This window comes from Eleutherodactylus coqui, chromosome 2 (assembly GCF_035609145.1).
Source record: "Eleutherodactylus coqui strain aEleCoq1 chromosome 2, aEleCoq1.hap1, whole genome shotgun sequence".
NCBI classification, from domain to species: Eukaryota; Metazoa; Chordata; class Amphibia; order Anura; family Eleutherodactylidae; genus Eleutherodactylus; species Eleutherodactylus coqui.
Genome location: NC_089838.1, coordinates 246,310,578 through 246,598,935, shown reverse-complemented (window position 1 = coordinate 246,598,935; position 288,358 = coordinate 246,310,578). Strand labels below are relative to the sequence as shown.

General features: G+C 44.2%; 3 protein-coding genes and 1 non-coding gene across 6 annotated transcripts; 1 reads left to right on the top strand and 3 right to left on the bottom strand.

Annotated features, from left to right (window-relative positions):
- Positions 1-64,939: 64,939 nt before the first annotated feature.
- On the bottom strand, positions 64,940-65,012 carry TRNAR-UCG (transfer RNA arginine (anticodon UCG)). The gene has a single exon. It is a non-coding gene; the product is annotated as a tRNA-Arg (tRNA).
- A 95-nt stretch (positions 65,013-65,107) lies between these two features.
- Positions 65,108-125,947, top strand: POLG (DNA polymerase gamma, catalytic subunit). Its single transcript, XM_066592800.1, has 22 exons — positions 65,108-65,206; positions 68,465-69,097; positions 70,312-70,507; positions 70,819-70,986; positions 73,238-73,384; positions 74,790-74,869; positions 76,896-77,078; positions 79,212-79,357; positions 79,475-79,601; positions 91,314-91,674; positions 91,784-91,873; positions 96,803-96,919; positions 98,085-98,245; positions 103,188-103,241; positions 103,921-104,038; positions 106,930-107,065; positions 113,863-114,109; positions 115,738-115,860; positions 116,457-116,622; positions 118,870-119,078; positions 124,196-124,356; positions 125,019-125,947. Exons 2-22 carry the CDS (start codon positions 68,517-68,519, stop codon positions 125,081-125,083), a joined length of 3,636 nt encoding a protein of 1,211 aa, XP_066448897.1. The 5' UTR covers positions 65,108-65,206; positions 68,465-68,516; the 3' UTR covers positions 125,084-125,947.
- Positions 124,390-192,324, bottom strand: FANCI (FA complementation group I). The gene is made up of 38 exons (XM_066592799.1): positions 192,266-192,324; positions 187,531-187,631; positions 183,587-183,659; positions 183,326-183,456; positions 181,899-182,052; positions 175,860-175,917; positions 174,421-174,462; positions 172,859-172,982; positions 169,527-169,612; positions 167,514-167,637; positions 166,103-166,195; positions 165,741-165,877; positions 164,320-164,491; positions 164,138-164,225; positions 163,904-164,034; positions 157,933-158,003; positions 155,515-155,629; positions 155,315-155,437; positions 155,146-155,214; positions 154,853-154,954; positions 153,568-153,753; positions 152,196-152,317; positions 148,882-149,046; positions 147,280-147,459; positions 146,978-147,144; positions 145,830-145,903; positions 145,480-145,596; positions 145,083-145,134; positions 140,594-140,721; positions 137,515-137,583; positions 135,485-135,578; positions 129,748-129,935; positions 128,873-128,929; positions 128,732-128,791; positions 126,890-126,955; positions 126,672-126,767; positions 126,483-126,593; positions 124,390-126,020 (listed from the first exon to the last, which is right to left on the bottom strand). Exons 2-38 carry the CDS (start codon positions 187,612-187,614, stop codon positions 125,964-125,966), a joined length of 3,966 nt encoding a protein of 1,321 aa, XP_066448896.1. The 5' UTR covers positions 187,615-187,631; positions 192,266-192,324; the 3' UTR covers positions 124,390-125,963.
- A 20,906-nt stretch (positions 192,325-213,230) lies between these two features.
- KIF7 (kinesin family member 7) lies at positions 213,231-258,534 on the bottom strand. Of its 3 annotated transcripts, none has more exons than XM_066592796.1 (19): positions 258,261-258,534; positions 253,538-253,879; positions 253,181-253,381; positions 250,637-251,054; positions 249,408-249,951; positions 243,995-244,132; positions 243,236-243,454; positions 240,197-240,405; positions 233,956-234,080; positions 232,550-232,705; positions 231,305-231,507; positions 230,625-230,822; positions 230,190-230,315; positions 229,749-229,925; positions 221,622-221,837; positions 219,749-219,955; positions 217,033-217,231; positions 214,795-214,959; positions 213,231-214,712 (listed from the first exon to the last, which is right to left on the bottom strand). In XM_066592796.1, the coding sequence occupies exons 2-19, from the start codon at positions 253,860-253,862 to the stop codon at positions 214,306-214,308; spliced, it is 4,233 nt and encodes a 1,410-aa protein (XP_066448893.1). In that variant the 5' UTR covers positions 253,863-253,879; positions 258,261-258,534; the 3' UTR covers positions 213,231-214,305. The 3 variants fall into 3 exon arrangements, with proteins under 3 accessions (XP_066448893.1, XP_066448895.1, XP_066448894.1); XM_066592798.1 differs by having other exon boundaries at positions 240,197-240,375; XM_066592797.1 differs by having other exon boundaries at positions 258,280-258,534.
- Between the last annotated feature and the right edge of the window lie 29,824 nt (positions 258,535-288,358).

The following is a 288,358-nucleotide window of genomic DNA, read 5'->3' as shown; positions in this document are numbered from 1 at the left end:
TAAGCAATTTATGTGATACGCAAGTCATCCTGAGACTTGCAGCTCTGCAGTATCTAGAGAGAAGGTTGCTTTCAATCCCAGTTGACTGCAGTTCTCCACTGCCTTGCAGGTGCCTTTCTTGTTGTACAGAAGATCACTGAAGAATTATACCACAGCTTCACAATACTTTACAGTCTGATGGCCATATCTGTCCAGGATTTATCCCGGCTACTTTCTATAAAATGTCTGTGGATCTTAAAATGTCAGATCTTCACATTTCTGTAGCTCACGATTAACTGCTGGATAAAAAATGATATGTTGCAACAGCTTTAAAACGACTGCACCGACTGTAAATAATATATGCCATGCATCACACAAGTGTGGGTAGATATAGAAATCAGCTAGTAAAGTGCAGTGATAGCTGAATAAGCAACCTGTGGAAGCCTAGGGCAAAACATGGCAGACATAGTGCAGAAAATATAGCAGGATCCACAGGTTTGTGAGGATTTGCTTAAGTAGAAGTGCCAAAGCAGTTGTGATATTGAGGTGTTTATATCATCAGAGCACACTAGATGTTTATACCAAGAGAATGGAAAACATATAGGCAAATGGAACAGATATCTGAACCATGATAGGATATTTCCATTATTATTTTCAAACGCAGAGGCATAACTTGAAGCTCCTGGGCCCCAATGCAAAATCTGTAACAGGGCCCCCAACTATAAATACTTTACTCATAGTACTGGGTTCCCTATATGGAGAAGAGAGGCCTTATGAGCCCCCTAAGGCTCCTGGGCCTGGGTGCAACCACATCCTCTATAGTTACACCCCTGTTCAAATGTATGAAGTATCATAACAGTACATTTTCATTAAAAAAAATATGGCATTTGGGTCAAACCTCACGTTTCACGTTTTTATGACAAGTCTAAGGCCTTAGTCACACGGGCGTTTTTTCACGCGATTTGCGCATCGCATGACGGATGCGCATGCGCAAATCGCGTGACCGGCGCCGAAAAATCGGCCCAAAAATCGCCCGAAAATCTGCTCCTAGCCGCGTTTCATTAGAAACGGGCCGGAGCTGTCCAGCGCATTGCATTCAATGGAGCCGGCAATACAGCGGCTCCATTGAATGCAAGCGCTGCGGGCGTGCGCGGGGTTAATTGTCGGGAAGGGGTTAAATATATAACCCCTTACCTGCAATGCATCCTTAAATGTGAAAAAATAAAAAAAAAGGATGTACTCACCTGCTCCCGGCAGCTGGAGATCCCGGCGGTCGGCCTGCAGTGGGTGTGAAGGAGGTGTGACTCAGGCTTGCCCCTGATTGGCTCAGCGCTGAGCCAATCAGAAGCAAGTCTCAGTCACACCCATTCATGAATTCATGAATGGGTGTGACTGAGCTCAGCCTCTGATTGGCTCAGGCTGAGCCAATCAGGGGCAAGCCTGAGTCACACCTCCTTCACACCCACTGCAGGCCGACCGCCGGGATCTCCAGCTGCCGGGAGCAGGTGAGAACATCCTTTTTTTTTATTTTTTCACATTTAAGGATGCATTGCAGGTAAGGGGTTATATATTTAACCCCTTCCCGACAATTAACCCCGCGCACGCCGGCAGCCCATTGCTTTCAATGGAGCGGCTGTATTGCCGCTCCATTGAATTCAATGGGCAAACATCGTTCTTCTCTGCCACAGCTGTTCCAGCTGTGGCAGAGAAGAATGATTTGTCTTCTATATGTTCTCAATGGGGTCGGCGCTGCTGCCGCCGGCCCCGTTGAGCGCATATAGAGAAGAGAACAGGAATCGCAGATCGCAGATAGGTGCGATCTGCGATTTCTGTTCTCTAATTTATCGGACGAGCGCATAAAAAGCGCTCATGTGTCCGATACCATTGCAAAGCAATGGTTTTAAAAAGTCGCCGGACGCATGCGCATGCGCAAATCGCGGCAATAAACGCCCGTGTGACTAAGCCCTAAAAGTGTAAGGGGCCTTTCACACATGCAGAATATTTCTGCAAGACGCACCTAAGGGCGCAGCCTAAACGGCAGCTGGGGATTTCTGCTCCATAATTTGCATGTAAACATATGCATTTTGGTGTAGAATATTTCTGCATCTTTAGGTACATCTTGCAGAAATATTCAGCACGTGTGAAAAGTCCCTAAGGGAAAGTGGGAAGTGGTTCAGAGTGTGATTTCTTTATGATTGCCTCTCTGAATACAAGTGGGGGAATACAACAGCATATCTGATATATCACACACACACATTTACATGTGATTCTAAAGTGTGGAAACACTCATATAGGATGCTAAGGCTGGGTTCACACACGGCGGATTCCCGTCGGAAATCTCGCGGTTTGGCCGCAGCAAAAACCGCGAGATTTCCGCCGGGAGAACCGCCGCGGCGGCTTTGAAGCGGTCCGGCCGCATGCATTTCCGTTGCGGACGGCTCCCCCATAGAGAAGAGCGCGGCCGTAACATAAATAAACAAAAAACCGTCTGTAAACAGACATGCTGCTTCTTCTGAAACCGCGGCTGCGGCGGCCGCAGCCGCGGTTTCAACCGGATTTACCGCAGCGGATTAGCCGTCCCGTGTGGACGAGGTTTCTGAGAAACCTCGTCCACATGGCTGGCTAATCCCAAGATTAGCGGCCGCGGGCGGTTTTGCCGCGGGCGGATCTGCTGTGGCAGAACCACGGCAAATCCGCCCTGTGTGAATCCAGCCTAACAGTTTAGCAGACCGTGATCTAATTTTGAATACAAGCTGCAAGGGTAGCCAGAAACCTATTAGGTCATGTCACCAAAATGACAGCCATTTTGAATGCTGCCATATTGAAATCAATTCTCATTTTTCCAATGGGAAAGTAGGTGTGTGATATATCAGACTGGTAGAGAAATACACAATAAAAACAATGGTGTGTTTTATTTTAACATAACTTTATTGGTTAGTATTAGAGTTGAGCGAACGTACTCTGTCGAGCTTGTGCTTGTGACAGATGCAGCAGAGGAATTCTAAATCCCTGCTGGGAATAAAGGATTCCCTACCGCAGCTGCGGGGGAGGATCTTGCTGGTGGCACCCCTGAAAAGTTTTTCAGGAGAGGGCTTTAGATATAGACTTTAAATAAAGTGTTAAAAAAACCAAAAAAAAACCCATACTCACCTCCCTTCGGCTGCCGGGCTCAGCCGCATCTTCTCCTGGCTGTCCCTGGCTCTGTAGATCTCAGCTATCAGCAGGCAGGGATTTAAAATCTCCGCCTGCTGGTAGCTCTGATTGTGATTGGCTGAAGCGCTTCAGCCAATCACAATCAGAGCTACTAGCAGACGGGGCAGAAGTCGCCGCTGAGCCCCGGCAGCCATTAATGGCTGTAAAAAATTAAGTGTAAAAAATTTTTAAAAAATACTCACCTCCCTTCGCTGCCGGGGCTCAACCGCACCTTCTGCCACTGTCCCCGGCTCTGTAGTACTGAGCTATCAGCAGCCGGGGATTTTAAATCCCCATCTGCTGATAGCTGAGATCTACAGAGCCGGGGACAGCCAGGAGAAGATGCGGCTGAGCCCCGGCAGCGAAGGGAGGTGAGTATGTATTTTTTTTGTTTTCTTTAACACTTTTCTTTGTTTTTCAGTGAAGGGCTTATATTTAAAGCCCTCTCCTGAAAAACATTTCAGGGGTGCCGGCAGCAGGATCCTCCACCGCAGCTGTCATGTGTGACAGCTGCGGTAGGGAATCCTTTATTCCCTGCAGGGATTTAGAATTCCTCTGCTGCATCTGTCACAGATGTGGCAGGTGCAGCAGGGAATTCTTTTTCCTTGTGGGGATGCAGGAAACATCTGCCGCACGTGGCAGATATGTTCTGCATCCCCACGGGACATGGCAGCGGCGGAGAGGTTTTTAACTTTTTTTTTTTACACTAAAATGTTTCTTTTTCAGGTAAGGGTTTATATGTAGAGCCCTTCCCTGAAAAAGAATGCAGGAGTGCTGGCAGAGTATTGTTTTCAATGAAGCCGCCGGCAGCAGCCACAGCTCCATTAAAAACAATGCGTGCTTTCCCTATGGTGCACGCATGTCCTATCTTTGCAGGCACGCACCTGCAAAGTACAGACATGTGCACACACCATAGGGAATGCATTGTTGTAAATACAAGCGTGTTTTTGTGTGTGCGTATGCACGCACAAATATACGCTCGTGTAAACCCACCCTATGTAAGTACTTACTTCTTCTCTGACAATGTTTTTCCAATCTGCTAGTTCAAGAATCTGTTTTCAGCTATCCAAGGTGGCTGCAGCAATTTTCTAGTTAACTAATGCACACTGTGCACTGCTCTCTGATTAGCTAGTGCCGATCACGTGAGCAGTGCTGGCAAATCAGAGAGCAGATATAGCACATTGGTCATTTAACCCTTTCCAATCCAATTTGTATCCTGGTTTTCCTAGGGGGCTTACTCTTTTTCTGCTGTTATACAATGGCACTATCTGCTGGCTAAAGCCAGTACTGCATGAGGTGACACGTTGGATAGGCTCTGACAGCAGAGAGTCTGGCAATATGCAGTAAGAGAACCCCAACAGACGTCTTCCAACATCGGACCTGTACAGCCTTAAATCATAATGTCTTATACGTCAGACCGTGGATTGGAAAGGGTTACCACTATTAATGTACTGTTGGGATCAGCCAACTTGGACTGGCAGATGCAGGGGGGCATCAATACAGAAGACCAACTCTTTGGTAATATAACTGCTTCATGCAATCAAAGGACAAAATTTTTACCGGAACTGGAGGGTTGCTTTAGCAATGCCAACTACAGCTGCCGGAAAGTAACAGAGGAGATGAGTATCTAATGTCATATTTAAAATAGGGCAAGAGGCGGCATCCATAGGTAAAAGGGAGAGAGGGGGCAGGGTTACAGGGCTTTCTCCGAGAGTGTGGAAAGAGGGGGCAGAGCTAGAGGGATCCACGCTCTAGCAACGCCCCTCTAACCCCACCCCTTCCATATTTGCTATGGGAAATCTCTATGAGAAGCCTTATAGCCCCACCCCTCTCTTGATAACCCTGCTAACTCTCTCTGCGCTATGGGAATATCCTTAGGAGGTCCCCAGAGCAGGAAAAGAGAGAGAACGGGACTATGGATTAATCCCCCATAGCAGGGAGAGAGAACGGAGCTACGGGTTAATCCCCCATAGCAAGGAGAGATTAACCCATAGCCCCGTTCCGTCTCCTTGAGGAGCTTCTTCTCTCTCTCCTCCTGGAACAGCTGCTCCAGTGAATGGGCGATTTTCATGCGCATAAAGCTTGGGTCTTCTGCGCATGAAACACTGCCCATTCCCACGATTTTTACACACGTGAGCGGCAATCTTTTTGCATGGCTATTTCTGAGCAAAAAATGCTCGTGTGAACGAGGCCTTAATTAGCGTTTAGCCTGAACGATTATTTGTTCAGAAAATCATTCAAATGAGTGAAACTGAATGATAATCGTGTTCATTTTAAGCACAGCCAATGACGAACGAGAATCATGAGTTTAAACACTGATTGTTCAGTGCTTCACACAGGAATATGAAACACTGAATGACAAATTAGCGAGAACTCAGTGAGAATCGTGAAGTCCAAACACGCTGCTCGAGCATGGACGGGCTGGTGATGACGTCACAGCTCATTCACTTGGGCAAACAAGAATCATCCCATGTAAAAGGGGCAATACAGATAGGAACGTATTCTATTTTCATGAAAAAATAGAAGAATGAAGTGAAATGATACTGGATAGAAAGGTGACTACTGCTCCTCATACGGCAGTGAAGAAGACAGTTTGGAGTTTAAAGGTAAGTCACTGTAAATATTTAAAGGCCTGTATAGCACATATAACAGGGCTGTGGGGTGGGGGGCACATTACACACTGAGCCCACTGAGGAATATCTGACAGACAATAACAGCTCACAGGATTTCGGCAATGACAGGAAAAAGACAGCACATTGTCTGTCATTTGTAAGTTTATCTAAACTTCCAGACAGGAAAGTGCAGTCTATGGATAGCTTGTATGTCATTATTTATTACATTCACTACAACGTATAAGGATAAAAAACCTGCCATACCTCTGGAGCAAAGCCCAGCAATGTTAGTGGTGAGGGGGCCCTAGCGCTTCCCTAGATTATGGGCCCCTGTGCAATTGCAACCCCTGTAACCCCTATTGCTAGGCCACTGGAATCAAGAATGAGATGTTAACTAGAATTGAATTGACTAGGTTTATATTACCTTGATTGACAAGATTTATATTCATTTCCATTATATTTAAAGGATAGAATAGCATAGTCAACTACACTAATCTATCCTCCACATATAGCAGAAACAAATGGATAACTGGTGTCTTGGTGCACCGCCATTACTCCTCCCTGCTCACTTGTTGCTGAGGCCATGGTCCGTTACTGTCCATACGCTACACTCCCTCTGCTCCTGTGATGTCTGCCGGTAGGGCTCTCATGCCCTTTCCTAAAAGGCCAATGCACGCTCCCATATACTCTCCTCCTCCAATCACGGAGGATGCCTAAGCAATTAATCTCCTATGGACATTGTGATAAAGCCACAGTTTGTGTATTCTGGTGCTGAGCTTTGCTTGCATTCCTGATCATTCTGTGTTCCCTAACCTCAACTCTGTATTCTGGACTTCATTATTGCCTGCTGGCTGTCCTTACCTTCTGCCTGGACATCGATATTGTTCCTATGCTGCCAGTCCTGACTATAGCCAGTCCTCTGGATACAAACCTGAGTACACCATCAGACATCACCTCAGCCCAGAGCAGCATCAGCAGCCAAACTATCTTTGCGAGTAATGGCTTGGGGACTGTGCAACAAAGACCAAATCCTACTTGGAGGGGTCAAGGATGAAAACCCCAAGTGCTGCCTCTTTAGATAGCCCAAAGTCAAACCAGTGTGTGGCAATAAAGATCCACATCTGTCTGCCAGACACCTTGTCAAATGAAGACCATCTCAGTCTATTTTTACAAATGAAAGTCTACAGTTCCATCTCAGGGATCTGTCTAATTCCAGTTTTCATGGATTGAGATGGAACCCTGGGTGTAGGCTGAATGTGGTATGAGCCCAGTCTAACATAAAGAATGGTTGAAATGAAAGTGCTGCACAAACGGCACTATACATTTCATATGCTGATATTATTGTATAGACAATGCTAATCAGGTCACTTTTTTTTACCATAAAGTTTCTTTTTTATTGCAGACCACATCTACACAAATGGTTTTGGACCAACTGTTTTATTATAATTTTGTGTATGCTATGTGAATTTGACTTGAATTCATGTAAAAAAAAATATTATTGTATGGCTCAAACTAAAACTAATTTTATACTTAGAAGTGTTTTTCATTAGAGAGCATTAGTGAAAAATACAAGGTGATTGGTGCACGCAATGCAGGATAAATAGTACATATTTACCTGTAAAGTGGTGTCCTGTATCTTCCAAAGAAATACAGTACCCAGATGGTAGCATACAGTGTGAAGATGAATATAGCATACAAGAAAATAGTCAAAACAGCACTCGGACTGTACCATATATGTCCAGATAATAGTGCATACAGTACAAAGCCCAGATAAATAGTACACACAGTGTATAGATAGTAAATACTTTAGGGGGTATTTATCATTGGAAAAATGGCATAAGAAAGTTGCAATGTTTACTGCTAGCTTTACTTGTCCCAAATTTTTGTAACTTGTTAATTTTACCAAGCTTACGCCAGTTTTGAAAAAAAAGGAGCAGGGTTTACGATTGAAGGTGCATGGCTGCCTTGCTCGAGAGAGATCAGTAAATGTGTACCAGATACTAGTGTAAATAAGACTATAAATTTGTTCTAGCTGATAGTTGCCATAGATTTCCCATCCTATGTGTCCCTGTCTTTCACCATTTCTTCCCCCTTTGCCCTCCTCGGCTATTGACCCACCATTTGCCCCCTACCCCTGTGTCCAATGTGCCCCTCTCCTCATGTGCCACCATTTGTCCATACATTTGTATCTCTGTCTCCCTGTGCCAAGTCTATGGAGGCCGTCTGACCCACAGCCCATACGCAATTAACATTGTGTATGGGCTGCGGGTACCTGCATCTCCGCTTGGAGGAGGATTCCTGCAGGCTCAGGGCTGCTTTTTTGAAAATGAAGTTGGCAATGTAATCAAGATTATTGGAAATCTCAGTGCTGGGTAGTAGAAGCAGATTCCCATCCATCATGCATCTAATTCATTCTTCAATCTACAGCAGGACAATTACCCCCAAACACATAGCCATGGTCATAAGGACTAGGTTCAATTAAAATAAGGATATTCAGTTCTGCAACTAATGGTATAGACATCCAAGAGCCCTGACCCTAACATTATAAAGGCTGTCTGAGATGACCCCTGAGACAGAAGCAAGGAAGGAAAGATAGCCAAAGTCAGCAGAAGAACTGTACAATTGAATTTATGAGGACTTCAACCAGTATATATACATATTGCTTAAGAAAAGTACAGATCTAGTAGTGCTAACACATGGTGTGTTAGCACACTAGTCTGTTAATGAGTCACAATGAACTAGTGCATGACTACACTAATTGCATAGTATCACAGCTATTAGCCTTGAATAGCAGAGGCCATGTTATGCAATCAGCGTAGTGTGGCCAAAGGGCAGACGGCAATCTGCATTACAGATGTAGAGTGCCAAATACCCTTGTTGGCACAGCTACATTTATATGTGACAATTATCTAAGGGCTCATTCATACTAGTGTTTATTCTCTGTTTTTGTAGCAGAGAGACAATTAAAATTAAATTAAAAGGTTCTGTTTTTACCACCATTGATTGCAATGTATATTTGCTTCTGTTCCGTTTGGTTTCCATTTCTTAAACAGAACAAATAGGGCTACATACTGTATATCATGGCGCACACCTTCTCTCCCTTTATAATATGCTGCTTTTAGCTATGGCAGCATAAATCACCTGACAGATTTTCTTTATACTTCTGGTATTCTTTGGTATCTTAAGCCCTTCACGACGCCAATTGTAAATTTATGTTAGGCATTCGTGAAAGGTGTATGGGGCAGGTTCAGGAGCCGAGTCCACTGCATACCTGGCAGATATCAGCTGCTTCTGACAGGTGACAGACATTGGTAACTACCATGATGCTGACTGTGTGTCTAGACAGTCAACGGGAAGTTGCAGGCATACCCTCCCATGCTCCATCGGCACCCCTTGCAACACGATCGGGGGGTGCCAATGGGCTAGCATGGCAGTCCAGAACTTACTGAAGGCTCCCAGGTCTTCTGTGCAAAGATGCCTATCAAGCTCTTCCTTTGGCAGGGCTTAATAGGAAACATCAAAGCTCACTTTATACTGCAATGCTGACGTATTGCAGTATATAGTACAAGAGATCCAATGATTACAAGATGAAGTTCCCTGTGGGGACTAAATTAAAAAGTAAAAAAAAATAATTACATTTTCTTAATAGCTAAAATAAAATAAAAAATATTAAAAGTAAAAAAAAAATCCCCATAAAATTTAAAAACTTCACATATTTAGAATCGCTGTGTTTGTAAAAGTCCAAGCTATTAAAATATGGCTATGATATTTATCTCGCATGGTGAAAGCTGTAAGCATAAATATGGACGGAATGCCAGTATTGAAATTTCTTTTGCATCCCAGCTCCCGAAAATTTTGAATAAAAAGTGATCAAAAAGACACATTTCCTAAATTGGTACTGATAAATATATGTTAATCATTAGAAGTAAGAACTTATCCTAAATACATATGAAATCTAATGGGTGTATATCTCTGCTGTTACGTTATTTTGTGTATATAAGCAATCCTTTGTTTCTCTCTGAGCTTGTTGAAACTTATGATACTACCAATTTGGAATCAGACACGAGAGGGTTAAGGACTAGAGAGGAGCGAGCACCAAAATGCTCGGGTGCTCGTTACTCGGGACGAAAATTTCGCGATGCTCGAGGGTTCGTTTCGAATAACGAACCCCATTGAAGTCAATGGGTGACCCGAGCATTTTTGTATATCGCCGATGCTCGCTAAGGTTTCCATTTGTGAAAATCTGGGCAATTCAAGAAAGTGATGGGAACGACACAGCAACGGATAGGGCAGGCGAGGGGCTACATGTTGGGCTGCATCTCAAGTTCCCAGGTCCCACTATTAAGCCACAATAGCGGCAAGAGTGGGCCCCCCCCCTCCCAAAAATTTTTACTTCTGAAAAGCCCTCATTAGCAATGCATACCTTAGCTATGCACCACACTACCTCCAACAAAGCACAATCACTTCCTGCATGACACTCTGCTGCCACTTCTCCTGGGTTACATGTTGCCCAACCCCCCCCCCCCCCCCCCCCGCCGCACGACCCAGTGTCCACAGCACACACCAAAGTGTCCCTGCGCAGCCTTTAGCTGCCCTCATGCCACGCCGCCCTCATGTCTATTTATAAGTGCGTCTGCCATGAGGAGGAGCCACAGGCACACACTGCAGAGGGTTGGCACGGCTAGGCAGCGACCCTCTTTAAAAGGGGCAGGACGATAGCCCACAATGCTGTACAGAAGCAATAAGAAATATAATCCTGTGCCACCGCCATCAGGAGCTGCACACGTGGGCATAGCAATGGGGAACCTATGTGCCACACACTATTCATTCTGTCAAGGTGTCTGCATGCCCCAGTCAGACCGCGGTTTTTTATAAATAGTCACAGGCAGGTACAACTCCGCAATGGGAATTCCATGTGCACCCACAGCATGGGTGGCTCCCTGGAACCCACCGGCTGTACATAAATGTATCCCATTGCAGTGCCCTGGACAGCAGAGCTAACGTCAGATTAAATGCAGGTGGGCTTCGGCCCACACTGCATGCCCCAGTCAGACTGGGGTTTTTTATAAGTAGACACAGGTAGGTACACAGGTAGGTACAACTCCCTGAAGTCCGTGTGGAGCCACAGCATGGGTGGCTCCCTGGAACCCACCGGCGGTACATAAATATATCCCATTGCATTGCCCATCACAGCTGAGGTAATGTCATGTTTAATGCAGGTGGGCTTCGGCCCACACTGCATGCCCCAGTCAGACTGGGGTTCTTTAGAAGTGGACACATGCAGTTACAACTCCGTGTGGACCGACAGCATGGGTGGCTCCCTGGAACCCACCGGCGGTACATAAATATATCCCATTGCAGTGCCCAGCACAGCTGATGTAACGTCAGCTTTAATGCAGGTGGGCTAAAAATTAATTGGATTACACTGTAGGCGAGGGCCCCAAAAAATTGGTGTACCAACAGTACTAATGTACGTCAGAAAAATTGCCCATGCCCAACCAAGAGGGCAGGTGAAACCCATTAATCGCTTTGGTTAATGTGCCTTAATTTGTAACTAGGCCTGGAGGCAACCCAGTTAAAATAAAAATTGGTTCAGGTGAAAGTTTCAACGCTTTAATGAGCATTGAAACGTATAAAAATTGTTTACAAAAATTATATGACTGAGCCTTGTGGGCCTAAGAAAAATTGCCCATTCGGCGTGATTACGTCAGGTTTCAGGAGGAGGAGGATGAATAGAATACACAGATTGATGAAGCTAAAAGCTCCCCGTTTTTGATGGTGATAGAGAACGATGCTTCCATCCGCGGGTGCAGCCTACGTATTGCTTAGGTATCGCTGCTGTCCACTGGTGGAGAAGAGAAGTCTTGGGAAATCCAGGCTTTGTTCATCTTGATGAGTGTAAGCCTGACGGCACTGTCGATTGACAGGCGGGTACGCTTATCCGTGATGATTCCCCCAGCCGCACTAAACACCCTCTCTGACAAGACGCTAGCCACAGGACAAGCAAGCACCTCCAGGGCATACAGCGCGAGTTCAGGCCACGTGTCCAGCTTCGACACCCAGTAGTTGTAGGGGGCAGAGGCGTCACAGAGGACGGTCGTGCGATCGGCTACATACTCCCTCACCATCCTTTTACAGTGCTCCCGCCGACTCAGCCTTGACTTGGGAGCGATGACACAGTCTTGCTGGGGAGCCAGAAAGCTGTCAAAGGCCTTAGAGAGTGTTCCCCTGCCTGTGCTGTACATGCTGCCTGATCTCCGCGCCTCCCCTGCTACCTGGCCCTCGGAACTGCGCCTTCTGCCACTAGCGCTGTCGGATGGGAATTTTACCATCAGCTTGTCCGCCAGGGTCCTGTGGTATAGCATCACTCTCGAACCCCTTTCCTCTTCGGGTATGAGAGTGCAAAGGTTCTCCTTATACCGTGGGTCGAGCAGTGTGTACACCCAGTAATCCGTAGTGGCCAGAATGCGTGTAACGTGAGGGTCACGAGAAAGGCATCCTAACATGAAGTCAGCCATGTGTGCCAGGGTACCTGTATGCAACACATGGCTGTCCTCACTAGGAAGATCACTTTCAGGATCCTCCTCCTCCTCCTCAGGCCATACACGCTGAAAGGATGACAGGCAAGCAGCATGGGTACCCTCAGCAGTGGGCCAAGCTGTCTCTTCCCCCTCCTCCTCATGCTCCTCCCCCTCCTCCTCAACGCGCTGAGATATAGACATGAGGTTGCTTTGACTATCCAGCGACATACTGTCTTCCCCCGCCTCCGTTTCCGATTCCAAAGCGTCTGCCTTTATGCTTTGCAGGGAACTTCTCAAGAGGCATAGCAGAGGAATGGTGACGCTAATGATTGCAGCATTCCCGCTCACCATCTGGGTAGACTCCTCAAAGTTTCCAAGGACCTGGCAGATGTCTGCCAACCAGGCCCACTCTTCTGTAAAGAATTGAGGAGGCTGACTCCCACTGCGCCGCCCATGTTGGAGTTGGTATTCCACTATAGCTCTACGCTGCTCATAGAGCCTGTCCAACATGTGGAGCATAGCGTTCCACCATGTGGGCACGTCGCACAGCAGTCGGTGCACTGGCAGATGAAACCGATGTTGCAGGGTCCGCAGGGTGGCAGCATCCGTGTGGGACTTGCGGAAATGTGCACAGAGCCGGCGCACCTTTCCGAGCAGGTCTGACAAGTGTGGGTAGCTTTTCAGAAAGAGCTGAACCACCAAATTAAAGACGTGGGCCAGGCATGGCACGTGCGTGACGCTGCCGAGCTGCAGAGCTGCCACCAGGTTACGGCCGTTGTCACACACGACCATGCCCGGTTGGAGGCTCAGTGGCGAAAGCCAGTGGTCGGTCTGCTCTGTCAGACCCTGCAGCAGTTCGTGGGCCGTGTGCCTCTTCTCTCCTAAGCTGAGTAGTTTCAGCACGGCCTGCTGACGCTTGCCCACCGCTGTGCTGCCACGTCACGCGACACCGACTGCTGGCGATGTGCTGCTGCTGACACACCTTGATTGCGAGACAGAGGTTGCGTAGGAGGAGGAGGGTGGTTTAGTGGAGGAAGCATACACTGCTGCAGATACCAGCACCGAGCTGGGGCCCGCAATTCTGGGGGTGGGTAGGACGTGAGCGGTTCCAGGCTCTGACTCTGTCCCAGCCTCCACTAAATTCACCCAATGTGCTGTCAAAGAGATATAGTGGCCCTGCCCGCCTGTGCTTGTCCACGTGTCCGTTGTTAAGTGGACCTTGGCAGTAACCGCGTTGGTGAGGGTGCGTACAATGTTGCGGGAGACGTGGTCATGCAGGGCTGGGACGGCACATCGGGAAAAGTAGTGGCGACTGGGAACTGAGTAGCGCGGGGCCGCCGCCGCCATCATACCTTTGAAAGCCTCCGTTTCCACAACCCTATACGGCAGCATCTCCAGGCTGATAAATTTGGCTATGTGCACATTTAGCGCTTGAGCGTGCGGGTGCGTGGCGGCGTACTTGCGCTTGCGCTCCAACACTTGCGCTAGCAACGTCTGGACGGTGCGCTGAGAGACATTGGTGGATGGGGCCGAGGACAGCGGAGGTGAGGGTGTGGGTGCAGGCCAGGAGACGGTAGTGCCTGTGTCCTGAGAGGGGGTTGGATCTCAGTGGCAGGTTGGGGCACAGGGGGAGAGGCAGCGGTGCAAACCGGAGGCGGTGAACAGCCTTCGTCCCACCTTGTGGGGTGCTTGGCCATCATATGTGCATGCTGGTGGTGGTGAGGCTGGTGGTGGTGGCTCCCCGGCTGATCTTGGCGCGACAAAGGTTGCACACCACTGTTCGTCGGTCGTCTGCACTCTCAGTGAAAAACTGCCAGACCTTTGAGCACCTCGGCCTCTGCAGGGTGGCATGGCGCGAGGGGGCGCTTTGGGAAACAGTTGGTGGATTATTCGGTCTGGCCCTGCCTCTACCCCTGGCCGCCGCACTGCCTCTTCCAACCTGCCCTGCTGCTGAACTTGCCTCCCCCTCTGAAGACCTGTCCTCAGTAGGCGTAGCAAACCAGGTGGGGTCAGTCACCTCATCGTCCTGCTGCTCTTCCTCCGAATCCTCTGTGCGCTCCTCCCTCGGACTTACTCCAATTACTACTACCTGAGTGATAGACAACTGTGTCTCATCGTCATCGTCCTCCTCACCCACTGAAAGCTCTTGAGACAGTTGCCGGAAGTCCCCAGCCTCATCCCCCGGACCCCGGGAACTTTCCAAAGGTTGGGCATCGGTCACGACAAACTCCTCCAGTGGAAGAGGATTCGGAACCATTGCTGCCCATTCTGGGCAGGGGCCCGAGAACAGTTCCTGGGAGTCTGCCTGCTCCTCAGAATGTGTCATTGTAATGGAGTGAGGAGGCTGGGAGGAAGGAGGAGCAGCAGCCAGAGGATTCAGAGTTGCAGCAGTGGACGGCGCAGAATTCTGGGTGGTCGATAGATTGCTGGATGCACTTTCTGCCATCCACGACAGGACCTGCTCACACTGCTCATTTTCTAATAAAGGTCTACCGCGTGGACCCATTAATTGTGAGATGAATGTGGGGACGCCAGAAACGTGCCTCTCTCCTAATCCCGCAGCAGTCGGCTGCGATACACCTGGATCAGGAGCTCGGCCTGTGCCCACACCCTGACTTGGGCCTCCGCGTCCTCGCCCGCGTCCACGTCCACGTCCTCTAGGCCTACCCCTACCCCTCAGCATGGTGTATTACCAGTAGTGCAGAAACAGAATGCTGTAATTAAATGTGCCGCTTATTGGCCTGTGGTTGGAGGCTGACTTCGCTTACGGAATGCACCGCAGAGCCAGGAAAGAATTTTGCGCAAGCCTGCTGTAACACTTAGCTGGCTGCATATTAATTAGGACTACTACCCCCAGCAGAGATGCAGTACACTCAGGACGGTCACAGGCAGCCCAAATAGAATGTTTTTTCCCAAATTTTTTTGGAAAAGCCCACTGCCTATATACACAGTATATCTCTTTCACTGTCCCTGCCTCACCACTACTGGCCCTTGACTATGTAAAATTACTGCAGACTGTTTCCCTCTGGACAGGATGACAGCGGTGATGTGTAACACACAGCAGAGCCAGGAAAGAATTTTGCGCAAGCCTGCTGTAACACTTAGCTGGCTGCGTATTAATTAGGACTACTACCCCCAGCAGAGACGCAGTACACTCAGGACGGTCACAGCAGCCCAAATAGAATGTTTTTTCCCAAAATATTTTGGAAAAGCCCACTGCCTATATACACAGTATATCTCTTTCACTGTCCCTGCCTCACCACTACTGGCCCTTGACTATGTAAAATGACTGCAGACTGAGGACGCAATGCTCTGCACGCCCGATATACAAAAAAAAAAAAAATTTGCAACACTGCAAAAAGCAGCCTCAACAGTACTGCACACAGTCAGATGTGGCCCTAAGAAGGACCGTTGGGGTTCTTGAAGCCTAAAATCACTCTTAACACTCTCCCTATAGCAGCTCCACCATCAGCAGCAATTTCCCTGAGCTATGTCAGAATGCATCTGTGGCGAGCCGCGGGAGGGGCCGATTTATATACTCGGGTGACACCTGATCTCGCCAGCCACTCACTGCAGGGGGGTGGTATAGGGCTTGAACGTCGCAGGGGGAAGTTGTAATGCCTTCCCTGTCTTTCTATTGGCCAGAAAAGCGCGCTAACGTCTCAGAGATGAAAGTGAAAGTAACTCGAACATCGCGTGGTGCTCGCCTCTAGTAACGAGCATCTCGAACACGCTAATACTCGAACGAGTATCAAGCTCGGACGAGTACGTTCGCTCATATCTATTAAGGACCTATTGGTCCAATGATGACACCACTGAGGCCTCCATCCTGTGCCAGTCACTTCACTGGTTGCCCTTCCAATGTACAGTACAATTTAAACTTATCACAGTCAACCATAAGGCTCTCCACAGTGCTGCACCACCCGATATCTCCTCTCTTATCTTTGTCTACCACCCTACCCATGCTCTCCTTTCTGCTCTCCTGTAGTCTGAACCTCACACCCTCATTGCCAAGACTTTTACCAGCCACTCCAGTTCTTTGGAATGCAGTACCCTGGTCAATTAATTCCCAAGACACAGTTTTAGGTGTGTCAATCTACCCATATCAAGAATAGCATTTTAACCCCTTAGGGACCAGATTGTTTGGGTCGTAAAGGACTAGAAATTTTTTTAGCAATTTGACGCATATGGTAGTTTTATGACCCGATTTTTTCTCTTGGGCTGCCAAGAGTATTTTTGCTGCGTTGTTTTTTTTCTGTTTTATTAGGGGTAATGTGTACAAAAAAGTTAAAAACAAAAAAAAAGGTTTTTTTCTTTATAGTTATTTTTAAATTTCATTATTTAAATTAACTTTATATTTTTTAAAATTAGTATATTTACACTAAAATAAAGTATAGGAATGAGTTTCACATTTAACGTTGGACATTTTGATAATGTGTATAGTCTCGGGTAATAGGGTGGATATTGCCAAAGTTTAGCTTGGTGTGGGTGAGGGTTATTTTCTTTATTTTAAGGTTTGGATTTTGTTCTGTTAATTTTTTTGACTTATTTTTGTAACTTTTTTAAACATCTATGTCCTCCATAATGTTATATAGGATCTCTGGGGAATATTCACACTGCCATTTTTCTTCTTATTTCACAGTTCTTCACTGTAACTGCATCCATAGGAGTCCCAGTTATAGGGAAAACATCACCCTTTAGAGATATTAGTGACTGCCAGGGCTGATCTGAGTCTGCTAAGACCCAACAGCTCTATCATACCAGGGGTCGCAGGTGATCACGTGTTTACTGGGTTCCAATGGAAGAAAAGGCTCTGCTGCTTCCTCTATTCACTACATAGCTCTCACTAAGTGCTATGTAGGCTGGAAAAAGAAAAGCAGAAGCAGTTATAAACCTCTTCTTTCTTCTCCTCCAGATCCATAGCTTTCTCTGACAGCCAAGCAATCGACCTGTTCCTGTTATTTAAAGCTACAATCTCCTCTATTATAACTGTGTGACAGGAGCTGTTTAATCATCATCAGTAACTGTAACATGAATGTCTTTGTCCCCCCTCTGAAGAGTAAGTGTGTTAGGGTCCATCACAGGAATTATGCTGACTGGGATACTGACTAATTTGAGAGTACATATACCCAAGTAAATCTGAGTTGATCAAAATTGGGATCACATGACTATCTGAGGAGAAAGAGACCAGGCGTTTCAGATAGGAAGGAATAACTAACCTAGGTAATAATAGCTGACATATACCGTAAATACTTGAATATTAGCCGACCCGAGTATAAGCCGAGTCAATAAGTTTTACCACAAAAAACTGGTAAAACTTATTTATTTGAGTATAAGCCTAGCTATACTCAAGTATATACTAGGTAAAGAAAAAATGCAATGCTCCCCTTCCAGTCAGCGTCTGTGTCTCCGGTGCAATAGTCTCACCGGCGGTGCGGCAAGCTGCTTGAGACTTCTCCCCGCTGTCATCTCTCTGCTCGGCTTTGAATTCCCCCGCCGTCAACGCTGTGTAAGTAAGCGTTGTGATTGGATCGAGCACCAGCCAATCACAGCCGGTGCTCATTAAACCAATCACAGCCATTCAGTGATGTCATCCACTGAATGGCTGTGATTGGTTTATTGAGCACTGGCTGTGATTGGCTGGCGCTCGATCCAATCACAGCGCTTATCTATACAGCGCTGATGGCAGGGGAATTCAAAGCTGAGCAGGGAGATGACAGTGGGGAGAATTCTCAAGCAGCTTGCCGCACCGCTGGGGAGACCATCGTGCTGGGGACACAGACGCAGGCTGGGAGGTGAGTGTTGTGGGTTGTTTTTTTTTTTACCTCACTCGAGTATAAGACGAGGGGGGCTTTTTCAGCATAAAAAAATGTGCTGAAAAACTAGGCTTATACTCGTGTATATACAGTATATATACTAGGGAACTAGTTACATAATGAATGAGAAAAAAAGGCACCACAGTGGCCTGTTAAAAGAAACATGCCAAAAATGAAGATATAGTCCAAGAATAACAAATATTCAAACATAACAAGCAAGCACTACCCACTTTCAGTTCAAAGAAACAAGAAATTTTTTAAAATATGAACCTAGAGGTTTAAAAGGAAATGAAGAGATTGCTCCAAGCAATGCTACATGCTAGCAATGAGTTGTAGAAATCAGTCTGAGAAACTTTGTGCATTGAGCTTGAACATGTTTTCATTTGGAGAAATGTATTTTGCTTTTATAAATGTTGCATTGAGCAGTTAATTGTATAATAAACTACCAAGATAAGAAGAATGGTTATTTCCCATTTGGATTACATAGCCTTAAGATATATGTCCAATATATATTTATTTTTTAAATAAACATTCTATGAATATAATATCCAAACTCAAATGATCCCACTAAGTTTACAGTGAAAAATGGTTGAACACACAGGTACCATCTTAGATGTACATGTAGCCCCTGCGAGATTTTAGCTTGGGATCGCTTTTGCTGAGGTCAAAGGACTCATATTTCTTTCATTCAACACAAAGCCATGCAGCAAGGAACTGGTTTGAGTTGACACGTGGCCAGATGTATTAACAAGGCTGCAAGCCAAAATAGAAGAAAGCAGAAGTAAAAGTAAATTGTTGCCTGCCCAGTACTAACTATACAAAATACAACCCTCTCTATTAGCTGGAGAGAGCTTCTCCTTGCCAGCTTAAAAAATACGGTTGGCAACTTTACAATACCCACAATTCAGATTTGAGTCTCACACAGACAGTTTGTGTCCCCTGGTAGAGCATGCTCAGTGATCTCCTGGCTGCCGTAAATATCCACCCACTGCATGAACATATTGATTAACTAGCAGGTGAGACTCCCTATTACTTCATGCAGGAAGAAACCAAGGGGAAATGTACCTTCCCTCTACAACAACTCCTACATGCTGGTCACACTCAAAACACATAAATCTGAATAAAGTCCAACTTAAAAGGATTGTCTCAGCAGAGACACTGATGGTATATTGGCATATTGCTAGGATATGCCACTCATTCCCAAATTAGTGGAATATAACCACTATGACCCCAACTGATCACATGAATGAAATGACAGCAGCACAAGGAAAGTGCTGTGTCAATTCATTTTCATTGGTTCCACTCAGCCTTCTTTGGAGGTTACATGGTCCCATCCTAATCAATAGTCAACCATGTGACCAACTGAAAAAGCTAAGTGAACAGGGCATGAAGAGGCATAGAGCTTGTTTAGTGCCAATGCTATAGTTATAGCAATTGGGTCATTGAGGGGGTTAATATTATTACTGGGGCTACCGTGGGGTTAATATTATTACTGAGGGGGTTAATATTACTGGGGCTACTGTTGGGTTAATATTATGATTGGGAATATTGTTGAGTTAATATTACTGAGGGGGGTAATATTATTACTGGGGCTACTGTGGGGTTAATATTATGACGGGCTACTGTGGGGTTAATATTACTGAGGGGGTTAATATTATTACTAGGGCTACTGTGGGGTTAATATTATTACTGAAGGGATTAATTTTATTACTGGAGCTACTGTGGGGTTATTATTACTGGGACTACTATGGGGTTAATATTATTATTTGGGCCACTGTGGGGTTAATATTATTACTGGGTTTACTGTGGGGTTAATATTACTACTGGAGTACTGTGGGGTTAATTTTGCTACAGAGGGAGTTAATACTACTGGGGCTACTGTGAGGTTAAAATTATTATGGGGGCTATTGTGGGGTTGATTTTATTACTGGGGCTACTGTGGGGTTAATATTACTACTTGGGCCACTGTGGGGCTAATATTACTACTGGGGCCACTGTGGGGTAATATTACTGGCGCTATTGTGGGGTTATTGTTATTACTGGGGCCACTGTGGGGTTATTATTACTACTGAGGCCACTGTGGGGGTCACTATCACTACAGGGGCCACTGTGGGGAAAACTATTACTACGGAGGCCACTGTGGGGAACACTATTACTACTGGAGCTGATATAAGAAACACTATTACTACTGAGGCCACTGTGAGGGGCACTGTTACTACTGAGGGCACTGTGGGGGTTACTATTACTACTGAGACCACTGTGGGGAACACTATTAATACTTAGGCCACTGTGGGGGTTACTATTTCTACTAATGCCACTGTGGGGGTCACTATTACTATTGGAGCCATTGCGGGGAACACTATTACTATTGGGGCAACTGTGGGAAACACTATTACTATTGGGGCCATTGTGGGGAACACTATTACTTCTGGGGCCACTGTGGGGAACACTATTACTACTGAGACCACTGTGGGGAACACTATTACTACTTTGGCCACTGAGGGGGTCACTACTTCTACTGAGGCCACCGTGGGGGACACGATTACTATTGAGGCCACTGTGGGGGATACTATTACTAATGAGGCCACTGTGGGGGAACTGTTACTACTTAGGCCACTGTGGGGGGTCACTATTTCTACTAATGCCACTGTGGGGGTCACTATTACTACTGGAGCCACCGCGGGGAACACTATTACTACTGAGGCCACTGTGGGGGTCACTGTTACTACTGAGGCCACTGTGGGGAACACTATTACTACTAAGGCCAGTGTGGGGGGCACTTTTACTACTGAGACCACTGTGGGGGACACTATTACTACTGAGGCCACTGTGGGGTGTCATTATTACTACTGAAACAACTGTGGGGAACACTATTACTACATAGGCCACTGGGGGGTCACTACTTCTACTGATGTCACTGTGGGGGGTCACTACTACTACTGGGGTCATTGTGGGGAAGACTATTACTTTTGGGACCTCTGTGGGGAACACTTACTACTGAGACCACTGTGGGGAACACTATTACTACTGAAGCCACTGTAGGGGTCCTTACTACTACTGGGGCCACTGTGGGGAAAACTATTACTACTGAAGCCACTGTTGGGGACATTATTACTACTGAAGTCACTGTGGGGGTCACTGTTACTATTGAGGCCACTGTGGAGATCACTATTACTACTGAGGCCACTGTGGGGAACACTATTACTACTAAGGCCACTGTAGGGGACACTTTTACTACTGAGGCTACTGTGAGGGACACTATAACTACTGAGGCCACTGTGGGGGTCACTATTACTACTGAGGCCACTGTGGGGGGTCACTATTACTACTGAGGCTACTGTGGGGGGTCACTATTACTACTGAGGCCACTGTGGGGGTCACTATTACTATTGAGGCCACTGTGCGGAACACTATTACTACTGAGACCACTTTGGACAACACTATTGCTACTGGAGACATTGTGGGGGTCACTATTACTACTGAGGCCACTGTGGGGTCACTATTACAACTGAGGGCACTGTGGACGACACTATTACTACTGGAGTCACTGTGGATGACAATATTACTACTGGAGCCACAGTGGGGGGCACTATTACTATTGGGGCCACTGTGGGGGACACTATTACTAGTGAGGCCACTGTGGGGGACACTATTACTATTGAGGCCATTGTGGGGGACACTATTACTAGTGAGGCCACTGTGGAGGACACTACTACTGCTAGGGCTGATATAGGGGACACTATTAAAAGCGAGGCCACTCTGCCCGTGGCAGCATACCTCAAGCTGACTTAGGGTATGTTTACACATGGCAGAAATGCTGTGGTATGTCCACAGTGGAAATTTCCGTGGCAGCATTTCCCCATCCAAAAAACAGTCAAAATTTGTACCATTGGTGCAAATTTTGACTGAAAATCAACCGCATACCCGCAGTTGATTTTATACTATGTGGCGCTCCCCTCACCTGCTCCAAAGGCTTCCTGCTGTCTGCACTCCCCAGATTCTGGTTCCCAGCAGCTTAGTCAGGTGCAACGCCGCTGCTCTACTGAGGGCACTGCAAGCTGCTGGGAACCAAAAGCCGGGGAGTGCTGACAGCAGGAAGACTTCGGAGGAGGTGAAGGGGAGTGCTGCATAGTATGAAATCAGCCGTGGGTATGCAGCTGATTTTCAGTCAAAATTTGCACCAGTGGAACTCCAGTAGAGAAACAAGCACACAGCATTCCTCACTGTCTAATTTGAAGCAGCCCTGTCCTTTTTATAATGATGGAGGTAAATATGTTGTGATAAGCCCGCCCCCTGATGGATTGGCACTTTGCTATAAATAAGTGGGTTTGGGGTTTTGTGGTCTTGTGGTGTCCCAAAGGGCTACTCAGGACACGAGGTCCGCACTGAGGAGATGGGAGCGTGGAGTTGTCACTTGTCATGGTTGCTCTTACCAGTCTCCTACCCGGAGGGACGCATGCCACCTCGGCCCACGTATCACTAGGCCTCTTCCGGACACCCCTGGAACAGGGATGGCCTATAAACGTGCGGTAAACTGCAGATATGTCACGGATGACACCACCATTCCTTACTCACCGGAATAAACCTCGGCGGAGAAATGAAGGAAGTCCACACACATAGTAACTCTTCAGTACTTCAGTCCCTGGGAACGGTCAGGGGCTGGCAAAACTTTACTTGTAGCTTTGACAGTATACAGCGTAAAATACACCAGTGCAGGAAGGAGAGGAGACTTGAGGTCAGGGAGGAAACTCAGGATAATATCGGTCCTGCAGTGCAAGTTATCTGTCAGGTACCGCTCCTGAGGAGGATGGGGGTAGGGTCACTCCATAGACACTCACTTGATAAGGACTTGAATCGCTGCACGGCGAACTCTTCACTTCTCTCTCTCTCTCCCGCTCTCACAAATGGTTCCTGGAACTGGGGACCTCAGGATTCCACTCTTTCTCCTCCATCACTCTTCACCACATGAGGGTTGAAGGTACCCCCCATGTGGCCGGCAGTTCACCCCACTCTCTACCGTTGAAGATGATGGACTGACTGAAGAAGAACCCATACCTTGCTCTCAAACACCCATACTTATAGTGTCTACCATACCACGTCACAGGACATAAATTGTTACTTTTGCAGACATATCCCAGCTACATCCAGACATTAACATCTTAAAATATAAGCCCTTCCCTGAAAATCATCCCTAGAATGTTAAAAATAAAAAATATATATACTCACCTCTCCGCAGCTGCCTGAGACGTGAGTATATATATATATATATTTATTTTTTTATTTTTTTTTTAAGCACATTCTATTGCGATGAGGGTACTCCTCGCGGAGATGAAGAAATCCTCGGCCACAGCTGTAGCAGAGGATCGCGATCTTTTCTGTATGCTGTCAATGGGGCCGCCGGTGCTGCTGCCAGCCCCAATGATCACAGGGTAAAACCCCTGGCTGTTACAGCATCCAGGGGTTTCACATCCCTGCAAAGAACTGCACTACACTGCCGGGGACCAAGCAGAGAAGTTGCGTCTGAGCCCTGGCAGCGGCGGACAGGTGTGTATATGTTTTTTTTTTTATTTTTTACATAAACCTGGGATGATTTTCAGGGAAGGGCTTATATTTAAATCCCTTCCCCTAAAATCACTGCTGGGGTTGCTGGCATCCCACTGCTTTCAATGGGGCTACCAGCAGCCCCATGCTTTCAATGGGGCCACTGGTAGCAGCTTCGGCACCATTGAAGGCAATGGGCACAGAACTGCATTCCCGCATGTTTTTGCACATACATGGATGCGCAGTTTGTGCACACCTATGTACGCACACTCTCGTATAAATGCACCCTAAAGGACACAGCTCTTTTGGGCCATAAGGATGCAGCAATTATTTAGTTTTTTTCTTTCTGCATTAGAAAACCATAACTTCTTTATTTTTCCATCAATGTAGCCATATGAGGGTTTGTTTTTTGTGATATGAGTAAGATTTTCTAATGCCACAATTTTGGGGTACATATAACTTGTTGATTCAATTTTTTTTAGCTTTTTTTGAGCAAAGCAAAAAAAAAATGCTATTCTGTCACAGTTTCTCTTACATTTTAAATGTTATGCCGCTCGCTGTGTTGACGTGGATTTATTTTTGGGGTTTACGGCATAATCAATAGGAATGTTTGCACCCTTCCTAATTTATGTTCAGAGATTGTGCGCACGATGTAAGAGATCACACGGAGACAAGACTGTCAGTGTAGAAATTCTTCCTGACTGTTTATTAGTAGGCATATAGCATCTTATAAAGCATGAGTAGTTAATTGCCCTTTATGGACGTGCAGGAAGCAATACGTGGTTGGAAATCAAAGCATGTGATTGGGTGCTCCAAATATGGCCTTCTTACATCCGATCCTGCATGAGTTGCTGTCGTCATGGACGTCCGACATCACGTGTTTTCAGATTCAAAATCAGCGCCATCTTTCCGAGTTCGATGGAGGGGGCAGGGGTGGGAATGAACAATGTGTCGTCAAATGACGCCCGAGGGTTATGTGCAGGTAAAAAATGTGCCCTGAGGTTATGAGTGTGTGTTTCTCTCAAGCTGAATATTCTGATAACAGTTAGCAGTATGGGATGTGCCGAGACATTCCATTCTACTGGCTCAGATAGTGAAATAGACATTTCACCTTGCATATATATATATATATACATATATATATATATATATATATATATATATCCGCCACAGTGAAGTATAACTAAAATCTATGGCAGTGATTCCCAACCGCTCTGCCATGGTACCCAGATGTGCCATGAGAACCTGACAGGGGTGCTGCAGCACAAAGGTAGGAAATAGTTTTAGTGCTTTTTCTTTTGCGGGGCTGCTCTGAGGTAAAATGTTTTCCCAGGGGTGTCTGGAGCCTGAAAAGTTTGATAAATAGTGATCTCTAGATTAGTTTGACTTTGACGTTACTAAATTTATAGAGCTTTTTTATGTAAGTTTTTAAAATAAATACAATTACAATTTTTTTCTTGTGTTGTTGCATTCAAAGATTCAAAATATTTTTATTTTCCATCGATGAGCTATAGACTTTCTTTTGTGGGACAAGCTGTAATGTTTATTGGTACCATTTTAGGGTATAAACGACTTACTCTGGCCACAACTCATCTGTGCACACAGAATCTCTATCCTGTTGCTACCCCCACCTCTCAGTGCTCCCTACACTGTACAATTCCCCCCTTATGTATCCCACACAGTACTGGTGCCCTCACATAGTAGTAACTTACCCATTGTGCCCCATAGTAATACTGCCTCTATGCTGTAACACCCCAACTCAGCCCCTGAGTGATACTACTCCCATGCTGTAATACCCCTATTGTGCCATGCAGTAATATTGCCCTCAGGCTGTAACACCCCTATTATGCACCATACAGTACTGCAGCCCTGTGTGTGCCCCCACAAAGAAAAAGGCCTCCCTCTGGTTGGCGTATTTTCTGTCTGTATTAGGTCCATATTTTTTACGGACATAATATGAACAGCATACAACACCACCAATTTGCATTGGTAGATTCTGATGTGTTTTTTTTGCAGCACATCCTAATTTGGTCCATATCGAATCATCCATTAGGGTTGCTTCACACAAGTGTGTTTATGTGCGTGCATACGGGTGCACAAAAACATGTGTCTATTGTCTATTACAACCAATGCATTCCCTATGGTGTGTTCACATGTCCGTGTTTTACAGGCGTGCGCCTGTAAAGATAGGACATGCATGCACCATAGGGAATGCACACATTCCCTCAATGGAGCCGCGGCTGCTGCCGACAGCTCCATTGAGGGCAATGGTCTGCTGGCACCCCATAATTGTTTTTCAGGGAAGAGCTTTAAATATAAGCTCTTCTCTGAAAATCAACCATTTTAGTGTAAAAAAAAATAAATATATATATATATATATATATAGGTATATACTTACCTGTCCGCCGCTGCCGTGTCCCCCGCGGCGATGAAGAACACATCTGCCACATGCGGCAGATGTTTTCTTCATCCCCGCGGGGAATAAAGAATTCCCTGCTGCACCTGTCACAGATGTGACAGATGCGGCAAAGGAATTCTTCAACCCTGTGAGGAATAAAGAATTCCCTACTGCAGCTGTCACAGATGACAGCTGCAGTTGATGATCCAGCTGCAGGCACCCCTTAATTGTTTTTCAGGGAAGGGCCTTAAATATAAGCCCTTCCCTGAAAAACAAGCCAAAGTAGTGTAAAAAATAAGAAAAAACACATACTCACCTTTCTTCAGCTGCCGGGCCTCAGCAGCATCCTGTCTGCGCTGTCCCTGGCTCTGCAATGAAGTTCTTTGAGCAGGCGGGAATTAACATCCCTGCCTGCTGAAAGAGCTGTTCCTGATTGTCTGAGTGCCTCAGCCAATCACAGGCAGCTCTCGCCTGTCATTCATTCATACTTTATTCCCCGCGGGGTTGAACAATTCCTTTGCCACATCTGTCACATCTGTGACAGGTGCAGCAGGGAATTCTTTATTCCCCCTCGGGGATGAAGAAAACATCTTCCGCATGTGGCAGATGTGTTCTTCATCCCCGCGGGGGGCACAGCAGTGGTGGACAGGTAAGTATATATATTTTTTTTTTTTAACAGTAAAATGGTTGATTTTTCAGGGAAGAGCTTATATTTAAAGCTCTTCCCTGAAAAAAAATTAAGGGGTGCCGGCAGACCATTGCTTTCAATGGAGCCGCTGGCAGCAGCCATGGCTCCATTGAAGGCAATGCGCGCACCTGCATACACACGTGTTTTTGCGCATATAGGGGTTGGCACATATGTACTCACCTATGTACGAACAAGCACACACTCGTTTGAAACCACCCTTAAAGTGTATGGGACTGTGTAAAAATGCAGCAAATATGTAGTTGCATGCATATTCACTGCATTTGCACATGTTGCCAGGAAAAAGTTAGAAAAAAGTGGAAAGCATTAGGCCTTCACGTGAAAAATGCAGTAAATATATATGCAACACAGATGTAAAAACCTGGCATACACACCAACAACACACCAAAAACACACCTACACACAGTGAAAAAGTTGCGTTGCAGCATTTCTGGCGCTGGGTTTGAAGACGCAGGTGTAGTATCCATGCAGATCCAGAGAGTTGTCAGAGGAGTGCCAGAGGTCAGTATTGGTAGGTCTCAGTTTGTGGTACAAAGGAGGAGGCAGGTATCATAGTCCGGAAGAAAGCCAAAGGTTGTATTGGTAGGTCTCAGTTTGGATTTGTAGAGGGGCAGGCAGGAGAGGAGCTTGACTAAGGCTGTGCAGCACAATAATCACACAAGTTACTGGAGGAAGGGACAGATTTTTATAGCATATCCAATAAGCAAGTAGGGTATACAGGAATAAGGCTAAGCTTAAGCAGGGGTGCTGTCTGTCTAAGGGCTGGATGGCTCAGCAGAGAGAGCTGGATGCATGGTACTTAACACAACAGACTGTAAATGGTGGATGGTTCCTGCCTCAGAAGTGAGTGCGCACCATCTTGCAGCAGGAGCCAGCTGTGACTGACAGCTAGCCTTCTGCTGCAACAACGGGGATTGGTGATCCCTGCTGTTAACCCCTTACATGGCATGATCAATGTCGATCATGGCATGTAAAGGGTTCACAGTGGGAGTGTGCTCCCTATATACAGTAACATCATCGGCCCTCCATGATGAAATCGCAGAGAACCAATGGGTTGCCATGTCAACTGGATGCCAGACAATGGCAACTGGGCCTGCTGTTGCCTGTGATCACTATTGTAACAGATAGTTGCCGTACAGAAGCATGTGCGGATTAGTCCATGGTGGATTTTTCTGCCGCGTATGAGAGCATCCTAATAGTTCATTCTCATTACATAAAGTCTTGCAGAATTTCTTCTTTATTTAATCTATAGCAAGAATAAGGAGTGCTCCATGCAAAGAAAACCTTGATAAGATCAGTGACATAGTACAGAAATGTACACACTGAAGCAGCTGTGTTGACGGCACCGCATGCTGAAATGCAGAACACAGCTGCTGCCACCTCTGTCCGGAATGTTGAAGTACACCTTTGTCTACAGTAACAAGTGCAGGGAAAAAAAGAGAGAACATAGCGCTGATGATGATAGGGAGTCCAGGAATGGCTGTAACAATACTTTATCACAAGAAACATGCAATGCACTTCAGTGCCTGACCTGCAAAGGCCTGAGGAAGGTGCCACTGCGGCACTGAAATGCGTTGCCTGTTTGTTCTTTATTTAATGCCTATACAGAGCTTTAATTTGATTCTAGAAATTGTAGTTTTTAGAGTAGTCAGGACAATGTACAGTAGTAATGTGCCAAATCCACTTACAATGCAGTTCATTTGACAGAATTGCCTTATAGGATTTCGGCTCAACTATTCTACTTATGATGGTTGACAAGTTTATGAAATGTTTCCAAAACAGTAGAATCATGAATATACATCTGGAGTATAATACAAGATCAGTATAAGGTAAACAATAATAAAAAATATTTACAAAGGAACTCTACTTCCTATATAGAACATATACAATTTGCAGTATATGGACTGTTATGTAAACGGTTAAAACTACTCTAAACACTAATGAAGAACAATGTAATCTGGACAAACTATCCTTTTCTGGTAGCTACTACAGCATGGCACAAATATTTATGTTTTGTACACATATAAGATAGTTGACCCTAGCTATTGATACTATAGAAGAGAACTACTCAAAACTCAGATAATATCATTTAAAGACAGGGAAGCAAGAATAGAAAAAGTGCCTCAACCAGGAAGATATTACAAGAAAAATATCTCAGGGGCTATTGTATTTATCAAGTGTGTAGATAGGACGCTGCAAGCAAGAGCCACATAATTAGCACGCAAATTGTTTCTGCTAATGGAGTGCAGAATCTCCTTCTCACTTTTCAAACGCAATTCCATTTAATGTGAGCCAGGAAATGGTTTTCATCAATAAAAATGAATGAAAGCAAGGAAGGATTGCAAAGTTTGAGGTCTCCTCTTCATGCAATTATCATAATGAAGTCATATCAAATGAAGAGGAGGCTTCTTTAGAGGATAAGTGTACATGTTGTGTGTTTGTTTTTGCACCTTCAATAGCTGTTTTAGCGAACATTACTCAATGTGCAGAGAAGCAAAGACTTACAAGAAAGAAATTGGAACCAAAATAAAAAAAAATTATGTAAAATTTCTGAGCATTTAAAAGGAAATTGGGTTTACAATGATTTCTCTGTTAGCTGAATTGTGCACTTTGGGAATGTAGTGATCACAGGCCTACCTAAATCTTCCAAGACATCTTGCAATATTGTCGAGGCTATGTTCATGTTTTTAAACTGGTTCTTGATGGTGATTTATTTTTTGCCAGTTTATGTTCTATTTCCATTATGTTAGTATTAAAATGTGATTTGATTCTTTTGTAATGATAAAGAGAACCAAAGACTATCCGCTAAAGTCTGCACCAAAAGTCGGAGTAGAGATCCGTATACACAATATTGTGAAGCTGGTGGAACGAGTCAAATTGCTGCTGTACTTCAAAACTATGGCTCCATCACACAGAGAAGACATCAAAGTGTTGAGATCCTGGACTCATTTCACAGGTTCATTCATCTGTTTTTTGGATCTTGGTACTATGAGAATTTATGGTAGCATTAGAACTATTGTGGATTGGCATTTGGAATGAAGGTGGCATATACGGATGTGTCAGATTTAGGCTCCTTTCACATCTGCATTTAGTTTCTCTGCTGCTTGGCTCCATCATAAGAGCCAAACAAGGAGAAAACCAAAGAACTATATGTGGCACATGCTGGACACAAGCAGCGCCGCATGGACCCAATTCACTGTAATGGGGTCAGTCCAGCTTCCAGAATGCCACACAACATTTTCCCAGATGAACTACTGCAGCAGCTGTGATATTTCAACAGGGCTTATATGCAAGATCTGTGCCGGAGGCTGAGAATGGAGCCTCCAGCTCAGATATGAATATGCCCTTAGGCCTCGTGCGCATGGTTATATTATGGATCTCTGTGTGGTACAGACTGATAATGCAGAGCCCATAGCACTTACAAAGATTATGTGTTTAAGAGGAAAATAATTACAAAACCTGTTCTATTCAATACTGCATAATTTCTTTCACAATTACAGTGTGTTATATGCGTAAGATAGACTTTATTATGTCTTACAGTCACCTTTGTACCCTTTTATGGCAGCCGAATGCCACAAAATGAGGAATTTCCTGAGACAGTAGCTCATAGTGGTCTAGAACACCAAAAGTAAGGCTACATACTGCAATTTAAAGAATTGCCATGTGGACTTTCTGCACGGAAATTCCGCTGGCAATTTTTATCCCGGGATAAAGCAGCAAAGTGGATGAGATTTGCAAAAATCTCGTCCACACACTGCGAAAAAGCCGTTGTGGCCAAGCCACGATGAAACTGACATGTTGGACGGAATTCAGAGCCGCGGCATGTCAATTTTATCGCTGTTTCCACTGCCAGCTCTCTGCTGTCTATGGGGAGAGATGGCCACAGCGGAATGCAGGCGGCAAACCCCTTCAAAACCGGCACCGAACGGCACAAGTTTTGAAGCTGCCTTTCTGCCACGGATATCTCGTGCTATTTCCCTGTGGACCCATGTGTGACATTACCAATATTCCCATTCTTGTAAGTCCTTGCAAAATTAGTTTTTTCGATATGCAGCATAAACGATGAGCGATGAGATGACAGTGCAGTGTAAATAGCAGACTTCAGTACTGAACGGCCACTATGTTAACTGAATGGAGAGGGGCAAGGGAGAGCGAAAACTGAAATCTGCTCCTGCCGCCCCACTGTGAGCCAGCGATACAAGCTGCCGTGCAGGAGCAGGGGAGCATGTATGTGCGGGGACAATTGTTGGTCATCATTTGCCCGATATTCATCCCGTCGAAATGCGGCTTTACTTACATAAACTTTAGTGATAGTGGTGTTCTTTAGCACTGCATTGCGTGACTATCCCTCAAACTAGGCAAAGCTTGTTAATACGCCACTTGGATATCCATATTTAAAAGCACAATTACTTATTTTCTCCCCATCCAAAAAAAAGTCAATTATGATGGAACTTCTAATATCTTTGGCTATGATATTGCTGTTTTTTTCACCATTAGCTGTTTTCTTGATTAATTTTCTTGCTATTCTTATAGAATTGCCTTTCGAATCTGCAATCGCATCTAGCCTCATGTGAACTTGATTTTGAGCCTATGCTGCCACCTAATGGCAAGCTTGTTTTTTGTTATTTTGTGCAGGTAAATATTAAAAGGGTTTTTTTATATTATCTTGTATTTAGTTTTAAATTATTACATTTGCAAATCATGGTACTAATGGTACTAACTGGATATTCCTCAGGTGAGTGTTCTACTTTCCAAGTTGCTATGTTATTCTTTTTAATTAACATTATTAATAATAATAGCAATAACAACAAAAATAATGATAATATAATAAGAATATTAATAATAGCCCAAACTTACAGAACATGCACAAATAAAACAATGATTATCTAAAGACAATAACAATAGAATAAACTCCATTATAAGAACACTCCTAAATGCCAAACACACAGTCAAAGCTATAAATCCATATGCCATCCCAGTACTCACTTATTTCTTTGATGTTATTCACTGGACACACACAGAGCTAGAACAACTCCAAAGAAAAGAATATCGCACTTTCCAATGTGTGAAAACAGACTCGCATCACAGCGGGAAATCCCTTCATCCTATTGCTTTTAATGGGGAATGCAGTAGCAGCGCCAGCAACATTGAAAGCAATGGGAGAACTCTGCGATCCTCTGCGATCCTCTGTGACAGCAGAGGCAGGGGATTCCTTCATCCCCACAGAGAATCCCTTCCCCCTAGCTGCAGCAAATGAATAGGGTTCATATTTGTGTGAGATTTCCGTGTCTCGCAACGCACAAATCTCGCACGATTTTATCGCCCCTATGAAACTGGCCTAACTTCAGCAGACAGAAACAACACACCGGTAAACTTACACTCCCATAATCTAGACATTGCACAACACACCAACACCATTAAGGAATCATGGGCCAGGAAGGAGCCCCATGGTAGGCATGCCTTTGACCTTCGTCAAGATCATGTTGAGAAACCTGCGTCAAACTGCTGGCTGGCTCAGGGAATCACTTTGGAGAAACAGGGGGGTTCATGGTTGCCATACAGGATCAAGTGATTAACAACTACAGAAAACCCATCCTGAAAGACACCACAATTACTGATGAAACGTGCAGAAAACAATACAACACATCACCTCCAGTTGGAAGCTCTTGGCCCAGACAGATCATTTACACAGACATAATCAAATAGCAAATATAATCCACCAAGAGCTCGTAGACCGGCACCCACTACCAGACACTCATATCCCATACTAATATAGTCCATAGAGAGTCCTAGAAAACACCACGCACAAATTGTACTACGACTAGGGTTGCCACCTTTGTCACGAAAAAATACCGGCCATGGTCAAAAGGGGCGTGGCTTATCACAGCATTTTTTTTCCTCTTTTATCTTGTAGTCTACAAGTCCCGGCATCATACCCCTATATACCGCATCTGGTGCTTTCCACGCTGAGATGCTGGTATTTTCTCATTAAAGCCCTGCAGCTACTCCCAGTACCACTGCCATATACTTTTCATTTATGGACATCCAATAATCCGGCATCTCTTTTGCATCCCAATATAAAATACAGCAATACATACAATATTACATAGCAAAAAATACTTACAGCAGACTGCCACAAAGAAAGAAGAACGTAATACTGCAAGTGGGCACTAAAGGTTCCAGCATGCCCAGTCACAGGCAACAAACCTAAAAACACAACTTTATAGCAAGCAGTGAGGAAGCAACATGGAGGAAATGTGGGGAAAGAACTGATGGGAAATGTAGTTCATGTACATAAAGAACACTCACAGACAACAGAGAAAGAAACTACATCTCCCAGGAAGCATTGCGCTCAGATCAGCTGCCCACGAACAATATGTAAGCTCATGACGGTTGCTAGGTAACAACGTGACTCCTTCCAGTGACCAGTGACCCAGCCATGCCCATGGCCCATGTAGAAATAATAATCACTGGCTGTGTACACGTCCCATCCCGGCCGAGTCCCTCCCAATGAATCCTGTGGCCGCCACAATCTGTCTGCTGCGCGCGCTAGTCCAGCGTTCCCGAAGCGCATGCGCAAGACTTTCTGCGCTCTCGCAGCTACCCGACAGGGGCGCGTCATCAGCATAGGCTGCTGCATGATGCCCTGCATCATGGGCTGCCTGGAGACTATTACAGGCCAGTATTAAACGCTGCGGAATAAGTTGGCGCTATACAAATAAAGATTATTATTATTATATATATTATTTTTGTCGCAGCCTGCTGCAGACAAAAATAACGGCCTGTAACAGGGCCAGTAAAAAAAATACCGGCACTGGCCTGGCGGTAAAAATACCGGTCGGGTGGCAACCCTAACTACGACAGAGCCAGAATCACAGACAATACAATCCACCATAATAGACCACACATCATATTTATTGACAAACATAACAAAAACCCATTCCTCATAGACATCTCCATCCCAAACAGTCACAACATCCAAAATACATACACTGAGAAAACCAATAAATACACTGAACTGGCGCAGGAGGTGAGACGCCTGTGCAGAATGGATGGGTACTTATTGTGCCTGTCATTCTTTCTACCAGCGGGGTTGGATCACAGACATTATGCAAACTTTACATCTAAACAAAAAATATTCATGTTCTTGCAGAGAGCAGCCATACCAAATCCATGACACATTGTCAGGAAAATTCTAAACCTGGACACATGCAAACACACAGGTTTCATTTTTGCATTGCTTTGGACGCTCCGCCCTGACCAAGTGCTTAGCACTTGGTACTGGTACTAACACAGTTAAGAAAATTTTATTCAACTTCTTGTAGCGATTTCAGGCACTCGGTTGGAGCCTCAGGTACCGTGCATAGCTTTCCTCCTGTCCATTTACCAACCGTCACGTGCGCTCCGATCCGCTAACCCATCCAGACTAAACACCCATCTGATACGAAACTCACATGCTCGCCTACAGGACTTCACCAGAGCAGCACTGACCCTAAGGAATGCTCTACCCCAAGACATCTGGACAATCCCTGATGCACGGCATTTCAGACGCGCCCGGAATACTCACCTCTTCAAAGAAGCATACCAATTCCCCTGATCTAGTCCCTCGAACCATAATATGCCTATCATGAGAATTTCTCACCATGTATCTCTTGCACTTCACACACACCATACCATCTGCCCAGTTCCCTATGTATCACCCCTGTGCCCCCCTTTTGTTTCCAAAATCTTTGAATACCACCTGTAACCTTTGTACTGTTTAAGCTTCCCTATATGTCAAAAGCACTAGGGAATAAGTTGACGCTATACAAATAAAGATTATTATTATATTATTAATAATAGCTGCAGGTCTGGAGAGTAGTCAAGGAAGAGCCAGGAGTCAATAACAGGAGGTCTCAGTTTGCAGTACAAATGAATGAGGCGAGCAGCGTAGTCGGTAGGGAAGTCAGAAGTTAGTATCAGGAGGTCTCAGTTTACAGCACAGATGGATGAGTTGAGTAGCGTAGTCGGAAGGGAAGCCAGAAGTCATTAACAAGAGCCCTGGCAGAAGCGGCAGAGGAACAGGCAAGTGGAGCTGGATCAAAGGGTGCTATGGAGCACTGAGGGAGTGGCAGGGCCAGGCTTTTACAGGAAGTGCAATCAAGACAGAGGCAGGGTCAGGACCAGGAGGCAGAAACTAGGTGAGAGCTACTGACTGGAGTGCAGGAGGTTCCCAGTTCGATTACTGACACTTCTTCTCTCTATTTTCTTTTTGTCAAACTTTGTAATTGATTTATCTCCCACTTCTGCTACACTGATTGTCTAAATTTTGCATACATATTCAGTATTGATGACAATATAATATTTCAATGATTTTGACCTAAAATACTGAAACTCTGATGAAGTTGCCATGTCATCTCAACTATGCAACAGCGCAAGAAAAACAGTATTCCTCAACACCTGTAGGCCAGAAGCTTTGTTACAAAGGGCTGAAATTTGAGGCTTAAAAGGATGGCTGAATCACTCTGTCAACTCTGACCAGAAACTACTTACAAGTCATGCAACAACAATGGAGGGACATAGAGTACATTCTAACCGAAGAATTATCTGCGGTCTGTTACCAGATGTTATGCATGACTGATTTCTGACTTATACAGCTGAAGAACAAAGACAAGTTTTTACGGGGTATGAATTTGCCGTCCATTGGAGATGTAATGCAAGTGCTGTCAACCCATACTTCATTGTAATTTGTTAATGAGCATTGTGCCCTATAGCTTATTATAATGTGTTTAAGTGCATTGTGCAATATGTTACGTTATAACCTTATTGTAATCTGCACATGAGTATTGTGCCTCATATCACATTATAATCTGGACATGAATGATGTACCTCATGCCTCCTTATAACCTGCTTATGAACATTGTGCTCCACACTTTATTATAAGCTATTTACAAGCATTGTGTTTCTTATCTCACTACAATTAAAGCCTGGTTTAGAAACAACGATTATCGCTCAAAATATGTCTTTTGAGAGACTTTTGAGCAATAATCGTTGTGTGCCGTTACAGCGCAAGGTGATCGATCAAACGTTGAGTGATCACTTTGGACTTCGAGGGGGTATACAAAAGACAAGTGGGGACGCTTGTCTTCTGCATCCAGCTGTTCTCTGCTCGGAGTGCCTGGCTGCTATACAGCCGAGCGCTCCGTGCAGGGTATGCAGAAGACAAGCGGGGCCGCTTGTCTTCTGCATCCAGCTGTTCTCTGCTCGGAGCGCCTGGCTGTTATACTGCCAAGTGCTCCAAGCAGGGTATGCAGAACACAGCTGGACAGCTATGTTTTTCATACCCCTGCTGTTCACGGAGCGCTGAGCGCTCCGTATACCAGCTGAGCGCTCCGTGAATAACTGGGGTATGAAGAACACAGTGGTCCAGCTGTGTTCTGCATACCCCGCTCGGAGCACTCGGCTGCATAACAGCCTGGCGCTCCGAGCAGAGTAAAGCTGGATGCAGAAGATAAGCTGCCCTGCTTGTCTTTTTTATATCCTGCTCGGAGCGCAAAGTGATCACTCAACGTTTGAGCGATCACCTTGCGTTGTAAAGGCACACAACGATTATCGCTCAAAAGACATCTTTTGAGCGATAATCGTGTCTAAACCAGGCTTAAGTTCACACCTCATTATAACCTTTTTCAGAAACCTTGCGCCTCACACCTCATTATAATGTCTTCCTGAACATTGTGCTTCATACTTCATCACAATCTGTTCACAAGCATTATGCGCTACCTCTCATTATAATCTGCTCACGAACACTGTGCCTCATACCTCATTATAACCTGGCATGAACACTGTGCCTCATACCTCCTTATTGCCTGCTCACGACCATGATGTCAATAGATCTGTTGTCAGGCTACGACATTCATCTGGATTACAGATAATATTCTGAGTTTGGATCAGTAGACCCGCAGTCAGGCCAAGACACTCATCCATATTAACTGTATGTTAGGCTGGCTCTACATCATGTTTTTAGGCTATGTTAAAAAAGCTTAAAAAAATTAATTTGGAACTGTATAAAAATTGAGATTAAAGCTGGCCACTGGGCTGAGTAAACAGCCACTAGGGATTAAGCCACTGGGCATACCACTGATTTACCACTGACAATAGGAATGACCATCAGTGAACAGATATTACTAACCACTGGGAAATGGATCACTGAACATATCCCTGATCATCGGAGATCGGTGACTATACCACTCACCCCACTGACCAAACCACTGACAACTAGGGACCATGTGCTGAATATTTCCATCCCAGGCTGCCATAGCAGTTTGACATGGCTATAAAAAAAGTTTTAAACTATCTTACTATTCCATGACCATCCCTCTGGTAGACACCATTCAAAATATAATACTGTATATTAAATGTAAGGTAAGATGATGAGTGCTGGTTCCCTTAACATTTGCTGCTATGTGAATCATCACAGCAGTTGCCACATGCACCAGCCAACAGAATCGCAGGATTTGGATTTAAACTGAAAAGGAAAAGGTCAATTGGTTCCAGTCAGCAATTGCTCTTTTTAGAGATAAGACCAACTTCAAGCGATTTAGGAACCTTCCATTTTCTACTCAGAGCAGATCTACCTATGCATGTTGGAAGATTTACCCTGAGCAGTAAATCAAAAGAGGTAATATACTAAAATGTGATAAGTGGAATTACTGATGTAATAAATCTTCCCTATTAAAACCTAACTTTTACTATGTGATAAATATTAAAATAATGGGCAGATTAAAAAACAATGTAATTGTCAAATATACAACACTCACTGGCACACCACTAGGGGTCACAAGGGTCGCAATTCCAATCAGGCCCCTTGGCTAGGGGGCCCCCCCGCAATATACTGTCTTACTGCCACGGTCCATAGGCTGGCTCTGGGTAACGCTGGGGCGGGGGGGGGGGGGGGGGGGCGGGGAACTGTTACCTAGGGCAGTTGGCAGCCAATTACATCCTGCAGACTCCCCCAGCATGGTCCTCCCTTCGTCACAACTACAGTCTATCAGTGCACTGCCGGCCGCGTGATTGGTCGGGCCGGCAGTGTCTGATAGTGAAGGGGGGAAGTGAACTATGCGGTTTAACCAGGTATGTACTGCATATAATCATATATGTATAACTGGTATAAGTTATACTATATAACCTATACCAGCTGTACATCTATAATTATATACAGGAGATCCCCAGGTTATACCAGCATGCTCTGTATCACTATATACAGGGAGATATAACTTATGGAAGCTGAACATATTTAATTATATACAGGAGATACCAAGGTCACACCAGCATGGTCCATATCACGATATACAGAGGAATGTACATGTCAAAAAAAATAATAATAATAAAAAAAAAATATATATATATATATATATATATATATATATATATATATATAGTGATATGGTTCACGCTGGCATAACCTGGGTATCTTCTGTGTAGAATTATATATGTACAGCCGGTATAGGTTATATAGTATAGGGGGACCCTCTACATCTAGAGGAAAGAAGGTTTCTACTTTCCTCTAGATGTAGAGGGTCCCCCTTGTTACAGCCACAGTCCTGGGTATAAACAGATCGTGTATCGTCCCCTGATATATTTAAACATAGTAATTAGGTCGCCCCTCAGTCGTTTTTTTCTTCTAAATTAAATAATTCCAATTTTGATAACCTGTCTGGGTATTGTAGTCCACCCATTCTGTTTATTACTTTATCTGCCAGTCTTTGTACCTGCTCAAGCTCTGATATGTCCTTCTTTAGTACCACTGCCCAAAACTGTCCACAATATTCCATGTGTGGTCTGACCAGTGACTTGTAAAGAGGAAGTACAATGTTCTCGCCAAGTGCCCCTAGACCTCTTCTGCTGTTTGCCTTGATCCTATTTGCCTTGGCAGCAGCTGCCTGACACTGGTTGCTCCAGTTAAGTTTACAGGTAACTACAATCCTCAAGTCCTTTTCCATGTCAGTGTTACTATATATCATTCTGTATATAGTAATATAGAGCATGCTCGTGTAACCTGGGTATCTCTTGTATGTAATTATATGTTTACATCTGGTATATGTTATAAATCGCCTGCATATAGTGATGTGGACTATGTTGGTATAACCTGGGTATCTTCTGTATATAATTGTATATGTACAGCTGGTATAAATTACACATCTCCTGAATATAGTGATATAGACCATGCTGGTATAACCTGGGTATCTCCTGTATATAATTATTTAGGTACAGCTGGTATAAGTTATACATCTCCTGTATATAGTAACATAGATCATGCTGGTATAACCTGTGTATTTCCTGTATATGATTGCATACTTTACACACAATTAAAAAACACATCAAAAACCTATATGCGGTTTTTAAAAAAATCATGTATTGCCTAAAATGCTACAAAAACATAGACACAGCCTAAGGGGCTACAAACAAATTTTCATGTAGTCCAAGAAATGAGTCATGTGCGGATAGCTAGTGCCAAGGGGCTAGATCATGTACGTTAATGTGTTTTGCAGATGACTGCAGTACGGTTTAGGTATGTGGGGGCTCGAGCTGACCTTTTGTATCCAGGCCGCTGAGCCTTTAGCCACGCCCTACTAAAACTACACCACAATTCTAGACCTAATACACTAAGTAGTCCAGCGGTGGAGGGTAAAAATCGGAGCCCTCTCACCTTGATCAAATAAACCCAGAGGCAGAGAGAACTGAAACACATAACATACAAATAATGTGTGAAAATAAATGTTTTTTTATTATTCATCTGCCCGTTATTTTTATATTTATTACATAATAAGATACGTTTGAATACGGACCTCTCCTGTGATTTATTATTCATTTTGAAGCCATCTACTACTTTTTCAATGATTTTCTTCTTACATATAGCAGGTTTTCCAACCACTAATGTTGATCTCAACGACTAGTTGCATGAAGCAGATACAGTTTTCTCTGATAAGGACTTTTATGTTTGAAACAGTCATTTAAACAACTGACAGCGGTTTATGGGATACGGTAAGTCTTGGTGGGAGGTTTGAGAAGATATATTGAGTTTAAAATTGTACCTAATGGGTTACGTATCCCCACTTTGCCTGCAAATAGGGTAAGAACGCCTGACCTTATGGTTAGGTGGAAAAAAGAAAAAAAAAAGAGAGTTCATTGAAACTTATGTCCATTTTACTTGATGAGGAAAAGCAGATTCTAGATAAACATACACGACTACTTTCTGAAACGATCAGAAAAACTTGCACTTTTGCCTCTAACCACAATTTCGAGAGAAGAGCAATCCAAATCTGAAGTTGCTTTTAAACTTCCACTAACTGTCTTAGATGGGGTAGAGGTTCGGGGAGAAGTAGACAGGCTAGGAGTGGTCTGCTGGAAAACAATTTTTTAGGACCATCCATATCCCATTACCTATTACGAGAATGAAAGGAGTAATCAGGAACAGTAGTGGCAGTTTAACACCGGTTACACCTTCAAGCTTGGAAATGGATCTAGGCACAGGGTTATCTAGTCCTCCATTTGAACAGATTGATGCTGGGCAGTTACGGATCATTAACCTTTCCGATAAGGTAATTAATGACTCAGTTAAAAAATGTTGTTAGTAAAGGCCTTAATTTCGTTCCCTCTGCTAAGTTCGATCACTTTTCTTGGGTTATGGACGTGTAATTGTTCACCAGAAAACTAAGGTGGCACAAGTTCTTCAGGCAGCATGATAAAAAACATTGTATGGGATTGGATATGTCAGATCTATCAGATTTAAGGATGTTGTAGGATTTTTGGGAGGAAGGGCAAGGGGTATTGGCGTAGATCCTTATACAAATTTAAGTCCAAAGGGTACCAAGTCCCCCCTTTTGTTTGAATGCCCCCATGTAGAAATGTTTCAACATATGGTTTGAACTTAAGCAAGTTATCAGAGAAAAAGATGCCCTTCAGTAATATGTCTTCTGGTAAATTTCCTAGTCTAATTGATTATAGCCTTGTTATTAAACCATCAGATAATGGTTGTAACATTCTGACTCTAATGTCAAGATATGCAGGCGCATTCTTGAAGACAATGAGACATTACATGTCTGGATGAGGATCCGACTTAAGGGTTTCTGTTCTCCCTCTGTGATATTTTGTCACAAGCAAAGGAGGATAACCTTATTTCTTCAAATCATCTTGTCTTTATGACCACCATCAAACCCCAAATTGCAACCTTTTATTGCCTCCCCAAAGTACATAAGGGAGTCTCTCCTCTCAAGGGGCGACCTGTTGTTTCAAGTATCAACACTCTTATCCAAAATGTCAGTATATACGTCGAAAAAATCCTGTGCCCTTATGTGGAGGCACTGCTTTTGTACACCAGGAAAACAATGGATGTCCTCAGGCATCTGGAGGGCATTCATATTGGCAGGGATGTAGGACATAGAGGCCCTCGTAGCTACATTCCTCATAGGAATAGATGCAAAGCAGTGCCCAAGTTTTTGCAACAGCAAGGCACCCGATATAGGGGAAATAAAACATTCATTATGAAGCTGGTCTCTTTCAACCTAGAAAATAATTTATTTTTATCTGACGGCAGATTCTACCACCAGTGATGGGGTACCACTATGGGGAGCCCGTGTGCCCACATGTACTAATCTGTACCTGGACTGGTGGGAAGAAAAATATGTTTTTCCTGATGTCTGTGAAAAACGATGGGCAATACTTTACTTGACTTGACGTCTAATGTTATCGCGAGAGCCCGGCCTGTCGCCATGGCAACAGGACGCCAGACACTGGCGTCCTGTGTTGCCAGTTTCTGAGATCGCTGTATAAGCGATAAGGCATGGCAGGGCAGTAGCCCTGCCCTGCCTTATCACAGCGATCATCAGGGCTGTGGTGAAAGTCCCCTAGAGGGACACAAATGTTGTAAAAAAAAAGATTAAAAAAATGAATTAAAAAAATGTACAAAAAAAGTTTAAAAAACCCCATTTTAATGCTTTTTCTCAAATTAGCATAAAAAAAGGTAAAAAAAATGAAAACTCCACATATTTGATATTGTCGCGTCCGTAACGACGCATGCAATAGGTTGCACATGCTTTTGACTGTGCACGGAAAAAGGCATTAAAAAAACGCTAAAAAACTGAGGCAAAATGCTAATTTTTAGCATTTTGCCTCACTAAAAACGCAATAAAAGTGATCAAAAAAGCCGTATGTACCCCAAAATGGTACTAATAAAAACTACAGCTCATCTCACAAAACATAAGCCCTCATAGAGCTCCGTACATCAAAAAATAAAAAAGTTACAGGACTTTGAATGCAGCGATTTAGAAAAAAGATTTCCAGAAAAAGGGTTTTTATTGCAGAAAAATGGAAAAACCTAAAAAAAATGTAGGAATTTTGGTATCGTTGTAACCGTACTGACCCGCAGAAAAAATGGATTGTTTTATTCATGCTGCATGATTAACGCTGTTAAAATAAAAGTTTTACAATATAGTCAATGTACCCCAAAATGACGCCGATAAAAGCTACAGTTTGCCACGCAAAAAACAAGCCCTTATTTGGCCGTGTCAACGGAAAAGTTAAAAAATTATGACTTTTGATAAATGGAGAAGAAAATCCGCCAAAAATCGTTGCGTCCTTAAGCCCAAAATAGGCCATGTCATTAAGGGGTTAAACAAGGGTTTTCCTTTGTGTTAAATGATGGGCGGGTTACAGTCATTGAGAGAGCTGAGATTGGACTGGCGGTTAGGGCGGCCCATAAAAAATAAAGTGTCAGCTATACAGCAAGACACCTTCCCAACTTGTTACATCTGCCAATAGTAATGTTAGGAGAAAGTTTTAGCTTTAAATTCCAACTACAAGATAGTGCTCAAAACGGATGTATATTATGAGAAATGGCGCGGACGTGCAAGATTTTCGATTGCACTAGCTACAGCAATAATACTAACAATTTGCTTTTGCATAACAACTACTATACCTTAAAACATTAAGTACTGACAATGACATATGTCCTGACAATCTACATATTTGTGCTTTTGCTACAAAAATACCCCAAAATATACGAAAATAGTCAAAATTCCGACACAAGGACTCATCAGTCAGTGCTTAAAGACGGGACAGCAGACTTCTTGGTAATCTGTGCTGGAACAGCCTTGCAATTTGCTTCCAGGACTTGAAGCAACAGTTGTTTTTCTTCTTCATCATTAGTCTGAAAATTCATGGTCTTTGAGCGCAACATCGTCAGCATAAGAACCTGAAACTGCCCCAAATAAAGGTTTGTTAAAAGGAAAAAAATACAGAGTGTCTTGCTTTGTAGTTAAAAGTTGAGTGTTTTAGGCCACCCCACTGACGGTGCGAGGCGCATAGTGGGCGTTAAAATTGGACCTCCGGTGATTGAATTTGGCTGTCCCCCATTATCACCACCAGTCGACCATCAGGGCTGGAGGTGTGAGCACATTTTTAGGATTTCTGTTATTCACTGCTGTTTTACAACCTGGCTTGCAATCTTTCCTGGCTGTTAACTTCTATCGCTTCTAATGATTGTGTAGTAGAAGAAACGCATTGAGCAGTTCATGATATTTTCATAGTTCAGCTGTCATTTTTCCCATTTGCTGCCTGTATAGGTGACAGAGTGTGTCTAGCAGTTTTAGCTTGAATGCTTTACCAGTGAGGTGAATGAAGTTCACGTCAGCTATAGTGAGTGGATGTGAACCCGTATCAACATCCCTCCATAGCTGGTTGTTCTGCCTATAGGTTCACATTGATCATATCAGGTTTATGGCTCCTATTATCGTTATCTTATTTTCTTAGGGGATTTACGGTTAATCTAAACCCAAGGAGTGTTACGTTATCTTGCACTTGATCTGAGTCTTCTCTCCTCTCATATTAGCGGACAGAATTTATTTTGAGTCCTCTCTGCCTCTGGGTTTATTTGATGAAGGTGAGAAGACTCTGCTATATCTTTTTACCTTCCATTTCTAGACTACTTAGTGTATTAGGTTTAGGATTATGGGGGGGTTTTAGGTATATTTGACAATTATATTTATTTATCTGCCCAATATTTTAATATTTATTATGTAATAAAAGTTAAGCTTTAATAGGAACCTCCCTATTATGACTTAGTATTCATTTTAAGGCCTTAGTCAGACGGGCGTTTTTTTGCGCGATTTGCGGATCGCATGACGGTTGCGCATCCGCAAATCGCGTGACCGGTGCCCGAAAATCTGCTCCTAGCCGCGTTTCATTAGAAACGGGCCGGAGCTGTCCAGCGCATTGCATTCAATGGAGCCGGCAATACAGCCGGCTCTATTGAAAGCAATGCGCTGCGGGCGAGTGTGGGATGAATTGTCGGGAAGGACTTAACTATATAAGCCCTTCCCTGCAATTCATCCAGAAAAGTGTTAAAATAAAAAATATATATATACTCACCTGCTCCCGGCAGCCGGAGTTCCGCGCGGCCGACCTGCAGTGGGTGTGAAGGGGGTGTGAGTCAGACCTGCCCCCTGATTGGCTCACACCCCCTTCACACCCACTACAGGCCGGCCACGCGGAACTCCGGCTGCTGGGAGCAGGTGAGTATATATATATTTTTTATTTTAACACTTTTCTGGATGAATTGCAGGGAAGGGCTTATATATTTAAGCCCTTCCCGACAATTCATCCCACGCACGCCGGCAGCCCATTGCTTTCAGTGGAACCTGCTGTATTGCCGGCTCCATTGAATTCAATGGGCAAACATCATTCTTCTCTGCCACAGCTGTTACAGCTGTGGCAGAGGAGAATGATTTGTCTACTATATGTTCTCAATGGGGTCGGCGCTGCTGCCGCCGGCCCCATTGAGCGCATATAGTGAAGAGAACAGGAATCGCAGATCGCAGATAGGTGCCATCTGCGATTTCTGTTCTATAATTTATCGGACAAGCGCATAAAAAGCGCTCATGTGTCCGATACCATTGCAAAGCAATGGTTTTAAAAAATCACCGGACGCATGCGCATGCGCAAATCGCGCGAAAAAACGCCTGTCTGACTAAGGCCTAAGGCTCTCTACTGCCTTTTCAGTAATTTTGAATTAATGATGTACACCATCCCAGATAGTGACAGCTGGTTAATCCATATTTGTAGGAAAGTATAACCGATCAATAGAAGAGATTGGATAACAATGTATAAACACTGTATGGATAGATTTGGTTGAATACGGATAATTATGGAGATTTGGGGCTTAATAAATAAAAATGTAGGTATATTGGTGATTTTTTAAATAAAAGCAGATATTTGTACAACTATCAATTAATATGCAAACTCTCTTGGATATGCATAAATATCAAGATATTTAGGTCATCATTATGAATAAATATGGAGCTATTTGGGCAACTGAATAAATATGTAGATATTTGGGTGTCTATGAATTAATATTGAGATATTTAGCTGACTGTGAATAAATATGGAGAATGCTCCCAGCTGCCATAACACTGAGTTGGCTTTCCCTGATCTCATTTAGGACCTGTGATTCCTGATCAAGCTATTTAAATGCCACTTTCAGAATTAACCCCATCCACCTAGGATGTACATATATGTCATGGAGTGTGAAGGGGTTAAAGGCATAACTGTATATTACTACTTTTATTTAAAGCACAAAATTGTTCTATCCTCTAGAGTATGAAATTCTATACTACATTATTACCAGGGATTAGGAAGCCAAGGTGACTGGGGGAAAAAACTACAAAGTGACACCATGTTATAGGTGGGCCCAAATCAGCAGCAAGTGGGGTGAACTCAAGTAGGCAGGGGTCAGCAAACTGCCAGCCACAGTCACGAAAGTTATAGGAATGGAGAAGTCCATGTGGAATGCATAGCTTGCCATAGCAAATTTTTTATGAAGCACAAAACATGTTAGGACTGGAGGTATATATTAAAGGGGATTACAGGTAAATACTATTGATGACCTATCCTTAGGATAGTCAAAATTAGGATAGGTTATCAATAGTTGATTGGCTGAGGTCTGGGTATTGCTGGCAGCGCCACAACACAGTGTACAGATTGGAAGCAGATAGCTTTGACCCTTGTGTAGTAACGCCACCATACTATTACTGAAAAAAGACCACTACAAAAATCAGTATTACCAACAACACCAAATAATACCATCACATAGTGAAGTACGTAGACAGGAGATAGCTGAGCTCTGGTACACAATATGGCAATGTAGCACAGATGGTTTGAACACATGATCACTCTACCTGGAACTCAGCGAAAGAAAAACAGTGTGGACGCGGAATGCGGAGGCCGGGAGTAAGAGGAGTGACAAAGGTGAGTATAAGTGTATTTTATTTTAGTGCATCCAACCAAATATTTTTTTTTTAATCTGCCCCTTCTCTGGCCCGTGGACCTGACTGTCCCATTGGGAAATTTCCCAGTGGATTCAATGGCCAATACACCCTAATTATTACTGTGGTATATAATAACACATATATCACGTCTCTATGAATGTTTGGTCACTGATGTTTTCTCTCCTATAATGAAGATGTTTATTAGCTTTTTTTATTTTTCTGCTTATAATTAAAAGAGTTGTCTGGTTACTACATCAAATTTTAATGACAGGTACACATTGGTTAAAATACAAAACGAGCAGTACTTACATTCCCTCACTCCCTGCAATCCAGTGCTGCAGCCGCACAGTCATGCCAGCATTTGTTGCGGAACAGCTACCACCCGAATTGCTGCAGCCAATCAAAGGCTCAGGTATTGTTCTGGTATCCCGGGAGAATGGCACCTGACTGCTACATCCTGTGTTTGGCTGGAATGGCCAAGTGCTACCTGTTCCACAACAAACGCCAGTAGGGCTGCGGAGGTGCAGTGCTGAGGACTGGTTTTGTTATTTTAACCCATGTGCACCCATCTTTAAATTTCATATAGATATGACTGTAAGGCTGGGGTCACACTGGGCGGATTCCCGCCGGAAATCTCGCGGTTTGGCCGCAGCAAAAACCGCAAGATTTCTGCCGGGAGAAGCGCCGCAGAAAAACCCGCGGCGGCTTTGAAGCAGCCCGGCCACTCTCTCTTCCACTGCGGCCGGCACTCCCATAGAGGAGAGCGCGGCCGCAGCGTAAAGAAAAAAGAATGGACATGCTGCGGTCGGCAAAGCCGCGCCGCAGCCGCGGTTTCGGCCGGATTAAGCGCAGCGGATTGGCCGTCCCGTGTGGATGAGATTTCTGAGAAATTTCATCCACATGGCTGGCTAATCCTGGGATTAGCGGCCGCAGGCGGATTTGCCATGCGGAAATTCCGGACGGAATTTCCGTGGCAAATCCGCCCTGTGTGAACCCAGCCTAAGAAGAGCATATGACCTGTCAACTATTCCACTTCATTTCCAATCACAAAGACATCAAACGTGCATATATTTCATACAAGATCTTTGTTGCAAGATCACATGACCTAAAAAGCACACCATCTTAACAACGCACTAAAGCTGTGACGTCAGCGGGAGATTCAAAACATGATATAAGCGCCCCATGCGACTGGCTTTCATAGACACGGATCCCAGCAAGTAAAATAATAAAAATGAATTGTAAAGTTTATTGATCTGAGATATTCAAACAGAATGTAGAATAATAAAAATGGACCCAGAAAACCCCTTTAAGTATAACAAATGCCCCTTAAGGTGTCCCTAGCCTTTAACTTTTGGCTCTCCAGTTGCTTTGAAAGTACAACTCCTGGCTTCCATATTTGACACTGTATTATAGGCCACACTGCACATACCCTTTTTTTTTTATTATAGTCAACCTTCTAAGATGCTTCATGTGTTGTAATCCTGGATAACCCCATTCAGAGTGTTATAATATATGACATGATACATAATATTCTCAGTGTATCTATTCCACTCACTTGCTGACATTAAATGAGAAATGACAATAATCGGACAGGAAAGACATAATTCAAATATTAATAAAACATTGTTTCTATGTGAGAATTCCATTAAACTATCTTTTATTTAAGCTTCACCCTTACCACATGTTTTACCCTCTTCAGCTTTGCCCACACATATATGCAGATGTAGATGGCTTGGGGGGATCTTGTAGCCACCTGAAATGATCTTATGAATCAAGATTTGCTGTATGTCTCAGAGCACTGAACTGTGCATGTAGCTAAATTACCATATGAAATTAAAATGTTGCCTCACATTTGGTGACCCTACTTGCATATACTGTACAGTGAACATGTATTTACCCGTGCCCTATTCATTTGTCACGCTGTATTGTTCCTGATCTAGAAACGAAATCTAATATTAGACAAAGGAAATACATTTTGGAATAATTTCTACATTAATTTAAAAAAGTTTTTAAAAAATTCTCCCACTAGAGATGAGTGAGTGTACTCGCTAAGGCAAATTACTCGAGCGAGTATCGCCAATTTCAAGTACATGCCCGCTCGTCCGAAAAGATTTGGGGGCTAGCGGGGGGAGAGCAGGGAGGAACAGGGGAGAGATCTCTCTCCGAACCCCCCCCCCCCCCCCCGCTCCCCTATGCTTACTCCCGCAACTCACCGCTCACCCCCGTCGGCCCCCGAATCTTTTGGAACGAGCAGGCATGTACTCGAATTTGGCGATACTCGCTCAAGTAATTTGCCGTAGCGAGTACGTTTGCTCATCTCTATCTACTACTAATCTAAGCCACGTGTAACTGCTTCCTTAGGGTACATTCACACAAGCGTTTTTTCAGTCCAGAAAAACCAGACTGATTTTTTTGTGCAGTTTTCACAAGATTTTTATGCATTTCTGCTATTTTGATCCGCTTTCCACATGATTTTTACATGTGAAAAAAACGCATGGTGTGTTCTGCACATTTCCTGGTTCTGCATGCTTTTTTAAGGTTACCATGGTTACATGCAATAAAAATGGATCACAATCACATCAAACGAGTGCAATCAGTTTTTTTTAAATGTACCCCTAAACTTGATTGGGTGATTTTTGTCCAAAAATTGTAAAAAAAAATTTGTACAAGCTGCATTTTTTTTGGCTTAGACTGTATGTCCAATTCAAAAGTTATGTGTCATTATAACCATTTAAGATAGTATGCTTTATTACTGTTGGATTTAGGCCCAATTTTTATTAACAGAAAATCAGACAGAAAAAATAATTCCCTTGAATATACCCTTAAATTTAAAGGGGTTGTCCGAGGTAAGGAAAACCACTGTCAATGGGTCCCCCATTGATGAATTCGTCATCAGGCATGCATCAGGCAAATTTTAAATTTGTCTCCGACACATGCAATGCGACACTCAAGAGCAGCTTGGGTCCCATTGAAATCAATGGGTGATGATTGTTATCCGCTGCCACTGCTGTAATATCAGTGGCAGAGGATTCCTTCACCCCTGCAGGAAGTCCCCTCATCACTGAAGACTGTGACAGTGCTGTCACAGTGCTCAGTGATGAGGGGGCTCCCCTTGGTGATGATTTTCAGGGGGGAAGGGGGGCCTGAAATATAAACCCTTCCCTGAAAATCATCCCAAACGTGTGTAAAAAATAAAAAAATATATATACTCACCTCTCCGCCGCTGTCAGGGTCCAGCGGGTCTTGCTGTGTGGCATCCCGGCACTGTACTGAAGATCTTTCAGCTGGCAAGGGGTTTAAAAATCCCTGCCGGCTGAAAGGGCTGTGTTTGATTGGTTGAGCGCTCAGCCAATTACAAGCAGCGCTCAGCCATTCATTGAATGACAGCTGAGCGCTGCCTGTGATTGGTCACAGCGCTCAGTCAATCACATGCAGCGCTCGGTCCATTCATTGAATTCTAGCAATAACGAAAAAATGTGTCACCTAAGTGGTTAAAATATCAAATGAGCAGTTACTTGCCTCTCCCCGCTCTCAAGTTCATTCTTTATTCACAGGGAAAAAAAAGCCAAAAATACAATACCTGAAGGTCTGCAAAGCAGACACGGTCGCCATAGGCACGATCGCCATAAGGCAGGCACAATCGCCATCGGCACAATCGCCATAGGGCAGGCGCAATGACCGTAAGCCCTGGAGATATGCAGTCAGCCAGACAATAAAGTGGAGAAGCAGCTTGTTCTTGGCAGGCTAATCTGCAGTCACCCACTCAACCCAGCCCAGATTGGGGAGGAGTGACCGCATATACTAATAGCCTGCACATGTGAACAATACCAAAGATGCCAGCCATAGATGGATGGTGACCCACCATACAGGATATCAACCCTGGCTGGTATAACAGCGGGTTGCCCTGTATCTCTAAAGTGGGCCACACTGGCTGACATCTTGGGCTCCCCCACCAACTAGAAAACTACATACAAAAGTACTAATGCATACTAATAAAATGCGGGTGTTGGTACTGCATTTTGGCCAAAACGCATAGGCTGACGGGCCCCGTCAAGGCCACACCGCTTCCGTCAGTACCTACGCTAACTCACAATAAATTACATAAAATCACAGAGGTGAGGGAAAAAACAAAGACGTTATTCACAGGGGGAAAAAAAGCCAAAAATACAATACCTGAAGGTCTGCAAAGCAGACACAATCGCCATCGACACAATCGCCGTAGGGCAGGTGCAATGGCCGTAAGCCAGCCATGGATCCATCTATGGCTGGCATCTTTGGTATCGTTCATATGTGCAGGCTATTAGTATATGCAGTCACTCCTCCCCAATCTGGGCTGGGTTGAGTGGGTGACTGCATATTAGCCTGCCAAGAACAAGCTGCTCCTCCACTTTATTGTCTGGGTGACTGCATATCTCCAGGGCTTACGGCCATTGCGCCTGCCCTACGGCGATTGTGCCGGTGGCGATTGTGCCTGCCTTATGGCGATCGTGCCTATGGCGACCGTGTCTGCTTTGCAGACCTTCAGGTATTGTATTTTTGGCTTTTTTTTTTCCTGTGAATAATGTCTTTGTTTTTTCCCTCACCTCTGTGATTTTATGTAATTTATAGTGAGTTAGCGTAGGTACTGACGGAAGCGGTGTGGCCTCGGCGTGGCCCGTCAGCCTATGCGTTTTGGCCAAACTGCAGTATCAACACCCGCATTTTATTAGTATGCATTAGTACTTTTGTATGTAGTTTGCTAGTTGGTGGGGGAGCCCAAGATGTCAGCCAGTGTGGCGCACTTTAGAGATACAGGGCAACCTGCTGTTATATCAGCCAGGGTTGATATCCTGTATGGTAGGTCACCATCCATCTATGGCTGGCATCTTTGGTATCGTTCACATGTGCAGGCTATTAGTATATGCAGTCACTCCTCCCCAATCTGGGCTGGGTTGAGTGGGTGACTGCATATTAGCCTGCCAGGAACAAGCTGCTCCTCCACATTATTGTCTGGGTGACTGCATATCTCCAGGGCTTATGGCCATTGCGCCTGCCCTACGGCGATTGTGCCGATGGCGATTGTGCCTGCCTTATGGTGATCATGCCTATGGCGACCGTGTCTGCTTTGCAGACCTTCAGGTATTGTATTTTTGGCTTTTTTTTTTCCTGTGAATAATGTCTTTGTTTTTTCCCTCACCTCTGTGATTTTAAGTTCATTCTTTACCACCGACTCCAGTCTCCCTATGATGTTACTTTGCATGCTGATCCCATCTACAAGCAAGCTGCAGCAGCCGATGACAGCGCTCAACGATCATGGATGATCGCTGTCACTGGCTCCTACAGCAGGTTTACAGGACACCACAGCTGCCTATAAACAATCAGGAGGACGAACTGGAGAGTGGAGAGAGGTGAGTAACTGCTCATTTCTTTTTTTGATGTATGGGAGACCCATTGACAGGGGCTCCGCTTAAAGGGGTTGTCCCGCGCCGAAACGGGTTTTTTTTCTTTCAACCCCCCCCCCCCCCTCCCCCGTTCGGCGCGAGACAACCCCGATGCAGGGGTTAAAAACGAACACCGGACAGCGCTTACCTGAATCCCCGTGCTCCGGTGACTTCTTACTTACCGGTTGAAGATGGCCGCCGGGATCTTCTTCCTCCGTGGACCGCAGGGCTTCTGTGCGGTCCATTGCCGATTCCAGCCTCCTGATTGGCTGGAATCGGCACGTGACGGGGCGGAGCTACACGGAGCCCCATTGAGAAAAGCAGAAGACCCGGACTGCGCAAGCGCGTCTAATTTGGCCATTAGACGGCGAAAATTAGACGGCAACCATGGAGACGAGGACGCCAGCAACGGAGCAGGTAAGTGAATAACTTTTGATAACTTCTGTATGGCTCATAATTAATGCACAATGTACATTACAAAGTGCATTAATATGGCCATACAGAAGTGTATAGACCCACTTACTGCCGCGGGACAACCCCTTTAAGTCGGACAACCCACTTAAGGCCTTGTTGCTCACCTGACAGTAGGGCCATTTAAAAGTGCCTATGATCAACCAATGAACAGGTAAACACTCATTTATCAGCTGGTTGGTGACTTTCAGCAAGCATAAAAATGCTTGCTCATCGTCTGTACATCTCCCCATGTGAACAGGGAAATGGACAGCTAGTCAGTGGGGACAAGCGATCATAAACAATGCCACTTTTGTACTTTGGCTGTGTGTGCTATTGCAGATCCTCTCTATCACTTGAGTTGCAATACACATACAGCCCATGGACAAGAATGGCACAATTTCTGGGAAAAAATAGCCATAAATTTCTAATCTCATACAACGTCTTTAAATCTTTCCCGGCATGTGATGTAGATGTATGTCACATATTGCAGGGGAGTTTATGGTGTAGGCTCACGAGTGCAGCTCACTCCATATGTTGTGGGTGCAGACTATGTTATACAGCTGACATCTGTCATGTAAAAATGAAGCCCAAAAAGCAATCTCAAAAAATGTAGCACATTTTTCTTCCATTCCTCCACACTATTTTTTTAAAATGTTTTTCAATACATTATATAGTACAGAAAAAAAAAAAAAAAAAGTTATGGCTCTCCACAACTTGGGTGCCTGTTGCCCAAAAGCTAAGAGTCAACACTACGGTCACAGCAACTCTCTATTAACTCTCTTACGTCTGCTGCCTATACTCGACAGAGCTTGTCTCTCTCTCGGGTCATTGCCCTTCGCTTCAGCTCCTCTTATGGCTGAAGGCTCTTTTATCAATCTCAGACACACTGTCAGTCCCTCTCTCTCTTCCTCTGTCATAGACAGCTCTTTTCTTTAAACATACGATGCCCTTCTTGCTGTCATGACCCAGCAAAAAGTTTCTTGGTCATAGTGTCTGATGTCTCAGCAACCTGCAGCAAATCTTTGGAACTTGTCAGCTCAACAATTACAACTTGGGGGAACCCTACCCATTTCATCTTCTCTGAAACACCTCTCTACACTTGATGGCACAGCAATAACACCTCCAGCCTAATAATCCCCTACAGGGCTTCCCATCTTAGCCCCTGCATCTACACTAAGCTGCAGGACAATCATTCAAGGCATCATGTTGCTAACTGTCTGGAAACTACCAACAGTGGATTGTGTACAACATAAAACACATCCAATTAAACTGTTATGTTAATGCATATAACATATTCCAAATGACTAAACATTTTCCCTTTTCTCCTGAAATGGAAAATAGCATTAACAACATTTATGGTGAGGATCAACCATTTGTAACAACATTTACGGAAGTCTAGGCTCAGCCCCCAGACAGTAACTGCTTGATGCTGTCCCCTGTACAAGAACATGGCCAGCCTTAGCTATATGCGACCCATGCAGTCACACAGAGTGCCAGCAACCAGCTTGTGGAGTGTGGGCACAAGGAGGATGTAGACTGGGGGTGATCGCTCACCTTACATTCGCCCAGCCAGATGATCTTCTTCCTCTTTGCGGCAGTGTCTTGTGTAGCTACATGAATCCTCCTCCTCCTCCTACCTCTGTCTCCTCTACCCTCAAATGTTCGGAGGCACTTCTCTTAGTCCATCAGCACCCCCACAACACAATTGCTTAGTTCTGCTACTGTATTTATGTTATGAGCTTTGTTCTAATACCATATTTATTCACTGAGCTATTCTGGTGTGGGTATGCTGCAATCTTGCTGCTTTTTGCACTAGTAGAATACAAGCAGACTGCCTATCAGTACAACGAATAGGTGCATATAACATTTCCCCGAAGCACACCTCACATACCAATGGTTCTCGACAATAGTCTAAGTAGCAATCAAACTACTAGCGACCACTTGTCAGTGAGTATGTATGTGAGTGCTTTTTCATGCTCCACCCCTGGTGACATAATCGTTGTGCCCCCTGGTGACATCATTGAAGGTCCTATAACATATATAAAATACAGAGCCTGACAGACAAAAGAACAACACAGTTGGGGCTCTTAAAACGGGGAGGACAAAAATAACGAAATGAGAATACAACTAAGCCGTTATTATCTGAGACACAACTCAGCAGTCCTGACAGAAGACACCGACTTACCCCCACCACAGAGATCGGGTGGGCTAAAGGACCTTTGGTGACATCACTGCTGTGGGAGGAGCCATTCTGCAGTTTGGTAGAAAGTACTGTATGTGAGTTCTTCTCATACTCCGCCCCCTGGTGACATCATCACAGGTCCTACAAGATATATAAAACACAGAGCCTGACTGACAGAAGAACAACACAGTTAGGGCTCTTGAAAAGGGGGAAACCAAAATAACAAAATGAGAATACAACTAAGCCGTAATTATCTCAGACACAACTCAGCGGTCCTGACAGAATACACCAACCTACCACCACTACAGAGATCCGGTGAACTAAAGGACCTGTGGTGATGTCACTGCTGTGGAAGGAGCCAAGCTGTGTTTGTCTTGTGTGGGAATCAAGATGGATGTAGTAGAGCTGTGTGTGTGATGTGTGGGGATTATAATTAGAGATGAGCGAACGTACTCGGATAAGCACTACTCGTCCGAGTAATGTGCCTTAACCGAGTACCGCTGTGCTCGTCCTGAAAGATTCAGGACGCTCCGCTGCTGACAGGTGAGTCGCAGCGGGGAGCTGGGCAGAGCGGGCGGGAGAGAAGGAGAGAAAGATCTCTCCTCCGTTCCTCCCCGCTCTCCCCTGCAGCTCCCCGCTCCGCAGCGCGTCCCGAATCTTTCAAGACGAGTACAGCGGTACTCGGATAAGGCACATTACTCGGACGAGTAGTGCTTATCCGAGTACGTTCGCTCATCTCTAATTATAATGGATGTACAATGTAGCAGAGCTGTGTGTGTAATGTGTGGGAATCAGGATGGATGTAGTAGAGCTGTGTGTGTGATGTGTGGGGATCATAATGGATGTACCATGCAGCACAGATGTGTGGCACATTGCTCCACCAGAAACACCGGTACTATGATTTCCTAATAATTACTAGTACTTTACATAAATATTAGGAGTGGTATTTACACTTATTGTTGCTGATCATAATGCATGTTTACAGTTGATTATTGAAGATCAACTCTAAACAATAGTTTTATTATACATTTTTTCTGCATGTACATTTGCCAATCATAGATATGATCACTCAGAAGCTTGCAAATGTAATCAAAATGGGGCAGTTTAAATGGACCTTTAGAATCAGTGGATTCTCAAAAAAGTGTATGCGAATACCACCATATTTTTGCTTTGAAACTTATTCAACCAGGTGATATACTGTATATGTGCATATATAGGCACAATCTGGAAAACAAAGTTTCAATTTTGCCTTGGTTAGAAAGTAATCTGAGATGACTAGTAGCAATGTCCTTCCCTTGTACCTGTGTGTGCTCCAGTGACCTAGCAACTATAGCTGCTCCCACTAACAGCTTGCTAGGTACATAATCAGAGACACAGAAGCTGTCCAAATCCTGCAACTAGACGGTAAGTTGCAAATGTGCTTATTTCTTGCAACATTTTATGTATAATCTGTTAGATATATTCCTAAAGTGTAGTGTTAGCAATCAACATTTTATGCTACTTTTCTAGGACACATACGTTTATGTGAAAAAGTAAGGGCAGCCCATGTAAACTTTGTTATGTTTTGGCATGTATGGACACATCAATATTTCATCCTCACTCACACAGAGCATAAAGGTTATGTACAGTAATTAAATAGAAAACACTAAGAAGTCGACTTTGTAATAATTTATTAAGCAAAAAAAAAATCAGTTTTTTTAGTTTGGGGAATTCTGTTCCAATATATCTTATCAAGGTATACAGCAGAGCATGAATTATTTTATGTTTTGGCAACCAAGAGCCTGTAGTGTAATACACATGTACATTCTTTGTTCTAGCAATGATGAAGTCTCACTATAGAAGACAACTTACTGACTTCAGTCACCATGGTACAGGTAAATGTTATGGTCAGGTAATACTTGGGGAAATGCTGTAAAGAGGTTGTCTGGAAGACTTACTATTAAAGAGCTCAGGATAGGTCATCCATAGTTGACCAGTGAGGGTCCACCGCTTGGGATCCCTATCGATCAACTGATCGCTAAATCCATTGTCAATGCAGACAGTGCTGGAAGTAGATAGTACTGTCCCCTATTGCAGCAGCCTAGTTTGTTACTGCAGGCACAGCTCTCATTGAATTCAAACCATTCTGCTGTAATGTTGATATTGCTATCTGCTTCCACCACTGCCCAAACTTCCAGCCAGCCCAGCGATCCTGAGGATAGCTCATTAAGAGTAAAGATCGTGAACAAGATGTTACGCTTATGCAGGGATTATTCACCTCGCCTGCACGAACAAACTGCATCCCTGCAGGTGTAGGGGACTCAGACGGCCGCGTCCACTGCCCCAGCAGAGGAGACTCTGGGGGACACCTCCCTGCGGGCAGAGGGGTCTTTGGCGGCTGCGTCCCTGTGGGCAGAGGGTACTCTGGCAGCCGCTTCCCTGTGGCCAAGGGGACTATGGCAGCTGCATCCCTGCGGGCGAAGGGGACTCAGGAGGCTCAAAAGTCTCAAATTTTTGTGCAAGGAAAACGCACACAAAAATATGTTACTTTTTTATTCCAGAATTGCTGTGTAACCACTTTAATTACTTCCCCACTATGGGTCAGGGTGTATTCACGCTCTGTATATTAGCTGCATCTTTGTCTTTATGGCAATTTACTGTAGCAACTAGATATATTTGAACTAATCATATTCACACAATGCAGTAGGAAATTATTTCATTGGTGTCATCAGTTTCTAATTAGTGGGAACTGACTTCTGGGACCCCCACCATTCCTGAGATTGAAGGGCTGGTTTAGAGATATGCCCCCTTCAAAGTTTTAACTGCATATTTGTGCTCTTGGTTACTTACTGGGCAGGGAACAGCAGCATGACTCCATCCACGTGTCCTGCAGCATAACCCCATCCTCTTGTCCTGCGGCATGACCCCATCTGCTTGTCCTGCGGCATGACCCCATCTGCTTGTCCTGCGGCATGACCCCATCCGCTTGTCCTGCAGCATGACCCCATCCGCTTGTCCTGCAGCATGACCCCATCCGCTTGTACTGCAGCATGACCTCATCCTCTTGTCCTGCAGCATGACCCTATCCGCTTGTCCTGCTGCATGACTTCATCCGCATGTCCTGCAACATGACCCCATCCACGTGTCCTGCAGCATAACCCCATCTGCTTGTCCTGCGGCATGACCCCATCCGCTTTTCCTGCAGCCTGACCCTATCCTCTTGTTCTGCAACATGACCCCATCCACGTGTCCTGCAGCATAACCCCATCCTCTTGTCCTGCAGTATGACCCCATCCTCTTGTCCTGCGGCATGACCCCATCTGCTTGTCCTGCGGCATGACCCCATCTGCTTGTCCTGCGGCATGACCCCATCCGCTTGTCCTGCAGCATGACCCCATCCGCTTGTCCTGCAGCATGACCCCATCCGCTTGTACTGCAGCATGACCTCATCCTCTTGTCCTGCAGCATGACCCTATCCGCTTGTCCTGCTGCATGACTTCATCCGCATGTCCTGCAACATGACCCCATCCACGTGTCCTGCAGCATAACCCCATCTGCTTGTCCTGCGGCATGACCCCATCCGCTTTTCCTGCAGCCTGACCCCATCCTCTTGTCCTGCAGCATGACCCCTTCCACTTGTCCTGCAGCATAACCCCATCAGCTTGTCCAGCTGCATTACTTCATCTGCGTGTCCTGCAGCATAACCCCATCAGCTTGTCCAGCTGCATTACTTCATCCACGTGTCCTGCAGCATTACTCCATTCGCCTGTCCTGCAGCATGACCCCATCCGCTATTCCTGTAGCATAACCGCATCTGCTTGTCCTGCAGCATGACCCCTTTCACTTGTTATGCAGCATAACCCCATCTGCTTGTCCTGCAGTATGACCCCATCCTCTTGTTCTGCAGCATGACCCCATCCTCTCGTCCTGCAGCATGACCCCATCCTCTCGTCTTGCAGCATGACCCCATCCTCTCGTCCTGCAGCATGACCCCATCCTCTCGTCCTGCAGCATGACCCCATCCTCTCGTCCTGCAGCATGACCCCATCCTCTTGTCCTGCAGCATAACCCAATCCGCTTGTCCTGCAGCATGACCCCATCCGCGTGTCCTGCAGCATAACCCCATCAGCTTGTCCAGCTGCATTACTTCATCCGCGTGTCCTGCAGCATTACTCCATTCGCCTGTCCTGCAGCATGACCCTATCCGCTATTCCTGTAGCATAACCGCATCCGCTTGTCCTGCAGCATGACCCCTTTCACTTGTTATGCAGCATAACCCCATCTGCTTGTCCTGCAGGATGACCCCATCCTCTCGTTCTGCAGCATGACCCCATCCTCTCGTCCTGCAGCATGACCCCATCCTCTCGTCCTGCAGCATGACCCCATCCTCTTGTCCTGCAGCATAACCCCATCCGCTTGTCCTGCAGCATGACCCCATCCACTTGTCCTGCAGCATGACCCCATCTTCTTGTCCTGCAGCTTGACCACATCCTTTTGTCCTGCAGCATGACTCCATCCTCTTGTCCTGCAGCATAACCGCATCTGCTTGTCCTACGGCATGACGCCATCTGCTTGTCCTGCGGCATGACCCTATCTGCTTGTCCTGCGGCATGACCCCATCCTCTTGTCCTGCAGCATGGCCCCATCTGCTTCACCTGCAACATGACCCCATTCGCTCATCCTGCAACATGATCCCATCCGCTTGTCCCGCATCATAACCCATTCTTGTGTCCTGCAGCATAACCCCATTCTCTTGTCCTGCAGCATAACCCCATTCTCTTGTCCTGCAGCATGACCCCATCTGCTTGTCCTGCAGTTCCCTGCACAGCATTAGGCTGGGCCCTCTGAGTTCAGAGAAAACAAGTGGAGGGGCTGCAGTACTGAACCAGCCTTGTAGACCCTTCATTCTCAGTATAAGTGGGGACAATGGGCGATCAGAAAAGGATATCCAAGTGCCATACTATCACTTTGTGAGATGGGAAAACGCTTTAATTATTTGACTAGATGTGAAAACTAAAACTATGCAATATATAAAAAGTTATGCACCTCATTATTACTGAAGTATAGTAGCTTGATGTTTTCTGAACATTTTAGTCTTTCACTTAATTAATGTATAATATTCATATTTTGTGCCATTTCTTACCTAGACTATTTTGAATTCAAAGAGAAGCTACGGAAACCCGGGCTCAGCCAAAGTAAGGTGGATGTTCTTGAGGAGGAGTTAAGAAAAGGTTACCGCCAGGAAGCTTTAACCCTTAATTCAGTGATGGAGAACATGACACGTCTTTATTTGACAAGGTGATGATAAACATATGACTGCAGAACTCCAGCATTATCACAGCTAAATAGGCAGAATGTTTTCCTACCGATGTGAAGGAAAGAGTCCCACCTGTCGGTTTTAGAAACTAAAGCTGGACTCACAAGTAAAGGCTCATTCCCGCTAGCGCTGCCTGTGGTGTATTATATTCCATTGTTCAGCTCTGCCCTAGCAGCTGCACAACTGCAAATGTAAAAGTGCTGGATCCGACTGGAATAGTGCTGGATAGAACACATTGACTATACTGGGTTCCGTTCAGCTATGACCCCGTAAGGACACAGCACTTTTTTTCCCCCATTTTTGTTTTTTCTTCTCCCCTTTTAAAAAACCATAACTCCTTTATTTATCCATCGACGTCGCTGTATGAGGGCTTGTTTTTTGTGGGACAAGTTGTATTTTTCAATGGTACTACTTAATGTACCATATAATGTACTGAAAAACTAAAAAAAAATTCTAAGTGGAGTGAAATGGAAAAAATGAAATTCCACCATCTTTCGGTGCATCTTGTTTCTACGGCGTACACACTGCAACAAAAATGACCTGATAACTCTATTCTATGGGTCAGTACAATTACTACAATGCCAAATTTATATAGTTTTTTTTGCTGTACTACTTTTATTTTTAAGATATTTAATGTTTTTAAATTATTTTCTCCCGCCATCTTCTGACAGCTGTAACTTTTTTATTTTTCCGTCGCCATAGTTGTGCGAGGACTCATTTTTTGCAGTACATCCTGTAGTTTCTATTGGAGTACATACGACTTTTTGATTGCTTTTTATTACATTTTATGTTGGTGACGGGTTGACCAAAAAAGCGCAATTCTGTCATTTTTTTTCTGACAATGTTCACCGCGCGGGGTAAATAATCTGTTACTCTGATAGATCGGACTATTACGGACGCAGCGATAAGAAATATGTATTTTATTATAAATATGGCAAAAGGTTTTTTTGAAACTTTTGTTACCTTTTATTTTTTTTAATAATTGAAAAAAAAATTGAAACTTATTTTTGCGCCGCACAGGGAACAAGAAGTTGCGATGGTCTGATGGTTTGATCGCTCCTGCAGTATGATGTAATGCCATAGCATTATATCATATCGCGACCTGACAGGCATTCTATCCAGGCATGACTTCATAGGCACTCTGCAATGGCAGCCCTGCAGCCTTTAAGAAGGCCCCCGGCTGCCATGACAACCACACGGCAACCCACAAACTCATCACGGGAGGCCTAACGGGACCCCCGAACATTGGTCGGGGCGTTTAAATGCCTCTGTCATCAGATCTAAGGGGTTAACATCTCCGATGAGCAGTGCGGCTTATCAGAGATGTTTCTGGCGGGTGTCAGCTGTCAGAAACAGACGGCACCCACATTGTATGGAGTGGGATCGACCCACGATCCCCCTTCATACAAACCCCAAACCTGCAGGATATAACTGTATTCCCTTGCAACAAGTGGAATATGGAAATCTGAAGCTGGCTGGTACACATTGGTAGCAACAGGTTGGCAAAAAAGTTACTGGAGTTCAGTTTGCTGATTTAAATGGATGCTTGGAATAATGGCAATAAGTAGGAAACTTTTGCCCAGTCTATGGAATCCCCCTTTAAGTATTTCAGCATTTTCCTGGATGATACAGCATTGCATGCAGCTCTATTTCATCCGGGATTTTCCACGGAAACCAGTGATGCAGACTCCAACGCTTATGTGAATGAGGTCTTAGTTATTTCATGCATCATCTGAACCCTGCAGAGGTCTGGCTTCTGATTCTGGTGTCTTCTTATGTGGCAGAATGGTCCCTCAGGTGCTAGAGCCCGGGTGCTACTGCTACCCTGGCACCTCCTGTAGTTATATTCGTGCTAATAGTCCTCTCATACCAGGCTTCTTCACATTGCAGGTTCCAGGAGCTGGAAAAAGAGTTGAAAAGCACAAAATTAGAGATGGAAGTGGCAGAGAAACAGCAAATGGAAGCTCAGAGAGTCCAGTCTGAGCTCCTCCATCACAACTGGGAACTTCTGAGAAAGCTACAGAAGCTTCGCCGGACTGTGGAAAGACACCAAGAAAGAAAAGTCCCAAGACTCCAGACTCAACCGGAGATTACACACTGGAAACTAGTGAACCTAAAACATGGACGACATCTTACTTAATTAGGGCCATACCATTCAAGATCAGAGAAGAGTTGCTAAGCTGTGATGGAAACTATTTTCTGAGTTAAAGTTTTTTTTTTTAATAAATAATCTAAAACATATAAATGGTGTCCATAGTAACAATGTTATTTTCAGCGTGTTCTCCTTCTATTCTTTATCTTCTTCCTAAATAATGTCCCCGCCATACTTTCCTTTCAGTACACCGTCTTAATTCTGGCTGCACTTCTTGTGAGTTTTTTATCTAGAAGTTGTCCGGGTTTATATGAGGTGGTCCTGCGCTGCTTTTTGCTTGGTTTTATGGAACCTGCTACACGCATGTGCAATATAGAGATGCAGTGTATTATGATACCAGTAGGATGTCTTCCAACCACTACAGTAGAGTGGCTGCTGAGAATCATCTTTTATAAACCCTGTGGAATACAGGTTCTAATAATACTAGGTTGAAATGCCAGATCTGTAATTAAATTAGTGGGGGTCCAACTAGACAAACACTATATGACTACATCTCCTATTGGGCCTGCTTGGCTTTTTCCAGAGGCCGACTGCTTGGCCACCAAGTGTTCTTTAGGAACTGCCAGACTGAGTCAGTAGGAAGCAATATGCCAACAATGTCTTTACTGAGGCAAACTAGATAGCAGTCACCGGTGGATTTATGAAAATGAAAGAAAAACTGTCTTTTTTTGCCCATAGCAACCCATCACAGCACAGCCGTCATTTTTCAAAGCATAAAAGCTGTGCTGGGATGGGTTCCTATGGGCAATAAAAGAGATTTTCCTTTAGACAGTTTCATAAACCTCTGTGTTCTAGAGCTGTGGTGCTTGGATGCATTCACAAATCATGGTTGAATTGCAGCTTTGCAAAACTGCTGCAAAAACCTGGCAGAAATTGAGATAAAACCGCAATAAATCTATTATCTATCTATCTATCTATCTATCTATCTATCTCATATCTATCTATCTATCTCATATCTATCTATCTATCTCATATCTATCTATCTATCTATCTCATATCTATCTATCTATCTATCTCATATCTATCTATCTATCTATCTATCTCATATCTATCTATCTATCTATCTATCTCATATCTATCTATCTATCTATCTATCTATCTATCTATCTATCTCATATCTATCTATCTATCTATCTCATATTTATCTATCAGCTTTGCAAAACTGCTGCAAAAACCTGGCAGAAATTGAGATAAAACCGCAATAAATCTGTGATCTATCTATCTGCTATCTATCTAACTATCTATCTCATATCTATCTATCTATCTATCTCATAGCTATCTATCTATCTATCTCATATCTATCTATCTCATATCTGTCTATCTATCTATCTCATATCTATCTATCTATCTCCTATCTATCTATCTATCTATCTATCTATCTATCTATCTATCTATCTATCTATCTATCTATCTATCTCATATCTATCTATCTATATATATCTCATATCTCTCTATCTATTTATTTATTTCATATCAATCTATCTCATATTTATCTATCTATCTCATATCTATCTTTCTTTCTATCTATCTATCTCATACATAAGAGATTTTGCTGCAAATCTACAGCAAAAGCCTTATGTTTTAAGCCAGATTCACACTAGTTAATGTTGCTATTTTGCATTGCGTAATTTACTGCTAGTGCAAGTTGTGCGCATAACAAATACTCACCAATGCTCCCAGCCATAACTAGGCTAATGAGTTCAAGATGTAAGTGTGCAGTGTTTCAGGCATCTCCTAGGGTATTGTGCATCCCGATTGACTTCTACAGGGACTTTTGGTGTGCAAATACGCTGAAAAATAGATTATGCTGCAAGGGGTTCTTTTAGCACGACCGAAATGCGCAAGAAAATACGTGTATGTGAACGAATCCATGGGTTCTAGTCACTACAATGGTTTCTATTCACTGCATATTGCATACGTAAATTTTGCATACACAAATACGGTCACGTGAATCCAGCCTTACAGGCAGATTTTATCGTGGATTGTCCATGGATTTCACCTTATGTATCTGAGAACTCGCTGAGGCCAGTGATTAGATGTTCCCCATAATAGAAAATAACAAACAACCCTGTACTCACCTCTTCTGGCTGCACACATCTCCCACGACACAACTCTGTCCTCTGCACCAGGTCTGTTTGTAGATTGCTGCAGGCTATCACATACCTAATCGCTTGATCGCAGAGTTATGTGATTGGCTGCAGCAGCCTGTAACATCCCATACACAGGCTGCTGCAGCCTGTAATCATTACATCAGGGGGAGAACCAGAACTGTTGGTGCAGGACATGTGTGGAGCCAGAAGAGGTCAGTATATGTAGGGGTATTTGTTATTTTCTATTATAGGGAACATCTTTTTTTAGAATAACTTTTATCTCAGACAACCCCTTTAATACCCATGCACAGGGCCCACAAAACGACCCTAGCATTGCAAGCTTTCCTGGTGTAAACATACATTGCAAACGTATACCAGACCAGGGAAGATTTTTTTCCATGATTATTTACTTAATTATTAAAATAGGGGTATTCTAGTAACAACAGCCATCACCTATTGACCCCCACTGATCACCAGAATGGGGATTCCTTGTCCACCCGCCTGTGCGGAACAGCGTTCAAGTATGAATGGTGCCAGTCCATTCACTATCCACTGGGTACTGATGGAGATTGCTGAGTACAAACAAACCGCGGCATGTCTTATTTCTGTGCGGGGTTCACAGAGCCTCGCACAGAAACGTCACTCACCCGGCCGCCGACTCCGGTCTACGCATGCGTTGGCTGCCCGGCAAGCCGGCACATGAAAGAGCTGGGGCCGCCGGGCGCGGGTGAGTACGCGCTCATCCCTGCAGGCGCTCGGGTCGGATCCCGTGGCGAGAATCCTCGCCGCCGGATTCCACCCGTTCATCTGCAGGCGGCCTAAGCCAGGTGCTGTATTTTTTATACTCGCCCGCTCCCACAATCCAGAGGTGTCCCCCTCTTGTATACGGGAAACACTGGTACAGGAGAAAGCGCGCACGGGACTCTGAAAAGAGTCAGATTTTCATGCTGCACATTAACGTCAGCGTCAATGTGCAGTATTAAAATCTGACTCTTTTCAGAGTCTGGTGTGTGCGTTCTCCTATACAAGTCTATAAGAGAGAACACGCATGAGACTTGGGAAAGATTTTCGTGCCGCACACCAACTTCAGAGGAGCACACCGCTGGATCGCAGGTGAGTATAAAAAAAACACATCACCCAGCTCCTGTGATATTTCCTAACAGCACCATAACTTAGTTTATAGTGAGGACGTAACGGCTTTCCTTTAATGCTAAAAAGGCAGTTAAATTAAAAAAAACAGAACTTTTTTAATAAATTGATTGTGTCAATGTAAGTAACAAAAACGACCGCGGCAGGACTCGAACCTGCAATCTTCTGATCCGAAGTCAGACGCCTTATCCATTAGGCCACGCGGCCCTTTGCCGTTACATAGCATCAGACTAATCTATGAAAATTCCTGTGCCGCTAGGCTGCACTGTCGCTCCTCCCACACAGCGTTTCCACGCTGCCTACGCAACTTGTCTGCGGGAACTCAGAGGTGTTTCAAATGTCCTCTCGCCGGCCCTGTTTAAATTTAGTCCCCGGCTTCGTAGGCCCCAGCGGAGAGTGAGGTAAATAGAGACTCCAGCAGCGTGTGCCGGTGTACAACACGAGGCGGAGGCTGCTAGAGGCGCTTGGGAGAGCCGGGACCCTATATACCGCGTGTCCTGCGGCTCCCCTCCCGCCGGGTGGAGGTGCACGTGGAGAGCCTTTTCTGGGTCACTTGTGGGGAGTTTTATCTTGTAATATCAGAGATAAGTGACGTAAGGAATGCTACACTGCGGGGTGCGCCTCTATGACGTCACATACTGAGACCTCTGATGACGTGTCTGGTGGTGTTACGTCATCAGAGCTCGGGGGGGGGGGGAGGGATGTAGTAAATATACTGGAAACTTATTGTAGCTTCAGCTTTTGTGGTCGTTTAATACCTCTTGAATGCTGAACCTTCTGTACTTAATATCACACGTGCGGCGGTAACATGCGTGAAACATGGACCACCCAACCTCCACGTATGTCGGCGGGGCCGCTCACACTAGTGTGTTGGTGCCGTGTGTTTTCTGTGCAAAAAAAATCACATGTGGTGTGTCCTATTTTTGGCGTTTTAGCACGTATTTCACGCATGAATTGCCCATTAAAACAAATGGGGTGCTTAATAAACGCAGTAATTACGCAATTGTATACGTAATACTGCGTTTCTTTACCGTGTTGTCGTTGTGATACTGGAAGGGCGGAAAAAACTTGTGATCTCATCAGCTCGCTGGTCTACGTTTTTACTGCGCAAAAAAGCAGTACAAACGCGCACAAATATGCAGCTCTGCACGCAGTAAAGCGCGGCGTATTTACATGCGGATGCCTGTTATCTACTATCCTGGGCACAGGGGCGAACTTCGGAGCGCGCCTTCACACTGGCGAGAAAGTCGAGTGATGTGAGAGTGAGTGAAAACGCAGAATTATGAAACCAACGCCTTTTCTTTCTGCGTTTGGCGTTTTTGTTTTTTCTTTAATCTCCCGTGTTTCCCCATGGAGCCTCCTTTTTTCGTATCACAAAGCACAAACGTGCGGGGTTTTTTGGGTTTTTTTTCCATGCAAAGCGTTTTTAACATTAGAAAGGCCTATTGTCTTTTGCGCTAAAAGAATTGTGGTAAAGTCATGAGCGGCAGCGATGTTATAGTGAGAAAAAGCAGCGCTGACGCTCAAAAATCACGGGGGAAAAGTTATGATTTTGTGCAATTTTTTTCTCAGCGATATCGCGCTCGCCCGTGTGAAGGAGCCCTGAGGGTTTACTCATACGTGGCTTACATGCTGGGGATTCCCTGGTACGGCCGTGGGGAGGAGAGTTTAACAAATCTGATCCATGGATTGTGGGGAACAAATCCTGCAGGATTGCCCCGCGGCGCCGATACTAAATGCAAAGCGTGAAATGTGTGACAAATGCGCAGCATCTCTGCAGCAGACGCACGCACGACCTGGGGTGGATCCTCCGCGGTGGATCCGGCACTTGTGGCTCTATGTCACGGGCGGCTTCACATGGCCCAGAAAATCTTGCAGAAGTATGAACCGCGTTCCTCTGAATGGGCTCGTACGCACGAGTGATGGTTTTTTTTCCCTCCCTGCATGGCACCACAATGTGATGCAGGAAACAGCGTGGCATGTTCTGCCTGGCGGCGTGCTCTCACATCGCAGCGCCAATGTAATGTGAGGATGTTTGGGCATGAAAACGCCTCTCATCCTTGGGGAAGTCACATGGTGGGGAGCGCGACATGGGGGTGGGATCCGTGGCCCGATATCGCCCTCACCCATGTGACGTTAGCTAAGACCACTCTCACGTTTACGTTTTTCCAGTGTTTAACGCTGCGTTTTCAGCTCAGCGCTAAACGCTACCCTTGTTTTCAATGGGGCTTCTCAGACATGCGCTAAAACGCTGCGTTTTTCAAGCGCTGTCTTTCTATTTTCATGTGTTTCTGCTTTGCCCATTGCGGTTTCAGCGCTGCCGAAAACGTGTCAGAATGTGGTTACTGCGTTTTTTGATTGTGTTTTTTTTTTTTTTTTTCAGTTCTGGCATTATCAAGCAAAAATGCGTGAGAGTGGCCTAAGGCCTCGTGTCCACGGGCACGCACGGATACCGCATAGGGGATCCTGCACGGAATCCGCCCGTGCCAGTGACCCTGTGTACCTGTCCGTGTCTAATGGTTCTGTACTGCAGATGTGAGCGGAAGTTCCGATTGGCGCACATGTGCAGTACAGATTTTTTTAACTTAAATCTCCTGCCTTTCCCGCGGAAGCCGTCCGTGTGGGAGCCACGGTAAAATGGGGCATGCTGCGATTTTCGCAGTTCGTTTCCGCTCGTGTGCATGAAAAATAATTTTTCTATAGCATGCTATGGAGGGTTATTGCTGCGGAATGCCTGCTCCGGATTCCGCAGCATGAATCCGCTCGTGTGCATGAGGCCTAAGGGTTATTAATGCGTAATAACCTGCAATACCCAGTAATGACATTTTCTCCATCGAATCTACATATTCTAGGATGGTAACCTTTACGGTGCCTTCACACTTGCGATCGCAATATCGCTGTTTTGTTTTTTTTACGCAAATGTCAATGGGACTTTCTAATGTTAATAATGCATCACACAAAAATCACAAGTTTGTGCGTTGCGATTTTTGTGCGATGCGTTTTTAACATTAGAAAGTCGCAGTGATATTTACGTTAAAAAAAGCAGCCATATCGCGATCACAAGTGTGAAGGCACCTTTAAAAGACTTTCTATCTGAAGCCGTCTTCATACGGCCGAGAAAATTGCGCAAGATTTGTGTGTTGTGAGACAAATAGGAACCCCATCCACTTGAATGGGGTCATACACCGGAGCACTGTTTCCCTGCTTGGCAATCCTATGTGGGAAACACCTCACTGCATGTTCTATCTTCCTGTTATATCACTCATTGTTTTCATTGGGGTTGGTGGCAGCCGCGGCGGGGGATTCCCTTCATCACTGCAGTGATACGAGGGGCTTTCACATGGATGGCGAGGACGATATCGGGCCGTGATTCACAGCCAGATATTCCCCTCACCCATGTGAAGGGTCCCCAACTCCAGTCCTCAGGGACCCCCAACAGGTCATGTTTTCAGGATATCCTATGGTAAGAACACCTGTGGCAATGTCTGAGGCACCGACAATAATTACATCACCTGTGCAAGACTAAGGAAATCCTGAAAACATGACCTGTTGGGGTCCCTGAGGACTGGGGTTGGGGACCCCTGGACTAGCCTCAGTAACACAACACATAGATGAGATGTAACTAACGGGATGTCTTCTTTTCTCTTTGTTTTCTGTAGGATTATATAAAATAATTTCTACATCTATACAAGTTTTGTAAACCAGAACACGATGCAACTACTACTCCTGAGGAGGCCATATTTGTCATGTTCTTGGAGGATTAAATACTTGAGATGTTACAAAAGCACAATGACCTCCCATTTCCCGAAAGAAGAGCCCCCTGTGGATACTTCACAGACACGTATGAACCCTCTCCATATACAGATGCTTTCTAAAGGGCTCCACGAACAGATCTTTAAGGGTGCACACAAAGAGTACTCTGAAGAAGACATACAGAAGAGCATAGATCACTTGAGTAATCATGGACTTTGGGGTCAAGAGACGTCTGTTCTTCAAGATGTAGATTTAAAGCTTCCCAAGATGTACGGCAGTAACATTGAAGAACATTTCCAAATTCTAGCTCAAAAGCAAAGTTTTCCTTATCTCCAAGCAGCGAATGACCTCCTGCAGTGTAAACTTCCACACATGCCTCAAGAATGGGCCTGGCAAACTGGATGGACCAAGTATACCAAAGAGGGTGGAAAGGAGCAAGTCGACTTCCCAAATGAGCGAGCTTTAGTGTTTGATGTGGAAGTATGCATGTCCGAGGGAGTGTGCCCAACTATGGCCGTGGCTGTTTCACCCCAACATTGGTGAGATATTGTCAGTGGGTTGTATTTGGGCTATTTTGGAGCATTTAAAGTGAACCTGTCACTAGGTTCATGCTGCCCGAACCACCATCTAGAGCAGGGGTGTCAAACTAATTTTCACCGAGGGCCACATCAGGCTTATGGTGACCTTCAAAGGGCCGATTGTAAGACTGTACAGCAAGGGCTCGTTCACACAAGCGTATTTGCGTACATACTATGCAGTGAATAGAAGCCATTGATGTCAATGAGTTCATTCACATGATGTAAATTTTCACACAGTATGACCTTGTTTTGTTGCGTACCATGCACCCCAATAGGCGATTGAAGTGAATGGGGCGCGCAAATACGTGGTGAATGTGCAGGAAACCTATGTATTCACTGCATATTTGCGCACCATTTGGGCCCATTTGCGTGCCCAAATATGCAGGCATAAGCGATTTTACGATTGCGCAAATTTGCAGCGTATTTGTGCGACCAAAATACGATTATGCCCGTGTAAACGAGCCCTAATAGTTACCCCTATAGTGTTCGCGGTAGTAAAAGTGACCCTTATAGTGTTCGCAGTAGTAAAAGTGACCCCTATAGTGCTCGCAGTAGTAATAGTGACTCTCATAGTGGCCTCAGTAAAAATATTGACCCCTCCACAGTGGGCTAATTAGAAATAGCAACCCCCACAGTGGCCGCAGTAGAAATAGCGACACCCCACCCCTTCCCAGCAGCAATATTAACCCCCCAGCAGCCGTGGCACCCTAGCCAGTAATCGCATCAGTGGTGAGCGGCTGTCGGCACGCCGCGGGCCATATGACATGAAGCAGCGGGCCGGGTGTTTGACACGTGATCTAGAGTGACAGCTCCTCTTCCTGCTGGTGTATAAGAAGAGAGCTGTCACTATAGAGGATCACGGTGGGTAGCGGCTGGTGTGGCCCACCCTCGTGACTCAGACCGCCATTCTTTGTCAAGCTTCGAAGTATGTTTATTCTGAAACGCTATGGCGTTTTAGAATAAAACATACATGGATGCAGTGTACATACCTGTCCTGGGTTCATACTACCTGTGGTTCAGGAAGCATGAACCTGTTGATGGCGACCCTTTAAACAGCTGAGCAGCTGTAGTGCTGAGAGTCAAACCCTCGCCGATCTAATATTGATAGCCTGATCTAAGGACTGGTCATCAACGTGAACCCCTTTATGTAATATTTGTATGTTCTTCATTTCCAGGTATTCGTGGTGCAGCCAGCGGTTAATAGAAGAGCGATACACGTGGTCTGACCAATTGTCTCTCTCTGATCTCATTCCGCTCGAGACTTCTGTAAAGTCAAATGCATTGAACAAACAGGACTGGACAGAGAGGCTGGTGGTCGGACACAACGTCAGTTTTGACAGAACATACATTAAAGAACAATACCTGATCAAAGTAAGTGCACCTACCTTACTGACTGTTCATCGGTTCTTGTAACATGACCTAAAAAGAACATAAGCCAAATACCAGAAGGAGAAGTCACCCTTCTGCAGACAGGCTGTTTCTAGGTGTTTACCCCCCATCAGTGCAGAGCAGGGTACTGGTTGGCTGGGTGAGGGGTCTTTGATGTGGCTATGGGGGAATAACGCTTCTCCTTGTGAGGAGTCTTATATAGGCCATGTAATTCTTCTTGACAAATTTTGTATGCAAATAGGGGATAAAAAAATGCGTACTAAAAAATACAATTTCCATATTTAACATTCCAGGGCTCAAAAATGCGTTTTATGGACACTATGAGCATGCATATGGCTATTTCAGGCCTTACTGGCTTTCAGCGCAGCCTATGGATGGCAAGTAAGTATGGGAGAAAGAAAGGACTCCAGGAAGTTAAGCAGCACATCAAGAAAACACAAAACAAAGGTGAAGGTCCCTCAGTAAGTACGGCATGGTTAACTACTTTATAGTAGAAATATACCCAGAAATGTTTAGGTTTTTGTCTTTGCTATCTGTATGTTCTGTAAAGCACTATGGACAATATGTTACTGTTGCTGCAAGTGATTGGCTGCAGCAGTGACCTGTCACCTCTATGCTGTCACATCAGTGCACACAGAGGGGTAACGGGGACTTTGAGAATGACATATATGTTCACAGATTGGGAAGTCTTAGCTGCATGATTGATCAAGATCAGCAATAACTATCCTCAATCTTTTCCTTCATTAACACTGGCTAATTATTGTAAGGATTGCTTGAAAATGAGCAAATCATTTTGGTAATTGGCCTCTGAAAATGGCTTTTAGGCAGCAGTGTCAAATGGGTTTTCCATCTCAATCACCACCCTCTGGGCATCCCATGCCAACTCTTACTTAGTCTCTTCTCAGTCTCTGCTTACTGGGTTTCAGCAATATCACAACATGTGACTGATATAGCAGTGTCTTGAGTTATTATATACCTTTGTCAGCTGTTTGTGTATAGGAAAAAAAAATCATGAGGTTGGAAACCCCTTTTAATCCCATAAGGAACAAGCATGATAAATATTAGAGCGTGTGGTCCTGGGCTTTAATCCCGGCCGATAGCAGAAGTACGGGGCTGGATTAAAGCTTCTGTTTCTGCAATCAAGCAGGAGCATGTTGGGTCCTTGACTGTCAGAGACAGCAGAGGACCCGGAGGAGGTTTTTAACTGCTTCTGCCTTCTCCTTTCTTGGCTACATTGAGCTCAATGGGCACTATGTAATAAAGAGAAAAAGCAAAAGTGTTAGTTCCACTATGCAACAAGGCGATCTTGTAACCGCTGGGAGCCCCCTGGCATAGCAGAGCTGCAGGGTCCTAGCAGACCTTGATCAACACTCTTAGTGACTATTGTCACTACAGGGGGATGTAAAAAGATCATGTGAATGACCCCCCGAGGACTTATATGACGTCATGGGGGGGGGGCATAGATAATAAAAAAATAGGTATAAAAATAAGTTAAAAAAATTTACAGAATAAAATAAAAATATATACATAAGGAGAAAATGACCCAACGCCGTCGCCACATCCGCCCAGTAATCCAAAACTGTGCATTTTATATATCAAACCGTTCGAAACAAAATCAGGAACCTATCCTGTACTCTATTTTAGTGTAAATATACTAATTTGAAAAATAAACTATAAGTAAAACTATATTTTTTTAGCTCTTTACCCTCAATAAAACTAAGAACCGGAAAAAGTCAATGAAAACAGATTTAAAAAAAATATTTTTGGTAGCTGAACAAAAATAAAATAGGGTAGTAAAAACCACCACATGGGTAAAATCTAGAGATGGGCGAGCGTACTCGCTAAGGCAAACTACTCGAGTGAGTAGTGCCTTATGCGAGTACCTGCCCGCTCGTCTCTAAAGATTCGGGTGCCAGCGGGGGAGAGCGGTGAGTTGCGGGAGTGAGCAGGGAGGAGCGGGGGGAGTGAGTGAGTGAGAGAGAGATCTCCCCCCTCCCCGCCCCCCGTCGACACCCGAATCATTAGAGATGAGCGGGCAGGTACTCGCATAAAGCACTACTTGCTCGAGTAGTTTGCCTTAGCGAGTATGCTCGCTCATCTCTAGTAAAATCCCTAAAAAGTGTCTGGTCCTTTTTAAAAGCAAAACACCCTGGTCCTTAAGGGGTTAATTTAGGATTTTCTTAAAATTAAATTAAAAAGATATAGATTTAAATGAAAAACTTTAAGAAGTTGTGTCAGAACTAACTTGGTTAGGCAGGCTATAATGGATGTTCAGCTGCCTGTCATTGGCTCTACTTTATGTATGAAGTCTAGTGATGAACAGAGAACGGTGGAGTCCTCCACATGACTGCAGATCATATACATCATTTTGAAACCTGCTTTGGAAAATAAAAATTGGATTTTGATGTTTTTATGAGGACTGAGAATCTGCAATGGACTCCAAGTCTCACCCGCATGCTGCAACATTAGAGATTAACCTGCGCTGTGGATTAAAAATTTTCAGCATGTTGTTTTCCACAGCAGATTTCACCCCTTTCAGTGTAGAAAGGTGAAATCGGCCATGAAGTCCACACGTTACAGATGTGCATTTTACTGCTGATGTGCAACAGATGTTTCTCCTGCGTGCACCAACCATTTGTCAGCACTAGATTGACATAGACTTTTGAGTCTGTGACAATATCTCACTGTATGGCTCCTTGTTTGTATCTGCAGATCGATTCCTGGGAGTGGGTAAATGTTGGGAGCATCAATAATCTGGCTGATGTCCATGCACTCCATGTTGGAGGTCCTCCTTTAGAGAAAGAGGCACGCGACCTGTTTGTGAAGGGAAGCATGGCAGATATCCGAGCTCAGTTCCAGGTGAGGAAACACAGGATTCACAATGCTTGCTTAATGAAGTGATTGAACTGGGGCTCTTTGGGATCGCTGGGGGGTCCCAGCACTCAGATTCCCCATGACCTTTCAGTTTTCACCGATTCAGGAATGGGTGAAAACTGAAAAGAATGCCACACTACCGGAATACACCTTTTAATGTAATAATATGAGAAAGTCCTTGAGTTGTTGGCTTGTCTCAAGTTAAAAATCCTATTCTGCCATTTCATACTTTTCTACTAATAGCCATAACTGAGGAAGCAGGGTGATGACCAGTGTAATAGCTTTCAGAAAGTCCCGAAAAGCAAGTTTGCCTTGATAAGCAGTTAACTGATCGCCAGGCCTGCTGTCAGTGTGGACAGCGCTGGAAGCAGATAGTGCTGTTAACATTGCAGTGGCTTGGATTGGTATTACTGGCACAGCTCCCGTTGAATTTAATGAGGGGCTGTTCCTGCAGTACCAACTTGGGCTGCTGCAATACGGACAGCACTGTTTGCTTCCAGCACTGTCCACACTGCCAGCTGGCCCGGCGATCGGTTGATTGGTGGTAATCCTGGGTAGTTGACCACCGCTGATCAACTATTAATGATCTAGTGTGGCAGAGGTTAACCTGTCTGCGCTAACTTTCTGCAGTAATTTATCTTACTCTATTGTTCCCTTACCTTAAAACAAAAAGCCTTCTGCAGATTAATTAAAAAGGTAAACAAACTGTAGCACAAAAAGTTATCATAACTAAATGTATTCCGGTTGTAACTGTTTATTACCTCAGCAATCTCCGGCGCACTCATTGAAAAGAATAGAGCAGTGGTGTGCTAGTGTGACCTCAGATCCCTTCACTTGGGCACAGACCCCAATCTTTTGGATCAATGGGAGTCCCAACGGTTGGACCCCCCACCAATCAGCTAATTTATACCCTGTCTGATGAATAGGAAATAAATAGTTAAGACCAGTATAGCCCTTTATACTTTGCTTCATCTGTAGGTCGTCATTAAAAAATATCCGAGACAACCCCTTTATTGTACTTTTGGCTTTCAGTAACCGGGCATGCTTGGGCCAACCTTACCACATGATCAGAAGTTCAGACATACATGCACGTATACATCCACTTATACTGGATAAATGTACCCTATTAACCTTGGTACCCCCACCATATAGACCTCAGCATGCTTTCTCCGACTTTTGGAGGCTCATGTGCCCGTATGCTTCTGTACTATGTGATTTTCTTAGCAACCCATTGAATCGAAACTATTGGATCAAGTAGCTGTGAATGGTTGGTTGGAACAGGAACATGTTTACCATTACTTTTATAGTGGACTACATTCCGTACATGAGCCACGTGGTGCTTGAGAATATCACTACAGACACCTTTCTTTTCTTCTCTTTGTTTCTAAAGGATCTTATTGCATATTGTGCCCTTGATGTGAAAGCTACCTATGAGGTGTTCCAAGAGACATTTCCACTCTTCATGGAAAGGTAACATAGTCCGTCAGCAGGGCATTAAAAGCAGGAGCGGAATATAAAAATTGAGGTGGTTATCTTTTTTAGTATAGGTCATCAGTATAAGATTGGCCTATCCTGCACTATATAGGAAAACAAAATTGAGTGCTTCTTTTAGACCCTATTTACACTGACAGATGATCGTTCAAACGACCGTTTGACAGTTTTAAGTGATCATCTTTGCAATGTCTATAGTAGCTAAGTAGCTACTTGAGAGCTAAGCAGGCAGAGCGGGACACCGCCGCTATCGCTAGGTGAACAATACAGCTGTTCTGCATAAGCAAACAGCTGTATTGTTCTCCAGGATTACAGCTCACGTCCTGCTGTGAACTACCAGCGGGACACGGGCTGTAAGAATCTTATCAGCACTGCCGACTGTGATAACAGCCAGCACCACTGATAAGAGTTCATTGCTCAATTCAAGAAAACTAGAATTGAGCGAGGAATGACTCATGCATGAAAACTGCATGATGTCCATGCGTTTAGACCCAACGATTCTCGCTCAAAAGACAGCTGTGAGCGAATTTTTGAGCGAGAATCGTTGGCTCTAAATGGGCCTTTAGGGCTCTGTTCACATTCTATTTGGGTTCTGCGTTCAGCATGTACAGTATTTCAGGAAATGCTCCCAATATACATATTTAACATATCCATAGAGTGCTGTGTATGCCATGATGTAATAGCGAGCTTGCAAACCATCTCTGGCTCTTCGTCAGGCTGAAATGGAATAGATCTGAGGAGGCATGAAGATTTATACAGACTTATGTCATACATACTTATGACAAGGCACAGACATGGATGTGATTGGTTTGCACTTAAAGGGAATACTGCAACAGAAAACAAACCTTTTTGACTATGCACTCCCTTTTTGAACTTTTAAAAAATATATATATTTTTTGTATTTGCGCAGTGTATTACGAGCTCAATGCGCAGTGAATAGAGCCCATTGATTTCAATGAGTTTGTTCACATGAGCGTATTTTTTCACATGATCTGCAATTGCAATAGGCCATTGAAGGGAATTAGTGAGCACAAATAGGCAGTGAATGCACAGTGAAAATGTATATTCACTGTGTATTTGTGCACCATTTCAATGAGCCTGGTTGCGTCCTTTTTTTGCTTGCGTAAATACACAGTGGATTTACACTCATAAAAAACAGACCAAAACAGGCGAAAAACACTGGCATCAGCTATTTTTGGTCGCGCAAACTTTACAACTAAAATGCACTTACACCCATGTGAACAATCTCTAATAGTGGCCCCCATAGTGGCCGCAGTAGTATCAGTGCCCCCATAGAGGGCACAGTAGTAACAGTACCCCCACAGTGGCCATAATAATGATAGTGGCCTGGATCTGCAAAGGGACCATCCACGCAGCGCCCGCCGGGATACATCAGGATTTGGAACTGAAGCCACTGTTCCGACCTCTGTGTTGTGGCCGGTGCTCATAATTGCAAGCACAGCTCTCATTGAAATCAATGGCAGCCATGCTTGTAATTGCAGCCTGAGGTCCCATTGATTTCAATGAGAGCTGTGCCTGCAATTACAAGCACCGTCTGCTACAAAGGTGGTGATCAGCTGCTTCGACCCCCGGTGTAACCCGGCGGACACTGGTTTAATGCATGATCGGCGGGCCACACAAAATGATGCAGTGGGACAGATTCGGCCCGTGGGCCTTGTCTTTGACATATGTGCTGTAGATGGTGATTTTGATGCAAAAAGTCCCTATGAGACTAATAAACTGGCCTCGCAAAAAAGTAATGCAGATGACAGAATAAATTGCTACATATGCAATCTAGTTTTAATGAAGCTTCACATATAATGAATCAATATTCTGAATGTGGATGATAGGATAAGGATGCACTTGGAGGAGACTGTCCATACATGGGGCACTGTATGAGAGCATCCAGGACAATGTCTGCCTTATCATGGATTTTTCTAGAATGTTATCACATATTATTCTCTTTAAATGTTAACCTTTCTTTGATAGACGTTTTGTTTTTTAGATGTTCTCACCCTGTGACGCTGGCTGGGATGTTAGAGATGGGGGTCTCCTACCTACCAGTAAACCACAACTGGGAGAAGTATCTAGATGAGGCTCAAATCACATATGAGGAGCTGCAGAAGGAGATGAAGAAATCCCTCATGAACCTGGCGGACGATGCCTGTCAGCTGCTGTGTGATGATGGGTATGTAACTGAAAGGTATAGTTAGTTATGAGATTTTAAATAGAATGAATAGAATTTGGCCAAACCATAGGCTAAACCTTCTGGAACTTTTTTTTTGTAGACCTGAAAGGTTGTAGCAAATGCCCTACTATCATTTGGTACACTGTGTTATATATGCCAATCAGACATAGGATTAAATACACCTACCTAATATCTGTGTAGGTGCCCCTTTGCGCCACCAAAACAGCTTTGAGCTATACAAGCAGCTTCTTCCTTTTAATATTATGGGGGGAAATTTATTAAGGGCTTAGACACGCGGGCGTTTTTTCGCACGATTTGCAGGTGCGTTTGTGATCCATATCTATATAGACCCAATGCTTTGCAATGGGAGCAGTCACGTCCATTTTTTAATCGGTTGCAGCGAAAATTATAGGACTCAACAATTCGCAGAACGCATGTAACTGCGTTCTGCGAAAATCTGTGTTTCTGTGTATGTGCACTCAATGGGGCCGGCGGCAGCAGCGCCGACCCCATGGAGAACATATACAAAAGATCGTTCTCCCATTGAATTCAATAGAGTCGTCAATACAGCCGGCTCCATTGAAAATAATGGGCTGCCGGCAAGCACTGTATTAATTTTCGGGAAAGGAATTCAAATATAAGCCCTTCCCTGAAAACCATCCTAAAAAATTGTAAAAAAAGAAAAAAAAAAATCAATACTCACCTCTCTGCAGCTGCCGGGCTCAGCCGCGTCCAGCCAGCTCTTCTCCTGAACTGCTTTCAGTAGTATTCAGCAGGCGGGGATTTAAAATCCCCGCCTGCTTAATGGGCTGCCTCTGATTGGCTGAGCACTGTGACCAATCAGAGGCAGCTCTCAGCTATTGAATGACAGCTGAGAGCTGCCTCTGATTGGTTGAGTGCTGTGACCAATCAGAGGCAGCACTCACCCATTCATGAATTCATCTGGTATAATTTATGCCAATTTCTGGCATAAATTCTATATAAATGTGTCGGTCTGTGGGGGGGGGGGACACGTTCCCTCATAACAAGTCACGGTCTTTTTTCTGGAACGTGCTAGATGGTGGCACAAACCCTGAAAGTCACAAAATTCTGTATCTTTTTTTTTAAACCAGAAACTGGCATAAAATGTTTTAGAAATGTCCTCCTATGTCTATGTTTTATTTTGGAGTACTGTTTTACGTATATTTTTGCAAATGTGGTGTTGTGAATGTAATGACCACACCCGCATTCCCTTTCCTGACCCTTTTAGGGGAGGTGTTTTGATTACCAATGGACCTGATGAAAAGAACTGTTCACGCCAGAAAGACATTTTCTAATAAAGTATATTCTGCCATACTAATTATTCCACCAGTATGAATGTTCAAGTGTACTTACAGGCAGCACAGTCTATATTGTTCAATCATCATTTTTATACACAGTGAAAGCATAGACTGTGCATGCACCCATCCAATCACAGGATGCAAAAGGAAAACATAATTCATCAGATCAGGCCACATTCTTCCATTGCTTCATGGTTTGGTCCTGATGCTCACATGCCCAATTATAGACTTTTGTTGGTGGACATGGGTCGCCACGGGCACTCTGACCTGCCTGGCTATGCAGCCCAACATGCAGCAGCAGACTGTGATGACTGTGATGACCTGTGTGCTTTTAGTAGGTATCAACCACTGCCTACTTGTGACACCCGATGAGCTTCTGTTTGGGCAATGCTCTGACCCAGTCATCTAGTCATCACAATTTGGCCCTCGAATCCTGGTGTTGATCCATTTTTTTTTTCCTCCTTCCAACACATCAACTTCAAGACTGAGTGACTGACCATTGCTGCGTAATATACGTATTGCTCCTTGACATTGTCATGTGATATAGTGTTATTTACTTCCCCTGTCAGTCTAGTTAATGTGATGGCTGATCAATGTAAATACTTTATATCACATTGGTGCCTGTTTTAAGGTGTATGTGTCTAATTTTTTTTTTTTATGTGTTAGTCCGTAATACATGAGAATAGATTAAAGATGGTCTGTTAACTCTCCTGACATGTCTATTTTAGTAAATACATTCTTCTCCTACAATATTTCATAGGGATTCGGACAGTATAAAGCTGATTACTATATGTATGTCTTGATCACAAACTAGATACAAAACTGATCCATGGCTTTGGGATTTGGAGTGGGATATTCAAGAATTCAAGCAAAAGAAAGTAAAAACTAGCAAAAAGAAAGATATCAAATCTGCATCCGAATGTAATGTAAGGAAACAAGATCTCTCAGATCCACATGCAGGTGAGGATCCATGTACTCCTAGGCACTCTATTGGTATAGAACACCTTTTGTTACATGTTTTTCCCACACTTTTTCTATTGTGGATTTGTCATGACTTAACCTCAGCGATGTATTTAGATTCTGGACCTCCGAGTGAAGAAGAAGAATCACAGCCTTTGCCTGGTAAAGTGTACTTGGATGAAATCATTGAGAAAACTCTACCATACTTGCCTAAAAGAAGCCAACATATGCCCGGGCATCCTGGGTAAGTGACAGATACAAAAGATGCGTAAAAGAACTGAAACATAATTATTCCTTTATAGAGTGTGACCTAATGTATTTATTTCATGATATCGGATCACCTCACACTTCAGTTAGCATGGTTTTTGCTAGTGAACATTAATATAATCTTATATCTCATCCGTATTATTGGGGGAAACAGCTCGGACCGTGGGTACAGCTACTGTCACTAGGAGGCCGACCCTAAGCAGAAAAAGTGTTGGCTCTTTCTGCTAGCTATACCCCTTCTCCAGTCACCAAGCTTATTAGTTTTAGCTTAATCCCGCTAAGAGGCTGTCCTCTCTGTTACCGGTCTTCAGTCCATTTTCTCTGACTACATTCGGAAATACAGGGTAGGCACTGGATTCTCCTTATTACCCTGCCAAGGAGGGCTAACAGTGTGGAGCCAACCACCCTGTTGTATGCCTGACCCTCAGAAGAAAAGGAGGAATGATCTAACAACCAGTTTGACCGTGACCCGCCAGCTACAGCGTGCCTCCTTCAACAAGAGCATATCCTCCCTCTACAAAAGGTATCCAAGCACTGGGGTGCGTGCTGCTAGAGTATAGGAGTTACTTCTACGGGAGGGTGCTGTAGTGGTTAGCTTGCTAAGGAGCCTGCTTCACAGGGGGTGGGCTGCTACGTTAATCACCTTATTAGTGGCTGCCATTAAAGGGGTGGTCTCACAGGCTTTCTTTAACCTATCTAATTGCCCTGCTGGAAGGAGGTTTCTCCTGGGGAATCCTCCATTCACTGCTCTGCTCACCCTATTCCTGTGCTCTCATTAGCGCCTGCACTTCCCAGGACTACGGCCTGTCCTCAGGTCCTTTTTCTCCTTTCTTCTGATCTCAACATCATCTCTTCTCCTTTGCTGAGACCTGTGGTACCTCTCATGGGTCGTCGTCTTCTCACAGCAGTGAGGCCTGGAACCACAGCACAGCATAGAGTAAGCTCTGTCTGGTGGCTAGCTCCTTTTTATCAGTGTCACTTCTGCAGCATCCATAGCAGCAAGCAAAATAGACCCTAGCCCCATGTCTGACCCCAGGGCAGAATGCTCCAGACAGGCTACAGCCAGAGTACTTTTTCTGTCACACCAAATTTTCATGTGGTCAGTCTGAACCTCTCTGTGCTGTCTGCCTCTCATCGAGACAGGCTGCCCAGCGATGTGCCTACTGGCCCCCTCTCAGCTACAGCCACATCAACCTCTGAACTGAACTGGACGTGCTCTCTGTCTTGTACAGTCCTGGACCTTACTAAAGTCCTGGACTGTGCTATGCTGGATAGGACTTTCCGTCACCTGCTTCCAAACACCTCTGATGGAGAAGACTCCTTACCCCTTGGCCCCTCCCATGGAAGACCCAGGAAGCAGTCTAGACAATCTCACTCGCAGCAATCCTCTGAGTCACCAGCCTTATCGTGCTCTCTACCTCCCCCTTCCCCTCACTGGGATGCGCTCTAGCTTTTCTCCAGGAATGACGATAATTGCTGTGAAGGACACCCTGCAGGTGAAAGAACCAGATCCAAAAGCATCCGTGGGGGAAGGTCTCTTTCTTTTTTTTTAATTCGTTTTATTTATTAATGATGAGCAGTCTGAGACACATAAAAATGAAGGTTTGTACAATACACATTAGTGCAAATAGAAACATATTCATGTTTTAAAGGGGTTGTCCCGCGCCGAAACGGGTTTTTTTTTTTTTTTTTTTTTAACCCCCCCCCCCGTTCGGCGCGAGACAACCCCGATGCAGGGGTTAAAAAAACAACCCGCACAGCGCTTACCTGAATCCCGGCGGTCCGGCGTCTTCATACTTACCTGCTGAAGATGGCCGCCGGGATCCTCTGTCTCCGTGGACCGCAGGGCTTCTGTGCGGTCCATTGCCGATTCCAGCCTCCTGATTGGCTGGAATCGGCACGTGACGGGGCGGAGCTACACGGAGACGGCATTCTACACGAGCGGCCCCATAGAAGACTGCAGAAGACCCGGACTGCGCAAGCGCGGCTAATTTGGCCATCGGAGGGCGAAAATTAGTCGGCTCCATGGGAACGAGGACGCCAGCAACGGAGCAGGTAAGTATAAAACTTTTTATAACTTCTGTATGGCTCATAATTAATGCACAATGTACATTACAAAGTGCATTAATATGGCCATACAGAAGTGTATAGACCCACTTGCTGCCGCGGGACAACCCCTTTAAGTTAACATCGAACTTGCTATTGTGCCTTTCAGACTATCCGTCTGTATCTTTAATAACAATAAACATTTTTAAACTTATATAAATCGTAAATTGAGTTTTGCTCTTTTTTGTTTTGTGCCTTGGAGGTTGGGGGTTACAGGTCTTCCAGGCGCTTTTGGAATTTAGCTGGGCATCCTCCAGGCGTTTTTGGAATTTAGCTGGGCATCCTCTGTTTTGGTATATGATTTTTTCATACGAGGTTACAATGTTCACGTTTTGGATCCAGTGTAGGGTCGAGGGGGCCTCTGTTGCCATCCATTTCATGGCTATTTCTTTGCGGGCCAGGAATAGTGTCTTCTCTAGGAAGACCCGAGTGTGGAATGGCCACACCTCCTCCTCCAGTAGACCAAACAGCGCCACCTTAGGGTCTAGCCCAATGGCCAGTGGGGGTCGTAACAGCGAGTTTACGAGATTTATTACTTCTGACCAGAACTCCCGAACGTACTGACACTCCCAGATCAAGTGCCAGAAGTCCGCCCTTGGTTGGCGTCATCTCTGGCATGAATCCGAGGTCGTATTGCGCATTTTGTGTAGTCGATTGGGAGTGAGATAGGCTTGGTGTATAATGTATAGCTGGATTAGCTTGTTATTTACAGCTGGTGACACTGACAGGTGGGATTCGGAGATATCCTGCCATTCCTCAGGTGTTAGAGAAGCAATGGCAAGTTTCCATTTATCATATGCTGGGGGGGGGGGGGGTTAGGATCTATTTTAGCTGAGAGGAGGTGTGTGTATAAAGCTGATATTAGGCCTTTGGGTCCTTGGGATTTGAGAATGCCAATTGTGGGGAACTTGGATATGCGGGCCAAGGGGGGGGGGGGGGAAATTGGGAGTTTAGTGCATGTCTCATCTGAAAGAATCTGAACAGCTGGAGGTGTGGGGCCTGTAGCTTGTCTCGCAGTTGTGTAAAAGTGGGGAGTGTTCCGTCTATATATATATGTCTTTTATTGTTTGTATCCCTTGGGCGATCCAGTATTGTGGGTCTGGGACGGTCTGTAGTGCGGTGAGACCAGGATTGTTCCAGAGGGGGAGTTCTGGTATTACACCCTGGTAGTTCTGCAGAGTCTTTGTTTCTTTCCAAACGCTAAGAGCCAGTTTATGGAGTGGGATTAGTTCGGTGGCTTTGGTATATTCTGGGAACTCTAGGAAGTTTAGGAGATTTTGTCCTGTTACTTGTTTAGCGAGTTGTTTGTCTGCTATGGGTAGTTCTCTTCCCAAGACCCAAGCTCTGATGTTTCGCAGTTGCCCTGCCAGGTAGTAGAGCCTGAGATCCGGTAGGGCCATTCCGGCTTGCTCTTTGGGTCTTTGTAGGATTGACAGGCTCAGCTTAGAACGGGAGGAATTCCAGATAAATGTTATAATTAGGGAATTTAGGGACTTAAAGAGGCGCTTGGGGACATTCACTGGCATATGTTGTAATATGTATAGGCATTTAGGTTGGATGACCATTTTGATGAGATTTATGCGTCCGGCTACGGATAGTGGTAGTTTGGCCCATCGCTTCAGTTTGTGTTTTATATTCTCTAAGAGTGGGTTTATATTATCTGCTATTGCCTTGTTATGGTCGTGCGACATGATCATTCCCAAATATTTGAATGTTGAGACTGGTTTTAGTCCGTATCTTGCAACGGAGGGGTCGTTTTTTGGGTTGGCCTCTGTATAGAGGATTGTTGATTTGGACCAATTTACGTGTAGTCCGGAGAAGTGGGAGAACCTGTCTATGTGTGTCATGGCTTGGGCAAAGGAGTTTGATGGGTTCGATAGGAATAGGATTGTATCATCCGCGTATAGTCCTAATTTGCTTTCGAGGTCTGACCATTTAATGCCGGTTACACCAGGGGCGCTTCTTAGTCGGATCGCCAGTGCTTCTATGGCTATGGCGAACAAGGCCGGGGATAGGGGGCATCCTTGTCGGGTACCTCTTGCCAGTTGGAATTCCGCCGAAGGGACACCGTTAACGACCACATTTGCAGTCGGGGATTTGTATATAGTTTTAACCCATTGTTGGAATTTAGGTCCGAATCCGAAACGGATCAGACAGGCCTCTAGAAAAGCCCATTCCACGGAGTCAAAGGCTTTTGCCATGTCGAGTGAGACCAGAGCCCAGGGCATGTTGTATTGTTTACCTAACTGGATAGCTGTTTGGACTCTACGGATATTTATGGTTGTAGACTTCCCTGGCATGAAGCCCGTTTGGTCGGGGTGTATGATGGAGAGGATCACCTGGTTCAGTCTAGTGGCCAGTATTTTAGTTAGGATCTTGTAATCTGCATTCACCAGTGATATGGGTCGATAAGATCCACAATCTGTGGGGTCTTTCCCAGGTTTCAGGATGACTACTATGGATGCTTTATAGAATGAGGCTGGGAGTGTTTTGTCTAGTTGCGCTTGATTTAGCACCTCAAGAAGTTGTGGGCCTAGTTGCTCGTGGTATTTACGGTATGTCTCTATGGGAAGACCATCGGGTCCTGGTGATTTGTTAAGGGCCATATCTTGGATTATTAGCTGGATCTCTTCCAGAGTGCAGGGGGCTTCCAGGAGGTTGACCTGCTCTTCGGATAGGGTAGGGAAGTCTAAATCGTTCAGGTAGTCTAAGACATCTGTCACCGTATTGTTAGAGGTGGAGGTGTATAAGTTGGCGTAGAATTCTTTAAAGCAGTTGGTGATGGATGGGGTGTCAGTGTATTCTATTCCTTGTTGGTTTTTGATCTTGAGGATCGTGTTTGTTTGATTTTCCCGTTTGATGAGGCTGGCGAGTAGGTGGCTGGATTGGTTCCCTAGCTCAAAGTAACGTTGTTTGGAGAAAAATAGTTGACGTTTGGCTTTGGCATGTATTTGGTGTTTATAAAGTCGGGATAGACTGAGCCAGGCTATTTTGTTGGCATCTGTGGGGGCTGATGTATATGTTTTCTCGGCCTCTAGGGTTTGGTTTTCTATCTCCTTGTCGGCCTGGGATGTCGTTTTTTTTTATGTGTGAGATAGCTGATTTGAGGAATCCTCTGATATAGGCCTTAAGCGTATCCCATTTTAAGGCGGGGTGGGTGTTGTCCTTGTGGGCATCTAGGAATAAGGAGATGTGAAAAGGCATCTGGTCGTCTGATCCAATAAGTTTGAGCCAGAATGGGTGCAGCTTCCATGTGGGCCTTATTTTAATTTGCGGGAATTTTAGGGTTAGCAGTATGGGGCTGTGGTCTGAGATGCCTCTCGGGCAGTGTGTTATGTTTGTGAGATATATTGCTAGTTTTGTGGAGCTAAATATATAGTCTATTCTTGTCAGCGCGTTGTATCCCGGTGAGTGGCAAGTGTATTCCCGTGTTTCCGGGGGGCGTAATCGCCAAAGGTCGACCCATCCGACGCTTTCGATTAATTGTCTCAACGGGGAGTTTGAGGTGGGGGTGGGATTAGAGCGTGTGTAGAATTTGTCTTTGATAGGGTCCATTATCATATTGAAATCACCTAGGCACATCACCTCCGCTAATGGATAGTGATGTGCAAACGCGACAGCAGTCTGCAGAAGATGGAGATTATTGTGGGGTGGGTTGTATATGGATAAGATGACATATGGTTTGGAGTCTATTTCTCCGTATATAAATGTATCTTCCTTCGGGATCCCTGCGGGTAGTAATTGGGTTCCAGCGCACTGATTTGTGAATCAGCACCGAGACGCCCCTAGAGGAGGAGGTGTGAAAGGAGTGGGAAGTCCACTGGATCCATGGTTTTGAAATGGTGTCTGCCTTATCTTTGACAAGGTGGGTCTCTTGTAAGCTAATGATGTGCGGGTTTAGTTGTTTGATATATGCAAATACAGTCCTTCGTTTGAGTGCTGTGCCAAGCCCTCGGACGCTCCAGCTAAGGCATTTTAGGGATGCCATTATTTACGTGGATATAAGATTTAGTCTTTTGTCTGTGATTTAGGGATGGGAGGAGGTTGGTATTGGTGGGTGTAGGGGGGGGAATTGTGTTAGCGCCTGCTTGTGGAAGACATTGATGAAGAGCATAAACATAACAGTTCAAAACATTAAGCATTGACATCTCGCTCAAATTATACCGCGGATATCAGAGAAAACAGCAAAACAGAGAAGTTGGAGGGAGGGTAGGGAAGGGGGTGGGAGGGGGGGGGGTGGAGAAAGAAGGGGAGAGTAAGAGAGAGGGGAAAAAAAAAAAAGAAAAGTCAAAGAAGAAAACAAGAAAACAATTTAGCTACAATCTAACTAGAAGTAGCAGATGTTCTGTCTTTTGGGGGGAGACTTCTGTTGGCCTTAAGAGGCTTAAGGCTGACCGCTGGGCTCCGACAATAATTTTAGCAGTGTCCCGGTCATGTTGCGCACAGTCTATGCGTCAAGGGAGTGTTGGGCGTTTGGGTCGCAACAAGATTTAGAGTCCCATTAATTGGTGTTGTGGGGGCGTTCATCCTTTTGGTGTTTCAGGGTGCATATCTAGCCACTCCAAGGCCTCTGTGGGAGATTGGAGAAAGATCGCCCTTCCCTGGGCTACGATCCGTAGGCGGGCAGGGTATGCCATTGAGTAGGGAATCTGTCTCTCTTTGAATTTTCGTTTCGCCTCTGTAAAGGTGGCTGTTTTTGTAGCTCAGCAGAAAAGTCAGGAAATATGGAAATCGTTGTGTTGTTATACTTTAGCGGACCTTTTATTCTGGCTTGACGTAGTGCAGCGTCTCGGTCCCTGCAGTTTAGAATCCTTACTAGGAAGGGGCGCGGGGGGGCCTCCCGGCTGTGGCGGTTTTGCAGGGACTCGATGGGCTCTTTCTACTGTAAAGTTGGTAGAGAAGGTGTCGTCTCCTAGTAGTGTTTTAAGCCAGGTTTCGAATGTTTCCATATGGGAACCCTCTGATTTTTCAGGTAAGCCTATTATGCGTAGGTTGTTGCGACGCGAGCGATTCTCTAGATCATCTGTTTTGGATTGGCAGAATTCTATAGCTCTTGTTGCCTTTTTAACCGCCGTAGCTAATGGGCGCAGTGAATCTTCCGCGTTGGAAATGCGTTCTTCCATTTCTCGCATTCTGTCGTGCATATTGTGTAGATCCTGTCTTAGTAAGGAGACGTCAGATTTAATCTCTTCTATTTTATTAGTAAGAGAAGATTTACAGGTATTGATTGCGTCTAGGAGTTGGCGCATGGTACGTTCTGGGCTTTGTCTTGTTTCAGTTTCAGGCTCTCTTGCCTGTGTAGGTCGTGTTGCGTGCGGGGTGTGATCGGGGGTTTCGGAGCGAGAGAATTCCTTTAGTTTTTCGGCGGCGGTGCCACCTTTCGCGCGTGTACTCATGTTAGAATTCGTTGGGTTGATATGGCGAGTTGTGGGAATTGCTGTTATAGTATAGACTGTGTCGGTATTTACTTGCAGGGATCAGGGGTCTGTTTCTTTGCGTTGTCGTGGGCTGCTAAAGGAGAATAGGAGTAAGAGAGCAGCCGGTCTCGTCAGTTTTGGGAAATAAGGTAGTTCCGTTGTGTTATGTTATAGGCCGCCTGGCCCGTGCCTGCGTTTGTGAGGAGTCTATACAGTCCTGAGTATTGTCCCCCAGCCCCTTGTACGTAACTCACGTTTTTTTTCGTCGCCGGCTCCGCTGGGCCGGTCTCGAAGGGGGGGGGGGGGGGGTCTCCCCCAGAAGTTGAGCCTCGGGTGGTGTGGTTCTCTGGCGGCAAAGCGGACCGGAGATATGTTGAGCCGCAGTAGCTGATAAATCTGGGGTGGTCGGATCCGCAGCAACCGGCGCTGAGGATGTGAAGAGAGGCTGCAGCCTGCAGTGTCAGGATCAGGTCGGCGCGCCCGGCACGTGTGAAGCGCCGTGTGTCGGCAGTATGTGGCGACGGAGGAGCTGCTACCTGGTGGGTTCAGCGATGCGCGGCGTCCGACGGGCCCCGCGGCAACGGTACGGGCGCAGGAGATGTCCTCCGCCGCTCTCCAAGGAGGCGGACGTCCGGCGTCGCCTCAGCCCCTCTTCTGGATCGTTCGGCGGCAAGTGCTTACCAGCGGGGAGCGGGCGACAAGCCTCGGCTCCCGCGGTCGGTCACGGATGGGTGGTGTCGGGGCGGCCGGCGCCGGCGGTCTATCTGCAGTTCCTGTAGCAGCGGTCTGGGTCCGGGTGCGACGTAAGCGGAGCGCTGCTCTTCTCAGAGGTAGGTCTGTCTATTTCAGCGGGGGGGTTGCCCCACCCGACTTGCAACAAGCGCCGGTCTCCGTGGCCCGGAGACAGCGTGGGGGGGGCTCCGGTGAGACCGGAGTGGCGCGGCCGGTCTCTAGTGCCAGTGGGGTCTCCTGCGGGGTGGTGGCTGGAAGGAGACAGCCCGTTAGGGCTCCGGCTCGGTCAGGCGGCAGGCTTGGGTGGCGGGGTGTCGGCGCCGTCTCCCTCTCACGGCTCTGTTGTGGGAGTTAGTTAGAGGGCTGCAATCGCTCTCGGGCTCGGTCCAGGATGTCTCCACAGGTTTAGGAGCCCCTTGGTGCTGTTTGGGCTTCTCTGGTTCTGGTCAGGCCAGGATTTTATTCGGATCTTGTTATCCCCCCTGGGGAGCTCCTCTCAGTTGCGACCTTCCATGCTGGTCCGTCTCTTTCAGACATCCAAAACGTCCCCCTAAGATTTTTCCTTCCCACAAGGAATTTGAAGATGTCATAGAATCTCCCTAACAAGCATTTTATTAAAGCAACGTGCTTGTACATTATGTGCTCATTTCTTTATGGACTCTTACGGAAAGGGGTACCATCTCCGCCATTAGACCCTCCCATTTGACGCTTGGCAGCATGCACCACTCTACCTATGACAGACGCCTCTTCTTTTTGCGGACAGCCACAATAAGAAGCTGGACTCACTGGCCAAAACATTCTTTGAGGTTGTAGGCTTGGCCTTAAAACCTCTCTTTGCTTCTACCGAGGTCAGCAGAGCTACTTCTGAATGGGCCAAGCAATTGCAATGTGGCATTTTCTTGGGTTCTTCCCTGGAAGAACTTGCAGATATTGTGCAGCAAATTGTCCTGACAGGCAGATACCTCCTGTGAGGCCTCCCTGTATAAGGCCAGGCTACTGGCTTGGGCGGCCTCCATAACAACATAAAAGGACTTTGTGAAATCCTGGGACACTGATGCAGCGTCTACAAGGTCCTTAACCGGACTTACCTTTTTTGTAGGTTCCCGCCTCTTTAGCGCTCGACTAGACAAAATTATTTCAGAAGCCATGGGTGGTAAGAGCTTCCATCTACCTGAGAAGTGTTCTACTCAGAAGGAGAACCCTCTATTTTGTTCCTTTCAGCGCTCCAGTCCCCTAACCGCGGATGCCAAGAAAATCATACAGGATAAAAACTTCCATTAGACCCCCACTCTCCTGGTGTCCCTGTTTACAGGCTCCCAAGTCCTCCTCTGCATGAAGTGCCGTGCCGGCCCCAGTCACTCAGGGTGGGGGGACGATCATCTGGTTTTCCCACATCTCCAATGCTTGGAGGTCATCTTCTCAGGATATGCCATAGCGTTTGTCAACCCCCCCCCCCCCCTATGGACTGTTTCTGCAGATCCAGACTTCTGACGTCTCTTTCATGGGTCAATGATTTGGATCAAGCGATATGCCAGCTACTTGCCCAGGCTGTCATTGGCCTGGTTCCACTCGTGGAGCGTTTCATGAGGTTTTATTCCAACCTTTTTGTTCCCAGGAAGGATGGGTCTGTCCTCCTCCTTCCAAACTTGCAGAAAATGAATCAATATGTGAAAGTCTGGTACTTCAGCAAGGCATCCCTAAAATTGGTCATCACATTCATGGAACGAGGTGAACTGTTGTCCTCCATATGCCCACCTGCAGAGCGCATCATTGTTTTCTGTGCTTCACAATTCGGTCAGAACACTACTGCGTTTGTGGCTCTCCCATTCAGGTTGGCCATGGCTTCACGGGTGTTCAAGAAAGTTGTGACGGCGGTGATGGCCCTTTACACTCCAGGAGGATTGTCACTCTTCCCTATTTCAATGACATCCTAGTAAAGGGACCTTTCAACTCAGCCACTTTGCAGAGAATCCACATCAGCTTGGCCATTCTAACCAGACTGTCTGGAGATGTTGGGACTAGTAGATGTGTAAGCGCATCCACACAAGGCGACCGGGCTCAGGACGCCCTTGACAGACCACCAGTAGAGAGGATCATTTGAGCATCTGACATTAACAGCCCCAGAGATAGGTGGCACCGTCATTACAGGCCCCTGTGTCTGTCTGAACCGTTTCCAGGCACTTGGTTGAAGGACATTTTGTTCTCACGGCACCCATTACATGTACTGTTGCCTCCGTTTGCAGTGTTGTCGTGAATGACAAAACTGGGCTGCTATGGACTGGAAGTAGGTTGTCTTAGGCGACGAATGCAGGTTGCGTTTGGGAGCTGACGACGGCCGTATTCGTGTCTGGAGACCTAGGGGTGAGCACCTCAATCCTGCCTTTGCTGTGAACCGATATACTGCCCCCACTGTTTGTGTGATGTTCTGGAGGGCCATCACATATGACAGCCAGTTACCCCTCAGCAGTGAGTAACTCTTTGATCGGCTTGCGGTCAGGAAAACTTTCTAAAAAGAATTGTCCAAAGTGGAGAACTCTTTTGAGGCCTCATGCTCAGTTCCAATTAGTATAGAGCCCTCCTGGGGTAACCACAGAAGTCTCTTCAGCCCTGCTGTATTTCCATATGTCTCCGATTTACATGTGGAGGTTTTTTCCTCACAGATTTATGTAGTATTTGAAAGAAAATAATTGTGGCATAATGCAGTATCTTTTTGTACCATTTGCACTCAGAAATGTGTAGCTTCCAGTAATAAAAATATAATGTGGAATTGCAGTCTAGAAACTTATATCATAACTTCCTGACACTTAATATATGTATATTTAAATAGATTGTGCATATGAATAATTAAGTGCTCAAGCACAGCTTCCAAGACTCCTGGTGTAACCAATGTGTCATCCGCGGCTTGATTATATGGCTTTCTATTAAAATACTGTAGCGGTCCTTTTATGCGGTCGATATGTTCCTGTGAATGCCCTTTCATCCGACAGTCGGGCTCCGTAAAAGCAGAAACAATCAGTCGACAAACGAGAAAACGCTCATTCATCGTCTGATCTTGACATTCTGGCGAGTGTAAAAATGCTCAGTTCTCCGTTGCGCATCTTCATATGTAAACGGGGAGATGTGCAGCTCGTCAATGACTTTTCTATGGGGGTGAACGATTGGTCATTCCCACAGAACAGTAGTCTGCCTTTGTCCACGGAGGAAATGAGCGCTGACTGACATGCTCATTGCGGTCAGTAGCCATTGGCACGTACTACTTATCTGCTTGCGGAAAGGACCTAGTACTCATTCGATTAGTTGTTAGTAATGCAAGCCTTCCATTTGATGAGGTGGCGGGTTGTTTGCAGATGCACACATTTGCACCCAAATTAATTTTCCTATGCGAAAAAACCCAGCAGGACTATGGTTAAATTAATATGTGTTAATCTTTGTAGATGGTATCGTAAACTTTGCCCGAGGCTGGATGATCCTGACTGGGTCCCCGGTCCAAGTCTTATCAGCCTTCAGATGAGATTAACTCCTAAACTGATGCGGTTGACTTGGGATGGCTTTCCACTGCACTTCTCTGACAAGCATGGTTGGGGATACCTCGTTCCAGGACGGAAGGACAATCTTGTGGCCAGTCAAGCAGAAGAAGACGGTGATTGTGATGTTAATAGTGCCTGCCCTTACACAGCAATAGAAAATATGTACATTGAGTATTGTAAAAATAAAGCAAGCAGCCTCTCAGAGGAACAGGGCTCAACTGTGCAGGTGGACTTCATGCTTACCGAAGACAGTGATATCTGGCAAAAGGTAGGACACCACTTGGTTGTGGCATTTGCGTATTCGAGTTACAAAATATTAACTCAATATGTTGCCCACTGAAGTGACTGTGCTCAGGTTGCCTTGTTCTTGTTTTTAGGTAGAAGAACTCAGTCGACTGGAGAAGGACCTCAGCCTTGACGGATCAACCAGAGAAACTTCAGGAAAGAAGAAGAACAGAAATAATTTGGTATGTTTTCTCTTCACTGTTACAATTTAAAAAGATGTTACTGCACCTACATTATTACAACATGGTAGGAGATTTTGCTAAATATTTTTAAAAGGCATTGTGATATAGAAGAGCACCGTAGATGGATTTCCAGAACTACAGATAAGCTAATCCATCAATTTGCAGATTTAATCGGCCATAGTGATCAAAGTGATTCGCTATACTCAAGCTCTGTATTGAGAGTTATTGGCAACTTGTCCCCCATGATCAGATCATCATCAAGAGATCAGATCATCTTTCTCTTGATGATGATCTGATCATGGGGGACAAGCTGCCAATAACTCTGAATACACAAACCAGACACCCTATTTAACCCTTTCCAATCCACTGTCTGACGTCTAAAGATATTCTGATTAAAGGCTGTACAGCTCCGATGTCAAAAGACGTCCAGCAGGGTATTCCTACTGTAGATTACTAGCCGCTCTGTTGTTGGGGGCCTCTCTAGCATGTCCCATACTGCAGTACTGGCTCTAGCCAACAGATAATGCCATTGTAAAATGGCAGAAAAAGAAAGCCCCCTAGGAAACCCTGAATCCAAAATTGGATTGCAAAGGTTTAAAAGGCCCCGCTTGTCTTTTGCATGCCCCGGTCGGAGCGCATTGAGCGCTCACCTTGCGCTTAAAGGCACACAAGGATTATCGCTCAAAATACATCTTTTGAGCGATAATCGTGTCTAAACCAGGCTTTACCCTTTTAATGATTGTGGCCTTACTCTTGCCAGTACAGTCTCTTCTAATTGTTATCTGTTTTAGTAATTTTTGTGGAAAACTACAAATTTTTTTAAATGACAACTCTTGAAACTGAAATAGCTATTACAATCTACTGATTGAAAATGAGTTTTGGTAAAAAATTTAAAGAGTAATATAATAGTCTTCCTTTGCCTTTGGGCTATGCGCACAAATTTGTTGTAACTGTACTAAAAACTAAAAAAGTGGCATTTGAAAGGAACATTTTTAGTGAGAACTTATACCCAAGTTTCCTGGTTACAGCTGCGTTTAAGATTGCAAAGGATTCTTGCACACTTGGAGTGTCTTCAGAGGAGAAGACAAGAATCCAAACTAGGATATAATAGGTTTATCCCTACTTATACCCATTCACCTGTTATGATAATAAGAAAAGTTTTAGAGAAACATTGGCCTGTTCTGCTAGATGATCCTCATATGAGGCCAAAGATTTCTAATAAGCCCAAAATGATGCTTAGAAGGCCAAAAACTATTAAAAACACATCAGCTCCTAGCAAATTGTGCCCTTTAATACGAAAAAACTGAGGATTCAGAAACTATTAGGTGGACAACAATCAAATGTTGCGGGAAGTTAAAGGTGCAATCTCCCTCACTATAAGTGTCGTAGTAGTATATGGAATAGGTTTGAGGTTTGTAGCAATGCAAGAGGTGGAGATTAACTAATTGGGAGGTTGTTTTTTTTTAAGTTGTTGCTCTCAATTAGTTATATACATGCTACAGTGCAGCTGTGGCCTCCAGTATGTAGTGTGACAACCTGGGGGTTATTAGCTCATCCGAACGCCATCTTTCTTCCCCCAGATGAATGGTCGCACACCAGTAAACCACATCAAGCCAAACGTTTCGTACAGATTCAGTAAATGCGTCCTTCACTGCAGCAAATTACCAGAACTCGTAGCACAATCTTCACACTGTTGTCATTCGTCACAGTGTACAAGTACATGTGCAAGTCCCTGGCTGGCCACTAAATAACATAGTTTTACCCTGTCTATCATATAGGCCTAGTGCCTCAAACACAATGTCCATCACCATACCCTTCTCTGTCGGGTTCGAGGCTCTTCCTCACTCTCTCAAGTTCTCTCTCCCAAGGACCCTCTCAGGGACCACAGACCTCTCCAAGCCTGGAGGTTTTTGTCTCCTCCAGTTATACCCATACAAGTGTTTTCTGATTAATTGGTTAAACTAACCCTATCCCTGCCAAATATTTCCTCATAAAGTCTGCTCTCACGCCCTCTGGTGTCCACTTTCGGCACTGCACGGTCACAGTAGTTAGAACTATTATGCATCTTCATACCCTTATTAATAAACACAGGTCAATTGTGCAAAATGGCTATGTTAAACACAATGTGTCGCTACATGCCATCGTGCCAAATAATAAAGATTTCAAAGCCTTTTGAGTGATACGTATAGAGCGCATTACTGATAAAGATAATAAGTTTGATAGTTTAAAAAAAAACAAAAAAACGACTAATGTCCTGGATCTGTAGATTGAATACAATTGTACTTATTTGGCTTAATGAGATGATGGAGAATGTTTGTTTATGATTAATCCTTGATTTTATTCTCCCAATTATACATTTATTTTTGGTTTTTATCCGTATGTATATTTTATAGAATTCTTTTATTGCCTGTTATTTATCCATTGTTTCTACGTTTAATTTGCTCTTATTAGTGTTTGGTACAGAGTTAGTAGGGCTCTTCCACTGCATCTCAGTGGTTGATGATTCAGTTAGCAATGCACTATTAAAATGCCATCCTGCAATCCTTGGCACATACGTAACTCTTATATCCCTTTTGATCATGCAAAGTGCAGTTGGATATACTGTAACCTGGCGTTGTAAAGATCTTGGCATTTCCATCTGATATCCTTGGATAGCGCATCTCCATTGTCAAGCTTCGCGGTTAATTCTCTATAGGAGATCTGTCCGTGAAGCTGGACTGACGGCTTGCTTTCCCTCTACTTTCTCTACTGAACTTTATCAGCTAATTTATGACCACACCAAAGTTTCTTTGTTGTGTTGTACAGGGTGGTCCAAAAGTATAGAGTTACCTGAATAAATGGAAAATGGTGGTTTGGAACGCCATACTGTGTGTGACATATTCCTAAGGGGAGAGGGGCGGTAACCAACTTGGCAGCCACTTTGAAAGCCGCCATCTGGGAACAAAGTTGATATTTTCAAATGGGAATGGATACATGTGACGTATATGGATCTGATGGAGAATGTGATGTGAAAGCCAAGTCTGTACCTTTTATTCCTGCCATAGTTATTAACAATATTTCCATATCCTGAAACACAATGACGATCAACTACAACATATGCTTGATGTGTTCCCCGCTCTTTCACAATGCACTGAGAGCAACACCCCAGCAGAAATGCTTGCACAGGCCTCCAGGATCTGTTGTTGCATGTGGTCCAAGAGGATGACATCCGGTGAGCGCTATGGCCACTCCACCAGGCCACAACGCCCAATCCACTTTCCCGGAAAAGGCTGATCTAAATACATACGGACTTCCCGTCCATAATGTAGGGGACCATCCTCCTGGAAGAACACTGGGAATCTTCAGTCTTCATTGAACAGTGACGGGAACACCTCGTCACATAACAATTGCAGTAAGGTTGCCATTAATGAAGAATGGATCCACTGTCTTCGTACACCGCATCTCACCATGACTTCCTGTGCGCCACCCATCTTGGAAGGATCTGTTCAGTGCAGGTTTGTGTCGGACCAGTAGCAAAAGTTTTGTTTGTTCACCTCCCCATTCATAGAAGTTTGCTTCATCACTGCAACGGGACCCACTGTGAAATGTGGGTCCCGTTGCAATTGTGTGACACCCATTATGCAAATTCAACATGGCGATAAGGATCGTCCACATTGAGATGATGCAGCAACTCAATCTTGTATTTATGCGCAACCAGTATCCGCCCAATGGTGATTTGACTCTCCTCGCTCTCCTGTGACAGACGCCAGGTACTAGAATGTGGGCTCTTGCGGAGGGACACCAGGACTGGCCTTTTTGCTTCATCTCTGGCAGCTTTCTTACATCCACTTTTTAGCCAGCACAGAACTTATTTGATGAAATATGGCAAGCAATTTGCCAACTGTGCCATGGCTGATGGATGATCTGTTAGAGTGCCGACCATTGAAATCTGACTTGGGTACTGCGCTCCCTGTAGATCAGCACAATCTCTGTCCTAGCTTTGCATGTTAATCTTACAGCCATCTCTGTGTCTGTAGCTAAGAGAAAATTGATAATAATTTTGAAAGGAATAAAGAAAGAACTGGTGTAAGACAGCGCTCCAACCCACTATGGCTTTGTGTTAAAACAGTAAGTACCTAATACGGTACGAAATGGGACTTACCCGGTGTAGGTGGGAAAACCCTGGTATAGGGCCACCCACCTTTCACCTCCACGTCCTGGTAGGCATTGAATCCAAAAATTGAGGTCCACGTTCTGGGACACAGTTTGCAATAAAGAATCTTTCAACTTTGAAATTTCACTGCATTGTTCCATATGGATTGTTTCCTGGGAGCGCCAGACTTTTTTTCTGATCTTTCAAAGGAATAAAGATGCACATATTTGGATTCCTCATCAAATTCCCCATCAGATGCATATGTCACATGCACCCCTTCCCATTTGAAAGTATCAACTTGGTTCCAAGATGGCGGCTTTTGAAGTGGCCACTCTGTTGGACACAGCCTTTCACATATTTGCACCTTTCCCTTAGCAACATGCCACACACTGGATGGCGTTCCCAACGTCCGTTTCCCATTTATTCAGGTGTCTCCCTACCTTAGCTGATAAGTGCAGGATAAGGGCTGCAAACCAAATCGCCAGTCGAGCCTCAATGACAGACTTACATAGCAGATTGTCCACCCAAAATACATGCATTTAATTAAAGGTTGCCCTCAAAAATGTCCGTAGCCTTTTAAGTCTGTTGAAATAATATGCTAATCAATAAATGTTATACAAAATCTATGTATGTGTGTATATGTATTAATATATATATTTTTTTACATTATGAAGATCAGCACAAAAGAAATTCATCTTGATATTTTGTACAGAAGCGATTTTCGCGTGCTTTGCATCTGCCATCATGTTATTTGTATCTGTAATTACATATAATCCACACCCTATTCACTGTGACAGGAGCACCCTGCTGGATTGCTACCAGAGTTTGAAAACTCGGCACCTCATCACCATGGAAATGGCCCTTGCAGTGACGTGAATGTTTCAGGCTGCTGGTTCTACCGTTTGCCGCACAAAGTGAGTCTGGAAAATGCACTTAATACACTTTGTTCCTAATAGTCAGAATCCTACTGGCAGTCACTCAGACACAGCGAACATTTTCATATGCTGATACATTGAGGTAAAAGTAGTGTATGTAATTTATCTGTACTTTGCATCAAGGAAATCAATTAGAATGTGGGAACATTTGCAGAGCTATTCTTCACAGCCTCTTAACACCAGGCCTCAGACCTACGCCACATCTTGAAGGGCAATTGGAAAATAAGGCATTATTCTCTTAAAGTGCACTAGCAAATAAAATTACAACATGCTAGGAAATTCTTCTACTTTGGGATAGAATAGTCTGGCAGTTCGGGTTCTCTGACATTTTTCTTAACACACATGACTGGAGATGGAAAACCGAGGGGTTCTCGTGAGTAGACAGTACTCACGAGAGTACTGTTTGGACAGTACATTAGTTTTCAGCTGTACACTCCATTAATCCGTTCCTTGCTCGCTCCATTTACCCTGGCTCTTTACCTAAAGGCTGGAGTGTACATCAGCAACCAAAAGCCCCATAACAAAACTCGGCATAGGCACCTGTATTCGTTGAGACCTTCACCAAATGAACTATTGTTGTTGCAATGGACACTGCTCAACAATCAAAAAGGGTGCACCATAAAGAGTGCATAAACGCTCTAAACTACTCGTGCTAGTGCACACCCTAATGCAAAATAATACAAACTTTTTAACAATTGCAAGAAAAAAAGAGAATTACCCGAATGAACTGTCTGTGATGTGAATGATATAATTCTGGCTGTATACATCACCATTGGGGGAACTAACTATGTATAGGTTTAGGCAGCGGTATATATCTGTATGCAGTGAGTGTCCCCAGTCACTGCTTTGGTAGTGTTAGAACACGCAGGAGAGGCAGTTCGGGGCACGGTCCCATAGCTGTCAGCTGGTCTGCCTGTATGGTAGGTACACCACCGTTAGAGGCCACATAATATGATATCAAGCAGATTGAATGTATAGTATGTAGGAGTCTGTATTAGGCATGTATGCATAGAGATTTAGAAGGATAAAACCTTCTCAGGACTTCTTATAAAGTTGACTGAGCATTTGAACAGTCCTCAACTAGTATTTTATTTGCAGTAACCTTTCAATGGTTGCTCAGTATGTCATCATTTTTACATTTTAGGACGGCTATGCCAATAATGTGGGTAGCCCATTTGCAAAGGATTTTCTTTCAAAGATGGAAGACGGAACATTACAGGCCAGTACTGGAGGCAACCGTGCCACACGTGCGTTAGAAATTAACAAGATGATCTCATTCTGGAGGAACGCACACAAGCGCATCAGGTACTTTGTGTTGGGATGTCATTCTCAGTGCAGAGTAAAAGCTTAAAAACTTAAATTACTGCAGATTTTGGATGTTAAAGCAACACTCTATGGTCATAACTTTATGTCCAAGAACAAATATACTATGTACATCAGAGATGCATAAACTTTTCTTGTCCAAGAGCCACAATATGAGAACTGTTTCAAGGGTTGCAATAAAATTTACCAGGGTATTACCATCCCAGACATTTATGGTATATCAAAAGTATGTGTCATATAGTTCTGATAGCATACTTCCGGGACTCCTTTGTCCAGAGAAAGGGGTTCCCCTTCTTCCTCCTTTGCACTCATTCTAGGGGCCTATACCTGTCTACAGGCCCTGAGCTAATCAGTTTTTAGCTTGGTGTCCAAAGGAGGCAGACACAGATCTAGTTCTCCAGAGCTGTTCTACCTAGTTTATTTTAAATAGTATTTCTACCTTTTCTATTTTCCTTTCTCCCCCTTTTTAAGTCGGGGCAACAGAGAGGGAAAAGCCTCTCCTCCATGCTGCGAGACGAGGAAACGGAGCTGAAAAAGTCAGACTATTGCCCCATGCCGACCACGAGGGACCCAACCAGAGGAAGAAGGACAGTTCTGTTAACCAATCTGACAGAGGATGGTCCATGTCACCTAATCTCTCCTGCCCACCTACCTGAGCGTGGTTTAAAGCAGTGACGCTGCAGCAACGCTCCCCATGATGAACAGAGGACAGAAAGGATAGATGAAAGTATATCACCTTCCTCAGGTGCCAGGCCACTGTCTCCTTCTGTGTGGGCCCCTGCTCCCTCTGTACTCTTTTGGTTGTCCCCTTTCTCTTTGGATGTCTGTCCCAGCCTACCACCTTCAGGCCAGCCTGACCTCTTCCATGGCCTATTTGCCTGGTCCTGGCACCCTCACCCACAAGGCTACGTCCAGCTCCAGCAGTCTAGTAAGTCCCTGCTATGTGGACTATTCCAGATGCTGGGGTGGGCCGCAACTTTAGCCCCTGCCTTTGCGGCCTAGCCATGGCACTCGGCTTCCACAAACTTCCCGTGCCTTCTCCATGGCAACTGGCCGCTTTACAACTCTAGGGTTGGCCTCCCAATTTAACACTCCCTGTGTTGCAGTCATAGCCAGTGCTGGGGCAGTCTGTAACTCTAGCCCCTAGGTTGGCGACCTACCCCTTGGTGCTCAGATGCTACAGCCTTCCCGCGCCCTTACATGGCTTTCCCATGACGCCTGGCTGCTTCTAGCACTTGACTGGACACACAATTTACTACCTGCTGTAAGGCCTTACCTCATGCAGGACCAGACCACAACTCTAGCCTCCAGCTTCGCTGCCTATCCCACGCACTCAGCTTCTGCAGCCTTCTCACAGCTTCTCCGCAACGCGTGGCTGCTTTGACGCCGGGGCTGGCCACCCATGTTGCTTCACTAGGCTCTGGGGCAAGTCACAACTCTGTCCCCAGCTTTGTGGCTTACCCCCCACACTTGGCTTGTGCGGCCTTCCCATGGCTTCTCCCCAGTGACTTGCTTCTTATTCTTCCTCCAGTACTACAGTTGCCTCCGGGGTGGGTCACAAATCTAATCCTCAGCTTCTGTGGCCTACCCGCAGGTCTGTGGACTTCTCTATAGCTACTGGTCCCTCTAGCCTACCTCCAAGGACTGGAGATGCAGCTGCTCCGAAGCTCCCATGTCCCCAGATAGCCAGGCCCAGTCTCTTTATCCACATGCCCAGCATACTCCTGACAGCTGGGTAGTGGTTTACTCCAGCCCCTCACTGTATACACAGATAGATGCATTGAGGTTTCTGCTACATCTGCCTTTGAAACCACAGGCTTCACTCTCCCAGTTTTTGCCACCCTATGGGTCTCTAAAACGGTATTCCGGAGCTACTGAACAGGCCCGACAGACTGCGCCATTTCGAACTGGGGTCCAACAAATATAGGTCATCAGTGGACATTCAAGACACTTGCCTAAATGTCTGCATCATTCTCCCTCATCAGCAGTTACTTCTTTTTGTAGTCCAGATCACTCATTTCCAGTTTGTTGCTCTCCAATTAGGGGTGACCTTGGCTCCTCATGCCCTTTCAAAGGTCCTGCTGGCCGTCGTGACCTTTTTGAGATCGAGTGATCATGCATACTGCTTGAAGCCTCCTTAAGCAGCGAGGAATTTGAGAGCCTCAGAATCACTTTGGAAATGATCTCTCGCTTTGTTTGGATGTCAACAAAGCAGGGTTGTCTCTCATTCCCTCGTATCAGATCGTTTTTTTGGGAATGCTGTTCGAAACATCTTCTCTGTTCATTCTTTCAAAGTACAGGAGAGTTGTCCTCCACTTCAGCGTTGCAGTTATCCCGCCTGTAAATCTGTCTCTGCATTTAAATCCTGGAAAAGCTAGTATCAACCATGGAAGCGATTCCCTTCACACAGCTCCAACTCCAGACCACCCTAGAAGGCCATTCTTTCCACCTGGAACAAGTCTCTGGATCGTCCCATCCATTATACTGCAGGAGTGCATCAAGCCCCTCTGTTGTGGCTTTATTCCCCACTTGTTCTCTAGGGTTGCGCCTTCCTCCCAGTCTACTGGCTATTTGTTGCCACAGACACCAGCCTTCTGGGGTGGGAGAAAAGTATTTTTTCTTCATCACATGGTTCGGAGTTGCTGGAACCCTCAGAAATCCCATTTGCCTTTAAACATTCTGGAGCACAGGGCAATCTCTCTGTTCCTTCTCTATTTTCCAGATTCCCTTGTGGAGCATCCAGTTCAGGTCCATATGGTGGACGTCCTAGCCATGACTTCCATAAATCTCCAGGGTGGCACATGTGGTAGGGCTATCAGGGAGGAAGCACCCTGGAATCCCTCTTGGGCAGAATGCCATGTCTTGTCCTTATCACTGTGGTGAAGAACCTGACCGCAGAGTACCTCTGTCATGAATGGTTAGACCGTGGAGGGTGGTTCCTCCATCTAGAGGAATTCTTCATTATATACCAGTATCGAGGAACTTCGGACCTTGATCTGGCCTCTCATCGGAACCACATGATTCCACGGTTCATATTCAGAGCCAGCAACCCTTTCTCTGTTATGACAAATGCCCTAGAAATTCTATGGACTCCCTTCTTTTTCCCCTCTTCTTCAGACTGCTTCCTTTTCTTGAGTACCTGCAGTAGACTGTCAAGGTAAAAGTGTTTCCATTAATCCTCATGGCCCACGACTATCCCAGACGCACCTGGTATCCAGACGTGGTCAGTTTAGTTGTGGATAATGCCTGATCATCCAGATAGCCTTTTTGAGGGCCCTCTCCTCTACCCAACTGTTTGGCTGTTGAAGCTGAGGTTTTATGGCCAATGTTTTTGTTTTTTTTGGAAAAATTTATCCAGGGGGAGAAGCTATTATCTTCTCAAATTTACCACAGAACCTGGAAATCCTTTTTTCAGTATTGCAAGGAGAAATATATTTTTTCCATAGTTTTCTTCCTTTTCTTTGATCGTGTGCTTTCTTCTACCTGTTGAGGACATGAACATTTTTGCATACACCTTTCTCTGGGGCATGGTGCGCATAGCCCCTCCACATAGACCCCCTACATGCTCTACCATTGGATCTTTACCGGTTGTTGGATGCTCTCTAATCTTGCCCAGTCATCTGGACAGCATATTTCTGTGCCTGGATGCTTCCTTACTGTCGAAGGTCATTGCTTTGTTGCTTCTAAATGTACAGATTGTGTTGCCCCTCTCTCTTTCCCACTCCTAGCCATTCCAGGGGACTGCCCTCCCCAACTTGGACATGTGGGCTATTTGTCTATATGTGTTTGTCACTTATTTTGGGCACCCAGACTGCAGGCACGAGGGCTTGTTGGCCTCTAAGTTGAATTTGTGCGGCCATTCTTGAGGCATGCTGTGTGCCGGCTCAGGATCTGCCTTTCAGGGTTACAGTGCGCACTTCCTGTTCGGTGGGCGATTTTTTTTGGGGGGGGGGGAGCAGTGCACCATCACGTTTCAGCCTCACAGCTCTACAGGCTGCAATATGGTCTTCCATACGCATTTTCTCCCACATCTTTTTCCTTTTATGGCATACACAACATTTAACTCTGGACCGCAAGGCGCAGCCTTCCACCTGAGATTCTTTCCGTTTTCTGCCATACAGACTGCTTTATGATGTCCCATGGTTTCCTGTGTTCCCCAATGAAGTGACCAACAAAAGAGGATTTTTGTACTTATAATCTCTTATAGCCTTCTGCCCATTCTGTTATGCTTTGTAAATTCTTCTGTCATTGCTTCTCCTACTGCTGGGGAACAAACTGATTAGTTCAGTGCCTGCAGGTAGGTATAGTCTGCTTCTTAGTGTCACGCCCCCTAGTGGCAGCAGCCTAAAACCTATGGTTTCCTGTGACACCCAGTGAAGGCTACAAGAAAAAGATTTTACAGTAAGTACAAAAATCCTTTTTTTTTCTCCTTTTGAACACAGAAAATACATGTGAGCAGCCACCAGAATCAGATGAGCATGTCTGTGTGCAGATGGTTGAGGCCTCATATAATGGCACTGGGGGACCACAGGTTGTGCACTCGTGATGTAAACAGATCATGCAGCTGCTGTGGGGCTAAAGAGAAAAGAGGCCCAAATTTTGTCTCCTCCTCACAGAATTAGTAAAATCCCAAACACACAAGAGAGTTTTCTACTTTTCTTTCTTTTTTTACCATTACAAAGGATTAGAAGGGGGTTTGGGGGAGTGCAAGAAGCTCTGGACCTCCCTGTCTTGAGACGAATGATTGTGACTACTTTGCTGTGGTGTCCCCTTTCTCCATGAAAATCCACGAATACCACTGCTTGGTCCATCTGTTAAGATGTGAAAAAGTTGTGGGATTTTTGTTCTTTGTTGTTTTTTTTTTACTTTTGTGAATTGTGCTTTTACAAGAACACTTAATATTCAGCTGTTTTGTTAATTCCAGTTCTCAGAAGGTCGTGTGGCTGAAGAAAGGGGAACTGCCACGCACAGTTACCAGGTATTCTATTAATGGGTTCACAAAGTTGTCTTTCTATACTTGGAAACGTTCCCATTTTACCGTCAGTACATATATAAATACATAGAAGTCCCCGTTTTTAAAGTAAAATGGCTGAATTTGCAATTCACTTTCCAGCTATTACTTTAAAAGCTTTGTCCTATTAAATGCTTGTGTAACTTTGAGTTTGGGCCCGCTCATGTATGGGAGAGAAATGCCCTTTGTATTTATACCCACCTACTGACAGCATAAAACAACATACATACAAATGAAATCGCTCTAGCTAATGAAGAATAAAAGCCCTTTTTAGTTATCAGACAGGAGTTTGTCGGTTAAGTGTATGGAAGGAGCAGCTTTTACTTTTTGCCTATTGCATATTTCTATATTTTAGATTTTCCATTTTAATTAATGAAAGCTGCAATTTTGCCTTTTTTCATTGTAGCTCTCACGGCTAACATTTTGTGTTTTAGGAAAACGAGTTAAAATTGAAAGAACAGCGTTTTCTGACACATATGGAGCAGTAGGAGAGGGCTTGTGGTGGCACAGACCCAGCAGTGAGCTGTAAAGCAAAGCTATGGGTCTTCACGAATATTGTTCTCTTTGAACACATTGCTTGTAGTTACCTATTCCACATATTATTCATGTTGCATAATTTATATTATAAACTATTCGTTTATTCTAGGAATCCTGATTTTGATGAAGAACATAAGTATGGCGCCATTCTTCCTCAGGTCATCTCAGCTGGAACCATCACACGTAGAGCAGTGGAGCCGACCTGGCTGACTGCCAGTAATGCACGTGTAAGAATCGGATTTACCCACTTTGTTGTACATTAGACATAGGATGAGTGAATTTTTTTTTTCGCACTCTGACTGTATTGCTACAATTCAACATTCACAGTCAAAGATCAGATCCTAGAAGAATATATCTGTGTGTAAATGCAGAACTTACCTTAACCTCTTCCCACATCTTGATGTGATGATGATGATCCGTTCAGTCACATCCGACCCTCGGTCACTCTATGGATCAATGTTCTCCACACATTCCTGTCTTTCACCGCTTCTTTCAGTTCAGCGATTGACATGTTCCTGGTGGCCTTGATTGTATCTAGCCATTTTGTTCTTTGTTGTCCTGATCTTCTCTTCCCACTGACTTTGCCAAGCATCAGTACTGTTTCCAGTGAGTTAGCGCGCATCACATGGCCAAAAAAAAAGAGAGCCGCTGTTTGATGATTTTGCCCTCTAGTGATATTTTTGGTTTGATGTGATCTAACACTACCTTTTTCTCTGTCATGGCGGTCCAAGGTATCCGTAGCATTCTCCTCCAGCACCATAGTTCAGATGCATCAATTTTTTCCTTCTATCTGTTTTTCTGAGCATCCAACTTTCACAACCATACGTCGTTATGAGGAAGACGATTGCACTGACCAGTCTGGTTTTTGTTGCAATGCCAATATCCCTTTCACTTTCCACAAGCAGGGTGTTGTGTCATCTGCGTATCGGAGGTTGCTGACATTTCTGTCCCCGATTTTGACTCAGATTTCTGATTTGTCCAGATTGCATCCCCTCGTAATCATTTCTGCATTCAGATTGAGGAGGACTGGTGATAGAATGCAGCCTTGCCGTACACCTTTCTCAATTCCGCAGCAATGCGTGTCTCTATAAGCTGTCCTGACTGTTACTTCTTGGTTGTTGTAAAGCAACTTTATAAGCTGTTCAGTATGTTCTGGGACGCCCATTTGCTTCACACACTTCCAAAGCTTGTCATGTTCAACACAGTCAAATCCTTTTGCTGTAATCGGTGAAACACATGTACACGTTTGGAATTTTGCCGGCGTGAGGGCGATGGTGCAGTAATTGGAACATTCTTGAGCATCACCTTTTTTTGGAAGTGTGACTAAGGCCAATCTTCTCCAGTCTTTGGGCCATGATTTGGAGCTCCGGATCTTTTGACGTAGGTCGGTTAGGATCTTGACTGACACTGGTTTGAGCAGTTCAGCTTGTGTGTGATCAACGCACCTTGATGTACATTTACATAATGGCTGGGTGGGCCTTAGCACACATTGCCGTACAGTACATCAACAGCTGGGCTTGCACCATCAGCAGCCAATGTCTGCTAAAACATGCAGATAACACCCTGCTGCAGTGGCTGAGAATGGCGATAACTACTATCTTAGATGTTTAACCACGTAGATGCCGCATTCAGTAGTGACCGCAACATCTTATGGGTTTGACAGAGGGACTGTCATCTCATTAGTGCCCCTACAATGTGATTGCAAGGTGCCGTTAGGTTGTCATGGCTACCTGGGCCTAATGAAGGCCCCCAGGTTTGCCATTTTTCTATACTTAATAGGATAACTGTCAGTGTTATTCTGACAGGCTGCAGAAGTTTGAGAAGATCAGATGATCGAGTGGGACTAAAATGTTTAAAAATATCTAAGAAAACTATCCCCCTATCTTTCCCATAAAAAGAGTACATGTTTACATTGTTGCATCCATAGCGACCTGTGTTAACTTAAGCATTATATATGCTTCGCAGCAAATGCCATGAAAAGAAAAATTAAAAAACAATGCCAGATTTACTTTTTGTTCAGTCACCTCGCCTCCAGAAAAATTGGAATAAAAAGTGATAGAAAAAATTAATATGTACCCCAAAATGGCACCAATGAAAACTATAGCTCAGCACGCAAAAAAAAAAACACAATCCCTCAAACCAGTTCTGTTGATAGAACATTTAAGACCTAAAAAAGAAAATGCGCTGTGCCAATCTGCCACAGGTGGCCATGTTGCCGTTCACATGACTTAGGCCAAATACAAACGCAAGAAAAATTGCTGCTTGGTCTATCTTGGCGCGTATTACGTGTGCATGCACGCTGAGATAGTACATGGCTATGGGCGGCACATAGTCAGTATGCAATGTCATACATCTCGCAGAAAGGGAGTTCAAGGATAAGCATTAGGCCCAATGTCCACTTGCACGCACAGATTCCACTGCTCAATCCCACAGCGGAATCCAGCCGTGCCCGCAGACATGAACAGGAAAATACATTTTCTTTCCTGTCCAGATCCAGCGCGGGTCTCCTCTGTGCTTGCCGGATCTTCCACCTGCAGCACGGCATATGCGTCCGGACGCATGCGCAGTGCAATTTATTTTATTTTTTAAAATCTCCTGCTTACTTGCTGATCCGCAGCATGTCCACAGTGACAGCTGTAGCTGTGCCGCGGATCAGACTGCTTCCATTGACTTCAATGGAAGCCGTCCCGCGGGATCCGCAGAAAAATGGAGCATGCTGTGATTGCTTCCCGTGCATGTGATCCGTACGCCAGGAAAAAAATCACATCCACATGCTTTTAATTGCCTTGCGTATGCTAATGCGTCCCTATGGGCAGCTACAGGTGCAGATCACTCATGCGGATTTTATAATTAAAATCTGCACGTGAACATTTTGGGCCTAACATTAGAATCTCTGTTTCTTCAGCTATCCATACATTGTAATGGTTTTGGGGGGGGGGGGATTCATGATTACAAATACACTGTAAATGTCCTAGAATTTGCCTTATTACGATAATGTAAGGGGATCTCTAAAGGCCTATTTACACCAGTCGATGATCGCTAAAAAAAAATTGCTAATCGGTGATCGTTTAAGGGATTTTTTTGTATTAATAGTAATAATTGCTTCCTCTTCTGGTAGACTGACCGAATTGGCAGTGAACTAAAGGCTATGGTGCAAACACCCCCAGGATATCATATGATTGGTGCAGACGTAGATTCTCAGGAGCTCTGGATAGCCGCAATCCTCGGTGAAGCCCACTTTGCTGGTATTCATGGTAATGTCCTTTCAATAAAAAACATCTTTTATTGATATAGAAAAAGTGCAATGGAGACACTTAGAGTGAAGAGAATATAAACCTCATACATATAAAGATTGCCATGCTTATAAAGGTATTCACACCCAGACTTTTTTACATGTTGGACAGCATAAAATCTGTGAATCACAACTATGCACCTCCTTTAGTGTTTCCTTATTCTTTCCAGACTTGCTCATTGCCTTTACAGTCTCTAGATCTGCTGCGTTTACCTACATGATAACAGACCTGTATGTGAGTGGAGAAGCTTAAACTTCAGAATAAGCTGTGGTGTGTGTATAAGAGGAATAACTGTATATATGGCCATCATGTGACTTGTATCCTGCCGTTTTCACTAGTTTTACCTTCTACATCTCTTAAGACTTGCTCACATTAGCATCAGCCTCGATGGCTGATTCCTTTCAACCCCTTCCTGCTATATGACGTACAGTTAAGTCCTGTTTATTACAGCTGACATCCAGAAAACGGCTCTACTCAGCCTTGTGGAGGTATTGACCACTTAAATGCCTCTGTCAATCCTGACAATGGCATTTAAAACCCCTGATCAATGTTCGGTGGTCCCGTACGGCCCCCTGCAAAAAAACTGCAAGGAGCTGTGCAGTTGTCATGGCAGCCAGGGGCCTTCTGAAAGGCCCCAAGGCTTTCTTGGCAGAATGCCTAACAAGCCATTCCATTGGGGTGGCTTGATAGTCTGCATGCCCAATAGCAGTATGATGTAATGCTGTGGCATTACATCATGCTGCAGGAGCAATCAAAGCATCGCTAGTTGTTGTCCCCTCTGGGGACTAAAAGTAAAAATGAGAACAATAGTTTTTACTAATTGTTGCTAAAAAAGAAAAGTAATAAAAGTTTAAAAAACACGCCTTTTGCCATATTAACAATGAAAGAATCTAAATTATAAAACAAAAATACATATTTGGTATCGCTGCGTCCGTAAAAGTCCAATCTATCAAAGCAATGCATTATTTGCCCCGCATTATGAATGTTGTCCGAAAAAAGAAAAAAAATACAGAACGTCAGAAATGCGCCTTTTTTGGTCACTTGTCTCCAAGAAAACAAATGCAATAAAAAATGATTAAAAGGTTGTATGTATTCTAAAATGGTACCAATGCAAACTACAGGACATCCCGTAAAAAATGAGCCCTCGCACACCTATGTCAACGGAAAAATAAAAAAGTTATTGCACGCAGAAGATGGCGGTAGAAAATTTTAAAAAAAAGTCTGAAAAAAAAATAAAAGTGCAGCAAAAAAAAAAAACTATATAAGTTTGGTATCGTAGTAATCATACTGACCTATTAAAGTTTTTCAGTACATTATATGGTACATTAAATAGTACCATTCAAAAATACAACTCATCCCACAAAAAACAAGCCCTCATACAGCGACGTCAATGGATAAATAAAGGAGGTACGATATTTTAAAAGAGGGGGGAAAAAAGGACTGCTTCACTAAGGGGTTAAAATACATAATAAAATTGCACTGTATGCATTGCTAATTTGTCCTGTAAAATGCCAGGCAGTAACCAAGCAGACTCCATTATAGCCCATGAGGTCTATTTGCTGCCATTTGGTTCCATCATAAGACAGATGCTTTTGGCCAGTGGATTCCGTTTTCCTGTTCCCATAACAGAGCAGTATAACAGAATCCATAGTACAGATGTAAACCAAGCATAATTCTTTGTGTTTTCTGATGGGTAGAGACTACAGTAGCTTATTATGTCTCCAATACAGTACACACACAGTAGAGAATGAGCTTCTCTTCTCTATCTCTCTGTAGCAAACAGTCATAACATACAGTATTATGGATGACTGCGCTGAGCAGTGTAGATGTGATTTCAGTAGCTGCAACACAGTAAATGCTTACTACCAGGTTTCCCCGAAAATAAGACACTGTCTTATATTAATTTTTGCCCCAAAAGAGGCACAGTGTCTTATTTTCGGGGGTGGGGGTGGGAGTCTTATACGCACCTTGTCCACGGCATCCCGATGGTCCAGTGAATGACATCACTGAGTGGCTGTGATTTGCTGCTTGCGCTCGATGAGACAATCACAGCGCTCACTTTGCTGGAGGCAGGGTATTCAAAGCCCCGTCACCAGCAGAAGCTGAGATTGCAGACAGAGAGGACTCTGCAGTTTGCCGCAGCACCGCCAGGGACCGTCGGGACGCCACTGACCAGGTGAGTATTGATTTTTTTTTGGGGGGGGGGGCGCTATGTTAGCTAGGTCCTATTTTTTGGGGAGGTCTTATATTTCAAGCCTCCCCCGAAAACACGATAGGTCTTACTATCGGGGTAGGACCTTCTTTCGTGAAAACACGGTATTAGCTGCAGCCATGTCTTTGTTGTGCGATATAGGCAATTGTTCTATGTGTATAAATCCCTACATACTCCGACACTGTCCATTCATTGCCACACATTCTATCAACACAAGGAAGTGTAATGCCCTGTTGTCAATTTACATATTTCCAGGACGACTAACACAGGAACAGTGTAATATAGAGTTATAAGAAAAAGGTTTTGTCAAATAGACATGTGAGAAGAGCTGACGGATATTACTGTGTGGGGGAGAAAAAACTTCATTATAACCTCATTATAGGTCAGCGCCGGTTGTGTCAGCCTTACGGTGGGCTCCGAACGGTGTGGTGGTTTCAGTTATAAATGGAAGCCATAGCACAGATATAAACAGAACTTAACATTACAAAGTCTTAAGAAAAACTGCACTTTTTATAGTTCCTTTCATAAAACTAATACTTGCCAATATAAAGCTGTGTTCACATTTTTTGGTGCTTTTTTTTTGTGTATATTTCTAAAAACGGCTGCAAAGCAAAAAAAACTGTGGGCGGTTTTAGAAAAAACACATGCTTTTTATTTTATTTTTTTTACACAGCATTTTCTTTGTGCAGCTCAGAAATGCACAATAAGGCACCAAAAAATAAAGTTGAAGGACATGGAGAAATGATGTGAGAGCGGACCTTGTTTGGCAGCCACCTGATATCCAGTGGATGCCCAAAAAGGGAGCAGTGCTGTGCAGGCATTGAAAAGGAACAGTGGAAGGCCTGTCTTCATAGTTTCCTGCCTACATACTAATCAGTCGCCCCCCCTTTCCTGGGAGTGTCCTGAGTAGGCCTGAAGCCAGGGCCTAAATGTGTAATGCTGGCCGTCGAAGCGCCAGTGATGGAGTAAAAAGAAGCAGCTGGTAGTGATGCGCCCACAGCAAAAACCGTGACAGAAACGAAACTGTCGGTGACCACGAGAATTTGTCCGTGGCACCAAGCATGATGAACAAATTTGCGCAAAAACAAGACCTAGCGGGACAAGAGAAGCGGCAGTCGATGCTGCCAGAGGACAGCTTGCACTGCCTGGGGAAAAAAAGACCCCGAAGAAGCGAACCCTAGATATACCGCTATAGAATGGCTGGGGGTTGTAGTAGCCAAGAAATAAAGGGAGAGAGGGAGAGAAAATACTCACCTCTATACAGGATAGATACTTACCTCCCTAGGAGAGGGAGGAACACAGATTACTTAGTTCCAATAGTGTACACCACTATCTCACCTTCCTTTTAAGTAAGAAGGGAGTGCTCCGGTAAAAAAAAGGGGGACACTATAGCTGGCGGGTCACGTCCGAGTCAGTGCTTTGGCAAGCCTCCTTTTCTTCTGTAGCTAGGACAGACAACAGCATGGTTAACTCTAACGTTCTGTTCGCCCTCCTCAGTGAGGTAATGGGAAATGTCCTTTCTCCCTGTATTCCCTTAATCAGAGAGGTTGTTGAAGATTGCGAGAATCAGGTCTGCCTCCTATGGACATAAAGCTAGAACTGATTAGCTTGGTGCCTGGGGGAGATGTATAGCTAGTAGGAGGAGCTAAAACTTTTCTGCTTAGTGTCTGCCTCCTAGTGGCAGTAACTGTACCTTAGGTTTTTAGCTGTGTCCCCCAATGATATGGATGAGAAACTAATTTATGATGTTTTTAGGGGATATGACAGGGAGCTGGGTGATGTATGTTTTATACTAGGCTGCTCCTGTGATTCAGGCCTTTCACCCGGTGAAGTCTGTGTGGCACACGAAAGTCTGACACTCTTCAGAGTTCCATGTACACCCCCTCCTGTACAAGTCTATGGTAGAGCGTGTTAGCCCCTCCTACCAGCTATACCCCTCCCACAGGCAACAAGCTAATCAGTTTGTAGGATAGGAAAGATAAAACTGTCAATGTGAACATTAAAAACTATAAAAACACTTAAAACCACAACACAGCGGAGAACCATGTCAACTTGGGGGAGAAAGCTGCAACAACGAGAAAGATATAGTCATTAGAATGGTACTGTCTGGGTCCCCCAATGAACGTGACGAGAAAAAATCTTATGGTAAATACAAAAATCTTATTTTCCTGTCCGTGTCATTGGGGGACGCTCTAGAGCAGTCTCCTGGAGTGGGAAAGAGCATAGAAGTACACAGTGGTCAGTTTACGGCCGTCTGTAGAACTTTTCATCCAAGAGAGGCAAAAGTGTGCACCTGGTAGAACTTAGTCATGTATATATTATTTTGACGTCGGTATGCCATTCTTTTACATAAGGGAAATGCAAGCAACTCCTTAATAAGTGCTAATTATCAGAACTGTCCCATATTAATCAGTATATGTTCAGGAATTGCTCTGCATGTACAAAAAAAAAGTGTCCAGGTAGTTTTTTTAGACTGGGTGTACGCCTGTGTTGTTATTTCCACTCTTTGGCTCCATCATAGGTGCTGAACTCCGAAAATAACAGAAGTGCTGATTCTAGCACCCAACTGTCAGGAACAGGGCCTGATGGACCCCACTGACTATGATGGGGTCCATTTAGTTTGTCGCGCCATCTGTCAGTTTCCTAGGTATTTTTCTATATATTCCCAGGTCCAGGATTCTGTGTCACATCTACAGCCGAGGCTTTAAAGTAAGCCTTTGACACAAATTAGAACAAAGCCTTAACATGTATAGCGCCAAAAAAAATCACGATTGAAATTGGAAAAAGTAAGGTTTTCATTTTAGGCAAAATTGCCCAGCCCTAGTTCACATACATTTAGATATACTCTAATCTGCATACATTTCAGGTTGATATAACATTTAATAACTGAGACACGATTACATATTTGCATAGCTATGAGCTTTTTACTGACTTAGTGCCCATATGTGTTATACTTGCCATGTTTCTTATTAATTACCCCCCCACCTATGTTATTTGGCTCCGCATTACACGGTAAGCCTTTCTTCCCATTTCCTGCACTTCATTATCATTATTCTCCTTTCCATTGCATTACACTGCCTTTCACAATCATGTAATCTCGTGCTTTTCATCTACTCCCTTGCCTTATGTCCTCCCCATCAACCCCATTATTACTTCTCCTCCTTTCTACTGGTCTCCTTTAAGTGTCCTCTTTTCCCATCATATCCCATTCATACACATGGATGGCTTAAAAGATGTGTAATTTTGTGAATTACATTAAGGCCTGTAACCTCTTCAGTGTCCTACATTTCCTTTGATTAAAAGTATGGGAATTAGGAGTTAAATGTCACATTCAGATACAGGAGGGGATGATTAGATTGTCAGATTCTTTTTGCTTGACAGTTCGGAATCTACAGTATAAAGTTACATTTTCCGAGTGCAATGCTGTAACTGAAGTTCTGGGATGGAGATCGCTTCATGTGCAGAGACTGGAGGGAGCGTGAAAATATATACATAATGTGCTATTAACATCTGTCTTATAGGGGTTCTCTCATCATAAAGAGCCCTTATAATTGGAGAGTAATGGCAGCAATCATAGGATCGCCACCGAGCCAGTTCTCGAGATCCTGAGCTAACTACTAAATTTGCTGCGGGAGGGTTCTGATGGCTGCTGCGCCATTCATGAAAGGGACTCTCCACTTTTATCTATGGTGTATGTCTGGTATTGTAATTTCTATTCACTTGGTACATTTGCAATAACCAGTAAGTTAAAGGGGTTTTCCCACTAAATGCATTTATCACCTATGCACAGCATAGGCTATCTCCATCAGGCCCAGCGTTTGGATCCCCAGTGATCATACAGTTATCCTCCATCCTGTAAATTGTTCATAAATGTATTTAGTGAGGAAAACCCCTTTAGTCTGACATTACTACACCTTCCTGGACAGACATTAATACTACACCTTTATTTTTCAAAAGTAGTTGTACAACAATTGCCAAGTATGTCGTCATACATAGAAGAGCTCAATGCAGGTTTGTTGTAATAAAAGAGGTGACATTAATAGTGTTCTGGTGGAGCCAGTTTGAAAATTTGATTTAGATGAATTTTCACCCAGGGTACTAGTCCGGGGCTTAACCCTCTCCAATCCACTGTCTGACTTCTAAAGACATTATGATTTAAGGCTGTACAGCTCCGATGTTGGAAGACATCCGTCAGGGTTCTCTTACTGTATATTGCCAGCCTCTCTGCTATCAGAGTCTATCCAACGGTTCACCTCATGCAGTACTGGCTTTAGCCAGCAGATAGCGCTGTTGTATAATGGCAGAAAAAGACTAAGCCACCTAGGAAAACTGGGATACAAATTGGATTGGAAAGGGTTAAGGGGTTTTCCAAGTATAAGCAACCTAAGCCCATTGGCCCCCTCTTGGCCATACGGAGGAGGCTGTAATGTACTCACGCTTTAGTAACTGTACAGATCTGTTCTGACTCTCTGCTTTCTGCTAATTGATATCATGATAGAATATTCTGTTGATGCAGGCCTGGTGAACTGATTTGTATGTTTTTCAGGCTGCACAGCCTTCGGGTGGATGACCCTGCAGGGTAAGAAGAGCAGCGGCACTGACCTGCACAGTAAGACGGCCTCTACTGTGGGAATAAGTAGAGAACACGCAAAAGTCTTCAATTACGGACGCATCTATGGAGCAGGACAGCCTTTTGCAGAGCGGCTACTAACACAGTTTAATCATCGTCTCACTCAAGAACAGGCGGCAGAAAAAGCCAAGCAAATGTACACCGTGACAAAGGGAGTCAGGAGGTTAGTAGCATTATGTAATGCTTTATGTACACTGTGCCATGTGCAATAGAACACTACAAAGGGAAAATGAGATCTCCAGCTTGGTACACATAATGTCTGATGCAACTTATGACTGTTATGTTCAGTGCAGGTCTTATTCACCTTGTCTGCACGGAAGTAATATAAACATGGCTGAAGGGAAGGATGAATACATGATTGGATACTACCCACACCTAACCTAAACTAAATGTCCTATCACCTAGGAATGAAAGGGGCTACACCAAACATAAACCGAACATGCAAACAACAAAAGGAAATGGGCATCAGACCCTACACCACACCAGGCGGCCAAATACTTACCAGTGTACTAACCCAACAAGGCAGATGGAAATATCAATAAGTACGAGATTGGGGCTAAAATACGTGAGCTCGTGAGCCCATGTCAAGGGTCCTTATTATGTTATGAGTCCCTAAAAAAGATAACTGAACAACAAAAAAGGGAACTTGTATAGAAACGGCCTCACATCGGAACCTAGGGAAAACCTGTCTCACCCTAGATCGGAATTGGCAGGAACAGCAGACCAGGTGTCTGCACACCTAATAACATAGGAGAATTCAAACAGAGGGCATAATATGCACCAGCTGTCTGCACGCCTACAGACACACTGGACAAGACATTGTTCACATCAGCTGACCTACAGACACAGGGAAATCCCACCCAAAACCTCATGCATGCATGCATGCATGCATGCATGCATGCATGCATGCATGCATACATACATACATACATACATACATACATACATACATACATACATAGAAGCAGGACATAGTTTAAACGTCCACACCTACATAAGGGGCAGAGCATCAGACATCGCTCATCTTACGGATTAAGCACTAAGGTGTCAGACATCACCCATCTCACAGCGTAAAGGACATCTGATGTCTGGAACCAAACCTGACAGAAGGGTAAAGGAGCAGGGGCCCACAGAACATGCAGACAGGGAAATCAGGTGTCCAGGCCATCTTCAGGGATTATGTGAGAGAACGAGTATAATAACAAGACAGCATGCAAACAGAAGAGTTCTGAGAGAGAAGAATGAGAAATGGATAATGAGCCGCACCCTCCAGTAAGAGGCACTGGTATTTATGTGCACAAACCCATGGTGATAGGCTGGCGGGAGAAATCCATACAAATAGCCAGCAGCAGTGTGTCCAGGAAACCACTAATGCTGAATGTAACTTCCATGTCACACTTAGGCCTCATGTCCACTAGAAAAATACAATCCGTGCAGAATCTGCTGCGGATTTCCGCAGCAGATTCCGCGCGGATTTGCTTTAAATGGTATTTTTTTTGCATATAGATATCCGCACACATTGCTATCACTGTGATAGCAATATTGCCGATCCGCGCAGAATCCGCGGCAGAATGGAGCATGCCGCGTTTTTTATCCCGCGCGTGAAAAACGCAATTCTTTTAAAATGCCATCCGCGGGTGCAAAAATCAATTTAATGGACCCGCGGATGGCCAATGATTCCCTTTGGGCAAAATCCGCTGCGGAATCCGCAATTCCATTTAGCTAGTGGACATCAGGCCTTAGGGAGGAGCTTTCATGCTCTGACCGTGATAATGTCTTTGTCTTTTCTAGGTATATCTTGTCTGAGGATGCAGAATGGCTGGTAGAACAGCTCGGAATCACCATCGAGAGAGGAGAAGAGAACTCTGTGAGTTTACAGGATGTGAGGAAGATTCAAAGATGTGCATCAACCAAGTAAGAATATGTGTATATATAATATGTATTATTTAACTATTCTAGATTATCTGACTTGTCACAGATGACATCAGTGGAAGACTGTTCTTGAGCCAAATGTCCCATTGATGCCGGAAAAATGAGACCCAGAAAACTACAGAGGAATTTTTTTTTTCTCCAAGCTTTTCAATAGATTATATGATTTAGGAAATGGTGCTATGTTAGGGTAAAAACAAATAACCCTCATGCTACTATTGGTGGGAAAATAAAAGAAAGTTATGGCTCTTGGAAATTATGGATCAAAATGCAACAATAAAAAAAACTAGCTGTCAGGAAGGGGTTAACCGGTTGTATGACTATTTATTTTATAATGGTTATGAAAAATAGAAGAGGTTTCTCTACAAATGATCGCCGTCCAATTATTACACGCAAGCCGCTGTTTATTCCACTAAGACGTTTCTTTTCTGCTTCTACACCGACATCTAGTAGCCATTACGTACCGGTCCAGAACATCATACCGTATCTATCGCTCCCAGCACTAGTACATTGTGAAATTAGTGATTGACTTCATCTCTTATGTGGGGCTGCTGTCTCACATTTTTATTTCTGGTTAACAGCTCCAGAAGGAAATGGAACTTGATAAGTCGGAAGATTTGGACTGGGGGTACAGAGTCACAAATGTTTAACAAGCTGGAGAGCATCGCTATGAGCCCCTCCCCCAGTACTCCTGTCCTAGGATGCCGCATCAGCAGAGCGCTGGAACCCGCCGCTGTTAAAGGAGAGGTAATCGGTCACACGCTTATCAGCCTTCTGCTAGGTTTGACCGCTCAATGGTGGCCGGCCATACACTTGAGGTATAAGTTGACTGAATCTGCCGATTTTTGGCCCATGATCTCATGTTGTGTAGGGCAAGTCAGTGGAAAGGAGGGATCAAGCCTGTTGGATTCAGTGGTGTATCTCCAAGGGACGTAGACTATGCAGCGGCTAGTGGTGGCCCATTGTAGAATGGTCTCGCTCCCTGTACCACCCCATCAACTAAAGGCCCCTTTTAGACACAACGATTTTTGCTAAAAAAAAAATCACTTATTTTTTGAGCCATAATCGTTGTGTCTAACTGCACTGACATTGTGCAGTTTTCGTTAAGCCGGATCAGTAATTCACAGCGGGATACAGCTGATACTATTGTTTCAGCTGTATCCCGCTCCCTGAAGACAGGCTGGGTATGAAGAACAGAGCGGTCCAGCTTGTCTTCTGCATCCTCTGCTCGGAGCGCTCAGCTGTATAACAGCAGGGCGCTCCGAGCGGGCAACAGCTGGATGCAGAAGACTAGCGACCCCCGCTCGTCTTCTACATCCCCCACTCGGAGCGCAAGGTGATCGCTCAACACCTTGCACTGTAAAAAAGCACACAACGATAATCGCTCAAAATATTTTTTGAGCGATAATCTGTGTCTAAACCAGGCATTAGATATTGCTGATCTGGAGTTTAAGGGTCAGCTGCCATATCAGTTGACTTCAGAGGCATTCTGGTAGAAGCCAAACAAATACTTGCAGCAACCAGGACACAAGTGCTGAAAAGCCGAGATCCCAGCTGCTCTCCACTGCGTTCCTCTTCCATCACTTCCTGCTCTATTCCTCCTGCATCCTATATGCCGTGTCACAACTTCATGTTGCGTCTGTCTTTTATCCACTTTGTCTTTAACCCCTTAAGTACAAGGGTGTTTGGGCCTAAAGGACCAAACCCTTTTTAGGGATTTTACCCATGAAGTTTTACTGGCCACGTATTTTTCTTCTAGCTAAATTATTTTTCATGCCCTTTTTATTTCTGTGACATATAGGCCGCCTGCAGACGAGCAGGTCGGATCCGGCAGTGAGAATTCTCGCCGCGGGACCCGACCCGAGAGCCTGCAGGGACGAGCGCGTACTCACCCGCGCCTGGTGGCCCCGCCTCTTTCATGTGCCGGCTGCTGCACAGCCGGCGCATGCGCAGACCGGAGCCGGCGGCCGGGTGAGTGCGAGCCCCGCACAAAAATAGGACATGCCACGCGAGATTTCGCGCGGCCAAACCGCAGCCGTCTGCATAGGAGTGCGTATTGTAATGCACCAGGAGGGACCAGGAGGGAGCGACATCCTGCAGCAGCGCCGCAGAACGCCGGGGGAGGTGAGCAATGATTTTTATTTTTTTTTGCTCTGCTGTATTCCTGGCGTATAAGGTGACAGTTGGGGGGTCGCCTTATACGCCCCGTCGCCTTTTATACGCCGCAATATACGGTAAGCGCTGCGATTGGATCGAGTGCCAGCCAATCACCGTCGGCGCTCGATTATTCACAGCCATTCAATGAATGACATCACTGGCTGTGATCGGATCGCGTGCCAGCCAGTCACAGCCGGCGCTCGATAAACCAATCACAGCGCTTACTTACACAGCGCTGACGGCGGAGAATTGAAAACCAAGCGGGGAGAAGTGTAAAGCAGCTTGCCGCACTGCCGGGGAGACCATCGCGCCGGGAACACAGACGCCGGCTGGGAGGTGAGTATTGCGGGGGGTTTTTTGCCTAGTATATACTCAAGTCAATAAGTTTTCCCAGTTTTTTGTGGTAAAACATATTGACTCAGCTAATACTCGAGTATATATGGTAATTTAAAACTTATACTTGTTTTTTAAAATTCGTATAGTTACACTAAAATAAAGTACAGGAATGGGTTCCTCATTTAGTTTCAGATGTTTTGATTTATAATTTGTATAGTGCTCGATTTACTTATTTATGTAACTTTTTTTTTTTTTTACATCTATGTCCCCGTGACGGGGAATTTTTACTCTCTGAAACTGAATGATCAGCTGAAAAGAGCATTTGCAGATTTGTTGGCTCATCATTGGTCCCTTTACACGGCCTGATTATTGGATTAAGGAGTGTTCAGAGAACTGTTCAGGCCCAATACATGGGACATTTAAAAGACCCTTTCCATACCTGATGACTGTCTCTATGTAGTTGTATTGCCAATCGTGTAATTCTTGTTTTCCTTTTTACAGTTTATAACCAGTAGAGTAAACTGGGTTGTACAGAGTTCAGCTGTTGACTACCTTCATCTTATGCTAGTAGCCATGAAGTGGCTTTTTGAGGAGTACGACATTGATGGGCGTTTCTGCATTAGTATCCATGATGAAGTTCGTTATGTAGTGCGTAGCGAGGACAGATACCGAGCAGCATTAGCTCTCCAGATCACAAATCTGCTAACAAGGTATTGGTCTGTCTCTTGTAAATGTGATGTTTCATGATGACATAAGTACATATTTAATGACAACGCCATGTCTAGCAGCCACTGATATTACTGCTCTTACATGGATTCTCAAAGGTGAGTAACACAAAGTCATGGACTAGCAAAGAGGCAGGTAAGACTGGAGGCTTTTAAGTTTCTAAACGCAGGGTTTACCACTTTCACTTGTCCCTCACGTAGGCTGTAACTATGGAAGGAGTGTAAGCCAGAGTACAAGTTATGAGGGGCTGGTGAGGTGGGAACTGCGCTATTACATGGGACTGCTGGTGGAGTTGACATTTACTTTCAACACAGCGCAGATTGTGTCAGACTCTTTTATGTTATCACCAGGAGCCATTTACCTGACTGTTGCTTCTCTCATTATCCTCCACTTACTAGATAAGGAGCTTGTCTTCTATTTTCACTGCAGAGTGAAGGAGATTTCCAGAGACAGGACTAAATATCCCTGGGTTAGTAATACCAGCGATGAGGGTGTATCCTATGGGATCAACATCTACAACCGCTGTAAAAACAGCCTTGCAGACTCACGTATTGTGAAATATGCTGAAAGCTCAATCAAGAATTATAGATGTGATCTGGTTACATACTGGATGTAGTTGCCCTTGTTCATCCAGTCTTCTTCCAGGAAGCACGCTATACACACAGGTACAAGGAAAAGTAAATGAACTCTTTAGAATGACCTAGATTTCTGCATTGATAGCTACTCATCAGACAAGTCACAAATCTATGAACTTCATCTGGCTGGAGGCCCTTTTAGCAGCAATCACCTCCACCCTATGTCTCCTGTATCTGCAAACACGATTTGCACAAAGTTCGGAAGGAATTTTAGACACTTCCTCCCTTCAAATATGTTTCAGTTCATCAGTATTTCTGGCATGCTTTGTGTTCACAGCCCTCCTCATGTCATGCCACAGCATCTCCAACATCTCTTAGTAATATAGTGTGTTACTTCTTCCCCTCCCCATGTTGATCCAGAGGAAGGCATTAAAAAAAAAACCCTTGAGGTAGAAGCTCATTTTAACAGAAAACTGCTGCTCGGGGGGGGGGGGGGGCCTGTGTGACAACCCCCTACAAATCTACTATTGATGACCAAACTTAGGATAGGCCATCAAGAGTTTACAACTGAACAACCTCTTTAACACTTTTTGTCCTTCCAACCCAGACGATAGCATAATGCTCCCTTCCCAGTATCGTACCTGTATATACTGTATCTTTATATTAACTGGAGAGACGAGAATCTAATCTATTCCAACATTACAGCAGATGGCATCTGTCAGACACTCCACGTTAAGTGGTTCTGTTCTACTGACATCACTTTATTGTGGTAACTTAGATAGAATTCAACCCAATGGCTGAGGCTAAAAACTGTGGCCTGTCATAAGATATATAATGAAAGGGAGTTTTCCCTCGATACATTAAACCCATTACACATTTTGTGTCATTAATCACTGCAAGGTCTAGGTTTGCTGTTTTTGTATCCCTTTTCTCCCTCATTGATTTCAATAATAAAACCAGCAGAGGTCTGTACACAGCAATACATAGTTTATAACAATAGGTTTAGGAACATTACCTCGTACTGTTTTTTAACCACTTAAGACCAAGCGCGGTAAATATATCATTCTTGGGCCTGGACTTTAATCCTGCTAATAGCAGATGTACGGCGCAGGATTAAATCCTCTGCTTCTACAATCAAGCAGGAAGGAGTAGGTTGCGACCTCAGCTATTAACAGCTGAGAACCCAGAGGAGAAGGGAGAAGCAGGTTTTAACCACTTCTGCCTTCTTTCTCGGGGTACATAGTGCTCAATGAGTGCTATGTACTAAGAAGTGAGAGTGTAACTTCCACTATGGGACTCAGTATCACATGACCGCTGGGTACACCTTGGCATAGCATAGCTGCAGGGTCCTAGCAGTCCCTGATCAGCTCTGCCAGTGACTTTTGTCACTACAGGGGGTTGTTTTCCCTTGTAACTGGGCCTCCTATGGATGCCCCAGCTACAGTGGGAAAGTGTCAAATATTTAAAAAAAAAAAAAAAAAAAGACCATGTGAATGACCGACAAAGGTCTTATAGGATGTCATGGGGGTCATAAATGTTTAAAAAAATAGTTGAAGTTTTAAAAAAAATTACTGAATAAAATTAAAAATATACATGAAAAAGAAAATGATCTTACGCCAACCACAATGGTCGCTATATACGCCCTGTAATCCAAAACTATATGTATTGTATATCATAATGTCAAACAAATAAGGAACCCATTGCCTTTAGTTTAGCATAAATTTACTAATTAGAAAAGAAAAACTATAAATGTTAAAAAAAATCATTTCTTTACCTTTTTACCACTGATAAAACAAAAAAAAAAAAAACGCAAAAAAAGTTAGTAAAAAAATATATATTAAAAAATAGCCCTATATGACACGGAACAAATGCAGCAAAAATAATTTTGGTAGCTGAAGGAAAAAAAATTGTGCAGTAAAGCTACCACATGGGTAAAATCCCTAAAAAGTGTCTGGTCCTTAAGGGGTTAAAGACCTGTCATGTCCTCAGCTGTCTGTTGCCTCTATCCCAGCTTTTCTATTCTCCTTATTTTCCACCAAACTGCCACCTGTTAGATCCAGCTCAGAACACTCTGAGGGCTTAGTCAAACGGGCACCGATGCTGTGCAGGAAGAAGACTGTGCAGGAAGAAGACGGACGCACTTCAGGACGGACTACTCCCCAAAGTGCCAAAGAAAGAACACCTGACCGGCAATGAAGTCGGTCACATGTTCTTTCTTCCGACGCTGCAGAGACACATCCGTCCTGAAGTGCGGCCGTCTACTTCCTGCAGTAAGGGCTCAGTCACACGGGCGCATCGGTGCCCGTTTGACTAAGCCCTCAGAGTGACTGAGCCCTGAATTTGTCAATTGGGTGGTCTCCACCACTCGCAGTCATTCATTGACAGTGAACTTGACAAATTCAAAGTGCCAGCAAATTTAATTGGAAATGGCAATGTTTCTCATCATGAATGCCAGCATTTTACATTTAACAGCTGGTATATTTTGGCCCTTCAGGCCCTATATTTTTTTTCTTTTTGTTACCTTTGATGATTCCAAAACTCATAACTCTTTTTTTTTTTGCCTCTACCTGTTAATGCAGCAGTACGAGGACTTTTTTTTTTTTTTTTTTGCAGAACAGGATGTTTCATTGGCACCATTTTGGGGTACAATGAGGGGGATACAAAGTAAAACATTGGGGGGGGGAGATTTGTACTAAAATACTATTTCATGTTTTGGTTTTTTGCAAACCTCTTTGGGTGTGTCTTCTTTCTTTTGCTCTTGGTCAAGTTTTTTTTACATTTTTTTTTTTTAACACTATGAAAGGGTCCAGGAGATTAGAAAAAACAAACACATCTAAAGCAGTAACCGAAAATGCCATGAACGGCACATCTTACAAGCTTTGTGCCACATTCACTATCTGCTTTTGGCACTTTGAGACTTTTTTTCCTACTTGAATAAATTACACCTCAAGTGCTAAAATGTTGGTGTAAACTCAGCCAACTAATAGGTTGTATAGACAGACCAGACCCTTTTAAATGTCTACAGATTTACCATCATTGTGATGAATCGGGTACACTTTCACACGTAACTATTGAACGGTATTAGTAAATGTTCCCCATGTACGTAGTGCGGTTCATAATCCTCTGACTTACACTAGGTATGTAGCCACTGGGTTTTTTGCTAGATTTAAAAAAAAAGCTGCATTTGTCCTAAAACCGCTGTATAATCACCCTTATGAGGAAAAAATATTCGTTACCACATTCTGACCCCCATTTTTTCTACTAGTGTAGCCATATAGAGGCATGTTTTTCTTCACCCCTTTTTTTGTGGAACAGCTTATCGTTTTGTCACAAATCTACGTGAGATGAGAGCAACAAAGCCTTTTTGAATCAAATGCTTTTTCCCCGCCAAGTTTAACTAATGAGAGGGGAAATCGAGCTACAGTGTGCAACACATCCTGTACATGGCGCCTTGTGTTTCCGCCTTCTAGTAACCAACCTCATCTTGAAATCTCCAGCTCAGTGTGTGGCATCACCATAACTCCCAAAATGCCCGCTGCCTTGGGGTTATATTCAATTCCAATCTCTGCTTTACCCCCTAGATCCAATCTGTAGCCCAAACATGTCACCCGCATCTCAAGAACAGCGCAAGAATCCACCGCTTTCTCACGGTGAACACGCTAAAAACGCTTACTGTTGCCATCATCGACACGTGCCTCGATTATGGCAACTTGCTGCTGCCTGGCTTCCCCCCCGTGCCAGACTCTTCCCCCCTCCAATCCATCCTGAATGCATCAGCCAGGCTCATCTTCCTGTCGAGCCGCCTGTCAAATACAGAATTCAATTTAAATGCACTACTTTCATCTATAAAGCCCTCCACAGCGCGCCGCCGCCCTACCTTGCATATTTCATCTCAATCCACCACCTAAGCCCACGCCCTCTGATTTTTTAACAAAATCAGATAAAGCGCTCCTTTTAATTTGAACCTCTCATTCCCGCCTCCAAGACTTCTCCATAGCTGGACTGGTGTTGGCGGCTTTCGCACTTAACATGACATGATATCACGTTCAGGAGATGTGAGGATAGTGCTGAAGGACTATGCTTCAATTTTGTTGGTTAATATGCACCGCCATCTATGTATGTGGACATTTGTGAGGTTTCATTTATTGGAGTCTCAGTGTCCAGCTGTCTCACAACCAGCTACAAACTGCCAGACTGAGTACTGCTGTGTCCATAGCAACTAAGGCGATGGGGGGATGTAGTCCACCCATAATCTCTCATTCGGTGCACAAGGATGAAGGACCTGTGATGACATCAGTCATGTGGTCAGGCTCTGCTGGTTTAGGAGCTGTGATCAGGGACTATGACTGATCACATGACTACTGTGAGCCTCTGTTTTATATGCTTTAGGAGGTGGAGCGCACGGACAAGTGGTCTCTAGCACTTTGATACAGTAACATTATACATGTAAGATTTGTGTGGGGCTTTCTGGACAGATAAGAGCTGAAGGTCAGTGAATGTATTGTCTTTCCTCTTTTTTATCACAGGTGTATGTTTGCCTACAACTTAGGGATGCAGGATTTGCCCCAGTCAGTGGCATTTTTCAGTGCAGTAGATATTGATCGGTGTATGAGAAAAGAAGTGAACATGGATTGTAAATCTCCATCAAACCCAACTGGTATAGAGCAGAGATATGGCGTTCCTCCAGGTACGTTGTGTATACAAGACAGAGTCCCCTGCAGCATATTAACTGTATTTATTGTGTAAAGACACACACATTTCTGTAAAACATAAATCACTATAATACATTTTATACAACAAAACATTCTATGCAAACAGTTGAAGGGATTATCCTTAAAACGCTCGGAAAAACATTGCACCGCACTCATGTGCACACTGTGCAATGTTTCCCATTGAAAACAATTGGAAACGCTTGTCCATCCTTTAGCAAGGCTGAGAGCCACGCCGGAGCATCGCTACTTCCCTGTAGTGATGGGAGGTGTTTTTTATACAAACACCATGCATCCATGGGGACATCGCACATTCCAGAGCACAGTATCACACTTGCCCGAGTGAAATTAGCCTTATCTGGTTTGAGTGGAAATTCCATATTGAATATAACTAACTTATCATTATTATGTTTTCTAAATATTTCTTTATCAGGTTAGAACGTCTGCGTTGGTGATGCCAATACATTTTAACATTAAGGCATTTCAACTTTTTACAATCGTATATCCTCCTGTATCAATAACCGTCAACTTAGCAGTAATTTTCCCATTTCCTTTTAATGCAATGTATCCCTGTTGTCTTCCACCGCTGTGCTCCTGCTGGGCTCTGCTAATATACCCACTTTTCTGCTTTATTTTGTAGGTGAAGCTTTGGATATCTATGATTTGCTTAAAATAACCAATGGTGTTTTGGAGAAAAAGAGCTGACATGTCTGTATCTACAAACCAGATTTGCCTGCGTCCAACTCCCATGGAGTTCTTATACATTCATAACGTAGTAATGCTGTTAATACAAATCTGTCTCAGATTATGGAGATTGCACCACAGTGAATGTCAATTCAAAGCTGGTCTGTGCGATTAATATGCTGCCTTGTGTTAGGGTACCATGCTACAGTTACAGTACTATACTACTAGTACAAAAAAAAGTGTCATTTAGGTAGTAGGAACGCTGAAACGACACGCCAGACGCAGTTTATATGCCTCTTGTATTCATGAGTGCTCCCCCTGCCTTCAGGACAGTGAATCACAGGCTGCTGTGCATTTCCACATACAGAGAAGGCTGACAATCACCACCTTGAGGAGAGGCGAAGAGCGCTCATGAATACAAGGCTTATAAAGCTGCGGGGCCCATTTATATAAGACCGGTGTTTTACACTCTAGTCTTAGATAAGTGACAATGGAGTAAGATGTGCCATATGTACCAAGAAGCTCATCTTGGGCCACCCATGCACCGCTTGCTGAAATTTAGGGAAGGTAAAAGCTGCTGTCGATTTGTGCTATAATTTACGACAGTTTCTACAAGGGTGGGGTAAAAGTAGAAAAGTTGCAAGTGGAACTTGCCAGTTTATGACAAAATTCTGGCATTATAAAGTCTTTTTATGAATTGCCCCCAATGTGTCCAGTGTTTTCTTTCAAGGGTCAGTACCCAAATGGCACAGCAGTTTTTTTTTTTCCTTCAACTAGTAGTATGGAACTGAAGCTGTAATAGGTTGTCCTCACATAGTGCAGCATATTAAACTGACTGATCCATTAACAAAACAAACTGTAAATAAAGTTGTGTGAGTAATTGAAGTGCCTGATACAGCCGTTACTTCCTCCTCCTTTTCTTCTTTGGTTCTTGACTTTCAGCTTGTTCAGACACAGACTAGAAATCAAATCAAAGAAAACATATAAAAAGAAATGACTTAATAAAAGAAAACAAGACTAGAGGGGTCGCCTGGGGCTTAGGAAAAACTTTTTTTTTTTTTATTGATATTCAGTGTTGCTGTTACTATAGGAAGTGTAGCTGCCCAGGTTGATATTACAGGCACAGCTCCTAATAGGAACTGTGCCTGTGCCTACAAACACGGGTTGCTATGCTATAATTGATTCCTGCTTCCTGTGCTTTCCATAGTGACAGCAGTGCCAGTAATCATCTGGGGAGTGGGGATCCCCACCAATCATTTATTGATGACCTGTCTTGGAAATAAAAAAGTCCCAGACAACCCTTTAAGAAGAACAAATATCCCGCCATTTCTAAAACACAAAGCTAATTCATTGGCTGTTGCACTTGTCCTGCTTGGTCATCTGGGTAAAAGTACCAAAGAGAATGGCACAAAGCACATACCTGATCATTCTCCTCATCAGATCCCTTTTCTTGTAGAGCTACATCCAGGCTGGCTGCATTGATCCTGAAGTCTCTGGAAGTACTAAGCTTCATGTATTGCATCAGATTGACCTGATATGGAGGAAAGGTGTCATGAAAGATGCCACATACAGTATATCAGTATTGTACGTAGATGCTTTAGTGTCCTACCTTTGACTTTTTAGATAATTTTATAAGGAACTCCTCATATTTTTCAATGGCAAAAATTAGATTTGGGATTGGTTTGGTGTCTCTGAGGACTTTGGCCTTAAAAATAAAACATGCATAATTAACTTCTCTATGAAGTATATAGTAAATGTACCTACCCTTGCAGTAGTACAAGACAACTGTATTTCATCATCACAACTAGAGATATAGACAGACCGTACCGTAGAGACGGCAGCCGCATCCTCCTTCTTCTTCTTGTCTCCAGCAATATTTTCACTTTGTATACTCTATAAACACCACAAGAGAACAAGAGTTATTCAATCAAAAGTGGACTAGTGTTACCTTGGTTAGTTATTTCTTTCTGTCTGAAACGCTTGGCCTCTTTTTCCTTTTAGATGGTCATGGGATCACAATTCTCATAGACTCAGATCTACTTGGGGTTATGTATTCAGCTACTGGTCAAATTCACAGTCTGTGTGATACTATTACAGGCCTCTGCCACAGAAACTGTCTAGAAGGGGACACAGGCATTCCTGTCACAGTTGTTGATAATGATCACACAGTTATAATAGAGGAGATCACAGCTCAGCCTCCTAACTGTATACTTGTGGCCTGTGGCTTATTTAGGTGAATAAAGAAGGCAATGATAAATTGTCCAGTCAAAATAGTATAGCCTCAGTTCGTGCTATGCTGATGCATGATGGGGTAGATTTCTCAATCACAAGATGGCATCTGATAAGCATCAGACAGGGGGCTGCACTACAGGAAAGTGACTGGAATATACAGCTGTGATCCTTAGACTATGACAAGGAATAATGTGAGGGGGGAAGAGATGGAAAAATGTGTTTTACACTGGCTGATGATTGGGCATTGACATTTGCTTGCCCACCCAGTCATCGGTCTATCTGAAAATGCCGGCAAGCAAGCAAACATTGATCTGTTGATTGGCTCTTTTATGTACATATATGCACGATCAACAGGATAAGGGCTGAGTGGCAAGAGAACAGGCATCGTATGTACCTATCATTTATCTCTATGGAACTCCCAGAGAAGCAGAGTAAAGCGTTTGGCCATCTCTGGCCGTCCCAGAGACGGAAATGGAACAGCACAATAGATGCTTGATCACCGCTCAAGTCATATAGCAGCAGGTTGGGAAACAGGACCCCGGTTCTAGTGATTAATTGAAATCTTGGGACAATCACTTAAAGGGAATGTGTTATCAGAAAATGAGTCATTATATATATTTTAACCAGAGTTGGAGAAAAAAAAAAGGTCACCAAGAATTCTTAAAAATTGAAAATAAAAAAATTGTCTTGATTGTCATTATCTACAGAAAAACAATTCTCAGATTCTGCAGTTTTCACACTGACCATTAAGGGTCCTTTTACACAGGGGCGACTGTTGGGCTCTTAAGTGCCAACAGTTGTGTCAAACATTAACATTCCTTTGCTTTCACACAGGAGCGATAATCACTCACTGAATGCAGGCGCAGCGGGTCAGAGATCTCTTCCAGCCACCTGTCTGCATTCAGAGGAAACAGGCAGCCATTCGGCGTAAGCGAGCTGATAGTCATTTGTTTTTTTATGCCTGCATCAACTAAATGATAAGCGAACAAATAATCATGCAGTAGTTGTCCGTGTTTGCACTGAACAATCATTCTGTGTAAAAGGGCCCTGAGCCCAATAATAGTCTGACATTTCCTGATTTCAGTCGTCATCACAGGCAGGATTACAATGAGAGGTGCCATCTATACAGGTTACACCAATCACAATAGGCGATGGTCACAACAATGCCCTCCGCACATGTTACACAACATGCCTACAACAGTCTCCCATAGAAATTAATGGGTCTCATCCTCTCCATTGTGTCTATAACACACGATTTCTGCTGTAAAGCAGATCTTTGACCTCTGTTAACCGAAGACAATAGAATAAAAAAAAAAAAAATCTAAAATCATAAAATAAAAGCATTAGAAAATGGAACACGTGTCACTAGTTTGAATGAATAAAAAATATAGGGAAATATTCCCTTTAAAAATGACCTGGTCCATTACAAATCCCTACCTGTACGTATGTTATGAAGGCGTAACACTGCGGGGTGAGGTGCGAGCCAGACAGCTTAACCTGATGAGAGGAGAGAGGTTAAAAAAAGGTAAAATGCATTCATGAGTTGGTGGACAATGAAACAAGTTAATATGAACCTACCAACTTCTCCAAACGGTTCGGGATTTTTCCTGCATGATTAGTGCAAACCTGCAAATACTAAACACAGAATAGCACATCAGATTCCTGAAAGGGACAGCCTGGTATTGCTCAAGAGAAATGTTCAAAATACTCCGACATGGCTAAACCGCACGTAAGATGAAGCTTCTGAGTTCCCCAATTGTGATTTGTCAAATTTACCTCTAAGGTGCAGGTGTGACCACAATCTCTGCACCCCCTATTATTACGTCCCTGTTATGATCAAATAGGCATTACTGGATGAGTAGCAATCGTTACGCCAAGAGTTACTCAGAGAGGTATTCCCATCATTTAATCTTATGGAATATCTCTGACATTTCTCCTGCACAGCGGTGCTCCCAGACATCCACTGTCCCGGAAACGGCAATCCAGTCTTATCCAGGTGTAGCATTGTGTCCCCTTAATTCTAAGGATCAACGGGCATACCTGCAGTTAGACTCTCATTGATCAGTAATAGAGATGAGCGAACCTACTCGTTTCGAGTAATTACTCGATCGAGCACCGCGATTTTCGAGTACTTCTGTACTCGGGTGAAAAGAATCGGGGGGCGGCGTGGCGGAGCGGGGGTAGCAGCGGGGAACAAGGGGGAGCCCTCTCCCTCCCCCCCCCCCCCCCCCCCACTCCCCGCTGCAACCCCCCACTCACCCACGGCGCCCCCCGAATCATTTCGCCCGAGTACGGAAGTACTCGAAAATCGCGGCGCTCGGGCGAAAAAGGGGGCGTGGCCGAGTAGGTTCGCTCATCTCTAATCAGTAACCTATGGCAGAGCCTAGCAATATGCCATCACTTACTATGGTTACAAATCCCTTTCTAATATTTATACTTGCGCAATAACTTACATATTTCACAAGGGCTGTTAGGACTGTGTACATTTTTGTAAGTTCTTTCAGCAAAGTGTCCATGCAACTTCCAGTTGGCAGTGCTGTCTGGACCAGCTCATGACATGCGGTTAATAATGTCCCCAGCTGAAGAATGATGGCCTTTTCCACTGGTTCTCTGGGATTAGGGGCCTGGGATCCACCATCCCCTGCAAAAATAAAATATCATTCCATTATCTTAATCTATGACTACTATAAAGTAAAATCAGCATTTCACGAGCCTGAATGAACTGATCACCACATAGTAAGTGTACTTTCTAAACTATACACACTGAAAAAGCCCAATTATGAACCTACTTAGAATACTTAATTTCATTTTGAAGCATTAACTCTTTGCAATCTAATTTTGGACTCAGGGATTCCTAGGGGGCTTTCTCTTTCTGCCTTTATACAATGGTGCCATCTGCTGGCTAGAGCCATTACTGCGGTATGGGACATGCTGGAGAGGCCCCCGACAACAGAGCAGCCAGCAATATACAGTAAGAATACCCAGCCGGATGTCTTCTGACATCAGAGCTGTACAGCCTTCAATCAGAATGTCTTAAGACGTCAGACAGTGGATTGGAAAGAGTTACTTTTTTTTTTTAACAACATGGAAGCATATCTGAGATAATAGTGCATGTTGTAGCTCTGTACTGAGCGCTGCTAACGTACTAGGGGGCAGTCCCTCCTTCCTGAAAACTAATGTAAATGGGACGGTATATAAAAATATTGGACACTATATGCACCCGATACCAAACTGCTGCACAACTGTACTGAGTACCGCATTCACACAAACAGCACACATGTTCTCGCTCCATGCTGACAGGAAAGGAAAACTTCAAACCCATCACATTAGTACAATGCATATCCAAATACACTAGCGATCAAAAGTTTCAGAACAGCTCAATTTTTCCAGTTATTTCTTACATTAACACAAATCAACACCAGCAAAGGCCAGGAAATGGTTCAAAAGTAAATTTAAAACATAAAAATATTATTAAAGTTTAACCTGAAACGCAGCAATAGTCTGAACTTATGATTTTAACCAAAGGGCTTTTTTCAAGGAACACATCAAGCAGAGCTGCTCTGCAGTCCAGAAAGCAAATTATAGTTTGAAATAAGATACAAACTATTAATGCAGATGTGTCTACTGTTGTAGATTACTTTCAAACCCTCTGACTGCAGACTGCATTACAACATCTTCTAGGGCTGGATTTGGACACTTTTGCTTGGTATTAGTGTATCTTGACGCCACCGAAAGCTAGGGGTTTGACAGGAGGAACGGCCCTGTCACACCCCTAGCTCGCGATAGGGTGAAGAGACAAAGGTCCTAGAAGCACAGTGAGCCTTGCATCTTGCCCACAGTGGTAGCTTAGAGTGAGGGCTAGTTTTACATGTAGGCTTACATTAGCAGCTGTAAAAAAAAAAAAGCAATGTCGAGGGTGCTAGTGTGACTCTTACCGCTGCTTGTCTGTGATTGTTTCCGGACGCAGGGAGGATAAGGACTGATTCACGGACGCCGGCTGTCTCTTCCCTTCCAGCGCCCAACTACCTGCTCTGAACATCGTGGCCCCTGTGTGCTCCCTTAAGACTGCTCCCCCCGCGCACACCTGCCCATGTGTCGGCGCCACTGCTGACCATCCTGCAGCAAGCCTGTGGCGCACTGCCATCCCTGCTCTTGTGGTGCACAGTGCGTCCACCCAGCTGTCACAGTGCCTTTTCATTGCCGCGGGGCCATCCCTGCTGCGCCCGTCATCACTAAGTGAGATAGCCGAGTACTGGCACTATGTGGTGCTGCCGCGGCTCACCGTCCTGCTGCCGTCCCACAGCTCACTCCCATCCGTCTGGTTCTGACGGTGCCTCCCTTTGATCACCTTCCACGACCTACTGCCTTGGCAGCTGTACAGCCAATCCGGGGGGGGGGGGGGGGGGGGGGCGTCAAGATACAGTAATACCGTTTTGCTCTTCAACACAGAGCACATTGCTATCATAATTGTAAGAAAAAGGCAATTAACCAAAGAAGACAGGCAATTATAACCCTTAGAAGTGCAGGTCTGTCCTACAGAGAAATTGCCAAGAAAGTCAAGGTGGAAGTCAGTACAGTTTCCTATACCATCAAAAGTGTATAGGATAAACCGGGAAAGCGCTAGGCAGATCTTCACATATTAAAATTGTATCTACACCAATGTACTATATAGAAATGGTGACTCATCTGGCCCTGAGTGGGGAACCCCTGTGATCAGGGGTGTGCCCGCTCAGCACCTGTAGTCCAGTTCTGCTTATAAATCAATAGAAGTCACTCCTGTTTGTCAGGCGGCTGCAGAGGGAACCCAAACACTGGTGGGTGGAGGGGTAATGGTTCAAAGGAAGAATAAGGAAACATTGACTGTGTGCTTCTTTTAGCTTTATTCCCCTGGTGGGGTAATAAATTGCTTATAACATTTAGAAGTTGAGGGCATAGAGTTTTTTTATTGCATATGCAGTTTTTCCTTATTCTTCCTCTATACCATCAAAAGGCACTTGGAAACTGGAGGAAACTCTGCCAGAAAGAGGCTTGGCAGACCAAAAGCCACTATAAAATCAGATGACAAGCTTTTGAGAGTCAACAGTTTTTGTGGTCGGCACCTTTAGTGCAGCAAAAAATATACAAGTTTCCGTTTATACTGTGAAGAGAAGACTTCCATCTGCAGGATTGACAGCTAGAGTATCAATAGGAAAGCCACTGCCAAGATTGCAAAATAAAAAGAATGACTTGCCTGAGCCGAGCAGCACCTCCAGTGGACTACTGAAGAGCGGAAAAAGGTCTTATGGACTCATGAATCAACATTTTACATCTTTGCTACACCACACAGGGCTTTAATATGCAGTCGAGGACGCCAAAGGATGGTTCTGAGTGTCTGACACCAACTGTCAAACATGGAGGAAGCAAGATGACCTGGGGCTTTTTTGCTGAATCCAGAGTTGGCAACTGGCACATTGGACAAACAGGGCTACCACACCATTTTGATACGCCATGCAATATCCTCTGATGTATGTCTAGTTAATCAGGCGTGCATATTACAGCAAGACAATGATTCAAAACATACTTCTATCGGCTATGTCAGAACTAATTGAGTAAACAAGAAGCCGGTAGGCTTCAAAGAATGGAACAGCCTGCAGTGTCTCCAGACCTAAAACCCAATGAGGTTGCTTGGGATGAACTGGACAGAAGGGTTAAAGCAAGGCAACTGACAAGTGCAGCACATTTGTGGGAACTTCTGCAACAATATTGGGAAGACATTTCTAAACAATATCTGTATGCAATTGTAGAAAGAAGCCTTCATTGTGTAAAGCTGTTATATCAGTAGGAGGGGGCTACTGGGAAGAGTCAAAAACCTAGATTTAATGTGGTGAAACGAAACAAAGTTACTCCATTATGTTTAATCATTTTAACTTATTTGTTCTATGCTTTCATTTCAAAGTACATTTGAGACATTAACCCCTTAGTGACAATGCAAAATTTGGGAAATCTGACATGTGTCACTAACATAGAATAACTCTGTAAAGGTTTTGCATATCCCAGTGATTCTGAGATTGTTTTTTCGCCACATATTGTACTTCATTTAGGTGGTAAAAATAGACCAATAGAATTTGTGTTTATTTAATAAAAGCACCAAATTTGGGAATATTTTGTAAAAAATGTTTTTTCTTCACATTTTCAACTGCAATATCTCAAATATGTGCAAACATAAAGTGCACATTTTCCATCTGTTTACTTAATTCTGGGACCCATTTGAAAAAACTTTTTTTTTTTTTTTTAAACTATTTAAGAGATGTACAAATTTAACATTACTTACCAACATTTTGAGGAACATTTTGTTTTCCTGCACCAAGCCAAGATTGCAAAGACTCATAGGTCAGAATGATAGATACCCCCACAAATGACCCCATTTAAAAAACTACACCCCTTAATATATTCACTGAAGGGTGTCATGAGTATTTTTACCCCACAGTTTTTCTTCCAGGAATTAATGCAATTTAAAGGAAAAATAAAATTTCATATTTTTGCAAATATGTCATTTTAAGAACACATTTTTTTTCTATAGTGCACATGAAAATGAGGATTTAAACCCAAAAATGGATACCCTGCTTGTTCTGTATTCAGAAACACACACACTGTGGCTCTAATATTATGTCTGTATGCACAACGGGGCCCAAACCGAAAGGAGCAGCCGGAGACTTTTGGAACAGACCTTTTCCTTGAAGGTGTTTTAGGCCCCATAGCACACTTGTAGAGTCCTTGAGCGGCCAAAACAATAGAGAACTCCCACAAATGACCCCATTCAGAAAACTAGACCACTTAACGATTTCATTTAGGCGTGTACTGCGTATTTTTACACCAAAGTTTTTGAATATAAGCAAAGCAGAAGGAAATAAATTATGGTTTTCATTTTTTTGGCAATTACCATATATACTCGAGTATAAGCCTAGTTTTTCAGCACACTTTTTTGTGCTGAAAAAGCCCCCCTCGGCTTATACTCGAGTGAGGGAAAGCTTAAAAAACCCTCCATACTCACCTCCCAGCTGGCATCTGTGTGGTAGGCTGCTTGAATTCTCTCCGCTGTCATCCCCCGCCGTCCTCTTTGCTCGGCTGTCACCCCCCACCTTCAGCGCTGTGTAAGAGCTGTGATTGGATCGAGCGCCGGCCAATCACAGCCGGTACTCGATCATTCACAGCCAATCAAGCTGCTTTAAAATTCTCCCTGCTCGGCTTTCAAATCCCCTGCCGTCAGCACTGTGTAAGTAAGAGTTGTGATTGGATCGAGTGTCAGCCAATCACAGCCAGTACTCGATCATTCACAGCCAATCAAGCTGCTTGAGACTTCTCCCCGCTATCATCTCCCTGCTCAGCTTTCAAATCCCCTGCCGTCAGCTGTGATTGGCTGGCACTCAATCCAATCACAGCGCTTGCTTACACAGCACTGACAGAGCCAAGCAGAGAGGACAGCAGGGGATGACAGTGGGGAGAATTCAAGCAGCTTGTTGCACAGACACAGACGCCGGCTGGGAGGTGAGTATGGAGGTTTTTTTTCTTTTACCTAGTATATACTCGAATATAGCTCGGCTTATACTCGAGTCAATAAGTTTCCCAGTTTTTTGTGGTGAAACTTATTGTCTCAGCTTATACTCGGTCGGCTAATACTCAAGTATATACGGTATGTCATTTTAAAAAGTTTTTTTTGTACAGCACACATATGAATGAAGACTTGCAGCCCAAAATGGATTTGGCCGGTGTTCAGAAATATACCCATTGTGGCCCTAATCTTCTGTCTGGCAGCCCAACAGGACCCAAAGTGAAAGGAGTATTGAAGTTCACTGTTTTTAACTTTTACGTGATTGCTTCCCGTGGCCCCTCATGACAGCTCCAGGTTGTCAGCTAGCTCCGGGAACTCACGGGTTGCACCTGTCACATCCAGAGCCTGCAGGGCTTTAATCCTCAGGGAATGCATGTTTTTACATCCCTGAGGATTAAAGCCCACAAAGCCAGGACGTAAAAAGGTAATGGGGCTGTCACTAAGGGGTTAAACTGTAATTATAAATAAAAACTGTAAAAATTGAGGTGTTCTAAAACTTCCGACTGGTAGGATATAAATGTTGGATTTCATTCTGTTCCTGATCCTGGGGATCAGTCAGGTAGCCACCGCATACAATAGATGTTTGTGCTTTGTCTACTTACCAAGCAACTTCTCTGAACCAAGCTGTGTTTTTAGTTTTGTAACTAGCCAGTCCACCTCATCCAGCACTTTTGCAGATTGACCCAAGACCAAAAGCTAAAAGAAAAAGATCAATGAGGGTTTAACTTATTAATATCAGCCTTAGAAATATGATTAACCCTCTTGACCTTAAAGGGCCTCTGTCACCCTGTCATCATCTTGGAGCTCCATAAAATACAATATCAGGCTCAAAGGTGAGAGGATGGGGTTCCAGGTACTTTTTATACTCGCCGGGTGACCCGTTCCAGTGCTTTGCCCCCAAGAAGTTGGAAGGCTGTGCACATGCGCTCTCCCATAGAGATGAATGGGAGAGCGCACACACACAGCATGCTGTGTGTGCGCACTGAACAGTGAATAAATTTGGTGCCCAAAAGAACAGAAGGGTGGTCTGAAGTTTCAGAACTATGATTACAAGGGTAGTTTCTTAGAACAGGAGTGATAGAAAAGACTAGAGTCCGATTGGGGTGAAATGTAGCCTCATTGGCGAGAGGTCAACACAGGAGAATGATAAAGCTCAGGATGTTCCTGGATCTGTTCTATCGAGCGAGGATGGCTCCTAAGAGGGGAGATTGTGGAATGGAGGAAGGGAATCAACTCTGTGGCGGAGACCAATTTCTCTAAGACTCACATAGAGCATGAGAGAGAAACTAGATTTTGAGAGGGAAATAAGAAAGAGCCCATGGAAGGGAGGAACATGGCAGCAGATGATCATAGTAACGGCATAATGGTGTAAGGCTCGGAGAATAGATGTAGCTCTGTGGAAGTAAGTAATGTGGTTGTATGATGCTTGCAATCAGTATAATCTTATTAGATATAGAGACTGGCCTCCTATGAGTAGGGAGGATGAGGGTGTCTGGTGGTTGCAAAAAAAATGATAACCCCATAAGAAAACAGAGTCTTGCAGTATATAATACTATACTATGTCTATGGAAGGAGGTAACATGGCGCTAATTATTGCATATCGTATTACTGTCTAACAATAAACAATAACTCCTTTGCAAGGGGGTAATGAAGCAGCCAATACTTGGAATCCCTGCATAGCCACGTCTGATACAAAAGTCTAGTAGTGTTCTGTGTAAAAACTTTTAAATTACTGCTGTTCATACACTTCAGCAAATTTTCTGAGTGACTATGCGAACAATTCTTGCTCAGTGTAAAGGTACCCCAAGATAAACTGCTTTAGCACAGTTTCTGCAAGAGTGGTAGAGCTGGCCGAAGGAACTAATGCTTTTTGCACTTAGGGTCACCTCCTAGTGGTCGCTGTGTTCCCCAATGGCATGTGCAAAAATTAATTGTGTATTACAGGGGTGCACAACTTGCGAGATGGGGGCCACATGCGGCCCACAATGCCATTCTGTGCAGCCCCAATCATCTGGACACATCTGTGGTTACTCACATGTAGTTTCCATGTCAGGATGAAGATGATTGGCGCATAGCAGGGCAACTAGAACAGACAGGTGCTAAGGGTGCACTGTGCAGCCATGTCTGGTCCACTATATATTAGGAGAATATATTCTCTTGACTTGTTTGGCTCTCCAGAACGGAGTATATGAGTAAGAAGCATTGTATATGCATGCAGCTCTCTCTATTGTAGTTTATAGGGCTTCTAAAATTACCTCGACATCCATCATCTACAATGGAGAGCCACAGACATGGTCTCCTCTCTGGAGTGCTAAATGAGGGGAAAGGTAACCCCCATTACCCCAATAGGTGGGAATCCTGGAAGGGGAACTTACTTTCATTGATTCTGGCATATACTTAGGGTGTACCATAAGTGTCTCAGATGGGAATACCCTTGTGGCCCTTGGAAGTGGTTCAGTATGGTAATGTGGCCCTCAGACCAGAAAGAGTTGTGCACCCCTTGTGTACTATAACACTGTGCCGAGGAAATAAAATACACAAAAAGGCAATTATGTGCCTGTGTATATACAGAAGTGCAGATTGAGTAGAAGAGTCTCTTGATGAAAGTGAATATGAAGTGAATGATACTTACAGTGACTGTAGGTGTTGCCGTCTTTACATTTACAATACGGAAATGTGATGGCTTTTCAACTTCAATGTCCTGGAAAGAGACAACAATTAATAATTAGTTCTGGTTTCAGCAAATAAAAGGTTATTCTTTGTATGAAGAAATGTTATGCCATTTTACATAATGCTTTTCTCAACGTTTCCAAGATAGCAGCTCGCCGTCACTCAATAGGAACTTTCTTTTGTTTACTCCCAGATAAAAATCTGTTAATCACATGACCAGAACAGATTAGTATCTACTGGACTTAAACAATGATTGCATGGCAGCAACCAGAAATCATGAAAACTGCGAGGAACTGATAGAGAAAGTGTAATGGAAAATTGCATCATCAAAGACTAATAATAATAATATTTATACAGCACCAACATACTCCAGCGCACTTCACAACTCTCCAGATAGTGATCAAAATGGTTGCCAATATGCCCAAGATTTTGCATATGGCTACTAGCGCTGCCACAGCAGTGTGCAGCTATAATGAACAATCTCTTCAGACATCTATTAGACATGCCAAGCGTGCTGCACACTGGATGCATCTAGTAGACGCCGCGGCATGAGGACACGCTGCACTGAGGCATCAACATGCCTGATCATTGTTTTGCTCTGTCTGCTGTCCTGCGTGCGGCTCAGGGCTGCCTGCTGTTATATATGCTGTTATGCTTCTAACCAAAACGATTATCGTTCGCAGGGGGGGAAATCGCTAGATCGTTCAAATGGTGAACACGGCCAAGATCAAACAATTAACAATAATTGGTTCACTTAACGTTAATTTCATGCTCATTCGCTAATCATTCAGTTTAAATACCGATCATCAAGTCGTCCTCATTCACTTATACAGTGAACAACTGAATGATTTACGATGTCAGTGTATTTAGACAGAACGAGAATCGCTCAAAAGATTCTTTTGAGCAAATTTTGAGCGATTCTCGTTGTGTCTAAATCAGCCTTTAGAGTATATGGGTGATAATCGCTGGGACACTCATCCCATCTAAAAGGACCCTAAGGCCTCATGTCCGCTCAAAAAATACAATCCGTGCAGAATCTGCCACGGATTTCCGCGGCGAATTTGCTTTAAATGGCATTTTTTTTGCATGCAGATATCCGCACACATTGCTATCAATGTGATAGCAATGTTGCCGATCCGCTCGGATTCCATGGCAAATGGAGCATGCCGCGTTTTTTCTCCTGTGCAAAAACGCAATTCTTTTAAAACGCCATCCGCGGGTGCAAAAATCAATTTAATGGACCCGCGGATGGCAATGATTCCCTATGGGCGAAATCCGCTGCGGATTCCGCGGTGGAAATCCGCCGCGGAATCCGCAATTCCATTTACCCAGTGGACATGAGGCCTAAGAGTGCATTCCCACCGTGCGGCTAACCCCCACCAAAAACCACATTGATAAAAACATGCATGATTTCTGGTGCCTTTTTTTTTACTGTATTTAAATCTCTCCGTGGGAAGAGTGATAGCAGTCAGGCGAACTCTCCCCTCATCCCGATTTCCCACAGTGATAGCTAGGCATCCGCGCTCCTCATCCTCACAGTGATAGCTGGGCACCCCCTTCCTTAAAGTGATAATTCAGCGCCCCCATACCCACAGTCACAGGAGCCACTGCGGCTCAGATTACTTAGGGTGCTAGATGGAGTAATTTTTCGTTGGCACAAGTGTACAATATCTGAGTTTGCTCAAATTGTACCATAAAGCTCTCTTACATGGTTTGCACATTTCCAGTGTGGTTTTTTTAACACATTTGGTCACTTTTAAAGACAGATCAGACAAAGGGTTGTAGCATCATGAAAAAGGGGATGTGGCTTAAACACACCATTGTGCGTCAAAGCATTGGCGCAATGTTTGGCACAAACTAAGACAACTTTGTGGTAGTCTAAAGTTAGACTAGACAGTCTTAAGATACTGCAGTTTTATCATCCAGCATGAGTTACTGTGATAAATTTGGCACATTTTAGGATTGTCTCATCTAAATGGTTCTTTACATGTGGTGATTATCGCCTGAATTTTCACTGGAAACAGTGAATTCAGGCGATAATTGTCTCCTGTACAATCAACTGCTGACAGGGCATTCGGCGAGAAATCACACACTTATCGGAGTTGCTTGGTTTTTTAGCAATACTAAAACCAAGCGGCCTGTGTAAGCAGAAACTGCTCCATGGATTACTGCCCAACTATTGTGCATGTGGTTTACATAGTTGTTCAAGTAAACGGAGGCAGGGTGGGATCTTTTGTTTCTCTGCTTTCATTCACTGAACAGTAATTGCTCCCGTGTAATACCCCATTTACACTGACAGATGATCGCTCAAGCGGCAGTTTGAGTGACAGTTTTGAGTGATAAATCTTTGCATACTTTATAGAAGTCAATTAGCTACTATACAGCTATGCAGGCGCAGCTGGACACCGCCGCTATCTCTCGCTGAACACTACAGCTATTCTGCATGAAGTAATAGCTGTAGTGTTCTCTGCGCTTGCAGCCCGTGCCCCGTTGTGAATTTACAGCAGGACACAAGGACAGAGAATCTTATCAGCGCAGCCGGCTGTTAACAGCCTGCTCCGCTCAGAACAGCTGATCGCTCAATTCTAGCCATCTAGAATTCAGCAATCAACGACTCTGCACAAAAACTGCACTATGTCAGTGTATTTAGACAGAACGAGAATCACTCAAAAGATTCTTTTGAGCAAATATTGAATAGTGGCAAATTTTCAATAGTAATTCTGCGTGTGTAGTCTGTGATAATGAAAAATGTAATATGCAGCCACCAATCGCTTGGATTACAGGAGTAATGCAATATTACATCTGACTTTTTTAGTCAAGTCCATAGCACCAACTTACAAATATTTAGTGTAGTAAACCTAAAGTATCAACCCCTGAATAACATCATATGTAAAAAAAAAGGAAAAACCGCATGTACTAAAACTACAGAAATGCTAGTTTGATGCTAATGAGATAGCCAAGCTGAAAATACAGGAAACAATGGATGTGCAGCTTTTGTGTGTGAAGGTTATGTTACACAGTAAATTCCAGTACAATCATACCTGATCAATATCACCAAGATGTCCGTGGATGTCCTGAGAGAGCTCACGGAGCAGACTGACAGGGCTCTTGAACAAAGAATGCATATTGAAGAGAAGCGTCATGATTCCTTTACAGAACTGGACATCCTCTGGAAAAGAAATATGCCTGTGACTGACATACAGAATACACAATACTATATTACATGCCATTGACGATACTTTACTACACGCCATAGTCGTCGCTATACCACTCGCCATAGACGATATTATACAACATACCATAGACAATACTATACTGCACACTATGGACAATGCCATTATCTGAAGAGGAAATCAGACCAGTAAGACAGACAAAGTTGTAGGACTACACGTGGCGACATATCCTATGCAATAATATGTAATATTCCATCCTGCAGCCCTCACACAGAACAATGTATATTAGTCTGGAAGCGGGAACGAGTCGATGCAGCTAAAGGCTTTGTCCACGTGCAATGCAGCCATAAATATTGAGAACTTGGCAGCCGCAGGGGGTTCAGACCACAGTTATTGTGGCAGATAGGATGCAAATGTCACAATGTAATTGATGCTAAAAAAGGTTTCCCAGTATTATGCCCTTATTAAAAGGTATGTGATATTTCAATATACATTCTAGAAAACTTCTGAAACAGACTAAAAGAAAAAGTTCTTGTTGCCCTTTGTTTCAACATTTTGTGATTTTTAAAAAAGCGCCTTGCATCTGCGGTGTGAGGGTTATGAACATATTAATTTATATATGTATGTATCTTTGATATACGTTTCCGGAGGCTGTAGGCCTAAATTGTACACTCTATTCTGTGTCCTATGAAAAGCTCTGCTAAATGCTTGTACATTTAGGTTAGTACTTAATTACATTAAGTAGAGGTGTAATCTTAAATGTCCATCATGTCTCCAAGAGCTTGTTTATCTCGTTACACTGATCAAAAGGTTGTATGGAATGCTTTGTTTTTGACTGCTGTCTAGGTAGGGCATGTGATTAAAATGTAGAGTGTGATGATAATCAGGATACCAGACACGATGTCTACATACAAACAAATAAAGCATTGTTTATAGAGAAGACACAATTATGTACCAATAAAACAGGTCAACCTCTGTAACACTAGCCTACTGATACGCCTACTATTTTCTGTATAAGAATAAGGCAATGTATACAATAAACTCAGATTGCTTCTAGACACAGGCCTGATCTCTGTGTTTCATAGCTTTCTCACGGCGGCCGCCATAACCACCTCTTATTTGGAGCCTCACAGCATATTGACGGAACATTGAATTCCCTAACAGCGGGTAAATCGCACGTTCCTGAGCGCGATAGCGGGTCAAGTTTCATGGCCCAATATCACACTCGCCTGTGAAAAATTAGCCTTAGAAATTAGGACGGTTGAAAAGCGATCTTATGACTCAGAAGACTGAATAAGCTGCTGACTGTGAAAATAAAATCCAAGAAGGGCGGGTGGTGTGATGCCCTCGGCCATTAACCCCTTAGTGACGGCGCTATGGTAAAACTACGTCCTGCTGTTGCAGGACGTGTATGGAGGGAGGTAGCGCCGCTATCTCCCTCCATACAGCGCGGGCGTCAGCTGTTTATTACAGCTGACACCCGCGGGCAATAGCCGCACTCGGCCGTTCGCGGCTATTAACCCTTTAAATGCCCCGAACGGTGAGATCGAGGGAGCCATGCAGGTGTCATGGCAGCCGGGGGCCTTTAGAAAGGCCCCAGGGCTGCCTTAGCAGACTGCCTATCAAGCCATCCCCGTGGGCTGGCTTGATAGACTGCCTGTGAAAAAGCAGTATGACGTAATGCTATAGCATTATGTCATACTGCAGGAGCGATCAAAGCATTGCATATTAAAGTCCCCCAGGGGGACTTCAAAGTAAAGTAAGAAAAAAGATCAATAAAGTTTTTTTAAGTGTAAAAAAAAAAATAAAGTTATAAAAGTTTAAATCACCCCCCTTTTGCCATATCAATTACTAAAAAATCTAAATCATAATATAAAAATATGTATTTGATATCGCCGTGTCCGTAAAAGTCCGATCTATCAAAGTAGCTCATTATTTTTCCTGCATGGTGAACGTCGACCGAAAAAAAAAATAAGGAACGCCAGAAATACACTTTTTTAGTTACCCTGTCTCCAAGAAAAAACGCAATAAAAAGCAATCAAAAAGTCATATGTATTCCAAATACTATCGGAAACTACAGGACATCCCGCAAAAAAATGAGCCTTTGCTCAACTACGTCAACGAAAAAATTAAAAAGTTATTGCGCGCGCAAAATGACCGCAGAAAATAATTGAAAAAAATTAAATATCTTTTTTTAAAAACCGTACTACAGCAAAAAAAATACTATATACGTTTGGTATCGTAGTAATCGTACTGACCCATAGAATAAAAATATCAGGTTGTTTTTGTTGTAGTTTGTGCGCCGTAGAAACAGGACGCACCGAAAGATGGTGGAATGTCGGGGTTTTTTTCCATTTCTCTCCCCTTAGAATTTTTTAAACGTTTTTCAGTAAATTATATGGTACAATAAATAGTGCCATTGAAAAATACAACTCGTCCCGCAAAAAACAAGCCCTCATACAGCGACGTCGATGGATAAATAAAGGAACTATGATTTTTTAAAAGGGAGTAGGAAAAAAACAAAAATGAAAAAAGCAAAAAGCTCCGTCACTAAGGGGTTAACAAGTACGCTGAAAACAGATAGACAAGGTGGCAGTAGGCAGAATCAAGGTAGGTTGAGGAAAAACAGATTTGATCCACAACACGGCAAAAGAATAGGCGAGAATGACAAAAGGTAAAGTGCTGTGTGTTCCCTGGTTTGCTACTAGCAAGGAAAGGGCTAACTACAACCATGGCAGAACCAAAGCTAAAAAATAAATACATTTAAAAAAATTAAAAATCCATCTTGTCCTTCTCTAGGACAGCAGGACCCAGGCAATAGACTACTCTGCTCTCGACAGTTGAAGCTGGCCCTCCAGCTGGCAGCACTTGAATGTAGAATGTTAGTAGAGTTGTAACGTGGTACTTAGTTTGGCACAGTATGTTGGATGCCGCAGATACAGCCGTAGTGTTGTGTTTTCTTTTGGATGACCGAAAACCCCTTAGAGGGGAAATAGACCTCTTGGAAGAGCTAAGGATGTTCCAAGTCTCTGTTCCAGGCTCCTAAGAGAGGACAAACAAATCACCCTGGGTGGGGCCTAAAAAATTGTATGCCCAATGAAGGCAATAGACACGACGGAAGAAACCCACCATCAGATATTTTGCAGAGTCTATGTTCTACCCCTATGAGAGGAGAGATGTAGGGCATTGACACTCACCAGTGTAAAGGCTTCATAAAAAGTGAAGATAGTAAGAACTCTTCCTATGGGAAGGATCACACAGTAATATAAATGCTCCTTCACAAAGGAAGAAAGTTTCTCTGTGATGGTGACAAGCACTGCACAACGATATACCGTACAAAAACTGGGGGCAAAACAGCTACTGTTCGTATGACGGAGATAATGATACTGAATGAGATGGCGCTCACTACCTTACAGGGTAGCCGTACACAACTGTTCCCTCCAAAGAGGGAGGATAAAGTGGGAATAACAGGGAGGATGCAGCTCAACAGAATAGTCTAGTCAAAAAGGAATATAGGCTCGCAGTACGTTAGTTACTACTCCTATAAAAGGGGGCAATAAGAACAGACACTGCTTGATATCACTGCAGTCATGTCAGTTACTCCCACCATGGGAGGAGGTAAATAGGTGGACAATGGCCACCATAATTGTGTAATCACGTCAAATACCGAGCTCCACCGTACTACAAGTACTCCTCCTAAGGAAGGGATTTTGTAGTGGAGAAAAGTTATGTGTATTCGCAGCCTTAACGTATTCTGATCAAGTCCAACTAAAATAGGTGCATGGATTGTTAACATTTTGATCTCTCTTCTGTGAAGAACTGAGCACAGACAGCAAGCAGTGAAAAATTACAATGTTGCATTTTTATTATATTATATAATAAAAAAGCTTTATGTACATTAAAAACTAACTCTTAGGCCGCCTGCAGACGGGCGGAAATTCCGCGGCGTGAATAGGATTGCGTTTACAAACACAGGTGGCCGCGATTTGTCTGCAACAAATCGTGGCATGCCCCGCACAGAAATCTCACTCCCAGGCCGCCGACTCCGGTCTGTGCATGCGCCAGCTGCCCGGCAGCCGGCACATCAAACAGCCGGGGCCGCGGGAGCGGGTGAGTACCACGCTGCTCTCTGCAGACGCTTTGGTCGGGTCCCACTGCGAGAATTCTCGTAGCCGGATCCGATCCGGCCTACTGCAGGCAGCCTTACAAACAGATGAAAAGCAAAGAGCAACTAACAAAAGCCTCCTCAAAGATGAGTATTTACAGTAATACATTATGCAGAAATATAATAATGCTCATACAAATATTTTCACAAATCATCGTTGCATTTAGCTTGTATCACATGAACCATTCTTACCGAGATCTGTCTCTTTACAAATTTTCATAGTCCATGACAGCATCTGTACAAACTGCAACACAGATATAATTTCTAGATGTACATAAGCAAGAAAAAAGCATATCGATTACATTCTAACTTCAGAGCAGTAGACAAAGGCTGAGTTTTTTTCCATGCATTACACGTAGATTTTGCTGAAGATATACATTAGATGACACCCTATGCTTTGCAAAAATCTGCTAAATCCCCTAATATAAAAAGCAGCATGCCCTGAATTCCATGCAGATTATTCCTGTATATACTGATGGGGTTCTTAGAACTCATTTTCATGTATTGTACTGTTAATTGCAGAATGTGCACTGAAACTCTGTAACAAAAGTGTAGATATGACCTGAATGTTCATTACATACAAACTGACCTGCTGAGAAGATGAGTCCAGAAACCTGTACAAAGTAAACAGGATATTGACTAACAGCACGGATTCTTTGCTATTAAATTCGTCTTCTCCAGAGTCTAGTTGGATCCTAAGGGATCTCTGCGAAGAAAACGTAGATGTAAATGGGAAACTGCAGACCAACAAAAAAGGAAGCAAGTCTTTTCTCATCACCAAGACCAGGTTTACACCTATGTGCACTTTTTGTGGAACATTTAGTCACTTTTTAACAGAACCACACACCATGTTGGTACATGGACCTTTATCAGAACCCCAAAGTAACAGATACTCTTCTTTATGCAAAAATAAACAGTAGATGCACACTGAAAACCTACCTGAAACTGTGTAATCAGCGAAGATGCTTTTTCCAAGACGTTTACAGCTCCAGCTTCCTCCTCATCTTCGTCATCTAGAAATGCATAGTACATCGATATAGAGAAGTAAAGGAGACAGTAAACGGTCAAGAAGGCCTACAAAAGGTTAATTCATAGGCTTGCTAACTGTGGTTTGCAGGTTTAATGCGCAATAAGAGCATAGCGTGATAGATGGCAGCTCCATATCCTAAGCGTAGTATGAATGTCAGATTATCCCACAATTAACAATAAACTGCAATTTTGCAGCTAATTTTTTTGCAAATTATAAATATTGCTATATGCATGTGGTACAAATGGAGGATTGTAAAGCTCAAGTATGGGAAATAGATTTGTCCTCAGAGCATACACCTGCAAAAAAGTTGTACATGGTTTATAAGGTTGTTAGCTAAAATCTTTCCATTTAAATCTGCCTGTTAACCCTTTCCAATCCAATTTGTATCCTGGATTCCCTAGGGAGCTTACTCTTTTTCCGCCATTATACAATGGCGCTATCTGCTGGCTAAAGCCAGTACTACATGAGGTGCCACATTGGATAGGCTCTGACAGCTGGCAATATACAGTAAGAGAGCCCCGATGGCCGTCTTCCAACATCGGAGCTGTACAGCCTTGAATCATAATGTCTTTAGACATCAGACAGTGGATTGGAAAGGGTTAATGGCAGCAATAAACTGAATACAAACTACAGCCAGGTTCACACTAGTGCTGTACGTTCTGTTTGGCTTCGTCCTAGAAGCTGGACAACTGAAAAAAAAACGAAGTGTCGGATTCAGCAAGCCTTGCTATATTTTATCGGACAAAATAGCATAGTATGCTGCACTATTTTGTCAGATATTTTGTGCCAGATCTACACCAAAGGCTCCAAATTGAGCCTCCAGCGCAGATGTAAACATTAGCCTACCTTTGCATGTTGGATATTCCCTTGCACTGTGGTGTATGTAAGAATATAACTGTGATGGGAACCTACAAATGTGGGAGGTTGACCACAACTGGAATACATTATAAAAACATCTGATATTGCCATACAAGGTCCTGGACAAAGAATGGCAACCTCAATGAAATCAACCATTTCTAGATAGCTGGCTGCATGAAAACAATGAGAAATACATTACCCAAAGCAGCAAGAAACTGCGAGATCTTTGGCTGATAGTGTAGCTGGATAGTGTTAAATATTTGCACCAAACACTCCAAGCACAGCAAAGAGATGTTCTTCCCTTTGTCCTTTTTCCCAGAATCCTCAGCGGCACATGGTATTGAGGTATATCTCCACAATAACACCCTGTGTAGGCAGATGGCGAGAGTTTAAATGATTTGTCAGTTTGTGGAGTTCTGATATATTTTTCAGGTCCTTACAGTTACAGGACAAGCATTATCTGCGGCAGCACCCTTCAGTAAGGCGCGCCCCTGGTCTTACTTGGTTATTTCACAGATGCTATGGAACATCTTCTCACTATTCTGACCATCAGGTCCATCAGTGACCCCAGTCTCCTTCAATTGCTGAATTTTCTGTAGTGCAATGCCGACAACATATCTCATGAAATCTAGGTTGGATCGAAGAACGCTGAGACTTTCCTCACGGACCTTCAAGTTGTCTCTGCAAAGTAGTTAAGACACTTAAAGGTGTTATCCCAAAATCTAACAGTAACATAAGTAATCTCAGGTAACACTGTGCTCCTGGGACACACATAGTATGCCGCCAGCACTGTGAGGCCTTAGTCAGACGGCGTTTTTTCGCACGATTTGCGGATCGCATGATGGATGCGCATCCGCAAATCGCGTGACCGGTGCCCGAAAATCGCCCGAAAATCTGCTCCTAGCCGCGTTTCATTAGAAACGGGCCGGAGCTGTCCAGCGCATTGCATTCAATGGAGCCGGCAATACAGCGGCTCCATTGAAAGCAATGCGCTGCGGGCGAGTGTGGGATGAATTGTCGGGAAGGGCTTAAATATATAAGCCCTTCCCTGCAATTCATCCATAAATGTGCTAAAAAAATATATATATATATATACATACTCACCTGCTCCCGGCAGTCGGAGTTCCCCGCGGCCGGCCTGCAGTGGGTGTGAAGGGGGTGTGAGTCAGACCTGCCCCCTGATTGGCTCAGCGCTGTATGGCTTGAGAAAGGTGCCTTGTTTTGCACCGAAACGCGTTGCCTTATTAAAAGTTTCGTTTGACTACAACTTCTGGATTATTACTATGCACCTTGGAGCATAGCTTTATACTTTGTGGAGGACACTCTGAGGAGGGGGCATTTGTACATCATACCCCCCTCCTTTCAAGTAAGTGTTATACCTAATCATTACCCACGTGTGAACCTGTCCTTAGTTTACTTTTGAGCGCGGATTTTTTTCTGACATTCCATTTTTTGAATCATCATGGCGTCATTAATAGGTTGCTGGTCTGCATGGTGAACTACATATATCAGAATGGTCTGGCACCCTGTATCCACTATGTGTGGGAGTGTACACCAAGCATCCACCCCCCTCATTATGAGGAGGCAGTGTGAGTGGCTGTCTCATCGGTGTCCCGCACAGGTGTTATTGGCTCCTCCATTTGGTAGTCAGCTACCTGCATGGTGAGAGGAGGATGCATCTATATGCACTCCTCACTCAGTAAGTAACGGCCATTTTCTGTGATTGTCCTTTATTTATCCATTGACGTCGCTGTATGAGGGATCGTTTTTGCGGACGAGTTGTATTTTTCAATGGTACTATTTAATGCACCATATAATGTACTAAAAAAATTCTAAGTGGAGTAAAATGAAAAACAAAAATGACATTCTGCCATCTATAGTCCTGTAGTTTGTGTTGGTACTATTTTGGAATGCATCCGACTTTTTCATAGTTTTTCCATACATACCCTGATGCTGCAAGACGTAAATGTACATCCTATAGTGGGAAGGGGTTAATGAAAATGTAAAGCAAGTAGTCCGAATTACTTTCTGGGGCTTTTCAGGACAGGCAATCATAATACCTGAGAAAAAAGACTGACTGTGCATTTACAGAAAAGAACATACCTGAATAAAGCTGTTAAAAGTGTGGAAACAAATCCCGTAGACAACAAGCTTCTGTATGCTTTACTGCCGCCTGATGATCTTCCTTTTGCAGATTTCTCCTTTAAGATGTCAACCAGTTTGTTGTAGCACTTAAATAGTCCCAATATGTCTTCAAATTTACTTTTACTGGAAACAAAGATGTACAAATTAAAAGGGCTATGTAAGAAATTCACTCGTTTAGGACCAACCGCCATAAATATACGGTGCTTGGTCCTGGGCTTTAATCCTGCGCCATAGTAAAAATACAGCGCAGAATTCAAGTTCCTGTTCCTAGCAGGAGCAGGTTGGGTTCTCAGCTGTCAGTGACAGCCAAGGAACTGGAGGAGAAGGCAAAAGTCGTTTATTTTTTTTACTGCTTCTGCCTTCTCTCTTGCAGGCTAGATGGCATTCAATAAGCTCTATGAAGAGAATACAGGAAGCAGCAATACCATTTCCTGTAGTCATCAGCGACCCAGTAAGTCAAAGCTGTGGGGTCTTAGCAGACCTAAGCCCAGCTTACACAGTAACTAATATTACTTTAAGGGGATGTTTTTCCTGTAATCAAGGCCCCTAGGGATGCTGCTCTTATGGATGCCCCAGTAAGGCCGCCTACACACAAACAGGTCAGATTCTGCATGCGGAAGCTGGCAGCGAAATCAGACCCTGTGCCCGGCTGACGTCCCCGCGTACCTGTCATTTATCTTCTTTCTTTGCACTGAGGATATGTGTAGTAGAGATTTTTTTACATTACCACTAACAAAAAAACTGGAAAAAAATCTTCTGTGAAAAAAGGTATTAAAAAATATCCCAATATGTCACAGAAAAACAAAATCAGCAAAGATAATGTTGGCAGCACTTTGGTCTTTAGGGGATTAAAACCAGCTGCAGGAAATGTTGAAAAAGGAACCATTACACCCATGACTTGTAAACTAAGGCATTCACAGGCAGAAACACATGATAACAGCAGTCAAATACATTTTTTATCAGAAAAATACATAACTGTAATGCACATACTAGCCACATAAAATAGCCACACAAGGTTCTTAGTATATAGTTTGATCAAAGTATATTGGTCTATCCACCAATGTCCAGGTGACCGTGCTTTCGGATGGGTGATAACACTAATACCAGGTGGTTTAATTCTAACCTGGGAAAGATGGGTACCTACGTTTTAGGAAACATCTCTCTTGAGCCTTAGGCCTGTTTCACACGGCTACAAAACACATGTATGTGAAGTTCATGGTTTCCAATGGGTTATTTCAGGCTACAGAACATCGCACATGTGAAAGAACCCATTGGAAACTATGGGCTTCCCATACATGCGTTTTGTAGCGATGTCGCATCACTACAAAAATCGTGTGATTTTGCAGTCTGGTTAAAGCCCTTTTAGTGGTATTTGCAGACCAACATTTTAGCCACAGTGTGTGGCAGAATGCCATGAAAAGCGTGGGGAAACGAGCTACAGCCTGGCAGCATCCAAGGAAGCCTCGCCGATGAACTTGCCTGCCTGAGAAAACTGAAGAGCAAGTTCAGCCACCTCTTCCTGAGGAGCACCAGATAGAATGGTAGGTGCATTGTTTCACCCATTCAGAGGAAGCCCTTCTAGCCTAGGATGAGGCAAAAAGAGGGCTTCTCAAAAAATGATTTGGCAAAGGATTCCAACCGTTTATCATGGTGGTTCTTGAAAGCTGGTGCATCTGCCAGGGGCAGAGTAGTGCATTTGTGAAGGCGAGACACCTGAGGATCCACCAGTGGGGAAGAGGACCACTTTTTAACCTATTTCTAAGGGAATTAATATATTAGGGATGAGAAAACTGTTATCCGGAACAGACCACTCCTTGGACATGACACCCCCAAATTTCGCTCGAGTGGGGAATGTCTTATGCGAACATCTGGATGTCGGAAGGAGAAGTAGTCTGCATGGGCAAAGGACTTTTGGACCTTGACATGAAGTGTCTGTTAAACTGTCTCCATGAGATTGTCTACCACGGCGGAAACTTTGGATGACCGCTTCTCATCTAAGGAAGAGACAAAATCTGATATTTCGCCCTCAAAGCGAGAGCTGTCCCTGTAGGGAATCATGGAGTGGGATGCTGTGGACGGAAGTGAGGCAAAGGAAGGCAGAGTGTGACCGTGCGATCTTGGAGACCATAGTCATTTATTGGATCTGCCACATGTACATTCTGATAGGAGCGATTCCTCAGCATCAGACTACTTCAGTCAGGTTCTGTCTGGCTGTCCTGTCCAGCATCTCCACAATGGCCTGAAGTCTTGAATAAGGTCTGAAAGTGCCACTGAAAGGGAAAATGCCCTGTAAGGTCTTGGCAGCGGATGTCACTGGGACAAGTTAGTTGACTGGTCTACAAAGCAGGCAGTTTGTGCAAAGGGGCACATGAAAATTTGGTGCAACAATGGCAGGATGCAAAGTGCATCCCAATGGCAGAACTCTGTTTACTGTATTCACCCCTAGAATCCGACATTGTAGTTGTATGCCTAGAATGGGAAAATGTCAAACTGCAACTGTGCATACTGTGGCAGAGGCAGGCTGAGGGCTTACAGGTGGGCTAGGGTGGCAAGAACCTGCCTAGGATAGGTCTTAGTTGGGTCTGGGAAGCCCCCCGAACTGTGTAGCAATAGGAGTCGCAGATAAAATGGCGTGCTGGACATAGGAGAGGCACAAGAAAGCAGAGGCATATCCGGTTATCAGGAACAGAAGTCCCACACTCGGAAGTAAAGTCAAGGCCAATAGCATGTCAGCCGCTGATGATTGCCTAACATTGAACACCTTTCCTACACACATGCGATGGGAACGGTCTCTACCCTGTGACATACAGGGGCACCAGAAGCGGTGCTTGAATTATTGTCAGGTGGCTGGCACCACCAGTAAAGATTGCAAAAGGTCAGAAGGACCAAAGTCGTCGAAACTGCCCAGGAATGCAGCACAGACTAGAAAAAGCCGCCCATCCAAGGCAGGAGACCCCCTTAAACAGACAACAGTGTATCTCCATTACCCCGCATGGATCTGAAAGGGCCGGATTGGACCATGGGAAGCTATCAGTAAGCCAAGGAATGTGGATGTTTCTCCGGGTCTGTTGCTAACTTCAAATTTTACTGTGTGATCGCTTGTTATGACGATAAAACGTACAATGGAATATTTCATGATTTTCTGCTGTCTTGGTGGATGTTGCTTTGAACTTCCAATAGACAACCTGAAAGTTACCCAGCTCGATACAAAACACAGAATACGCATGGCAAACAAGCAATATTTACAAAAAATCCTATAATTTAATTCTTACCTAAAGTTTGCTGTGGAAAAGTTGTACTCTATTAGCACCTCACAAACTCCCATAACCAGAACGGCATAGTTATAATTTTTCATCCCAACTCCAGATGACAAAGAAAAGTCAGCCGACTTGTCCTAGATGGGAAGGAAGACCACAACATGGTGAACATCATGCTCAAATAAATCTAGCTACAGAAGGAGCAATGGCTTTCTGGGACACAGTAGTCAGCCAAGAGGTAAGAGTGCCTGCAAAAGTGGCTACAAACACTGGTAGTGGAATGGATAGCAGAAAAAAACACCTTCAAATACAAGCATTAGGCCTCCTTCACACGGGCGACAAAGTCGCGTGATTTTGTAGCGTTGCTACAATGCTACAAATCGCATGCATGAGAAGCCCATGGTTTCCTATGGGTTCCTTCACACATGAGATGTTTTGTAGCATGCTACAAAACGACACACAAACCTCGCAGGTCCGGCGATATGCCCGCGACACGCGAGGTTTTGTAGCCCATGTTACCCTATGGAGCCTTCCTCTCTGTTGCATCGCATCGCACGAAAACGCGGTTTGCATGCCATGCGATGCAACTTTGACAGTAGCAAATCTAAGCCCTAACTGCAAGGGGGGAAAAAACACACATACATCACCTTAGACAAGCTGTCAGCCCAGCCACAGCTTCTCCCCAGGTGCCGGCACTGATCTTCTTCTCTTCTGGCCGGGGATTCAAAAATCCCCGCCTCCTGGAAGCGCACTGGCTAAGTGTCAGCCAATCACAGCCAGCGCTTCCAGCAGCCAGGGATTTTTCAATCCCTGGCCAGAAGATGAAGAAGACCAGTGCCGGCATCTGGGGAGAAGCTGCGGCTGCGCCCCGGACAGCGCGGAATAGGTGATGTATACTTTTTTTCCTCCTTTAGTTACAGCTTATTTTCGGGGAAGAGCTTATATTTCAAGCCGCCCCCCCCCCCCCCCCCGAAAATCCTCGCACGTGATGCTACAAAGTCGCGCGATATTCTCGCAGCGATGTGTTGTCGCCCGTGTGAAGGAGGCCTTAAAGGGGTATTCCCATCTCAGACTTTTATGGCATAGCCACAGAATATGCCATGAATTGCTGATATAGGAGTTTCACTTCTGGTACAGTATATATCTCAACCCAGCTGTATATCGTGGCTAGAATTACAGAGACAGCCAAGCGGGCTGTGCTACACTACTTACGTAGCTCCCATTCACTTCTATGGGAGGTATAGAAACCATGAGAGCCCATTCAGCCGTTTCTGTACTCCTAGCCATCCCGCACAGAAGCATATTACCATCACGGCTATGACTTGCTGAGATTGGAAAGCACTTTAAAAGCCTTTAAAGTATTTCTCCTTTTAATCAGAAACATTACCAGTTCAAACTCCTCTAAATCACATTTGATCATTCTCCTGGTTATGGATTCCATTATCTCATCAATTTCTTGTTGACATCCTAAATAGTACTCATCGTCGTTATCATCCATTCCTCTTTCCTGTAGTAAACTGCTCCTTTCTTTATACCAACTTACGCAGCTGTGAATACTGCTCAGCAAGTGTGCCTGAAGTGAGAAAAGTAACACAGATAGATTTGTTATCCAAGATCGCTTTGCTAGGCAAAACACAGTATAAACAAAGTGTAAGCATGTTACTATAACTATTAGATCAGATGAAGGGTGGCCAAAAGCCACTCACGATCAACTGGACAACCACTGAGCAGTGACCAAGAGATGGCAATGCAGACAGCCCATGACATTCCATTTTCCATTAATATAGCCTGCCTTAAATAGTATAAGCCCTCAGCCTGATTTTCGCATGCCGTTCTTATATTCATACTTTAAGGTCTCACATAGGTCTGTCACCTTTAATGACAGCAGGACCTGCAGTAATGGCAGCATAGGAGGGTACAAAACCACCAGCCACTAATGAGCAGAATCTGCACTAAGGAAGGGCATCTGCCACTGGAAAATGTACTGCACAACACACATTGCCCTGTCCAGTAATTTATAGCAACACACTATGCACATAACATTGCTCGTCCTTTTTTCCACAACTGGAGGGATGGAGACTTCGCTGGTGGTTGTCAGAGCACTTGGTTATAACGTAACAAAAATACAGTTCACAAAACAAAATGTATTTTGCACTTCCCGTAAAATCTCTTTCTTGTCACATCCATTGGGGGACACAGCTGTTAACCCTTTAAATACTGCCGTCAATTCTGTCAGGGGTATTTAAATGCCCCAACTGGAGTTAAGGGGTCCCGAACAGCTCCCCACAATGAGATCGCGGGGTGCTGTTCAGTCACAATGCCAGCTGGGGGCCTTCTGAAAGTAATCATACTAATCCATAGAATAAATGTATCATGTCATTTTTGCTACAGTGTGTAAACCGTAAAAAAAACCTTCCCCCCCCCCCCCCAAGATGGCGGTACGTCGTTTGCTTTACATTTTACTCAACTTAGAATTTATTAGAAGTTTTTCAGAACATTATATGGTACATTAAATAGTACCGCAAAAACAAGCCCTCAGACAGCTATGTTGATGGATAAATAAATTAGTTATTACTTTTTAAAAGTGGGGAGGAAAACTCAAAAATGAAAAATAAAAACGTCTGAATCCTTAAGCGGTTAAGCTAGATCACTAGTTTGCCTTCAGCACTTACCAAAGGTTCAAGCAGTATTATTAGTTCCTTTTGGGCAGTGATACACTTCTCCAGCATCAACGGTGGCAACAAGTCAGGCTCTGGTTCATAATACCTCTTTAACTAAGCAAAATATAGAAAGTGTACAGAAAGGAATGGCATCCAAAGTATAGGATAGTTGTGTAACATGATTACATCTCTAAACAGTAAATATCTGAAAATATTGGCCTCTGTCACTCTGCCCATACAGAATGACATTAACAGCTTCCTTCTTCATGTCTATCAATTCATAAACAGCTTGAAGCTTATCATACCTGAGCCACAAGTGTGTGCATGATGGGTCTCGCTAACTGGGAGTTCCGTCGAATAACTTCATAAAAACCCTAACAAAAAGTGAGCAAATGTGATCTAAGTCTTTGGTTTTGTTAAAAGGGGGGAAAAATTAACTGCTAAAAAACATAAGATAATAGAAAGATCACTTACCTCATAAAGAATACGTCTAATGTCTTCTTGCTGACTCAAGCATCTTCTAAGACATCCCAGTATTTCCAAACAAAAAGCTTCATTGGCAGCTGAGTTATAGCGAGCATGGACATCTACTAGCACCTGCCAGGTATAGAGCACATTGTAAGCTTATGACAATCTAGAACTGTAGAAAAGACAAAAGACACAAGTAAAGTTACCTGGCTCGCACCAATGGCTTGGCTGCATTGAGAAGAGGACAAGCTCCCAAGGACTTTAAAATTCTTAAGCAAGAGCAGGAAACCAGCGACAGCAGACTTCCGGGCATCTAAGTGACTAATCACAATTAGTTAGCAGAACCGTGTGGGCAAACAATATGAAAGCCACAGAGTTGCAGTAAAAACAAAAGCTGGCATGGCCACTACATATGTCTTTGCCTTCACGATGGCAGAAAACACCAAGTGGTTCATCATTCTGCCCTTATAGGAGTTGTTATTTTGCGGTTTCACTTGTTTTGTGGATTTGCATTATCTTTAATGACCCTAACCATTTCTACCACTGATGTCCATAACCTTTTTTGGAAAACATGTTAAAGCATTCAGACATTTAAAGGTTTTATGCCCCCCCCCCCTTCCCTTCTTTCCTCAAGGTTGTAAGTTCTTCAGGCTATGCTGTGTTTTAGGACACAGACTTTCTACCATGTTGTTGTCTGTCTTTATATCCCTCTCTCATCAATATCTGCTTGTAAGAAAAGTCTCCAGATTTATTATGTACTATTGCTTGATATGGTAAATATAGATCAGACAGATAAAAAGTGACCATTTTATGACACTTGCTTGACATGTCAGGCACAGCAAGTGGTAGAGTTGGAAGGGACCTCCAGGGTCATCGGGTCCAACCCCCCAACTCAATGCAGGATTCACTAAATCATCCCAGACAGATATTTGTCCAACCTTTGTTTGAAGACATCCATTATAGAATCATGTAAAACCGCATATTGTACAGCAATTCGTAGATGGTCCTTTTTCTAGATACTTTTCAAAACTTTAGGAGCCATAAAAAGTGCCTAATACATAATAAATTTGGTGCAGAACATGTAAACAGCTCAGCTTGTAGTAGTCCCCACAGCTTTCTTTATACATTTAAAGCTCTGATCACACCAATGTTATGGCATATGTGCAATATGCTTCTGACATATACATCAAACATATTCATAGTCTCCTATGGCCCTAACAAATGCCAAAAGACTATCCATTTAATACAGGTTCCGGCTGTATGTAGCTGCATACTATGGTTTTCCATACAATTGGCTCCTGCAAAACATGCAGAGCATGGTATACTGCACTGTTTTACTGGCTATTGAAGTCAGGAATCAACGCATGCCATACTACTGTATATGCCTTAGTTACATACTATAGGTTGGAAGATTTTCTGGATAAATACCATGTGGTATGAACATGCCCAACCTAAATAAATACACCAGGTACAGATGATCAAGTAACAACATTAAAGGGGTTGTCTCACGAAAGCAAGTGGGGTTATACACTTCTGTATGGCCATATTAATGCACTTTGTAATATACATCGTGCATTAAATATGAACCATACAGAAGTTATTCACTTACCCACTCCGTTGCTGGCGTCCCCGTCTCCATGGCTCCGTCTAATTTCAGCATCTAATCGCCCGATTAGACGCGCTTGCGCAGAAGGGTCTTCTCTCTTCTGGTCAGTCCGGGCACGAGCGGCGTTCTGGCTCCGCCCCCTTCTACGCGTCATCGCGTAGCTCCGCCCCGTCACGTGTGCCGATTCCAGCCAATCAGGAGGCTGGAATCGGCAATGGAACGCACAGAGCCCATGGTGCACCATGGAAGAAGACCCACGGTGCACCATGGGAGAAAACCACAGTGCATCCCTGGGAAAAGACTGGCGGCCATCTTGGGAGAAGAATTTTATAAGTTCATCTTTCATGACACCGGTGAGTAGCAAGCTGTTTAAAAACCGCTTTAAAATGCTATTTTATGCCGGGGGGTGATAGGGGGAATGGGCTAATGTAAAATTTTGATGTTTTGCCTCAGGACAACCTCTTTAAAGGGGTTGTCCCGCGCCGAAACGGGTTTTTTTTTTTTTTAAACCCCCCCCCCCCGTTCGGCGCGAGACAACCCCGCTGCAGGGGTTAAAAAAACAACCCGCACAGCGCTTACCTGAATCCCGGCGGTCCGGCGTCTTCATACTCACCTGCTGAAGATGGCCACCGGGATCCTCTGTCTCCATGGACCGCAGGGCTTCTGTGCGGTCCATTGCCGATTCCAGCCTCCTGATTGGCTGGAATCGGCACGTGACGGGGCGGAGCTACACGGAGCTACACGGAGCCCCATTCAGAAAAGAAGAAGACCCGGACTGCGCAAGCGCGGCTAATTTGGCCATCGGAGGGCGAAAATTAGTCGGCACCATGGAGACGAGGACGCCAGCAACGGAGCAGGTAAGTATAAAACTTTTTATAACTTCTGTATGGCTCATAATTAATGCACAATGTATATTACAAAGTGCATTATTATGGCCATGCAGAAGTGTATAGACCCACTTGCTGCCTCGGGACAACCCCTTTAAGTATTAAATTAGTACATTAAAAAACAATCATACCTTGAAAACATCGCCTTCCTCAGAACAAGGATGACATTGTCCCTCACAGATACATTTATTTTCAAGACTGGCTGTAAAGACAAGACACAAAGCTGATTTAGTGAGAGATAATGCAAACATTTCCTACATCCTTGTATTTTCCAAACTACCGTTATTTTTATGCACTGCTTTTTTCCAGTTAAAATGAGCCAATATAACACAGTGTATTCGTTTTATGCAGTACTTTACATTTTACTGCCACCCTTAGAAGTACAATATAGAATTTGGGGCTTGGACAACCCTCTGTTACCAAAACACCAGAGCTGATCAACAACACTACTAGAGGCTGGTAGGATAAGTGCTCTGATCCCCCAATTCTCTCCCCAACTTAAAGGGGTTTTGTCATTAAAAAGAAAATTCTACACTCACCTATTCTTCCACAGGCAGTCTCCTTACTGCATCTTCTCCTCCCTGAGCTTCTGCAGTGCCCCGGGTCGTGTACCTCCAGCCGGCCAGCTTGTTATAAAGCTGGCATTCCTCACATTCTTCTTCCTGCAGGTCAGTGAAGGTCACATCCCTGTGACGTAGTGTTCAGTGGCTAGGAAGTAATGCTGATCTATTGCAGAGACAGCACGCGTGCGCAGTCTCTGCAATAGCTTAGCACTCCCCGTGCTGGGCTGTGAACTGTGACGTAGCGTACATTGCCCTGCAGGAAGGAGACTACCTGTGAATGTACGTAACCTCACAGGAAGCAGAAGAATCAGCCAGCTGGAGGTGAGGTGCCCCCCCTCCCCCCTCCGGACTGCAGGAGCCAGGAAAAGATAGGTGAGGTGAATAGAGATGAGCGAACTTACTCGTTTAGGGCGTTTTTGCACTCAAGCACCGCTTTTTCTGAGTACCTGACTACTCGGGCGAAAAGATTCGGGGGGCGGCGTGGTGAAGCGGGGGGTAGCAGTGGGGAACAGGGGGGAGCTCTCTCTCTCCCCCCACTCCCCTCTGCAACCCCCCGCTCACCCCTGGCGCCCCCCGAATCTTTTCGCCCAAGTAGTCGGTTACTCGGAATTGAATTGCAGACTCTTGAGCCTGCCAGCAGAATACATAAGGACATAAGATAGCTGTCAATCACTGATAGGACGGTCTACTCTATGCTCAGAATAAGCAGAAATATATGTGAATAAAATTTAAGTGGTGTTGAATAGTTTCCCCCCAAAAAAACAGGAATTTTGTTTCTTACCGTATAATCCACTTCACGTCACGTTCATTGGGGAGCACAGCAATACCTTGGGTATAGCTGATGCCCCTAAAAGGCGGACACTAAGCAAAAAAGCGCTTCTCCTACCAGCTATATCCCTTCTGAAGGCACAGAGCTAAATTAATCTGTACAATAGCAGTAGGAAAAACACAAAATAACACATGCCTTCAGATAATCCAGACCATGACAAGATAACACATGTTACCATGTAAGAGTCAGAAAAGACTGAGGTTGCCTTCAGAGGCGACCAGAGCTCTAAAAGAATAAAGACCTGTTGGGTGCTGTGTCCCCAGTGAACGTGACAAGAAATGGATTTTACAGTAAGTAACAAAAATCCTGTTTTCTCATCCGTGTCACTGAAAGACACATAAAGACCTTAGGACGTTCCAAAGCAGTTCCGAAGGGGTGGGAAAAAGGAAGAGCGAGTGCGATCAGTCTGTTACCACCTGGAAACATATGTAACCAAGAGATCCACCAAAGGATGAGAAGGAATGTATCCTGTAGAACATAGAAAGATATAAAGCATGGGAAGCAGTTTTAATGTTAGCATGGTCAAAGCCCTTGCCAAATGTCAAGGAAGTGCTAGCATTCCAGTGAAATTGCTACTACCAAAGAAAGACACTCTTAGCCTTCGGCAGATACAACTCTCCAAAACTAGATGTGAAAGGAGAACAGTATAGCAGGAAAGAAAGGTAAGCTCACCTCAGAGTGTGTGTGTGTTGTGAAAGGGACAGGGCGGATTACGCTGTGTTAACAGGTTCTTGAAAGCAATTAGTGCCCCTTCCCTAGGTAAAGTAGTTTATCAAATATTCGGCTGGTTACATTTATGTAATCAAAGGTACGATATGGTTGGTGTATAATGTATAACTTGTTATTAATAGCTGGGGATTAGAGATGAGCGAACGTACTCATTTCGAGTAATTACTCGATCGAGCACCGCGATTTTCGAGTACTTCAGTACTCGGGTGAAAAGATTCGGGGGGCGCCGGGGGGAGGCGTGGCGGGTAGCAGCGGGGAACAGGGGGGAGCCCTCTCTCTCTCTCCCCCCCCACTCCCCGCTGCAACCCCCCACTCACCCACGGCGCCCCCCGAATCTTTTCGCCCGAGTACGGAAGTACTCGAAAATCGCGGTACTCGGGCGAAAAAGGGGCATGGCCGAGTACGCTCGCTCATCTCTACTGGGGATACCGTCAAATGTGAATTCATTACATCTAGCCAATCTTCTGATGACAACACAGGCATGTGATATTTCAGTTTATCATATAATAGTTAACAGGGTATGACCATATAAAGTGCTGATATCAATCCCTTATGTCCTTGAGATTTTAATCTAAAAATAATTAGGACAGCTCTCCACAGTATGGAATATGTCTAACTTTTTGAAGGTTATATTATGCAAGAATTAAAGGGACTTACCCGTGTCTAGTGGGGTGCCATATGGCGAACACTGCACTAGTACTCTGAAGTCCTGGTTTGCTTTTTAGTTTTAGTTGGAAACCTTCAAAGTCAATCTGTATCCTGTTAAATCAGGAGATCCGCTGAGAGGTATATGCCAACTCCTCACCAAGTGGCATAAAATCAAAGTATTCCAAAGTAATAAAAAAAGGTTTTCGGCACTCGTTGGACAGCCTGATACAAGGTCACCACCAATGGATCAAATTAATCTCCGTTTTTTTCCCAAAAGACATGACAGGCAAAATAAAACTTTTTTTTTTACTTTGGAATACTGAGATTGTAATATGCCTATTGTGGACTCAGTCATTGTTGATGCAGAATATTGCAGTACTACAATTACTCTTCCTAAGGAAGAGGGAAATTCAGTGGATGATGCTCATCATAATTACATAGTCATTAGAGATAGAGTCTTGTAATAACAAGCTACTCCTCCTATAGAAGGGGTGTAATGAAACGAATGATGGTGGTCATAAGTGAATAGTAATGAAAGACACAGATTTCCCCTCTACCCAGAATTGACTGGACAAGAAGACTGGAACATCATCTGGGAAATATGCTAGGCACAAAATTGGCTACCATAAATGGTGGCATACGATCAAGGGAAGACCGCGGCCACTTCTATTTAGAGCTCATGGGCCTGAATGGAGGGTTCTGAGTGAACAGGTTCACCATATCTGTTGCCTGACACTGAGATATGCTGAAAGAGGGAGGGATGGTAATGACCTAAAGATCCATTGCTGCCCTTAATGCTGGACAATCCATAGCTAGGGTATTACCTCCAAAACTGTTATGGAGGCAGTATGAGGTCCATTATACCTTGGTGACATCAGGGGCTGAGGAGAATCTAGTCGCATGCCAGATGAAGCACTCAGGCATGCTCTGAGTGGCCGCCAATGACTTTGAGCTGTGGTGATGTGGGAATGGGGGTGGGGGGCAGGGCAGGACACCCCTAAGAACAGCGCCTACCTGGTCCACGGCAGAAGATCAGCAATCCCTTGAAGGTTGCTCTGGGTGTTCCTGTAAAGCTGCTAAAGGAGGCTGGTTGCTTAGGTCAGTCCCTCCAACTTCCATGTTGAATCGTTGGGGAGGCCAAGGGAGGGTCCAAGTGCCAGAGGAGGAAGGAGACAAAACTAGATGTGGGCAACAGCCAATAGTGGTACTCATTAGGAGAGATGAAGTCCCGCCCCTCACGAGCACGCTGCCGGGAAGTCTCGCCTCCTGCAGTGACTGTATAGGCATAGAGACTGGGACCTTAGGAGTACTTATCCGGCTGGAGAAAAACCTGCCCACATCAGTGAGCCCAGCGGAAACTGAGCCCCCACAGGTATGCCCAATGCAAGCCATGTCTGCAACAGTGTGGCCGGAGGTAGTCCCGCCTTCCTCTGTCAGCGAGTGATGGTCTAGAAGTCGGGGTCTAATGTAGAAGAACTGGCCCAGCAGAGGTGTTGGGTGCAGCACTAAGCCAACAGAGTCCTTCAAAAGAGAAGTTGGGGGAGGTCAGAAGTCATCTACTCCAGTAGAGATGTGTGCTGGTGGGTGGGGAAGCGGAGGATCACAGACCGCACGTGTCCAGGGACTAGAGTTAGCACGATGGGCGGGCTGCAAAGAAAGCAAGGGACTGATAGCGAGAGGTGATGGGGCCAGGGCTGGAACAAAGGGTCTCCCAAGAGACGTCCTGAGAGAAGAGATAAAAAGTCCCATGGAGGAAGAGGAGGGCGCTAACTGAGTATTACTGAAAAACACTCAAAAGAAGTGTTGGGAGATAAACAGGTGGTGAAGCATGGAGGTGGGGGAGCAATCGCACCATACTTACCTGAGCCAGGCTTTCTTACTTTACTTTCTTTTCGGCCGCAGCCTTGCTGCAGCCGTTGCCGGCTGTTAGCACCGCTCATCATTGAAGAGAAGAACTAAACGCCCAAAAATCGAACAGACTCCGCTCGAAAATCGCAGCAATTGAGTGGTTGTCTGAGGCTGGGTGGGATGTCCATTGAAAACAATGGAAGCCTCTAACGGCGTTTAGCGCTGCGCTAAAAACTGAAAAAAAAGTCTGTGTGATGGAGGCTTAAGTGGTGAGAATATGCTGGAGTTCGAGGGAGCTGGTGGAGGCACCTCAGGTGATCACACGACTGGTAGGAAGCAGAGTGGTTAGTGCTGCTCCGTTCCACTTTGTCTTCTTGGAGAAGGGATTATCAGTATGTCTCATACAGCACTGTTTGCCCTCCTCACTTTGGGACAATCAGGGAAGTTAGCTCATCCCTGATTCCCAGCTAGAGGGGAAGAAAGGAAAAATAATAAACTAAAATAAGAAAAGACAGAAGACCTGCAGAGCAGGAGGTCTGCCTCCTATGGACACTAAACTAAAACGGATTTAGCTCCGTGCCTGCAAAAGGGGTATAGCTAATAGGAGGGGCCAACACTTTTTTGCTTAGTGTCCGCCTCCTAGTGGTAGCAGCTTTACCCAAGGTCTTGCTGTGTCCCCCAATGACACAAATAAAAAACTATATATTAATATGCACAGCTACTCCTGTTTGCAGAATGTACTGCTTTTTTAATGTGATAGGTTCCCATTAAATTCACACAAAAGATTTATTTTTCCTACTGTAGACTTTCACATGACATAAATAAGGATCTTTCTTAAAGAGCTACCATGTCAAATTTCCTGCACATACTTCACCAAATTAGCATCACTAGCTACGGTGCGTCTGGTAGTGCCATCAGCCTCAGAGCTTCCCATTAGAGCGGATCTGTGACCGAAATATGTTGTCTTGTTTAGGAGCCAACCAATCCTCTTTGGCTTTGCTCAGCGATTTCCACTCTCTAAGGGCGCCCACCCACTGGCGATTTTTTTTCCTTTGCGTTTTTTCTCAAGAGCAATTAGAATTGAATGTGTTCCTGTCCACTTGCGTTTTTTTTTTCAGTCCGTTGCAATTTTTAACATAGGAACTGTCCGTTGCATATGTGTCCTTATTTTTCTCTTAATGCACCCATGAATGTCAATGTAAATTAACGGAAAAGGCGCGAAAAAGCCGCGAAAATGCCGCGGAAAACGCTGCGTTTTTCACGCATGAAAATCGCAAACGCCAGTGGGTGGGCGCCCTAACACAGTGCTCTAAAATAGTGTGCTAATAAAGAGGTCACAGCGCCCATGTTTTAGGATTTAGTAGCATTCCCAGACCAAGTGATGTTATCTTGTGTTACATAAATATCACAAGGCACATAAAAGATTTAGGTTAATTTCCCTTTAAATGACTGATCTTAGAAAATCAACTTTATTTCATTGTATACCTGTAAAGCTTTAAGTAGACCCTGAACTGTGGAAAATGGCAAGTCGGGGAGATGGTCAAATGTTGCAGTCAGTTTAGAGGATGACTTCTGCATGATAAGAGGTGTTGCTAATACAATGTCCGATAGAAGTTCTGAAAAACATTTGTAAGTTCTCATTGTTTATGCATTGACCTTATACTTCTATGCAGTGTTTACTATTAACATTGTCCACAAATGAGCAACATGAAAATATACCTATAAAATGAGTTGTGGGAATAGTCGCCTTGGTAATGACACGATTCAAAACTTGCTCGAAAATCACACTTCTTACTGGCTCATGAACCTAGAAACATAAAGCAAACAAGTCTTAAAGTTTTGCAGGAGAGGAAAACAATGTGGGCATGGGCGAGAGAGGAACAATATAACAAAAACTTCACCTTGAAGGTTTCCAGTAAAATTTTGGATCCAAGCTGACTGGCCTGTTGACTTGGTGATCCTGAAGCGGCCTCTGACACTTTAGCGCCAGGGATCATTTTAGGCCCGTAGGAGTCCATTAAGAGAAAGCCAAGCTCCACAAGCCCTTGGGTGACATGGTCCCAACCAAACACACTGTGGCAGAAAACATGATTTTTAGTCATTATTTTTATTTGTTCATTACAGAATATATTAACAAACTTCATCCACAAATTATAAAGTAACACAAGCAGAGTCTTCTTCACACTTGGTGGTAATGGCTTGGCAAAAAACTACTACCACATCTACAGGTTTCTCATTATAGTGGGCAGTGTTTTTTCTTCTTTAAGATATTGTGCTTTAATCTACATACTTTATTGGGCTTATGAATATAATATATAATGTCTTCTCATTTGGACCCTCTCAGATTAGCTAGCATTACACAGGCCATCTACTGATTTCAATGGGCATTGACTACCAAAGTACTAGATTTGCTCTCTGATCACACTGCTTGTGTGATCAGTGCTGGCCAATCAGGGAGCAGTGCAAAGTATGGATTAAGTAGCAAGAAAATTGCAGCAGACACCTTGGATGGCTGAAATAGGGATCTTAACTAGTGGAGAGGGACATTGGCAGAGAAGAACAGCAGCAGCTGTTATATCCCCTCCTTTGGCCTCCTCTGGGACAGGATTTAGTCCTGAGGTCTGGAAAGTTGGTTTAATAGGGATTTGCATGTTTGTATAAAAAGCTTGCATGAAGGATACATGAATGTTCCTTAACAGAACATTGGGAGGACTTTACCCACATATTTGCACTGGATTCTGGCAGGTAAAAAAGTCACAAATATTGGCGCACACTGCATTTTGTCAAATGTTTTGGGACTTTTTTCATTTCAATGAAACACTCGCCACTTTTGCGGAAAGTAGGTGGGGTTTTAGCATGGACTCCCAACAAATTTACTATAATAATAATTAAAGTACAGTTCAAATTTACTTCAGATCACAACTAGCATAGATATGCCTTTCTGGCGCCTCTTTCTCCAGCACACCGACACTAACGACTGGTGCAAGATTGCCAGTCTTTAGTAGATTTTTCCCCAATGGCTATACAAGCTTTCATTTATTTAACAATAAAGAGAATATAGGATACAGTATGCCTATGTAGATTTTATTTATTATTGCATTGCAGATATCCAAGGATTTATAATATCATCTACAAATAGATTTTGAATGTCTGTGGGAATAACTCTGACCTTAGCTTCACACAGAGCATCTCATTCTATGTCTGACCACACCAAATACAACCTCGAGAACAACAGCTGATATCACAAAACTATAATACAGTTTGTTGTTTCACTAGTAACCTCAATTTTTCTTTTTTGGGTGTAAAGAGCATCCTTCATTACCTGTTTTTAATGATTTCAAGCAGCAGTGTAGAGACACAGGGCGGCTGTGGTACTAAATCACGTAGAAATTTAGAGCCTTGCTGAAACTGAAAGTCTTTAAAACCTTTCAATATGGTACTTTTCAGGAAATCAAATACCTATACAATGAAGAAAACACAGTAATATTGTCATACAAATAGGTAACAAAATCCAGCTCTTCTGATCAGCCCGTGCTAATATGTTTTATGTCAGCAGATAGTTCTAAGAGATAAAATAGGGAAAATGTCAAAATACTGGGCAGTTTTTAAATCAACATGAAACAAGCTACATATTTTCTTTTACTTCCATTTAAATAGAATAACCCTCAATAGACTTCTTGTTACCTGCTTCTCAAACCTTTGTATTCTGGATACAGACAACAAGAGCGCAATACTGAAAGGACATAAGAATTTGCTTGAGTCTCCTTGCTGTCCGGCCTACAAAAGAATACAAACAATAACACACAACATACTGTAATAAACTATAAAAGTAAATTACTGCAAACACTCTGTGATAAACTGTCTGTTCTGGCTCATGTCGGGAATGTGAGGTCCCACTATGGACAAGTGTTGTCTTTGTGAAGCCCACCCCATTAACCTGGTATAGTCAGCCATAAAGCTATATACGTCCTAACTGCCTATGTCCTGTGCAGTAAGGGCGTATATAGATGTATGTAACATATGATGTGTATGGAGCAGGCTCGGAAGTCGAGTCCACACCATACGCAGCAGGTGGCAGCTATCTTTTACGACCAACAACTACCTGCAACATCCTTGATTACAGATAATTTCAATCGTGGGTGTTAACCTTTTAAATCCTGCTGTCCATTCTGACACTTGTGTTTAAATGATCCGTCAGATTTAAATGTCCTGAACAGTGCCCCCGCAATAAGGTTTTGGGGTGCTGTCTGGATGTCATGGCAGCCTGGGGCCTTCTGATGGCTTCCAGGACTGCCATGATTGTTTGCCTATTAAGATATGCCTATGGCACGCCTTAATAAAATGCCTGTTAAAACACAGTATAATGCAATACCATAGTATTTCAAGAATGAATAACAATGGAGCAATCCAACAGAGTGTTCTAGGAAAATATGCTTCAAAAATTTTAATTTTATGTGGAATGAAAGTATTTACTAAAACAGATATATAAGGAGAGTTGACAGGCCCTCTTTATAAGATATTTCAGGAAGAGAACATTTGTCCATACTAGCATTACTATGGGACCACACAATCTCCTGCATGAGCCAGAAAAAAGAAACAGTCTCGCTTTGGCTGACTCCGGCAGTCCATGCATCACATGGTTAACTTTGTATTCAATCCAACTTCCCCAGCAGTGACCAAACAAGCATCTCTGTAAAAATCTAGCAGAGTAGAGAAAAAAAAGGAGTTCAACCCTTTGCTGCCTCAGCTGGTCTACAGCTAAAAGTTTGGGACTTCAAATAAACACCCCATCTCCCAATCTCAGCTCTAGCAGCCCCACGGGAGGAAAAACCAGAGGAAACAAAATAGATGCCTCCTGTGACAATTATAGAATAATTTTGATGTCTTGCATTGCCATTTAGGAAGAACTGGATCAACGAAGAACTCCTCTCCTGGCAATGACCATCAATTTGCTAAGGACAAACGATCAGTAGTATATGGATTACAATGCTCCTCGCAAATGTACTTTTCAGGCACAGCAAGGAACAGTCCAAATAATTGCATATTTTTATAATTTTTGTATAAACCATAAAATTTAACTGAATTGTCCACTTACCTTCACAAGCTCTCGACCTAGATCCTGGTCAAATTTAACAGCAAAGCCAATGTGCAAAATAATTGTACCCTCAACTTGGCGAAGTTGTTCTTTGGGCAGAGTTGAATCAATCAGATCTAGGGAGCTACAAGCAGAGTCAATGTATTAATGCACAGCAATTGTCTAGTGGATCAAAGCCCTTACTTTTTCCATTCACATGAAGATCAAATTTTTCGCTGCACAAACTGTACTGTCTCGTTCGTTTCATTGGGGGGGACAGGAAACTATGGGTATAGGCTGCTGCCATTAGGAGGTGTGACACTAAGGAAACAGAGAGTTAGCACTTCCTATGCAGACTATACTCGCCTACAGGCACTGAGCTAATCGGTTTTAGCTTAGTGTCAGTAGGAGGCAGACACAGATCTTGTTCTCCAGGTCCGTTCTACCTAGTGTGTTTAGTTTAGTAGATAGAAAAATAAAAAAGGAAAACCTTTCTCCCTTACAGATTGGGGTAACAGAGAGGAAACCAGAGACAAGGGAACAGTGCTAAGCAAACTGTCACCCTTCGCTCGCCGATGGCCAAACCACAAGGATAGAAGACTGCTCTGTTATCTCACCAATAAAAGATGGTCCGTGCAAACCAGCTCCTGCCCGCATGCCTTCTAGAGCGTGGCACAAAACAGTGGAGACACATCAATGCTCCCAGATGGCCCCAGAGACAGGACTTCAGGACAGATAAATATATCCCTCCCTAGCTCATATTTCCCCATAGCCTATTTTGGGAACCCCATTAGGTCTCCAGGCCTCTCTCATCCTTCCCTTTAGGCTCCTATTGGGTGTGTTTTCTCCCCTAAGTTCTTAGATTTTTTAAGCCTAAGTGCCCTCCCTGTAATTCAGCTTCTGGGGGTCCTCTCAGCATTCTACCTGTTTTTTCTGGAACCCATCTGGGCCCTCTCTGACTCCCCATGCTTCCCCCAGTTTGTGCATTGTGGCAGCTGCAATGAACGGGAATCAATTAACAGAGAAATGTCATGGACTATTAGACTGGATTCATATATGTAGTTTTCACAGTTTTTGATGCAGTTCTTGAAACTGCATGTATGAATCCAGCCCTACAGTCTCCAAGAGGTGATTTATTACAACCTCCCCCTTCTCTCAGAGGCCATTAAATGGTAGTGGAGCTACATACAGAGCTTAATCTGTACGTATGTATATAAAGTTACTATCCTGTCTTATCTAGGCCTCCAGCAGTACAATATAGAGCTCTGCTGATCCTGCCTAAATCTACACAGAAAAGCTGACATGTAAGCTGAATATACAAGAAGCTTTAGCCTACTGTGTGTGTATTCTAGTGGCTAGTTTGAAAACTTGAATGTATCAAGAATTATATATGCATGTGTATGGTCTATGGCAAGTGGGGGTTACTTTCCCGGGATCTCTCACTTACCTTCCCCTGCCCAGGGGTGGCAGCACCGCAATGACATCCATAAAACACTAGATAAAGTCCAAATGCTGGTTCCTCCAGCGTTTATTTCAGCATAGCATACCAAACATATTCAGCATACACATACAGTCCAGCATATCCTATGCAACTTCGCACTGTTGTGGGTCACAGTGCACATAGCAAGACATACCGCTTCCTTCAGCGTACCTTCCAGGAAGGTGACTTTGCCTCAGCAGGCGTCCAGCGAGGGGCTGACTTCCCCCTGTCCGCTCAGTGCTTCCAGGTCCCCCACAGACCAGCTCCAAGTCTACATAGACCTCAGGGCCTTATGCCCCACAGGCCTCAATGGACCAAAGCTCCACAGGCTTTAACAGATCTAAGCTTGTGAGGGAGTGAAAATTTAAACCCATGTCGTACAGGCTACTTTTGCTACTGCATTATCACAGGTCACATACAACATTTAAAAAAAACGCAGGAGAGAAGCTAAATAATATGTTTTAATAAAACCTGCTTTAAATAATATGCCATTTTCTATTTATGTGCTGCCTTTAAACCCAACATAAATCACTTTATTATTGAGTTGTATTTACCCTTCATCCTTTTCCTCCGTCATCAACTGCTGGTCCAAATCATTGAAAACATTGATAATGCCTTCTAGAATGTTCTTCTTACTGCCCTGTATTGAAAATAAACACAAGCAACATTTGCTAAATTTACTCTATATAAAGTATCACCATTTCCATGGTTTTCCTTTTTATAGCAGTTATAGAATTTTTCAATATACTTTTCTGATTAATTCAATCACAACCTTCATAGAGGAAAAGAAAAAAATCTGTCCTGGTCATGTGATGGATAAGTGTGCTGTAACGCTTCTTAGTAAATGACACCAACCTGATCAGCTTCTATGAGGAGGTAAGTTCTAGACTGGACTGTGGAGAGTGATTGGATCTTGTGTATCTGGACTTTTCCAAAGCGGTTGATACTGTGCTGCATAAAAGGCTGGTATATAAAATGAGAATGCTTGGTCTGGAGGAGAATGTGTGTAAGTGGGTGAGTAACTGGACAGTGATAGAAAGCAGAGGGGGGGTTATAAATGGTACGTACTCTGATTGGGTTACCAGTGGGGTATCATAGGGGGCAGTATTGGGCCCTATTATTTTCAAAATATTTATTAACGCTGTTGTGGAAGGATTGTGCAGTAAAATATCAATATTTGCTGGTGATACAAAACTATGTAAGGGTGACTACACACTACAGTTCTTGTTTACTGCGAAATTCGCAGCTTTTTTTTTCTCCAGGTGTCTATGGGACTTTCTAATGTTAAAAAGAGGATTTGGATAAGTTGGGGGCAAAAAAGTGGCAAATGAGGTTTAACCCTGATAAAGGTTAGGTCATGCACATGGGCAGGGGAAATACATGTCACTATTACACACTAAATGGGAAACCACTGTATAACACCGACATGGGAGAGGACTTGGGGATTTGTGTTATCTGTAAGCTTAACTGGAGCAACCAGTGTCAGGCAGCTGCTGCCAAGGCAAATAGGATTATGTAGTGCATCAAAAGAGGTCTAAGGGCACATGATGAGAACATTGTTCTTCCTCTTTACAAGTCACTGGTCAGACCACACATGGAATATTGTGTACAGTTTTGGGCACCGGTACTCAAGGAGGACATAAAAGAGCTTGAGAGGGTGCAAGGGCAGCCAACTAAAATAAAAAATGGAATGGGAGGACCACAATACCTAGAGAGGTTATCAAAACAGGGGTTATTTAGTTTAGAAAAAACACATCTGAGGGACGACCTAACAACTATGTATACATATATCAGGGGACAATACAGAGATCTCTACCATCTATTTATACCCAGGACTGTGACTGGAACATCCTCTATGTCTAGAGGAAAGAAGGTTCCTACATCGACATAGAAGGGGGCTCTTTACTGTAAGAGCAGTAAAACAATGGAACTCTCTGCCTGAGGACGTGGTGATGGTGAATTCGATAAAAGAGTTCAGAAGGGTCGGTGTTCTGGGGATCATTCCGATTTCCAGGTTGAAGACAGGAAACAATTTTTTTCCTTTAAAAATGAGGAAAATTGGCTTATACCTCATTGAGATTTTTTTGGCCTTCCTCTGGATCAACTTTGGGAAATAATAGGCTGAACTAGATGGACGTATGTCTTCGTTCAGCTTTACATACTGTGTTACTATGTGAGATCTTGAAAAACATGGAATTGGTACCGAAAGTAGATTTAAAAATGATATAACTTTTCATTATACAAAATATTTTGTGAGGAGAGGGAATATATAATCTCCACACTCCAGTGTCCCAGACCTCGGTGGGTAACATTTCTAATGATGAATAATTGTTCTGATTAAAGTGGATTTTCAAGTATACACATTGATGGAAAAAGGTTGTTGTGTACTGCATATGCAGCAAGAGGTGTCTGCACATGCGCAGCTGCCCTCCATTATAATGAATAGTTAAGATGGAAACAACACAGTGTCTTCACTGGGCTGATATTAAATACCTCCAACTACAAGGTTGATTGCAGGCAAATAGTTTTTTTCGAAAAGTCACAGTTTAATGATAATTTTACATGCAGTTTTTTTTGTGCTAAAGCCAAAAGTGGATCCAACTGGAAGCAAAAATAAGAGCCTTTCCTGTTTGCCTATCTTCTGAGTCCACTTCCAGCTTTGGCTTAAAAAAAAAAACTACATGAAAAACTGCCACAAAGCTACACAGTTTGGGGTTTGTTTTTTTTAAAGGGGAGTTCACACATTGTTGATGTGCTGAAGATTTTGTCTCGGATTTTGGTGCAGATCTGCAGCAGATTCCATCCTTTAAATCTATGATTCAAATTTAAAGGATGGAATCTGCTGCAGATCTGCACCAAAATCCAAGATAAAATCTTCAGCACATCAACAATGTGTGAACTCCCCTTTAAAAAAAAAAAAAAAAAAAACTGTGCAAAAAAAAAACATTTAAAAAAAAGAAAGAGTGACTGAACATGGACAGCTACATCTCTGATGCAAATAGGGCAGATCTGGTGTTGACCACTATCCTGTAGTCTAAAGGCCCTTTACACGCAAAGATAATCTTTCAAACAACTGAAAGATTTAGTGATCTATTTGCATAAAGTCTTAATGGCCATTAACACTTCATCTTCATTTGCATGCAAAAGGGCCTGCACAATTTGTATGTAGAGCCCAGCATGTTTAATTACACGCGCAGCTGTGCAAACAGCTGCCACACATTCCATCCTTCACCTTGCTGCTTGTGTAAACATGCTGTGGGGAGAACAGCTTGCGGTCTATTGAAAGATAAATGTGTTTGCTTAATCTTTCAGTGGCTGAACGATGGATTTTAAGTTAACCTTAAAATCATCGTTGAAACGAAAAGTGCATGATGCCTGCGTTTACATGTAAGGATTATCACTCATTTTCGTCCATTTAAACTAATTGTGAGCGATAATAGTTGCATGTAAAAGGGCCGAAGGGCTGAAACAGATGGGTGTGATTTTGTCTCGTTATGCAGCAGTGATTTTTATGTTACGAAACAAAAGCCATGATTTGGATGGTTTTGTTTCCACTATCGGGATTTTCACACGTTATTACCATGCTCGAGAAAAGATAGAACTTGCCCTATCTTCCTCACACCCGGTTAATATGTGTGATAAAAGATAGGGCAGGATCTATCTTCACGCTTTTTATTTCAAACTTGCACAGAATTTGAAAGGTAAAGATTTTAACTTTGTTCATGCGCTACTACGCTCTGTAGTTGTGTATACGCCTATGTGAATAAGCCCTAATAGGAGAATTTAAAGCCACTTACGGCAGTTTGGCATTAGAATATTTCATTAATGTGTACATCCCAATTATACCACATTTTCTATTAATGGCGGACAGTCAGCAAGACCTTACCTTTGCAGAAAGCAGCAGCAACTGGTAGACCAGCGGCGGCATCTCTTGAAGGTCTACCTTAGACAACAGTCTGATAACTTTTTCCGCAACAAACTGAAGTTCTTCTGTACTCAGCAAAACATCTCTGAAAAGACATATATTAATAGAACCACTAATAATATTTAAACCATTAAAGCTAATACAGAGTTGTATTCTGTTATACGAGCCAGATTATGTATTTTTACGACAGCTTTTAATGATGGGTCAAAATGCTGAAGCACCCGAACCTTACCGAACATCTTTGCCACGAAAAGGAACATCGGGTCAGGAAATATAAACAGTGTCCGTTTTCTCTGAGAGAACTTACCATACTATCACAATGTGAATGGAGGAAAATACCAGCTGAATTTTTTCAGACGTTAGTAGAAAGATTGCAATAGAGAGTATGCACTATTAGGATCAAAGGAGGCCACTAAGTATTAAGATATGGAAGTAAATATTACTTTTGATTCTTGCTAAGGTGTGCAATTACTTTTAGCAGGATAGCGCATTGTTCTAAACTTTGCTACTAACATATTATTTAAAGGGTTGTCCCGTGAAAAGAACTCACAGGATAGGAGACTAAATATCTGATTGATGGGGTCCAACCATTGGCACCCCCACTGATGAAGAGAATGGGGGTCCCGAGTGTCCCTGAATGAATGGGTGTCGTGGTCACATTTCTATAGGACTGTCAGACATACTCAAACTCTGGTACTTGGCAATCTCTGGCAGGGCCACAGGGATAAATGGAGCCCCAACAAAGGAAAAAGCAAGGAGGCTTGGCAGAGATAAAAAACAACTATATCATACTAGTCTTAACACTTTAAGACCTCATGTCCACGGGGAAAATCAGGCCTGCTACGGATTCTCCATGGAGAATCCGTAGCGGGTCCCTCCCCTGCCCCGCGGACATGAGGGCTGAAAATAAGAATAAACTCACCTGCTGCGGCCAATATACACTGTCCCTCTCTGGAGGGGTAGGAGGCGGTCTGGGCCGGGAGCAGTGCACTGAGCTCCCACGCCACTCTGCCACTCGCCATTGATTGCAATGGGAGGGGCAGGACGCGGGCGGAGCTAAGTTCCGCCCCGTTTCGTTGCAAATGGTGGAGAGGCGGCGGTAGCTCAGTGCACTGCTCCCGGTCCAGCCCGCCTCCTCCCCCTGCAGAGAGGGGCAGCGTATATTGTTCGGGCGTGAAAACCCGGCTGATATACGCATGTCAGAATGAGCCCTAAGAAAGATTTACTAATGCTCATAGGGCTACTTGACCTTTGGGACAAACGCTTTTGCAGTATATTATTGTGTGCCATATGCCTCAACAAGGCACACAGATGCTAGGGATACAGCAAATGCTGACACTTTTTTGGGAACAGAAAAATGAATAAAAAGCTGATAAATCATCCAAATTCATGTGAATTGAAAGCCTTGTGCCCGTTTACCAACAAAACTTGTACCATGAAGGGTTGGTCGTTTCACTTTTATTTTGTAAATATGTCTGCTCATGAAAATACATAGAAAAGGTGAACTATAGGAATAATCTTACCTAAACATTGATGTAAGAAAAATGACACATTTTGGATCCCACCTTCAAGAATAAAAGAAAATCAATTAGAAGTATAACATTAGGAATAACACTTTATGTTCTTAGATTGGTCAAGTTAGTAAAAAGTAATCTTCAGCAGTTTAATAGTTATATATGTTTTATACAGTGACAACCAATATGGCTGCTTCATTACCTCATTACCATGATTTATACAATGACATCATTTACCACGAATAAGTACAATATACAAAGCAGGGTTAAAAGAAAAGCCATAACATTAAAACAGTGCTGGACCCGTCATGCTCACAAAATAAGCTCTGCCCAGTAGGTATGGACTGCCTAAGACCTGTGAAGATGTTCTGCTGTATTTGGCACCAAGACTTTAGCAGCAGATCCTTTAAGTCCTGTAAAATGCAAGGCTGGATATCAGTGAATCGGATGCGCATTAGGCTGGTCTCAAAGGGGCGAGAAAAATCGCACAATTCTCTTGCGATGCGACAGCGCTACAAATCACATGTATATGAAGCCCATGCTTTCCAATGGGTTCTTTCACATTAGCAATATTTTGTAGGCTGCTTCATTGCGAGAAAAAAAAACAAAACACGGGTTTCTGAATATTGCTGCGATTTGCTACCGTATGTTTTGTAGCCCATGTTTCCCTATGGAGCCTTCATTTCTGTTGCATCGCATGAAAACTGCGTTTTCATGCGGTGTGATGCAACTTTTAGAATAGGAAATCCTACTACAAAAGCCCTAAAATGAGGCCTATCTGCATCACAAAAAAACTTTAACACAATACATCACCTAACAGGCACTGTGGGCTCTGCCGTGCGTCTCCTCTGCAGCTCCGGCAAACTTCCTTGTAGTTTTTAGTCAGCACTTCCTGGTTTGGAGGTTCAAAATTCCCACCTCCAGGAAGCGCTGGCTCTGATTGGTTCTCGAGCACCATAGCTCAGCAAATCTCTAGAGTTCTCGATGAACCAATCACAGCCATTCAATGAATTAGCCAGCATTTGTAATTGCAAGCGCAGCTCTTGTTGAAATCAATGGGAAACATACCTGCAGTTACAAGCGCCGGCCACTACACTGGTCAGAGCAGCAGGCACACGATCAGCTGATCGGTCGGGGTCCACTATTGATGGCCTATCTTAAAGATAGTTCATCAATAGGATTTTCCACGGAAAACCACTTTAAAGGATCTACTGCTGCCAACATCTTGGTGCCAGAAATCACAGGACACCTTCACAAGTCTTGAGAAGTTCATGCTTCGACGAGCCAGAGCTGTTTGGAGACATGAGGGGGGGTCTACTCAGTATTAAGCAGGATGTTTTAATGTTATTGCTAATCGATGTATAATGGCATATTGTACCTAGTCAAATATAACATCTAAGAGCATGGGGGGAAAAAGCCTGATAAGAAGTAGTAAAAATTCCACATACCTGCTGGAACACAGACTGTTAATAATCTGCTTCTTGCATTCTTCTCCAGTTATATCACCTTAAAAGTAAAAGCACTTATTGTTTTTTTTTCTCAGATGCACAAAAAGAATTAATGGGTTAATAAAAGATTTATTTCAGAGATATGAATATGGTGATGGATCCCGCTGTGGATAGATTTGGGGGTGGTGCTCGGAGGGAGGGAGACACGAATAAGACCCGCCTGGCCTCTATTATCTCGGTAATGGGATGGCTAGACCTATGGCGAATATTTCACCCGCAACAAAAGGAATACACCTGCCATGCAGCCCACAATCACGCACTCAGTCGAATAGACTATATATTTGGGTCCCCTTCACTAGTTCCTAAAATCGACTCAATAGAGTTCCTACCTCGAGGTGTCTCAGACCACTCACCAATACGTATGATTCTTAAAAACCCAGGTCCAATTACAATCAAGAGACCAAGGGTACACCCATTCTGGCTTTCGTTATGTGGACCTAACGACCGCATACCGGATCAGATCCAAATATACTATGAGGCACACGCAGATACAATTCTAGTATGGGAGGCATTTAAACCCTACCTCAGAGGCGGTTTAAGGTCCTCAATTTCATTTATTAAAAGAGCCACGGCACGGGAAGGCGAACTCTTAGCAGAACAATGCCAACAATTAGAAAGAGAATTTGTAGCTGACCCTACAGACACTAAAAGAGACAAATGGCTCCAGATAGGCAGAGACTATTTACTATATCTGAAAGAGAAAGCCCAGAGGAACCTTTTCTTTACCCGACAGTCCTTTTTTGAACAGGGAAACCAATCCAGCAAATTACTTGCCTATATGGCGCGACAGGAGACCGCCCCCCCATCTATACTGAGAGTTAAATCAGCTGAGGAAACAATGCTTACGGACCCGAAAGAAATCCTAGATAGATTTCAACAATTCTACGACGACCTATATCAATCGCGAGTTAATTACACACCTGCAGAACTAGAAACCTACCTAACTGACATAATATTCCCAGAAATACAAGACGATTACAAGTCCTTATTAGACTCTCCCATTACAACGGAAGAGATTGAAGAAGCAATAAATGAAATGGCAAAGAATAAAACTCCGGGCGTGGACGGGCTACCAGTGGAAATCTACCAACACTACAAAAAAGAAATAATTCCACACCTGTTCTCCTTATATAAATGCATATTTGATAAAAGCCGTCTCCCAGAGTCGATGCTGGAGGCCAACATAGTGCTTATCCTTAAACCGGACAAAAACCCAGAGGAATGCGGCTCGTATAGGCTATTTCTTTATTAAACACTGACTATAAAATCCTTACTAAAATACTGGCCTCCCGTCTAAACCAAATCATAGGGGAAATTATACACCCCGACCAATCCGGTTTTATCCCGGGTAAATCAACATCGGACAACATCAGAAGAACACAGGTGATCACACAGGTGGGGTGGAGATGGAGATCAGACTGGGCCCTGGCCTCACTAGACGCAGCTAAGGCGTTCGACTCCGTCGAGTGGCTATATCTGATAGAAGTCTTACGGAAATTCGGGTTCGGAGACACTTTTATAAAATGGATCTCTATTCTATATAAAGCCCCGACCGCCAGGTTAACGGTAAACGGCCTGGCCTCCGCCTCCTTCCCACTACACAGGGGGACCCGACAGGGATGCCCATTTTCCCCCCTTCTATTTGCAATTGCAATCGAACCCCTAGCCTTGAAAATTCGACAGCACACCTCATACAAAGGCGTCCAGATAGGGCCCAGAGAGGACAGAATAGGCCTGTATGCGGACGACATAATATTATATATGTCAGACCCTAGAAACACCCTGCCGCTAGCCATATCAGTGATCGATAAATTTGGAACTTTCTCAGGCCTATGCATCAACTGCCAAAAGTCCGCTTTTATGCCCCTAAGACCAGAGGGATGGCGGATGGGAGACGTATTCTGTAAATTACAAATCACCCCCAGATTTAAATATCTTGGTATGCACATCACCAGTGACCATACCCAGAGCCTCGAGTTAAATATCACCCCCCTACTGACAACCCTACAGCAAAAATTGAAAAGTTGGAGTTCCCTACCACTATCTGTAGCAGGCAGGATAAACCTCATAAAAATGATAATACTCCCCAAATACCTATATTGCCTAGAGCACACAGAAACAACTATACAACAGAAATTCTTTAAAAAAACGAACTCCTTAATAACGTCATTCATATGGGGAAACTCTAGAGCCAAGCTACTTGTAGATACTCTACAGCGCCCTAAAGAGATGGCAGGAATGGCGCTACCAGACTTTAAACTATATTACTTGGCGGGACAGGTTAGGTATCTCCGCCATTGGTTGTCGAGCGCGCCTCTCCCTAACTCCGAGCACCACCTGATGTATTTCCTTGCGGAAACATCGCTCTGGATCCTCCTGGAAAAACCAGGATTAATGACCAAACAAATGCTACCCATCCACAGACTAGCAGTGAACGTGTGGCAGACATGCAAATCATTAACTAGACAGGAGAACATCCCTCTGGAGACTCCCCTGTGGGACAACAGAGCACTACCACACTTGATGAACCTACCGGGCAAACAATTCTGGATAAACTCAGGAGAGCATGTATACGTGGACCAAACGCTGGCCTCCTTTGAACAATTGCAACAACTGTACCAGATTCCAAGGGCGGGATTCTTTAGATACCTGCAACTCCAACACGCACTGACTGCACAGTTCCCAGGACCTAGACAAACATTTTCCCAATACCCACTAATAGGCATATTGCGAACCCAAGGACCTAAAGGCCTGATATCGGTGCTGTACACCCATCTACTGCAAGCTAAAATCCCTGATACACCAATGACAGTAATGCAGAGATGGAGAGAACTTATTCCCACCCTCACTAGTGAGGATTGGGAAACAGCAATGTCCACATACACCACAGTATCACCGGCGGCAAACAACAAATTAACACAACTATACATCCTACACCAGTGCTATCTAACGCCGATCAGACTCTATAAAATGAATCTGATAACCACTAACCATTGTCACCGGTGCAGAGCACCTAATGCAAACTTTAACCACCTAATATGGAATTGCACAGACATTCAGGCATACTGGAGAGAGGTCATAGAGTTCCTAACACAAATACTGGGAATGCCGGTACCGCATGACCCCGCAGTGTGCCTGTTAGGTGTCCTAGACGAAGAACAATGGCAGTATCATGACAAGATATTTCTCACTAAGGTATTATTTTATGCCCGGAAAGCAATAGCTCTACGCTGGATGGACAGACGCCCCCCAACACTCTCAAAATGGCAGAACATTATTAATGCCGTCCTGCCATACGGAAAAAATCGTATACAAAAACAGAAAATGCCCTGAAAAATTTTATAAAGCATGGGAAAGATGGTGTGGGTCAACGAGTACGGTGTTCACACAAGATCAGTTCCATAACTTGCTGAGGACAGCTATACCTAGAAACGCCCAGTAAAACCAACAAAGAACCATACCCTCTACTGGCACTGCGAAGAAACCATATTATCATAAAAAATGTAACAAATGTATGTGTTAATGGAATGTACTAAAGCATTGTCGACATGAGTGCAATGAGCCTATGATGTAACCAAAGTTCTTTATTCAGTTATTGTACAAAATACAGTGTTTTCAATAAAACGAGTTTAAAAAAAAAAAAAAGATTAATTTCAAGATTTAATTAATTTCCAAGAAAGTAAAGACAGGCGCTTTCATGTGTAGGGTTGATTTAAAAATAGCCGGTCATATAAATCAATTCTGCTCACCTTGCTGTGCTGTGCGAGACATAACACTATTGATGAAGAACAGAGGCCCATCCCGGTCTTAAGGCCCATTTACACGTAACAATTATCGTTCAAATGAGCGATGATCGTTACATGTAAACACGGGCATTGTGCAGTTTTCATTTGAACAATGTTTTTAAGGTGAATTTAAAATTGTTCAGCTAATGAGAAATTAAGCAAACACATTTATCTCTCAATAGACCACACACTGTTATCTGCCGACACCTGTGGAGATAACAATGCAATCTGCAGTAGGCTGCAAGCAGAACAATGCAGCTGTGTGCAAAGCTGGGTGTGTGATTAATCACATGTTGGGATCTGCAAACAGCTCCAAAAGGCCCTTTTACATGCAAATAAAGATGATAAAGTGTTAATGGCCATTAACACTTTATGCAAATAGATCGCTAAATCTTTCAATCGTTTGAAAGATTATCTTTGCGTGTAAATGGGCCTTTACTTTTCTTGGCGAGTCCCAGATGAGATAAGGATATATACATTGAATACAGATGGATATGGCAATGGTGGGGTCCGCGGAGGTTGGCTTAATGGAACTTTTATTTATAACATTCTTAAAACAACTTGTTTCATGTCAGTACGCAGCTCTTCCTCAGGCCATTAGAAGGTGTTCTCATTATACACTGATGATTCCATAAGAAGGACTGCACCATTGTCACATCCGACTATATCCATTGTGTTTCCCAGGATGGCCACTTTTTATCAATTCTCATTATAGCGAAGACAACGGACACAGCGCCATTCGTATAGCTGATAATTTCATATTCATTTATTAAAGCCCAAAGATATTCTTCATAGTCCACACAAGTTTTCCTTGTTGTAATCCTGACCTATCCAGACTGAACTTCTCTTAATTGTATAGTATGTAATGCAGTAAACTATGAAAACTTTACTTAACTTTCTCTGCTAAAAAAGTTGCATTATATTCCATATGGAGTAATGCAAAACTTCATTTTGAGATGTTTTGCATAAAAGTGCTACAACTCTAAACATTACTAGCTCTTATACTAGCTGGCAAAAACAGGTACCAAGGGCAGAAAATCCACATAGATCTAGTCTCATGCCCAATACCTGAATGACATAGTATGTAAGGCCAAATGAAGACAATTTCCATCTAGTTCAGCCTGTTAAACCTCCTTGTTGATCCAGAGGGAGGCAAAAAACCCCAAGAGACAAAAGCCAATTAACTAGAGATGAGCAAGCACCCAAATGCTCGAGTCCATGTTATTCGAGTCGAGCTTTTCGTAAAATTCGAGAGCTCTACTCGAGTAACGAACCCCATTGACTACAATGGGAGACTCAAGCATTTTTGTATGTGGGACGCCGGGTGCTGAGCTTTTTTTTTTCCTAGGTTCTCGTTCTCTCTCTCTCTCCTGCCTGCCAAAATTTGCCAATGACGCACGCTGTGGCAGGGAGGGGCCAAAACATGCACGTCACAGCGGGGAGGAGCCAAAAGCTGGGGCGGGATCGAACACTGCGTGATGCTCGTTCGAGTAACGAGCACCATCCAGTACGCTAATGCTCGAACGAGCATCAAGCTCGGCAGAGTATGTTCGCTCAACTCTACAATTAACCTTTTCGGGGGGAAAATTCCTTCCTGACTTCCTAATGGCAGTCAGACTCACCCCTGGACAGCATACAGAATAGTTTCAGCTCTATAGTATGGTGCTGTAGGAATTGTGCGCATGTTTAATGCCTTCATACAGCACTTTTTTTATAGATATATTCTCCCCCCAAAATGGATCCTTCCAGGATTCAAGCACGCCAGAATGTTTTCCTCCATAAAATGAGAGGCATATGGAGATACGTATAGCAGTTTATAAGGCCATACTGTATCATATTGACTCCATAACCTGTCATTGTGTATTAAAGAATTGCAGTGAAGTGCATAACGTGGATTCCTATTGCCATCTGTGTAGTCTGAAACTTTATGCAGTACATTGCACCAGATTTCCTTTAGAAACAGAGTGATCCTAGGGAGAAATGCAGTCAGTTATACGAGTATGCGGCAAAAATACGGTGGTATGTTTTCCTCCATATAAATGCATTACCTCTCTCACCATATCACACCACCTTTTTTCATATGGAGTTAATCTGAGTAGATCACCATATTTTCTCAGGCATCAAAAGTAATTTCTTTTGCAATTATTATCATTTCCTTTATTAATAATTGATGGTACAGACGCCATTATATTACCATTGCCGTAGACCAAGGTTTCTCTTGCTGACAGGGCTTTGAGCACATTGGGAAACAATTCCAATGACTTTCCACTGGAAAGATTTCCAGCCTTTACTGTATCAAGAAAGAGATTGGCCAATTCAAGGAGAGCTGGTGCGGGGAACTGATGAACCTGAAAGTAATAACAAATGGAAAGTAGTAAGAACCTATCCAACATAATTAGTTAGACAGTTTGTCAGACAACCACTTGCAGAAAGAGAAGCGATAAATTGTTAAATTAGCACTGATTTGATCTTGAAATCACTGTTTGTCTGCTGAAAATCCTTTCATGAAAACAGGTGTTGTAACAATTTGCTGGGTAGAAAGCAGTGGCAGAAGGGTTAACTAGAGGCGATCACAACTACCCAATTATTGTTCAATGTAAATGCCAAGTGAACAACATACGATCACTGTGACGCCACTCGTTGCATGATCATTCAGATTTATCTTTTCGTGTAAAAGAGCCTACCTTGTGTTCAGGCCCAACCTGTGCTTTTTTGCAGTTTTAATATTCATCTTGTTTATATTATGTACCTGATTGTACAAGCATAACGAAGGAATAAAGCAAAGAAAAATCATCTGATGTGTCCGTATTCACATGTATCCACTATCTTTTAATATTCATCCCAGTAGTTTGACTGTTTCTTTAGTACGCAGAGAAGAAAACAGGCAATACGGCACAACTTACCAAGTGACTGCCTATTTTCCTATTAGAAACTACATTTCCAAGGCCCATTCTGCTCACTGCCAACATATGCACTGACTTTTTCTAATATTGACAGGCACACACTAATCTCAGTAAAATATGGCAACCATCTATTCCCAATGTATCATTTGCCAGTTCTACTACTTCTCCCTTTCCCCTTGCTGTTTAGGCTCCTCAGGCTTCGGCCTACAAAATGAGAAATCTGTCAATCAGCGGCAGATGGACCTCACAGCTCATTAATACACCGGTTCCAAGCTCACAGCATGTTGGAACGAATGAATGGGAGCTTTGGACAAGCTAAAACATATTTCCCCATACATGACACAAGTCTGAAATCAGCGTGTGCCTGTCACTACCATGTGCAAGCCTCAGAAAAGGGAATCAACTGCACAGGGTTCACTCTGTAAATTTAAAATGCGGAAAAGCAGCATATACTGTTCTTCTGCACTTCAAAATACCACATTGCATGGAGAGTTACTGTATATGATCTTCCTGAAAAAAAACGGACTACAGAAGGACCTAACTAATGGCAAGAAAGTAGGACGAGGGATATCTGGTGGGCTTCTAATGACAAACACTACACTCCATTTCACTGCATGAGAGGCTGATCCCATGTCCCAGAATGAAGCTGATGACCAGGACTTTACAGTCTCACAAATGTTTATGATATGAATCCCTATACTATTCCAAATTAACTTACCTCCAGCATTAATAGGCCCACAATCTCTGCGGCCACTTCTCTCTGCAGATCTCCCGACTCAACAAATTCTATACAGTATTTATAGACAGCAAACCTCCTGCGAACCGCGGCATCTTCAGAACACGGTGACCCTGCACAGATAAGAAGTTGTACGTTATATATTCTGAATTAGCGAGTCCCTAAAGACACTATTGTTCTAAATGAACGAAAATAAAACCAACAAAATTAATAATGTGACTAGAAAATATTTCAGACATTTACCTTTAAAAATAGCACGTAACAGCGCCCCATGTTCTTTTCCATTAACTGCAACTTTAGTGATGAGGTTTACAAGCTGAAATAAAACATAGAATATTGACTGCACTTTAGAAGAAGGCTTCAACGTTCTAGCAGTCTCTGGTATCTGAGAAACAATGAAATGATAGTTAAAGGCGGTCTAAGGGGGCCTTCACACTGTAGGTTTCTGCTTCAGATTTGCGCAACGGAAAACCTGTAGTAAATCCGCAGTGACCAAATCTGCACGTAAATGGTGCAGATTCAGCCATGGAATTACTTACTGAAAATCTGCACGTTAACCCTTGTACTTCAAGGGCTGAATTCCACAGCATAAGGCTAGTTTCATACAGGCAAGCGTGATATCGGGCAAAAAAACGCAGCCCTATATGGCGCTTGTGCAATGTACCAGTGAATGTGTCATTTCTGTGTCAAAACCGCCTCCCTCACTTCAGTACAGTTGTGATCCTATCAATAAGGAACCTCGCATCACACTCGAATGCACCTTCAACTCCGTGCAATGTGTTTTCCAGCCCCATTGAAAACAATCGGCGAGGCTTTCCGAGGGAACACCCAAACACAGGATATGCCATGATTTTTTTTCCCGTACCACAATCTGATGCTTGAAAAAATAAAAATGGCTCATGTATATCACCTCATTCAATAGAATGGGGTGCGATTGCCTTGGCTGTGTGAAAGTGGCCCACATAGACAGTTTAGAATCTACATTTCTCTTCAAAATTCCTTCAGATTTGTAGCAGAAATTGTCTGCACTACGTGAGGAATTTTTAAGTCTCCTCTCCATGCTTGTACTGTAAATGCTGCAGAAAATGCATCGCATTTCCACCATGTATGAAGATGGCCTAAGAGTTCACACAGAACAAGAGATGCTGTCACTGCAATATAGTGTTCTCTTCCCTGATTTTGGGATCAGCATTGTATATCCAGATCATGTTATCATAAGCTGCCCATAGACTGCATGTTTACTTCAACAAAGGGAAAGTAATAAGCAGCTGCCAAACATCTCTAATAGTGGCTTAAATTCCTGCAGGACAGAGGATCAGACACTGAAATTCATCTTTTTTGTGGTGTGTTTTCTGTATTTTAAGTCAAGTCCCTTGTATTCACTAAGGAAGCCCCCCACCTACTCTGACCAGTGAATGATGACTATTGTGTATTTGTATGTATACAAAGCAACCATCAGAAACTGATGAGAAAGGTCCTTGCATGAATACAGCCCCCCGTATTCTTTAATAGCTGCTTCTAGCCTAATTGCACAATCTCTCTTATCTGTGCCATATGGCCTAATAATAAGGTGAACCTGTCCACATACTATACTTCCTTAAGATTTAAAGTTATCCCCCGTGCACAGATAGGGGATAACTTTATGATCGGCGGGAGATCCTGCATTACCAAAATATTCACATTCTGTAATTTCCAGCGCTGACCTAGAAATGAATAAAGTGGCATCACACACAGGCAACCTCTGCTCCATTCATACAGGGACTGTCCATTCATACAGGGACTGTTGGGATCCTCATTCTACGGATCAGTGCAATTCCAAGAAGCAGGACCCTCACCAATCTCGCTGGAGGCCAAAGGGACACTCTTTCAGCCTCGGGAGGTGGGGGAGGACTTAGTTACACTTGTTATATGCACAAGAAGTTCTCTGCGTGCACAAGCCGAGCATGTTCATATAACAAGATGTGAGCAAAGCTTTATACTCAACTCTATGGAAATAAACTGTATAGAATTGCATATGTATATACCATACATGGTAACATTAGTTGAAAGTGGATCAGAATCACATGCGATTCCAATCTGTTTTATTTTACGCTCCCATAGAAAATAATGGGCGATTCTTGAACAAGAATCACACACAGAAATAGGACATACAGAGATTTTTTTAAACTCAGACCATCGGCCCAAGAGAAAAGCCGCATGTGAAATAACCATTTCAAATGAATTAATTATTTTGCTGTGCTAGTTCAATCCATCTCGGAATTAGAAAGAACTCGCACAGGAAAATAACCCATGTGAATACACCTCAAGCGTCAGCTTAGGTTACATTTTCTCTCTCCACTGAGCTTTGTGGCAGGGGGTTACATTTGAATGTCCCAAAATGGTGCTTAAACGTATCAGACAGTGGATCCATTTCCTTTAAAGGCCCCATGTATCTATATATATAAAATTGAATGTATGTCTGTCTGTGTGCGTGCCTGCCTGCCTGTCTGTCTGTCTGTCTGTCCTTTATGCGCCATGAAACTTTGGGAAGTTGTTGAGTACACTCCTGGGAAGATTATAGGCATAGTACAACTATCCTACGATAAATGGCGCGCGCGCGAGCGTCGTCGAAAGTTACCACCCCCCCCACGTAGATCGAATAAGTAAGCCACCTGCTATTGTGATGTCATCACTGATGTCATCAACATCGGACGCCCTTGAACATGCCCCAACATGTTCTATAAAGCTGCATTGTGATGTCATTAAGGCTCTATTATGACACGTAAAGCTTGGAACCACTAGAGCACGCCAGCCAATTACCATTGGAGTTGGAAGTGGGTAAACAAGTACTAGGATATCTTCCTAAGAAGCCACAGCAGCCGGATAAATTGTATGTTCCACCCAACGGCTATTTTATTCAGCCCGCAAGGGGGAAGCAGCGGCCTACAAAATCTCATTCAGGTAGGTAGGTTCAGTTCTTGGAGGTTGGGGAATGCTTATGGGCAAGGCCTTATGTCTCATCCCAACTCGATTATTCAATTCTAAGCGCAAAAGAATTAGCGTCCAAATTTTATGTACGGAATTTAATTCTCTCACTTCCCAATGTCATAGAAACTTGAAATTTGGCACGAGCATTGATTATGTCATAAATAGGAAAAGTTAATGGGTCCCAACTCGATTATTCAATTCAAAGCGCCAAAGAATTAGCGTTCAAATTTTACGTACGGAATCTAATTCTCTCATTTCCTGATGTCATAGATAGATAGATAGATAGATAGATAGATAGATAGATAGATAGATAGATAGATAGATAGATAGATAGATAGATAGATAGATAGATAGATAGATAGACAGACTGTATGCAATGACACGTACAGCTTGAAACCATAAATACTAGAGCACGCCAGCCATTTACAGCCAGTCTCCATTGGAGTTGGAAGTGGGCAAACATGTACTAGGCTATCTTCCCAAGAAGCCACAGCAGCCGGATAAATTGGATGTTCCACACAACGGCTATTTAATTCAGCCTGCAAGGGGGAAGCAGCGGCCTACAAAATCTCAGTGGTCGCTGCTGCCGTCATCTAGATATATAAAAACGAATGTATGTATGTATGTCTGTCTTCGCAGCAACGCGCGACGGGTACGCTAGTATTAGATAAAAGTCATCCAAACCTGCCCATTTCAGCAGGACCACGCAGTTGCCGAATGTGTGAAGGGGGCCTGCTGACTCTGCTGATCATGTTGGGGAAAGGAAGAATGAGGCATACTGACTTGTAACACACTTCTTTTGTTCTCTCTGGAGATAAGCTACCATGAGAGCCGTCTGGCTGTGGTTTTTACCACTCTGCCCATTGAAAACTCATGAATGCCCAGCCAAACTGAGCCTTCATATGTAGAGGGAAGCCAGGAGAAATAGTGATTAGCCAAACGAGCATTGGGTCGACAAGTTTTTAAATTATATGCACGGCTTTATGAGGCGAATGGGGTCCAAAGATACACACTTAGGACTCCATTTGAGCTGATTTCCATTTCATTACATCTTTTTGGGAGGCCCCAGTAACACAGTTGACTTTAAATAAGTCCCTGGAAAGGCTTTTTACATTTTTTGATCTATGCAATGAACACACTTAAGAACCATAGCTTCCAATTCCAGTGTATGGAAACATTTACTAATGGACACATGCGGTCTGTATGGATTCTTCATTCACCTCGGCTTCTTTGACAGTCTGGAGGTAACGCTGAAGTTTGTCTGTTTTCTTATCAGCAGATAGAGACAATATTTTCTGGTCCATATTTGTATAGAGGATACCTTGAAAAAAAAGATAAAACTGTATTTACTAGAAATGACCCACACGGATGATCTAATTTAGGCCGCCTGCAGACGGCCGGGTCGGATCCGGCTGCGAGAATTCTTGCAGCGGGACCCGACCCAAGCGTCTGCAGAGAGCAGCGCGGACACTCACCTCTCCCGTGGCCCCGGCTCTTTCATGTGCCGGCTGCTGGGCAGCCGGCGCATGCGCAGAGCGGGGCTGGCGAGTGACGTTTCTGTGCGGGGCTCGCATGCCGCGATTTGTTTGCCGCGCAGCCGTCTGCATAGGATTGCGTTTGTTAACACAATCCTATGGCAGCTTCTAGGGGCGGAAATACCGCGGGAAATACCACCGCGGAATTTCCGCCCGTCTGCAGGCGGCCTTATGCTGGTTGAAAAAAAAAAAAAATCATGCAAAACTGCCAAAACAGAGTCTAACGAAGACCAACTAATGGAACTTGTAAACACAGAGATCATTCATATATATCAATATGTCAATGGCAGATGGGCCATGGGCCGGAGAGCTTCCATTGATTTCGGTAATCCGCAAATAAATAGAACATGGTGCGATTTTAAATCCACTCGCAGAAATCGCAATCGCTATCCACTCTTCTGAGCAGATTTGTGAATGTTCCATTCTTTCAATGTGTGCTGTCCGGTGAAAACTCCGCATCCTTCGCTGTGGTGGAGGATTCCTACTTCCCCCAAGTGATGTGAGGCGGTTTTGAGATGGAAAATGCCTCATATCCACAGGGAAATCGCATGTTGCTGAGCGTAATATCACAGCCCGATATCACTCGTGTGAAATTAGCCCTAGGGCGCCTCCATGTGGACGATACACACAAAAAGAATCCATGGGTTTCACTGGATTCATTCACATTTGTGGATTTTTCACATGCATTTTTGCCAGGCAACAAAAAAAACGCATCACGCTCAACTGCTGTGCAGATTGGCGCACCAAAAGGTCTTCATATAAGTTAATGGAGGGTCCAACAAAAACGCAGCGCTCAGGTGCGCACAAATAGCAAATAACTCCCTAATAAACCCCCAAAATCTTGTAATTCACCACAAATTACCATCCGGCGATATCGCCCCGAGCTGCCCTCTGCCCTCGCACGTCTGTATCGCAGACCCTGAATGTAGCCATAGCGCCTGTTTGTATTGCACTTTTAATGTATGGTTAGAGCGGACGTCAAAAGTACATGAAAAAATGTATGAAATTTTTAAGCGTACCGCCACGTTTTTAAAAAAGGACGCGTAAAATTTATAGCCGCGTGTTTCGATAGGCTCGTGTCTGCCGTTACAGTACAAAAACTACGGTTTTCACTTTCAAAACAAGTCTGGCTTTTGTGAGACGGAGATGCGGAGCAGCAGGCCTCGCCGTGCCAAACAAGTACGCAAATGTAAGGCCGGTAAATCGCGGCAATTTAAATGCATTGATTGTCGCTGCTCCACTCACACTTGTGTGTATTCACGGCGTATAATACGCACGGAAAAAAGAGCGCAGCGTGTTCCATGTACCTCCTATTGCTCTCTATGGGTGTGGATGCAAACGCTGTACATACACCATCACATTGCGTATGTGCGCCATTTTAACGCAACATTGCTAAGAGACAATAGAAGAAAAGCTAAAAGAAAAAAGAAAAGCTAAAAGAAAGAAGAAACCCGGAGACCAGTGTGTGAGATCCGCCGCCATGCAGGCACACATGGTCAACACCGCGGGGATAAGCAGCTCCACATGACGGTAAAACACTGCCATTTTTATGCAGCGGTTTGCCATACGGTCGTGCGAGCCAGCCGAAGAGAGAGCAAATAATCAGAAGAGTCACTGGGGGCGAGGAGCGATACGGAAAACTGCTTTATGTTGTTATTAAAACGTGTACGCTGGACGGGTGGCTGAAACATGATGCAAACAGTGCTGCCTGCCCCCCACGATGTGAACGGTGCTGCCTGCCCCCCACGATGCGAACGGTGCTGCCTGCCCCCCACGATGTGAACGGTGCTGCCTGTCCCCCACGATGCGAACGGTGCTGCCTGCCCCCCACGATGCGAACGGTGCTGCCTGCCCCCCACGATGCGAACGGTGCTGCCTGCCCCCCACGATGCGAACGGTGCTGCCTGCCCCCCACGATGCGAACGGTGCTGCCTGCCCCCACGATGCGAACGGTGCTGCCTGCCCCCCACGATGCGAACGGTGCTGCCTGCCCCCCACGATGTGAACGGTGCAGCCTGTCCCAAACGATGCGAACGGTGCTGCCTGCCCCCCACGATGCGAACGGAGCTGCGTGCCCCCCCATGATGCCAACGGCGCTACAGGCCCCCCCAATGATGCCAACGGCGCTGCACGCCCCCCATGATGCCAACAGCGCTGCGCGCCCCCGCATGATGCCAACAGCGCTGCACGCCCCCCCATGATGCCAACAGCGCTGCACGCCCCCATGATGCCAACACTGCTGCGTGCCGCCATGATGCCAACAGCGCTGCGTCCCTCCATGATGCCAACAGTGCTGCGTGTCCCCATGATGCCAACAGTGCTGCACGTCACCCCCCATGATGCTAGCAGTGCTATGTGCCCCCCAAGATGCAAACAGTGCTGTGTGTGGCCCCCCATGATGTGAACAGCGCTGTGCCACCATTACCCACCACACGCTAACCTCTACACTTCCTATACAGTGGGCCAACCCCAAAAAGGATTACCTGTGGTATACGTTATCTGCTTATTAAGGGCACTCGCACCCAAACAGTATTGCTCCCGTATATTGGGCGGCTCAAGGACAGGACGTCCGGGTGCTGTCTGATGCAAGTTGCGCCTGACAATATTGGGCATAACCTTACAATCGTCCATGTAGCCTTACGCCGGCTTTACACTGTGAGATTTGCGCCATGTGAGGCGCACTAATCTAAACCCCATTCCTTTGATGTGGTCAGACACGTAGCGATTATTTCGCGCACCGCACCGAGATGCAGGAAAAACAAACTGCAGCACATCCAGAGCTCAGACATAGCACAAGACTGGCAGGGCGGCCGGCGGCAGCATCACGCCGTGCGCTAGGTGCATGCAGTGCCATGTGATGCCAGGTCTCCCCATTGGGAGACACTCCGCGATCCTCCATCCCAGCAGACAGCCGCGTCGGAAGAATCCCCACATCCCCGAGGCGAGGCGGTTATGATATAAAAATGTCTCACATCCGCAGGGAAATCACGTGTTGGCCGGCGCGATATAAGGCCGTGATTCACGTCCAATATCGCGCTCTCCCGTGTGCCGTTAGCCCGCGGCCGCGCCAACACGTGCGTTCAGAAAATACAGCTCAAAATTGCGTCATTTTAACATGATTTTGGCTGCTTTGGAACGCGTCGTACAGCGCTGTTTACGCACCCATCATTAAAAGGCGCAAAAGTAAAACAGACAGCGCTGGAAAATCACGGCGTTAAATCGCCACGTGTGATCGCAGATCATTGAAATTAATGATGGGGTTGGACCGTGCTTTCGGGGCGCCGTGGTAAAAAGTGGTGAGAGCGGCAGGAACCCCTCAGCGGATCCGTGCCGACTGCTGAAAACAAAGCGGCAACGGAATCCCCGAAGGGAAACGCACATCGTGCAACGGACATCTCTGGCATCTGTTGTACCGGTTCCCTTTGCTTCCACTTTATTTGGCGCACAGAAGGGCGCAGTCCACTGACTCAGTCATGCTACACTCCAAATAAAGCGGAAATAAACGGACGCCGTGTGGGACGGTCACCGCCGCGGCGTCTGTATCACTAACTACGGATGTTTGCGTTCGCGGCTCCGTCATGGCGCTGTTCTCGTCACCTAGAATGGTTGTCCTCCATGGTATGGCTTCCATGGAGGCCAACAGCGGCCGTACGTGACTGCTAGGGCATAAACAGACGGGCGCATGCACGAATACGCTCGCCGCTGCGGAGCGATTCAGGACGTGTTTTGTTGGGGTTTTCTTTTGACTATTCAAATTCTGCGCAAGTTTAAAATAATAATAATAAATAGCGTGGAGATAAACCCCGCCCCCACATTAGGAAAACCGTGTGCGAGTAACGTAGGCACGCGGTAATAATCGCGCAGGAATCGCCAGAGTGGAGGCTAAACAATGAAACAAATGTTTTCAACCCGTTTTGCAGCCATGATTTTAACGCCCGCAAAACAGGACAAAATCGCGGTGGTCGGAGAAGCCGTATATCAGGGAACGCCCCCAGCCTACGGACGGGCACAGATGCAAACCGCAATACGGGCAGCGCCAATCTTTGCACCCAAACAAGGACCACCTCAGCGGATCTGTATGGGACGTGACGTATCCAGCGCGGTCCTGTAACGCAGAGGGCGGTCTCTAGTGACCGGTCCACAGAGGAGGGTATAAGCTGGGTCCCCAGTTGCCCCCACAATGGAGGGATCACCTCAGAGTTAGGGTCCTCAGTCCCAGAATATGAGTGCTATTACTGGAGGAGCCTCTCCTCACACACCTCGGTCATCACGTGCTCCCGCCCCCCATATACCGCGCTATGCCCCTGCCACAGTATAGCCATGTATTCCCACACACGAGCATTGCGGCTTATGGACGCTGTATGACGTCACTCCTGCCGCCGTTAACTTCCCACGTCACGCGTGTCTGCAGGGCGCTCACCCCACTCCGGGCGTAGCGGGCGCTCAGTTCCAGCGGTGATACCAAAGCGCGGGCTCCAAATCTGCCGCGCCTGACGTCACATCCCCCAGCTGCAGCGCGTGCTGCCTGAGCTCTGCCGACCTCCTACAATAAAAGCGCTGGGGAGACAGAACGCCAGCACGGGCCAGTGGCGCAATGGATAACGCGTCTGACTACGGATCAGAAGATTCTAGGTTCGACTCCTGGCTGGCTCGGTTATTTTTTTAGATTTTTACTTGGACTTATATTACACGCTTATGAATGGAACACGTGTTGTATGTATAATGTCACAATATAAGCAGCTGGTCACAAAGTAATCAGTGGGGTTACTGCAACCAGGCTGTTACCTAGACTTTATTATGGGACACAGAACTCTGACAGGTGTTATATGGCGGGCCAGTGGCGCAATGGATAACGCGTCTGACTACGGATCAGAAGATTCTAGGTTCGACTCCTGGCTGGCTCGATCCATGTTTTTTGCTCATTTTAAATGTTGCATGTACTAGTAAAGTTTAATAAGAGGCTGTGCTGGTTATAGCGGGAAATCTGCATTGATGGATCATGACAGAGTTGTTTATGGGCTTCTACATGCTGGTTGTTTTAGTACTTTTATAATTGTAACCGGGACTGTCCAGGATACAGCAGCAAATTGAACAAGATTTGCAAAAATCTTGTCCACATGCTGCTGGGAGAAGTCATTGTGGCCACGTAAAAACTGACATGCCGCACGGAATTCAAAGCTGCTGCACATCAATTTTATCTATGGGGAGACACAGACGCAGCGGAATGCAGGAGCTGAAGCCGCTTCAAAACCCGCAGCGAACCGTGTGAGTTTTGAAGCTGCATTTCTGCTGCAGAAATCTCGCAATATTTCCGTGCGGTCCCACTGCGGTCATTCCCCAAGATATCTGCGGGATTTACGCCCCGTGTGACCACAGCCTTAGAGATTGCACCAGAAGGAAGAACATCGTCAGCGTGGAACTGGTTTATCTGTATGGCTTCACACAGGCGTAATTCACTGCGTGTCACACGCAAGGCGGCATACAGCGAGTGCTATACACTATGACATTGCAAACTTGCTGTGTGCCTCCGATTGCCATGCGCTATCTTGTCACGAATGCGTGCGTACTGCGCGCCGAGATAGAACATGCTTTCTTGCACGTGTATTTCTTGCAATACGTGTGAGCGGCAACATGGGCTGTCGCCACATGCCCATGTGAAGGGGCCTTTAAGCGTGCATTCACACAGACGAATGTGATGTCGGTCCAGAAAACACATCACATGGCGGTACATATGCAACTTTTGCGCATGTGAAACTAGCATCTTGTCTTAATAAAAAATATACAAATCACACTGCACCCGCATGAAACTCGCATTTATATTAGTGTAATGCAATTTTAATTTTTTATTTTTTTAATCCAATAGGGAATAATGGTCGATTCTTAAACAGAATCACCCAAAAATAGGACAATCAGGCCTTATTCACACGATCGTATATACGCAGCTATTTAGTCGCATGAAAAAAATCGTGACCATCTGAAGCACTGGATTCCAGTGTATTTACTCAGACGATTTTCGGTCACCGATTTTATACATTACGTCAAAAGATAGGTCTTGCCTTATCTATTGCCGAGATAACCTGGAAGCTCCCATAGGCCGCCTGCACACGGGCGGAAATCCCGCGGCGGTATTTCCCGCGGGATTTCCGCCACTGAAAGTTTGCATAGGAGTGCATTACAATACGCACTCCTATGCAGACGGCCGCGGTTTGGCCGCGCGAAATCTCGTGCGGCAAACAAACCGCGGCATGTCCTATTTTTGTGCGGGGCACGCACTCACCTGGCCGCCGGCTCCGGTCTGCGCATGCGCCGGCTGCGCCGCAGCCGGCACATGAGAGAGCCGGGGCCGCCAGGCGCGGGTGAGTACGCGCTCGTCCCTGCAGGCTCTCGGGTCGGGTCCCGCGGCGAGAATTCTCGCTGCCGGATCCGACCCGCTTGTCTGCAGGCGGCCATAGACTTCCATGGAAGCAGAAAAAAAGGAAGGGGGAGGGAGTTTACCTGCGTACAATGCTGGGAAAAGATGACAGTTGGCTCTATTTAAGCATTAGAAGTTATTCCGAGGATTTCTGCCGATCGAGGGATTTCCATGCTGCAGCCGGCCGTGTGAATGGCCAAGAATAAGCTAATTATGATCGGGACGTGATTGCGGCTATTCTTCATTCATGCGATTTTACGACGCATTCGGGTGAACATAAAAACGCATATGGTCGTATGAAAGAGGCTTCAGTGATTTTTCGATCTTGGGCAACTGCCACTTTCAACCGCAACGGCATCCTCAGAATATAGAAGCACGTAGAACACTATGGCGGGGCGGAGAGCTATTTATTAGCACCCTGCTCCGTCATCCTCTCTCTTGGGGCTTGTTCAGGCGGGCGTATGCGTACAACACTGCGAGTCTTCCGCAGTGATGTACGTGTTACAGACCATACGCTCTGCCGATAGAGACCGCGTAGGGCTGCGATTGGCGCAGAGCATGCCCAGGAATCTGATGTCATGGACATGCGCACTGTGATTTTTTTTTTTTATTCCCTATTACAGCGTTTTATACATAGCCCATTCAAAGGCTGTGTTTGATAAGGGGAAACATGGAGCATGCTGCCATTTATATCTCCTGCATATCGATTCACAGTGTCCACTCGCAAGTGTGAATGGAAGAACGAAAGTCTATTGACCGCAGTTACACAGGGAAATATGCGTGAGTAATACACGGTGACAATACGCCCGTATGCACGAGCCCTTAGGCCTTATTCGCACCACCATGTGCGTTTTATTGGTCTTTGTGATGCCGGCTGAGATCGCGTATGACAGCGAGTGTACTGCGCATGCCACGTATATCTCTCAGTGAGGCGCAGTGTGACTTCGCCTTTTTCTTTTTTAATTCCCCGCTTCTGCCTCACAGCGGGGTTACATATGTATATGCTACAAAAGTATAGAGCTAACACTGCGTGGTACACAGAGAAATAGAGCATACTGCGATCTTGTTCCGGCGCGTATCTACACGCAGTGTTTACACGCTAATGTTAATGGATCAATGCAAGTCCATTTACTTTCACTGACTCTATTCACCGTGTGTCACGTGCCCATGCATAGCGGGCGTAATACTCGCTGAAATTACTGTGGTATGAATGAGCCCATTGTCTGCAAGCTTCCTCACACCTGCACCCTAGGAGATGCCAGGATGGGTCTCCTGCACAGTCCGGTGTGATGATGTCATTATATCTCGCGGTCAGCGCTGAGATTCCATTCCGGAATGTTAGAGGCTGCGGGAACAAAGAAGCTGAGCTGTGTTCATCGTTGGAACAGTGCTAGGTAAGTATTATGTTTTTTTATTGCGAAATTGGGCATTTGGCGTTGTGTTTTCGTGTGCATATTTTACTGTATTTTTTGCACGTGCATGCCCTGCATATTTGCGCATGCAAATACACAAACAAGCATACTCCCATTGATTTCAATGGGCAATTACGTTTAATTCATTTAAAATGTATTATTGTCATGCGCAATACGCCGAAAATAGAACAGGCTGCGTATTTTTTGCACAAACAAAATGCGTGCACAAAAAACGCACATGTCCAAACTCATTGGAATCAATAGTTTCTACTTACTGTGTATTGCGCATGCAAATTTTGCGCACATAATACGCAGCGCAACTGCGTCTGTGTGAATAAGCCCTAAATGGGAAGATGCATTTCTTAATATAAAATGTGAAAAAAAATCTAAGTATTGAGGATTGCATGGTCTGTTACAGAAGAAAGGCGAAGAGGGAAACAAGCTTCTACTGCAAGGCCGGCTGCACAGGGGCAGATTTTTGCAGCAGAATCCGCAGTGGGCGTCCACCTCTGGATTGCGCAGCAATAACCCTCCATAGCATGCTATGGAAAAATGATTTTCATGCACATGAGCGGAAGCCAAATGCGGTCTTAGCTCGCTGATGAAAAGTCGCAGTATGCTCTATTTTACTGCGGCTCCCACACAGACGATTTCCATTGAAGTCAAAGGAAACCATCCGACCCGCGCCCGCCCGCTATTGACATTGTGGACGGGCCACTGATTCTGCGAGAAAAGCAAGAGTTAAAAAAAAAATCTCTACTGAGCCGTGCGGACCATCCGCAGTACAGAAAAAGAAGAAGGAAAGCAGGTCCACGCAGATACCCGCCAGGCACAGGGTCGGATTCTGCTGCGGGCTCATGCATGCATAATCTTTCCTGCCCTGGTGCGCGTACGGCCTAGGACATGCAATAGGAAGCCCGGACTTCATCCTGGGGATTGCTTCAAGAAGTATGACACTCAGAGAAATTATAAACAAAAATAAGCTAAAACACCTCAATAAGGCCTGCGTCACACGAATGCATTCGCACAGAGTTCCGCATCCGCAATACGCAGTGAATAGAACCCATTATTTTCACTGGGTGTGTTCACATAAGCGTATTTTGTTAGCGCATTTCATTTGCATTGGCACAAATAAATAAGTGACGGGCTATATTTTCGTATGCACAGAAATAGCACAGAATGAACTAATTAATGTAATTGTTCGTTTCAATGGATGGGAGCATGCTTGCGTGCTTTATTGGCGCGCAAATGTGCACATTTAGAGTGCGCAAAAAGTACAGTAAAAGACACTCTTGTGCACGCAAATACGCAACGCCCTTTGTGCAAATACGCGGCACAAATGCACACGTAAATGCACTTATGCCCGTTGAAGCGGCCTTAATCTAACATTTATTTTTTATTTTTCCGTGGACGCGGCCGTATAAGGGCTTGTTTTTTGCGTGGCGAACTGTAGTTTTTATGGGTGCCACTTTTGGGTACATAAACTATATTGTGAAACTTTTTTTTTTTTTTATGATAACAGTGAGAGAAAACGCGTCAATTCTGCCATAGATTTTTCTTTTTACAGCGTTAATCATGCAGCATAAATGACACCCCATATTTTTTCTGCGGGTCGGTGCGGTTACAGCGATACCAAAATTCTTATTTTTTTTTAGGTTTTTACACTTTTTTGCAATAAAACCCCTTTTTTTTGGACATCTTTTTTTCTCTATAGCTGCATTCAAAGTCCTGTAACTTTTTTTTTTCTATGTACGGAGCTCTATGGGGGCTTATTTTTTGCGAGACGAGCTGTAGTTTTTATTGGTACCATTTTGGGGAATGTACGGCTTCTTTGATCACTTTTATTGCATTTTTTGGGAGGCAAAATGCTAAAAATTAGCATTTTGGCTCTGTTTTTTAGCGGGTTTTTTTTAACGCTTTTTGCCGTACAAAATAAAAAGCATGTCCAATTTTTTGTACACGTCGTTATGGATGTGTCAATACCAAATATGTGGGGTTTCAATTTTCTTTATCTCTTTTTATGCTAATATTTTAAAAAGCACAAAAAAGGTGTTTTTTTTACATTTTTCTTTTTTTTACATTTTTTAATTTTTTTTTACACAATTTGAGTCCCTCTGAGGGACTTACAGCACTGTACCTATGATCAAGCTACTTCCCTGCCATGCTTTATCGCTTATACAGTGATCATAGGCATTGGCACGACAGGACGCCAGTGTCTGGCGTCCTGTTGCCATGGCGACAGGCCGGGCTCTCGCGCTCCCTCTGTGAACTCTTTCCCTGCCGCGATCTACTTAGATTGCGGCAGGGAAGGGATTAACAGTGGTAGGCCAGCTATGACTGACAGCCGGTTCCAGCTGCGGGATAGCGCGAGATCAGTCATGATCTCGCGCTATCCCGATGACGTACCGTTACGTCATGTTGCGGGAAGTACCAGGCTCCCATGACGTAGCGGTACGTCATGGAGCGGGAAGGGGTTAAACTGTAAAGTAACGCCGGCTTCACACAGCCGAGAAAATCACACGAGATTTGTACGTTGCGAGACGCACAAATATGAACCCTGTTCTTGTGAATGGGCTTATACACATGAGCGATGTTTTCCTGTATGGCACCGCGATGCCATACAGGAAACAAATCGCGGCATGTTCTACCTTTTTGCAAGATCTCGCAGCGCAGTGCCCGTTGTTTTCAGTGGGGCTGGCGTCAGCATTGCGAGATCTCTCATTGATTGCTTCTTCCCTGACGTGATGCGAGGCTGTTTTGATATGAAAACGCCTCACATCTGTGGGGAATTCACATGGTGGAAAGCACAATATGGGGTCTTGATTCACCGCCCCATATTCTGCTCGCCAGTGAGAAGTTAGCCTTATGGATGTGTTGACACCACGTTTTTTTATGTTAAAAATGGTAAAATGGGGGGGTTTACATTTTTAGCATTTTTTTATTTCTTGTAATCTTATATATTAAAAACGCAAAATCTGTTTGTTTGTGTCGTATACAAATTCACAGTTTGGCTCCAATTCGAGTGAAATTTTGCATGAGCGTTCTTCAGCACCGGGCGACGAATACTGGCATAATTAAAAATCGAAAATTTACCGACATCCCCTGTAATTTTTGTTGCCAATAGTAACCAATCACAGCTCAGCTTTCATTTCTTATACTTCTAAGGTAAATTGAAAGCTGCGCTGGGATTGGTTGCTATGGGCAACACAGATTTTCCTTTGAACAGCTTTCATAACAGTGCCGTGCGGGCCTCATTTTTATGTCCCACTTTGTATATTCCAGGACTGCTAGTCAAAAAATCGCTGTGTGATGCACAGTACATCCCCTAGTAATTAAATAAACTTTATTCAACTTATTTTTACTTCTTTTTTGAACTGACGATCACTTGATTGCACGCATTCCATTCAGACATGTGACAGGCCTGTCTTAATAGGCAGAAATACTTGGTAGCTGTGGGGCCTTCACAAGGCTCCAGGCTGCTACGACACTTGAACAGCACCCCGTGATCTCGTTTCAGGGGGCCATTAATGAGACAGGGATAGCTTACTCTTCTGTCAGGCCATTTAAATGTCACTGTCACATTCAGCAGTGGTATCTAAATGGTTAACAGCTGCGGTTGGAGTTATGTCAGATAGCAGCTATTGCTGGCGAGTGTATGGACCGTGCAGGCCGTGTATGGACTGGACTTGGATCCCAGGCCTGACCCATACACAGTAATATAGTATTGATGTACGATCCGACATCTGATGCGACACCCAGGATAATGTAGGACATGAACTTTATTATAGTCTCAGCACTTCACTCTGAGTGCCTATTATATCACATGTACACAATTTATATAATGAGTAGGCAGGCTTATTAAGTGTTAACACTATTGGTTGACATTATCTTTACATCAAACAAAGAACAAGGAAGTATATTTATTTTCAGTTATGAAGGTAGAGGGAGAGAGAGCGATGACAATGGGGGATCACAGCTGCAATCTTCTTGGTATTCAATTACACAGTGTTCATCAGATACAACTCAAGAGACAGTATCACACAGGAACGGATTAGACACCTATGTAAGAAACAGAACTGTATATAATATGCTTCAGGCTGATAACAGAGAAACAATCGCTTATAAGTCCTGTTATAGTAATAACATATGTATCCTATTGTACATGTCTTTTCATATGTTTCTCACATCAGCCTATGCAAAACACGTGTGTGTATATGTGTGTATATATATATAGCTATTGGTATATCTTCCTTCTTAGTAAATAACAGCATCTAAATGGTATACATATTATACATTGGAATGTATTAGATTCTTGTATCTACCTCCCATAGGCTTTTCTCGCGAACAGTTCTATATTCTGATAAGGGGAGCTATTCATTCCCCCCCTTTCGCATTCCTCAGGCCAAGCAGTGATATTAATAAGTCTATTCTCTGTTAAGTTTAGTTTTGTCTTCATTTCTTCTAAATCACGTGTTTTAGTAGTAACACATCTTAAGACGTTAACATTAGAGATGAGCGAACGTACTCGTCCGAGCTTGATACTCGTTCGAGTATTAGCGTGTTCGAGATGCTCGTTACTAGAGGCGAGTACCACGCGATGTTCGAGTTACTTTCACTTTCATCTCTGAGACGTTAGCGCGCTTTTCTGGCCAATAGAAAGACAGGGAAGGCATTACAACTTCCCCCTGCGACGTTCAAGCCCTATACCACCCCCCTGCAGTGAGTGGCTGGCGAGATCAGGTGTCACCCGAGTATTTAAATCGGCCCCTCCCGCGGCTCGCCACAGATGCATTCTGACAGAGATCAGGGAAAGTGCTGCTGATGCCGGAGCTGCTATAGGGAGAGCGTTAGGAGTATTTTAGGCTTCAAGAACCCCAACGGTCCTTCTTAGGGCCATATCTGACCGTGTGCAGTACTGTTGAGGCTGCTTTTTGCAGTGTTGCACATTTTTTTTTTTTTTTGTATATCGGCCGTGCAGAGCATTGCGTCCAGAGCATTGCGTCCTGCAGTAATTTTACATAGTCCACGGCCAGTAGTGGTGGTGAGGCAGGGACAGTGAAAGACATATACAGTCTATATAGGCAGTGGGCTTTTCCCAAAAAATTTGGGAAAAAAAATCTATTTGGGCTGCCTGTGACCGTCCTGACTGTACTGCGTCTTTGCTGGGGGTAGTTGTCCTAATTCATACGCAGCCAGCTAAGTGTTACAGCAGGCTTGCGCAAAATTCTTTCCTGCCTCTCTGCGTTGCCTCTTACATCACCGCTGTCATCCTGTCCAGAGTGAAACAGTCTGCAGTAATTTTACATAGTCCACGGCCAGTAGTGGTGGTGAGGCAGGGACAGTGAAAGACATATCCAGTCTATATATGCAGTGGGCTTTTCCAAAAAAAATTTGGGGAAAAAAATCTATTTGGGCTGCCTGTGACCGTCCTGACTGTACTGCGTCTCTGCTGGGGGTAGTTGTCCTAATTCATACACAGCAGGCTTGCGCAAAATTCTTTCCTGCCTCTGCTGTGCATTCCGTAAGCGAAGTCAGCCTCCAACCACAGGCCAATAAGCGGCACATTTAATTACAGCGTTCTGTTTCTGCACTACTGATAATACAGCATGCTGAGGGGTAGGGGTAGGCCTAGAGGACGTGGACGCGGGCGAGGACGCGGAGGCCCAAGTCAGGGTGTGGGCACAGGCCAAGCTCCTGATCCAGGTGTATCGCAGCCGACTGCTGCGGGATTAGGAGAGAGGCACGTTTCTGGCGTCCCCACATTCATCTCACAATTAAAGGGGTTGTCTCGCGAAAGCAAGTGGGTCTATACACTTCTGTATGGCCATATTAATGCACTTTGTAATATACATCGTGCATTAAATATGAGCCATACAGAATTTATTCACTTACCTTCCCTGTGCTGGTGTCCCCGTCTCCATGGCTCCGTCTAACTTCAGCATCTAATCGCCCGATTAGACGCGCTTGCGCAGAAGGGTCTTCTGCATTCGGCTCTGTCCGGCAGCAGCGGCGTTCTGGCTCCGCCCCCTTCTAAGCGTCATCGCGTAGCTCCGCCCCATCACGTGTGCCGATTCCAGCCAATCAGCCTGGAGATGCTGCCGTATAGGGTTGTGGAAATGGAGGCTTTCAAAGGTATGATGGCGGCGGCGGCCCCGCGTTACTCAGTTCCCAGTCGCCACTACTTTTCCCGATGTGCCGTCCCAGCCCTGCACGACCACGTCTCCCGCAACATTGTACGCGCCCTCACCAACGCAGTTACTGCCAAGGTCCACTTAACAACGGACACGTGGACAAGCACAGGCGGCCAGGGCCACTATATCTCCCTGACGGCACATTGGGTGAATTTAGTGGAGGCTGGGACCGAGTCAGAGCCTGGGACTGCTCACGTCCTACCCACCCCCAGAATTGCGGGCCCCAGCTTGGTGGTGGTATCTGCGGCGGTGTATGCTTCCTCCACTAAACCACCCTCCTCCTCCTCCTCCTCCTACGCAACCTCTGTCTCACAATCAAGATGTGTCAGCAGCAGCACGTCGTCAGCAGTCGCCGAAGCCCACCTGCATTAAACATGACATTACCTCAGCTGTGCTGGGCACTGCAATGGGATATATTTATGTACCGCCGGTGGGTTCCAGGGAGCCACCCATGCTGTGGGTCCACAGGGACTTCACAATAGGGAGTTGTACCTGCCTGTGTCTATGAATTAAAAACCCCGGTCAGGTTGGGGCATGCCGAAGCCCACCTGCATTTAATCTGACGATAGCTCTGCTGTCCAGGGCACTGCAATGGGATACATTTATGTACAGCCGGTGGGTTCCAGGGAGCCACCCATGCTGTGGGTGCACACGGAATTCCCATTGCAGAGTTGTACCTGCCTGTGACTATTTATAAAAAAACGCGGTCTGACTGGGGCATGCAGACACCTTGACAGAATGAATAGTGTGTGGCACATAGGTTCCCCATTGCTATGCCCACGTGTGCAGCTCCTGATGGCGGTGGCACAGGATTATATTTCTCATTGCTTCTGTACAGCATTGTGGGCTATCGCCCCGCCCCTTTTAAAGAGGGTCGCTGCCTAGACGTGCCAACCCTCTGCAGTGTGTGCCTGCGGTTCCTCCTCATGGCAGACGCACTTATAAATAGACATGAGGGTGGTGTGGCATGAGGGCAGCTGAAGGCTGCGCAGGGGCAATTTGGTGTGCGCTGTGGACACTGGGTCGTGCGGGGGGGGGGGGTTGGCAGCATGTAACCCAGGAGAAGTGGCAGCGGAGTGTCATGCAGGCAGTGATTGTGCTTTGTTGGAGGTAGTGTGGTGCTTAGCAAAGGTATGCCATGCTAATGAGGGCTTTTCAGAAGTAAAAGTTGTTGGGAGGGGGGAGGCCCACTCTTGCCGCTATTGTGGCTTAATAGTGGGACCTGGGAACTTGAGATGCAGCCCAACATGTAGCCCCTCGCCTGCCCTATTCGTTGCTGTGTCGTTCCTATCACTTTCTTGAATTGCCCAGATTTTCACAAATGGAAACCTTAGCGAGCATCGGCGATATACAAAAATGCTCGGGTCGCCCATTGACTTCAATGGGGTTCGTTACTCGAAACGAACCCTCGAGCATCGCGAAAATTTCGTCCCGAGTAACGAGCACCCGAGCATTTTAGTGCTCGCTCATCTCTAGTTAACATATGTTAATCATTAGCCAATCATGAGTTCTTATGATTTTAGGGGTATGTATTTCTATTTGCTACGTCATTTGGGGTATATATGTCTCATGATGCTGTTAATAACTCAGAAGTGTACTGAGTCCATACACGCGTTGTGTCAGTCTGTTACTATTTGTGCACAAATGTTCTCAATTACTAATTTGGCCCACACAGTGAACTCAGAGGGACACATTTGGCCCCGACAACAGTCCTCATACCACAGTATGTCAGGCTGAAAAAAGACATATATCCATCTAGTGCAGCCTAATACCCCTTAATGTTGATCCAGAGGAAGGCAAAAAGCCCCAATGAGGTAAAAGCCAATTTTCCCTTATTTAGGGCTCCTTCACATGAGCGTATATGTGTGTTTGCAGTCACCTGCACGCGCTGTTAAATCGTGTGAATGAAGAAATGACACAAACAAGGCCTAAGCTTAATTAGTAGAGATGAGCGATCGTACTCGGATAGGCACTACTCGTCCGAGTAATGTGCCTTATCCGAGTACCTCCCCGCTCGTGCTGAAAGGTTCGGGTGCCGGCACGGAGCGGGGAGCTGCAGGGGAGAGCGGGGAGGAACGGAGGGGAGATCTTTCTCTCCTTCTCTCCCGCCCGCTCTGCCCCGCTCCCCGCTGCGACTCACCTGTCAGCAGCGGCAGCTCCCGAACCTTTCAGCATGAGCGGGGAGGTACTCGGATAAGGCACATTACTCGGACGAGTAGTGCCTATCCGAGTACGTTCGCTCATCTCTATTAATTAGCGTTTTCTCGTCCATTCACACGGCCAGGTGCAACGTATTAGCGAAAAAATACACCACAGCTCAGAATTCCCTTGCTCAGCATAAATCCTCGGAATGACTACAAATGCCTTAATAGAGGCACCTGCAAGCTTTTCCATATGTTGGTCGCTGCTAAACTGCCTCTCCATCCCTATTTTTCCAGCTCCCATAGGAGTCTATGGGAGCTATCAGCATACTCCGGTCGCAAGATAGAACCAGAACTATCTTTTCCATTCGTGCGCAAAAGCACCTGCCAGAATCGGCAGCGTATGTGCTTTTTTATCCTGCCGGGCGATTGTTCACAGAGCAAAATCGCCCATGTGAACGAATGCATTGCAATCCAATGCTTCAGATGGTTGCGATTTTCCGCCAGGATAAAAACACTCGTGTGAATAAAGCCTTAAGGCTAGTTTCTGACGGTCGAGGCCCGATATCGCTCTCGCCATGGATGTGGGGAATCCCCCCCATCGCATTGTGGTGCTATGCAGGAAAGAATTGTGTATTAACCCAGTCAAAAGAATGGGGTTCATATTTGTGAGAGATTTGTGCATCCAAGTCTGGCAACCGGAATAATCCTAGGATCAACAGCCCTTCTGTAGTAATTAGTGACTCAAGTAATTGCCATCACCACGTCCTCAGGCAGAGAGTTCCATAGTCTCACTGCTCTTACAGTAAAGAACCCCCTTCTAAGTCAGTGTAGACGCCTTCTTTTCCTTTGATGCAGAGGATACCCCCTTGTTACAGTCACAGTCTAGGGTATAAACAGATCATGGCAGAGATCTCTGTATTGTCTCCTGATATATTTATACATAGTTATTTGGTCGCCCCTCAGCCGTCTTATCCCAGCAGGGCTGAAGGAATCTCCTGAAAAATCCCACCTCCTGAAAGCGCTGCCTCTGATTGGCTGAGCGCTTTGACCATTCAGAGACAGCGCTCAGCCATTTATTGAATGACAACTGAGCGCTGTCTCTGATTGATCACAGCGCTCAGCCAATCAGAGGCAGCGCTTTCAGGAGGCGGGGATTTTTTAATCCCCAGCCAGAAGAGAAACTGAAGAAGAGTGCTGGAAATGACAGCGCTTCTAAGGTGACGTATTATTTTATTTTTTTTCTATAGTTATGGATTATTAGTCCCCTGCCAGCCCCAGTGGCAGAAGATCGCGATCATCTCCCATTGATTTCAATGGGGCTGGCGTTGCTGCCGCCAGCCCCATTGGAAACAATGGGCGAGATTGCAAAAAGAATGGACATGCTGCAATTTTGTTTTAATGCCGCATTTCAAGCGTTAAAACATCGCACATGTGTATGGAGCCATTGGAAGCCATTGGCTTCATAATTTTATGATTTCTCACAGCCTCGCAACGCTGGGAAATCATGCGATTTCATCGCCAGTGGGAAGGCGTCCTTAAACCTCATTTGCCCCTTTTTTTTGCCCAGGTCCCGAACTTATCCAGATCCTCTTGCAATCTCCGAGTGTTCTCTCTAGTGTTCATTTCTTGACATAGTTTTGTGTCATCTAAAAATATTAATATTTTACTGTGCAATTCTTCTATCCGGTCTTTAAAAAATATATTAAAAAGAATAGGACCCAATACTGCCCCCTGTGGTCCCCAGTAGTAACGGTGACCCAATGTAAGTATGTACTATTAATAACTATTCTCTGCTTTCTATTACTGATCCAGTTACTTAGGGCTCATACCTACGGACGGATCCGTAAAAGCTGCGGGTCTGCCACAGTATTTTACACATACACAGCCCATACGCTCTGCTGGCAGAGACCGCATATAGGGTGAGTATGGCACTGCGCTTGCCGAGGAATATGACACATTCTCACATTCTCATTTGATACACCAACATTTTATGTGGCACAGTATTAAACGCTTTTGTAAAGTCCAGAAATACAAGACCAATGGCTCTCCTCGTTTCACTCTAGAACGTAACTCGTAGAAGCTGATTAGGTTGGTTTTAACAGAAGCGGTCTCTCATAATCTCATGCTGATATGGAGTTATATAGCCATCTCCCTTGAGGTACTACAGGATAGCATTTCTAAAGACCCATTTACACGCAACGATCATCACTAAAAATGTGCTCAAATAATGTCTTTTGAGCGATAACCGTTGCGTGTAAATGCTACAATCATTTGCTTTTCTGACGAAGATTGATTTTTAGTTCAGCATAAAAACCATCCTTCGGCCGGCCAGCTGAAAGCAGGGACCACACGCTGTGAATCTCCACAGGAGGGTTGATAACATTTTTTTCAGCTGCTGTCCTGTGGGAGAACAAGGGAGCTGTATGCAGATAACAGACCACCCGCAGTTATGTGCATGCAACGGAGGGAGCCTCATTTACATGCAAATGAAGGTAATAAGCTACTAATAAGGCATTAGTATCCATTAGTAGTTTATGCAAAATTATCGCTCAAACTGTCATTCTCCCTATCTTTTGAGTGATCATATTTGCGTGTAAATGGGGTTTTCGAAACCCTTCAAACATTTTACCCACAATAGAAGACTTACTGGCCTGTAGTTTCCAGGTTAACTTTTCGAGCCATTTTTGAATATCGTCACCACATTGGCTATGCGTCAATCCAATGTAAAGGTCCATTTACACACAAAGACAATCTTTCAAACAATTGAAAGATTGACGGTTTTAGCGATCGTTTTGCATAAACTGCCAATGGACACTAATGTCTATTAGCAGTTTATTACCTTCATTTGCGTGTTAATGAGCCTCCAGCAGCTGTTTGCAAATACCAGAATGTGGTCTGGACTTTGCTGCATTGTCTTCGCACGGGCTGGGCTGCCATGGGCTGTCAGCTGAATACAATATAATCAGCTGCTCCCCTGGAGAATACAACGTGTGGTCCCTGCTATCTCTCTCTGGCTGAACAATGGATTTTAAGCTCACCTAAAAATCATTGTTCAGCCGAAGAGTGGAGGTTGAAAGCGTTTACACGCAACGATTATCGCTCAAAGGCCATCGTTTGAACAAATTTTGAGCGATAATCGTTGCGTGTAAATGGGGCTTAACAGACCCCATCACTATAGAGTCCTTAAATATAAGAAACAAGGGTCTATGTATCACATCACTTAATTCTGTTAAAACCCAGGGGTGTATGCCATCAGGACCCGACCCTTTGTTATTGTAATATTTTTAAAGTGGCTCTGCACTTCTTCCTGGGTTAGACTGGTGATATTTAATGAAAAGTTTACTTTATCACTCTACGTCCGGTCTCGCACAACCAGGTCGGATTCTGCACGCAGGAGGCCCGCAGCAGATTCCAGTTGTGAGCCCGGCTGGTGACCCTGCGTACAGCAAGTAACTGTATTGCGGATGACCGCGGAAGCACACAGGCAGTCATGCGCAGTACAGGCTGTTTTTTGTTTGTATTTCTGGCGCTGTTGCTTAGTTGACGGGGGTACATGCAGCCCTTATGCAATGTTAATTGCATACGAGCTACAGGTCGCATGCATCCATTGACATCAATGGAAGCTGTCGGCATGGAATCTCCAGTGAAATAGAGCATGCTGAGATTTTTCTTTCGCTAATACCTGTGGGTGTGAAGATAAATTCAAAACTAGATGCCTTTCAATGCCAGTGTTTTACTGCAGATCGTCCGCACAGACAGCGATTGCGGAATCCGCAAATCAGATCCAGTCATGTGAGACCGGCCTACATCTTATTTGATATTTTCTTTTCCTCTCTGAATACACTGGGGGAAAAACTATTTAATAGATTTGCTTTCTCAGCAACAACGTCAACAATTTTTCCTACATTATTTATTAAAATGCCAACACTTTCAGTATTAATCTTGTTACTAATTATATAATTGAAGAACAGTTTAGGGTTAGTTTTACTCTTTTTGGCAATAAGTCTCTGTCTCCACATTTGCTGCTTTTTACATAATTTATTTTTTTCCTTAGAGGTTTTTAGGGCTTCTTCGCTGCCTTGTTTCAGTACTTTAAATGCTTTTTTTGTTGTTTATTGCCCTACATACATCTTTATTGAACCACATTGACTTTCTCCTATTCCTAACCCTTTCATTCCTGTAAAGTATGAATCGCTCACAGTATTTAAGACCGTGATGGCGAACCTATGACACGCGTGTCAGCAGTGACACGCCGCCGCTGTCGGACGTTCACTCCGTTAGTGAATACTGGCAGGGGCCGCAACTCCCTTGCTGGTATTTACTCACCAGCGTTACTAGCAGCGCTGATCCCGATGTACACCATGATGTCAGTGTGCAGCTGGGATCTTCCTCCCCCAACATCTCCTACCACTTGGTTCCGCTAGAGCGTCCGGGGGAGGAGGCGTCCGGCAGCACACTGACGTCACAGTATGTACCAGAGATCATCACTGCTAGCGGCGCAGAGGGCAGAGGAGCGGAGATTCCAGAAAGTGGAGGGTGTAGGTATATGGGTCTCGGGGGCCACTGTCACTGCTGGGGGCCGCTGTAGGGGGGGGGCAATGTCACTGCTGGAGGCTGCTGTGGGGGGGGCCCACTGTCACTGCTGAGGGCCGCTGTGGGGGGCACTGTCACTGCTGGGGGCTGCTGTCATTGCTGGGGGCCGCAGTGGGGGGCGCTGTTACTGCTGGGGGCCGCTGTCGCTGCTGGCGGCCGCTGTGGAGCACTGTCACTGCCAGGGGCTTATCATTACGGAGATAATTGAGGGGGAGGCTGCGAGAGTTGAGGGCCTGTGCTATGGATGTTTTGGGTTTATTAAATACAGTTATATATTACAATTATACACTTTTTTGTTATTTAAACTATAAATATCGCAAATTTATGTTTTTTTCTCTCGAAGTGACACACCACCCGAGTTATGCTCGTTTTTTGGCGAATTTTGACACCCCGAGCTCAAAAGGTTGCCCATCACTGATTTACAATGTTTTTAAACAATTCTCATTTATTGTCTCTGCTCTTATTTTTCAGGATATTATCCCAGTCCATAAGGTTAAGGGCATTAAGCCTTCTTAAAGTTTAGTATTTATGTAGCTCCCCGGTAAGACTCCCCATTTGAAGACAAGTGGAAATTTATTATATTATGAACACTTTTCCAGGTGGGCCCCAACTTGCATCCGTGTTATTCTATCAGGTCTCTTGATTAATATAAAATCCAAAATCGCGGTCCCCCTAGTTGACTCGTGTACAAGTTGGGTAAGGTAATTATCTTTAGTTAGTGACAGAAACTTGTTACCTTTACTAGATCCGCAGACCTCAGCCTCCCATTTATATCTAGATAGCTAAATTGCCCCATAATAATTACCCATTTGTGATTTGCCATCCATTTATTCTGTGTCTTCTATTATATTTGGTGTCCTATAGAAAATCCCTATGAGGATTTTATTATTGTTTATCCCTCCATGTACTTCTACCCATGTTCATCCCCATTCCATATAGCTTCCCGTAGTGTGGACTTTAAACAGGATTTTACATAAAACTAAACCCCTCCCCGTTTCTAGGTTTTTAGGATTCTTTCTGAACAGACTATAACCCTGTAAGTTCACCTCCCAGTCACAGCTTTGTCCAACCACATCTCTGTTAGGGCTCTTGTCCACGGGTGAGCTTGCATTGTGTTACTCGTGGCGATAATTTGGTCGTGAGTAACGAAGTTGACGCTTTCCATGGTATTACTATGAAAAGTGCAGCCCCCTGTCCATGAGTGGAAAATCATAGCGATTCTCTGCTCGCAGGACTCAAATCAAGGCATGCCGCAGTGAGCGTGTCAGATAGGCTCACAGCAGAGAACTGTCAGTTCTCTCCCCTGCTCCCCGGCAGCGGAATATCGCGAGCGATATTCCGCCTCACCCGTGGACAGGGGGCCTTATTCCCACTATGTCATAATTTTCCCTCAAACATTATTACTTCCAGTTCATCAACCTTATTGGTCAGGCATCTAGCATAAGTCACCATACAGTTGAGGTTTTTGGTTATTTTTTTTTAATATTAAGTGTATCCCTACTAACTGTTCTGCCAGTTCTAAACTGTATTACCCATAATGCTCCCCTTTCTCATTACTTAGTCCTAGATCTCAGTCCTATTATATCTTCCCCTCTATCTCTCCGGTCCCCCCCCCCCCCCCAGTCCATAGTTTAAACACTCCTCCAGTCTTCTAGCCATCTTCTCCCCCAGCACAGCTGCACCCTCCCCATTGAGATGCAGCCCGTCCCTACGGTAGAGCCTGTAGCCAACAACAAAGTCAGCCCAGTTCTCCAGGAACCAAAATCCCTCCTTCCTACTCCAACTCTGGAGCCACTTGTTTACCTCCCTAAGATCCTGCTGCCTTTCCACTGTTGAACGAAGTACAAGTAGTATTTCAGAAAATATTACTTTGGAGGTCCTTGCCTAAGCTTACATTCTAGCTCCTTGAAATAGTTTTTAAGGACCCTCTAAATAACCCTAACTTTGTCATTGGTGCCAATGTGTACCATGACCACAAGATCCTCACCAGCCCAGTAATTTATCAACTTGATCTGTGATGTGTCAAACTCAAGCACCTGAAAAACAATACACTGTTCGATGATTTCAGTCTTTGTGGCAGATTGCCATGTCTGTCCCCCTAATAAATGAGTCTCCCACTACCCCTTTTCCTTTTTACTGGAGTAGACATCCCCCAGGCAGTCAGAGGCCATGTTGTGCTGCAGCAGTGCTAATTCTGTAATGGCATTCCCCTCATCTTCCAACTTTACAAACTTGTCGGGGTGTTCCAGTTCAGGACTAGCCTCCCTATATCTCTTCCCTCTACTCCTGTACTACCACCCACATCTATCCCAGTTAGTGCCTGCTCAGTGAGCAACAAACTTCTTTCCATGTTACCAAAGGATCTCAGTGTTGCAAGCTGAACATCATGTCCACGGTACAATTAACATTTTAAATCTGCAGCGTTTTTCCTGCACGCGGATCCGCGCCCCATAGGGATGCATTAGACACCCGCAGGTAGTTAAATACCTGCAGATGTCATTTTTCCCTGCAGGCGCGGGTCTCGCGTGCAGGAAAAAATCCGGACATGCTCCATTTAGGTGCGAGCCTCCCGTGGGGACGGCTTCCGCAGGCTTCTATTGAAGCCTATGGAAGCCATCCGGATCCGCAGGAGACCCGCGACTGAATTAAACTCACCTGCTCCGGGCGATGCATGTCTTCCTTCCTTCGCGGCCAAAAACGTCTTTTTTCGGCCCAGCGGTTGTACCCGGCGCATGCGCGCGGCACGCAGCCGGCGTGCCGAGCACATCCGCCGGGCCCAAGAAAGAAGATCCGGCCGCAAAGAAGGGAAGACACGCATGGCCTGCAACAGGTGAGTTTATTCTGATTTTCAGCGCTCACGTCCGCAGGGCAGGAGGGACCCGCTACGGATTCTCCATGGAGAATCCGTAGCGGGCCTGATTTTCCCCATGGACATGAGGCCTTAGATCCTGCACTCTAGCTTTTCTACCATGTTGGTCAAGTTTGGGGTCTTAGGCCGGTGACACACCATCATAATTTGTATCCATAATACAACTGTGCGTCCCAGTCAATTGGGTCTCCTGCCTGAACATAACAGATTCCTATGATGCTCGAGGTTTAGGTCAGGAGACCTGCAAGATCGCATGGCCATATTAAGGGTGCAAAAAATGCAAACAAGATACGGTGGTACATCACAGGCCTCGCACTTTTGCTTGTGGTAATATTTGCTGGTTGCACAATTTTATTGAATCTCCAAACCGGAAGCCAAATGGAAGAAAAACAGGAAAATAAAATGTCCCTTTTCCCCTCTTGAGCATGAACATTTATCAGCCCCATGAAAAACTTCAGGCTGCTTATTTCCCTGGTCAATAATAATATGATTTTTAATGCCCTTATATTCCCAGTAGTAATAATGCCTCCTTATATGTAATAGAGTAAAAAAAAACAAAAAACTGACTTTACTCACCTCAGTTGCCTCCCTGGCCGCTGGTTGTGCGATCATGTGACAAGCACACGTAATCGCTGCAGCTCTTTCCCGGCCTCACTAATGCAAAGGTCAGTTATTCTAATAGGATTAGAAACCAGCACCACAGTTGTTCATGAGCCCGTCTGGTAATGCAGGTCACCAGAGTACAACGCAGCTGGAGGATCTTCCCTGTTCTGCATTACGCAGATTTAAATGTAATGTGTAACTACTCCTGTGGTGGAACGGCAGGAAAATTGGTCATTCACTGCCATGCTTCCTTCAGATTACATCTGATTGGTGGGGATGTCAGCAGGGGGACACTTTATTGTCAATTGACCTTCTCACAAGTAGGAATTTGTATGAAAGCGACAATCCCTTTAATTAATTCAACTGGATTTTGTAAGACACCAGGCTGGAGATGGCTGCAAAAAATGTTTTCAATACCATGTGAGGAATAACCTGTCATAAAAGCGCCTTTCCAATAAGAGCATAGCCTCGCCAGATGACATCCCCACTCACCAGGGATACCAATGTAGAATTAGATGGCACCATGACTGGATGTCCATGTGTTACATACCGTAAATGCGTCAAGTCCTCCAAAGCAGGAGCTTCTTTTTCCAGTAGCTCTTTAATAAAGTGCCATGCTTTTTCTCATCAAACTAATTCCCTTTGGGTGGTTTCACACTTGTGCTACGGATTCCGCTTTCCTGCTCCGTTCGGGGAGCAGGAAAGAGGAATCCCCTGGCTGAATGGCTCTGTCTAAGGTTGGAACCGAACAGCCCGTACAGACAGAATTGACTACAATGGAGTCCCTTTGGTTTCTGCCCAGCTTTTGAATGGAAGAAAAAGCGCTGTATGTAGAGTTTTTCTTCCAGTATTTTGAGCAGATCTGTGACAGAACCTCCGACTGGAGATTCCAACGCAGAAGTGAAACCAGCCTTTCACTACGCCAGTGTAATGTATGTCTCTGCCTAGAAAGCTCCATTGTTTAGAATTTGCTGCTTTCCATTTCGGCATGTAGGTAGGTTGGTGGTGTAGAACATAAAACTGAAATAGTGTTAGAATTGTGCAGATCCTTTCTCTGTAATAACTGTTTGTGCAACTCACTAATATAGAATTGTAGGTTCAAGTTTACCAAAGGCGAATTTCTAATATGAACTTGAAACAGTTTACACAATAACACGCAAATCAAATTCTCAAACTGTAGTTTAATGTATTACAAAATTACAAAAAGTAGAAAATGTATGTACAAAAGTAAAAATACATATGTACACTAAACCACAATTGCTGCACAGCCAGGAAAGATCTATACAAGGATTAAGTAGATTTTTAGTGTTTTTAATAAATGTGGAATTTCAAGTGTGTTTGTCCACTATACAAACTGGAGGTAGCCAATGAGTTACTTAAACCACAATGAAGCCAAGGCACTAACCAAGATCTACTGTAGTAACAAATTATCATATAAGGCACAGTCTCAAACACTACAACATTATAAAAATATAAATAATAAAAAAAGGCTGTCTCAGCTGTGAAAATACAAACAATTTTTCACTTTATACTGTACCTGTGGTATTCAGGTATCAGCGCTAAGGCATGAAAGAACTGCATTAATTGCAGATACTTAGTATATTGACTGCGACTGCAAGCAGGGGCAATCTAAAATCAGACTGGTTTCAAATGACTGAAATATGGATGAATCTTAAGATCCATATTATTGGCGCATCCCATATCCTTCTAAACTGGACATACCTCAAGACAGAAACTTATGGGATGTAGGTTCGGTTCTACAGAACCATAAGATATCCATGTATTGCCCTGTATTAGAGCAGAAGTATAAACCCTTCTAAGGCTTTCAAGCTTGAAAAAGGCCACCTGAGGCCGAAACCTAGCTTTTCAATGAACATGAAAGAATAAAATTTTCTTTTATTGAAATATCACCATTCATGCTGCCACGTCTTTGCTACACTGCCGTATTGTGGATGCTTTTTTTTGCAACTGTGCATCCCAGCCGGACAGCATGTCTGCTGATTCGAAATCCGAGTATCATATATTATGATGCTCAGAGTTTGAGTCAGGAGACCGGGGGTCAGGCTGAGACGCACCTCCACATCAGAAATGCAAAATCGCGGCCAAAGTACAGTGCTGTGTCAGTGGCCTTAAACCGTAATCAAGTAGTTTGATGCAGCTTGTGGCTCTCTACACCATCCCCGCAGTGGGTACCTTCACACTTCATCAGCATAAGTCATAGTACACCTGCTCAGGCCTACAGTGGGTTTTTCCGGACATCAATCATCTCGACATTAGACATAAAAGGCATAATGCTTATGTTACATCTACGAACATCTCTCCGAGATTTGGGATGGTACATAGCAGCTCTTTGACTAACACCATCGTTCGGCTGTACCACTCTGGTATTCAATGTTTCAATCATATTTTCTCGATGCCTAAGATCTTCTAGAGCAGTCTGTTCTTCAGAAGGCAGAGAGGAACGTCTCCATGTGGGAGGTAATGGGCCACGTACCAAATCTTCCCTAGGCCTCAAGCTTCGGTCAGGAGCAAGAGATTGAACATTTAGATCTACAGCAACATTATTTTGTTCTTCTGTCGATCCAGCTAAAGGGACTTGTCTATCTGTGCTGCTGGGAAGAATTCTTCCATCACCTAGAGTCACTGGAGAAAAAAAAGCAATAAATAAGAGGTGCAATGCTAATAAGATCAAATGCCATGTCAAGCTTCATGAAATCTCTTGTACCTTTCCCATGAGTTCCTTGAGGATTAAGTGGAGGGACAGACATTTTATTTAGTCTTTGACTCAGCTCCTGATGTGCCCACATATACCAGCCAAGTTCCTTCTCCAGCATCTGTATTCTACCTTCATATTGTCTCTTGCTTCCAGCTAGTCCCTCACCCATTTGGTCTGAAACGATAGAATGATATATATTAGCTTGCCTTAGACAAACAAATTTGAAAGAAACTCTATTAAAAAAAAAACTTAGCAAAAAACATAAAAAGTCTCCAATATACAGAGAGATCACTTACACTATAATATAAAATAAATGAAAAAATGAAAAATAAAATTATATATAAAAAATTTGACAACTTTTATGAACTATTTGACATTTCTAGGATACATCATATACAGTAACATATTTAGAAAATTACTGAGCGTATAAATGAATCAAAGTTTTGTTCTGCAACAAGTTATCTTATTTTAACCCATTAAAAAACTGTTTAACGCCATAAACCCCATTGTAAAAAAGCAATTAAAAGTGCAAATAAATTAATTGTTACACAGAAAGTTATCACTTGTTAAGTCCCATTTACACGCAATGATTATCGCTCAAAATTCGTTCAAACGATGTCCTTTGAGTGATAATCGTTGCATGTAAATGCTACCATCGTTTGCTTTTTGTTCGGCTGGCCAGCTCATAGCAGGAACGGCACGCTGTGATTCTCCACGGGAGCGCTGATAACATTGTTTTCAACTGCTGTCCCATGGGAGAACAATGGAGCTGTATGCAGATAACAGACCACCCGCTGTTATCTGCATACATCGAAGGGAGGCTCATTTGCATGCAAATGAAGCTAATAAACTACTAATAGGCATTAGTACTCATTAGCAGTTTAAGCAAAAGGATCGCTCAAACTGTCATTCAAGCTATCTTTTGAACAAATTTTGAGCGATCTTTAAAAATCATCCTAGGGCCCTTTTTATGGGACTATCGTCAGGCGCAGAAGTTCCCCACAATCATCCCAGTGATAATTGCTCCTGTGCTTTCATACAGGAGCGATGATCATTGAGTGAATTGGGACAGAGCACTCTGGAGATCGCAAGCAGCACCTGCCTCTATTTGCAATAAACAGGCAGTCATTCATAGATGAGCGACTGCTTGCTTACACAGGCAGATTGTCGTTCAGTTTTTATGCCTGAACAACGAACACTAAGCAAACAAATTTTCGGTCAGCATTCAGTCGTTGGCAGCCCTTACACTGAAAAATTATCATTCAGATTCCCGAGATCCAGCTATAGTCTGAATGATTATTGTTCCATGTAAAAGGGCCCCACAAGCAGCGCTCGGTAATTCAATGAATGGCCGAGCTCTGTCTGTGATTGGCTTAGCGCTGTGACTAATCACAGGCAGCGCTCAGCTGACAATGAATTGCTAATCTTTGCCTGTGATTGGCTGAACGCTCAGCCAGTCAGATGCAGCCCTTTCAGTAGGCGGGGATTTTAAATCCCGGCCTGCTGAAAGAACTTCATTACAGTGACGGGACCCAAGCAGTTAGACATGCCTGAGCCCCGGCAACGGTGGACAGGTGAGTATGTATATTTTTTTATTTTTTACACATGCTAGAGATGATTTTCAGGGAAGGGCTTATATTTAAAGCCCTTCCCTTAAAATCAGTGCAGGGGTTGCTGGCAGACCATTGCTTTCAATGGGCAGCCGCAGCCCCAATGAAAGCAATGGTGCACGGACCATGCATTTCCCACCCTAGGCTTATACTCAAGGCACCTAATTTTCCCAGTTTTTTTTTGGTAAAATTAGGTGCCTCGGCTTACACTCGGGTTGACTAATACTAGAGTATATACACAGTACTTTTTTTTTTAAATGCTACCATTTTTGTAAAAACCGTAAAAGCAAAAAAAAAATTGTAATAATTGGAAAACCATTTGCAGGATCTCATTGGAGTTATATTCTTTCTTGTATTTTACTATGCTGCCTGGCAATTAGCCGTGATCTGCATGCAGTTACAGCATATAAATTAGGGTGCGTACGGGGACCCATACTGTTAATATAAGAATTATCAGTGATAAATTTATGCCCGTTTGTACAACAGTAATGCAAATAAAAACTAGATATAATTGCAATATGATAATGGCCTTAGGGCTATTAAAAAAAACAAAAAACAACAATGTAACTTTATGCTATTGTTCACGCAGCATTGTATAACACAAGTTCTGTAGTGAGCAGAGAGTATGATACGGCACCTTGACATTGTTTCAGCAAGAGCTGTATGTTGCGTTCATGCTCCTTTTGCTGCAAGGTAAGTTGACGATCCATTTCTAGGCGTTGTCGTTCCAAAGCAACCTCAAGCCAGCATATCATTTGATGCTGCTCCTCTAACTTCATTTCCAGCTCTGAGAAGGAAATCTGTAATTTGTGCTCCTCCTCCCGCAGTGTAACAACCTGTAGAAAACAAAAAGTGGCTACAATGGGCACATTGAATTTGAATGCAAGTATCTGGTTAATGTATGGGAATTTTGCTCACCTTAGCTATGCCACTTAAGTGGGTTCCCTATCTGAAGCCGCATTTACAAACAGCAATTATCGCTCAAAATTTGTTCAAACGATGTCTTTTGAGCGATAATCTTTGCGTGTAAATACTACCATCATTAGCTTTTTGGCCAAACGATGATTTTTAGTTCAGCATAAAAAATATTGTTCGGCCAGCCATCTCATAACAGGGACCGCAAGCTGTGACTCTCAGCGGGAGCGCTGATAACATTGTTTTCAGCTGCAGTCCCATGGGAGAACATTGGAGCTGTATGCAGATAACAGACCACCCGCTGTTACCTCCATACTGTGAAGGGAGCTTTATTTAAATGCAAATGAAGCTAATCAGCTACTAATGTGCATTAGTGGCCATTAGTAGCTATGCAAAATGATGGCTCAAAACTGTCACTCACACTGTCTTTTGAGTGAATTTTGAGCAATCATCTTTGCGTGTAGATGGGGATTTATAAAGTGATTGTTTATCACCAAATTTTGCCATTACGTTATGAATAGTGAGTGTCAGACGTCAATGGCCCCCACTGATTCAGACCGAGAACTGGTTTTTTGCTGGACCCCATCAATGTTATTCTCTGCACTGGAGTGCACCAACCACCTAACAATATATCGTCACTATGGTAGATGAGGAAACCTCTTTAACCCCTTAAGGACATGGCCTATTTTGGCATTGAGGACCAAGCGATTTTTGGTGGATTTTCATCTCCATTTTTCAAAAGCCATAACTTTTTTATTTTTCCGTCGCCGCGGCCGTATAAGGGCTTGTTTTTTGCGTGGCGAACTATAGTTTTTATCGGTGTCATTTTTGGGTACATAGACAATATCGTAAAACTTTAATTATTTTTTTATGATAACAGGGAGAGAAAACGACTGAAATGTGCCATAGATTTTTTTTTTTTTACAGCGTTAATCATGCAGCATAAATGACACACTAAATTTTTTCTGCGGGTCGGTACGGTTACAACGATACCAAAATTCTTATATTTTTTTTAGGTTTTTACACTTTTTTGCAATAAAAACCCTTTTTTTGGAAATCTTTTTTTCTCTATAGCTGCATTCAAAGTCCTGTAACTTTTTTATTTTTCTATGTACGGAGCTCTATGAGGGCTTATTTTTTTGCGAGACGAGCTTTAGTTTTTATTGGTACCATTTTGGGGATGTATGGCTTTTTTGATCACTTTTATTGCATTTTTTGGGAGGCAAAATGACAAATATTTGCATTTTGCCTCTGTTTTTTAGGGTTTTTTTAAAACGCTTTTTGCTGTACAAAATAAAAAGCATGTTCAACGTTTTGTACACGTCGTTACGGATGCGTGAATACCAATTATGTGGGGTTTTAATTTTTTTTTCCTTTTTTTATGCTAATATTAAAAAAAGGGGTTTTTTTAACCTTTTTTTTTTTTACACTCTTTTTTTACATTTTTCTTTTCTTTTTTTTTTACACACTTTGTGTCCCTCTGGGGCACTTACAGTACAGCACTTATGATCACTGTGATAAGGCATGGCAGAGCTGCTTAAAAAGAACCTGCCATCAATTATAATCACCATAATCTATGTTATGGTGCTTCCAGTTTAGGTGATGTGGAGCCCAGGGAGCTGTCTGATATTGACCCAGTCCCCCATTCCTGCAGTGTAGCCCGCAAAAAAGTCAGCGTGTGAACACCAGCATAACTTTTTTTTTCAAAATGCTGTACATGCGAACTCCCACAGAGATTAATGAGGGTACGTGCATACAAACTTCTGACTTCCCCAGGGGACACCGCAGGAACAGGTGACTGTGCGAGTATGAAAAGAGGCTTCCTGGACTCCACATCCCCTAAACTTTTTCTTTTAGACCTTGTGAAAAGGGCATTCAGGAAAATATATTTCACGTGTATTTTACCTGGACAATAGTGAATAAAAAGTCATAAACCACTGAAGATAGAGAAACATGTTTATGTAAGAACCATAATTATTAATGACTATAAACATAATTTGGCACATTTATGACAAATCTGGCATGTTTCGGCTATGGCCAGCTATAGAGGTGTGAAAAGTTACAATTGTTAGATGTTTTAGTGCTTGGGGCCCCTACCGATTCTCAAAGAAATAGAGCAACCCAAGCTCACTGTAAACCCTTCCTCTACAAGAGGAGTAATACCTCATCACTAAAATTAGTTTGGGAAATAGGAATGAGTGCCCTGAACTTGTGAGTATATGACAGATTCTGTGTGAACCTTATAACAGGTATTCAGACCTCAACCGATCACATATTTGATAGTCTAAGGATATGCCTTCAAGATTTACTTCCAAAGATGATAAAAAGATCAGCACTACTGGTCCAGTCTGGATGGGTTAGGTCAGACAATTTGATTTTCCATTTTCATTCTAATCCCTTTATGGCCAAACATTGTTTCCAGAAAGAGGAATACATACCTTGTCAAAGTATTTACAGAGGAGAGCCCGAGTTTCTGAAGATGACAGATAACTAAGCTTCGCCATGAGGTTCATCTCACACTGGGAGAGAAGGCTGGCGGAGGCACGGAGGACCCGCTGTCTACGGGTGATTGATTCATTCTTGTATTCAATAGCGGCATCGAGAGCTTCTATAGCCTCATCCAGCTGGAAAAGGATTCTTTCTTCCTAAACAGGTAAAAAAGGGAGAGGAATCATTACACAGAAAGCGACAAGCACCATTACTACCTTTGCTTTGAATATTCAAAATCGCACAATGAATCAGTTGCGCTTCCTTTTTTTAATAAGCCATGTTCATTGCAAGAACTACTGAAAAAGAACTGTTCATATAAGAGTAAATATGAATTGCGAGTTGCACCCAAGAAACTCGAGTTCAACTCGCATATGCTCACTCAGGGTTTCTTAATGAGATTGTCTCCTCATTGCTTAAGGGCTCATGTCCACAGGTGGGTTTGAATTCCAGGATCTGCGTGGGGTGCCTGCGTGGATGATCCGGAGTTCAAGCCGTCCATAGACAATCATGGGCGCCTATAGCTCAATTAAAGCATGCGGGTTTGTTTTTCGGACATTCCGGTCCGGAAAACATATCGCAGCATGCTCCATTTTGCCGCGGATCCCGCAGGGATGGCTTCTATTGAAGTCAATGGAAGCGGTCAGATTTGCAGCACACCTAGAACTGTCACTCTGGGTCCCGCGGGAAAGCATGGAGGAGACGGTGGACGACCCGCACGCATCTGGACTGGTAAGTAATGTCCTCGTGCCACGGGCAGGGTGGGATCATGCGGTGTAGCTCCTGCCCACAGAGCCCGATCCGCCCTTGGACATGAGGCCTAATTGCAATCTGTGGGAGAACCAACCAGAAAATGTTCATATTCTCTGCAGTGCCACCACAGGACAGATGAAGAAATGCACACATACCTTTGCTATTCATAGGGTTTTCAGAGAAATAGTAGTGATGGGTAGCTTGTCAATAGAGGTCTGCCAACTGGGTCCATGGCCGATCAGCTGATCGGGTGCCTACTTTCATTGCCTCTACAAACAGGGATATGAGAAGGAAGCTCCTGTTCCAACTCCTTTGTAGTGGCCAGCACCTGTAACTCCAGGTACAGCTCATTAAAATCAATGAGAGCTGCGCCTACAGTCACAAAGGCCACCCACTACACAAGGGCCGTTGCAGCAACTTCTGCTCCCTATTTCTGTGTCTAGTGGCACTGACATCAGGCTCCCGTTCAGCCACCAACTTTTAATGACCAACCTTGAGGATAGGTCATCAATAGTATTTGCGTGGAAAACCCCTTTAACGACTGAATGAGAAAGATTTTTGTCTTAAGTACAAACAAAGAATTTATGAACTTTTTTTTACAGGAGTAGTCATAGAGTTCCAGAAATGAAACTAAAATTGCAGGAAATGTCCTAAAACAAAGGGGGGAAAAAAAACTACTTTTCCCACAGTTTCAGCACTACTCCAGCAGTTCCCACTGGTCTTCGTTTACATTCTATAGCAAAGACATGCTGTACATCCACCTGACCACTGATGCTATAATCATTGGCCTCATCAGCCACCTGCAGTACATGCTAGCATCATTACTGACCAGAGCTTGGTCGCGGTGGTCTTGTAACTCTATGCCCGTCATCAGCCCAGGAAAGTAAACAAAGACCAGTGAGCCCCATCGGAGCATTGGTACTAGAGCAGAAAGGGATTTCTCATCAGGTGAATGTTGTTTGACTTTATTTTATAGCATTTCCTGCAGCCAATTTAACATCTTGTATTCTCAAACAGCCCCTAAAAAGGCAAACAAAACACCCCCACAGAATATAGACTGATGAAAATCACCTCAGCAGAAAGCAGGTTGCCCTGGCGCATCTTCTCATCTATGTCCACCCTTTGCTTTAACAGGAGTTCTTTCTCTTGTCTCAGGTTGTTGATTTCATCTCGTATACGCTGTTGGTCATAAGCGCTGCCCTCGCGAAGCTGTCCATTCTTTTCTGACAACTCCTTCTCCAAATCTTCAATGCGGCTAGATACACGCACAATATCGTTGCTCAAAGCCTAAAAGTTGCAGATCAGAGCAGGTTGTAAATACATTATTCATAAGAACTGGATATTTGTTACTTACCATAAAATCCATTTCTCATATCGCTCATTGGGGAACATAGCAAGACCTTGGGTATAGCTACTGCCCCTAAAAAAGGATGAAAAAACAATAATCTTCCGCGCTCCTGTTGTCGATCCCTCGGTAAAAATGAATCACTTAGGGTCTATAACCCAATTTCCAAGAATTTCATTTATTAAAAATGTATAAATAAAAGTAACATAACGTTACCAAAGACTAATATACAACGCGTTTCGGTGTCCTAATCAACGCCCTTCTCAAACATATCACAGCCTTGATCCATGCCCCAAGAGAATAAAAGGCTATGAAGTTCAAAGTATATACATTTCATGAGCTACTATTCCTTATTTTCCTGCTGGTTCTTCAGTCTTCTTGAAGGTGGAGTTCTGTGCCTTACCAGTCCTGTCAGACCTTTACTACAAAGTGTGGAAGCATGTCTCCTCTGCTAGTAGCCAAGGCAAAGCAAGACTATGGTTAAATTGAAGTCGAAAAGAGGCCTTCTATACTTACACCTTATGAAAGGCAGAAGAGCTCCTCCTCCAGTTTAATCTATTCTTGACTGTGGATGTCAGTCATGCAGTTGTCCATTTCTGCAATGTAGCAGGTTAAGAGAGCCAAAACGTGGGACTTAAAGGGGTTGTCCCGCGGCAGCAAGTGGGGTTATACACTTCTGTATGGCCATATTAATGCACTTTGTAATATACATCGTGCATTAAATATTGGCCATACAGAAGTTATACACTTACCTCCTCCGGTGCTGGTGTCCCCGTCTCCATGGCGCCGACTAAAGCTGCACATGTCTTTTGCGCATGCGCAGACCAGCTCCCGGCGCGAGCACGCCGGAGCGGCCCCATTCAGCAGAGCAGAAGACCGGACAGCGCAAGCGCGTCTAATGGGAGGAGAAGGCAGATTTAGTCGGCGCCATGGAGACGGGGACGCCAGCACCGGAGGGGGTAAGTGAATAACTTCTGTATGGCTCATATTTAATGCACGATGTATATTACAAAGTGCATTAATATGGCCATACAGAAATGTATAACCCCACTTGCTGCCGCGGGACAACCCCTTTAATCTGCCGCAGGATGCTAATCATCATTGATGTGAACGCATCATTAGGCATGCCATTCCTGTAGGGTTCTGAAACTAACCCAAACGGGAAATAGACACCAAATAGATCTGGTGTATGAGTGGTACACTGAATATCTGAAGTTCCTGAATAATGATTGTAAGTGGTGAATGAAGTAGTCTCAGTGGAGAGTGACCAGTACATCAGAAATACGTAGGTCTGAATGGTCCAAAATCTGTGCTGTCAAGTTGGAATGTTTCTTCCAAAAATAAGACCTACCCAGATTTTTGGGGAGGCTTGAAATATAAGCCCTACTCTGAAAAGAAGCCCTAGCTGCATCACATTAAAAAAAGGAATACTTACCTAGCAGGCTCGGTCCAGGTGCTCCTGCTGCTGTCCGGAGCTCCACCGTCCGTCCTGCAGTCCTCGTTCACCCACAGAAGATCACTTCTTGGTTACCGGATTCATAAATCCCACCTCCAGGAAGCAATGGCTCTGATTGGCTGAGCAGCGCTCAAGAACCAATCAATGCAGTGCTTGATGAAACAATGCAATGGTTGTGATTGGTTCATGGAACTACACACACTCATGCATTTGGATGAGCTGGGAGTAGAGAAATCAGACGCATGGGAAGGAAACTACCGTATATGGAGGGTGTGGTTGGATTTCAGATCCTCAGTTGGACTCGAGAGATGGATAGAGTCAGGAACCATATGAGGGGATGGGACCCTGCTCTGGGGAGTAGACCCTTTCAAGGAGTATATCCTACTTCCAAATCGCTCACCCCCTTTACCCCTTTTTTTTTTATGAACCTTTCCTTCTGTTTTAGTTTTTGAGGTGGTTTCCCAGTTAAAATAAGTCTCAAAATTTGAAATAATAGAGAAAATAGCAGAAAAACTCCTACAATGCAAATACTTCAAAAAGTTGGGTAAGAGATGCTGTCCGACTGTTGATTTTCGGGTAGTGTAATATATTTTCTGATTAACCGATATGTTTGAGCTGTGCCCCCCCCCCCCTTCTGTCCCCTGCCGTCATCATCATCTACAGGTTGATTACAGGTGGAATACTACACCAAGCTGGCCCTTTTCCCCATCCTACCTTTTTCCACCTTGTTACTTGATACCATGTATAATGGAAAATGTTTAATAAAAATCTTTTGAACCTAAAACTATCGCTGGATCGCTGGCCTCTCATTGCATGTAAATGCTCCCCGCTCAGCGCTTCACTCAACAATCCAGCAGCAAAGTCTGCCAGTCTAAACTCTCAGCACAAGTGCTAAAGACCTTAGCAGTGATGTCAGCACTCATGCAGTCGTTTAACTGACTCTCGTCCTGTGTAAAAGGGGCATAACTCTTGCTATGGAAGGGATCGTCAGGGTTGACTGATGGTGGAGAGAACTGCCTAGCCTGGTCGGTGTTCTGTGTAACAAGAAAGGGCAGTCATTTGCCAGGCAAAAGTACCAACTGGAAGGGCTTAAGAATGTTCCTTGGAGTTACCCTGACGAGCCAGTTGAAGCCTCGTCCAGAGAGCACAATCACCGATGATAAGTATAGCCAGTAACTGTGAGAACTTGGGCTGGAAGTCAAGGTATCCCGTCATGCCACACAGCCTCAACCACTCTGCTGCTACTGAGATTTTTCATAATCTAGCATAGATTGACATGCTGTCTACAGAGGGGATTAAAAGAGTTTCAAAAACCACTACAATTGACTGCCCTGAACATCAGATACACGGCTGAGGAGGGGAATCTACAAACGCAAAAAACTGCTCCGCTTCTGTGGGAAGTGACAAAGCAGATGCTCAAAAGAACTGCAAAATTATGTTCAGTACCGAGATTAAACATATGGCGGGGGAGCTTAATGAAGCCGAAGGGAGGCTGCTACGATAGAGGAGCCATGTCAACGAATAGTAGCAATACTATATGCTTGTTCTGAGGAAGTAGAAATGGGCTGTGTGATATTTGACATTACAATATGGTTATGAAGACACTGGCTGACTGATATTAAAGACTAGTAATAATTAGGAAATTATAGTTCCAGTGTTTCTGGTGGCGCCACACAGCACTGCTACATGCACGTCATACACACAGCTCTGCTACATACATTGTTCATCGCATATAACAGGGATCAGAAGCAGCACAGCACTGGAGATGAAGGACCTGTGATGAGATCACCGCATGCTCCACCCCTGATCATAGGACGGCGACGTCATCAAAAGGTCCTGCATCCTTGTGCAAATTACGGGCGGACTACAAACCCCCTGCGGCCTCAGTTGCTATGGAATACTAATGAACGCGTAGCCATACAGCAGACGTGCCTGCAGGACCTGTGATGATGTCACAGTCATGTGATCAGGGACAGAGCATGTAACTCCCCCACTGGGGATGAAGGACCTCTAATGACATCATCAGGGGCAGAGCATGTAAGTCACTCACAAATCCACTCACTCACGGACAGGTCATCGTAAGTATTCTGATTATGTAGTTTGATTAGGTAGTTACCACTCCAGCTATTGCAAAAATACCATAACTACATTCGAATATGGAGTCTAATGACATACATTAACACTTCAAGGAAGGTAATGAAGCAACCTGCAGATGTTCCTCTGACTGCATGATCAAGCTATATAGTCAATCTAGTAGTAACAGTTGTTTGACCTATGGAAGGTAGTACTGTAGATCAGTGTTCCCCAACTCCAGTCCTCAGGGACCGCCAACAGGTCATGTTTTCAGGATCTGCCTCAGACATTGCCACAGGTGTTCTTGCTATAGGATATCCTGAAAACATGACCTGTTGGTGGTCGCTGAGGACTGGAGTTGGGGACCCCTGCTGTAGATGACGTCAGATACCATGTCTCAGAGTAATTTAGTTACTCTGCCCAGAAGGGTGTAATGGGACTGTCTGATACTAGCAAATACTGCATAATCATTACTAGTACCGAGGCTAGTAGTAATAAAGTTATTTGGTGTATGACGGGGAATGAGCGATTGGCACTTCAATCATTACATACTCAAGATACAGAGTCAACCAGTAAGGCCTCATTCACATGAACGTATGTGTAAAACGCTGCAGGTGTCTGGCACCGTCTTACTGGTCTTTGTGATGCCAGCTCTGCCGGCAGAGACCATGTATGGCAGCAAGTGTACTGCACATGACTGTATTTTATGCATGTGGTCATGTGCAGGGTGACTCTGTCTTAATTCCCCACCGCTTCATAGCAGGTACTGCCGAGCAAGAGCATGCTGCAATCGTAATACGTGATGAAAATACAGTAGTATGAATGAGCCCTAAGACATAGATTCCTGCTATTGAGGGGGAATGAAGCGGCCCGACGCTTGCTTCACTGTCTAATCATGTTGGATACAGGGTTGAGCAGTAAAACTATTCTTCATCTTATGGAGGCAATGAGGTTGTCTAACAACTAGATACGGATTCTAGCACAAATACAATGATCCTCCCATGGAAGTGGGTAAAGAGAGAGCCTGAGGTTTGCAATCACTGCGTTATGTCAGGTATAGAATCTAACAGTAACATATTTATTCCTCCTGGGGGGAGCATTGGTGCTGCTCGAAAGCCCATTTATACGCAATGATTATTGCACAAAATACGTTCAAACGAGCGAAAGTGATAATCATTACATGTAGATGCGAAGCCATCGTGCAGTACTCGTTCACTTGTCGTTTATCGCTGAGTTTCAGCCTGCATAAAAATAGTCGTTAGTTCGTTCGCTTGTCGTTAGGTTTAAACAGTAGTTGTTCAAACGACTTGAGGGGAGGGGTGATTGTTTGCCCAGCTAAACATAATGACCCATGTGGCAGAAGACAATGGCTTTATCTTCACACTAACTAAAAACCTTCTGCCTAGAGATTATTCCATTAACACCTGGCCACCTGAGCAAACAACATATACAGCGTTTACATAGGTAATCAGGGAAATGGCAAGGATTTCAAAGCAAAAATGTATTTGAGTCGGTCATTCTTTCATTTGAACGACAATCGTTCGTGTAAAGGGCCCCTTACAATTCTATTTACTGTATCAAATGCAGAGTCTATCCGTAATAAGTAAGGATGAGCGAGTATACTCGCTAAAGCACTACTCGTCCGAGTAATGTGCCTTAGACGAGTATCTCTCTGCTCGTCCTTAAAGATTCGGGGACCGCTGCGGAGCGGGGAGCTGCGGGGGAGAGCGGGGAGGAACGGAGGGGAGATCTCTCTGTCCCTCTCTCCCCTGCTCCCCGCCGCGACTCACCTGTCAGCCGCAGCGGTCCCCAAATCTTTATGGACGAGCAGAGAGATACTCGTCTAAAGCACATTACTCGGACGAGTAGTGCTTTAGCGAGTATACTCGCTCATCCTTAGTAATTAGTTTACTTTGTTAAAAGGAGATAATATGGCAGCCGGATAATGGTGACCATAACACGCCCAGTTGTAACCAGATGACTTCCCCAATGTGAATGGTCCATGAAGCGGAAGGGGGGGGGGGGTTGTTGCTTTCTATTACCTCATAGTCCTGATTAGTGCAGAATATTAGGATATGAGGATTAGGATAGAAGACAATTGAGTAGTCATCATGGATACAAAGTCTCACCGTACTACGATTACTTCTGCTATGAAAATGGTTAACGAGGCGGATGACTTGTGCCATAATTTTGTAGTCATGAGAGATAGAGTCTCACCATAATATAATTACTCCTCCCATGGAAGGGGGTAATGAGGCAGGTGTAAAATTTACTCTGTGTAGTCGAGTCAGACATGAAGATTTACAATACTACAATTACTCCTCCTATGGAAACAAAGTAATGAGGCAGATGACTCATAATCATGAGCGATACAGAGTCCCATCAAAATATGATTACTCCTCCTATGGAAGCGGGTAATTATGCAGATGACCCTTGCCATAATTGTGCGGTCATGAGAGATATGGAGTCTTGCCATAATACAATTACGCCTCTTATGAAAGCGGGTAATGAAAGGATAAATTATGCTTTTCACAGCTGTGTAGTCATGTCACAGGCTCAGGGTACAACAATTACTCCTCCTACAGGGTGAGGGTAATGTGCACTCAAAGTAGGTCCTCTGCCATGCTAATTATGGGCTACAGGAGCACTTGTGTGTCAGGTAAGGATTTTTCTCACTGAGGTGTGATATATGGAATTTTTCCCCTCTGTACTTGGATCATCTCATCTGGCGTTGACAGGACCAGAAGACAACTGCCATGTCACCTGGGAAACATACTAGGCATGAGCTTGGCCACCCTGGATGGTGTGACCCAATCCGCTCCAGATGAGAGCTGGCGGCCCTGAGAGATGGGTTCCGAATGAAGGGGTTTGCCATATCAGTTGTCTGACTTCTACACAGGTTCAGGGAGGGGGAATGGCAGCAGCATTGACTACAGAAAACAATGCTGCTGTTAGTCAACGACATTCTATCTCTAGAGTACTACCTCGACAGGCGATATGGAGACAGTAATGGTTACCAGGGGTCATTTTACCTCGAGGAAATCAGGGGCTGAGTATAATCTACGTATCACTTCAGGCAATCATGCAGATGCAATCTGACTGGTCGCAGGCCATTAGTTAGTCCCTGTTTTAGGGCTTCCCATATCCCATAACCTTGGAAAGATACAGAGCGGGAGAGAGGAAGTCTGAAATGCTTGCCCAGCCCATTGGAAGTCCTGCATGCTTAATGAACCAATTCGAAGGTCAGCCAGCAGAATGCGCCAGTCAGAATTCCTACAAGCCCTAGCAGGCACAACGAAGTCCCGCTTCCCGACCTTAGACTGAAGTCCCATAAGCCGGGACCTAAACTATAAGCACTCGCCCAGCCAGTGGGGTCGAACACAGCGCAAAGCCAGGAAAAGCTCTTCAGGAGTGGATGTTAAGAGACACCTTTCCCTCAGCAGAGGTGTGCACGACCAGGAGGAGGGGGTTGACTGCAGTGCTGAGGGCTACCTGACTAGCAGTGAACACTGAAAGGAATGTGGCGAGGATGGGAAGGTGATGAAAGGGTGAAGATGTGAGGCGATGGCGCCATACTTACTGAATCCAGTTTACTCACCTCATCTTCTTTACTTCAGCTCCGCAGAATATCAGTATTGTCACTGCTTCAGCAAATGTCACTTAATGGTAGAAGATTGCTGGATATGGTGGGGCAGGCGAAAACCTCAGGTGACTTATGGCTAGTGGGAAGCAGAGTAGTTATAGCTGCTCTGTTCCACTTTGTCTTCTGGGAGGAGGGAGTAACAGTATGTCTCATACAGCACTGTTTGCCCTCCTTACCTTTGGACAATCAGGAAAGTCAAGTCATTCCCGATTCCCAACCAGAAATAAGAAAAGACAGAAGACCGTCTGCCTCTTATGGACACCAAGCTAAAACGGATTTATCTTAGTGCCTGCGGGAGGGGTATAGCTGGTAGGAGGATCTAACACTCTTTGCGTAGTGTCCGCCTCCTAATGGCAGTAGCTATACCAAAGGTCTTGCTGTGCTCCCCAATGACACAGATGAGAAACAGTGTTTTACAGAACAACAATAACTGTGAGGCATGCACAAAGCATTTTGAGACATTTTCAAAGTGCATTTAAGTGTCAGGAATGTACAACAGCAGATTATTATTAATAATACACATCAATGTAATTCTTTATACCAATGATTTCTATGTAAATAATATTTGTATTATCAGCATTTAAATGGAAACCAAACAAAAACTAAACTACAAAATCAATTCTATTCAAAGAACAAAACAACGAAGAAGAACGCCCTGATCCCAATAAGCCAACATCTCACCTGGCTGGATCGAAGCCTTTTGATCTCCAAATCGTTCTTTTCCTGTAGAAGCGCTTCTCTTTTAATCAATATACCTTCCTTTTTCTTGAGCTCCTCTTCTAACTCATCCAAGGCACGACGCTGTTCAAGTACTTTATCAATTTCGCTGTCCAGCCATTTCTTCTGCTCTTCAATTTTCTATCAACAACAACAAAAAAAATAGAGAGAGAGATGGTGTGTGTCCTGGAAGATTTGGATACTAAAAAGGGAGATTTGATGGTTAAAATATTGAAGGCAACAACAAAAAGATTATTTTATGTCAATACTCACAAAAGAAAAAGAGAGTGCACAACAGATAAGTACAGCGAGCTGGTCTATGCGAAGATGACTGAACAATTACATAGCCCCTTGGGATGAGACAAGCTCTGTTCTAGGAGACAGCATGAAATCTGCTCAGCCTACCTGCTGCTGCTCCAGACTGATAACTGATCCATTGCTCCCACTTCTTCTTTTCCTTTGAAAAGCTGCAATTTCCTCTGTTTTGATCCTCAGTATCTTTTGTTGCTGTTCGTGCTTTAACTCCAGCTCCTAAAGACAAGGCGGGCAATCTTTTGTTAATTGGACTCCTTCCTACCTAACCACCTGCTGGGCTTTTCTAGGCCCACTTTGAATTTCTTACCACAACAAAAATACTGGACCCTTTGAGGGGGAAAAAAAAAAAGATAATTTTGCATTTTGTAGTGATTAATAGGAACAAGATACACTCCGTGTGTTTGCCTTGCAGATTTCAGCAGTGTGATTAGCAGATTAAGGAGAGCTTTACTGAACCCTTTATTAATACAAATGACTGTTATTAAAAGGATGTTTATATGTTGCTGCCTGAATTGTTACAGTCACCTTCACTCTGTGTCTCCTTTTCTGCATCTCACTTTCAAGTCGCCGCTTCTGATCGGTCTCTTCTTTCAGCTTCTTTTGTAACTGTCCTTGCTGCTGTTTCATTTGCAAGATGTTTTTCTCGAGATCTTGAACACGTTTCACACTCTGGTCGGAGAGTGAAGCCAACTTTTCTGTTGCTTGTTTCTTCTCTTTAAGAACCTGTGCAAATAAAAAAAGATATATGTCTAGCATCCAAATGAATTCTACGTATCAGCGTATAAGTTCTAATTTACATATAACATGGAAAAACCTTGTGAAAGACCTCAAAGATAAAAGCAAAACAATGCCAAGAATCGAATCTGAATGTAGAATAGCCCGTGTTCTTATAGAATAGGTTTTGGTTCCCCAGTTTCAGAGCAGAGTTAACCACTAAAGTGGAGTCACTCATTTATAGCGAATGGAAGCTAAACGTTCTGTACTAAAACAGTAGATTAGTGTGTATTTAATGTATTAGTGAACAGTACATATTTGAAGGAATGCTGCCATCCAAAAGGTGGCGCTGCAGAGGTATTGTTCTATTTCCCTTATTTGCATACTACCCAGAGGAGCATGGGTGGCCTTATAAGTATCCTCACTTACCTTCTTGGTGCTCTCCTTAAGGGGTGCTGCTATCCCTCCCAACTTACATCCATGACACACACCTGCACTTTACTCTGAGCAGCTGCTATTTTCTTGCGGCACTCCTGCAGTTTGCATTTTTCAACTGGATCTCGAGTCTCTTTTCCTTCAAGTTCCTGCAGTTGGCGCTGATTCTCACTAACTTCCATTCGCACTTGTTCTGCCTCAGCCTCCAGTTCAGATATCTTCATACAATACTGCTTATTCATTGCTTGAGCTTCTCTTCCTATCACAAAATATGAAGTCAATCCAACATTTTAAAACATGATCCAGCAGTGTCCCCCTCTGAAGTCGTTGTGCTGCTTTTTGTTTCCCTTAAGGGGAAACAAAACAAGTCTATTGGAGAGTGCGCACGGGAGTCTAAAAAGAGTCAGATTTTCGTGTCGCAACGACTTTAGAGGACACCACTGGAACAAGGGAGTGGGCGAGTATAATGAAGTACGTCACCCAGCTCTGTCATGTCCCCTAACAGCACCATAACCTAGTTTATATTGCTATGCGGATGTGACAGGTCCGCTTTAAAGGGGTTTTTCATGCAGATACCTCATAATAGGTCATCAATAGTTGATCAACTTGGGAATCTAAGCAGAAAACCTCAGCCTTATTAGCTGATCAGGCAGTCGCTATCAACGCCACTGGAGTCAGAGCAGAAGCAGTTGACTACGACCCCTTTTTAGTGTGCTTGGAATTAAAGGTGCAGCACTTGTTAAAATAAGCAACCGCTGTGCTTGCAATTACAAATGCCAACCACTACCCAAGGGTCAGAGCCAACTGCTTTCTCTCCAACTCATGCATTGCGACGCTCACAGACGGTGCTCGATCAGCTGAAGAGCCAGGGTCCCGAGAGGAGGACCCCAGCAAATCAATAGGATAGGTCATCATTAGAATTTCTGTGGAAAAGCCCTTTAAACGGGTTTTTTCAGTAAAGACATTTATCACCTCATCCACAGAATAGGGGATAAATATCTAATAATTGAGGGGTCCTGAATGCCTCACGTGAAAGAAGCAGCATCACAGCGATTGGCCACTGAGCTATGCTATTGGCTGCAGCCTCTACGAAATCAAGTTTACCCGGGTGGGACTGCAGCTGTCAACAGAAACCGTAAGAGGGGAATATTGTGCCCATGCAGGATGCAGTGGGAGTAAGGAGTGCTGAGTATATCACCATTTGTTATTTTAATGGATAGGTTGTCCAGGGTTCTTACAACTCGAACAAGCACTTTAATAAGTGTTTATCAACTAGCAGATTAAAGCCACATGAATCTCACCGGTTTTAACCAGCTCTTTAATAAGCTCTTCTTTCATGCGGATGTTGATAGCTAGCTCCCGGATCTTCTGCTGAGCCTGACGCAGTCTCCACTTGGAGTCCTTTCCTGGACTAGGACTCTCTCTCGGTACACAGTGTTCTCTCTTCTTACTTTGGGCTGTGAACAAAGGAAAGGCTTGAAACAACTACTCAGCCGTTTCATTACATTGACTTAGAAACAAATGACTAGGAAATTAACTGTTCACAGAATGAGGCAAAGAAAAGCAATAAGAATTTGCAAGTAACATCATGAAAGGTTGCCTATGAATCCATTACTGCAGCTGATGCATCTGACCTTATGCAGCACCATATTTATGGGATACCCTGCCCAAAATATTTTATTAACCCCTTAATGCTGCAGGACGTACAGTTAAGTAATAAAAGTAAACACATTTTGCCAAATTTATAATAAAAGAATATAAATAATAAAAACAAAAATACAGATCTGGCATCGTTGCGTCCGTAAAAGTCCGATCTACCAAATTAATGCATTATTTACCCCGCACGATGAACGTTGTCAGAAAAAATAAATAAAGAACGCCAGAAATGCGCTTTGTTGGTCACCCTGTCTCCAAGAAAAAAATGCAATAAAAATGATCAATAAGTCGTAGGTATTCCAAAATGGTACCAACGCAAACTACAGGACATCCTGCAAAAAATGAGCCCTCGCACAACCAGGTCAACGTAAAAAATAAAAAAAGTTATGGCTGTCAGAAGATGGCGGCAGAAAATAATTTAAAAAAAAATTAAATATCTTTGAAAAAAAAAATAAAGGTAGTACAGCAAAAAAACACCCCCAAACTATAAAAGTTTGGTATCGTAGTAATCGTACTGACCCATAGAATAATGTTAGCATGTCATTTTTGTAGCAGTCTGTGCGCCGTACAAACAGGACACTCCCATAGATGGCGGAATTTCAGGAGTTTTCTCATTTTACTCCACTTAGAATTTTTTAAAAGTTTTTCAGTGCATTATATGGTACATTACATAGCACTACTGAAAAATACAACTCATCCCGCAAAAAAACAAGCCCTCGGACATCTATGTCGATGGATAAATAAAAGAGTTATGATTTTTTATAAGGGGGGAGGAAAAAACGAAAGTGGGAAAAAAAAGGGCCATGTCCTTAAGGGGTTAAAGAGTCATTCAAGATTTCGGAAAAGAGTTAGATATGTTCAGTAAATCAAGTGGGGACATTTTGCTATGTGCCAAAGTGGGTCCTGAGTGAAGATTTCATCACTTGCACTATTTGGATTTCTGTGTATTTAATTACATGTGCAATGATTCTGCAGATGCCAACAGCAAATGTTTTATTTGCTCAGTTATTAGTAGGCAATTTCAATGCAAATGCCATGAAAATGAACATACATTCAGACGAGTTTCTGTCCAGCAAGGTTTCTTCCTCATCCTCACTGTCCTGGGTAAGTGTTGGATACTTCAAGTTGTGAGTTGAAGCTATATTTTTTAATTCCACTTTAGAAAGCTTTTTTGACCTACAGTGAGGACGAAAAAATAAATGAAACATAGTCGGAACACAAAAAGAAATGATTTAACATGACAGGCTTCTGTAAATACCCTATAGAAATTGAATTACTTGGAGACACTGATAAATTAAAGGCTCATTTACACGCAACGATAATCTTTCAAAGGATTGAAAGATTAGTGATCGTTTTGCATGAAGTACTAATAGGCACTAATACCCATTAGTACTTTAGCAGCTTAATTTGCATGCATATGAGCCTCCAGAGCTGCTTGCTGAACTCAGCAGGTGGTCTGAGCTCTGCAATTAAGCTCCATTGTTCTGGCAGGAGCTGCTAAGAGAATGCAATGTAATCTCTAGCTCCCGTGGAGATAACAGAATGAGGTCTGAAGGATGGATTTTAAACTCACCTAAAAATCATCGTTCAGAGGAAAAGTGCACAATGGTAGCATTTACACACATAGATTAATCACCCAAAAGCCATCGCTTTAACGAATTTTGAGCGATCGTCGTTGCGTGTAAATGGGTCTTAACTCCCCTACAGGGAATCTCAATACCGATCATCTACCTAGATGACTAGTTCCCAACCTTTTAGCACTGGGGAACCCCTAGAAAAAAAAAACAAAAAACTTTTCTCTGTGAACCCTACCAATTTTGGTCAGAGTCAGAAAATGTACACTATGGATTTTTGGCAAATTTACAAACGTGCTGCAAACTCAGCATGTGTTAGATGTCAGTTTTGCTGTTGATCATGCCTTTGTTTGCACCGCAATGGGTGAAATCCACAGCATTTCAGAAACAGAATGAACATGCAGCAGAATAGAAAATTTGCAGCATGCTCCGATTTCCATGAAGCTCGTTTCTGATTCATACAACTGCATTGTACTGTAAATTGCAGGCAGAATCCTTACCGTATACAGGTAATTGCAAGAATTCTGCAGTGTCTGGGCGTGGTCTAATTATTATTATTATTACCGTATATACTCGAGTATAAGCCGAGTTTTTCAGCACATTATTTTAATGCTAAAAATACTCCCCTCGGCTTATATTCGAGTTAGGTATAAAAAAAAAAACAAAAAAAAAACACCGCAATGCTCACCTCCAAGCCAGCGTCTGGCTCTCCGGCGCGATGGTCTTCCCGGCAGTGCGGCAAGCTGCTTGAGAATTTTCTCTGGAGTCATCTCCCTGCTCGGCTATGAATTCCCTCGTCGTTAGTGCTATGTAAGTAAGCGCTGTGATTGGATCGAGTGCCAGCCAATCACAGCCGGCGCTTGATCATTCACAGCCATTCAGTGAATAACATCATTGAATGGCTGTGATTAGTTTATCGAGGGCCGGCTGTGATTGGCTGGTGCTCGATCCACTCACAGTGAGGGAATTCAAAGCCCAGCAGGAAGGTGACAGCGGGGAGAATTCTCAAGCAGATTGCCGCATCGTCGGGGAGACCATCAGGCCGGGGACACAGACGCCAGCTGGGAGGTGAGTATTGTGTTTTTTTTAACCTAGTATATACTCGAGTATAGCTAGGTTTATACTCGAGTCAATAAGTTTTACCAGTTTTTTGTTGTAAAACTTACTGACTCGGCTTATACTCGGTTCGGCTAATACTAGAGTATATACGGTATTTATTTTCTTTTTTTAAAGGAAAAAAAAGGCTAAAATCAAATCACATACAAGAGACAGCAATAGCATCCAGAGCTTCACGATCCCCCATACCGCAGTAATCACATCCAGAGCTTCCCCATTATATCTACAGCTTCCTAATTCCTAGCGAGTAATCATATCTGAGGAGCTGATCATACCCAAGTCCGTCAATGCAGAAGAAGACGACAGGCTGACAGTGATGCTCACTGAGTGAGCAATGGCCACATTTTCCCACTCGTCTTTAATAAGCAGTGTCAGGGACAATACTTCTAGTAGACACACCTAGATGCACACATAAAATTATAGAATTCGTGTTCCTATAAAAAAAAAACAAAAAAAAAACGCTCGGCTTTGCGGATGTTTTTGGCCAGAGCATGGAGATCAGCTGATTGCTGCAGTGGGTCAAACTTTATTATTCTTTATATCCACCAGATGGCAGCAAAAAGGACAAAAATCAGGTAGATTATTTTTTCTATAAAAGCACATAAAATAAATCTCAGAAGATGGTTCATTGTATTTTTTTAACAAGACTGCCCCTTAATCTCAGCAAGAATTCTTGTGATCCGTCTACCATGTGCATACTGGCCATGATTTTTGAGAGAATCGCCTCTCTAGAAGACCAATATGTAATACAACATTAAAGATTTAAATCCAACACATTATAAGGGGCTAGCACTTTTTAGTGATTAAGTGAAGCCCCATAGTTTTGTCTGCTTCCACCATTATTTTCAGAAGAAGTCCCGGACCGCGCTATAGTTTGCTGTCATAACAATCACTATTGCATTAAAGCAAGATACATACAGGACAGCCTTTAACGGTCAGAGAAAGTTTAAGGCTGGGTTTACACAGGGCGGATTTGCCGCGGTTCTGCCGCAGCAGATAAGCCCGCGGCAAAACCGCCCGTGGCCGCTAATCTCGGGATGTCTCAGGACCCGAAGTGCCCGTCTGCCCGTCCAATGGATGACAGTGATCATGTAAAGTAAAAAAAAAAAGGGTAAAAAGTATAAAAAAAAGGTTTAAAAAAGTTTTTAAAAAGTTAAAAAAGCTTTCGTTTCATCTCCCCCCGCAGATCATATCCGTGAGGGAGGATGAAATGACGTACCTAAGGCCCGCAGGTCTATCCGTGGACCTTACCCCAGCTTCTGCGCACGCCGCCGTCGCCACAATGGCAGGCGCATGCGCAAAAGCTGTGATAATTTAAAATCTCCTTGCTCCTGGCTACAAAACTTAGCCGAGAGCCTGGAGATTTCACGGGGACGACACCATTGTGCTCCATGGTCGCGGATATACCCGCTGCCCATACGCAACTACCTTGTATACGGGCTGCGTGTACCCGCGTCATCGCTAAGCGACGGTGCGGGAAGTACAAACAACAAAAAAAGTACTGCGCATGACCGCCTGTGTGAGTAAGCAGTTATGCGCAGTACATTACGCGGCCGTACGCAGGGTCACGGCCGGCTCACAGCTGGGATCCGCTGCGGGCCTCCGCAAGCGGATCCCGCCTATGGCTGCGTGAGCCCGGCGTTATTCAGACCGCTACCTGTAATACGCAATTTACAAGAAGCCCCGGGAACGTTCGCCTTCCTGCAGTTCCAGGAGCAGCTTGTTGAGCGCCTTCTATGTGAGACCGCCGCACCTCATCAAGCTTACGGAGACTCACGGAATGCCACTTTTTACACCCCATATCCGCCACTGAGGTCAAGAAATACCCCCAAAAAGCATGAGAGGAGGGGGGATACACGGTTTTATTGCCCCATGGGCCCATTTCAACCAGCCTCCGTAATTACCCCTGTCTTTGGAAATACTACACAGTTCACATTATTACTTTTATCTAAGATTTAGGGAACGCCGAAAAGGGTGCGGAGTGTGTGGGGGAGGGGATATTTTTTTAAGGTGTCAATTTTTATTCCGTACAAGTGGGCAATGGGGCCTGTGATTTATTCAGTTGTGCCCTGCAATCCAACGGGTGTTCCCTCCATTATGGGCCTAGCCATGTGTCCTGTAAGTAGATTAGGGCCACAATGGGTATGTTTTTGAACACAGTACACCCCTAGATGAATTTGTTAAGGGGTCTAGTTTTTAAAATGGGGTCATTTGTGGGGGTTCTTTATCGTTTTGGCCGCTCAATGGCTCTATAATTGGGCGATGGGGCCTGGAATTTATTCCGTTGTACCCTGAAATCCAGCGGGTGCTCCTTCCATTATAGGCCTAGCCATGTGTCCTTTAAGTAGATTAGGGTGACAAGGGTTATGGTTCTGAACACGGGACAAACAGGGGTATCCATTTTGGGGTGAAAGTCTTCATTCCTATGTGTGCTGTACAAAAAAAAACGTTTTTAAATTGATACAACTACCAAAAAAATGAAAAATTGTAATTTATTTCCTACTGCTTTGCTTAGATTTATTCAAAAATTGTAGTGTAAAAATACACAGTACACCCCTAGATAAATTCGTTAGGGGGTCTAGTTTTCAAAATGGGATCATTTGTTGGGGTTTTCTGTCGTTTTGGCCGCTCAAGGGCTCTACAAGTGTGCTATGGGGCCTAAATCACCTTCATGCTAAATTTCTGTTCTGAAAGCCACCGACTTCTCCTTTAATTTTGGGCCCCGTTGTGCATCCAGACAAAAGATTAGGGCCACAATGGGTATATCTCTGAACACGGGACAAACAGGGGTATCTATTTTGGGGTGCAATTCTTTATTCATGTTTGTGCTGTACAAAAAAAAGCAGTTTTTAAAATGACAGAATTGCCAAAAAAACGAAAATCACATTTTTTTCCTTTTGCTTTGCTTGAATTCATTCAAAAACTGTGGGGTCAAAATAGGCAGTACACCCCTAGATAAATTCGTTAAGAGGTGTAGTTTTCAAAATGGGGTCACTTGTGGGGGTTCTCTTTGGTTTTGGCCGCTCAAGAGCTCTACAAATGTGCCATGGGGCCTAAAAAGCCTTCAAGCAAAATTTATGTTCTGAAAGACACCGACTACTCCTTTCGTTGTGCATCCAGACATAAGATTAGGGCCAAAATGGGTATGTCTCTGAACACGGGAGAAACAGGGGTATCCATTTTGGGGTGCAAGGCTTCATTCATGTGTGTGCTGTACAAAAAAAGCTGTTTTTAAAATGACAGAATTGACAAAAAAACGAAAATCACAATTTTTTCCTTTTGCTTGGCTTGAATTCATTCAAAAACTGTGGGGTCAAAATACGCAGTACACCCCTAGATAAATTCGTTAAGGAGTCTAGTTTTCAAAATGGGGTCATTTGTGGGGGTTCTCTTTGGTTTTGGCCGCTCAAGAGCTCTACAAAGGTGCTATGGGGCCTAAAACGCCTTCAAGCAAAATTTATGTTCAGAAAGACACCGACTACTCCTTTCATTTTGGGTCCCGTTGTGCATCCAGACATAAGATTAGGGCCACAATGGGTATGTCTCTGAACACGGGAGAAACCGGGATATCCATTTTGGAGTGTAAATCCTCATTTTCATGGGTACTATAGTCTTTATAGTGGGTACTATATGTCTTTAAAATGACATTTTTGCAAAAATATGAAATTTTATTTTTTCTCCTCTAAATTTAATTAATTCCTGAAAAAAAACGGTGGGGTCAAAATACTCATGACACCCCTCAGTGGATACATTAAGGGGTGCAGTTTTTAAAATTGGGTCATTTGGGGGGGTATCTATTATTCTGACACTAGTGAGCCTTTGCAAACTTGGCTTGGTGCAGGAAAACAAAAGTGTTCCTCAAAATGCTGAAAAGTAATGTTAAATTTGTATGTCCTCTAAATGGTTAAAAAAAAAAAAAGTTTTTCAAATGTGCATTCAGAATAAAGTAAACAGATGGAAATATATATCTTATAAAAAATTTGTACAGTATGTTTGGACATATTTGAGATATTACAGTTGAAAATGTGAAAAAAAATGACAATATTTTCAAAATTTTCCCAATTTTGGCGCTTTTAATAAATATACACAAATTATATCGGTCTCTTTTTACAACCAAAATGAAGTACAACATGTGGCGAAAAAACAATGTCAGAATCACTTGGATATGCAAAGCCTTTACGGAGTTATGCTACGTTGAACAACGCATGTCAGATTTCCAAAATTTGGCTCCGTCACTAAGGCGCAAACAGGCTTCGTCACTAAGGAGTTAAACACTTCAAGTAGGTCTGGGGTTCTTTTAGTTTGGCCCTACTTATTAAAAAGTTTTTCTTCTAAGAAAATATATTGATTGCCTATCCCAGAGACGGCCACTTGATTAGAACAACTCATTGATTCACTGAAATGGGCCTGACTTGCAGTAACAGATACAGCCACATGATGGGCCATTGTGTATGCAACAGTGAACGGACCACAACGTTCATGAGAAGTCAACGGAAATACTTGGAAAGCTTCTTAAATAAGTAGTACACGCACACTATCCATCTATCTATATTTTACACACACGTACACTACTTGCATTATATATACAGCCTGAATCGTTACCTGTTGTGAGGGAGAGACTTGTTAGATTCTCTCTCAGATTCTTCACACTCCTTTGTTTCTTCTTCCGATTGTTCCGATGGATCCGAGTCCTCACTGAAGTGTCTGTACAGCACCGTATCTGCTTCCTCCACGCTGGACACCAGCTTTTGGGTTTCACTCTGAAAATTCCTTGTAAGCTCCTTAGACAAAGAAGCAAGACTTTCTGAAATCTGGAACACACATACAATGAAAATCCAGGCACTAGAATACATGACGCAAAGTATGGCCTCTGAGAATTGGCGCTTCCCAAAAAAGAGGGAGGAAAAAGAAAAACATAGTACGCAAAAGATTGCATGATCACTATGGATAATTATAATCAATGTAATTGGAAGAGTTTGTAGGTGAAAGACTTGGTTATCATCCTCTAGCAGCAGCACAACTCTTGACCATCAACTGAGCCTAGTATAGCCGCTCAACACTATTCACTGGAGAGAAACCATGGAAGACTGGAAAGACGGCTAGTTGCATACAGTATAACTGCTATTAAAGGGTTGTCCAGAATTTTAGGGACATCGGTCTCAAGCAGGATATGGTACAAAGGAAAGACATAACCAGTACCCCCCTAATAAATCTCCGCTATAGGACCGTCAGGGACAGGAGAGATTTAACAGGCAGTATAAGTTATTTTATAACCTGCTTATGTCTTACTTTCTTAAAATCTCAGACCAAACCTATAATAATCTGCAATCTGAAAATTGGGAGTATTCATGCAACAGTAAAATGAAAAAGACTTCAAGCTTTTGGACAGTCTTTAGACAATCAGGGCACTCCTATATTGCGAAAATGAATGTCCATCTTTAGCTCCATGTCATTTTCAGGTCCAAGATTCCCTGCTGATTAATTTTGCATATCTTTATAATGGAAAGAGCTTAGTTTTTATAATAGAGTTCCAAATTCCTTTCATAAAGTCCCTTAAATACAGCGGTTGCTACCGACCATGGCATCCAACACGTTAAGGATAAAACATTATACATCTTGGGCATTGCCGAGTCTGTAACAGCCTGTAGCACAAAACTAATTTATTGTTTATCCTGAGTGGTGAATGCCTCAAAACAAAACAGAAAAAAAAATTCCAGAATTGATTTTTTTTGTTAACCAAAACAATGGAATAAAAACCCAATGTCAACTGATCGCCAGGGGAGCAGCGTACCTCCACTGATCAACTAGAATAGGTCATCAGTAGAGATGAGCGAGCATACTCGCTAAGGCAAAGTACTCGAGCGAGTAGTGCCTTATGCGAGTACCTGCCCGCTCGTCTCTCAAGATTCGGGTGGCGGCGAGGGGAGAGCGCGGAGGAACGGGGGGATGGGGGGGGGGGGGGGAGATCTCTATCTCACTCTCTCCCCCTCCCAGCTCAGCCCGCAACTCACCGCTCTCTCCCGCCGGCACCCGAATCTTTAGAGACAAGCGGGCAGGTACTGGCATAAGGCACTACTCGCTCGAGTAGTTTGCCTTAGCGAGTACGCTCGCTCATTTCTAGTCATCATTAAAATCCTGGAAAACCTTTTTAAGCCCTGCCACAGGCATGGATTCATAGAAAACATCCATCACAGCCCTGGAGCGCCTTCACAAGGCTAAAGGCTGCATGATGAATAAACGGCCATCTACACACTCATCTTGGCTGGGTCATTCTGAAGACAGAAAGAGCCTTCGACCTCTGTCGGACCATTTAAATGTCACTGTCATAGATGATGGTGGCATCTAAATGATTGGCTAATCTCCAACCCTACCTGCAGTGGTCGGGTATCAACTATCAAATACAGCCATCAAAAGACACCCGCTGCATATGAAATGGGCTCGGCTCCAGAGCCCGCTCTACACAAACTCTGCATACATGTACACCAGATTGCGTTAAAGGGTTAATAAGTGATATGCAAATCGACAAAAAAAGAAAATAAGTCTTTGCGTTGTCATGAGAGGATGAAACAACAACAAAAAATGCTGTGTTCTTAAGTCCCCAAAGAGTTACAAGCTTAGGCCGAATGCCCACAGACGGATAATCGTTGCGGGATTCGTGGTCAGACACACGCCGTGAGTCCCGCAGAAATAGCTGTCCATAGACATGCAATGTTAACAGATTCAACTGTGATTTTCCACTCGTGGGCAGAATCACAGCATGTCCTATTCATCACGGCTTCCACTGCAGTCAATGGAAGCCGTCAGTCCTGGGATAGTGCGCGATGTGAGCACAGCGGAAGTATCATGGGAAATCGCGTCACTGCCCAGTACCGGCGCACCATGTGCTGCACTGCGTGTGCGCGCTGGCAGAGACTCACTGCAGATCCGGAGAGGTGAGTATATGGTTTCTGGGGGGCGCCGGGACTGATTCCACTGTGAGATTCGCAGGCGGAATCCCAACTGGCTGTGGGCAGGAGGCCTAAAGAGGTTAAAACTTTCTGTGTGCTCCAAAACAATACCCATCAAAACTACAGCTCAACTTGCAAAAAAAAAGCCCTTACACAGCTGTGTCAGTTAACAAGTGTAATTATGGTTCTCGAAAAACTGACATAAAAAAACAACATTTAAGTGTATTCATTGTGCAAAGGCAGTAAATTATAAGACAGCACAACTTTAAATATTTTGTAGTACCGTAATCATACATACATAACACACTACTCACCCCAATCGCCTGGTGATCCACTGCAGATGCATCAACAGTCCCTGCCAGTACATGACCATGGCAGCCAACTAGTGGCCTCAGTGGTTACTCGCAAGACTACTGGCATCACTGCTCGATGGTGAGCCATGATGCCGGTAAGTAAGGCACGTGACTGAGTAGGCCAGTGACTGGCGACAGTGGTTATGTGCCGATGCGGTACATAATCACCGACAGATCGTCAACCAAGCCCATCTGGGAACTGCAGAGCACCTGTACTTGGTCAACGGGGGAACTGATGAGGTGATAAAAAGATTTCTTCTTTTTCTAAACACAAGTGTGGCTCTTTTTATATTTTCCAAAAACTAGATCACCCCTTTAAAGTCAACCCTGCTCATGCCTACCTTCTTGTGAGTGGCTTGTGAACATCTGCTGGACAGAAATTTATTCTGCCCCATTGTAAGTGAAGGCTTTGTAACCAGAGGAGCTGTACTTGGTCTTGCTCCGATCTCTAGTAAATGTACATCTTCCAGCAAAGCCGTGATAGACAGACCGGGTCTCAAATGCTCCAAGTGGGACTGCAACTTAGCAATTTCATCCTGCCTCTCTTGTAGCTTATCGCTCTAAAGATATCAGAGATGAAGAGGAGAATATGTAAAAACAGCTATAATGACAGAACTGTGAAATAACCGCTGCTTCAGTCTGGTTGCTGGCCACATGCTGAATGGGTGACACCAATACAACTAAGAGAACTACATTCTCAGGATTGGTGGAGGCCCCAGCAGTTAGACATTTAGGTTGCACATCCACGGGCGATGATCCGCCGGCGATAAATCACCAGCGGATCACGCTGTGTGAAGCATTCCATAGCGCTGCTATGTTGCCGGCGTCCATGAGCCGAGAATCATAGCGATTCTCCGCTTGCGGGATCTAAATCGCGGCATGCTGCGATTTGCTGCTGTGAGCCTTGAGCCTATCTGTTAGATAGGCTCATCGCTGAGACCCGCTAGCGCTCCCCCCTCCTTCCCCACGGCGATATATCGCTAGCGATATTTCGTCACGGCTGTGGACAGGGGGCCTTATGGTATTTCAATTGTGGAGGTTTCAAGATTGCAAGTCCCCCTTTATTGCAGCGCAAACACCAATGGGTTGCAGCTAGATACCTGTATTTTGTACTGCTCCATAGCATCTTCCAAGGCAGCCAAGAAGTCTCTATTCTCATCTTCCAACTTTTGGATCTTATTCTTCAAAGTTTCAATACATTTGTCTTTCTCTGTGTCACCTTCAAAGCTTAATGTGCCCTTCAATAACCAGGAGAGAAAAAAAAATAAAAAAAAGATTAAATTGTATTAGTTACCACAGTCACAAAACTCTGAAATTAACCTTCTAGCATACAGTCTGAACCCAACTACAAATAACGGTGCGTTCCATTGAATCATGCTCATGGTGAGGAGTTTGTCACAACTTTTTTTCTAAAGCAGATAATATTACGATTCTCTTTTATTGTTGGAAAATACATAAAACATTTCTATTCTTACTGTCTAAATTGGTAATGCATCTCCACCTCACCATAAGGTCCTACTGTCCATCAGCCGAATTGTCAAATGCCCTTCGCTGACTACAAATTACTAAACAAGTAAAAGTTAGAAATGATACCACTCACCAACGGAGCGCTCTACAACCTGTCTCATCCAGACATACCTGCTTTAATCTCTCTACACCCCATTCCAAGCACAGCGTCTGCTTACAACCTTTTCTTCTTTACTTCCATCACTTCCTCACATCTTTACCTACACTACTTTTCCCATGCTACTGATTTCAAAGGCTATACTACGGCCACAGAGAAAGATGCTCTACATGCCAATTGTGGGACTGCCTTCTGCTACCTGAAAACGTGTTCATGCGTGAGGGGGCATAATACAGTGATACCTTGGGTTAAGAGTGCCTCTGCTTGCAAGCTTTTTCACTTGAGAGCAGGCTCTCTCCTAAATTTTTGCTCTGATTTAAGAGCAACTTGGGTTACAAGCCTTGATTTAATGGGGCCGGCTGCCTCATTGAAAGCAATGGCCTGCCGGCAAGCCCTGCAGTGATTTTCGGGGAAGGGCTTACAATATAAGCCCTTCCCTGAAAAATCATCCCTAGCTGTAGTAAAAAATATATACTCACCTGTCTGCCGCTGCCAGGGTTCAGACGCATCTGGCTGCCACTTGTTCTCCCTGCACTGCTCTTAAAGGGGTTGTCCCGCGAAAGCAAGTGGGGGTATACACTTCTGTATGGCCATATTAATGCACTTTGTAATGTACATTGTGCATTAATTATGAGCCATACAGAAGTTATTCACTTACCTGTTCCGTTGCTAGCGTCCCCGTCTCCATGGTGCCGTCTAATCTTCAGCGTCTAATCGCCCGATTAGACGCGCTTGCGCAGTCCTGTCTTCTGAATGGGGCGCTCGTGCCAGAGAGCGGCTCCTCGTAGCTCCGCCCCGTCACGTGTGCCGATTCCAGCCAATCAGGAGGCTGGAATCGGCAATGGACCGCACAGAAGACCTGCGGTCCACCGAGGGTGAAGATCCCGGCGGCCATCTTCACAAGGTAAGTAAGAAGTCACCGGCGCGCGGGGATTCGGGTAAGTACTACCGGTTTTTTTTTTTTTTATCCCTGTCTCGCGCCGAACGGGGGGGCTATTGAAAAAAAAAAAACCCGTTTCGGCGCGGGACAACCCCTTTAAGTTTTTCAGCAGCCAGGGATTTAAAATCCCTGTCTGCTGAAAGGGATGTGACTGATTGGATGAGCACTCAGCCAATCAGACGCAGCCCTTTCAGCTGGCGGGAATTTTTAATCCCCGTCTGCTGAAAAGCTTCAGAGCAGTGCATATAAGGTATGTATTACCTTATATGTTGAAGTTTCTCACTTCACAATTTCAGGAAGGTGGTCTTTGTAGTTTAAGAAAACATAAGTATTTTACTGTTATTGATTTTAAATTAATTTAATAATCAAATAAAATTAGTGGCTGAAAAAGCTGTAAAGTATTGATAGTCTATCTTCTTGTTAGGCCATCAATTTTAGATCAGCACAGATCAGTCACCCAAGCCATTGCCGATCAGCTGCTCTCTATGCTGCTACTCCAGTAGTTGATTTCAGCAGAATGCAGACAGCTCCGTTCGCATTGTAGTGGCTAGACTTGGTATTACACTCATTTACTTCAATGGGAACTTTGCCTGTAATACTAAACCTGACCACTGCATTGGGAACAGAGCTGTCTGCTTCCTACAGAAATCAGCTCAGTGCCTGGGTCCACCAGTCTCGCTAACAACTAAATGGTGGGGGTCCTGATATACTATTAATGGCCTAACCTGAGGATACGCTATCAATAGTTTACAACTGGAAAACTTTAATTCAGGATTGTTTTCCTGAACAAATTATATGTACAAGAACAGATTTGTCACCCAATTCATGACAGGAAGCATATTCAGGTGTATGGTTATATTTGATACCACTAAAATGGTTGTCAGTATACAGTTGGTCACCATCAAGTATCTTTTTTTCTTAAAAACTACAATGAACACCTTGTATTTTTTGACCCGATGGGTCTGAAAATTTGATTTTTATAGACAATCTAGTAATGAACAAATGTGCAAAGTTCTCTAAAAATTAGAGATGGTCGGGTGTTATTTCCTGGGCGATTTGTCGTAGAATGAGACTTGAGACAATGATCAGGAATGAATGTTTTCCCAACCTTTGGTCCATCTGAATGAGCTATTGATCAGCTGAAGAACAAGCAAATGTTCATTCATCAGCAGATTGAACTTTTCACACTGCCATAAAAATGGTCGCCTTACCGCTGCATATACCATGTGTAAGATGCGCTGCCAATGCCAGCAAACTTTAAAGGGACAAATGATCATAGTAATATTTGCAATGGTCTGCCTCTGTAAAAACTACTTAAAAACCGACTGACATGGTATTTGTTGATTGGCACTTGCTAAAATGGGTAATAACCTGGACATGTAAAAGATCCTTAAAGGGGTTTTGTCATTTGAAAAAAACCCAAAACAATACTTAGCTATTTCTCCCCAGGTAGTCTTCTTACTGCATCTTGTACTCACTTACCTTCCCCTGGCTCCTCCAGTCCCCCGGGTCACCTCACTTCCAGCAAATCGGATCCTCCTCTTCCTGTTTTGGAGCGCCTATTAGCTGCAGTTCACCTCCTGCAGGTCAGTGAATGCTACGAATGACGTAGCGTTCACTGCCTAGCAGCGAATGCCAAATCCTCAGCAGCCTGTTTCGGGGGACAGGCACGATAAAGCAGACTGCCGAGGATGCGGCATTCCATGCTTGACAATGAACGCTATGCCACTAGTGACTGGGTGCACTGACCTGCGGGTAGCAAAATGCCAGGAATGAACGCTTCGTCACAGGAAGAAGAGGATCCAGCCGTCTGGAGGCGACGTGACCTGGAAGGCTGGAGGAGCCAGGAGAAGATCGGTGAGGTGATTTGGTAAGAAGACTGACTGGGGAGGAATAGGCAAGTATAGAATGTGCAGCCCGATTCCTTGAGATAAGAACTGGGGAAATCAATATGAACAATTTATACATTACATAACTAGAGGCCATCAAGTGCTTCTTCTTTTAGACCTAATTATTAATTCACAGAATCCCATTAATTGTCTTTTTACTATATTGTACAAACAGTCACACAGCCTACCTCTTCCACTAAGCCTGGGCTCACCCGAGTGTGTCGGTACAGTGTATTCCGCTCAAGAATATGCTGTACCAATCACCCATAGGCAACCATGCTGCCTCTCACACAAATTGCACATGCAAGATAAATCGCATGTTCTATCTTGGCACGTACATGGCGATTGGCGGCACAATGCCAGTACACAATGTCATGCCGTGTGCGGAGCTCCTACAGGCGGCACGCTCGTGTGACCCCGCCCTAAGGAATTAAAATTTAATGGCTGCCTATATAAAACAGCATAGTAGACAAAATATTCCAAAATAAGGAGTCTGGATATTAACTGCAGCTTATAGACAGATCTCTTCACCTAATTAATACAATGCAGATGTTAAGCTACATCTGTATACAAGATAGAACTTGCATGCTGTTTTATTTAAATTCTTCTTGCTCCCATATTTATATATCAGAGTAAATTATTTCACTACAAGTGTAATCAAATTCATTCACTGACAATGAAGTCAGAGTGCTAGGCCTTTAGCCTTATTACCCCATGTAATAGTCTGGTATATGGCCAATTCAATATATAGCTCTAGATCAGTGTTTCCCAAACTCCAGTCCTCAGGGACCACCAACAGGTCATGTTATTAGGATCTCCTATAATAAGAACACCTGGGGCAATGTCTGAGGCACCGACAATAATTACATCACCTGTGCAAGACTGAGGAAACCCTGAAAACATGACCTGTAGGGGTCCATGAGGACTGGACTATGGGAAGCACTTCTCTAGATTATGAAAATAGGACCCCAAGTGTGTAGAAACTTTAGGTTAAGGCCCTGCCTGCAGAATCATAAGCTCCACCTGCTCTCCTGGTTTAGTGCTTGTGCTTAATGCTCCCGATAGAGAGGAGTGGGAACATTACTGCAAACATTCAAGACATCAAAGTCTTCCCATGGCTCCTTAACATCGCATACAGGAGATACATTCTCAGCTGCATTAAAAACAATGGTTTTCAGGCCAAAACATATTTTTCCAACAGTTGCAAAGTGTTTGGAAAAAGTAGACTTGACTTTAGGCCGCGTCTACACAGCCGACAAAAATCGCTCAATTTTCTCGCAATGCGACAGTGCTACAAATCGCATGTATATGAAGCCCATATGATGTTTTGTAGCCTGTTACATTGCAAGAATACAAAATCCTGGCATGCTCTATACAGCGGCGATTTGCGATGTTTTGTAGCCCATGTTTCTCTATGGACTCTTCCTTTCTGTTGCATCACACCGCACAAAAACGTGGTTTTCGTGCGGTGCAATGCAACTTTTATAGTAGGAAATCCTACTGTAAAAGCCGGAAAAAAAAGCCCTAGCTGCTTTAAAAAAATAAGCTCCGGTGCAGTCTCCCAAAGCTCCCTGACACTTGATTGAAGTTCTCTGACATAGCTTCCTGGTCAGGATTTTGAAAACCCCCGCCTCCAGGAAGCGCTGCCTTTAAATGGCTGAGCCAAATCACAGCCATTCAATGATTCAATGCCATTTTTTTTAGGCAGCTAGTGCTTATTTTCAACCCCCCTCCAAAACCCACACGTGGTGCTACAAAATCGCGATATCAGTGAAAAAAAGTAGCAATATCGCACAGAACACAGATGGAATATCGCTATTTTGCGCGATCGCGATTTTAGCATTACAAGTCCCATAGACCCCTGCAGAAAAAAACGCTGTGAATTTCGCAGTGAAAAAAAACTGTAGTGGGTAGTCACCCTAATGGTCGTGTGCAGTGAAGTAGGAAAATTGGCAGTGACTATGTCAGGTAAGACTGTCAAAAAACAGGCAAACCTATCACAGCTCAGTAGCTCCACCATGTTGATAAATACTGGTGACTGCACCGTTATTGGATGCTACCTTAGCTTTTGACTGTCTCCTACTGATTTCTTTTGTGGGTTCCTCTACAGAAGAGCTCTCAATCCCACTGTCCAGTCCAGAAGCTGATGTCACTTCACTTCTTTCTTCTTCTACTGTGCACATCCATTCCTTCACCCTCAGGACCTGAGCAGGAGACAGCTCTCTCTCTGACAGAAGATCCATTAGTAGGAGGTAACCTGTGTCAGTACAAGTCCTAAAATGTGCACACTCTGCCATGAGCCGGGACACATGATCTTCTGTAGACCTCCGGGCTGCAAACTTAGAAGGATCAAATCGATTTAGTATTCGCGTTTCCGATCGATGTCTCTGCTCTAGGGCTCGTTGCAGGGACTTTATCTGATGCTGTAGGTCTTCCACTCGGTCAGCATCTTTCTTGCAGTTGACGGTGGCTTTGTTTTTAATATTCTGAGCCCGGTTGGCATAGTTCAGCGTGTTCAAAGTTTCATCAAAGTCTGATGCTGAAGGACTTATGCAACAAATCATAACAGTCTTGGCATTTCCTCCAAGGGAATCTTTCAAGATCCTAAAAATAAATGAGACGTGATCCACTCATTGCACATTCCCAAGTAGACACGACAGATGAACAAGAACATCATACTGCAAGTATTCTGAAGCTAAACAATCACAAAGATGAAAGCAGGGACTGTTCTAAATGTGGAGACTGAACACATGTTCAGTTCATAAATCCCTTAGTGACCGGCCTATTTTGGACACTAATAACCAAGCAGTTACTTTGCATTCTAAGGGCCATAACTTTTGTTTTCTTCGATATAGGTATCTCAGGACTTGTTTTTTTTGCAGGGCAAAATTGTATTTTTTTTATGCTTGTTTGCTTGATCGCTTTTATAATAAAGTTCAATACTTCTGTATTGCAATGTACTATACCGGTCAGTGTTCTAATGACAGACAGCCCAACAGACCCCGCCTCTGGCAGGGCTTAATAAGCCTTGTACATGTCAACCCTTTAGCACCCCACGATGACCTCTAAGATGTTAAATGGCTGAGATCAGAGGTTTCTCTGACCTTTTTAACAAGAGTCTAGTGTAGGGTAACTCTTGATTCTGGAGAACAACCAGTGCATACTGAAATCCGTAACCGCCCACTAATGTAGATCACATATAAAAGATATGGTTTTCTAAATATACATAACTGCTTATGCATATAACAAAAAGAAAGAAAACACATACATGCCCTGCATTTGACAATACCTGGTGATCTTGGAATCTCTGTATGGGATATGGGTACTTTTCCTCTTTGGGTCCCCCAGGGCACTGATTACATTACCCAGGGCTAGTAACCCTGAGTTGATCTGAATGCTTTCTTTCAATCTCTCTCCAGTATTGCCTGTTTTCAGTATACGTTCAGAACCAGCCAGGTCAACAAAGTGGAACTTGGAAGACAGGACCTGGCCAATTGCTAGACTCAGTCCATCCTCAGCATTGGTAATTCTGGTGACTCGACCAACTACTCTCCTCTGTTCCATAGTGACAGTGAAGATAGTATGCGAGCGGCTAGACTGAGTGTTAACTTGAGTAGCTCCTGTATGCTTGGCAGTATTGCCCATTTCTAGAAGACTAAGCACTTCATCAAGTCCTTCCACTTCTGTCTCCTTTACACCACACAACACTAAAAAATAGGGAAAAAACACATCAGGTTATAGGATACAAAAACTCCAGATATTTCTAATTAGGTTGCTTGCATTTAGATAACCACTTGTCACAAGGCTGATAACTATACAGAATGGCAAAGCTAGTGGTGAGAAATTGCAGGCAAAGAATTTACTTTAAGACAAACCTATATGCACATCCGGCAAGGATCCCAACCCTGGAGCATCACACAAGCTTGTGGGAAACAATTCACACTTGCTGATTGAATTGGTCTTATTTTTGTTAGAGGGGGTTTCCAGCTCTAAAAGACTGATGACCTATCCTTAGAATAGGTCATCAATAGCCGATCTGAGTCCACTCTGTACACTGAAGCACCAGTCCAGCAATAGCGGATCGATGGTGGTCCCGAGCGGTACACTCCTGCCAATCAGCTATTGATCACTTACTGGAAAATAGGTCATTAGTTGTTTTCTGAACTTGGGTCTTTTACATGGGCAGATGATTGGAAATTAATGCTTGTCTGGCTGATCATCTGCCCATGTGAAGGTGTTGCCCATCAGCTGACAAATGAGCAAAAGCGAATTTCCGGGGAGATCTCATCTGTTACGCAGCACCTGCTGTCAGCACCACATTGTAAGCAGGGATGTGCTGCTGACAGCATAGGTGAACTATATGTGCCTGATCAATTATATGAACGATCATTTGGGCACATACAGTAGTGCTGGTTGCTCCGTGTAAATAGCACTGAACAAGCACCAACTGGCTATTCTACAATAATGTATAGAGAATGTTCAGCCACATTAGTCCCGGTCGCCAAAAAGGCTCACAATCTTATATCCTTATCTCTCAGTATAAGGCACCTTTCACACAGGCGCTGCAATTTTAGGCCGCCCACATCACGGCCAAAAATTGTATGAATGAGAGGCAGCTGCGACCAAGTCGCAGATGCATCTCCCATTTTCTCGCCCATTCAGACGGCCCCGCTGTGACGTATATACGCCGCAGGCCGGAATACCGTCAGCTGGGGGAAAAAGTTTAGTTCTGCTCAACTCCCTCCCCCCCTCTGCCCCTTGCCGGCTGCCTGCAAAGGGAGGGGGCGGCAGCTTAGGAGAGCTAGTGTTCTAAACTCCCTCCTCCTCTCAGCCCAGCCTACGGTAGCTGCTGGCAAGGGGAGGGGGAGGAAATTTAACAATACGAGCCGCTGCTAAACTCTCCCCCTTTCCTTTTCTGACGGCTCTCGTAGGAGTCTATGGGAACGGCCGGTGTATTCCTGCAAAAGATAGAACAAGTCCTAGCTATTTTGGCGTCGCATAAAAGCAGCTGGCCGGAATGTGCACCGTGTGCACTATCTTTTCCGGACGGACGATTTTACGCACCGGAAAATCGCCCATCTGAACAAATGTATTGGAATCCAACGCTTTATATGGTCGCGATTTTTGGACGGAGTTTTATGGTGGCAAAATAGCCGTGATAAAATGCTTGTGTGGAAGAGGCCTAATAGGGACAAACACAAACTTCTTAACATTGGCTTCCTTGATGCTATAGTTCTTACCACCGAGAAATCACCTTGTCCAATGTTTTCTTTATACTGCTCTACTCTGATGTTTATGGAGTGTGGGAAGAAATTGTGGAACCTGGAGGAAGCCCAGTAAGATATAGGGAGAGCAAACAAGCTGACCAGCAAGGCCACTGTCATACACACCGGTTTTTAGAGCGTTTAGCATGGCATCTCAAACGCCACGCTAAACACTGTAACACGCCTCCATTGATTTCAATGGGGCTTCTCAAATGAGCGTTCAAACATGGCATTTCTAACACCGCAATTTTTGAACGGTCTGCTCTATCTTAGTGTTTTTCAGAGCTTTTTAACGCACCTGATGACCCATTGCAATGATGGTGTGTGTTAAAAAACGCTGTTGAATGCATTATGAAAACGCCAAGTTTAAATACAATATTTTGACAGACCCCTGTGTGCGAGTACCCTAACAACCGGTGTTTCCAATCACTCTTTCATGCAACACTAAAGGGCTTGTGTGGGACTATAATATTGATGACCTGTCCCATTTCACGCCAGTGTACTGAAAAATGATAATGTGCTCTGTCAATACTGGAAAGCTTTCTATTAAACAGCTCGCCATTTCTTACCGACACTGCCTTTGTCATCCTCTCGGATGAGAATGTCTTTACTAGATGTCTGCACTTCTAGAAGATCCCTGAAGTCCTCTTTATACACCTCCAGGTAAGACACTCGGATCGTGTAGTCAATCAGATCATTTTCATCAACCAATTTAAAGATTTCAGCCATCGCCCGTGGAATAATGCCTTGTTCATCATCAGAGATAGAAGCTGGAATGAGCAGCAAAGGATTACAGCTGGGATATTATAGGGTCACACAACACTTAATTGCTATATAATTAGTATTAATAGTAAAAAGCAAATACTGTAGGTAATAAAAGAAAACAAAATAGTCCCTAAACTGGTGCGAGTGCATTTTATACTCACATATACTTGCTTCTCCGATGGTATACGTCTTCCCAGACCCAGTCTGCCCATAAGCAACCACTGTAACATTAAAGCCCTGAAAAAACGAGTCAAGCAATGGCTGTACGCAGCGATTATATGCAGTCTCCTGGCTGCAGGCTTCATCCAGCACATCCTGAAACTGAAAACGTCTATTGGTGCCAAGCGTTAGCCTCTTCTGATCAGGGTCTATATTGACACAGGACTGCTGACCATGCAGAACCTCCTTCGGAAGCAACGGCCGGACCTTGACGGCCACAAATACCGCCGTCTCTTCGGCACGAACATGCTGAGGTTTAGGACCCATGAGATCCCGCGGCAGCACTGTGTAAGCAAATAAAAGAGCAATTATTTAAGGCTAGTGCAATCTAGACTAGTGAGAATTACACGCCATACAGTCACCAAAGTATGTACATGCTCAGCTCTACATTCAATATGCCAGTATTAATGAACCTTAAAGAGGACCTATCATCACTGCAGAAATGCCTGTTTTAGACCTCATTCACACAATAGTTTGTATTCCATCATTGCAACAGAAAAGCAAAAACTGGATCCATCCTATGAGTTAAAGGGGCTGGAGGGACGCCATTTCTTATATTGGGGTCTATCCGTCTTGTTTCTGTCAATCAGAGTTCTGGAGTATTTTTCTCAATCTCTGCATTGTCCTGTCCCTCTGTTACTCCTCCTGAACATCTGAGAATAAACTGACAACTGGATACTAGCACTTCTCTTATTTAATAGGCGTGTTCCTATATAGTCTCATACGGTCAGCACTGATTGAACAATGTCAGACTCTGTACCGCCGGACCCCTAACTGCAACAATCAGTTGCCAATGTATTCATAAGTTCCTTGGGGAACAACAGAGGAACAGCACAATGTAGCGAGCCAAGAATAGATGCTTCAGAATTACTCTTTCATGAAAGGTGTAAGTATTTACTAAAATATACATGTCAGGATTTCCCAACTATGTGATTAGGAGCTGTTGAAAGCGCTCCCCCGCGCTCCAGTTGAAAGGTTCGGGTGTCGGCGCGGGGGAGGGGCGAGTAGCGGCTGTCAGCAGGGGGAAGCGGGGGGAGAGAGGGAGAGAAAGATCTCCCCTCTGTTCCGCTCCGCTCTCCCCAGCAGCTCCCTGCCTGCCGCCGGCACCCGAACCTGCAGTCTCGAGCGTGCAGGTACTCGCTAAGGGCAATGCTCGCTCGAGCAATTGCCTATAGCGAGTATACTCGCTCATCTCTATTCACAACACATCTCATCAATTAATGACTTATCAGCGAATTTACAGAGATCAGCAGCAGTGCACTGAAGTCTACCCCAAAGCCGAATGCACACGGCAGGTCCGGATTCCGTCTGCGGAATCCCTGACGGAATCCAGCCCTGACCGCGGCAGGTGACCCTGGTTACCTGTCATCTTCTTTGCCGACGTCCGCGCGGACCGGTCTTCTTTCGGCTTCTCTGTACTGCGGATGATCCGCATGGCTCACTATTCTGTCAATTGCAAACGGGCCGCGAGTCGGAAAGCTTACATTGACTTTAATAAAAGCCGTCTGTATGGGAACAGCAGTAAAATGGAGCATGCTGCTTTTTTTCATCCGTGAGCAGAAAACGCAATTGGTTTCCGCTCGTGTGCATGATGAATAATTTTTGCATAGCATGCTATGGAGGGTTATTATTGCAGAATCTGGAGGCGGACGCCACTTTGGATTCCGCAGCAAAAATCAGCCTGTGTGCACGAAGCCTAAAATGTAGTTTTACCAGACACAGACTAAAACTGTTTGTTTAACCTGATAAGGCACTTGGTTTTGGGCTGTAATCCCGTGCCATTGAAAATATACGGCGCAGGTTTAAAGCTCCTGCAATCTAGCAGGAGCAGGTCGGGTGTTTGGCTGTCTCCGACACCCGAGGACCCAGAGAAGAAGACAGAAATGGTATAGAACTGTTTCTTCCTTCTCTTTTCCAGCCTACATAGCACTCAATGAGTGCCGTGGACTGAAAAGAGGAAGCGGCTTGGACACTTCTTGGACCCTGCAATCAAGTAATTACCAATGACCTCCAGCATGACAGAGCTACAGGGTCTTAGCAGACCCTAGCCCAGCTCTACTAATATTAATAATACTTTCCTCTGTAACCAGGGATCCTATGGATGTCCTAGCTACAATGGAAAACTGTAAAATAAGAAAAAAAAAAAAGTGAATGTCCCCCAGAGGTCTTATAGGTCATCATCATAGAGGACATAAAATAAATACAGAGAAGTATACAAATACATAAAAAAAGGGGGGAAAAAACGAAAGAAAGAAAACTACCCATCACCCACGCCAACCTAAGGCCTTGTTCACACGGGCGACACGGCATCGCTGTGAGAAAATCTCAGCGATATTGCATTGCTGGTCCGTGCAATATCGCTGCTATTTCTAGCAGTGATACTGCGACTTTGTAGCACCATATGCGGGGATTTTCGGGGGAGGCTTGAAATATAAGCCCTTCCCCGAAAATACAACTTAGCTGAAGGAAAAAAAACAAAACACATACATCACCTCTCCCGCGCTGTCAACCCAGCCGCATCTTCTCCCCGGGTCCCGGGCACAGTTTATCTTCTTTTCTGGTCGGGGATTCAAAAATCCCCGCCTCCTGAAGCACTGGCTGTGATTGGCTGACGCTTAGCCAATCACAGCCAACGCTTCCAGAAGGCGGGGATTTTTGAATCCCTGGCCAGAAGAGGAGAAGATGCCGCTGAGCTGACAGCGCGGGAGAGGTGATGTATGTGTGCTTTTTGGTTTATTTTCTGCAGCCAGGGCTTAAGTTTTAGCTTTGACAGTAGGATTTACTACTGTCAAAGTTGCATCGCATGAAAATAGAGTTTTCGTGCGATGCGATGCAACAGGGAGAAAGGCTCCATAGAGAAACATGGGCCACAAAACCTCACGAGTCGCGTGCATATAGCGGGAACCGTGAGATTTTTGTGTCGTTTTGCAGCATGCTACAAAGCATCGCATGTGTGAAGGAACCCAGAGGAAAGCATGGGCTTCTCATACATGCGATTTGTAGCATCGTAGCAATGCTACAAAATCGCACGACTTTGTCGCCCGTGTGAATGAGGCCTAAAATCACCATCATATCTGCCATGTATTCTGATTCTATGCAAATTATTGTACTTGTGGGTTATCTGTCACCACTTTTTTCATTCGACCCATTTGACGCTACCTCTCAGGCTATTGCAGTGTTTATACCAACTGAATAATATTATAAATATTTATGTTTGGGCAAAATAAAAAAAAAAAGAGTTTAAGAAAAATATAGAGTGTTGGTTTTTTGTTTTTTTTGCGCATGTGTATTGGTAAAACATTTATGAAATTCATTTAAAAAGTGTAAACAGGCAACCCACAAACATCTAAGTTATGTATTAAAATGTGCGAAACAAAACGAGGAACCTGTTCCTGTACTTTAACATAAATATACAACTATAAAGGGTCCTTCACACTGGCGACTGCAATATCGTCACGAGAAAACTGCGGGGGGAAAAAAATTATCGCAATTTTGTTATGAGATGTTTGCGCGTCAGAGATGCTTTTTCTTGCAAAAACACCCCCGCCACATGCGACTTTCTCGTGGGTTTTTTTAGGCAATTTTACCGTGATTTTTTAACGCGAAAGTCAATAGGACTTTCCAATGTTAAAAACGCATCGCACAAAAAATGCAAGATTGTGCTTTCGATGCGATAAAAAGGAGTCTCTATAGAGAAACATGGCAGATAAAAAAACCCCGCAAAAACGCTGAAAGATAGGACATGCTGCGATTTTTTTTCTTGGAACATCGCATGAGGGAAAACATTGCAAATGTGAAGGAAACCATTGAAAATCACTAGTTTCATAATTCTGCGTTTTCACTCACTCTCGCATCGCATGAAAATCGCGCAATTTTATCACCAGTGTTAAGGCGCCCAAAAAGTATTTTTTATACACATTACCCCTAATAAATATAATTAAAAAAAAAAAAACTGAAAAAAAATTAAGTGATATATATATTTTAAAAAAAAGGTACTCAAAAATAGTTCTATAAGTCATGAAAATAATAATAAAAAAACACAACAAAAATAATTTTGACAGCCCGTGAAGAAATTATGAACCTTGCGTGACATCTTCTGCGAACATGTACCTGGCGCCTTCCTACAAGAATCCCCACCCACGGACGGACACATTTCTGTAGAGCTTACAAGCCATTTATGGGTTTGTGCTAGGTCATAGACATCGGTAACACAAAAAAAAAGCTAGGCGCCCCCCTGGCTCTTGGGACCCACCTATAGCACATATACCGTACCCATAGTGTCTTACTGAGCACTGCGCCAACAACATGATAGCACTCGTCTCCCCCTACATCTTTAAACTAGTCAGGACATCTATAGTAACACCATCCTCTGCATGTACAGGATTTGTTACAGCAGTGATCTGCAGCCTGTGAAACTACAACTCCCAGAAGGCACTGAAAGCTCATGGCTGCCAGGGCATGCTGGGAGTTGTAGTTTCACAACATCTGGAAGGTCCCACACCACTATGATGCTCCTGCAGTGCAGTTAGTGGACGACTGCAGAAGTTATGATTGGCTGTGAAGTTCAGTCCAGCCTACTGCACGGGACTTTGTAGTGAAGGGACCGCAGAAACTACGTATACCCCATTAATAATAACATATCTCATCAGACTACACTCCGCCAACCTGCACTGGTCACGCAGACCCCCGAAATCCTGGTCCAGGGGGATCCTAATCCGCAGCGGACATCATCGAGGACCAGCGATCCATCGCATCACTGTGAAGCAATGCGCAACATCTCCCTCTGGTGGTGTGCGGAGATATTACAGGTCCGGCCGGAAACAAGTACTGCCTCTCACTGCCCGGTCTGTGCGTTGAGTTCCCTTTAGTTCCGTGGCGTTCGCTCTTCTCTAGGGTTAGGGGAGTAGAGCCGAGCATCCATGCTCTATCCATGCTCTCAGCCTTTGCATAGGGGAAAGTGAAGTGAGGTCTTGTTTTAGATCTGAAGCCATGTAAGACCCAATCTTGTAACCCTGCCCTGATATATTATATGTAAAGGCTACAGTTATAATGTGCAGTTATTGACTATAGGCAAGGTGATGGTAATATTATGGATGGAGTTTTGCACCCATATTAGAGGCAGCTGTCCTGCCCGACCATCAGCAGCATCTTTATGGCTCCTTCACACCAGTGTATGCGCCATTGTGCACTCTTCAGCGCAACACATGGGTGTGTCATGAACTAGCCGATTTTACGTGCATATCGGTGCATTTTACTGTATTTTTTTGCATTCGCAGGGCTCATAAGGCTGGATTACATGACACATGCTGTCATGCACAGTCCACCTGGGTTTTTTGTTAATATTTGCCGTGCCGTCGCTTCGCAATAGTGCGTAGACACGCCGCCCATAAGCAATTCAATTCTGTTGATTACGCACCACAGAGAACGATGGGCTGCCTTGCGCATATCATGCCGCAAAATAGAACATGCTGCGCTATTTTTTGAGCTTGCGTAATACACAATTCCTAGACGCTGTGACTTTGGCCACTTTCTTACTGCAACGTTGGTCATTTTTTTGTATCAGTAGTTGACAGCCAAAACCAGGAGTGGAAACTACAAGGAAAGTACAATGGAAAGATTTGCATATATTCCTGGCTTCGGACCCAAATACTGATACCAATTACTGCTGACTTCCTGGTTCTGGTCCGGGTGAAGTAGTCACAATGTCATCCATAGACCATGTGACACACAATGGGGCGGTGCATGTTCAGGGTTATGTTGCTCTGGACAGCAAGGGACTAACATCTTCCTTCCGTTCCAGTGATGATAAATTGTCTGGTCTGTCTGTCTGTCCAATCAGCCTATGAGACTTTCTGTTAAGACAATTAAACCGTCTCCTTTGTATTAAAGGAATTGTCTAGTTGTAAGCTAGTGGTGGCTTATAGTCAGGATAGGTCATCAATCATAGATTAGCAGAGGTCCGTCACTTTTGAAATCTACCGATCAGCTGTTTAAGGGGTCCATGTGCTCGTGCACTGACCTGATTTCTGCAGGAAGCAGACAGCTCCGTTCCCACAGAAGTGACCAGGCTTGGTATAACATGCAACATACCCATTCGGTTCAATTAGTGCTTGACCTGCAATAACAAGCCTGGCCACTGCAGAGGGAATGGAGCTGTCCTCTTCCTGCAGAAATAAGCTCAGTGCATGAGCACATCCGCCCCACAAACAGCTGATTGGAATAGTTTTTGAAGACAGACTTATCCCGGCGCAGACAGCTGCAGCCAATCAGAGGCCACAGTGTCAGCTTCCAAACTCCTGGCATCAGCGCTCACATCCTGGTTGCAATGATGTCAGGATTTCAGGACAGTGATGCTGCGGCCTCTGATTGGCTGCAGTGGTCACCTGACTTCCAGCCCCCCTACAGGCCATTCTGTGTACTACCCTTCTACAGGAGTAAATACCCAAGTCTCAGTTAGGTGACTTGTTGCAGCCCAGTTTTGAAAGGAGATATATGCACTGGTCAATTATGCCGAATTATGTGGATTGCCGCTTTAAGAGAGTTTATGTCACAAGTTATTATATAACATTTGTAACCCTCCTATGGGGCGTAATAATGTTTTCCTTGTTCAGTAAAGCTATTTTTGTAAAAAAGTGCTGCCTCTGCCTTCGTCTATCACCGCCGCACCATCCATGACAGCACCCTCCTACTTCACAGGACTCTCCCTCTCGCAGCGTGTATCGGCCGGCCGTTTTCACGGCCGGCCGATACATGCTTTCATCTAAGCAGTCCCCCCTTCCCTCCCACTCACCGCCTCTCTGCCTGTCTCCTCCACTCCTGCGTTTGCAATGGGAGGGGGTGGGGCTGAGGCGGAGCTAAGCTCTGCTCTGTCCCGCCCACTCCTATTGCTGGCTATAGACAAGGGGAGGAGGTGGGAGCTTATCTCCGCCCCATCCCGCCCACTCCCATTGCAAACTGCTTGGAGGGGAGGAGAGAAGCAGAGAGCTGATGAGTGGGAGGGACAGCGTATATCGGTCGGGCGTGAAAACCCGGACAGTATACGCATGTCTGAATAAGGCCCCCAGCAGCTTAGCAGAGGGGGCCCAATTCCCTCTCACTCCCCATGAGATTTCAGGGTGCCAATGGCTGGTATGGTAGTCTTGAGCCTCGTAAACGCTCGCAGGGCTGCCATTCATGAATGCCTGTGCTAGGCAAAAATTAAAACTACTATGTACTGCAATCCAGAAGTATTGCCACATACAGTAAAAACGATCAAGTAAACACAAATTCAAGTCACCTATTGGGGCTATAGGGTTAGCGAAAATAGACTTCCCCAACTCAGAGGCCTCTGGAGGGAATTCTGCTCCTCAAAATGAGACAAAATTCGGACAATGGCCACTTCAGACGATGCACTCGCCATTTATGAAAACAAAACTTTGTAAGAAAGTCACTAATAGGTGGCGCTGCAGCGGACCAGGTCTATGGTGACAGACCTGAATCAGTGTCAGATCTTAAAGACAGCAGTTGTCAGCATATTGTAGCGATTAAAGGCTTTTACCCATTAGCGTTTTTTTTAATGCAGCGATATCGCTGCCTTTTTTTCAATGGGATTTTAAGTCCAAAAAGGCATGCATAGTAACTCCCAGAAGCATGGAGCAAATTACACCACACAACTGAACAGGACCAGTATACAAATGTACTTTATTACCAGCATCCTCTGTAAAGAAGGCCTGAAGAAGCCACTGGCCTAGGTGGGGAAATGTGTTACTTATCCATCTGTTTTTATGTGTATATGAAAATGAAACAGATGCATACTTACCTCCTGGTCTTTGGTCTCCCGGTCTGTAGTCTTGAAGATTCCTACGTAAAGTCTGCATTCTCTGTATAAAGGAGCTGGAATAAATAGCCTAAACAAGTAAGTCATAGACAGACTGAGACCATTGCCCAGCCAGCCCCCGGACCAGTACATGTGCACGAACCTTGTTGGCGCCAGCAGCACAGTGACATTTTCAACGCGATCATGTACACTGAAAAAACTAAACGCACCCCCAAAAATGGCACAATTGTGTTGTTTGTTTATTTTACGTTTTTCAGTACATTAAATGATATGTTAAATGGTTTCATTAAAAAAAAAATTCAACTTGTCTTGGAATAAACAAGCATTCATATGGCTATGTTGACTCAAAAATAAAAAGGTTATGGCTCTTGGAATTTGGGGATGAAAGAATATAAAAAGTCTCTGGTCGCATTCACACTAGCGAGAAAATCATGCGAGATTTGTGCGTGGCAAGACGCACAAATCTTGCACAAACATGAAACTCATTCTTTTGAATGGGTTCATTCACATTATAGCGATGTTGTCCTGTATGGCACCGCGATGCGATGCTATGCAGTAAACGAATCGCAGCATGTCCTATCTTTCTGCGATATCGCCCATTGTTTTCAACGGGGCCGGCGGCAGCAGCGTGATTCTCTGCCGCTTCGCTTCCACGGGGCTTTCACATGGTGGTGAGCTCAATATTGGGCAGAGAATCTCGGCCAGTGAATATTGCCCTCGCCAGTGTGAAGGAGCCCTTAAAGGGGTTGTCCCGCGCCGAAACGGGTTTTTTTTTTTTCAACCCCCCCCCCGGTCGGCGCGAGACAACCCCGATGCAGGGACCTAAAGAAAGCTTACCGGAGCGCTTACCTGAATCCCCGCGCTCCGGTGACTTCTATACTTACCGGTGAAGATGGCCGCCGGGATCCTCTTCCTCCGTGGATCGCAGCTCTTCTGTGCGGTCCATTGCCGATTCCAGCCTCCTGATTGGCTGGAATCGGCACGTGAAGGGGCGGAGCTACACGGAGCCGGCATTCTGCACGAGCGGCTCCATTGAAGAGAGCAGAAGACCCGGACTGCGCAAGCGCGGCTTATTTGGCCATCGGAGGGCGAAAATTAGTCGGCTCCATGGGAACGAGGACGCTAGCAACGGAGCAGGTAAGTAAAAAACTTTTTATAACTTCTGTATGGCTCATAATTAATGCACAATGTACATTACAAAGTGCATTAATATGGCCATACAGAAGTGTATAGACCCACTTGCTGCCGCGGGACAACCCCTTTAAAGGTTTTAATGTTGCATAAAAAGAAAAAAAAAACAAAAGTTGCAAAACATTAGAACGTCAAACTACTGGAGAAATCACACAAGACAGCTCAATATCGGGCCGTAAATCTCGCCAGTGTGAAGGAGCCCTAAAAGGTTTTAATGTTGCTTAAAAAGAAAATAAAAACAGCAAAAGTTGCAAAAGGTCCGAACATGTCAAACTACTGGAAAAATCAAGTGTTGTATGCTAAAAAGACAAGGCGAAAGTAAACATGTTTTAAGAATCAAAATCTAACAATTGCAATATAATCCACAATATGCAGAACTCTGCTCTTCTATGTTGGTTTTCACCTAGATATAAATAATTCCACTATCCAGTTCTCCAATGACATACATCACATTCCATGCATGTGACCACATTGATGAAATTAACACTTAAAAGGTTATTATGGCCTTTTGGACTTCCAGCGAAGAGTCCTAAATATGAAAGAAACAGTTTGGGATCCCTCTGGCCGACTACCCCAATTTATATAGGAAAACATCATTATTGTCTAACTGGATCCAATGAGAAACTGAAGGTGTCTTTGGAAGCTTCCAATTTAAAATGATAGCTTTTCTGTCATAGAACACAAGGAATCTACAATGAATCCATGACAAGACTCGAAGACTATTTTCCGTGGCACACAATGCAGGGAAACCTAGTTTGGTATTTAAAATGTCATGAATGAGTTATGTCTGTGCAATAGGGACAACCCCATGCTGGAACCCAGGGGCCTGGCTCACCCTAGATGATAACAGGCAGGAACACCAGACAAGGGAAATACAACATACACACTGACACAGGTCACACCTAGTGTAGTCAACACCTACGCACATATACAGAACACAACCCTGTTCACACCAAGTGAATTCAACATAAAGGGAACACCACAAACAATAAGACATAGTCCACACCTACAGACATACACTGAACAGGATCTTGTTTACACCTAGTGTAGTCAACACCTGTAAACATATACAGAACACCACCCTGTTCACATCAAGTGACTGCAACATAAAGGGAACACCACACAGAATAAAGACCTATTTAGACACAACGATTTTTGCTCAAAATTCGCTCAAAAGCCGTCTTTTGAGCAATAATCGTTGTGTCTAAATGTGCCCATCTTTCACTGTTTGGCCGAACGATGGTTTTCAGTTCTGCTTGAAAACCATCATTCAGCAGAACAGCTGATAAGCAGGACCACAGGCTGTGTCTGCTGTCCATGGTGCTGGATTCTTCATGGGGAGCCTGTGGCTAAACAATGGAGCTAATTACAGAGCTCCTGCTGAGTTCTATAACAGCTCCCAGAAGCTCATTTGCACGCAAATGAAGCTAATAAAGTAATAATAGCAATTAGTCCCTATTAGTACTTTATGCAAAACGATCGCTGATCTTTCAATCTTTTGAAAGATATCTATGTGTGTAAATAGGCCTTAAAACATAGTTCACACCTAGTGTAGTCCACACCTTTAGACATACACTGAACAAGTCATAATTCAAACCAAGTGTAGTCCACACCTTCAGACATACACTGAACAAGTCATTGTTCACACCAAAAGTCTGCCCACCTCACAGACACAAGGAAACCCCACTCAGAACCTCATGCATAGATAAAACAGGAGTCCACACGCCAAGAAAGGGGCAAGACTGTCAGACACCAACCTGACATAAAAGGAGTGTATTGTCAGATATCACTTAGCTGACAACATACTGGACATCAGACGTCTGGAAGCCACACCTAATAAAAGGGAAGAAAGAAGGGGCCCGCAGAACATGCAGACAGGGAGATCAGGTGTCCAGACCATCTTCAGGAAAGGTGTGTAAACAACTCAAACAAGCAGCACGCATAACTTTGAGAGCTAAGTGGAATGACCAGCGCCCTCTAGTGAGACCGGCTGATATTTATATGTACAAGACCGATGGTGATTAGCTTGTTGGAGAACAACAAACCAACCACACCTGCAGCAGCATGCTCCTGGAAACCCCGAAAAACTACAGGTCCCATGAGCACAATGTGACACAGGTACAAAATAAAGAGAAAAAGAGAACAGCAGTTAATGATAGAACTCCCAACACGTTTCCTCCTACTCACAAATCCACCAGTGGAATAATAGAGGATACAAACACAGCACCAAAGCACTGAGTAGTGAAAAAAAATGTATCTGTGAAAAAATAATTTAAAAAAAAATCCTTATATGATACATGCAATATGATAATAAATTGCACATAATCACTGCACAGAACCTCACATAAAGTGACCGTACCGAAAAACACAATCATGCTGCATCTGGTGAATACAGAGCACCAATCTAATAGACAGTGATGCAGCAACCCACACAGGAAAGCTGCATATATATGGTAGTAGTAGGCACATTGCATATGGCATTAGTGCTTCATAGACACCATAATGCAGTGTATGGCCAGTATGAGCTAATATGGTAATTATGAGTTCTAGTAAATACACAGGGGTTGGAGCAGTGCTTTTGCTCCAACCACGATGTATCTCCGCTGTTTTCTCCTATTTCCGGCCATTGTTCACTTTTCAAAATTCACGCTCCAGGATCAGCTCTCAACTGTCAGTCATCTTCCATTGTGTTTAGTAAATCTGACATGATTCCCCCACAGTAAAGGCCCATTTAGATGGGACAAATGTCGGGCAAACAATGCCCAGCACTTGTAACCACACATTCTCGCTCTTGTGCTGTTGCATGGGAGCTAGTATCGCTGGCTCACAGCGGGGAGGCTGCAGGAGATTTCTCTCTTCGCGTTCCCCCGCCCCTCTCCATTGCCTTAACATAGTGGCTATTCAGCACTGAACAGCTGCTATTTACACTGAACGATCAGCTCATCGTCCATCGTTTATGCTGCATACACGATGGACGATGGGCTGAATGATGATCGTTCAGTGTAAATAGCAGACGTTCAGTATTAAACAGTCGATGCAGAGGGGCAGCAGAGCGCGAGGAGAGAAATCTCTCCAGCCTGACCGCCCCCTGCTGGCCGATCTATGAGCGAGTCAGCTATACTAGCTCCAATGTGACAGCACGGGAGCGAGTGTATGCAGGGACAAGTGTCGGGCAATGTTTGCCGGACATTCTTCCGTCTAAATGGACCTTAACATTAGACACCCTCCAAAACTAACCTCACCCAGACTAGCAATGCTCTTGGTCTACATTGTGTCAGCAGTGGTCTACATAAAGGGGTTGTGCCTCGTCATAAAGTTATTCCCTTTAGCATAGCTTTATGATATGTGTGGGTCCGTCCACTGGGACCACCACAAATCCCAAGGGGTTCAGTCATTCTCTGAATGAATGGGGAGGACAGCGCTGGAGATTGCTGCCAAAGTGCTTGAACTCAGCAATCTTAGGTGCTGTCACTGAAATGAATGGAGTGGTGGTGTGCTTGCTCAGCCCCCACTCCATTAATTTGGGGACCGACTGGACTTTTGTTCTCGAGATCGTGGAGGTCCTGGTGGTTAGACCTCCACAATCATCAAGTTATATAGGAGATAATTTTATAACACAACCCCTTTAATGTACCTAGTGAAAATAAAAAAATGTTAAGCATCCCCAGTAATAGATGAGTGTTGTGTACTATGAAGTTTAAAATGCCCTAATGGTGGAAGAGAGGTGGTGGTGGTGGTGGTGGGGGGGGGGAGGGGGGTTCCCCAAAGTATAGCTAGTTCTAGTTGTGGGGAGTGAGGTGCAGTCAATTGGGCAAAAGTTACACCCACAGGGGTGGGCATGTCGACAATGGAAACATCAAAATAGAAAGAATACTGGGAGTAAGGCACAACCCAGTGAGATATTAGAAAAGCACAAATCCAAAGAATTATTATTTGACTTCTTCATTTATTGATAGTTCCAGTATAAAAAGACTTGTTTTGAGACAATATGATTGTACCTCAGAAATGAAGGAAGCTTCTGTCACCTGAGTCGTACGTTTCCACCTAAACTGATGTGTGTCCCCAGCTTTACTGAGGAAGTGGCATATTGCCTTAAAACACATCTTTTTATACTGGAACTATCAATAAATGAAGATGTCAGATAATTATAAATCTGTGGATTGTTTTTCTCTAATATTTTACTTACGGTTTATTTCCAGTACTTTTTTTTACACTTCCCTAGATCCAAATATGAGGATGATCAGGTGATCCCCAGCCATTAACTATTGATGACCCACCCAAGGATAGGTTATCAATAAATTTTGCCCTTTTAAATAAACTGTGGCACAAAATGTTTTCTTGCCTTTTAATAACTTTTCAGGTGTTAAAATAAGTTGCAGCAAGTTATCAGCATTTGTGTTAGGCCCCCTGTCCACGGGCATGATTTCGCTGGCGGTAAATCGAATCACGCTGTCTGAAGCTTTCTATAGCTTTGCTATGGAAAGCACCGGCCCGTGTCCACAAGCAGAGAATCACTGCGATTCTCCGCTCGCGGACAGTTATTTGCAGCATGATGCGAATTGCCGCGATTCTCCGCGGTCAGGCTATCTGTCAGATTAGGCTGACAGCGGAGAGCCATCTGCCGGCTCCTGCTCCCAGGCAGAATACCACAATGCCTGTGGACAGGGGGCCTTAAACCTTCTTCCATGTATTTATAAATATATATAAAACCAGGTCCATAGTAATATTATACACAATATACTGTATACTGGAATATCCCCGTCCTTTGTACAATACAGTGCTGTGCCCTGCTATATTAATGTACCATGAGGATGTATGAATGATTGATTGAACTTTCATCAGTATAAATGACCCACAATTTCATTGTATATCAGTAATGATATTTGTCTTCCTTTATACAAGGTTTAGCGGCTGAGATGGAGAATTTCACTTGACTTCAGTTATCCTGAATGTGATTGGTCAGTTTAGATAACTGCCACTCTTGCTGATGATGTCACTGTGTTTGCTCCTGTTTTGTAATCATTTTTTTCTATTATTTCTCCTCCTTATATGTTTCCTAAGTAAAATGTCTGATTTCTTTTCTTCTGCTCTTCCAGTTGGAGTTCGCGAGTTATTTTTTGAGAGTGAGGTAAATATATCTTTCTTATAACTGTACAATCTGTTGACCTTCAGGCACCCTAAGGTACTTTTAGATGACACAACTGTTGGGCGCAGCGTCCCAATGACTATCAGGAGCAATAGTCGGTCAGTGAATGGAGGCGGAGGTCTCTTCTGACCGCCCACCTCCATTAACTGTGAGTAGGCAGATGAGCAACTGCCTGTTTACACTGAGCGAGAAGTTGCTCATCAGTTGCTTCACTTCAGTCAGCTGAACTGTAACAACTGTCAACTACTGAGTGATTTATTTCCCACTACTTTGTAGGGTCCCACTTTTACAGGGACAACTAGGGGTCACTTGTGCGATTCTTCAGCTGATAGTTGGCCTGTGTAAAAATACCCTAAGACCATTCTGATATTCAGCCCATAAAGACCAATGGGAATTGTGTGCAGTTACTGAAGGCAGCAGATCGTGGGGTTTGGATTTGGGAACCAATAAGTAGACTTTCTATAAGAACCAGATAGAGGAAGTTCCTGATTCTCACTGTCTTCTTTATTTTCTAACAGGATGGTGAAGGAAGTTGAGGAGTTTGTGGAGGAGGTGGAGGAGTTTGTGGAGGAGGATGAAGAAGATCTAGCGTAAGTGGATCACTGTAAAGTACTGTGGAATATGACAAGTCATTGTATTGTGTAGACTATTGACTGACTCCACATGGGCCTCAGATATCAAAAACTGTTTAATAGGAAAACTGACCTTGTTGCCCATAGCAACCAATTAAAATTCTGCACTGACTGTTTGCTAAGGGCAACAAAGAAAGTTTTACTTTTAGATAGTTTTATAAATGAGGCCCTACAATTACCCTAAAGTATCCGGATAGACAAAGCAAAGCAACATTAACAATCACATGAAAATTGGGAAAACCCTCTTGAAAATGCCACTTTTTTTATTGTAAATGTTAAATTCATGTCTCATGCAAATATATTTGGTTCAGAACTCAGTTGCTTTAAGTGTATTTTTAACCCCTTAGTGAAATAACTAATTTTAGCCCTAAGAACCAGTAAATCGTTTCCCCTTCTGTATTCCAGCTTTCATAACCTTTTTATTATTTCATTAATGTGGCTGCATGATAACTTGTATTTTGTCGAACAATTACTAGTTTTTATAGAAATTAATTTCGGATATATACATAATGTATTGATTAACTTTTATTATTTTATTTAGTGGGGCAATGGGAAAATAGCTATTTCACCAGTGGGATTTATTTGGTGTAAATGCTGTGTCAGTTTTATTCTATGGGTCATTATGATCATGACAACATTAAATTTAACCCATTTTTTCTACAAAAAGGCTTTTTATTTGTGTATAATATATCAATTATGTGTACTGTTTTTATTGCTCTTTTAATTTTTTTTCTATACTTAAAGAACTTTGCAAGGGAGAAAAAAAATTAATTTTTTTAGGGGTCGCAGTAGTTTTAATTACAACTGGTCACCTAAGTTATTCTGGCCCAATGGCCCCCTTTATCACAGTTGCTGCTTTGCTCTATCAAACCTGGATATAGCATGGCAGCTTAGTAGCGTAGTCGGCTAGGCACGCTTGCTGCATTGGGTCCAGCAGCATCAGCGATGATGGCAGCTCGTAGCAGTGAGGGCACCATATTTAGTGGAGCCTGTGATTATTTCTAGAGATGAGCGAACGTACTCGGATAAGCACTATTCGCCCGAGTAATGTGCCTTATCCGAGTACCGCTGTACTCGTGCTGAAAGATTCGGGGCGCTCCGCTGCTGACAGGTGAGTCGCAGCGGGGAGCGGGGCAGAGCGGGCGGGAGAGAAGGAGAGAAAGATCTCCCCTCCGTTCCTCCCCGCTCTCCCCTGCAGCTCCCCGCTCCGCAGCGCGTCCCGAATCTTTCAGCACGAGTACAGCGGTACTCCGATAAGGCACATTACTCGGACGAGTAGTGCTTATCCGAGTACGTTCGCTCATCTCTAATTATTTCAAAAAGTTCCTGTTGAATAGAAGAATAAAGCACTTTTTCTGAAAAACATGCAGCGTCCATATACTTTTGTCCATATAGTGTTTATACATACTATAATTGTTTCCTTTTCCTCCCACAGATGGAAGAAGAGGATGAAGGAGGCGGTGAATGTGTTCAGGTATTTAGCATATACAATAGTCACCATATTTCTCTTGTATTAGGATATGAGCCATTATCATAGAGTACCACGGTAGGAGACTCTGCTGTATGAGTCCATATATATATATATATATATATATATATATAGACACCCATTGGGTATATCCTGATGTAATATAATTGAAAGTAGTGAAGAATAAGTTATAATTTGTCAATGATGATTAACTGTAGATGTATATTCTGTTATAGGGCAGGAAGATTCAGGAGGGGTGTGTGGTGCCCAGGGCTGTATACCATCATGTAAGTCTATAGAACAATCATAGCTGATCAGATATTGCTTTTGCTCATAGGCTCATAACTGCTCGTGCCCTAAATAGCGTGGTTAAATGGCTGGGATTGCTCTGATCTCGGCCACTGTAGCAGTGAAGAAAGGAGTTAATTATCCCAGTCTCAGTCTAACCTTGTGTCCCCAATGAATATTACAATTAATATGTGACATGTTTTCTGCTATATGTCCAATAGAGAAGTAGATGAGGAAGTGGATGAAGAGGAGGATTGGGAGGAAGAAACATCTGGAAGACTGAATGGGTAAGTATAAAATATGAATATAATGAACTAATAATATAGATACATTACTAACTCTAAAACAGTATATATGTAACATACAGTATGTATAACACATGGCTGTATAAACATGGTGTATAGATATGACCGGCATTGTTGGGGATTAGTCTATCAGTATATTGTGCCTTACAAGATGTTATGTGGGGGTAACAGGGGCACTTAGGCTCCAGATGTTTGACTTTGAGCAGGCTGATATATTACTGTATATCAATGGTATTTTTGGAGCTTTGTGTGGCGCCCAAGTCTGTATACCATCATGTAAGTCTATAGAACAATCATGGCGGATCAAATATTGCTTTTGCTCATAGGCTCATAACCGCTGGTGCCCTAAATAGTGCATTCATTCTCTGGTACTGGTCGCTACAATTGCACCATATCAATTATGTGTACTTTCTATTCTTTTGTATTTTAGATATAATACTCCATTTTTAATGGGAATATGTTTTTTATTTTCTAAACATTTTTCAACATTTTATGAAACGTTTACTCATTTTTTTTATCCCACTAGGGAACTTGATCCTAAAATCATTTACCTGATGATATAAAAACATTGTAATACTTTTGCAATACTTGTGTTATGCTAACAAAGATCCTGTTAGGCCCCTGGTTGCCATAATAATTTATCTGCACTCCTTGATCACATTGCAGAGGCACAGATGGGACAACAGACGCCCTGTCTAACCCTCTTAGATGCCCCCATTACTACTGACTGTGATATCTAAGTGGTTAAATGGCTGGGATTGCTCTGATCTGTAGCAGGAAATGAAGGAGTTAATTATGCCAGTCTCAGACTTTGTGTAACCTTGTGTCCCCAATGGATAATGCAATTAATATGTGACATGTTTTCTGCTATATGTCTAATAGAGAAGTATATGAGGAAGTGGATGCAGAGGAGGATTCGGAGGAGGAAACATCTGGTAGAAGGAATGGGTAAGTATAAAATATGAATATAATGAGCTAATTATATAGATACGTTAATAACTCTAAAACAGTATATATGTAACATACAGTATTGTATAACACATGGCTGTATAAACATGGTGTAAAGATATGGCCAGCATTGTTGGGGATTAGTCTATCAGTATATTGTGCCTTACAAGATGTTATGTGGGGTAACAGGGGCACTGAGGCTCCAGATGTTTGACTTTGAGCAGGCTGATATAATACTGTATATCAATGGTATTTTTGGAGCTTTCTGACAATGGTTGCAGAGACAATCATTATAACTGGTGCTTTACTTTCTATTACAGATTGAGGAGATGGAAGAATTTTGGATCTGATAACATCATGTAAGTCTATAGAACAATCATAGCTGATCAGATATTGCTTTAGCTCATAGGCTCATAACCACTGAAGGCCCTAAATAGTGCATTCATTCTCTAGTACTGGTCGCTACAATTGCACCATATCAATTGTGTGTACTTTCTATTGTTTTGTATTTTAGATATAATAATCCATTTTTAATGGGAATATGTTTTTTATTTTCCAAGCATTGTTTAACATTTTATGAAACATTTACTCATTTTTTTAATCCAACTAGGGAACTTGATCCTAAAATCATTTACCTGACGATATAAATACATTGTAATACTTTTGCAATACTTGTGTTATGCTAACAAAGATCCTGTTAGGCCCCTGGTTGTCATAATAATTCATCTGCACTCCTTGGTCATGTTGCAGAGGCACAGATGGGACAACAGACGCCCTGTCTAACCCCCTTAGATGCCCCCATTACTACTGACTGTGATATCTAAGTGGTTAAGTGGCTGGGATTGCTCTGATCTCGGCCACTGTAGCAGGAAAGGAAGGAGTTAATTATGCCAGTCTCAGACTCTGTGTAAGGCTGCATTCAGATTTACGTATATCGGTTCGGTTTTCACGCGAGCCGATATATGTTGTCCTCGTGTGCAGGGGGGGGGGGGAGGATGGAAGAGCCAGAAGCAGGAACTGAGCTCCCGCCCCCTCTCTGCCTCCTCTCCGCCCCTCTGCACTATTTGCAATGGGGAGAGGTGGGCCGGGGGCGGGGCTAAGTTCCCAGAATTAGCCCTGCCACTGTCCCACCTCTCCCCATTGCAAATAGTGCAGAGGGGCGGAGAAGAGGCAGAGAGGAGGCGGGAACTCAGAGCACTGCTCCTTCCATCCTCCCCCCCCTGCACACGGGGACAACGTATATCGGCTCGGCGTGAAAACCGAACCGATATACATTCGTCTGAATGCAGCCTAACCTTGTGTCCCCAATGGATAATACAATTAATATGTGACATGTTTTCTGCTATATGTCTAATAGAGAAGTAGATGAGGAAGTGGATGCAGAGGAGGAAGAGGAGGATTCGGAGGAGGAAACATCTGGTAGAAGGAATGGGTAAGTATAAAATATGAATATAATGAACTAATTATATAGATACATTAATAACTCTAAAACAGTATATATGTAACATACAGTATGTATAACACATGGCTGTATAAACATGGTGTATAGATATGGTTGGCATTGTTGGGGATTAGTCTATCAGTATATTATGCCTTACAAGATGTTATGTGGGGGTAACAGGGGCACTGAGGCTCCAGATGTTTGACTTTGAGCAGGCTGATATAATACTGTATATCAATGGTATTTTTGGAGCTTTCTAAAAATGGTTGCAGAGACAATCATTATAACTGGTGCTTTACTTTCTATTACAGATTGAGGAGATGGAAGAACTTGGGATCTGATAACATCATGTAAGTTGTAGAATTATCATGACTGAACTGACCCTGCTGGAGGCCAGAGGAGCCAAACCTTTGGTGTTCAGTCCTTATCTTCACTATGTGTTATACCTCTACATATACATAGGAAATATTCTATATTCTGTATCTGCCAGGGAGGAGGATGATGAAGAAGATGAAGAGGTGGGGTGGGAAGAGGAGTTGGAGGCTACGGACAGAGGAAAAATTGGGTAAGTATCCAAAACCATCCAGATAACATTATGCATCCTGCATCTAGATGTACATAGAGTGGTAGGCGCCAATTATGGAGCATATATTAAGCCTTTCCCTCCATATGACGTAAGGGTCCGTCATGGCAGCAGGGTACTTCCGCAACTGGACTTACCCTTACGTCATAGGGATAGCACGAGATCATAAGGGATCTTGCGCTATCCAGCAGCGGGAGCCGGCTGTCACTGATAGTCGGCCTCCCGCTGCAACAGTGGTGTAAAAAAAAGATCAAAATAATGTACAAAAAATAAAAATGTAAACAAAAAAACCTTTTTTGTGCTTTTATTCATATTATCTTTAATAAAATAAAAAAATACCACATATTTGGTATCGTCATCTCCGTAATGACACATACAAAACGTTAAACACGCTTTTTATCCTGCACGGCAAAAAGAGTAATTTTTAGCATTTTGCCTCCCAAAAAAACGCAATAAAAGTGATCAAAAAAGCCATATGTACCCCAAAATGGTACCAATAAAAACTAGAGCTCGTCTCGCAAAAAATAAGCCCTCACAGAAAAAAAAGAAAAACGTTATGGGACTTTAAATGCAGCAATTTCCAAAAAAAGATATTTTATTGCAGAAAAGTGGAAAAACCTAAAAAAAATAAGAATTTTGATATCATTGTAATCGTACTGACCTGCAAAAAATATATTGTGTCATTTATGATGCATAATTAACGCTTTAAAAGAACCCCTCAAAAATCTATGGCAGAATTGATGCGTTTTCTCTCCCTGCGATCATAAAAAAAAATAAAAGTTTTACAAAATAGTCTATGTACCCAAAAATGGCACCAATAAAAACTACAGTTCGCCCACACAAAAAACAAGCCCTTATATGTCCGTGTTGACGGAAAAATAAAAAGGTTATGGCTTTTGAAAAATGGAGATTAAAATCCGCTAAAAATCGTTGCGTCATTAGGCCCAAAATAGGCCATGTCCTTAAGGGGTTAATGTGTGAACCCTTGTATTTATCTGGTAGATATGCACTACGTAGGGTTTCAATTGGTTAAAGTGTCAAATAGTCTAACTGGAGCTGTTTTTTAATTATAGAGTTTTATATCCTAACATCAAGCTGGCATGGCCGAGCCAAGACATCAAGTATGTTAATAGGAACATTTATATGGCTGGTGCTTCATATAACTTCTGCTACTGTATATGCTGTAAACCATTAATTTTTTAAAAATATAGATTGTCAAAATGATCATTGATTGTAATTGGAGCTCTATTTTCCATTATAGGCTTCAGGAACATCAGGTGAAGCAGGCCTGGGCGAGTGAAGAATCCCTAATGTAAGTTTATGGAATAAGCAGAATTTATACAGGATAATAACTATGTATAAGACTGATACCAACACTGTGAGCCGTCACGGCTGATTCCCTGCATCTCATTCTATATTTCTGGATCTATTAACTAGAACAAGGAGGAGGAGATGGTGGCCGCCCAAACTATTTAAGAAGGAGAAAAAGACTGATGAAAACACGTGAGTAATTTAAAGGCCTATGAAAAAATACTAAAATTACACTTTTTTCGTTCAAAAAGTATTTTATTCGCATAGTTTCAGTTATACAAACATACATTTGTCAATTGCATAGTAAGTTGGAATGGTACGTACAGTAGTTATATTGCCATATGTAAATAAATTCTTTTCACTTTTGAGAATTCTGCTATGCGTCTTTTCCTTTTTTAGGGCAGATATATACTGTCTATATCTAACTAAACTTGTACTACAACACAAACATAACTGACAGACAAGGGGATTCGGGGGGGGGGGGGGGGAGTAGGAGAGGGTAGGGTTGGGGGCGTTATGACCCATGAATCTTTGGCGTCAATTTGAACACTGTTTAAGGCGGCAGGGCCCAGCTCTGAGCCGCCCCATGCCCCACTCTCAAGGGCCTACTGGGGGAGCTCCAGATCCCTCTATAGGTGCCCCGTGGCCACCCAGGCCCCAAACCTTTCAGAAGCTCTGAAGGTAGACCACGCCTGCCAGGTATGATGGAATGTTACCTGGGAGTCGCTCTCCTCTGCTCCCATCTCATCGAATCGCATAAGATCATTTACTTCTTGTACCCACATCCCTCTCGAGGGGGGGGTTGTGGTTTTCCAGAGTCTAGGAATGACTCTTCTGGTTGCTAGCAAAAAAAATCTCAAAACATTTCGCTTGATATTTTTGATAGAACCCGGGAGGACTGAGAGAAGGGCCATCTCCTGAGTGAGCCTTAGCTGTGATTTGTAAATGTGGTTATATAAATCGATAATTTCCCCCCACAAGGCTGCCACTCCCGGGCAGTTCCACCATATGTGGGACATGCTCCCAATGTCGGTATTGCATCGCCAGCACGTTGGTGGTGTCTGTGGGAAAATTTTGTGTAGGTGATCAGGAGTTCTATACCACCTGGTCAAAATTTTGAAATTTAGGTCCTGAGCCTTACCGGCCGAAGACATTTTGTGACATAGTGTCCAGGCTCTCTCCCAGTCCTCTGTCGGTAGACTGTGACCCAGTTCTTTTTCCCAGGCTTCTATGTATGTGGGGCTTTGGTCCTCTGCCTCCCGATTCAGCATCAATTTGTATATAGTTGAAATCGTGTGTCTCTGTGTGTTTGAGGACGTGGCTATTTGTTCAAAGGGCGTAAGAGCCCTTGTTAGGTTCACCCGAGGAGCCAGGGACCCCACAAACCCCCTCAACTGAAAATATTGTAGCCAGTATCCGGGGCCAGACCCTCCATCACCTATTATTTCAGTGAGTGGTTTCAAACTCGTGTTGGACATGACGTCTCTGATTCGTGGGATTGGTGTAGTCTGTAACCCTAATATGGATGTTCCCCCTAGCGTTGTCTGGAATTGTGGGTTTGTTATAAGAGGCGTTAGTGGGCCAGGGACTGAGACCATGCCTTCTTTGTGCCCGAATTCCGTCCAAGTCCTAAATAGTTCCCCTACAAACGGAGATATGCCAGGAATCTCTTTTATGAGTCTAGATGGGATCCACGCTGTTCCCCGGAGGGTCCCCGGGACCAGAGAGTGTTCCGCTGTGACCCAAAGTTTGTGGCTTTTCTCTTTGAGTAGGTCTAGCACGCAGTTTGTGAGGGAGGCTTTATAGTAGTGTTTGAAATTGGGCAAGCCCAGACCCCCCTTCTCCTTTTGTCTGGTGAGGAGTGAGTAGCGCAGGCGTGGCTTCTTTCCCCTCCAGACAAACGCCGTAATGAGGGTCCGAAGGCGTTTTAGATAGTAATTTGGGAGTTTCACCGGGACCGTCTGGCATATATAAAGAAATTTTGGGAGAGAGTCCATTTTGATTACGTTGACTCTACCACTCCAGGACAGAAACAGGGAATTCCATTTGTTAAGATCCCTCTCTAGTTCCGACAGGAACGGAAGAAAGTTCAATTTAAAGGTCTGCGTTGTGTCTGCTGGGAGTTGGATGCCCAGGTATTTTATTGAGGGCTGTTTCCATCTGAATGGGAATTGCGCCTCCAACTGTGATGCCTCGGCCTGTGGCAGCGTCACATTCAGGATCTCTGATTTCTGGGCGTTTACTTTGTAGTTGCTTACTCTACCGAAACGTTTGAACTCTTGAAGGATTACGGGGAGTCCTATGCGCGGGTTGGACAGATATAGTAGCAGGTCGTCTGCGAACAGGGCCATCTTATGCTCAACTTTCCCCGTCAAGATCCCCCTGATTGAGCCATTTTGACGGATTGCGTTAGCCAGCGTTTCCATCGTTAGAACGTATAGGAACGGGGAGAGGGGGCAGCCCTGCCTGGTCCCGTTTGTTATTTGGAAGGCGCCCGACAGGGATCCGTTTACCCGAATCCTGGCTGTGGGATTTCGGTATAGGGCCATGACTCGGTCCCTTGTCCTCGGGCCCACCCCTATTTTATCTAGTGTGGCCGCGAGAAAGAGCCAGCTGACCCTGTCGAACGCCTTCTCTGCGTCGACCGCCAAGAGGCACAGCGGGTCTCCCCTGTCCCTTGCTCTGGCAATCAGTGAGAGGGATCGGACCGTATTGTCCCTTGCCTCTCGGCCGGGGACAAACCCCACTTGCTCCCCATGTATCAGCAACGGTATGGTATTTTGGAGACGCGTGGCTATTAATTTAGCGAATAACTTTATATCTATGTTAAGAAGTGATATGGGTCTATAGCTGCCGCAGACCAAGGCATCCTTCCCTGGTTTTGGAATAACCGAGATGTGGGCCATTAAGGAGTGTGACGGGAATGGGCACCTTTGTTCCACCGCATTGAATGCTTTAAGAATTAAAGGGGAGATTTCTCCTCTGAAGATTTTGTAAAATCTGGCTGTAAAGCCATCAGGGCCGGGGCATTTGCCCACCTTCAGCTCTTTGATAATTTTTGTGAGCTCCTCCTCACTAAAATCCTCGTCCAGGTCCGCTGCCTCCTCAACTGTAATTCTTTTGGGGGCGTTGGAGGTTAAATAGGCCTCAATCTCACCCTCTAGTCCCTGGGCATCGGGCTGCGTTTGATCCCTGATGTTGTATAATTTAGAATAATACTTCTTAAATTCTTCCAAAATGTCTGCTGTGGCGTGCACGTGCCCTCTGCCCTCAACCTTTAATTTGGTGACATGAGCGGGGGAAGTTCTAGGGTGGAGGGCCTTGGCCAACCAGCTTCCACATCTGTCCGCATATTCGAACGTCCCTCTGCGCAGCTTATCTCTGTATGCTAGTGAACGTTGGTCGAGGATTTTAAGTATTTGCTGCCGAATGGTGGAGATTTCTGCTTTAAGCACTTCGCTTTGGGATTTTTTGTTGGCCTCTTCTTTGTTTTGCAAGTTTGTAATAAGTGTGCGTAGTTTCGTCGAGTTTTCTTTTTTAAGCCTGGAGCCATGTGAAATTAAGATTCCCCGGACCACACATTTTAATGCTTCCCATTGGACAGGGGCGGACGTTTGGTCACTCTGGTGGTCCGCTATGAATCCAGTGATTGCTTCCTTAATGTCCGAGACACAAAGGGAGTCACGGAGCAAGTTATCGTTGAGTCTCCACGAGGTGATCCCCGCGCGAGTCGGCCGCACCAAAAGCCCCCCGTAGACTGGGGCATGGTCTGACCAGAGAAAGTCGCCTAGGGAGCACCTCGGAGAGCCATCCAACAGTCCCTGTGAAACCAGGAGCATGTCTATTCGTGTGTATGTATTGTGGACTGTTGAGTGAAATGTGTAGTCCCTGGTCCCCGGGTGAAGGATCCTCCACAGATCCACTAAATGTAGGGCGTTTAGTGTTTTTTTAAGTCGCTGTAGTGCTGATCGGGGTACAGAGGTCCTACCTGATGAAGAGTCTACTTCTGGGTTCAGTACCAGGTTCCAGTCCCCGCCCAGGATGATTTTGGATCCGCTGGCGAAATCGGCCAGGTTCTTTAGGATCTTGATGGCCGCTGGCACTTGTTCCTGGTTGGGAAGATAAACATTAGCCAGAGTATACAACATGTTGGACATTTCTAATTTTAGGAAGATGTATCTGCCCTCCTGGTCTGTTGCCGAATCTATTACATTATATCTGAGGTTTCTGTGCAGGGCGATAGATACCCCTCCCGCCTTCTTCGTGGGGTGTGGGCTATGGAACCATGTGGGGAACAGCCTGGAGCCACAAGATGGAACATTGTCTGCCTTAAAGTGGGTTTCCTGGAACATAGCTACCTGAATTCTTTTCTTGTGGAGATGGTAAAGTATCTGGCCCCTCTTCTGGGGGACGTTTAGGCCCTTGGCGTTGTAGGTACTAAATGTAAGCTCAGCCATGGTGGTCTTCGGTGTTTTGGCTCCAACTCGTGTAGACCCTACCACCCTCCACGTTGGGGGGAGATTTGGGAAGGGGGGGCGGGAGAGACACATGAGGTAAATCAAACAAGAACAAAAACAACAATAAGAACAAATAATTCGTATCAAACTGGTGTACTATCATTTCCCGATAGTTTGCGAGGGCTATCTGTGCCATCGCTTTAAACTATAGTGGCGAGAACTAACACATTTGCGAGCTTTCGCTCCCTCCCCCTATGGTATCTAACTTTTTGTAATGCGTTTGGTTTCCAAAAATCCCCCCCGGACCCCAAGGTAGTCCCGGTCTCGTCGGACCCGCGCACGGGTACTAAATGTTCTTTTCAGGTTGGTTTCGTCGACTTGGGCTTCTGAGAATCTCGCGTCTCCCTAGATCTCTCTCTGCGTCGTCTTGATCTGTGTTCTACTGTTTGCCATTCGGGTCTTGGAGGGGGGGTTGGGAGAGAGGATGATTTGGGCCACTCCGGCAGAGACACGAGTGGCAGCTCGAATGTCCCGAGGAAGTTGGGCAAGTCGCCGAGGCTTCGGAATGTGGCTGATTTGCCTCCTTTGTTGGCATGGAGTTGAAATGGGAATCCCCACCGGTAGACGATTTCTTTTTCCCGCAGCAGCGAGAGTAGGGGCTTCAGTGCTTTTCTCAGCTGGAGAGTGCGTCGTGATAGGTCTGTTAGAACCATTAGCGGGGCTCCTCTGTATGTCAGGTCGCCTTCTTTTCTGGCTTGGCGGAGGATTTGATCCTTTAGGTTATAAAAATGCACTCTGCATATGATGTCTCTCGGTCTTTTCGGGTCGGTGGGTTTGGGTCCCAGCGAGCGATGGATTCTGTCTATTTCTATTTCTGCCTCTGGGGGTCGCTGCAGCAAGTTATTAAAGAACTCTCTCGCCCATTTGTTCAGCTGTGTATTGTCGATTTCCTCTGAGAGGCCTCTGATTCTTATATTGTTCCTACGGTGGCGATTTTCCAAATCGTCGATCAGGTTATATAATTCAGAGATTTGCTGGGAATGTTGCGTGAGCTCGTGGGCATGGTCGTTGATGGTATTAGACACTAACTCTTGCTCGCCCTCGATTTCTTCTATTCTCTGACCCAAGTGGCGTATATCTTGTTGTAACGCGGCGATGTCATTTTTGTGCGACGCTTCCATCTTTTGAAAAAGGCCGTTAATTTCACTTTTAGTGGGGAGGGCTCGGAGGTGTTCCTTCCAATCCCATTCCTCTGGGGGGTCAGATCTTGAGGGCAAGGGGTTTATTCCTTCACTCCTGCTTTTCTTTTTTGTGGCTGTGTGCTGTGTGGCACTTGCAGCTGGTATTGGAAGCGAGGGTGCGGAATCATCTGCGCTGGACCCCTCTGTAGCGCTAGTCTCATCTGTGGGCTCTCTTCTCCCTGGGCCACTACGGTCATCCCTCCTCTGTGTGGGTCTCTGGGGTCGGGGTGGCTTCTGGACAGGAGGGCTATTGTCTCCTGCTACTTTATTTCTTGGGGTACTCTCTCCCCTTTTTTCTATTGTTGGGGGGTCTTCTGCCTCACTGTCCCTCGGGCCCTGGGCTGGGGTGTGGGGTTGTCCCTCTTGGGCCATGGATTTAGGGGTCATGGGAGTGTGGTCCTTACCCCATTCTGCCGACTGCTGCTCTGCCTCTGCTTCTGCCAGGAGTGCCTGCAAACTCGTCTCGGCTACTCCTGGTCTCTGGGCTGCTGCTGCTTCCGTCCCCCGCTCTGTATCTCCTGCAAAGCCGGCACCCGCCGGCACCTCCTCCACGTGTGCGGCTTTCTCTATGCCTCCTGCACAGCCGGCACCCGCCGGCGCCTCTTCCACGTGTCCGGCTTTCTTCAGTGCCGGCGGCGCCATCTTGGCCGCAGCACCTCGCTCCCCGCTGTCTCCCGCGCCTCGGAGGAACGCCGACAGTCCGCTCCCCGGGCGAATCGGCGTCTTCCTGCTGTGCTCCCGCGTCTTCCCCTTCACCATCGTGCCGGTAAGCGGGGTCTTGGGGTCCTCACTGGGGCTGGAAATAGGTGTTGGGGTCGGGAGCGAAGTGAGTGCACTTCTCACTCGCTCATTCGCTAGCCACGCCTCCCCCAAAATTACACTTTTTAATCCCCTGATTTGTTGGCCCGGGCTTCATAGTGACCTTCAGTCGTAAAATTCTTGAGTTTCTACAATTGTCACATGACCTAAACTGTTTCCCTAAAGAAAAAAAAATATTTAAAGGTATTGTCAGGTTACTGTACAAACCTTTTTCAATAGGATTCCCTGTGTTAAAATAATAAGCAGAGATACACTTGCCCCACCGCATCTTTCGAAATCCAGCGCTGCAGCCCGCTGCCAACCTGGGGTTTGCTGTAACAGATTATATCCCAGGAAATCACGTGACCGCTGTAGCCAATGAGAACAGAAGTCACCTGATTTCCTGTGACATCAACTGTTGCGGGAATCACCAGAGCCACAGTGGGCTACAGCACTGGATCCTGGGGGCTACGGAGGGGTAAGTATATCTGTTTATTATTTTTCACAGACAGGGTCCAAATATGTTTTCCAGTAACCAAACAGCCCCATTTAACAAGATATTTATTTCAGCTAACTTCATATTGTTCTCCAACAGCAAAAGCAGCAGCCATATAAGAGGCGGAAAACTAGCAAGGTAAGATATATTCATCATTAATGTTATTTTCCCCGGAGCTTATGCTTGACTTCTCATTTGCATTTTCCTATGTACAGATTGTCGGTAATAGTAATCCAGAGACAACTAATGATCTGGACAGGGAGCAATGCAAGGAAGACATAGTTTGTCTTCTAAACATCCCTCCTATATGCACCAAATCCAGGGAGACCCTCAAATCCATCATTAGTTATATTTCCCTACTATATAAACCCCATTGGACAGCTGTATAGGGCTGCTCTAGATACTCACTATGTCATGTCAGAGTTGTGTTGTATTTATCACATACAGATATGAATCTAATACTTAGGGAAAATCCTATAATCCTGACTCCTATACCCTTTGAACCCTCTGGCCCTTCATCTTCCAGTTTTCATTGATCACTATTGTCACCATTAGACGTTTTTCTTTTAATAAGAGGCTCACACTTTCACATGCCTTATCCATCACTACTGACCGCCCATTATATTTTTTTAAAAAGGAGGCCCAGACCGCCAAATCTCCTTCCTAAACGAATAAAAGGGTGCGGCGTCTTCACTCCTGCTGTAGCTGCTGCCAACCTCCTGCAAAAAACTCTCCCTATTGGCATTATTCAGCAAGTGAAAGCAAGCTTCCCTAATAATGACTGCAAATCACATTGCGTGATTTTTGTCAACCCACTAACCTTCTCCACCTCCACCTTCAAATCCTTTAGTTTCTCCTCTGGCAGCCTGCATTCCATTGACACCGTGTCAATGGTAATGCCCAAAAAACTCAGACATGTTGTGGGACCTTTCGTCTTCTTGGGGGCCAACAGCACCCCAAAACAACGAGCGACCCACTGCAACATCTCCAACAAAACCGCACATGTTGACGACCCGCCTGGGCCCACACTCAGGAAATCATCCAGATAATGGATGACCTATTGAATTCCTGCGGTATCCCTGACCACCCATTCCAGAAAAGAACTAAAGGCTTCGAAGTATGCACATGAGATGGAGCAACCCATGGGCAAACAACGATCAGCAAAATATTCCCCATTCCAAAAACAGCCCAACAACCATACAACAACCAGTCCCTTTCCTTTTCTCTTCCTAAAACACTTTACCGCCCTGTGTGATCCCACATTGCAGATGGAGTAGACATGCTTAAATTTGCAATCGCCCCTGAACTTACATTGGCCTCATTAAATTGCCAACAAAATCCCATCCGGTTTCCTCCACCTTTCCCAGTCTGTCTCTCTCCTTGTGAAGTGGCAGCCAAGCCTGACAACCTGGCCCTTCCGTGAAAAAGTTGCCCGCATCTCACTGGGGCCATCACCCTTAACCACAGCCCGATGTCCTACCGATCCCAACGGATAGAGGGACGGACCGCTTTCCTCTGCCTGAACTGCTTGTCGTAACGCAGCCAGGTTTACCCCCCATACACCCTGAAGTCTCCACCCCTTCATCCCTTCCCATCCCTTCTTCCAGAAAAATCTCAGTTTGCTTAACCCTTGCACAACGAGATTCTGACATCTCTAATGATAACAGGCGTACTTTATTTTGAGCGGCACAGTGGGCACTTACAAGCTTCCCTGACTCTTTCACTGCCTCGTCAAAACTGATCCTTCCTGGTAATGCCTTTCATATCTACTGCTCCCAAGATCAGGGACAGCAGCATCCACCAATCACAGCGCCGCCTCCTGGGAGCGCAAAACTTATAAACAACAGAGACATCACTCAACAATCATGCAATACAACGTGTGATAGAAATGCAGATCTATTAATAACCAATAAAACATTTTCTAAGATGACATCTAGATGCATTGGCAGACTGGCAGGTATTCTTCTGGGCCTCCCTTTTCAATGATGCTACAGGCGCCGCCATCACCTGTTATCTTGCAGTTGGATGCCCGTGCCTCTGGCCTGATGCTGCTTGAGCGCGTATAGCAGACTAGTAGAGATAAAAGGGCCACTAGTCCAAAGCAAAAGCCAGGTAGCAGGTTACTATGTGTGTCCCCTCCTACTGGAGAATTAAAATAAAATCGTTTTCAAATTCCTGTCATTGTTTCCCCCTCCTTAGGTAACCATAACCCCCAGCATGTCCTAATAGCTGCAGACCTTCAGGACCTGCTGGGAGTTGCAGTTTTCCTACAGATTGTTTTGTACAGTGGAAACAGGGTAGCACACAAATGTAGCCACTAGAGATGAGCGAGTATACTCGCTAAAGGCAATTGCTCGAGCGAGCATTGCCTTTAGCGAGTATCGGCTGTCAGCAGGAGGGAGCGGGGGGAAGAGAGGGAGAGAGAGATCTCCCCTCCGTTCCACCCCGCTCTCCCCCGCAGCTCCGTGCCCGCTGCCGGAACCCGAACCTGCAGTCTCGAGCGGGGGAGATACTCGCTAAAGGCAATGGTCGCTCGAGCAATTGCCTTTAGCGAGTATACTCGCTCATCTATAGTAGCCACCTTTCCATTGAAGTGCATGGAGAATGCAGTGTGTGCACATTATGAATTTTGGGCCGGTGCAATGGAGTTTTTCAGGTGCGTAACTAAAGGCTCAAGGGTCTGGGTGGAAAAATTTAGTTTAAGACCTCCTCCCACCTGTACGTGTACCCATACTAATACCTAAACCATGCGCATACCTAAACATGACTCATTTCTTGGACTATATGAAATTATGTACATACATAGTTATATACAGGAGATACCCATGAATTGTATATAGAAGATACCAATGAACAAATTAAAGGTCAATGGAGGGGCCTCAAAAACGATTTCAGGGACCTAGGATCCAAGCTTAGGGCGAGGACCACCAAGGTGGTTTTCTCGGAAATATTACCTGCACCACAAGCCACACTAGAAAGGCAACAGGATCTTAGGGAGGTAAACAAGTGGCTGCGGAGTTGGTGTAGGAAGGAGGGATTTGGGTTCCTGGAGAACTGGGCTGACTTTGCTGTTGGCTACAGGCTCTACCATAGGGATGGGCTGCATTTCAATAGGGATGGTACAGCTGTGCTGGGGCAGAAGATGGCTAGAAGGTTGGAGGAGTGTTTAAACTAGGGACCGGAGGAAGAGCATCAAGAGAAATAGGGGATAGATAATGTAGACAGCGACCTGGGACCAAGTAATGGGAGTGGGGGTCGAGCAGGGGGTGGGGTTAGTACAGTTAGAACTGGCAGTATAGCTAATAGGACCAAAGGCAGAACAATGAAAATAAAGTATAACAACCACTGTATGAATTTTATGGCAACAAATGCAAAAAGTCTGATCAGTAAAGCTTGAAGCGAGAATGTTTGAAGAAAATTACGATATAGTGGGAATAAGGGAAACATGGCTTGATGATAAGTGCAATTGGGCGGTGAACTTACAGGGTTACAAACTCTTCAGAAGAGACTGTGGAAACCAGAAAGGGGGAGGGTTATGTCTGTATGTTTAATCGTACCTAATGCTGAAGCTACGATAAGATATAGGTGCAGGAGATGAATGTGGAATCTCTGTGGGTAGAAATACAGGGAGCAAAGAATAACAAAATCCTGATAGGGGGTTTTAATAGGCCACCAAAAGCAACAGAAGAAACTGAAAACGTATTATTAAAGGGGTTTTGTCAATACAATCTGTTTTTTTTTTCTCTAAGAAATCTGCCCTGCCAAGCGCAGGCTGTTGTCAACAACACACACAAAACATTTTTTTCAGAAGTAGTACTTACCTGTGCTATATTTTTCACCTTCATGCTTTGGTTACATCTTGAGCTCCTCCTGCTAGAAGGTCATCTCCCGACACCCCTTGCTGTGAAACTCTAGTGAAACTGTAATTCTGTTGGAGAAAGAACACATCTTGAACTCATTACTTAAATTATCTTTTTCAATCCATGTTTGTATCCCGGGGATAAAGAACAGGCCCTGCGTACAGAAAAAGTACAGTAAAATACGCCAACACACACGCAAATCAGCCTCATGCGAAAGCATTTGCGTCGCAAGATCTGCCCTTGCATGTTGCAGCAAATAGAACCCATTGACTTCAATGGGTTCCTTCACAGGTGGTGTTTTTCCACGAGCATTTTGAGTATATGGAAAAACACTCGATATGCTCTATTTTTCTGCGCAATTGCACTCGGCAGTCCGTGATCTGCCCAAATTCATGCAGTGAACTGTGCGATTTCGCAGGCTTATACGAAAACACCAGGACCTACTAGGTCAGCTGACCCGCGGCTACTGACTCAGGTGACCTGCATACTAAGTAAGCTGACCCACCTACTGAAATATGGCGCTGCTGGGAACACTCCAATGGAAGTACTTGTGAACTAGCCTAACTATGAAGCCACTTTCAGGAAGCTGTGACAGTTCCGTGTAGATACCGAATGTTGTATGAAGATGAAATGAACTTTCACAGCCTGCAGAACATTGCTGGGTCCTGGTCTCTCTGTAGCCTTGCACATTGGACGCCATTCCCTGGACACGTACCACAGACTGCCGACTGGACTGTGATTTATCCCAGCTCTTCTATAATGGAGGCTACTGCAGCCCGCAGGTTGGATGGTACTGAACACAAAGGTTATTGCAGAAGAACACATCACAGCTGCAAATCTTGTCCCAACCATGCGTCTAATGAGGCGAACTAATGGCATCATAGGGGTCTGTGATGCTGTTAGTTCGGGTCATTAGACCTGCGCGCTTATTACGTTTGTGTGAAAATGGCCTTCAACGTCAGTAATTCTCATTCCCATAGTCTGCTGGGGGCTTCATTGTTTTGCCATACTGACTGACGTATCCTTCTTTCTTCTGGTATAACTAATTGTAATAATAATATAATAATTATCGGTAGTTCTTTTGTGATGCATCTTTGGGTTAAACATTTACAGATTTACAAATTCTGATTGGAGTATATATGTCTTAACCAAAAAAATATATATATATTTTCACTTATATTATAAATCCTTCAATAGAGCTTACATATAATTTAGTAAATAGCTTTCCAATGGCGAACACTACAATATTTGTAGCCTAAACAATGGCCCTTCTCTTTTGTGTGAATCAAGTGCATTCTGTATTGTTACAGTAGATCTCCACTCCGTCGCCACGCTTACCTCTGGAATACACAGAGATGAAGAGTTCACATCTGCGCCGGAATGTCCGTTCGGAGGTTCCGTTACAGATGCGGCGCAAAATACCAGAAGAACTAGCGCTGCATGCAGTGCTTTTACTTCCAGTAAAATGCTGGGCAGCTGAATGGAGTCCGAATGGATCCCATTATAGTCAAAGGGGTCCACTCGGCGCTATTCCTAAGATGGAACCGCATTTCCTTTTCCTGCTTCGATAACAGAGCAGGAGAACGGACCCCCAGCCACAGATGTGAAAGCAGTACATTTGATGAAGTCTTATAAGCTAATTCATATAAACCTCTTTGTGTGATAATTCTATATATAAACTCTTAAATAGTTTACATAAAACTGTTTATTCATTAAATGGACACAGGGGGGAGCTAGCGCTTTCAGCCCATTAGAATCCATCTGTAATTTCCGAACTTGTAGTGATCTATTCCCTATACAGCACCAATATATTCCGCTGTGCTGGGCACACATTGCCTGCATCCACATCACCTCTAGTTTAATACTCCACTAAATGTAGTAATATTCACCATATATTTTCAGTGCAACTAATTCCTCTAAAGGATTTATTCCCCCAGGACAATCCCTGCCTGCATGCTTTATTAGGGCATAAGGACATCCTAGTTCCCAGTATGAGACAGAGCACATAGATTTTTTTTTCAAGAACGTAACAGAAAATGACAACTTAAGAACATATATAAAAAAGTAAGGGTGTCCAAGTTCTTTTATTCAAAGAGGATTTATAAGCAAATACAATTGAAGATCTATTGATGAGAACTGATTGCTATGGACCTGCCGTTCGGGCTGAATGTCTTCATTGCAGTCGAACGCGGAAGCTTCATAGAGGGCTTTACTCCCATAGGAATAAATGGGAGCTGAAGGCTCCTAATACACGTCCAACACGACGGTCAGACGCAGAAGGGTAATAAGAAGCAGTGTTCCCATTGATTTAAATGGGAGTTAAGCCCTCTATGATGTTCCCACCTCCGACCCTGATGACCGTGTTTAGCCCCGCTGCATGGACAGTGGGACAGGTAATCAGCTGAATGCCAGGTTTCCCAAGCACGGATCCTCAGTGATCAACTATTGATGACCTAACCTACAGATAACCCCGGAATTTGCCCGGAAAACCCCATTAATATACCAGTGGGTACACAAAAGAAACAGAAATCTTATAAATATAAGCCCTACCCTGAAAATATTCCATAACTGCAAAAAAAAAATAAAAAAAAGCATACTTTACCTAGACGTGCTGTACGGAGCTCCACTGCAGCTTCTCCCCGGTTCCCCACACTTATCTTCTTCATCTCTTCCAGCCGAAAATTGAAAGTCCCCACCTCCTCAAAGTGCTGGCTGTGATTGGCTGATGCTAAGCTAATCAGAGCCAGTGCTTAATGAATGGCTGTGATTGGCTATGCGTCTG

Bases quoted from the DNA above. Each gene is read 5' to 3' on its own strand.
- POLG (XM_066592800.1), top strand. From the start codon at position 68,517: ATGCAACTACTACTCCTGAGGAGGCCATATTTGTCATGTTCTTGGAGG. The intron at 70,508-70,818 runs GTAAGTGCACCT...TTAACATTCCAG, and splicing joins AAGAACAATACCTGATCAAA to GGCTCAAAAATGCGTTTTAT. The intron at 77,079-79,211 runs GTATGTAACTGA...ATCACAAACTAG, and splicing joins CAGCTGCTGTGTGATGATGG to ATACAAAACTGATCCATGGC.
- FANCI (XM_066592799.1), bottom strand. From the start codon at position 187,614: ATGGACCAGAAAATATTGTCTCTATCTGCTGATAAGAAAACAGACAAA. The intron at 158,004-163,903 runs GTATACAATGAA...TTGTCTTTACAG, and splicing joins GTCTACTTAAAGCTTTACAG to CCAGTCTTGAAAATAAATGT. The intron at 155,630-157,932 runs GTATGATTGTTT...AATTGTGATTAG, and splicing joins AGGAAGGCGATGTTTTCAAG to TCACTTAGATGCCCGGAAGT.
- KIF7 (XM_066592796.1), bottom strand. From the start codon at position 253,862: ATGGGTCCTAAACCTCAGCATGTTCGTGCCGAAGAGACGGCGGTATTT. The intron at 253,382-253,537 runs GTGAGTATAAAA...TGCTCATTCCAG, and splicing joins CATCGGAGAAGCAAGTATAT to CTTCTATCTCTGATGATGAA. The intron at 230,823-231,304 runs GTGTGTGTCATG...TTATTTGCACAG, and splicing joins CTGCTCAGAGTAAAGTGCAG to GTTCTTAAAGAGAAGAAACA.